This window comes from Panthera onca, chromosome E1 (assembly GCF_046562875.1).
Source record: "Panthera onca isolate mPanOnc1 chromosome E1, mPanOnc1 haplotype 2, whole genome shotgun sequence".
NCBI lineage: Eukaryota > Metazoa > Chordata > Mammalia > Carnivora > Felidae > Panthera > Panthera onca.
In genome coordinates, this window is record NC_138352.1 from 39,976,305 (window position 1) to 40,262,119 (window position 285,815).

General features: G+C 42.8%; 9 protein-coding genes, 1 long non-coding RNA gene, 1 other non-coding gene and 2 pseudogenes across 17 annotated transcripts in view; 7 read left to right on the forward strand and 6 right to left on the reverse strand.

Moving 5' to 3' along the window:
- Nucleotides 1-17,546: 17,546 nt before the first annotated feature.
- SLFN14 (schlafen family member 14) lies at nucleotides 17,547-34,122 on the reverse strand. The gene is given in 9 exon segments (XM_060644978.3): nucleotides 17,547-21,265; nucleotides 21,267-21,606; nucleotides 23,873-24,587; nucleotides 27,251-27,379; nucleotides 28,921-29,033; nucleotides 29,035-29,391; nucleotides 29,641-30,352; nucleotides 31,782-31,817; nucleotides 34,101-34,122. Coding segments are annotated over 9 exon segments (2,931 nt in total). The 3' UTR covers nucleotides 17,547-20,758.
- A 586-nt stretch (nucleotides 34,123-34,708) lies between these two features.
- LOC132687988 (uncharacterized) lies at nucleotides 34,709-37,525 on the forward strand. 3 transcript variants are annotated; one of them, XR_009614365.3, is made up of 4 exons: nucleotides 34,709-35,195; nucleotides 35,308-35,407; nucleotides 37,119-37,313; nucleotides 37,412-37,525. It is a non-coding gene; the product is annotated as an uncharacterized LOC132687988 (long non-coding RNA). The 3 variants fall into 3 exon arrangements; XR_009614366.3 differs by having other exon boundaries at nucleotides 34,715-35,195; nucleotides 37,119-37,257; XR_009614367.3 differs by lacking the exon at nucleotides 37,119-37,313 and having other exon boundaries at nucleotides 34,725-35,195.
- LOC132688667 (Z30 small nucleolar RNA) lies at nucleotides 37,191-37,287 on the forward strand. The gene has a single exon (XR_009614646.1). It is a non-coding gene; the product is annotated as a Z30 small nucleolar RNA (small nucleolar RNA).
- A 514-nt stretch (nucleotides 37,526-38,039) lies between the features above and the next one.
- Nucleotides 38,040-42,861, reverse strand: PEX12 (peroxisomal biogenesis factor 12). Its single transcript, XM_060646670.3, has 3 exons — nucleotides 41,670-42,861; nucleotides 40,837-41,390; nucleotides 38,040-39,796 (listed from the first exon to the last, which is right to left on the reverse strand). Exons 1-3 carry the CDS (start codon nucleotides 41,793-41,795, stop codon nucleotides 39,397-39,399), a joined length of 1,080 nt encoding a protein of 359 aa, XP_060502653.1. The 5' UTR covers nucleotides 41,796-42,861; the 3' UTR covers nucleotides 38,040-39,396.
- A 5,972-nt stretch (nucleotides 42,862-48,833) lies between these two features.
- Nucleotides 48,834-179,176, forward strand: AP2B1 (adaptor related protein complex 2 subunit beta 1). The gene is made up of 22 exons (XM_078437458.2): nucleotides 48,834-48,985; nucleotides 55,849-55,908; nucleotides 62,443-62,548; nucleotides 67,624-67,759; nucleotides 69,671-69,916; nucleotides 84,703-84,893; nucleotides 87,184-87,405; nucleotides 88,611-88,731; nucleotides 88,861-88,956; nucleotides 96,231-96,346; nucleotides 96,834-96,999; nucleotides 98,436-98,534; nucleotides 106,846-107,105; nucleotides 119,127-119,319; nucleotides 131,380-131,421; nucleotides 132,281-132,427; nucleotides 134,914-135,059; nucleotides 142,169-142,298; nucleotides 162,325-162,409; nucleotides 163,334-163,420; nucleotides 170,117-170,271; nucleotides 176,653-179,176. Exons 2-22 carry the CDS (start codon nucleotides 55,872-55,874, stop codon nucleotides 176,725-176,727), a joined length of 2,856 nt encoding a protein of 951 aa, XP_078293584.1. The 5' UTR covers nucleotides 48,834-48,985; nucleotides 55,849-55,871; the 3' UTR covers nucleotides 176,728-179,176.
- On the reverse strand, nucleotides 172,763-174,690 carry LOC132688494 (large ribosomal subunit protein uL24 pseudogene; annotated as a pseudogene).
- A 6,169-nt stretch (nucleotides 179,177-185,345) lies between the features above and the next one.
- RASL10B (RAS like family 10 member B) lies at nucleotides 185,346-195,180 on the forward strand. The gene is made up of 4 exons (XM_060646668.3): nucleotides 185,346-185,608; nucleotides 188,360-188,723; nucleotides 193,365-193,489; nucleotides 194,051-195,180. The coding sequence occupies exons 2-4, from the start codon at nucleotides 188,508-188,510 to the stop codon at nucleotides 194,319-194,321; spliced, it is 612 nt and encodes a 203-aa protein (XP_060502651.1). The 5' UTR covers nucleotides 185,346-185,608; nucleotides 188,360-188,507; the 3' UTR covers nucleotides 194,322-195,180.
- A 1,179-nt stretch (nucleotides 195,181-196,359) lies between these two features.
- Nucleotides 196,360-205,986, reverse strand: GAS2L2 (growth arrest specific 2 like 2). Its single transcript, XM_060646667.3, has 6 exons — nucleotides 204,455-205,986; nucleotides 202,787-203,028; nucleotides 201,800-201,907; nucleotides 200,624-200,720; nucleotides 199,590-199,842; nucleotides 196,360-199,060 (listed from the first exon to the last, which is right to left on the reverse strand). The coding sequence occupies exons 1-6, from the start codon at nucleotides 204,837-204,839 to the stop codon at nucleotides 197,506-197,508; spliced, it is 2,640 nt and encodes an 879-aa protein (XP_060502650.3). The 5' UTR covers nucleotides 204,840-205,986; the 3' UTR covers nucleotides 196,360-197,505.
- Nucleotides 205,987-208,934: 2,948 nt separating this feature from the next.
- CE1H17orf50 (chromosome E1 C17orf50 homolog) lies at nucleotides 208,935-212,010 on the forward strand. The gene is made up of 3 exons (XM_060646666.2): nucleotides 208,935-209,037; nucleotides 210,921-211,257; nucleotides 211,351-212,010. Exons 1-3 carry the CDS (start codon nucleotides 209,025-209,027, stop codon nucleotides 211,559-211,561), a joined length of 561 nt encoding a protein of 186 aa, XP_060502649.1. The 5' UTR covers nucleotides 208,935-209,024; the 3' UTR covers nucleotides 211,562-212,010.
- On the reverse strand, nucleotides 211,631-236,410 carry MMP28 (matrix metallopeptidase 28). Of its 2 annotated transcripts, XM_078437456.2 has the most exons (8): nucleotides 235,943-236,407; nucleotides 224,454-224,533; nucleotides 224,056-224,243; nucleotides 218,698-218,922; nucleotides 216,484-216,729; nucleotides 215,073-215,222; nucleotides 214,611-214,778; nucleotides 211,631-213,774 (listed from the first exon to the last, which is right to left on the reverse strand). In XM_078437456.2, the coding sequence occupies exons 1-8, from the start codon at nucleotides 236,051-236,053 to the stop codon at nucleotides 213,380-213,382; spliced, it is 1,563 nt and encodes a 520-aa protein (XP_078293582.1). In that variant the 5' UTR covers nucleotides 236,054-236,407; the 3' UTR covers nucleotides 211,631-213,379. The 2 variants fall into 2 exon arrangements, with proteins under 2 accessions (XP_078293582.1, XP_078293583.1); XM_078437457.2 differs by lacking the exon at nucleotides 215,073-215,222 and having other exon boundaries at nucleotides 235,943-236,410.
- Nucleotides 236,411-248,934: 12,524 nt separating this feature from the next.
- Nucleotides 248,935-277,537, forward strand: TAF15 (TATA-box binding protein associated factor 15). 3 transcript variants are annotated; one of them, XM_060646659.3, is made up of 17 exons: nucleotides 248,935-249,062; nucleotides 255,226-255,265; nucleotides 256,760-256,811; nucleotides 256,898-256,982; nucleotides 257,065-257,167; nucleotides 259,330-259,523; nucleotides 260,544-260,664; nucleotides 261,907-261,951; nucleotides 267,956-267,990; nucleotides 268,610-268,642; nucleotides 269,859-269,968; nucleotides 270,985-271,114; nucleotides 273,795-273,887; nucleotides 275,010-275,091; nucleotides 275,208-275,296; nucleotides 275,405-275,921; nucleotides 277,208-277,537. In XM_060646659.3, the coding sequence occupies exons 1-17, from the start codon at nucleotides 249,056-249,058 to the stop codon at nucleotides 277,245-277,247; spliced, it is 1,776 nt and encodes a 591-aa protein (XP_060502642.1). In that variant the 5' UTR covers nucleotides 248,935-249,055; the 3' UTR covers nucleotides 277,248-277,537. The 3 variants fall into 3 exon arrangements, with proteins under 3 accessions (XP_060502642.1, XP_060502643.1, XP_060502645.1); XM_060646660.2 differs by lacking the exon at nucleotides 261,907-261,951 and having other exon boundaries at nucleotides 248,936-249,062; XM_060646662.2 differs by lacking the exon at nucleotides 261,907-261,951 and having other exon boundaries at nucleotides 248,936-249,062; nucleotides 260,544-260,565.
- On the forward strand, nucleotides 258,862-259,025 carry LOC132688695 (U2 spliceosomal RNA; annotated as a pseudogene).
- Nucleotides 277,538-284,572: 7,035 nt separating the features above from the next.
- Nucleotides 284,573-285,815, reverse strand: part of HEATR9 (HEAT repeat containing 9) — a 13,217-nt gene continuing 11,974 nt past the window's right edge. For both annotated transcript variants that reach the window (XM_060646664.3, XM_060646663.3), the window contains exons 14-15: nucleotides 285,349-285,435; nucleotides 284,573-285,105 (exon numbers count right to left, since the gene is read on the reverse strand). In XM_060646664.3, coding sequence (XP_060502647.2) covers nucleotides 284,725-285,105; nucleotides 285,349-285,435 — 468 coding nt within the window. In that variant the 3' untranslated portion in view covers nucleotides 284,573-284,724. The remainder of the gene's footprint in view (nucleotides 285,106-285,348; nucleotides 285,436-285,815) is intronic.

Here is a 285,815-nt window from a genome sequence, read left to right on the forward strand (position 1 = left end):
ACAGGCTTGCCCTGCGAGTAAAGTGAGCCACACTGAGCTTTAGCACCAGTGTTACTTGTTTCACGAATCTGCCAAGTGTCAGGCTCCTGGCGGGGTGATTCTACACGGACCTTTCAAGCCCTCCTCGCATTCCCTCCCCTAAAAACTCAGATGTGTCTGGAGAAGGGGTGAGATCTGCCCTGAATGCTCAGAGAGGAGGAAGGGGTGAGGAAGGGGCTGCTTCGAGGAGGCAGATTCGGGCACACACATCCCTCCGGGTGTAAGGAGCACCTTGGGGCCGTGTGAGATGATTAGTCCAGACCAGACTCCAATGGCTTCTCCCAGGGGATACAACACTCCAACCACTTTGCTTGTCCCAGGTCCCCTTTTTGTGGTATTGTGGTAATCAAGTTTCTTCAGCTCAACACAGCCAAGACTTGTCACCAGAACCCACAGCCTTTGAAATGCACGGAAGTCATGTTTTAAAACAAGATCTGGGAGGATCGCCTGGGTGGCTCAGGCGATTAGGTGCCAGACTCTTTATTTTGGCTCAGGTCATGATCTATCTCACAGTTGGTGAGTTCTAGCCCCTGGTGGGGCTCTGCATTGATAGTGTGGAGACTGCTTGGGACTCTCTACTGTCTCTCTGCGCCTCTCCCGTGCGCACTCTCTCTCTAAAGAAGTAAATAAACATAAAAATATAATTAAAAAAAAAACAGAATCAGAGAGAAAGAAAGAGAGAGGGAGAGGGCTCGGGGATTGGGGACGGATAGACAGACAGAAAGAGATGCCTGAGGAACCCTCAACTAGTGAAGTCTCCCTACCCTCAGTTGCAGACCTGTGAGAGAAACTCCAGATGATGTCAATCCCAACTTTCAAGCCACCCCAAGCTGAAAGTGAATGAAGCAGAGACAAGTGTTCCCCTCTCTGGCCCGTCCACATTCCAGACCCTCTGGATCCATGACTATAAAGAATGCTTATTTATGCAACTTGAATTTCAGGATAATTGGTTATAAACCTATAGTGACTGGTACAATACCATGTATATTCTTCTCTGACCCTTTTTTCAGGTTGTCTTTTCCCATCAACATTATGTTCCTGAGATTCATATTCAGTAGGGAGGTGCACCTAACGTTTTGAACCCAAGTAGCATCTCCCAGATCCACATTGTGTCACAGAATGTATACACGCTCTCCTTCTCTAAGGACTTTCCAAATTTGATATCTTTAGACTTTTACATTTCTTTCAATCATTATAGTTTTTACAGTTTTTTGGTTACAGTGCTGCAAATATCTATACATCAGTTTAGATACAATGACATCTCCATGAGATTATGATTTCCAACCCATCAACATAATATAGGTCTCCATATTTATTTACATCTTCTGCAATGTCTTACAATGCAGTTATAGACAATTTTCTGCAAAGATCTTACAATCTTTTGCTAGATATTCCTGTGTCCTTAATTTTCAAAGCAGTTTTAGGTGGTATCTTTAAACAATCGTTTTTTCCTACCTGTTTGATAATATAACTACAATTGCTTCCCACTCATAGATCTCTGGTTCCAACAAATTGACATGTTTTCTCATTGTACTATGATTTCTGCACTTTTTACCATAGCCAGTCAAATCACCTTCCTTTCAAAACTTTATGCCTTTTAAGAATTGATTCTTACCCAAATGGATTAGCTATGACCTCTAAAGCAACAGAAAATAGAAGTAATGATAGTAGTCACATTAATTATGTTCTTGACCTTAAGGGGACATCTCTGGGTTTGTTCCACTATGGAAAATGTTTGCTGTATGTTTCGTTGTAAATCCTCTTTGTCCATTTCCAAAAGTTTGCTAATATTTCTAATTTAGTAAGAGTTTTTATCATGAATGTATATTGAACATTTTTTTCCATGAAACCATTAAAAATTTTTTTCCACATAGTTAACTTCACACCAGCTACAAAAATCATGAAATGAAGAACCAGTCATGAAACTGCAAATTCAAAGCCACTGGAGTGATAAGCAGGTTTCCCCAGAGGATGGTTAGAACAATGATCCACAATCTCATGAATTCATATTTCAGTAGTAAACATGGCACGTATTTAAAATAACAAATATAGAACAGCAGTAGAGAAACTATAGCATAAACAGCACGAAGTATATATATTTGTTAAGACAGATGACATTTCTAGGCACAGTTTTAGGCAGTAAAGAGGACAGAGACACATAGGTTAGTGTGCATGGGTCTCCACAAAAATAGAATCTGCATAAATTGCATTGTTAGCCATACAATTATATGTCACTTACCAGTCAGTACCTTGCATGTTTAATAAAACACAGCTACATGGTAATCCATATGTATCCTTTACATACATATATGTATGTATGTACATACATACATATACATTTCAAAGGGGCGCCAGGGTGCCCACTGGTTGAGGGACCTATTTTGCTCATGTCATGATCTCAGGATCCTTGGGTTTGAACTCCCCCTCGGGCTCTTTACTGACAGCTCAGAGCCTGAAGCCTGCTTCAGATTCTGTCTCCCTCTCTCTCTGCCCCTTCCCCATTCACGCTCTGTCTGTCTCTGTCTCTCAAAAATAAATGTTGAAAAAAATTGGCTTCAAAATTGTTCTTGAAAATCTTTTAAAAAATGAGATAAAATAAAATTTACATGTTGAACTTAGAAACAGCTAAATAAATGATTGTACAGGAAATCTAATTAACTAGCCCTGCGGAGTACTTTATGCTCTATGTGTGTATGTGTATATTTCTCTCTCAAATGAACAATGGATTTGTAGTTAATAGTTGTGCTTGTAAGAAAGCATCAAACAAACCTAAAGCTGCAAACACATAATGTTTTTTTAATGTTTATTTTGAGGGAGAGAGAGAGAGAGAGAGAGAGAGAGAGAATGAGCAGGGGAGGGGCAGAGAGAGAGGGATAGGGGATCCCAAGCAGGCTCTGTGCTGACAGAAGATTGCCTGATGTTGGGCTCAAACTCAGGAACTGTGAGATCATGACCTGAGCCCAAGTCTGACACTTAACCTGGGTGACTGAGCCACTCAAGTGCCCCAAGACATAATGTTAATGTAGTTGAAAATTCTCTTGTGTTTAATGCATGAGTACTGAACTTTATCAAAACCTTTTTCATCATCTATTCAAATGATCATATGATTTTTCTCTTTTGATTTCACATGAATTACACTGATTGATATTCTAATGCTAGAATCAACAGTAAATTCCTAATTTAAGCCATCCTGGTCATGATGTATTATCATTTTACATACTGCTGGATTTGGTTTGCTAAACTTTTGTTTAGAATTTTCTCATTTAGGTGATGATGCTCTACAATTGTTTTTTCATGCTTTACCTCTCCAATTGGTTATTAAGGTTCTAGTAGCCTCACAAAATCAATTAGGGAATGTTTTCTCTATTCTCTTCCACAGTGGCAAGGTCATCAAAGTCAGAGGCTGGGGAACTGTTCCAGATTAAAGGAGATTTAAAAACAAGTAAACTAAATGTAATGCATGATCCTAGATTGAATCCTAGACCAGAATTTTTTTCTTTTGCCATGCAGCATTTATTGGACAAGGATAAAATTCAAATAAGATCTACAGATTACATAATAGCATTGTATCAGCATTAATTTCTGCTTTTTAATATTGTACTGTGAGTATCCTTAGTTTTAAGAATTACCTGCTGACATGTTAGAGGTGAAAGACTCTCATGTCTACAACTCATTTTCAAATGTTCCAGAGAAAAATTGGCAGTAGGAGGAGACACAGGGACAAGGAGAGAGAAGGCCATCAGGATAATCTACGGTCCACGGACTCTGGTCACAGTGACATCTAGTAACTAAATTTAAATGTTCGCCTTTCACTATGTACAAACCTTTATAAGTTTTGCTATAGGTAGGACCTGATGTTCCTTGCAAGTTGGGAAATAAAAGAAGAGACCTTTCTTCATGAGATGCAGAGGTACATGGAGGGGACAAACCTTGGAAAGGTGTCATGTCAATCTAGGCTGTCCCCACAGAGGTCTTAGTACAACAGTGCAGAGCAGAAAGAGATAGGAGACTACCAGAAGAGATCTGTAGAATGTGGAAGCATTTCTGACATTCTCAGAACTCTTAATGGAGGGAAACTAGATAAAAGACCAAACCTTCTGTATTTATGCACAATGAGAGCTCAATCTTAGTTGGGCATGAGGGATCTCAGAGCTGGAGAATAATTTTTTCTGCTGCAAAGTAAAAGACAATAAACCAAATACTTTGTCCCTCCCTTCACTTTGTGTCAAATCTAGAGGAAAGAGAGAGTAAAAACAGGTGTTACGGAGTTTGGGGTCAGGTAGATTCCCCAGTGTGTGAAGGGAAACCTCATCCTGGTTTTCAGAACTACATGAAATACATTGTAAATGTGATCCATGCCTTGAAGAGGGAAGCAGATACGAAGGGATGAGATCGTCACAGCCTTATACAAGGGAGAATAAAAGGAGGTTGTAGCAAAGTGGGATGTGGTAGACATGGGGATGCACCACGCAACCCCCCTTCAAGGAAAGACTTGCTACCCAGATTCACAGAGGGCTATCAGCACAGCCTCTAAATGCCACCTCCTGGAAGACTGGCCTCAGTTGGGGGTGAGCCTCATTGTCTGTGGTCATGAACAACTCCTAGGCTCACAACTCTCACCTGGCTCCTGGAAAATGAGATATGTGACAACATAAAGGCCCAGCCATTCAGCTCAACGCAAGACAACTCTGTTGGGCACAATTCACTCCACAGCATCTGCCGAGTTGGCTGAGGTGGTGTTGAGAGTTGCATCACAGTTCACCTTTTTTTCTCTGCCCAATTCTGCTTCCTTCTGTTTTTTCTTTTCATGGTTTCCATCTGTCCTAAACATCTTGCACCTGAAACTCGATCTCAGCATCTGTTTCTGGAGAATTCAGCCTGCAGCATGGGCAGACTCTGTAGCCACAGGAAAAAGAAATAGTGTGGCAGACATAGTGGATTATGGACATAGATATTTTCCTCCCTGGAGTGAGAGAAACAAGGAAGACAGAACCCTGGTTTAGCATGAAGGGAGGTGAGGAGAAGGTTGGCATAGGTTTGGATGTTGGTTCTGATGCTTTCAAAGAAATCCCAAATAGACAATGGCATAAAGAGAGCAGAAGCTTATTTCTCATAGAAAAGTTGAAAAATGGTGGGTTAGCGCTCCTCTGAGAAGTCATCAAAATCCAAGACTCCTTCCATCCTGTTGCTCTGCCTCACTCCACATGCTTCACATTCTAATCAATTAGGCTATGTTGTGGTGCAGGGGCACATCCTCCCCCAATCTCAATGGCTCACAACAAACCTGTTGTTTCTTGCCTATAGCGCATGTCTACTGGGGGTTCCCATTGGCTTGGCTCCACATCCCCCTCATGTGGAGATCCAGGCTGCCAGAAGATTCCCTGGGATACCACCAGGGTTCCGCCAGAAGGAAACAAGAGCAAGGAGAAGTAGCACACATCCCTTCTATCGGCATTTAATTGGCCACAGCAAATTATATGACCAGGCTTGATTCCAATGGGCCAATAAATGTAATCCTGACTGAGGGAGGGGCAGAAAATATTTTGGAAATATATACAAAATATCACATATATGTGCCCACAAAGATTCACTTCTCTCTCTTTCCAATTCAAGATATAGCCCCACCACCACCACCTTTAAGGACACAACTCAAAAATTCCATCCTAATGGGATGTCCCATCATAAACAATGCCCAAATCCTGTGATAGTCTGGATAGGACTATCACTGGATGTCTATGAATTATACATACAAATTAATATATATACTCTATACAATGTGGAACAGTAATGGGACAACCCCAACACCTCCCCCCAATGTAGACAGGGGGAGAATGGGAAGGACAGAATAGTCGCTGGTGCACAGAAATTCTTAAATCCTCCAGGGGAGACTTTGTAGGGACTCCTTTCCTGGTGTTGGGAGTGTTCCCTAATCAGTTTTACTCCCCAGTAAGTGGTTCCTCCATGCATTTTTCCCTGTGGTACCTCGTTTCACCCTTATGGTTCCTTCTTTTCTATCACCTTCTTCAGCCACATTTAAAGTGGGAATTGGGAGTCACACCCTCTTTGGATGCTGAGCATCTTTCTCTACACACCACTTGCCCACAGAATGGGTCTAATGGGTTCTTTTAAGTCTCAAAGAGTCAGGGTTTTTACTTTTTCAGCCAAGATTAGGGCTCTTTGGCAATTTAGCTCTGTCAACAATATTCTGTTGTTTGAATCTCTTTGACCCCATTCACTCCCTGTGCCAATACCTACATTGCTTTTCGAGTTACACTTCTCTCTGTAGATATAATTACATATATTACCTTGAACTTCACAGCCTTCCATAGGAGACCGTGCATTCAGGCTCTTTTCTCTGAGCCGTTTGGTCCACTGAAAGGATTTGTTTGCTGTCAACTAAGTTGACTCAGAGGCTTCAGTCAGAGGCTGAATGGCCACTGCCATCTTGACCAACCCCAGAAGCGTCTCAGATTTCTTTATTAGTTGGAGATGAGACACATTTGCAACTGTCTACCTCCAAATGTCCATAAATGTCTATATTCTCTATTTTCTTTCCTTCTTGCTTGTAACAAAGTAAAACAAGTAAATGCTTTCCTAAGCACACTAGGGTTTTTTTCCATCCCTGTTAAGTTATTCAAGAGCAACCAAGGAGAATTACTAACACCTGTTTCCTGATCTCTTGCCCAAAGTGCAGAGACCTACTTAACCCATTATCTTTATTCTAAGGTATTGAAGATGACTGTTTTATCAAATATTTAACTATTACATGGCATAGGTTGCCATCTTCCCAGGCTGCAGTCATACTTTTTCACTGCACACAGCTTGGCCCTGGAAACGAAGCCACATATTTTAGTGTTTTGTTGTTGTTGTTTTGCAGGATTCCCCCTAAGCACCAATTTCTGTATCAGTCTGAGCAAGCCAGGTTTTGCTGTAGTAACTAATTATCCCAAAAGTTTCAGTGACTTAAAACACCAAAAGGAAATTTGGCTGTATACTCCCTTTTTTTTTTTTTTTTTTTTATGCCCAAACTCATCAAATTCTATGCTTTAAACATGTGCAGTTTAACGTTTGTTAATTATCCCTCAAGACAGCTATCTTTAAAAAGGAAACATGAAGAAATAGACCGTGGGCTCCCTGTGGGTGACTCTCACTGAAGGTGAGATCCTCCCTTTGAGATTGACGCACCCAGAACCCCCAAAGCCAAGTCCACCCCGATCCCCCACCCAACGCATCGCTCTGGGCGTCGGGGACCTGACACTCGCGCCACCCGCAAGTCCTGTCCCTCCCCGCGCCCCCTGTGGTTCCACTGCGGGCTGGGTGGGGACGTAGGAGCCGCACCGCTGCGGAATCCCCGACCGCACCTGCTCCCTCGGCAGGCTGGGACCCCGCGGGCTGGGACTCGCGCAGCCGCAGAGATTGGTGTGCGGGAGGGGAAGAACCGGCCGCCGAGCAGCCGGGAGTGCTTTTAAATTCCCCGCGGAGAAACAGAGGCGGGGCCTGAGGTCCCGCCCTTTTCTGAAAGCGCAGATTCCGCCCAGTGTAGTTGCCCTAGGTCGCCTCCCCCTCGGAGTGGCTGCCACCGCAGGCGAGGGGCGGCCACGCAAACTGAGGGTCAGTCCCGGAAACTGAGGCTCAGATCAGGAAAGAGACTGGACGACACCACGAGTGGCCACCCCGGGGAGGATGAAGGTAAGAATGATTCTTACAGGGGCACGTGGGTGGCTCAGAGGTTAAGCGTGGGACTGGGCTCAGGTCAAGATCTCTGGGCTCAGGGTGAGCGGGTTCCAGCCCCGCCTGGGACTGTGAGCTGACTGTGCGGAGCCTGCTTGGATTTTCTCTCTCTCCCTCTCTCTCTGCGCCTCCCTCTCTCGTGCTCTCTCTCTCTCAAGATAAATAAACTTTAAAAAAAAAAATTTTTTAAGAATGATTCGTTACATTTTTATTATGAAATATTTCAGATGTACAAAAAGGCTACGGTCACCTGTGTACTATGACCCGTCCTAAAAAAGGATACATTACTACAGCTGAAGAGTCCTGTATATTCCCTCCACGCCTCTTTTCCACCCTCTCTCCCCTCCCCTCTGAAGACCATCTCCCCTCCTCTCCCTCCCTCTTCTTTCTCCATTCACAAGCCATCCTTCTTATTCAGTGGAGATAGTATCTGACCTAGTAGCCAAGTGTAGTTATTTTGGAAGTTCCAAAGCGATCCAAACGTCTGGCACGTGACTTCCTTGCTTCTTGAGTTCACCCCACGGAAAATCAAGGACAAGATACATAATCCGTTTGTATGCCTCAACTCCATGAAACAGTTTTATCAAAGGGGATACCTTGGGGCTCCTGGGTGGCTCAGTGGGTTAAGCATCAGACTTCAGTTCAGGTCATGATCTCACAGTTCGTGAGTTCCAGCCCCTAGTGGGTCTCTGTGCTGACAGCTCAGAGCCTGGAGCCTGCTTCCATTTCTGTGTTTCCCTCTCTCTCTGTTCCCCTCCCCTCCCCCCCCCCATTCCCTGTCTCTCTGTGTCTCTCAAAAATGCATAAATATTTTAAAAAATTAAAAAGATTCTGTGTCTCCCTCTCTCTCTCTCTGCCCTTCCCCTGCTTGTGCTCTCTCTTTCTCAAAAATAAACATTGAATTTTTAAAAAAAATTAAAAAGAAACAAAACAAAAGGGATACCTTAATTAGAAGCATCACATCCAATTCTCTTGTATTTATTTTACCAAATGATACTAAAGTCTTCTAAATCTCCACCGAAGTATTAGTAAGACAGAGTTGGAGGGTTTGGGTAAAAATGGCTGAATATTTAGCTTCGATATGCAGGACTGAGAAGGACCAGGGTCTGTGCTCCTGGCTGCACAGCAAACCGACTTTCAGCCTGCCCACAGTGTTGCTTAACCTGTACAGGAATCCACAGAACACCGCCCAAACCACGGACTGACTGCACTGTCACAGGAGTGACGTGCAGGCACTAGAACCCCAGGATGACTTCTCGGAGGAAGTGTTCCCGGAGCTGCAGGAGAAGTAGGCAGAGATGGAAGAGATAAGTGTGTGCTGAGGGGCAGGGGGAGGGGACCACCTCGAGGGCTATGTCTAGGTGAAGTTTCCACGGCTAGAGGACGAGGCAGCACAGACAGGGGCTGAAGTCAATAACCGCTGGTTCAACTGGCTGCCCATGCTTCATGGGGAGCTGTCTCCTGTCAACGACTTCCTGGGAGTCTCCCTGTGGGCAGTATGGGGGCGGGGGGCATGTGCCCACAGTGGCTTCTGCAACTTCAGGCACCTGTGGCCCACCCAGCTCCCAGAACCTGTATGGGAGGGGACCCAGGCACAGACTAGCCTTGAGACCATCCCAAGACCAGTGCCTAAGTCTGAACTCCCAAACCAGCTGGAACTCCAAACCCCCCGACCCAAGATCAATCTGGATCTCCAATCCAGAGATCAGTCCCTGTGCACCTGTCCTGATACCACCCAGGAACTCTGGCCCCCCTCAAGGTCCCATACTGACCACTGTCCCTGAAAAAGAAATGGATAAGTGCATGGCTGCTTCTGAGACTCTGGCTGCCTTGATCTCCACCCCTAATAGGACAAATGTTCCTGGCCCTCCTGAGAGCTCCCTTAACTCCCCCGTGCCACCCTCCCCAGCTCCAGGGCTCCAGGATGTAATCTGTTCAACACAGGGAAATTCTCTTACCATCCCTCTCCCAGTTTTGTACTGAGGGTTTAAAAAAAGAGGATTAGTAAAGAAGACATTCTCACATTTTTAAAGTGCTACTAATTTCTGGCCTAAAGTTCATTTAAATATATTGTCTCCTTATCAGCAATAAGATCATACTTCCAAAGTCAGATTTTCCTATTTCTCAATTCAAAAGTTTTTAGAGAGAGAAATGCTTTACATTAGATGGAATGTTGTTTAAATTTTATTCTTATTTCTACATTTGTGTCTACATCATGTGGAAACATTTTGTTTCTGTATTTCTTGTTTCTACATCATGTTTATTCTATTCTGAGTGTAATACTTACCTTTAAATATTTTTTCTCAATTTTAACTTTTTTCAAGTAGAAAACATTATAAAATTCAGGCTTCTGAAGATTAAATTAGCTAATGCATTTAATGTATTTGTGTAAGTTTCAGAGAGTCATGTTTATAGGGTGACCAGTGAGCTTATCTCCTTATTTTCTCCATGCCTACTGAGTGTTTCTTAAAGAGTTGACATATTTAAAGGATTGGAGATTTTGGCTTAATTTCCTTTTTTTTTTTTTTTTTCCTTCCTGGAAATCTTAGAGTCCCCTCTATTAGATTCATATAAGCACTTAGTAATATGTCAAAACTGACCAATATAGGACCACAGGATTTGAGGATATTCATGCCTCTTTATTTTCTAATATCTTCTGAAGCTAGACTATTTTCAGAGGAAACTACTTCCCTTAGCTATCCTTAGCATATCCTTAGCACTTCGCAAGGAACAAACAGCTTTCTCAACTATAATACTTCATTTCAGAAATGTTGGGGTCCCCACTGGGGCATAGAATTCCCCAGGATTCCTGATTGCATTTATCAGTTCCCTAGCAGTATAGGAAAACTCAGTCCATCAGGTCTCAATATTCTTAAAGCAAGACACTCCCTCACTTTGATCAAATTAAATGTGGAAATACTGAAGGGGATAGAAATATACTCGGAACAAACTACATACTGTATGATTCCAACCATTCTGGAAAAGGCAACATAATGGAGATAGTGAAAAGACCAATGGTTGTTCACAGTTTGGGAGGAGGAAGTGCTGTGGGGAAGAAGAGGTGAGATACAGGGATTTTTAAGACAGTGAAACTGTTCTGCATGATACTCTAATGGTGGATACGTGTCATTATACCTCTGTCAAAACCCCGCGGAATGTCCAGCACAGAGAGCGGACCCTAATGTAAACTATGGACCTTACTTAGCAATAATGAATCAATATTGGCTCAGCCCTTATAAAAAATGTACCACACTAAGGCAAGGTGTTATTAATAGGGGAAACTGGAAGGGGAGCAAGGAGGCATATGGGAACTCTTGGTACTTTCTGCTCAATACTTTCCTAGAACTACTTTGAAACATAATGTATTAATTTTGAAAGCTCCAGGTAGAGGAGCACCTGGGTGACTCAGTCAGTTAAGCATCCAACTGTGACTCAGGTCACAATCTCACAGATGGTGATTTCCAGCTTAGGGCGGGGCTCTGTGCTGACAGCTCAGTCTGGAGCTTGCTTCAGATTCTGTGTCTCCCTCTCTCTCTGCCCCTCCCTCACTCCTGCGCGCTCTCTCTCTCTCTCTGTGGAAAATAAAGCAAACTTTAAATGTTTTTAATAAATAAATATTTAAAAATATAGAAAAATTAAAATATAAAACTCCAGTTGGAAAAAGAACAGGAGATATGAAGAGACATTTCATCAAAGAAGATGTACATGGCAAATAAACACACGAAAAGACATTCAACATCACCAGCCATTGGGAAATGCAAATTAATGCCACAGTTGGCTATCACTGTGCACCTATACGAATGGCTAAGGTAAGCAGCATCAGCACTAACAGCTAGTGAAGGCACAGAGGAACTGGATCTCTCATACATCACTCATGGGAATGTGAAATGGTACAACCACTCGGGACAAGGCTCTTTGTTTGAAAACTGTGCATTTATTTACTTATTTATTTATGAGAGAAAGAGAGGAGTGCGTGCAGAATGAGGGAGGGACAGAGAAAGAGAGACAGAGGGAGACAGTGAATCCAAAGCAGGCTCTGAGCTGTCAGCAGGGAGTCTGATGCAGGACATGAACTCACAAACTGCAAGATCATGACCTGAGCTGAAATCAGATGCTCAACTGACTAAGCCACCGAGGTGGCCCTAGAAAAGTTTCTGGAAAAATGAAATATGGGCTTACCATAGAACCCAGCAATGGCACTCCTGGGTATTTATCCCAGAGAAATGAAAATCTATGCCCACCCGAACCCTGTGCATAATTCTTTACAGCAGCTCTACCTGTAATAGATTCAAACTAGGAGGAATCAAAGTGTCCCTCAATAGGTGAATAGTTCAACAAAGTCTGGTGCATCCATACCGTGAAATACCACACAGAAGTAAAAAGGAACAAACTATTGATGGACACAACAGCTGGAGAAATCCTAAAGCCATTATACTGAGTGAGAAGTCACATACTTTATGAATCAGTTCATATAACATTCTTGAAATTACACACTTCTAGAGACAAAAAAGATGAGTGGTTCAGGGTTTAGCGATGGTGGGACAGGGAGATGGATGTATATGAGTATCAAGGAGTAGCCTAAGGGAGATCTTTGTGGTGGAATTGTTCTTGATGAGGTCAGTAGGTACCCAAATTCACAATAAACCTATACCATTGTACCAATGGCAACTTCCTGGTGTGGCACATTGAACTATAACGACAGAAGATGTAACTATTGGAAGAATCTAAAAGGCACATAGGACCTCTCTCCACGATCTCTGAAACTTCCTGTGAATATGTACTTATTTCCAAATAAAAAGTTCTTTTAAAGACAAGTATAAGTGGAAAGGATATATTTGCAACACAGAAATGACGGTATTAGCATCAGAATATACAAGGAATGCCTACAAATAAAAAGATTAAAACAAGCAATCCAATAAGGAGCATGGGAAAAGATTTGAACAAACTGCAGAGGAAACACAACTGGCCAATGAATATAAGAGAAGATGCTCAGCCTCGGAGGAACTGGAGAAATGGAAGGGAAGACTGAGGAGTTGTCATTTTATTCCCTTCAGATTGGCAAACGTTTGTAAACCCGGCAACATGAAATGTTGACCAAGATGTAGGGAAGTTGGAACCCTGATTCATTATTGGTAGCAGTATAAAATGGTGCAACATTGTGGAGAGAAGTTGGTAGTAAACTCAACATGTACATAAGCTTTGACCCATCAGTTACGCACTTTGGTTTATACTTTTCCTGTTGGTTTATACCTTAGTAAAAAACAAAAACAAAAACACACACATGTCAATATTGTGCATGTGGAGACAAGAGCAGTCATTTTAGCACTGTGTGGAACACCAAATTCTGGAAATAGCTTAACCATCCATCAATAATATACAATATATATACAATAATATTTATTGGGGGAATATTAGGAATGAGTTTAAGAGAATTAACTAGGGGCGCCTGGGTGGCTCCGTGGGTTAAGCGTCCGACTTAGGCTCAGGTCATGATCTCACGGTCCGTGAGTTCGAGCCCCGCATCGGGCTCTGTGCTGACAGCTCGGAGCCTGGAGCCTGTTTCAGATTCTGTGTCTCCCTCTCTCTCTGCCCCTCCCCTGTTCATGCTCTGCCTCTCTCTGTCTCAAAAATAAATAAACGTTAAAAAAAAAGGGAATAAACTATAACACACACATTGACATAGATGTGAGAAACAATATTGAGTTCAATCGAGTCGCAGAAGTGTACATATAGAATTATAGCTTTTTTTGGTGGGGGAGAGAGAGAGTGGAGGAGAGGGGCAGAGGGAGAGAGAGGATCTTAGGCAGGCTCCACACTGATCTTGGAGCCAAGGCTCAGTGTGGAGCCTTGTGGGCTCCACCGGGGGCTCACCAAGGAGCTCGATCCCACAACCCTGGGATCACGACCTGAGCCAAAATCAGGAGTTGGATGCACAACTGACCGAGCCACCCAGGCGCCCCAGATTATGCCATTTATCTCAGCCTAACATGCACATGCGACAATGTTCATATCACTCCTGGATATGTGTATGTAAAACAGCGTGTTAAAAACGCGATAAAGGGGCGCCTGGGTGGCTCAGTCAGTGGAGCGTCCGACTTCGGCTCAGGTCATGATCTCACAGTTCATGAGTTTGAGCCCCGCATCCGGCTCTGTGCTGGCAGCTCAGAGCCTGGAGCCTGCTTTGGATTCTCTGTCTCCCTCTCTCTCTGCCCCTTCCCAGTTCATGCTCTGTCTCTCTCTATCTCTCAAAGGTGAATAAACGTTTAAAAAAATAATTAAAAAAAGGCAATAAAGACATGAAGTAAACTCAGAATATTCGTTACCTTTGAGAGGAGAGAAACATGAAACTGGAGATGGAAGGCAAAGAGAACCTCACATTTATCCACAATATTTTATTTTTCGAATTTTAAAAAGGCTTGAAGTAACTATGGTAAAATGCCAACAGTTGTCCATTTGGGGCAAGAGGGTAACAAAAGGCGGGTAACGAAAGAAATGTTTGTTATAATATCTTTGTACTTAACAGGAGTTTATCTTCCTCGCTCTTATGAAACATACACCACACAAACTCAAAGTGGGATTATCCCAGAATACAAGATGGTACAAGAAAACCATTAATAATGTAAAATATCACATGAACAGAAGTCAAAATTGTCTCACATACAAAAATCTGTTTGATAATAGTCAGAAGGTGTTCTAGAAAAGCATTATTTTAGAATAGTAACAGGAAGATTTTTTTTACTTTGAGAAAGATTTGAGGCAACATCTGTCTACACACACACACACACACACACACACACACACCTCTGACCCTGGAGACAAGGGCTTGGGGTGTGGCAGCCAGAGTGAGTGTGCGTGTGTGTGTATGAATGAACATATGCAGGTTGGAAATGGTGATGTGAGGAGGGGTCCATGGTGAGGGGAAGTAGGGTTATGAGAGACTCTGAGAAAATACAATCCACAAAGAAACAAAAAACAGACACAGGACAGAGGAGACCCACACCCTCATACTGGCTCTGACTGTTCCCCAGCATCTTGCTATGCTGTCTTGTATTTCACAAAGACCCAAGTCAGAAAAGTTATGGTCCAGGGAGCCAGGGTTGATAAGTCAGTTAAATGTACGACTTCAGCTGAGGACATGATCTCAGGGTTCGTGAGTTCCAGGCCCCCATAAGGGCTCTCTGCTGTCAGTTCTGAGCCTGCTTTGGATCCTCTGTCTCCCTCTCTCTCTGTCCCTCCCCCACCCATCCTCTCCCTGTCCCCTCCAAATAAATAACCATTTAAAAAAAATTTTTTTAATATATGAAATTTATTGTCAAATTGGTTTCCATACAACACCCAGTGCTCAACCCAAAAGATGCCCTCTTCAATGCCCATCACTTGCCCTCCCCTTCCTCCCACCCCCCATCAACCCTCAGTTTGTTCTCAGTTTTTAAGAGTCTCCCATTTTTAAATTTTTAAAAATGTTTACTTACTTTTGAAAGAGAGAGAGACAGACAGACAAAGCGGGAGCAGGGGAGGGGTAGAGAGAGAGGGAAAAACAGAATCTGAAGCAGCAGGCTCCAGGCTCTGAGTTGTCAGCACAAGCCCGATGTGGGGCTCAAACCCACAAACCGTGAGATCATGACCTGAACTGAAGTTGGACACTTAACCGACTGAGCCACCAAGGCGCCCCCACATGAAACTATTTTTTACTGTTTATTTTTTTGAGAGAGAGAAAGAGAGAGTGTGTGCAAGCAGTGGAGGGGCAGAGAGAGGGGGGGAGAGAGAGAGAGAATCCGCACTGTCAGCTCAGAGCCTGATACAGGGCTCCAATTCCAGACCGTGAGATCATGACCTGAGCCGAAATCAAGAGTTTGCTGCTTAACCAACTGAGCCACCCAGGCACCGCCCCCCCCCCCACATCAAACTATTATTAAGGAGGAACCCCTGGGAAGTGGAATTGGAGACGAAGAAGATAGGGAGAGAGGAATTATTATTTTGTCAAATAAGCCTGAGTTGCTCGGGAAATGTGTCATGCAATAAAGAAAAGCAATGCTGGGGGCACCTGGGTGGCTCAGTTGGGTGAGCATCTGACTTTGGCTCAGGTCATGATCTGACAGTGAGTTCCAGTCCCGCTTCTGGCTCTCTGTTGTCAGCGCAGAACCTGCTTCTGATCCTCTGTCCTCCTGTCTCTCTGCCCCTACCCCGCTTGCCCTCTCTCAAAAATAAACATTAGAAAAAAAGAAGAAAGAAGAGTGATGCTAGAGCCAGTTAGGGAATCAAGCAGTGCATCTCACGGACTTTCTCACTTAATTTTTCTAGTAGGCTCTGTAATTCCAACAGCTGTAGTTAAGCCCCGTTGAACTTTCTCCTGGATTTCCTTTTCTTGATTGGGCTCCTAATGCTGCTGATCTTAGATTTGATTATGGTTTTTTTACTTACCACTCTGATCTGCCACTTCCTTCCACAACCCGCATAAGTTACAGTTCCTTTGAGCTCTGGTTTGCTTGGTTTCTTTTGGGTGTCCATTTTAGAGATTGCAAGAATATTATAACATGGATTTAGCAATCATTTTTTTAACACTGAGAAAAGGTGTTGTGCACTAGAGGGAATTGAGTTTGAGATGTCACGAGCCAGATAATTAATTCCCAATCTTAGCTGCTCATTGGAAACTTTCACAACCTTTTAAAAAAAAATGCAGATTCAAGAGCTCCTCCCACAGACATGTGGAATTCAACAATGAATCAATGAGTCAATAGTACTTTAAAGGTGATTCTATGGTCAGTCAGGCTTCGTTGTTTTTTTTTTTTTTTTAATGAAATTTTCTTTTACTAGACTCCCATTTCCTTTTTTAAAAAAATTTAATGTTTATTTATTTTTGAGAGAGAGATACAGAGGATGAGTGTGGGAGGGTCAGAGAGAGGGAAACACAGAATCCTAAGCAGGGCTCCAGGCTCTGAGCTGTCAGCACAGAGCCAGGGGTGGGGCCCAAACTCAGGAACCTTGATATCATGACCCTATCCGAGGTCTGATGCTCAACCAACTGAGCCACACAGGCGCCCCTCCCATTTCTTCTTTTTTTTTTTTTTTTTAAGTTTATTTATTTTCAGAGAGAGAGAGAGAGCGTGAGCAGGGCAGGGACAAACAGTGGAGAGAGAGAATCCTAAGTAGGCTGGGCACTGTGAGCACAGAGCCCAAGCAGGGCTCATTCCCACAAACTGTGATATAATGAACCCAGGTGAAATCGAGGGTAGGATGCTTAACCGACTGGGCCACCCAGGCACCCCCCAGACTCCCATTTCCTATCTCTCATTACCACAGTCTACTGGCTCACTATTCATGGTGGATTGCCATAGAAATTACTAGTATTAGTAATTAGTATTAGATTGTCACAAAAACCCAATTTGTACCAAATCTGGCCAGTGTCATTACTTCATGATATTGCCTACATGTGGCAAGCAGAGGGGTAGTTATCTGATTGAGAAAAGTAATACAATACACAAATTAGCTTAGAGTCACAGCATTTCAAAAAATCATGCTTGAGAAGTATCCACTGAGAAAAACCCACAAGAGCCCAGGGGATGTCTTAATAGCCACTGCTCACAGAGGCTACTAAGTGTTGTGTCAAACCCTGTCCCAATAAGCATTTCTAGTACCCTCTCAGCCCTAGGAAGAAACTAAGCTTCCCAAGGGTTAAGTAACATTGTTGATAAAGTAATTTCTCATAATCACCTAATCACCATCTGACCGTGTGCCTGGCTCTGAGAATTTAGCGGGGGTTCGATAGCTACTGTCTGTTGACTCTTGGGTTTGTACCAAGCACATGAAACAAAGCATTTAATCTTTACAACAACCATCTGAGGGATATACTGTTGTTTTTTTGCATTTTATACAGAAAATTCGGTTAAGCTGCCCAGATTACATTTGGGTGCTTGAGTCTGAAATTTGAACCTTGTCATGTCTGACTCTGAAACCCATGCAAGTGCACTAGTTACATTTGGGGAAATAAAGATATGTAAGTGACCATCCTTACTCTCAAGGAGCTCCCAGTCTGATTGGAAGAGAAGGGTGTATACATCTATTTCAGGACAGAAAGAAAAGACTTGGAGAAGGGGTCAATAGTTCTCAACCCTGGTGGCATATAAGAATCATCTGGACGACTTTTAATAAATACCGATGCTCAAGCCCATGCCTAGAGATGCTTATTTAATTGGTTGGGTGTTTGCCCTGATCACTGCTATATTTTAAAGCCCCTTTGCCCCCGTACAAACGATTTTCAGGAGTAGCCAGGGCTGAGAACCACTGAGTTAGACCTTCTACTTTAAGCCAGAGTGAGTTATTGAAGTAGACTAAGAACTGATAGACTCTCAAATTCAATATATAAAACAATTATTTTTATTTGTATTGTTTTGTTTATAATATTTATTTTGGAGAGAGAGACAGAGAGAGAGACAGAGCGTGAGCAAGGGAGGGACAGAGAGAGGGAGACACAGAATCTGAAGCAGGCTCCAGGTTCCGAGCTGCCAGCATAGAGACGGATGCAGGGCTTGAACTCATGAAGTGCAAGATCATGACCTGAGCCAAAGTCGGATGCTTAACCAACTGAGCCACCCAGGTGCTCCTGAAATAATTATTTTTAAAATGAATTATTTTATCAGATTATATAATGTATACATACAGTTTAAAAAGTTAAATCGTACTGAGGCTTATGACTAAAATATAGCAGTTCCCTGTTTTTTCCATTCCCCTAATCCCTCCTCACTTGACTCTTTAAATTAATTTTAGAGAATTCACACACCTCCCATTATCCAAATGTTAATGCAGTGGTGTCTTTTGCTTCATCAGAAAAGAATTACTTGCTGAACTTTATTTCTCCCACCCAAAGTACCCAAATATCCCCAAGAAACGGTAAAAGGGAGGAAATGTCAAGTAACGGAAGCAGGAAGAGGCAGGGAGGGGAGAAGTTCTTCTGTTCAGTCCATGGTCAGTAAAGCTGACCATTAGGTTTCAGACTGGCCTGTCTGATCCTCTCCCATCTCTTGGAAAGGTGATGGGCTTTATGTGAAATTATAGCCAAAGGAATATTTCCACACTTTCTTTTGCATTCATGCCTGCCCAGCATCAATAATGTTTTCTGAAACCTTTCTAGAAATTAAAAGCAATCTGGAGGGGCACCTGGGTGTCTCAGTCGGTTAAGCGTCCAACTTCAGCTCAGGTTACAATCTCACTGTTTGTGGGTTCCAGCCCTTCATCAGGCTCTGCTGACAGCCTGATTCAGATTCTGTGTCTCCCTCTCTCTCTGCCCCTCCCCAGCTCATGCTCTGTCTCTCTCTGCCTCTCAAACACAAATAAAAGTTGAAAAGCAATCTGGAAGCTGGAATATTTCCAAAGCAACTTAAAAATCCTTACAAACAGGAAAGCAAGTTTGCATTGAAGAGCACGGCATTGGCTTAGCTGTTTGGGGAGCTGACCAGAGAAAGGGAACTGTGTTTTATTTCTACTTCACATACACTGGAAAGAAAACATGATAGGAGAGTATTACGTAGATCTTGTTATGCTGACGGCTACTTCTCTGGCACAGTTTAGAATGACTTTGGCACTATCCTCAAAAAGTTTTTAAGCTAGAGAATGGCTGCAAAAGGAGAGACCAAATTTAGGTCAGGGGGATGGCGAACGTTTAATTTGAGGAGTTGGCCTTTTGAACAAAGACTTGATCGACAAGCTAGGATTTCAGCAGGTAGAGGAGCAGACAAGGCTTTGAAGGCAGAGAAGAGAAGCACAGCCAGAAGCCAGGAGTGGGTAGGGATGGCATGGGTGGTAGAGTTGCCATCCAGGCTCCCTGTTGATTAAAATTAACACCAAATCATAATGGAAGAGCTCAGGGATGTGCAAAGGCCTCTTACAGACAGACCATTTCCCAGGCCAGCAGCAGAGGATAAGCAGTTTTGAGCCTAGGTGAACATATGAACAGGTAGAGGATGAACATGAGCAATGTGTGTGTGTGTGTGTGTGTGTGTGTGTGTGTGTGTGTGTGTGTGTTGTGTGTGTGTGTGTTGGGAGGAGTAAGGGGAGGGTTGGTGGTCAACCTGAAAACTTTGGAAACTAGGAGAGAAGAAAAATAAATTTGCTTTATTTTGTAAACCTGACCTGTCTGAGTCCTTGTGGTGGAAATATCCCTATTTTAGAGATGACTGCACTAGTCGAATATTGCCTAGACTCTTCACACATTTGAATAGGATCCCCATTGCTGCAAAGCTATGCTCATAATTTGGCTTCCAATGTTGCCATTGAATATATGGATTAGCAAAAGCATCTGGCCCATTTACTACTACAGTACTCACTGTAAACTGACAGGGTGACATTTTCATGTGTGCGTTGGTCTTTTGTGAGCTTGACTGGCATCAAACCATCTCCAAGAGACCAATCCATGCTTAGTGCAAAGAGGAAGTCAAGTTGTGGGCCCATGAAGCTCGAGACCCAGAGCCAGTATGAGGTACTCAACAAGGTGCTGCCCCTGAGATACCCAGTTAAAATAAGTAGCCTGGGGGGCATCCTCCCTCCCACTCCCAAAATGGGTCAGCAAGGCTGGGCTGCCTTAAGACGCCTTGGGAGAGGAGGTATAACAAAGGACGCATTAGGAGAGGAAGTCAGGGTGTGTCATGGAAAGCCTTGAGAATTGGTTTGGCTTCTAGCCTGCAGGGCCTCCCTGCAGATACGTTGGCAGGGAATGCCACACAGTCAGTTCCCCATTTAAGGAGAACCGCTGGTCCCTGAAAGATGGACTGGATAGGAAAACCAGAGGCAGGGGACCAATCGTCAGTCTGCCATAGTGTATAGGAGGAGGAAAAGGACAGTAACAGCACACAGAGTGAAAGGTCACTCCCAAGAGACATTTCTTGGCTCCACACAGTACTTACTGTGCCTTGACTTTCTCACTTGCAATATGTGAGAAGGAGTAGCTGCCACCTCCCCCAGAGAAGAGACTCTGCTCTTTCTGGCACCTGTATTGTTAAAATAATTTTCGGAAAGCTGCCCTCTTTTCATAAAGCACATAGAGGTGTTTAATGGCTCATGAGGCAAAACGGAGCTCATGTGCTTCTTCTGACAGTGCACATTCTGGACTCAGCCCAAACACAATCTTCCTCTCCAGGCCTGAAAACTGTTGAATACTGTCTAAGATGATGTGACTTCCCCAAACACCGGAGGCCTGGCTGAACACAACCTTCGTTGCTCCAGGGGTTACAAATAATTCCACTGCTTTTAGCAGTGCAGGCTCATAGCGTCCTCTGTCCTCCCTTTTCCTGCACAGAACGGCTATGTCTTTGGGCAGGTAGCCACATTGGAACAGGTGGTGACACCTTTCCGCCACGTGTTTCACAATTTGTTCCATAGTGAGGCCAGTCTCTGTGTCATCCACCCCAGGCAGACCCTGGGCACACACTGCTTCCTTGTAGGCAGTTTCCCCGAACAATGGCAGTGTGTCTGGGGACCTGCCAGAGGGCAGATTTGCTCTGATCCCTTCTCATTTCTTCTTTCGTGACCGTTGCTATTTCCAGAGCACAGTGGATCCCATTGGTGATTGTTTTTCGAGGAAACTGAGCAGATGAAGGGGGGAGGCCATTAATATCTGCATGATGGACTTGGAAAGGGTCCAGAAAAATCCAGAGAATCCCATGATGAAGGTTTTCACTCCCAGCTCCCCTCACCTTTGGAAGGGTGATGCTCCTGGCCTTCAAGTACTAGTCTCCATATTTACTGCAGAAATTCTCAGTCTCATCCATCACTATGTGTTTAACCTCTAGGAACTCCCCTTGTAAGAAGGTTTTCCGAGTCACAACTCTGCAGGTGGTTTGTTGGCTAGAGGATGAAAGAGAGAATAAGGTTTCAGGCATATATACAAAGGGAACACCATATGCATCACTATCTACATCGGAATTAGAAGCTGGTTCTCATCTGGAGACTGATTCATTGACTCAGTGGTGTCCTAAACACTACAAAACTACTCTACTTACAAGTTACCTGATAGAATACATAAACTGCAAACTCTACTCTTTGGGGTTATCTAATTAAATCTGCACATGAAAATTTTTGAAATGAACCCAGGTAGGAGATTTCATTTCTATTACTAGTCCATTTCTGCTGCTTGACAATCCCTAAAGACAGGCTCATTACATTGACAGGAAATCTCAAAAGCAATTTCCACTTGTTACTATCATTGCTTAACTTTCTTCCTTTTTAGAGCAGGCGAGCAGGTCCCTGGAGGCATAATTTTTATGTGCAAAAGAGGTATGGGCTAGGATGAATTCCTATCTAAAGCAAATCCTGGGGCGCCTGGGTGGCTCAGTCGGTTAAACGTCCGACTTCGGCTCAGGTCACGATCTCAGGGTCCGTGAGTTCGAGCCCCGCGTCGGGCTCTGTGCTGACCGCTCAGAGCCTGGAGCCTGTTTCAGATTCTGTGTCTCCCTCTCTCTCTGCCCCTCCCCCGTTCGTGCTCTGTCTCTCTCTGTCTCAAAAATAAATAAACGTTAAAAAAAAAAATTAAAAAAAAAAAAAAAAGCAAATCCTATTTCCCCACTTACTGGTAGTACAAAACCAAAGCCTTTTTAGATTTTGGTAAGGAAAACATCAGGAAGTTGCTGAGTTCCATGACATGTCAAGTAAGATAGAAAATCTACAGGGCTATGCCTCTCTGGGACTGCTACTCTGTTTACTTAGCTCAATTTTCCTTTGTAGTATGTTTTAGTGTACTAGAGGAGGAGGAACAAATTAGAGGAGGCAAGAAGCAGCCAATTTCGTTATATAGATAGATATAGGTAATTTTTTCAAAGTAAACTTGGTTGTTTCTTTCCTCTAATTTAGATCCAAATAACATCATTCATTCCTATAGATTTCCTGATTTACATATGCAGTCCTTGGGGATTTACTCCCCCTATGCCTTGAATCACAGCTACTTACGTTCTTCTGTACCTGTTTCGACTGTGTAGACTTCTTGAAGTAAAGCACCGATTCTTAGCCCCCTCATATTAGGGGTTCAATAAATAGCTTGTTGAATTTGCTTTTTGACTGGGATATTTTTAATCTTACCCATACAGCATAGCCCTTAGCACAGTTTACAAGATCCTCCATAATTCGGAATCTACTTCCTTTCTAACTTCATCACCTGCTACATACCTCTACTCCCTCCCTACTCCAGTAAGACCTACCATTCTGATTCTCTCATGTGCTTTTGCACTTGCTGTGTGCCCTTTGCCTAAAAAGCCCTCCACTTCTCCTACTGACTTCTTAAGAGTGTGCCAAAGGATCCTTCACCCAGGACTATTTGCTGGCCAACCTCCAACCTAAGTTAAAATAAGCATATCCTTATTATCATATTAATTATGCAACATCCAATTTGCTTATTTTTTTCTTATCTCCCTTATCGGATCTTTAGGGCCCCATCTTCAATATATTTTTCCCTGGTAACACTAAATGTACACATTCCTAGCATATAAGTGGGGCCCCAAAAGATTTATTGGGTACATAAGTAAACCAAACCAAAAATTAAAGTGAGTTTGCCCTCATTTGCTAGATTGTATAACAATGAATTTTTTTTTTTTTTTTTACTACACTGAAAGGTAAAGACTTAAATCAGAGGCAAATTTGCATGTTTTCTGCAATTGTCGATTCAGAATAAGTCAAACAAATGAAAACAGTTTATAAACAAAATGAAATGGGTATTTAAATTCAAGTTCCTGTTAGGTATAATGTCTAATTAACTGAAATACTCTATGACTTTGAAGCCTTAAATATCAAGCAAAATGTATATTTAAAACAAAACAGGCTTATTTCCACTTTTCTTAAAGTTAAGGCCAGAGATTGTAGGGAAAAAAATGTTTCTAGTTAAAGAAATTTAAAGTGATATATAGTTGGCTAATTTGTAATGAGATGTTTAAACCTGAGCATTACATAGTACCCATTTGTAGCTCAACTACCTGATCATTTGGAGATGTGTATAGGGTTTGGGCTCTCACATTTATGCAGCTAAGGCCTCACAACATCTTAAACTAGAAACGCAGATTACTCTTGAGATACTGTCGAAAAGACTGACTAAATATGTTTATCATGTTGTCAGTGGCCCTCTTACATCACATAACCCTTTAAAGAGTCACTTTCACAAACATAAAGGATCTCTTTTGGTTTGCAGTGCAACAAATGCTTAATTTTCTCCAAGATCTTTATGGCTAGGGCTGTCTTCCTGGTTCCTGGAAGGCAGTGGATAAACAATTCTCACGGCTCCTGAAGGCTTTCTGAAAGCAACTCACATTGCTCCTCTATGAGCAAGTTGAAAACTTCACAGCCCAGCTGGTCACTCAGAAGAGATCTGGAACACAGTGAGACTATGATAAAGGCTGGCAACAAGTCTTCCATTTCATCCTTGGCAGCAAGCCTGTAGGACTGGGGGTAGTGAACAGGGATTTCATTGGGGCTGCACTGTGTGCTGGACAGGTGCATCAACCTTGGGATAGCACACACTTTCCCTGTGTAACTACCAACGGTTCCCAGTTTCTGCTTTAACTGATGAACAGTGTTTCGGCCATATTCAAGCCCTCCAATCCAACCGGGGCGTATTAAGATCGTATAGAGTACCAGGGGACTGTTAACTGCTATTAGAAGAGCGTCGCACAGGACATCCCGCTCTTTCCTTAAGCCAACATCACTGGCCCAGCTTCTAGAAAATATCACAATCCCCTGAGAACAAGGATATATCTGTGTCTTCATTAATTCCTTGAGTGCTTTATGATCTGAGAAGAGTTTCTTAAAGAGGGATACTGGTTTAAACTGTATCTCTTCCTGTGTCACTGAAAATGCAAGAAATAGAAATTACAAACTAAAATTTACAAAAGCATATTGTAAGTATTCCTGCAACATCATAGGAAGAAATGAATCTAGCCATGGAACTATGGGTTTCCTCGTCTACAAAGAAAGCACCCCCTCTTTATTTTGATGTAGCCCAATAATTTATTTTTGCCTTTGTTTCCCTTGGCTCAGGAGACATATCTAGAAAGACCTGGTAATCACAATACTGGGTATTTACCCAAAGAATATGAAAACACTAATTCAAAGGGATATAGGCACCCCTATGTTTATTATTGCAGCATTACTTACAATAGCCAAACTATGGAAGCAGCCCAAATGTCCATTGATAGTTGAATGGATAAAGATGTGAGAAATATATATATATATATATATATATATATATATATACACATGGAAATATATATATACACATGGAAATATATATTTATATGGAAATATATATATACATGGAAATATACATATATATATATATATATATATATATATATATATATATATATATGGAATATTTTTGGCCATAGAATGAAATCTTGCCATTTGCAATGACATGGATGGATCTAGAGAGTATTATGCTAAGTGAAATAAGTCAGTTAAAGAAATAAAAATACCATATGATTTCACTCATACGTGGAATTTAATAAACAAAACAAATGAACAAAGAGGGGAAAAGACACAAACCAAAAAACAGACTTTTAACTATAGAGAACAATCAGATGGTTATCCCAGGAGAGGTGGGTAGAGGCATGGATATGAAGGGGATTAAGAGTACACTTATCTTGGGGTGCCAGGGTGGCTCAGTCAGTTGAGCACGAACTTTGGCTCAGGTCATGATCTCACAGCTTGTGAGTTCGAGCTCCGCATTGAGCTCTGTGCTGACAGCTCAGAGCCTGGAGCCTGCTTTGGATTCTGCCTCTCTCTCTTGCCCTTCCCCCGCTTGCATTTTTTAAAAAAAAAATGTGTTTTTTAAACATTAAAAAAAGAATACACTTATCTTTTTTAAAAAATTTTAACATTTATTGATTTTTTGAGAGACTGAGTGTGAGTGGGGAAGGGGCAGAGAGAGAGGGAGACACAGAATCTGAGGCAGGCTTCCGGCTGTCAGCACAGAGCCTGAGGCAGGGCTCAAACTCACAGACCACAAGATCATGACCTAAGCTGAAGTCCAATGCTTAACTGACTGAGCCACCCAGGCGCCCCAAGAGTACACTTATCTTGATGAGCACTGAGTAATATATGGAACTGCTGAATCACTGTATTGTACACCTGAAACTAATGTAACACTGTAATTAGCTACTCTGGAATTAAAATTTAAAATTAACTCAATAATTTTTAAAAAGAGAAAGCACCCCCTCTTCACAGGCCAGGACTACAAATTTCCTATTTCTGGCAGCTCTTGTGCAGGAGAAGGCAATAGGGAGGAGTCTTCACAGAATAGAATAGCCTCCTGGTACCTTCTCCTCAACCCCAAGTGGTCCACTACTGTTAGGAAGGTATTTCTTCCGGCTAAGGGGTGTGTGTGTGTGTGTGTGTGTGTGTGTGTGTGTGTGTGTGTGTACCTGGTGCTTTAGGGATCCAAGAACTTTCCTTTAGGACATTGATTCTTAACCTGTGGCAGTTTTGCCCCCTGGGAGACATTTGGCAATATCTGGAATATTTTTTGTCATAGCTGGAGAAGGTGCTACCGGCGTCTAGTGAGTAGAGGGCAGAAATGCTGCTAAATATCCAACAAAGTCACAGGGCAGCCCCCCTCAACAAAAATTATCGAGCTCGAATATCAATAGTGCCAAGATTGAGAAGCTCTGCCTTAGGAAGAGTCCAGGTGACCCCATGGTTCACCTCTCTCTTTTATTTTTAAGTTTTTTTTCACTGTTTATTTTTGAATGAGGGAGACAGAGAGTGAGCAGCAGAAAGAGAAGGAGACACAGAATCCGAAGCAGGCTCCAGGCTCTGAGCAGTCAGCACAGAGCCTGACGGGGGGCTCAAACTTACAGACCGTGAGATCATGACCTGAGCCAAAGTCAGATGCTTAACCTATTAAGCCACCCAGGCACTCCAGTTCACCTCTTTCTGATTGGAAAGCCAGGGGCAGCTGTGGTATAGACTTAAAGAATTTAAGAGAATTCCTATATTTTCTCAAATTTGGAAAACAAAAGCCATATGTGACTGGAAGCCCCAAAGCACACAGAAATATAATGTGGATACAATAACTGAGAAACAAGAGTCCATCATATATATTATTTCAGGACCATTATGTCTACATTTGACCTCCTTTAAGGACTAATTGCCACCAATTCCTCCCAATTTACTATTTTTTGTAAACTCTATGTTCAATGTGGGGCTCAAACTCATGACCCCAAGATCAAGAGTTTCACGCTCTACCAACTGAGCCAGGCAGGTACTCCCCAACTTTATTATTATTGTTGTTGTTACTATTTTAACTTTATTTTAAATTAATTTTGTTTTTTTTTAGGGTTCATGTCCAGTGTGGAGCCCAATGCAGGACTTGAATTCACAACCCTGAATCAAGACCTAGGCTGAGGTCAAGAGTCAGATGCTTAACCAACTGAGCCACCCAGACGCGCCCCCATCCTCCAACTCAGTTTTAGAAAGCAAAGTCCCTTCAGCTATAATGAAGAAGGAATACCTGGAAACAGACATTGTTGTAGAGGTCTCTTAAATTCCAGGACTTTTTTGGGAGATGATGGGCTTCCTAGGGCTGATGGAGCTGGTGAACTCAGGTGAAAGCTGTAGTCAGTGGCCAGACTGGAAGTTGCTAAACAAACACACGGCAAGTTGTTTCAGATGAAAAAAGAAAACTCTTTTTCATTGCCCTTACTACTGTTGACGTGAGATGTGCAGCGTGCCTGAGCCACTCACGCTTTCTATGCCTCAAACAGTTCACATATGTTAGGAAATGAAGACTGGGGACTCTTGGAGTGTCACGCATCTTCTAAGTCACTATGTGGCTCATTTTGGGCAAGTCATTTCCTCTCTCTCGTGCGAACGTGAGCTGGTGGCCCCTAACGTTTCCTTCTAACTCTGATATTCTGATTCTGGGTCACCCCTAAAAGGAAAGGCTGCTGGTGGCTGATCAGAAAAAGGTTAGCACAGTATTTTTTTTTATTTTGTTATAGTTTGTTTAAACCCCCATTCAAGGTTTAGTTGGATCAGAAAGCAGCAGGATCTCTAGATTGGGGTGTGTGTCTATGAGAAAAGTAAACTCAAACAAATTTAGGACAGGAGAATGATTTAGCAAAATCACTCGAGTCTTGATCCCAGCTTCTCTTATCAAATTTGGAACATATTGACCATGAAGACAAACTGACCTGTAAGTCCTTTATGGGTTGATTAGAAATCACCAGGGCTGATTCTGAGCCAAATTGTAAGGGAGGTGAAAACACTATGAGTCCTTCTTCCCCTCCCCCATCCCCTGCTCAGCATCTCCTTTTACATCGGTTTTTCCCCATTTGGTAGTGCCCCAAGCCCACTGGTTGAAGACATTAGCTCTTAATGTTACAGAAACCATTCAAATTTGTCAACAAGCTTCCCTTAAAGGAATTAGTGGAGGGGCACCTGGGTGGCTCAGTTGGTTGGGCAGCCAACTTCGGCTCAGGTCATGATCAGCCGGCTGGTGGGTTTGAGCCCCACATCAGGCTCTGTGCTGACAGCTCAGAGCCTGGAGCCTGCTTTTGGATTCTATGTCTCCCTCTCTCTCTGCCCCTCCCCCACTCATGCACGCGCGCTCTCTCTCTCTCTCTCTCTCTCTCAAGAATAAATAAATATTAACAGAAATTTTTTAAAAAAAGATTAGTGAATTCATCCTTAAACAGTGTTTCTCCCAAATACTGACTTCAGAGTGACCCTGTTGATTAATGTTTTTGACTAGAAAACCAGCCTACAAAATTCTTTCAACAGGCAGTTACCGTGCATAAGGGAACTTTCACTAATTCATAGCTGATCAGATAAATTTCCAAAAGTGGACCAAAATCCAAGCATTTCTTGACCTCAAAGAGTTCATATTCTGGGTCTTTGGAGCTGAAAATATTTTTTTAGGATTGTATTTTTAAGTAATCTCCACACCTGCCGTGGGGCCTAAACTCACAAACCCAAGATCAAGAGTTACACACTCCACTGACTGAGCCAGCCAGGCACTCTGGAACTGAAAATATTTTCAAAAGAACGCTGTAAAGGGAGAATATTTGTAAGCAAAATTGCTTTCTATCCTTCAACGAAATTACCTGACCAAATACCCATGGAAGGCACAGAAGGGGTTCCTTCCTGGCTGACTAGATTATGACTTCTCTTCTGCTTTACCTGACTGAATATCCAGCATCATGGCCACCCAGTGCTCCACCGTCAGCCTTGTGACAGAATTGTCCCTCATGATCCAGGAATCCGGGGCGTCTGTGAATACTACACAGCAGAAGTATGTGAACCACATAGACATATCCGTACAGGACATCGTTTTGGTACACATTCAAGATTTTGGTTGTGAAATGCACCTTTGGCTTCTCACAGCAGAAGTGGAAGGTTGGCAATTTTTCTACACAGCTTTCTATTTCCCTTTTTAGTAAGTCAGGGTTCACTTTTTCTCTCTGACAGCCAAACACTTCTTTGTTCTTATCATCTACTCCAATAATTAGGTATCCCCTGAGGGTGTTGGCAAACGCAGAAACGTAATGAGGCAGCATTTCTTTAATCCGAGGGACAATCTTTCTGGTGGTGAACCTTTTAAGCTCCACACGTGTTGACTCCGTAACATTGAGTTTCTCCTTATACAGGAGCCTGTCCTTTTGTTTTTTTTATTTTTTTTTTTTTAATTTTTTTTAATGTTTATTTATTTTTGAGAGAGAGACAGAGCATGAGCAGGGGAGGAACAGAGAGAGAAGGAGACACAGAATCTGAAACAGGCTCCAGGCTCTGAGCTGTCAGCACAGAGCCCGACACAGGGCTCGAACTCACAAACCATGAGATCATGACCTGAGCCGAAGCCGGATGCTCAACTGACTTGAGCCACCCAGGCACCCCAGGAACCTGTCCTTTTGAAACAGTTCTGAGGCAGACACCCTCCTTTCTTCCTCTTCCTGAATGTATCCGTAAGGAACTTTCTGAGAACTCCACTCCTTCACCCTTGATCTTCCTCTTTGGGCTTTAGACTGCTTCTCTCTGAGAAGCTCCAAGGCACTGCTGGCGCTCAGGTTGACAGTGGAAGTCACGGCTCTCTGGTAGAGATTGGAACACAAGCTGCAAATCCTTAGGGGGAGGCTGGAGACATCTGGGCTCCAGGACTTGACAAAAATCAGGAGATTGTGCCCCTGCTGCATGTAGTCAAGGTATTTCTGTGAACCTGAAGGAAGGAGCTTCTGAAAAGAAGTTTCCAGGTCCTGCCCCAGCCCATGGCATCGTTAACTGTAGGTTTTATCATCAATCTCTGCTTTGATCACACCCCCTCCAGAATTTAACAGCGCACAGGTGGCTTGGATGATTTTCGCATTCTCCATTCTTTTCAGATAGCTACTGGCCATCTTCTTCCTGCTCTCTTCTCCAAAAGTCATCCTGCCCACGTGTACAACTGTCTTGGGATAGAGCATTTCCATGTCGGTCTGGACACCATCCAGCCCAGCAGTCCCTCTGTGCTCCAAACAATAACAGAAAGGGGTTCCAGGAAACAACTTGGACAGAAATGTGGTTTCTACATTAACAAGAATCCTGGAGATTACAATGTTTTCTTTGAACTTACAGATTACTGGAGATACATTTTAACATTGGAAACACTCTTAGATATTACTATTTTCTAACAATGTTGCAAGCTCCCAAGCCTTTCCAGCATGAACAGGTATAGGTAAAGATGAATGCTTAATATTTTGCCATAACAGAAAGATTCCATTGCTGAAACTGTTAGTCGTTTTTCATTTAAAGTCAGGAAGCAACAACAGTGAGCCCAGAGATAAAGGGCACGGATTGGCACAGGAGCCAAAGCAAGTTATACAGAATATGCAGAGGCAGAAGTTGAGCCAAAAGTTGCTCCTATTTATAATTCAAAGGGAAAGGAAGGCAATAGAGAACTAAGGGAGAATAGTTCTGGGGTATATGTGATGTGGTCTTATAAAAACAAACATAAAAGTTGGTGTTCTTTATGCACTATTTTATACATTTAAAACATTTTACTCCTGGAAGAATGTCTATTGATACCAAATGCAGAAACCGTTATAGCTTCTCAAACCTTCTTCTAAAAATACGTTTCTTCATACACAGTGTGAAGTAAGAGCAGGAGTGTTCTTTCTCTTCTGAATAGTTCTACCCTGTGCTGGGGGAGCCTCCAAGGCTCAGAAGAAAATGTGAGCCTTTGGAACATAGTCCTTAAACTATGGTCGATTTCCCTTTTTGCTTCATGGACCAGAGAGCAGCCATCCAATTTGAACTCAGTGCTCTGAAGCAAATGTTTCACAAACGGCCTTGTTAGCTCTTATTAATTGCAAAGCAAAATATTTACTAAACCAAATCAAAATTCTTCCTCTAGGAGAAGAGAACCATGTCTTCTGTGTGATCTCCTCCAAGTAGAGGCCATATGGGTGTTGTTTATGCCCAGCAAGAGGGGAAAAAAGCAGGCATCCGCAGGATGGGTACCCTCCTCTGCCATTTGTTTGCTCTTGGCTGCCTTCTCACTTCCTCCAGGCAAACCAGAATCAGCCTGATGAATTGTTTTTTTCATATGTGAGCATCTTCTGTAGGTAAATGTAAACATATGGCTCCTAGAGAAATTTCTGTTCATATAATAGAATCACAGAAGTGTTGGAAGTGTTGGCCCTTTCTAGCTTTGAGACCTCAGTTATGCTAACCAAAGCCTCAGATTCCTTCTGTGTAAATTAGAGATAATAATAGTGTCTTCTTTGTACAATTCTTGTGAGAATGAAATGTAGCCTGGGGCTACATGTCACAATAAAAACTGCTATTTAGTGATTGGCTTCTTTGGGCCAGATATGCAACTCTGATTGTCTCAAATTGTCCTTATGACAACTTGTAAGACATGCATTATTTTCATCATCTTATAAGTGAAGAAACTGAATTCAGGGAAGTAAAGCTCAAGGCTACACACCTAGTAAGTAACAGAGCTGGGATCTGAACCCCTGTCTCTTGCAAAACTCATTTACTATCATTCTGCCATGCAGCCTTACTGTTAGCCAGAATAAGATACACGTCCTGCTCACAATCTAGAGAGGAAAAACATGTATTAACTCATTGCAATTCAACAGATATAATAACATCAGTTGAGCCCTTTACCTGCTATGCATTCTCTGTGTGCTCATTCAACTCTTATAACAGCTTGCAAATATAGTCACATGCATGACCATTATACCCTAGTGCCACTCTGGAGAGCTAATAACATATGAACAGTGTGCTCTGGGTGTTCTGAGGAGTGACAGTAACTATGCTCGTGAGTATAAGATTTCATAAATGAGATGGTACATGAGTTGCAACCTGCAAGTAAGAATGCACCAGGTTGAGGGGCACCTGGGTGGCTCAATCAGTTGTGTCCAACTCTTGATTTGGGCTCAGGTCACAATCTCACAGTTTGTGGGATCGAGCCACACGTCGGGCTCTGTGCTCACAGCAAGAAGCCTGCTTGGGATTCTCTCTCTCCACCTCTCTTTCTGCCCCTCCCCTACTTGTGCACTATCTCTCAAAATGAATAAACATTAAAAAAAAAAAAAAAAAAAAAAAAAGAACGCACCAGGTTGAGAGGGAGAGATGGGGAAGGAAAGGGAAACCAGGTAGAAGAATAGCACACGAAAAGACCCATTATCTTCACTGTCTAACGTCCCCTGTCCTGAAACTACAATGGAAATCCTTAATAGGTCTGGTACAGAGACACTCCATTTCTCTTCATTCTTCCCTTTTATTTCTCGAACTTCAATCTAAAATGGAACCAGAGGGGGCCACCTGGGTGGCTCAGTCGGTTAAGTGTCTGACTTTGGCTCAGGTCATGATCTCACAGTTCATGAGTTCAGGCCTCACATCTGGCTTTCTGCTGTCAGCACGGAGTCTGCTGTGGAGGCCACTTCAGAGTCTCTGTCTCCCTCTCTCTGCCCCTCCCCTGTTCTCTCTTTCTCTAAAAAATAAACATACATACATACATACATACAAATAAATAAAATAAAATAAAATAAAATAAAATAAAATAAAATGGAACCAGAGGAGAGAAAATGAAATCTCACACAAGGGCCCTCAGGAAAATAAAAAGACTGAGAGATTCATTTCTCATAAATGCCTGATTTACAGAAAACTGATACTTGATATATTTTTGAGAGAGAGAGAGAGAGAGAGAGACAGAGACTGTGTGTACAGGGCCACACATGTGCAAACAGGGGAGGGGCAGAGGGAGAGGGAGGTAGAGGATCCCAATCAGGCTCCAAGCTCAGCCCCACACTGGGCTCGATCTCCTAAGTCGTGAGATCATGACCTGAGCCCAATTCAAGAGTCAAGGCACTCAACATATTGAGCCACCCAGGTATCCCTGGAATTTTCTTAAATGATAGTGAGTTGGTCAGGGGTTAAGTTTTACTTATGGTTCCCAGAGGCACAAACAAGAAATAACCCAGGTCAGGTTGGTCTTGCAAAGGAAGCTGAATTGAAGTTTGTTTGTATGACCAGACTGGTTAATCTGGTCTGGTTTGCTTGGTGAATTTTCAAATCTGGCCTCCCTTTGTTTTTTATTTTAACAGACTCTAAACTGAGCTCTCTCCTCCTTACATTCCCTACCCAAATATGCAGCCTATCCCAAACTCTCAAGGGACTCAATGTAACTTGCTAACGTTTGCAAGTCTTGAACTGCAACTCCTCTGCTCTTCCTAAATAAACTCATCTTTTTGACAATTTTGCACTTGTCTCAGTCTTCCTTTTTATTTAGGTTGACACCTTCTACCCATCCCTTTCTGACACTCATCACATTCCTCACGCTGCTTTTCATATGCCACCTCTCAATTTCCACTTCCACAATCCTAATTTAGGTTCTTCTTAGCTCTCACCTATGCCAATCACTTGCTATAGTTTCCCTTTCTTTCACTTCGCCCTCCTTTGATCTATTTAAAAACACATTTGCATACATAGTTGTCAAAAGTACAGCTCTGATCACTGATCTACTCCCACTCTGAAATCTTCAAGTCTCCCACTTTCTCCAGAGTAATCTACACAGCCAGTAAGCCACCATCTTTGATGAAGTCTTGATTTGTCTTTCAAATTTCCCACCACCTCCTTTCTTTAACACTAATAGCGGTCCTCAGACTTTGGTATGAATCAGAATCATCCCTGGGGCACCTTTCAATAATACATCTGCCTGGGATCCAACGCTAGAATTTCTGATTAGATAGTCTGGGTTGTGCTCCAGGCTTTTTGGGGTTTTTGTTGTCTTTGATGCTAAAGGACATACATATTAAGTATCCCCTGGTGTTTTCTAACTCACCGAATTTAGAAACACTACATTTTTTCGACTTTACTTACATTTCCAAGTTCCTCCATGCTTTCTCATTTAATTCGGGCGTCAAATTATTCCTTCTGCCAGAATCTCCTAATTTTCAAAACCCATCCATCTTTCCAGACTCAGATCAAATGCCACCTCTTCCAGGAAGTCTTTCCAGTTCTCCTGCGCATTTCTTTGATATTTAGCTGCACTTTTCTTGCGGAAAGCTGATCTAGGAAGCGTCCAAGCGCCCGATCAACGAAAGAGTTCACAGAATGGAAAGGGACACATTCCTCCCAGCCCCCAGCCCTCAGCCCTCCCGCGGGAATCGGACAAGTGCAGTAAATCCTATTGGATCACTATCTGAATCGATAATTCTTCCCGGAAATCCCGGGCACAACTCTTTCAGATGCCCTCCCCGGTTGTAAAACAAAGGACCGGCAACTGGCAAAAGACGTCCCAAAGTCCAAGGGCAGGGAGTTGAGAGGCAGGCAGGAATCGCTCAAAGGCTGAAAAAGCACTAGCCTGAAGACGAAGACCCCACCCTAAGAAGCAACCGAAAAGGCGCTTCCGCCCTCCGTCCCGCTCCACGCCTCAGTGTCGCCTGGCCCTCCGATTGGCTGCTCCTCGCACCCGCCCGACAAAGGCTGTGACCCACGTGACTCAACGGCGGCCGGAGGATTGGTTGTCCGGAGGGGGCTGTTCTGGGCGGGGAGGTCTCGCGAGCGGCAGCAAAGCTAGACTACCGGCAAGCGAGAAGCGGGACTGAGTTGTAGCCAAGAGCCGAAAGGCCGGGTGTCTGCTGCTGTCAGTCTCCGCGGGCCGGAGCAAACCTCCCGAGACAGGGCGTAGGAGCTTGAGGAGTTCGGAGAGCGGGCTGTGGACTCGTGCCTGGGTCTTTGGTTTGAGCCCTGGCTTCGGCCTTACTCGTATTTCCCTGCAAGTACGGCCCCTCTCAGTCTTTCCTGAAGTCGGTGCGGTTTGGACTTTATTATTATTATTTTGTTGAGAGTCCATTGTATGGAAGCACCGGTTGACCTGCGCAGCGCGCCGTGGAGACCGCCATGAGGTAGAAGCTAGGGGAGGGAGGGCTTAGAGATGCTTGTATGGTTACCTGCGTACAGTACTGGAGGTAAGTTGGCTTTTTAAATTGTGCTGATGACTTTGTAATCTAGGTTTAGGAGGAAGGGGCGCCCAGTGACCGAATTAAACGTTCATTTATTGAGCCTCGTCCTATGTACCAGGCACTGTTCCGAGTGCGATGGATGCAAAGGCCAGGAAGACACTGGCCTGGTTCTTGAGGCAGTCCGTGCCATGGGGCCTATGGCAGAGATGGAAGGAGGAGTATGTGCATGGGTAAATAAGTAGCGTGTGATGGCGTGCTGTGGTGGGGAAAAGTGCTGTGTAAGTGAGACGAGAGGATGACAGAGTTAGAGATCACTTAGAGAAGGTGACGTTTGAGTAAGGTTACTAAAATTAGAAGTTCTCCAGGTTGAAAGGGTTGGGGGAGGCACTCCGGATGGAGCAAAGCGTACTGAGGAAGAGAGCTAGGAATGTGTGCGTGCTGTGAATGGCGGGAGCACACTTGGAGCTCCGCTCCCAAGTTTCATGCTTTTAGACAAAGTTTTTTAAGTTCTCTCAGCCTCTGTTTTCCTCGTTTTTAATGTGTACTTCACCGGTGTAGGAAGATGAACTAAAGACTCCAGCGTAGCCCCTGTAAAACAGGCACTTTGTTAGTCCCCTCGCCCCCCGCCCCTTTTTAATGGAGTTTAATTGCTGAATGGTTAACACAGACCAGCTGTCAATTTTTAACTAAGGAGTATCGATCTATTGACATTTATAGATGGCTGAAGGAAGCATGTGCTGTCTCCAGAATTGTTACTTAGGTACTGACAACACCATGCTGAAAGGCTGGGGAGGGTGACATTGTGATCCAAGTACTTTTCCACGTCAGTGACAACATACCACCAGAAGGTGTCATTTAGAATAAATGAAATGCAGTCAGCTTTCTTACTCAGAAATTGATTATCCAGGTTTTGAACTACTTACACTTTGCATTGCTTTTTTTTTTAAACATTTTTTTAAATTTTCTTTTTTTTTTTTAAATTTTTGTATTTATTTTTGAGACAGAGAGAGACAGAACATGAGCAGAGAAGGGGCAGAGAGAGAGGGAGACAGAACCTGAATCAGGCTCCAGGCTCTGGGCTGTCAGCACAGAGCCTGACGCGGGGCTCGAACTCACAGACTCTGAGATCATGACCTGAGCCAAAGTCAGATGCTCAACCGACTGAGCCACCCAGGCGCCCCTTGCATTGCTTCTTTTATCTTTCCTATGGCCTGGAGAAAAATGAAATTAAGCCTCATATTTAACTGGTAGTGGAAAAATGTAAATCTGATCATCAAACCTCTGTTCTCTTTCCAGCTCTACTGTTAGTTAATTTGTTGTGAACCTTTGGCAAAACGTAGCCTCTCTGGATCTTGGACTTTTAAGATAGAAGATTCCAGTATAAAGATTTTATGACTATACTTTTTCTCTTTGTTAGGAGCAGAATTATAAATCAAACTGTATATTAAATGAGCTGGAGTTTATAATGGAATGTAGTAGAAAATCTTTTCTAAAGCTTTTGCTTTAGGACAATAAATCTCTTCACAGACATCCCTGAAATTTTATCATGCCTAGTGTTTGGGCTCATTAAAAAAAAATTTGGGGGGCGCCTGGGTGACTCAGTCATTTAAGCATCCAACCCTTGATTTTGGCTCCAGTCATAATCTCACAGTTGGTGGGATGGAGCCCTGCATCCGTCGGGCTCTGCACTGACAGCCTGGAGCCTGCTTGGGATTCTCTCTCCCTCTCTCAAAAATAAACATTAAAAAAAATTTTTTTTAATCATAAATGCTTCTCCACTCTCCTGTATTTCAAAAGCAAAAAAGTTCCTCCAAGTTTGCATTTTTGTATAGCAGACTTGCTTAAAGCAAAACATAATGGAAAATAAAGTATTTGTTGAAAACCCATGGTTGAAACTTATCTATAAAGAAGCCTTTATTTTTTTCATAGGTTAACCTAAGTTTTCTTGGATGTGGAGAGTGTTGGGCTGGTCTTAGGTATAGAAAGATGTGAAATGGAATGATGCGATGATGAGTGAAGTATAGTCTGACCTGGTATTGCCACTGCTTCAGTGTTGGCCTTGACCAGGGTATGATCCCTTAATCTTCTCTCTGAGCTGATTCTGGTTGTGGTTTTTCCACATTGGTATGTTTTAATCTATTTGCATACTGATTTTATTATGTATAAGAATGTTTCTTTGATATTCTTTTGAATTGCTGATACTTTGCTGTTTTCCTTCTTAGGTTGAGGTGAAAAATCTGGCTTTTGATATCTTCGTGGAGGACTACATTATTTCAATCCTGAATCTGGTTCAGTTTTCTTATTGACTTATTATGATATTAAAAATGCTTAATTAACTATGGTGTTTGTTTTCGTAAAACCTTGCGCTCTAACAAGAACTTTTACAAATATCTATTACATTCTTCTTATGGTACACAAAAGTGTTAATATTTTCAAATCCATAGGTTAATCCATTTCAAAATTTAATCAACTTTGTTCTATAAGAGAATGTACTTTGAATTGCTAAATGAGTGAAAATATTGGAAAACACTTATCTCAGCAGAGGCACTTAAATTATTTTCATCCTTCCTCTACCCATATATTTTCACCAACCTGACCATCCAGTGGCATGAATTTTACTACACAGAACTGAAGTGTTTCTGTAGTATTTCTAAGACAGGGTATTTCACACAAAGCTGAATTCTTGCTGTTGGAGTAGAGGATTTTTTCTCCAAGTATTAGATTAGCAATAAACACACACACACACACACAAGATGCCAATACAAAAATACCTCAAAGTCAAAGGTGGTCTGAATTTAAACACCTCAGTAATCTTTAAGTTTCCACATAATCATGACAACTTGGAACAGCTCTTTGCCAAAAACATTTATTCTTAAAATTTGTTTCAGCATTTCACAGAAACTTACTAATAGCCAGAATAATTTGTGCCCATTTTGCAGACTCTTAACAGCAAGAAGAAAGAGCTTATTAAAAGATTCTTTTGCACAAAGTTAGATCAGTATTTTAGTTCATCTCTTAATTAATTAGATTTGCTTTCACACTGAAATCTTCAGACAACAATATACACTCAACCCCTACTTTTCTTTAACCAGTTTCCCATCTGTATGGTGGCTCATTAAGGGATCTTCTTTAAAAGTTGATAAACTATAACAGGTGTTAAGTGGATCACAGTATATGGAAGGCGCTTTTTGTTCTTCTAAAGTGTTTCTAAGTATGTCTATAAAGAGCAGGTCTATGTTTCACATTGTTTGCAAACTGATAAAATATCTTCTTCATAGGCAGATAAATGCTTTCTTTTCTCAAGAAGAAGGCTGCTACCTATTCACTACCCACTTTATGAGGTCTAACTTGGGTTTTTCCTGAGAGCTTCTATACCTCTTGTTCTTCAAGGAAAAGCTTCTGTACTAACTATCCCCTTTTATCCACGTCCTGTACATTGACCTTCATGTCTCCTGTCAGTCCTGATTCTCATTCTAACCAGCTTTGTAAACTCTAAGTAGGAATCTAGAGAGCAAGTTAAAAGGTTAAGATCAATGGATACATCTTTTTAAAGAAATCCATATACAGTTGACCCTTGAACAACACAAATTTGAACTGTGTAGGTCTACTTATATTCGGATTTCTTACAGTACTGTAAAAAGTATAAATTTTTTTTTAACTTTTATTCATTTCTCAGAGACAGAGCATGAGCAGGGAAGGGGCAGGGAGAGAGGGAGACACAGAATCTGAAGCAGGCTCCAGGTTCTGAGCTGTCAGCACAGAGCCCGATGCGGGGCTGGAACTCACAAACTGCGAGATCATGACCTGAGCTGCAGTCGGATGCTCAACCGACTGAGCCACCCAGGCACCCCCAAAAAAGTACAGTATAAAGGTACTTTCTCTTAATCTTAGTATTTTCCCTATCTTATTTTACTGCAAGAATACGGTATATAATACATCTAACATACAAAATGTGTGTTAATTGACTATTTATTTGTGAGGCTTCGGGTCAACAGTAGGCTATTAGTAGTTCAGTTTTGGGGGATTCAAAAGTTATATGTGGGGGGCCGGTGAACACATGTTCAGGGGTCAACTCTAGTTATTTAAAGTCCATATAATTATGAGTGGAGGATGAGAAGTATCAAACGATGCTACATACTGTGCTGAAAATCAGTCCTGTGGCCTTATAGTGCAGTAATTTTGTTGTGAGATAAAATGCTAATCCCTTTCAGTTCTCAGGGGAGTACAGTTTAATTAGATGTTGTACTTCTGTTGGATAACCTGTTATGGGACAAGCTTGGTGACTCCTGACATAATTAAACACACAGCGATAACAAAACACATAGCCAGAGGTGGCAAGAACAGTATCATTCACCCGGGTTTTACGACACAGTGGGCACACAGTCTTCATTTTGGGTAACAGAGGAGAATCAGAATTGTAGTCCAGGTGTACAGGTGGTGGCGGAGTAGGTAGGGCAGTCAGCGATTTGACGGTTTCTTGATTTTCAGATGAGTACCACCACTCAAGGAATTGCAGAAAGAATACTCCCACAGAAAGGCCAGTAGAGAGGGATAAGGCAGCACCTCCCACAGCTTTCTTCAGAGCTGACTTTATCTTCTCACCAACACTGGTGGGAGAACAGAACAAGGAGACAAAAGGAGAAACTGCTTATGTAGGTATCATCACAGAATGGGTACTAAAATTATAGTTCTTACACTCTTCATCAGAATCACCGATTCAGTTTGGGGATTCAATAGTTGCTAGATTGGCACTGTCTCCTTAGTATCTGTTCTAAATGATTTCTTTTTTCTGACCTACAGTCTTTTGGGAGTATAGGAGCTAAACTTTGTATTTAATGACTAGGGTCTTCTTTGTTTTTGTGTTTTAAGAAAGAAATTAGACTGATTATATAGATTGTGTGTAAGGTAGTATATCCAGAAAAAGGAACAACGCTCTTAACAAAAAATAACTTAGCAATATTGAGGAATATGAACTTGTAGGACACCACAAACACTAACTAGAAGCAGTATAGCATTGTGGTTAAGACAGAGTCTTGAGAACTGTTGATCAGGCTTGGATCTCAGTTCTGCCACCTTCCAGCCATGTGGCCTTGGCAAAGGACTTCAGTATCAGGGCTCAGTTTCCTCAGCTGTTAAATGGAACAATGAATTTATTTCATTCAGTTGTGATGAGGATTGAGGTAATGTACGTAAAGCAAACACCTAGCACAGGGCCTGACGCACGCAGCAAGCGTGCACAAAAATGTAGCTAGTGTGTGGGGCGCCTGGGTGGCGCAGTCGGTTAAGTGTCCGACTTCGGCTCAGGTCACGATCTCGCGGTCCGTGAGTTCGAGCCCCGCGTCAGGCTCTAGGCTGATGGCTTGGAGCCTGTTTCCGATTCTGTGTCTCCCTCCCTCTCTGCCCCTCCCCCGTTCATGCTGTCTCTCTCTGTCCCAAAAATAAATAAAAAACGTTGAAAAAAAAAAAAAATGTAGCTAGTGTGATGAGGAAGTTTACCAGGAAGTTTACCACTCTTGTTCTATGGACACGAGAATTTTTCTGCGTTTACAAAATACCTCAAAGTGAGCTGAGGAAGGTGGATTTAATAAAATTGGTTCTGATTTTAGAATATGTTAATGAAATATTTGGGGGAATGTTAAAGCCTTACCTCTTGGCTGGTTGCTGCATCATGCTGACTTCAGCTGGTCTGTGCTCCAGAGCTTGTATATCCTGAACTGTAAGTCGACCTAACCGAACACCAGCCAGCCTCAGCAGTGGTGAGTGATGCTGAGCCTTTCCTAGGATGTATCGAAGTTGTTGTACAAAAAACCAGCCTTCCCATGCCATGTTAACAAATGGGTAGGCTGCCAGGAAGGCTCTATAAAACTGTTTCCAACGGGAAGAAGGGGGATGAATAGAATATTCATCCTCTTCTCTCAGGCTAGAAACCAGCTTCTCTAGCTTCACTTTCAGGTAGGGAAGAAGAACCAGGAACATAATTGACTTCCAAAGCTGCTGCTTTGGGAGACCAGAACTGGCCAACCTCTGAAGCTTGTGTGTGTCCTCCATTACAATGCGCTTTAAGCCATAAAAATTTTCAGAGAATGAGGCACTGGTTTTGGACAAATAATGCTGCTGGAGCAGAAGATCTAGCAGGGTGAAGATTTCATCAAACCACCTCCAAAAGAAGCCATAGTGGGCAGGATTGGATTCTGCAAGAACCTAAAGCAAAGTAAATTAATAAAATGAAATTCATTCCATTTCACAATTACTATGCATTGTATTTGCATTTCCCCTTTTTTCTTCTAAATTCTATACTTTAGGCTTAAATGAGCACTTCTTTTGGGGTCTGCCCTATCCTCCCTGAAGTGCTGGGTTATTCAGTACAGGGCCCTACACATAACATGGACTCAATAACCGTTAAACCATAGGATGTGAATTATAATTATTGGCTTGGTTTTTACCCAGATCCTAAAAACTCTCAGAGAATTGACACCTTACCTTGACCACATGCTGAAGAGCAGGTCTCACTGCTGTCATTAAACTCTCCTGTGCTACCACCTCAAAGATGGATGGCTGGTCATCCACCACAGAAGCAGTTGTGATGTGAGCCCCGTGCTCAGCCATAATTTCCCGTGGGCACTGGGTTTCACTTTGCCCACAAACTCTTTACTAAGCATGAACTTGTTTTCGTTATCAAATGGGTGCTCAGTCTTAAAGGTAATCTTTCTGCAAGAGACCCAAAACTCCTCTTTCACGGAAGTGGGGGAAAAAGACCTCTTCTGGAGGCAGAAGGGAGGGGTCTCAAACTAAGGAGGTTAAGAACGAAGTTAAGGCAGACGCGGGTGGAAGTGGTGTGTGGGGTAGGGGTGACTTGTCAAATGCTGTACCTCACAGGGCAAAGCATGCCTATGGGGACAGGGATAGGCGAAGGAGTGATATCTTCTGGAGCTGCAGCCCTGGAGGCTGCGAATCAGGGACTCTAACTCGTGAGGGCTCAAGAGCCAGCTAGCTCTGAGGGGTTAGAGGTGCCAGTGCGGACTCGGTACGCGAAGACCGGCTCCAGCCGTTGGCTGCGAAGTACCCCCGCCAGGGACCGTCCTTGCGCGCTGACCCCCGGCGAGGCGCGAAGGACCCACGATTCCACGTTTGTAGAGAGGCCCCCGCTTTAGGACAGGAGCCACACCCGGAAATAGAAGCCGCTGGGGACTGGGATGGCTGGCGGACGGGAGGCGCTCTAGCCCCGAACGTGGCCCGGAAACCGGAACGAGCAAACTCTATGACCCCACCGGAGCTTCCGCTTCCGCTTCCGCTCCCGCTGAAATTAAAGAAGTGATTTGGGGAGGTCTGGCTTGGAGTTGGATTCTCAGCTCGATTTACTTTTCTTAGCTAGGTTTGCATCGCATCCCCGATGGGAAGCCACACCTCTGAATCTCTCTGCAGAGGTCTTTTTGGAAAGGTGTTTGGGGCGCCGCGCGACGTCTGGCACCCAGAGCCAGGAGTCCGAGCCTGCTGCTGAGGCCTGTGTTCCCTTGGGCGATTTAGTTAAGGGTGGGGGGACGAATGGGAATGTGGACACACGGAAGTTCTCTCTGTGTGCGCCGGGCGTGGTGATTAATTTATAGTCGGCCCTCCCAGGAGGGATTTGCAGCTGGAGATAGAAGTCTTTAGCCTTATTGCCGCTAATTTAAAAAAAAAAAAAAAAAAAAGAAAAGAAAAAAGATGAGAATGAGAAAGGTTCCTGATGTTCCTCCGAACTTGGAACGGTCACTTTCCATTCTAGCCGGTAGATTAACTGTCTTGTAGGCGTAGTTACGTTCAAGCATAACTAGGCACTTGCCACACTTGATGAAAATGGTTCCTACTCTCCTACACAGTTGGATGTGTCACAGCGATGTGAATACAGGACTAAGAGGAATCCTGATGAGTTGTAACTAGAATCAACTGGAGACGCTTGGAAGATGGTACTTTTCACTGTATACCAAACTTAGTGTAATTTACAATTAGCAAAGGGCTTTACATCATATGCAACTTACCCTCTCTTGAGTTGCTTTTTCACGTTTAACCATTCCTCTTTCTTCAACCCCTCCCCACTTCTGTGCTAAATAGATAGGAATAGAATGTATTCACTGCTTTAGAGGACCTTGTGGTATAAAGATAATTGGTTTGCATAATGAGAATTCTCAAAAACAAGATTTGGGTTTAATTGTTTCAATAAAATCTTGCAAGTTAACCTTAATTATAGTTCTAAAAGGTTTTTTTTTACTCCACCAAATAACCTGCCAGCGAAAATCACATTGATACAAGATATTTTACTTTAGGGAATTTTAAGGACTAGAGATAATGTATCTGTATAAAGCACCCGAAACGTATTAGGTGTTCTAACAATGGTAGCCCTTATTTGCAGGCTTCTCTTTTTTCTTTTCTTTTAAGTTTGTTTATTTTGAAAGAGAGGGAGGCAGAGAGAGAATCCCAAGTAGGCTCCACACTTTTAGCACAGAGGCCAAAGCAGGGCTCAATCTCACGAACCAAGAGATCATGTCTCGAGCCAAAATCAAGAGTCAGGTGCTTAACTGACTGAGCCACCCAGACGACCCATATGCAGGCTTTTCTTAATTAAACAACAAAAAGACAAAGTTGAGACGGCATCTACTATGACAAGTGGGAAATTGGTTAAACATTTGTATCAATTTTAGGGTTCTTTGGTTACTAGCAAAAGAAATAGGCCACTATTTAAACTAAAAAAAATATTGGAAATATATAGAGTAGTTAACAAAATGAGGAAAGCCAGCTCTAAAAGGACAGGAACTACAGTCCTATTGGATGTCTCTAGCAAGAATTAGTAGTCTCACCCAGGCAGCATTGTTAAAATGAATGAGCTTCAACAAATTTCTGCCACTGTACTTAGAATGCAAATTGTATTGCCCTACCTTAGTTCAGATGTCTTCTCTACTCTGTTTCAGGGAAGAGGGCAAGACATCTTGATTAACGGTCTTTGAAAATACCCCAAAAGTAAATTGAAATTGCACAAGGAAAAGGCAGTCAAAAATAGTTAGTGTCAATTATTACAGCCAACAAATAACCACCTCATCATAAATCCCGCCCTCATGTTTATAATGTAATAATAGATAAGACACATAAAAAGTGCACTTATGTGAAGAGGTATTCAGAGCCATCAGACAGGCTAATATGACGTGAGTTTAGAGGAAGAGGTAACTATCAGCTGGGAGGAATACACACTGCTAACCAGTTTAAACAGAACACCCTTATTGGCCTGCATAACCAAAGGCAAGAACATTGTTTCTAACCTCATATTTTATTTCCACTTCCCTTTGCCAGTTGCTCTTTAATGCAATGATGTAACCTGGTACATTCTGTACCTCATATCATAACAGATGTCCACTGAGAAAGTTTTATGAATCAGGTGGACCTCAAAAGATAAGTACATTTGGGGCAAGTATTAGTAGTAGTGACAGAACTTTTGAGGCTAAGGGAGCAGCATGGAGTGGATAGGAGGAACAAATTGTTGCTTGCTTTAACTGTAGAGGCACAAATAGGAATAGTAGAGAGTATGTTGAAAATAGATTTAGACGGATTATGGAAGGTCTTAAATGCTAGTTTTAGTACTCTGCCTGTGGATGGTAATTTATTTAATAAATATTGAGTAACTTTAAAGTTTATTTGTATTTATTTTGAGAGATACAGAGAGCAAGAAGGGAGGGGCAGAGAGAGGAAGACAATAACAAGCAGGCTCCACGCACTGTCCGCACAGAGCCCGATGTGGGGCTCAAACTCACGAACAGTGAGATCGTGACCTGACCCAAAATCAAGAGTCGGATGCTTAACCGACTGAGCCAGCCAGGTGCCCAATACTGAGTAACTTTTATGTGTCAGGCGTTATGTTGGGTGATGGGTATAAAGTAGTAATAAAAACAAATTGTATCTGCCTTCATGGAATTTACAGTCTAGTCGAGGAGGGAGATAATAAATAAATTAAGATACAATTTGTAAATAGAATGAGAGGGCTGGGATGGTGTGGTGGTGTGGGCTGGGAGTGCAGAACCTTCTAGAATGGGTAAACAGAGTGCCTTTCTGAGGAGATTGCAATTAAACCAAGACCTAAATTATGAGCCAGCCATGTGAGGAGTTGCGGGAGGAGGGGGTAGTATTAGGTAGAAGGAGCGGTATTTGTGAAGGCCCTAGGATGGGAAAGAGTTTAGCATATTTGAGGGCTGCAATAGCTAGCAAAAGGAAAAATGAAGAGTAACTGAAAGGCATAAAATGATGTTAGAGAGGTAGAGGCCAAACCATGCAATGACTCTGGCCATGAGAAAGAGACTGGATTTTAGCCCAAGTGCAATGGGAATTCATGGAAGAATGCCAGAATCACGATGAGATTTGTATTTTTAAGATGACCCTGTAATGGTTATGTGCTTATGTTTACTTTATGAAAATTCATCCGAGCTTTACATTTATAATGTGTGCACTTTTTATAAAATGTTTGTTATACTTCAAAATAAGTGCAATTAAAATCTAAGGGCACTTGGGTGGCTCAGTCAGTTAAGCGTCCAACTTCAGCTCAAGTCATAATCTCACAGTTCATGAGTTCCAGCCCCATGTCGGGCTCTGTGCTGACAGCTCAGAGCCTGAAGCCTGCTTCAGATTCTGTGTCTCCCTCTCTCTCTGTCCCTCGCCTGCTTGCACTCTGTCTCTGTCTCTCGAAAACAAGTAAACTTAAAACAAAAAACAAAAAAAAAAAAAAAACTGGCTGCTGTGTGGATAATGGTTGGGAGAAAAGTTGAGGTTTCTAGTATTCCAGGCAAGAGGTGATGGTGGCTTGTATTAATGAGGTGGAATAGAGGGGATTGGATGAATTAAAGATTTATTTTGAAGGTAGATTGACAACTTGGAGATGGATTGGATGTGACAATTAAAGGAGAGAGAAATCAAGGATGACCCCAGGTTTCTGGCTTGAGGAATGTAGTGTAATTTATCGAGATAATCACGCAGCAAATACATACATAGTATGTGCAGCCATAGTTCTAAGTGCTTTACATATATTAATTCCCTTCATCCTTATAACAATATTTTGATTAAATATTACTATCTCCCCATTTTATAGATGAGAAAACTAAAGAGCATAGAGCTTCGGGGAACTGGGGGAAGGATAGGTTTTGGACCTATTAAGCATAAAGGAGCTGTTGAAAGGTTTTGAATAGAAGAGGCATATGAATCAAAGTCTCTAAGATTTTTCTGGTGGCTTCGTTATGAATCCACCTCTGATTTCTGGGAGTTGTAACTGGAACCAGGTTTTACAGCAACCCTCATCCCATGATTTGCTTAATTTGGGTGGGCCATAAATATAGAATTTTCCATAAGTGTGTTTGGCAATTTGGTGGTGAAAAGTTGGGAAAAGGTCAAGGCTAGAGATAGAGATTTTGAAGTCCTATGGGTAGGAAAGATCATTGAACTCATGGTATTGCTAAAAATAGTGTAAAGAAAATGTATCAATTTGCAAATGACATATCGGACAAAGGGCTAGTATCCAAAATCTATAAAGAGCTCACCAAAGTCCACACCCGAAAAACAAATAACCCAGTGAAGAAATGGGCAGAAAACATGAATAGACACTTCTCTAAAGAAGACATCTGGATGGCCAACAGGCACATGAAAAGATGCTCAACGTCGCTCTTCATCAGGGAAATACAAATCAAAACCACACTCAGATATCACCTCACGCCAGTCAGAGTGGCCAAAATGAACAAATCAGGAGACTATAGATGCTGGAGAGGATGTGGAGAAGCGGGAACCCTCTTGCACTGTTGGTGGGAATGCAAATTGGTGCAGCTGCTCTGGAAAGCAGTGTGGAGGTTCCTCAGAAAATTAAAAATAGACCTACCCTATGACCCAGCAATAGCACTGCTAGGAATTTATCCAAGGGATACAGGAGTCCTGATGCATAGGGGCACTTGTACCCCAATGTTTATAGCAGCACTCTCAACAATAGCCAAATTATGGAAAGAGCCTAAATGTCCATCAGCTGATGAATGGATAAAGAAATTGTGGTTTATATACACAATGGAATACTACGTGGCAATGAGAAAGAATGAAATATGGCCTTTTGTAGCAACGTGGATGGAACTGGAGAGTGTGATGCTAAGTGAAATAAGCCATACAGAGAAAGACAGATACCATATGGTTTCACTCTTATGTGGATCCTGAGAAACTTAACAGAAACCCATGGGGGAGGGGAAGGAAAAAAAAAAAAAAAAAGAGGTTAGAGTGGGAGAGAGCCAAAGCATAAGAGACTGTTAAAAACTGAGAACAAACTGAGGGTTGATGGGGGGTGGGAGGGAGGGGAGGGTGGGTGATGGGTATTGAGGAGGGCTCCTTTTGGGATGAGCACTGGGTGTTGTATGGAAACCAATTTGACAATAAATTTCATATATTAAAAAAAAAACTGAGAACAAACTGAGGGTTGATGGGGGGTGGGAGGGAGGGGAGGGTGGGTGATGGGTATTGAGGAGGGCACCTTTTGGGATGAGCACTGGGTGTCGTATGGAAACCAATTTGACAATAAATTTCATATATTAATAAAAAAATAAAATAAAATAAAATAAAAAAAAAGAAAATGTATCAATATAGAACTTAAAAAAATCCTCACTATTCTCTCTTTCCAATATCCTATATATCTTCTCTTTTCAGCCACATTTTCTTATGGAGTTATTTGTAACTCCTGTTTTCATTTCCTCACCTCCATTATCCTCAAACTTCTGCAGCATGGCTTTTGCCTTCTGTTTCTACTGACGGTCCCAGCAATGATGACCTTTACATTGCTAAATCCTTGGACGCTTTTCAGTCCTTCCTCCTCCTCTCTCTAGCAAGTGATACTGTTGATCATTCATACATTTACACATTCAACAAATTTTGGAGAGGGGAGGGGGGCTAGGTCGCAGAGATAGAAGAGCGAATAGGTTAGTATGTTCCTACTTTCATAGAACTCTAAAAACATCCTAAAAAGTTATAGCCACCAGCTTTTCCTTCTCCTTTTCTACTTCGCAGTCTCCTTTGCATTTTGGTTTCCTCAGCTACTGCGCCAGGCACTCTCACTCTCCACATTTAAAAAAATTAAAGACTTACTATTTTTGAAGCAGTTTTAGGTTCACAGCAAAATTAAGAAACAGGTACAGAGATTTCTAGGTCTCGGTTTCCAAAAGTAACTTACTATTGTGTAAGCACTCCTATTACAAGCCAGGTGCTTTACCTACTTTATCCCACTGAAACTTCCCAAGCCAGGAAGAGATAGATTGTTGGCTCCTTTTTACAGACAAGACTAAGGTTAAGGAGACATTAAGGAACTTTCCCAGTCATTCTCAAGGCAGGGGTTTGAAATCAGAAATTCAGATCCGATGCCATCTCATCCTGTTTTCCAACAGGATATTTCACCCTTTCTATAGGAGAGTTTTTAGAGAACTGTGCGAGGAAACAAATCCAGAGAACGACAGTTTGTTTAATACATCCCTCTGTATAGCCACTGAACTCCCTCTTGGGTCCAGTATCCAGTCTCCGGGGAAAGCCTGTCCGTCTCCAAGGCGACAGAGCTCGCCGCTTTACTGGTTCTGCCGCGCGCGGGGATGACGGTGCGCGGCGAGGTTCTCTGACGTCAGAGTTTCCTGTCCACCATCTTTGTCTCTGGCAAAGTGGGTTTTGCGCAGTGGCTTAGACCTGGAGAAGGAGTCGTGACGTGCAGGAAACCATTACAACACCACTCGGGCCGTGCTCTCTGGCTGCTGCCGCCACCCCCGCCCTTGCCTCCGGTGAGTTCAAGGCGGCTAACTTCGGGGTGCGTCCGTCACTGCTGGGGGGAGACCCCAGGTTGACTTGGACACTGGCGGGGGGAAGAGGAAATCCTAGGAGCGTGACCGTTGAGTATGAAGTGAGCCGTCGGGTGTGACCGTTGTGAGGAAGAGGGTTGGAGAAAGGGACTCCACCGCTCTGGCGGGGCGAGGGAATCCTCGGGTGTGGCCGCTGGGAGTTGGGGGGCACCTGAGGGAAGATACGTTCGAGGTCGGGGGGTTGGGGCCAGAGGCCAGGGGTGTGGCCGGTAGAGGCTGGAGGCCAAAGGGGAGAACCTTCCTTCCTCCCCGCTTGGCGTCTTTCACTCAGAGGTGGGACGTGTCCAGCTTAGCAGAAGGGGAAAGGGATTCCCCCGCAGGTTTGTCCATTGATGGGCGAACCTCTCCCGTCTCCCGTAATGTGAGGATAAGCGACACCTCTCTCCCACCTTGTAATGGAGGAACATATCCCTAGAATCCTGACCACCTGGGGCAGAAGAGGAATTCCTGACACTTGGGGGGAAGGGAGGAGAAACGTTCAGACCCGATGTGAGGTGGGGGAAGCAAGTAGGGATAAATCTTAGCCCCGAATTTTTTCTTTCTGGGCTTAGCAGGAATGATCTGGTTTGAGAAAGGCTGTAGATTAAGTCAGAGGTAAAGAAACTGGAACAGCCTGTTATTTCCATATTCTTTGAATCGAAAGAATTTATTCACGCTGTTTGTTTTAGGAGCAGTCTTCTATGGGGGTGGGGGGCGGCGGGGATGTTAATGATCTCACCTGGCTGTTTCATTATGGAGCTGAGCACATAAAGTGTTGCTGCTTCATTAAACGGATTTTTAAAAGAAGTGTGTCTTAGATGCCAGAAACTGTTAATCATTGTGGTTTAAAAGAAGTAAAGCACAGTAAGTTTAGAAAAGGCCGTATGACCACGAGGGTGGTCTCAATGAGGAACAATTTAAGTGACTAATTACCTGCTTGGTATGCCTGTATTGCTTAGCCTCAGGGTACACTTATAAAATAATAATAGAAAGCAGCAGATGAAGGAGATGCAGCTGTACAAGAAAACGTGTAACACATTCCAATGATGACTAAGCGTGGTGGTAAGGTGAGAACTGTTTGCAGGTATTTTGACAGTTTAAACTCCCAGCGAAGCAAAAGGATAGCGTGTTCTGCGGACAGCCTCGCTGGAAGTTGGGTGGTAAAATTAACACAAAGCTAACATTCTGTGAATTAAGAGACAGACTCAAGAAAGCCCAGTTCTTCCATCTTTTTTTCCCCTTAAACATCTATATTTTATTTTATTTTTTAATTTATTCAAAAAAAGGTGTTTTTTTTTTTTTTTTTTTAAGTTATTTATGTATTTTGAGATAGAGAGAGGGAGACAGAGAATCCCAAGCAGCCTCCGCAGTGGCGGAGCCTGATGTGGGGCTCAAACTCACAAACCGTGAGATCATGGCCTGAGCTGAAATCAAAAGTCGGACGCTTAACCAACTGAGCCACCCAGGCACCCCACTATCCATATTTTAAAATATTACATTTTATGCACGGATTTGACCCAAGCTGGACAAGGAGTGAATTAGATATGATACGTTCTCCTTTACTTCTTTCTTTACTTCTAGGCTTAAATTTTCCAGAGTTTTGGTATTTCAGTTAAGAATCGGATGTAAAGGGGGGCCTGGCAGGCTTCAGTAGGGCATGCTACTCTTGCCCCATGCTGGGTGTAGAGATTACTTAAAAAAAATAAAATCTTAAAAAAAAGAATTGGATGTAAACCTTTTGAACTTCTTACTGTATAATATTAACACATTACTTTGTAGTCTGACATTTTTTTAATGTTTATTTTTGAGAGAGAGTGGGGGAGGGGCAGAGAGAGAGAGGGGGCAGAGGGTCCAACGTGGCCTCCACGCTGACAGCAAGTCCGATATAGGACTCGAACTCACAAACCAGGAGTAAGATCACGACCTGAGCCAAAGTCTGATGCTCAGCTGACTGAGCTACCCAGGCGTACTGGTAGTCTGACGTATTTAAGTAGAAGTCACATCTTGTGTCTATTGTAATTAGATGTCTTATGATTTCTTATGAGCTAAATGATAATGGAAGACACTATTATCTTTGCATTGAAATTTCTGATTATTGAGACATTGAAATATCTCAGCACCTTTCACACTTGTAATAAAAGATGGCCGAATGGCCTTTCTGCTCTATAATTAGGTTAACTCCTGCCGTTTTTTTTGCTGTGAGCACCAAACTGTAAAGCCCAGCTCTGTGTGAAAAGAAGGGACTTAGTGGCCTCACCAAGTCTAAGTTAGCCGCCATTTCCCAGAGAGCCATTTGAAATTGAGACCCTATTAATTTTTTTCTGGCCTTACTTTCTTTAGGGGGACTGTAAGGAGGGAGGAATAGAAGAGAAGGGTCTTGGGGCACCTGGGTGGCTCAGTCGGTTAAGCGACCGACTTCGGCTCAGGTCATGATCTCACAGTTCGTGAGTTCAAGTCGGGCTCTTTGCTGACAGCTCGGAGCCTGGAGCCTGCTTCGGATTCTGTGTCTCCCTCTCTCTCTGCTCCTCCTCTGCTCGTGCTCTGTCTCTCAATAATAAATAAACGTTAAAAAAAAAAAAATTAAAAAAAAAAAAGAGAAGGGTCTTTCACAACCTATATTTGGGAGAAACTAGGTTATGTTAAATCCAGATATGTAATCCTGTGCAGGGAAGCTTTCTCTGAAATGCAGTGACACCACACTCCAGGCTAGGTCAAGTAAGAATGGTTGTGTGCTTTCCCTGTGATAGCTTCGTTGTTCAGCAATATCCCTAGGCCAAACCACAGGCCTTCAGAACAGTCAGTGACTTGTGGAGTTTGATCTGGTGGAAAGGTAGTGTGAGTTCAAACTCCATAATGCCTTTGCTTTTTCCTGGAGTTCTCCTGTAGGAACAAAAAAAAGGTGTTTTTTTTTTTTTGTTTTTTTTTTTGTTTTTTTTTTTTTTTTCTTCGGGAAGAGCTTGGTTTTTGAGGCTCTTCAGTGAATATTTGATTTTTTTTCCCCTATTTTTTTCAGCTCTATCTTGGCTTCTTTTTCTTTGGCTTCTAATGCAGGCTTCGTTTTTCACCATCTTGTATTTTGGAGAATCTGCTTATGTTCATCCCTGGCTTGTGATTATCTCCTTTAAAAAATACATATGTAATTTTTTTGAAGTGTAATTCACATAACAAAATTAACCATTTTAAAGTGAATAGTGACATGTAGTACAATCCCAGTGTTGTGCAACTACCACCTCTTTCCACTTGTTTTTGTTTAGACTATTTTCATTTTTCTTGGAGTTTTCTTTTGGCTTAAGGCAGGAACTGACTTAATACAATGTGTCCCTGCCAGTATGGGTAAGAGATGTTTCATTACTGTTTTTTCCAACAGCAGGAACTAAGAGTGATAGGTTTTTCCTTTCTTTAAGAGCAGAGATTCTTAATTTAGGACCTAAGATTACTTGACTCTCTTCCCTGAAATTTTGTGGGTGGGTATGTTATTCTCTAGTTAAGAACACAGTGCTCACAACGAATAGGGAAATATATTCCTTGACAAGGAAATTTAAGGGAGGTAGTTAAATGTGTGCGTCATTAATAAAGGTAGAACTTCAGACTAGGTTAGTTTTATGTTTAACAGACTGTGGTTAAAACTGTTCAGAATTAGGGGCGCCTGGGTGGCGCAGTCGGTTAAGCGTCCGACTTCAGCCAGGTCACGATCTCGCGGTCCGTGAGTTCGAGCCCCGCGTCAGGCTCCGGGCTGATGGCTCGGAGCCTGGAGCCTGTTTCCGATTCTGTGTCTCCCTCTCTCTCTGCCCCTCCCCCGTTCATGCTCTGTCTCTCTCTGTCCCAAAAATAAAATAAAAAACGTTGAAAAAAAAAATTAAAAAAAAAAAAACTGTTCAGAATTTAATATGTGGGGCACCTGGGTGGCTTAGTTGGTTGAGCGTTGACTCTTGGTCTCAGCTCAGGTCGTGATCTCATGGGTCATGGGATCGAGCCCCACATCAGGCTCTGTGCTGACAGTGCAGAGCCTGCTTGGAATTCTCTCTTTCCCACTCTCTGTCCCTCCCCTGCTCATGGTCACACACTGTCTCTCAAAATAAATAAGGAAAACTCAAAAAGAAAAAAAAAAGAATTTAATATTGTTTGGTGTGCCTGGGTGGCTCAGTGAGTTAAGCGGCCAACTTTTGATCTCAGCTCTTGATCTCAGGGTCATGAGTTCAAGACCCTTGGTAGGCTCCAGGCTGGGCAAGAAGGTTACTTAAAAAAAAATTTTTTTTTTAAATATGTGTATATGAATATGAGATCTTGAGAAAACAACAATTTTTGTGCCCCTTTTCAAAAAAACTGGGCGAGGGGGTGGGGGGGTGGGGGGGGCACCTGGATGGCTCTGTCGGTTAAGCATCTGACTTTGGCTCCCGTCATGATTTGTGAGTTTAAGCCCTGCAGCGGGCTCTCTGCTGTTAGCATGAGTGCTCTCTCTCTCTCTCTCTCAAAAATAAATAAAATGTTAAAAAGCAAAAACAAGCAGTATGAAAAATTCCAAGCAGATTTTGTTTGTAAATCCTAAACAAGTTTTAAGTTTTGGTGATCTTATTGGACTTAATAGGCATAGTAACATCTTAAGCCATAATGGCCTTGAGCTATGGCTGTCCTGTTAGGCTCTAGTGATCGTTTCTGTATAGCCGTTTCTCTCTTTTTATGTGTAAGTTATTACGTGATAATTTCAGATTTATTCCAGGTCTTTTATGTGAAGGACTCCCTTTCTTCAATTTGTCCATTTCAAATTTAGTGTACATTGTAAATGGATTAAATGATTATAACATTCTTCAAATTTTTTCTAGAAAGGCATTATGAAAATACTGCAGAAGGCAAGCCCCTGTTACAGGTTGATTTTTAATTATAACAACTATCGGGGGGCGCCTGGGTGGCTCAGTGGTTGAGTGTCCGACTTCGGCTCAGGTCATGATCTCGTGGTCCGTGAGTTCGAGCCCCGCGTCGGGCTCTGTGCTGACCGCTCAGAACCTGGAGCCTGTTTCAGATTCTGTGTCTCCCTCTCTCTCTGACCCTCCCCCATTCATGCTCTGTCTCTCTCTGTCTCAAAAATAATTAAACGTTAAAAAAAATTTTTTTTTTAAACAACTATCAAAACGGGAATTTCTTTTTTTTTTTTTCAAAACAATTTTTTAAGTTTTATTTACTTATTTTGAGAGAGAGCACACGCAAGAAAGCGCGAAAGCATGAGCAGAGGAGGGGCAGAGAGAGGTAAAGAGAGAATTCCAAGCAGGCTCCACACTGACAGACGCTCAACTGACTGAGCCACCCAGGTGCCCCTAAAATGGGAATTTCTGTATTATATAGTGTTTGTAAGTTCTAGCTCGCGTCTTTTAACAAGGCAATTCAGTGAAATTCTGATACAACCTATAGCGCTCTTGCATAAGGATCAGGACTGTAAATAATAGCCACTTGGAAAGATCTCAGCTGAGTCTAATTTCCTTTAGGTTGTTCAAGTGGCACATTTTAGAGATCAAATTTGAGCCAGGCTGTTTTCATTATTTCATGTTTATTTGGCTCTTTTTCCTTTTCCTTAATTACATCGATTTGTTTAGTGCTTAGGTCTTTTCTCTCTGCTCCATATTTACTGTTGTTTGCCATATGTGGTATTGCTCAAGTTTGCCAAATTTATTATCACTCATGTTGTGGCATGACAGTAATGAGCAGGTGCCAGGCATCAGTCCTAAATTTGGTAGTAAGTATTGTTGATGATGGTAAGGAAGAAGATACATGTTTTTGAGTGCAGAAGGGATATTATTAAAAGAAAATTTTAATACATTTAAAGATACCAAGTACTTTGGACGAAGTCTTGAGTTTCTCAAATCAGAAAACATTGTCTCATTATTTAGGGAGAAATGTGACCAGTCCATGCCATTTTTGTTTTACTGGTAAAACCATGTGTCAGCTGGATTAATTTCCTGGGAACTGGAACAGAAGTATTAAACTTGAGGCTGAGATCCGTGATCTTTTAAATTTTAACGCCAGTTCTGGTTCTCTTTTGTATGCAATAGTGACTGAATAAATCTCTCTTTCTCTCTCTCTTTTTTTTTTTCTGGCCTTATTTTTAATTGTAAAGTGATATTATTCTTTTGGAATACAAAAGAATTATTGAAGAATGTTATTCTTTTGGAATATTATTCTTTTGGGCTAAGTGTAGATTGTTGGAAATATGAAAACTGTAATTAAAAAAATCCATGCATGAGGTGCCTCTAGATATTTGTTGTGAAAGAATATTGTCCTATTAATTTAGTCTTTTTTTTCTTAGATTCCTTTTCTCAAGTGTAATAGTGAATAGGTTGGCACAACTGTTTTCTCTTTCTACTTTGACCTTAACATTGCTTCAGGATATGTGTTTTCAGGATACGTCCCTTGAGGTAGGGAGTAAATCGCATTTTCCTGAATGGAAAGTAATTGGGAGATCTTTCAAAACAAACTTTTTTTATCTTAAATATTTGAGTGCCTAATTGAAGATGTATTTACAAAAAGGTCTAGCTTTAGATCTTCGAGGTGTTGAGATAATTATGGATAAAATTACAAAGCCATAATAGGTTCATATTATCAGTCCATTCCATTTAGCCTGTTATTTTGCCCCAGTTCCTTGAGGCAAGAGTTACATTCTTAATTATCTTTGCATCTCTTGAATCACCAATAACGGTGGTAAGGAAGAAAATACTCAATTTTGAGTACAGAAATTATTATAAATGTTCTTAAAAGTAGTTGAATTCCTTGCTGGACATCAATAATTTGGATAAAGGAATTTTTTTCTCTTGTTGTAGGTGCACATTAAAGATCCAAAACCATGACTGACTCCAAGTACTTCACAACCAATAAAAAAGGTAAGTATGAAAACTTGATTAAAGAACTTTTAAGTTTGAATTCCTTCAAAAATTGTGGTTTAAGATTGTTCCACCTAGAATGTTTCTGACCTCTTTAGACATGCATATTGTGGACTATCTCATTGGGGATCTACTATTTGTACAGAAAAGTGTATTTGAATAAATTATTAAAGGATGGGCTTTTAAATATAGATAGAGCTGGGATGCACTTCATTTTGGCTTGGAGGTTCTGTTTTGGTGAAAGGATGAAATCCAATTTTAATTTGTCGAAGATGGGTAGGTCTGAGGAAGGCAGAAAGGGAAGCAGCTGCACATTTATTCTCTTTTAGTTTTTACTTGGAAATATTAAAGCAGGGGCACCTGGGTGGCTCAGTTGGTTGAGCGTCCGACTTCAGCTCAGGTCATGATCTTGCGGTTTGTGGGTTTGAGCCCCGAGTTTGTGGGCTCTGCTGATAGCTCGGAGCCTGGAGCCTGCTTCAGATTCTGTGTCTCCTCCTCTCTCTGCCCCTCCCACGCTTATGCTCTGTCTCTGTCTCTCAATAATAAATAAACATTAAAAAAAATATTTTTTTAAATATTAAAGCGATACAGATCACGTAAAAAGTAAAAAAGAAATTTCTCTTTCTCCTTATTCTTGTTCCTTAGGTGAACTCAGGGTGTATCCTTAGTTTTTTTCTGTGCATATAAATGCAAGTATTAATACATATGTTTAAAAAATTTTTATCTTTAACAAACTTCATGCAAACAGTACATAGAAACTTGATATTTTCATATCCCTCCATATAGATCTACCTCATTCTTTTAATTTTTTTTTAATGTTTCTTTATTTTTGAGAGAGAGAGAGACAGAGCACCAGTGGGGGAGGGGCAGAGAGTGAGGGAGACACAGAATCCGAAGCAGGCTCCAGGCTCTGAGCTGTCAGTACAGAACGCGACACGGGGCTCGAACCCACAAGCTGTGAGATCATGGCCTGAGCTGAAGTCGGACACTCAACTGACTGAGCCACCCAGGCGCCCCAGATCTACCTCAGTCTTTATCTGGGCTTTGTCTAAATATGTTCTTTATACTTAAAACAGGGAACCTTTAGAATCAATTCCATGATTTTTAGGTTATAGACTGTGGATTACTTGAATAGCTTTGAATTTATTAACCTCATTGTCTTTGTAATCAGAAATGTAATGCTGATTTTTACATTTGTGGGGTAGGAACTAAGGATTCTTGGGAAAATCCAAACTCCTCATCTTTTGTAAAATTGTTCCTAAATAATAGCTCATTTCTAGTGCGATAGATGGCCCTCCTATCAAAAACAGACTGGTTTCATTCTTCTCAACCTGTTGTTGAGAAGCTGAGATTTACTTTTCTTCAGGATTAGGATTCTGTGCTTTGTATTTAGCAGTCTTTATATTTACTGAAGCATTCTAACCATGACACAACTATCATTCCTCTTATTCCTCAACAACTTTTCTCCTCAAATGGACCTTTTCTCCTCTCTTCCAGTGGATGAAATATAACTTCTCTGCCTCAGAATTTATCTTTCTTGTTTCCATTGTAATTTACTGGCCTCGGCCTCCTGACTGTCTTCAGATTTAACTAAGTTTAGTCTTGAAGAACCAAGGGTCCTTCTATCTTGTCTGATTCATTGCGTGTATTTATTCCGAAAATATTTATTGAGTGTCCACTGTGGAGTTTCTTTTCTGCAAGAGACAGAGCGCAAGTAGGGAAAGGGCAGAGAGAGAGGGAGACATGGATCCGAAGCAGGCTCCAGGCTCTCTGAGCTGTCAGCACAGAGCCTGACGCAGGGCTCAAACTCATGAACCTTGAGATCATGACCTGAGCCGAAGTCTGATGCTTAACTGACTGAGCCACCCAAGCGCCCCATAACACTATGGAGTTTCTGATTAAATATCCTAATTTCTTTCAAGTCAGAGTAGATGCAAAGGACACTGAATACCCTTTGGTTTCTAAAAATCATTTCCAACTAAAAGGAATCGGGACTCTTTGGAAAAGGAATCAGGACTTTTTGGAGAAATAACTGATTCCAGGGTGCATCAAGGGAAAGTACAAGATGAACATGAACATCTTATGCCAGAAAGCAAAAAAAAAATTGATGGGACATATCAAGGAGCAGCATGGTTTGAAGGGGCTTCCACTTGCCAAATTTGAGATAATTTGAGCATTAAAAAAAGTGATCATTAGGGGCACCTGGGTGATTCAGTCAGTTAAGTGTCCAACTCTTGATTTTGGCTTAGGTCATGATCTCAAGGTTTGTGAGTTCGAGCCCTACATTGGGCTCTGCACTGACAGTGTGGATCATGCTTGAGATTCTCTCTCTCCCTCTCTCTCTCTGCCCCTCTCCTGCTCACTTACTCACTCTCTGTCTCAAAAGTAAATATTAAAAAAAAAAAAATTACCATAGTAGTAGATTATAACCCACTGAATAACATATACACACATAAATCATAGTTTTAACTGATTTAGGTAAGAGTCATCGATGAATACTAAAACAACTACCAGGTGAAAGCTTGATGAGGAACAAGATATTTAAATAGTCTTGAAGTTTCCCTTCACAAATTACTAATCACAAAGGAAAAAATAGTAACTTTACAGGGTCAGGACTTGGTATTTACCAACTTAACCACATAGTTGATGTTAACATCACCTATAATGGGATGCATTAACATTATTTGCCTCTTGATGTCATTCACTGAGAAAAACATACCATCCCGTAAGAATTATGCCTGTCAAAATGCATAACCTCAATGTAATCATGAGGGAACATCCATGATAAACCCCGTACCGAGGGCATTCTGTAAAATACCTGGCCTAAACCTTTAATAAATGTCATTATCATGAAAGACAAAGGCTAAGGAACTGTTTCAGATTAAAGAAGACTAAAGAGATACTATACTAAAATATAACATAGTGATCATTGGATCCTGGCCTGAGGGGGGATGGTGGTAAAATTACTATGAAGGAGGTTATCAAAACTTTTGAGTTGAGTCCATAGATTAGATGATGATGATGTGTCAGTGTTGAATTTCCTGATTTTGATCATAGCATTATGGTTATATAAGATAATCATTTTTGGAAATTGTACATTGATGTACTTAGAACTAAAGAGACAGGATGGCTGCAGTTTACTATTATTGTTTACTATTATTCAGGAAGAAACATGTAAATATATAGAACATATGATAAAGCAAATGTGGCACAATGTTAACAATTGGAGACTCTTGCAGCTTTTAAGATTGAAATTATTATTTTTTTTTTTTTTTCTATTGAGAGAGGGAGAGCGAGAATCCCAAGCAGGCTTTGCACTGTCAGCGCAGACTCGACCTGGGGCTCAATCTCACAAACCCTGAGATCCTTACCTGAGCCAAAATCAAGAGCCAGATGCCTAACTGACTGAGCCTGGTGCCCCTGAAAAAATGTTTTTGTTTTGTTTTGTTTTGTTTTTTAATTTTAAAATAGGAGGGCACACTGTGGTGGTCTAGAGTGAGCAAACAGCATATCTGCTTGATACGCTGTTTTCAGGAAAGTGCAAGCATATCTGGCCTCTTCTGGTCATTTGGAGTTATGTCAGGGTAAACAAACTCTTCTATTACAATACAGAGAACTACATAGTGAGTTTCTTAATTTTATCAACTGCTAGTCCGTGACTTTCAATCTTTCCTACACATTGGAATTTCTCAGAGAAGTGTAGAACAATACTAATATCTAGGACCCTCCACCTGAGATACCCTGACTTCATTGGTCTGGCCTATGGCCTGGGTGTGGGGATTTTTTTAAGCACCCCACATTTTTCTCCTGTGTAGCCACGATTGAGAACCATTGCTGGCTGTTAGCAGTGGTTGGTAGATTTGATTAGTGGGAGGAGGAAGAGAAAAATAGAAGAACTTGTATGTATGAGATACTTTGTGCCCTCTTGGGCTCTCACCCAACTTCTTCCCTCTCTTTATTTTCTATACTTCACAAAAACTATTAGCACTTTGTCATTAATTATCAGCTTTTTTTCTGATTGTCTTACCATTCTGAAATGGTATTTATTTCTTCTTTTGTTAACATTTTGTGTGCTTTATGACCAAGGTATTGTCTATGTTGACATAAAAATGTATAATTAAAAAACTCCCCTAACTCTTCAAACCTTCTTTTGTAATGAGTCCTGGTAACCTTTTTTTATTCAGGGATTTGTAAAAGTTTGAGACCTACAGATTGAATCACGGCTGGGTAAATACCACATTTTAAAAAATGGATAGACTGTGTTCCTTTTACTTCCTGCAACACCCACCAGAGCTGCCACTGGAACATATTCTTTAAGTTTATGCTAGGATTGGAATAGTTTCAGTTACATCCTGTTTTGATCCTTCAGCTCCTGCTGCTATTCACAGTTCAGACTTTTGAAACCCTGTGGCTTGTCCTTTACTGTTCCTAGAAGTAAATGATGGGAACCCTGAGAGCTGGATTTGGCAGCTGAGGACTTGATGGAGAGGAGCATGACTCTAAAGGGCCCAGCTTTCCTGACTGCTATTTTTGCAGTTGTTGATTAAATAAAGCTGATTTTTGTAGCATTAATCTGTTTGCCTTGTTGGTAGTGGATTTTAATGTCACAAGCCTTTTTAGTGGTCAACTTTTATGTTTCTTACCAGTTTCATCCTTCCCATTGAGAGGCTTTAATAGATCACAGAATTTGCTGTCCCCACTGTTTCTGTACTGATGAATGAAGTCTGGTTAAAATGAACATCAAGCACAGTCCTAGAAATGGAGGAAAATGAGGCAGTGTTGTTGAAGAGTTTAAGAGTACAGATGGAAGGTTGAACGGGGAGTAGCCAATTTCTCTTTCATAGGCTTAGTGGTATATTTTCTTCTTTCTTTTATTTATTTATTTTTTTTTTATTTTTTTTTTTTTAATTTTTTTTTTCAACGTTTTTTATTTATTTTTGGGACAGAGAGAGACAGAGCATGAACGGGGGAGGGGCAGAGAGAGAGGGAGACACACAGAATTGGAAACAGGCTCCAGGCTCCGAGCCATCAGCCCAGAGCCTGACGCGGGGCTCGAACTCACAGACCGCGAGATCGTGACCTGGCTGAAGTCGGACGCTTAACCGACTGCGCCACCCAGGCGCCCCTCTTCTTTCTTTTAAAACCGGTGGAAGATTGTTACCTTTTCTTTCAGCGCCAGTTTTCTGAAGATAGGTGAGCCTGGTCCTTAAGATAGTGATGATATCCCTGGCATTTCCCAGTGTGGGGCCTGAGTACTCATTCAGGATTGTGCCTTTAGAAATGGTTCTGGTTTGTACCATTCTTGAAGCTTCAAGATTATCATTTTTGTTAGATCAGTTGAATAGGATGGGGCCTTTAAAGCCTGTCAGCTTCTTAAAGTGCTAATTAGAGCAGTGATTCTCAGCCCTGGTTGTGCATTAAAATCACTTGGAGAGGGGCACCTGGGTGGCTCAGTCGGTTGAGCGTCTGACTTCGGCCCAGGTCACGATCTCACGGTTCGTGAGTTCAAGCCCCACGTCAGGCTCTGTGCTGACAGCCTGGAGCCTGCTTTGGATTCTGTGTCTCCCTCTCTCTCTGCCCCTCCCTAGCTCATGCTCACTCGCTTGCTCTGTCAAAAATAAACTTAAAAAAAAAAAAAAAGAATCACTTGGAGAAACTTTAAAAAATATGAACCTAAGAGTTCTGTTTGACATGCTGATTTATTTGCCCCAGAATAGAGCCTGAGCATTGTTATTTTTATTTATTTTTATTTTTTTAGTGCTTATTTATTTGTGAGAGAGCGCATGTATGCACACACAAGTGAGTAGGAGAGGGACAGAGGGAGAGGGAGACACGGTCTGGAGCAGGCTCCAGGCTCTGAGCTGTCAGCACAGAGCCTGATGTGGAGCTCAAACTCACAGACTGCGAGATCATGACTTGAACTGAAGTTGGACGCCCAACCGACTGAGCCACACAGGCAGCCCGTTATTATTTTTGAATACCTCCCAAGTAGTTTAGTGTCTAGCCAAGGTTGAAAACCTCTGGATTCAGCAGTCAGGAGACACAGTTCTAAGGGCAGCTCTGTCACTGACTCACTCTGATCTTTGAGCCTTAGTTCTTTATCTGTGAAGTTGAGAGTGGGTGAATGAGCTGATATCTAGTGTCTCTTTGGCTTGAAAACAGATTTGTGAACCTGTTCCCGTGCCTACATTTATTGTTTCCCTTGGGACCTTGAAATTCTGATGGAAGATCATCCCTCAGACGCCGTTCTCTCCCCTGTGTAGTAAGATATGAGATTTGCTTTTTCCCCACTCCCACACTTCTAAGATCCGGATTGCAGCTTCCTCTCTGGCATAACCTAAATGATGGTATCTTTATCAATGGTCAATTAATATTCTAGGGATTTGAATTGTACCTATCCTGTAATTTTTAAATCCTCTACTTCAGTTGCTGCCCTGTCTCTGGTCACCTGTCATGTTATTTATTACAGAGTGTAGTATTTTGCTCTAGTTTTCTGGTCCTAGGATCTTACCAATTTGTTCTCTTTTCTTGTAGGAGAAATCTTTGAATTGAAGGCTGAACTCAACAATGAAAAGAAAGAAAAGAGGAAGGAGGCTGTGAAGAAGGTGATTGCTGCCATGACTGTGGGGAAGGATGTTAGGTAAGGGTCATCACTCCTGCTGTTGGTCACTTTAGACCCATACCCTATTTTATGGCTTTTACTGCTTTTCATTTAACTGTTGTAAACAAAGAACCTATAAGAATGGGTTTGTCCCACTGAAAATCACAAGGAAGTATAGTTGCTTTTACGTGAACTCTGTGACTTTTTTTTGAAGAATGAAACCAGTTTGATTTTCTTGCGTCCAGATCTAGCATAAAACCTCCTGAGAGCTGGCACAGTTACAGATCTGTTGCTGAAGTAGTTTTAGGAGATGATAAAAATGTACCGAGAAGCAGAAGCTCATATGTTCTTTAATTGGCTCGAGCCAATGTTCTTAACTCTACAACTCTAGAATCAGTTGCTGAATTCAAGATGAAAATCAACGTTAACAAAGTCTGTTTTCTCACCCTCTCTGCTCTCCCCGTAATGCAGCCAGACCATTTGGAAATAGGTACAGATTATCCGCAAGCCCCTGAGGATTCCCAAAATCCTTTCGGGGGATTTATGAGGTCAAGGCTATTATAGTAATACTTAGGTGTTATTTGCCTTTTCACTGTGTTGACATTTGCACTGCTGATGCCTTAGTGCAAATCAAGGTAGCAGTGCCAAACTGTGATAGTAGTCATTGTATTCTTCATCACCACTTACTTCCAGGAAAAAGGGCAGTTTCACTTAGGGCTATTCTTCATTGAAGCATTAAAAGTGTATTTTATTAAGCCTTGAAATATGAGTCAGGTCTTTTTAATATTCCATGCGATAAAATAGCAATTATGCATAAAGCACTTCTGCATAACATAGTGTGATTGGTTGACCTGGAAAAAAGCCGATTGTTTGAACTGGGAATACCATTTTTAAGTAAAAGAATGATTGACAGACAAATTATAGTTAATCAGATCTTCAGTATTTGGGAGACATTTTATCAAAAATGAACAAAGTGAACCTGTCACTTCTAGAGAAAAAAATTGACAGATCCATTTTGAGCTTTAAAGTAAAAATTAGATTGTTGGAAAACTTGTATCTCTCATTATGAGCTTGACAGCATCCCAATACTTAGAGACTTTTCTGATGAGATTGGTGGTGAAATGAATTAATGTATTATTTACTGTTCTCTGATGAAATGTGTCATTGGGAGGATCTGCATAACTCAACCAATATTTTCTTTTTTTTTTTTTTTTTTTTAAATTTTTTTTTTTCAATGTTTTTTATTTATTTTTGGGACAGAGAGAGACAGAGCATGAAAGGGGGAGGGGCAGAGAGAGAGGGAGACACAGAATCGGAAACAGGCTCCAGGCTCTGAGCCATCAGCCCAGAGCCCGACGCGGGGCTCGAACTCACAGACCGCGAGATCGTGACCTGGCTGAAGTCGGAGGCTTAACCGACTGCGCCACCCAGGCGCCCCTCAACCAATATTTTCTAAATGACCAGTGCATAGATCATAGAAGTATCCATGGGTAAAAGATCCATTCACATTAAGTGAAAGAAGATAGATCTTATAGCAAGCAAGTTTAAAAAGTTTGATATGGTTTCAGATTCCACATTGTAGCTGACTTTTAAGCTGATTAATGTGTGTGCTGAAAAAGACAAAAGAGAAAAAGCCTTTGTCTAGCTTCAATGTATCAAAGAATATCCAGTTATCTGAAAAAGCTGTTAAAATACTCCTCTCTTTTCCAATTAATATATGTGTATGATTTGCTTCTTACACTTCAGTCAAAACAACATTCTACAGGGGTGCCTGGGTGGCTCAGGCGGTTAGGTGTGCAACTCTTGATTTTGGTCAGGTCATGATCTCACGGTTTGTGAGTTCAACCCTCACATCGGGCTCTGTGCTGACAGTGTGTGGAACCTGCTTGTTATTCTGTCTCCCTCTCTCTGCTCCCCACTCACATTCTCTCAAAATAAATAAATTAACTTAACAAAAAAAAAAAAAAAACAAACCCAACATTCTACAACAGGTTGAATGCAGGAGCAAATATGAGGTCATTGCTTAACAACAACAACAAAAAAACCAACATTCTACAACAGGTTGAATGCAGGAGCAAATATAGCTGTCATTGCTTAAACTAGACATTAAAGAGATTTGCAACATGTAAAACAATATCGTCTTAATTTTTTAAAAAATACAAATTTTTTTGCTTTAAAGTGATATGTTAATATGAAATGCATTTGTTATTTTAGAACTTTTTTTAGTGTTTTATTTTTGAAAGCGTATGCACATGCATGCAAGCTGAGGAGGGGCAGAGAGAGAGGGAGATAGAGGAGTCAGAGCAGGCTCTGCAGTGAGAGTGGAGAGTCCGATGCAGGGCTCGAAACCATGAACCGTGAGATCATGACCTGAGCCAAAATCAAGAATTTGAACACTCAATTGACTGAGCTACCCTGGCGCCCCACATATCATAGTTTAAACAAAATGATAGTAGATATCTTTTGGCCTTCATTGTATTTACTATCTAGTTGAAGAGACCCAAAATCTGAAAACTTAGGGAGTAATAAAATACGATTTTATTATTAGGAACTAGAGTATACATTAAAGGCAATAAGAGTTCTACAAAAGAGAGATACATGTAAATAGGAATAGTTGAAGAACACTTCTCGGAGGAGATGGGATTTGTGCCGTGCCTAGATAGCTCAAAGAGGCAGAATAAATAGAGCTGAGCTATTCATAGGTTATCATATTTCATTCTCCCCTCCAAGTAACTTCACGTTCAGTGCTGTGAGAAAGAAATACAATGTGAGCCCCATATATGATTTAAAGTTTTCTGATAGCCAAGTTAAAATAAAACATAGATGAAATTCTAATAATATATTTTATTTAACAGTATATCGAGTATCATTCCAATATGAAATTTAAAAATAATAAAAATTATTAATGAGGTAATTTACATTATATTTTTCATACTAAGTCTTCAAGATCCAATGTGTATTTTATATATACATAAATATATACGTATGTGTATATGTATATGTGCGTGTGTATATATATACATATATATATCTCGTATGTATATATATCTCATATATATATATATACACTTCACATCATAGTTCAGACTAGCCACACTGCCAGTGAGTAGCTACATATGACCAGTGGCTACCATATTGGAAAAATCAACTTTCTAACTTTATAGGTTGATACTTAACAGTTTTTACCTCTAGAACTTTGTTTTTGACCAAGATCTTTTTGATCTTGGGCAGGTTGTTGGAATTAAATTACTCAGGATCTTAAATTTACTGTTGGTTAATGTGTCACATTTGTTTGTCAGTTTTTAGTTGTTTTGCCCATGAGTTATTCTAAGAAATGGAAAGAACATTCATTTTGGGGGAATGTTAATTAGTGTTTGTTGAGTATCTACATGTGCTTGAAACTAGGTATGTATATTCAGATTAAACAGTTTGCCTTTCAGAGCAGAAGTCATTGGTTCGTTGGAGATAAGGTGGATTCTTTGACTTTGCTGTCCATCTTCCTTTCTGTAAATAACTCTTTCTGCTTATTGTGTGTGTGTGTGTGTGTCCAGGAGCTGTACCATGTGACCAGTTATTTCAGCCATTCTCCTTTTTGTAGAAATATACTGACATTTGCTTTCTGTGTACTTGTAGTAAGATGTTCAGAAGTATTTAGAAGTTTTACAGTACTTTGATAAAGCTTTAAGGGGAAGTTTAATTGCTAATCACTCATAAAATTATAGTTCACCTATATTTTAAAAATAGAGCTTATATGTTAAAATCCAATAAGCTCACCTTCTAAACTAATGATGCCACTTTCCTTTGGCTTTACAGGAAAGTAGTAAATCATGAAATGACTTGAACTTGGAAAAAGTGTAAACTCCTTTTATATTTGAGGAAACTCGTTTTCATTGTCTGAATACGTAATATTAAGAATAAAGAAATAGGGGCACCTGAGTCGCTCAGTTGGTTAAGCGTCTGATTCTTGATTTGGGGTTAAGGTCATGATCTCAATAGTTCGTGGGATCGAGCCTCTTGTCGGGCTCTGCACTGACAGCATGGAGCCTGCTTGGGATTGTCTCTCTCCCTCTCTCTGTGCCCCTTCCCCACTTGTACGTGCTCGCTTGCTCTTTCTCTCAAATAAACTAAAGAAAAAAAAAAGAAATAAATTCCACTAGAAGGGAATCAGGACGTCTTAGAAAAATGACTGATTTTAATTGTAAGATTAGAAATGAACCAAGTGATCCTGGATGGAACATCATGTCCTACCAGAAAGCAAGGAAACTGGTGAAAATACAGGGTCACATCCCAGGGACTCAGAAGCGAACTGAGTAAGTTCTCACTAGCCAGGGATAGAAGAATATGAACATTTAAAAAATATAGCAACCATAGTGCGTTGAACCTACAATGAATTGATATGTAGAATTACTATTAATTTGTATATGTGATAAAGACTGTTTTTTTAAAAGCAACATTCCAGGGGTGCCTGGGTGGCTCAGTTGGTTAAGTGTCTGACTTTGGCTCGGGTCATGATCTCACAGTTTGTGAGTTCAAGCCCCGTGTCGGGCTGTGTGCTGACAGCTCAGAGCCTGGAGCCTGCTTCGGATTCTGTGTCTCCCTCTCTCTGCCCCCTGCCCTGCTCACACTCTGTCTCTGTCTCTCAAAAAGGGAGTAAACGTTAAAAAAAAAAAAAAAAAAATTAAAAGCAACATTTCTAAAAGGTATGTCCTAAAATATTATATGTGAAATTATATGATGTCTAGGATTTGGTTAAAAATAATCCAGAGCAACTAGATGGGATAGGGGCAGGGAGGGAAGGAGAATGGATTGAGGACATGTATTAATACTTGTTTATAGCTGGGTGATGGATATATTGGGTTCATTATACTGCTGTTTCTATTTGTTAGGAATTTTTGTAATGAAAAGTTTCGTAAAAACTCTATTTTTAGAGACTTTCTTGAGACCCAGGGTTATAGTTTCTTTAGAAATTCATCTCAGTGAGATAATTATTATTGCTGTGGGGACATTTGTCCTTGCATCAGATCACTTTGTAAAATAAGGCCATTTCTTCAGGTTCTATCCATTGGCTTGACACCAACATCTTTTCATTTTTCTTTTCTCTTTTCTCCTCTTAGCTCTCTCTTTCCAGATGTAGTGAACTGTATGCAAACCGACAATCTGGAATTAAAGAAGCTCGTGTACCTTTATTTGATGAACTACGCCAAGAGTCAGCCAGACATGGCCATCATGGCTGTCAACAGCTTTGTGAAGGTAACATTTCCCCCAGGGACTCAAGACCAGTCTCTTCTGTCTCAAGTAACCTTTTTAGAAGTGTTTCTTGATATAGTTAATGTCTGCATTGCAAATAAGCAACCTCTGTTCCAAAAGAGGGCCTCTGGAGAAGTACTGGCACTGACTAGGAATGTTCGTGTTTTTAAGCCTTCTTTATGCCAGCATTTGTCATCCAATTCAGACCATATGGAGAGCTTTCAGTTAGCTGGTCTTGGTGTCCTTGCCAGATGGAAGAAGAAAAGCAGGTGAAGAAGCCTTAATGTTTTACCTACCCAGGCTGACAAAGCTTAGGTATATCATTGCAGTTTCAGTAACCTGGGCTTTATCTAGTTTCTCTTTGTAAAAATTATGCTTATGAGTTAGAAGTAGTAGAAACCACAGGAACTACTACCTCTGTTTTGTCTTACTTAATAGGTCTTAACACTGGATTAATTTTTTTATTATGGAAACTTTCAAACATAATGAAGTAGAGGAAATCGTATTATAAATTCCTACCCATCTTGTAGTTGCAGTAGTTAATAACCCATGACCAGTCGTGTTTTATTTATTCTCCCATACATGTTTTCCTGACTCCTCCTCATTTTCCTACTAGATAATTTTAACGTAAATCCCAAACATGATAAAGATGAAAAATAATTTCATCCTTACATTTGTCAGAATAAGATCTCTTTTTTAAACATAACTACAATTTTCACATCTTAAAAAATTGACCATTAAGAAATTTCTTATTATTAAACATGCAGTCATAGTTTTCCTATCATTAGATTTGATGGACATAATGAGGCTGTACCTATTAAAAAGTACATATTTTAATATTTTATATATATGTATGTATATATATATATATATATATATATATATATATATATATGGTTTTTTGCTGTTTTTTCCCCTTTGTTGGGAATTTAGTCTGCATTAAAAAAAAGACAGTATTTCTAAAATTAGCTTTTATTAAACTGTTCTGAAAAATAAACTATATGCTTTCTTTCTTATGGAATTTTTGTTCTTTACCTGTGTTTAGCTACATTGTACAAAATCAGAGAACATAACATTCTGTCTGGTGGTTCATAGGTGGACTACATCATTGGAAAGATAATTTAGTTTACTTGTTTTGTACTTTGGTGTATACAAGGTTTAGAGTGTTTAAAGAAATTTTTTAGCATAGTGCAATTTAAGGAGTATTCTATTTGTACTGTATTTGGAAGCATTTGCTAATAAAGGAGAATGTAGGAGTGCCTGGCTGGCTCAGTTGGTAGAATATGCAACTCTTGAACTTGGGTCCATGAGTTTGAGCCCCATGTTGGGTGTAGAGTTCACTTAAAAATAAATAAGTAAATAAGTCCCTCATTTGGGGGAAAAAAAAAAAGGAGAATGTATGTTAATTGGGATCTTGGAGGGCTCTCTCTGCTGCTTAACTCCAGGAACTTGGGGCAGGCCCAAACCAGTTTCTCTCTCCTTTGCTTTCTTGGCTGTAGGCCCCAGAAAGTCCCAACCTATTTTCTCTCTACTTGATACTTGCAGACTGGCTCTGGAGTGGAACACATCTTTTCAATTCCTCATTTTTTTCCTATTGTTAAGGCAGGTCCACTAATAGCCATGGGGATGGTATTACCAGCTCACTAAGGTGCTGCCCTTCTGGGCATTTCTTCACTGTGTTTATAAAACAATTAAATGATTTTCTAAGCTAAACTCTTAAATAGGCAACTAAGGTTTGTACTTAGGAAACAATAGCATGGGATGATTTATGTTCTGATATAGAATGTGACTGGAAGCTTACATTAAGGAAATATTTTTTTGTGGTTTGTATAAACTAGACTTTACTTTTAGTTACCATGTACACCTACAGTTGTCAATGATTTTTTTTTTTTTTTTTTTTTTTTTTTTTTAAAGGACTGTGAAGATCCTAATCCTCTCATTCGGGCCTTGGCAGTCAGGACCATGGGGTGCATCCGGGTGGACAAGATTACAGAATATCTGTGTGAGCCCCTCCGCAAGTGTTTGAAGGATGAAGATCCCTATGTTCGGAAAACAGCAGCAGTCTGTGTGGCAAAACTCCATGATATCAATGCCCAAATGGTAGAGGATCAGGGATTTCTGGATTCTTTGCGGGATCTCATAGCAGATTCAAATCCAATGGTAACAAACTTCTGCTTTTATAAAGAGAATAGTGCTTAAAATGGGTCCCTTTTAAAAAAGCATGTTTAAAACAAATCTTATGTTTGGGACATTGAAACCTAGGTTAGCTATGGGAAGTATGAATTCTGTGTGTCCCTCAGATTATCTGTCTCACACTGTAGGTGTTTCTGAGGTGAAAACCAACTACTAAAATACCAGGGTCTTAAAGCAAACCTTTGCATCGTACCTATCCCTGTATTTGCTCAGCAACCGGTCCTTTCATCATTTTTTTAAGAGGATTTTACCTTAAATTGATAGCAGTTTTTTAAAGATGATTTCTTCAGATGTTTGTGGTCTTTTCTAGCATTGTGGCAGTAGAAACAAAGTTATATTTATTGCTTAGTGATTTTTATGCATTCTTCTACAGGAAAATTCTAGGACAAGATTCTCTTTTGACAACTAACGTTTTAAACATTTGGTAGCTAGGAGTGCCTGGGTGGCTCAGTCGGTTGAGCGTCAGACTCTTGGTTTCAGCTCAGGTCATGATCTCACAGGTTGGTGAGCTCGAGCCCCACATCAGACTCTGTGCTGATGGTGCAGAGCCTGCTTGGGATTCTTTCTCTCCCTCTCTATCTGCCCCTCCCACGCTTATGCTTGTTTGTGCATGCGTTCTCTCTCTTTCTCTCTCTCAATAAATAAATAAATAAACTTAACCAAAAAAAACCTTTAAACATTTAGGAGCTGGAAAACAACTTAACACCTTAAAGTTTGGAGTACTTTTATTTCTCATATTAACATTTTTAACTTTGTCCATATAATGAAGGGGAGAAAGTCCCAAGTGGTATGTTGAGTCTGCTGGTTACTGGAGCTCATTTGAATTCAATGATTGGTCAAAGTATCATTGCTGAGAAGATGAAGGAATATGGCCACCTTTTCTCCCCTTTTTGCCCAATACAATATTTACTTAGAGGTGAATAATTGTGAGTTAATCAAATGAGTAATCTTTGAATATTTTTCTTGTTGTTGAACTTTCTGGAATTTGCCTTGAAATAGACATTGCCTCTCACTTGCAAATTACCCACTCAGATCTCTGCTTTGATATTTCATTTGGTTCATCTTATTCTTTGAATAGCCTTGGCTTCTGTTTATTCTCCTTCAAGTTTAGTATCAAGGTCAAAGGATGAAGCAAGCCCCACTTTTTTTTAGGGTACTATGGTACTTACTATCATCAGGAATCTTTTTAGCAACCTTCTAGGTACAGAAGTGGGTGCAGATATGGATGTGCTTAAACTATGACTTCTGATAGGATGTCACCATCAGTAAGAAGATTCAGCCTTTCCTTTTTTCCACCTCAAGTAAGATCATGTGACTTCTCCCCCGCTTTTTTTTATTCCATACAGGAAGAAATTTATAGGGGCGTCTGGGTGCCTCAGTTGGTTGAGCGTCCAGCTCTTGATTTTGGCTCAGGTCATGTGATATCACGGTTCGTGGGTTTGAGCCCCATGTTAGGCCCTGCGCTGACAGTTCAGAGCCTGCTTGGGATTCTCTCTGCCCCTGTCCTGCATGTGTGCTCTCCCTTAAATAAGTTTAAAAAAAAAAAAAAAAAAAAAAGAAATTTACAAGGCATTAGTATCTATGTTATAGACTGTGTAGTTGGTCCTAAGTTGTATTTTAGTGTTGTTTCTGAGTCACGGTTACTCTGAGCAGCTGTACTGGAAATTTTCTACCTGAGGACAAATGAGAAGATGAAAAGTATTTGGCTTCCGTGCTCCCAGTTTCAGGCATCCAGATGAATAGGGTATTGTGCACTCATGGAAACTTGTTAAATAGTGGGGCTAGGAATGTGGAGTGGAGTGAGGTGAAAATGAATTCTAACTCATTTAGGCAATTCCATTTTGGGGAGAAAAAGGCATTTTTACACTAATGTAAATTCTTCAAAGTAGAACCTACAAAATTAGATGATTAGGGATAGGGAGTAACTGATGGTTTAGTAAAGGCTTGCTTTTTCTTTTTTCTGCTCTTTTCTTTTTTTTGTACCCAAGCACTTAGAACTTAAAACTTTATCCAGATCAGTTGAGAGGGTGGAATGATTCTGGAACAAGCCTAATTTAACTTATTTTAAGTTTTCATTATGGAGGAAGGGCTGGTTTTGGCCAGATCCTACTCTCAAGTAACATGTATGCCATTTATTTATTTATTTATACTTTATATTATGGGAATTTTCAAACATATTCAAAATTAAAGTGACTAAATGAAAATGAGATAAGTGAAATGAATCCATTTACCATCATCAGATTCGGTAATTATCAGCATGTGCTAGGCTTGTTTTACCTGTTTTCCCCCATGTCATACCTACCTATATAAGTAATATAAACAGGCAACACATCAGTGGGTCTCTGTTTGAATTTAATATAACATTATATTAAACTATAATACTCTTAATAAAATCTCCTAATCTGTTTTTACTACAGCTTATCAGGAGGTGATTTCAGGGGATTTTCACAAGTTACCTTTGAGGAAACATTTAGAGAAAATTTAAGGTCACCTGGTAGATTTTGAGAAACTTTCAGGAGCCACTTTTGTTTACTGTGTCTTTATTGCCGATTTTCCTAGAGCAGGTGTCAGCATTAATTATCATTGGACCTATCGCTCTCTAAATAGAAAATCTTTTTGATTCTCGTCACATTTCTCAGTAGCAGAACTTTTCCCTTGATATTGTTCAATGGAGTGCTAGCAAGGCTCACAGGGTGCAAAATTTAAAATGGTACTCACATTCAGGTGCCAACTCCATACCTGCAGAAGCCTGAAAGTGGAGTGTCTCCTTAAGCTTGTGCCTTACTTGCCTTACTCTTGTTCTGGTCTTGTTTTACATACTCTTATTCAAATCATTTTTTGAGCTCTTCATGCTTGTTTTAGTGAAGAACTGAAAAGTTTGTGTTAAGATAGCCAACAGACACACATGCCTACCTTTGATCTCGAACCCATACTTTTCATCTCAATCGATGTCCTGCTTTTTGCCAAAAAGTATTACAACCGGCATTTAGACCACTGATTTTCCTTTTTTATCAGCTGGGTCAAATACTGTTGATAGGCAACAGGTGAGTACATGAATGTAAGGTTTAATAGCTCAAACATCTGAGAGATTCCAAAGGATTCTGATGACCATACATTCTTAGGAAAAGGGAAATTTAAACTTAAATGCATTCTATGCCAGATACATGCTTTTACTTACGATTTATTGCTTCGTTCTCTTATCTTCCCAATGCAGTAGAGGTTATTCCATGTTGAGATCAAGAAGTGTACACTCGGGAAATTATCCCAGAGTCCTACAGCTAGTGGTAATATAGCCAGGATTCTAACCTAGTTCTGAGTCCCAATACCCGTTATTGGTCACTGTCTTCATAGAGGTATGTCTATAATAGAATTTAAATGTGTGTATTCACACGTACACATTTAGAACTGTTTTATTGTCTCAAAATGGTTAAAATTTTGAATATATGAAGGCCTTTAATTATCTGAGACCTGTTTTACTGTGGAAATCCTCTCAAGCTCCTTACTCTGATGCTTGAGTCCTCTTCTGCTCTGGAGGGTATTTTGTTGCACTGTTTCAGAAGTTGTTCCACACGGTGGCAGCACTGCACCAGAAAATACTAGAATCTCTTGCAAAAAAAAAAAAAATTAACGTTTCCAGGGGGTTCTGCTTTAGTAATTTTCTTATAGCTCACTTCAGAAGGGCATCCTAAAGGTGAAAGCACCTGCAGAAATGACTTGGAAATCAGAGAGTAAAATGTTGATCAAGATCTGAATACTTTTGGGGTTATGTTGATTTCCAAGCTCATTCCTGGGAGTAGGGTACCTTGCTGCAAGTAATAGATTTGTTTTCATTTCTTGTCTTTCTGGGGGGGATCACACGCACTTCCTTTTCCTATAGTTATCCAATTTATAACAGTTAAAGCAGACTTTCAGTGAAATACTATTTGAAAGAGAAAAGATAGACTTTGAAGTAAAAAAATTCTCTTAAATTCTAGCTCAACGTCACTGAGTTTCTTCTTCTGTTGAATGAGGGGCGCCATTGTAGAAAGGCGTTAGGAGTATTTATTGAGCTGTGGTATAAAAAGTGCATATTCAAGGGGCACCTGGGTGGCTCAGTTGCTTAAGCATCCAACTTCAGCTCAGGTAATGATCTCACGGTTCATGAGTTTGAGCCCCGCGTCAGGCTCTATGCAGACAGCTCAGAGCCCGGAGCCTACTTAAGATTCTGTGTCTCCTTCTCTCTTTGCCCCTCCCCTGCTCACACTCTGTCTCTCTCCCTCTCAAAAATAAATAAACATTAAAAAAAAAATTTAAAAAAAGCACATGTTCAAGTGCTTGGCTTATGGGAGCTCATGAGAATGATGGCTGCTGCTCCTGTAACTATGAAATAGACATTAGACAGGGTTAACGTTATTGCTACTATATTAACTTAAAAGGTCCTGGTGCCGATGATAGCTGTACAAACTCATATAGTACAGTCTTTTCTGAGAGAATTAGAGCCAAACTTATTTTCAGATGCAGATTTTATTATTCATTATTTTGAAAGCAAACCTGTATTCAGAATGAGCAACCACTTTGGAGCTACAGGAGAATAGCTCCCATGACTTCTTCACAGATGTCAGAATTTTTTTATTTTATTTTATTTTTTTACATTTTATTTTATTTTTGAGAGGCAGAGAGAGACAGAGCACAAGTGGGGAAGGGGCAGAGAGAGAAGGAGACACAGAATCCGAAGCAGGCTCCAGGCTTTGAGCTGTCAGCACAGAGCCCAACATGTGGCTTGAACTCACAAATTGTGAGATCATGACCTGAGCCGAAGTCAGGTGCTCAACCGACTGAGTCACCCAGGCGCGCCCACAGATGTCAGAATTTTTAGAATTTCCACCAAATGTATATTTATAAGAAAAAAATGCACTTTTGGGTGATAGTGATTGTTTTGTAGCTTTTTTCCCGTACATTAGGATTTTCCCTCCTTTACTATGGTTTTTATTTTTTCCTCCAAGGCATTTGAGATATTCTGACTTCAGTTAGCATGTTCATGCTAGAGTCTGCCACTCCTGAGACTCCCAACAACCCCATTGCATGGTTGCTTTTGTTTGTGAACTTGGCTCTCCTGAGCCCCATTGGCTTAGGACTTTGCCCCTTTAATGTCTTCTAAACTTTCTCCATTCTGCTTCCATCAGTCACCCTGAGAACTGCCCTGGGAAGCCCACTTCCCTCTGTCCTGTCCTCTCTGCTAAAGCACAAATTACTGAATAAGTAGGAAACCTATTTCTGTTTGATGAGTGTTCTGCACGAGCAGTATGTTCTTAGAATAGCCTCAGCTTGGCCCAGAATAGCCTTTAGCAAAGGTTCTGGTTAAAACTGCTAGCATCTTGGGGCACCTGGGTGGCTTGGTCAGTTAAGTGTCTGACTTTCAGTTTTGGCTCAGGTCGTGATCTCACAGTTTGGTGAGTTCGAGCCCCGCATCAGGCTCTGTATTGACAGTGTGGAGCCTGCTTGGGATTCTCTCTTTCTCTCTCCTTCACTGTCCTCTTCCCCTGCTCACAATGTCTCTGTCTCTCTAAATAAATAAATAAACAAACCAGTTAGTTTCTTTTAATTAGAAATTATTCTAGAAAGCTATCTTATAAAGAGGCCTTATAAAAATTTTATAAAGAGGCTTTAACTGGGTTCATTCACATATATCATGCAAGTGAAAGACAAACAGAACCCACATTCCAAGGATCGACATAGGATGAGAAACCTCCAATGATCCGGTGCCAGCTCACAGGTCAAATGGCAGTCACATCTTTTTGGTGACCATCACCAGCATGTAGAAGCAGCGTGGTATTATGGCAGTGGATCTCAACTGGGAGCGATTTTGCTCCCCAGGGTACATTTGGCAATATCTAGGGCACTTTTCATTGTCACAGCTAACCGGAGGGATGTTGCTAGTATCGAGTGGGTAGAGTCCAGGGCTACTTCAGACATCCTGCAGTGTACAGGACAGCCCCCTAGAGCAACCAGTTATTCATCCCCAAATGTCAGTAGTGCTAAGTTTGCAAAAATTTGGATTATAGAAATAATAGAAATAGCATATAACCACGTAGGGCCAGAGTGGCTGCTGTTTTGAGTCCTGGTGTGGCTGCTTAATAAAAATGTTGCCCTTAGCAAGTTGTTTAAAATGAGCTTCAGTTTCCTTGTCTTTAAAAAGGTAATAATGCTTATTTTACCCAATTATTTTGAATATGAAAGAATAATTTAAAAATTTAAATAATGCCTGGGGCACCTGGGTGGCTCATCGGCTCAGGTCTTGATCTCAAGGTTCGTGAGTTCGAGCCCCGCATTAGGTTCTCTGCTGTCAGTGCAGAGCCCACTTGGGATCCTCTGTCTCCCTCTCTCTGCCCCTCCCCCACTTGTGCACACTCTCGTACTCTCACTCTCTCAGTCTCTCCCAAAAATGAACAGTAGGGGCGCCTAGGTGGCTCAGTCAGTTAAGCATCGGACTGCAGTTCAGGTCATGATCTCACAGTTTGGTTCCTGAGTTTGAGCCCTGTGTCGGGCTCTGTGCTGACAGCTCAGAGCCTAGAGCCTGCTTCAGATTCTGTGTCTCCCTCTCTCTCTGCCCCTTGCCTACTCATGCGTGCACGCGCTCTCTCTCTCTCTCTCTCTCTCTCTCTCTCAAAAATAAACATTAAAGTTTTATTTAAAGAAACATCAAAAAATTTTAAATAATGCCTGATATATAGCAAATATTTAATAAAACTGTAGCTATTGGGGAACAGACCTAACACTGCATACTTTCTGATTATTATAATTTCTATTTAGGCCTTAGAAAGTTGTGATTTGTTGTCAGTCAGTCTGAGATGGTACATATTGAAAAACTCAAGTCTCTAGATCACTTTGTAAATTTGAGGATTTTTATCAGAATATAAATGATGCCCTTGTGGGCTATGTTGTCTTTCAAAGATCAGTCTAGAGCACACAGAAAAACTTCATGACTTCATTTAATTTAGTATTTTCTATGATTTCTGTTATCCCTAAATGTATATTAATAAGTAGAGTTTTAAAGTACAATTTCATACGTAAGTAAAATGAGAAATACATAATGTTCTTCGTGCTAAAAGTCCATAAAGGAGTTCCGGAGCTGGTAGAATTTTAGGTGCATGTGAGAGTGCCTGTAGGTGGTAGGCATTTAATAAGAGTAATGTGGGAGGTAATATGTTCAGTCTGTCTGGGTTCCCCATGTGAGTAATGTTGTATTTGGTACCAAAAGAGGAGCGATTTCTGCAGGAATGGAGTAAGTAGAATCATTAGAGACTGCTTTGATATAAGGCCGATTGCCCAGCTCTTGAATCTCCCACTGGTTGATCTGAGTGTTGTTCTGTCTCTGCTTATAGAGGAAGTAAATGATTTTTGTTTCCTGTGTAATAAACTCTGGAAATCTTTCTGTGATTCTCACTTCTTTTTAAATCAGTTTTCTATCAGTTGTTACTAACTTATAGGTTATTTTTTTTATTCTTTTTACATTTTTTTAAGTTTATTTATTTTGAGGGAGGGAGAGAGAAACCCACGCAGGCTCCATGCAGAGCCTGATCTCACAACTGTGAGATCATAACCTGAGCCAAAATCACGAGTAGGACCCTTAACCAATGGAGCCATTCAAGTACCCCTGAGTTGTTGTTGTTGTTGTTGTTGTTCTTCTTCTTCTTCTTCCTTTTTTTTTTTTTTTAATAAGCTCATTTAGGGGGGATAATTTTAGAATAACAGAAAAGTTGCAAAGATAGTACAGAAAGTTCTCATATACTCTTCAGTCACTTTCACTTAATGTTAACACCTTACATAACCATGGCACATTTGTCAAAACTAAGAAATTAGCATTGGTACATTATTATTAACTAAAGTACAGATTTTATTTGAATTTCACCTGTTTCAACACAAATGTCCTTTTGCTATTCTAGGATTCAATCCAAAATACCAAATTGTATTTAATCACTTCTTTTTATAAAGAGTTGACTCACTCTGTATGAAAGTGTCTCAAAAACAGAAAAGTGCTTTGTAATTATGAAATGGTATCTTTTCCTCCCCCCAGTACTGGATAGCATAGTGGTTAAGACTCAGACTCTTGAGCCAGACAGACTTGGGTTTGTATGCTGGTTCTATCATTTCTTGGCTCCCTGGACTTCTTTCCATCCTCATCTACATAGTAGAGGTGATAAATAAAATTTTTCTCGTAGGGTTGTTGTGAACATTAAGGAGAGAGAGCTTGCAGAGCCCTTAATCCTGAACCTGGCAGAGAGAGCCCTCCATAATATAACTGCCATTTATGGTCCATATTGTATAGTCACTGTGCTGCTGAAGATTAATAAGTTTAAAGGGGTTGATTTTTCAATTGCACATTTATTCTTAAAAGATTTAGTTCTTTTGTATATGTTATTTATTTAAAAGCAGACATTGTTTTTAGGGTAATTCCGGGGGCAGCTTACCCACAAACGAAGCTAGGTCTGTTTACAGTGTTACTACACCATTGCAGAATTACTTTTAAAAGGTAATTTTTCCAGGAAATCCCTTTAAAGCAGTTGATCAGCAACTTCTTGAAAAGTGGATCTGTTGTACATAGTAATACTGAAAGATCACAGCTCATTCCTTTCTCAGTGTTCCCTTCAGGATGATCTCAAGGCTTTTAATGTGGCAGGGGGTTACTTTGTTCTCATAGGGAGATAACTGGTATGGTCATACATTTTTGGTTTGTGTTGCAGCTTGCTCTAGTGTAATTTCAGGGTCTGTGGGCCCACTAACCCTGATTGTTAGGAGTGCCTTTTGTCTATTTGTAGATACCTATTTGTGATGTGAGAATATTTGCATTTTGTCAGACCATATCTTAAGCCACTTTAAGTAATGAATTCTATTGAGTCTTATTTGTGAATCTTAATTGTTACCATGTATACAGACTTCCTGGTCATCATGAGCTGTGTTGACTCAACCAGGCAGACGTGTTGACTCAAGTTCCTTATTCATGGGAAGATGAAGGGGGAAAAATGGCACATTTTAGGATGTAATACAGTTGGCATATTATCTATTGGCATTCTGGACAGTGTGTTGGGTAAAAGTATGAGCTCTAAGTTTTACTTATGTGAGGGGGAAAAAATTAACTGGTACCACATACTCATTGTGTCCTTAAGGAGATGATCAGGACTGAAACATGCTTGGAAGAAATACATGTTGCCTTGTGCTTTCACATGTCAGTTGAAGCAACTCTATAAAGGAGAAAGCAAGATTATGTATATTTCAGCATAATAGATTTTGGTTAGTTATTATGCTTTCACTTGATTTCAGTCTTTAGGGGCACCAACCAAAAGGGTTGTAAATTGAACAGGAAAACTGAAGTATAAACCTGGATAGAGAGTATGTGACCTTGAAGGTCATTGCTGGAAATGGAAGTCCTCTAAATAGTACTTGAGTTAATAGGGAGAAGTCACGGTACTGGAAAGTGATGTCTTTCTTGGGTTCTGAGGCTATGGAAATGAAAGTGCAGGATGAAAGTCATTCAAAGGGACAAGGACATGTGTGAGAGATTTCTCGTAAAGGAGCTTCTGTCTGTGACACTCCAGTCCCACAGGAGATCTGGATTTCCCTTCTAGATTTCTTTTTTTACAGGATCATTTTTATTTTAACCCTACCTGCAGCTCTAGCTTGCTCCTTTAAAAAAAAAAAAATGAGGTCAAATTTATGTCCTTATAATTGATGCATATCAGATAGGGGTAGCTTATAAATCAGATTTTATAGCTGGATAGTAAATCCTGCCTCTTTAAGTGCTGTCAGGATATGATTATCTCTGAAATATATGAAGTAGAAGAATACATTTTTCTCCTTGTATAAATCTCCTTGTATAAAGGCATGTCACCTTTGCCTGGACATAATGCTTTGATTGTATTATCCTCCCCCACCTCTGATGTTTCTTTCCATTTCTCCCAGCTGAAGTTCACAGCTCCTGGAAATTCTGCAAATGCTGAACGCAGAGTGATTATTACTCAGAAACTGGAAGCAGACACAAACCTTGAGTTCATATTCGAGCACTATCCCTCGCTAGCTGTGTCAACTAAACAAGTCACTAACTTCTCTAAATTGATTTATAAATTCATTTTTAAAGCCTGTTTCCTTATCTGTAATAGGTGGATTTTGATAGCTACTACCTCAGAGTTGCTGTGAGGATTAATGGCACATAGTAAGTGCTCAAAACATTTCAGTAGTTACTGTTTTTTTTTCTCTTTGCGCAGCCTTATCTATTAGGTATGGTATAAAGTAAGTTAAAACACAATTTGCTTACCTTAAAAAAAGCTCCGCTGGCTCCAAGGGTCCATAAGGAACTATCACACTGAAGAGAAGTCTGTAGTTAAGGCAGAGAAAGATGTGTCTAGTATGGAGTGTGATTTTATATGTATCTATATGTTTTGTATATAAATGTGTATATAGATGTTTGTGTTTAATATCTGTATCTATAAAGTATACACATTACATTACGGGGTGGGGTAGGGAGAAGTGTTTAGTTGCAGTCATCCCAAGAAACACCATAGTTGGGAGGCAAGATGAATAAAAAAATTTTTTTACACTATGTATGCGTTCCTTTGTAACCTATATGCCAACTTTTTATAAATCCGCTAATGTACTGAGAAAACTCATTTAAGGAACCCTATTTATAATTATATTTTTAAAGCAAAGCTTCTTTAGAAATTCCTTTCTAGGTTGTCTCGCTGGTTCAGTTGGCGGAGCACGCAACTCTTGATCTCAGGGTTGTGAGTTCAAGCCCCATGTTGGGTGTAGAGATTACTTAAAAATAAAATCTTAAAAAAATATAAAGGAAAAAAAAGAAACTCCTTTTTTGGGAACTGTAGTTTTTTTTAAGATTATAGTTAAAAGGCTGTTCTCTTCCTGGCAGTGTTTCCTAAGAGAAGTGCCAGTTTTCCAGGGAAGAAATATTTGCATGTTAGTCTTAGTTCAAATTCAAAGTGATAGTTCAAGTGAAAGAGACCTAACCTTTGGGGTTTTTTTTTGTTTTGTTTTGTTTTTTTTTAACATTTATTTATTTTTGAGACAGAGCATGAACGGGGGAGGGTCAGAGAGAGAGGGAGACACAGAATCTGAAACAGGCTCCAGGCTCTGAGCAGTCAGCACAGAGCCGACGCGGGGCTGGAACTCATGGACTGTGAGATCATGACCTGAGCCAAGTCGGACCCTTAACCGACTGAGCCACCCAGGCGCCCCCCAACCTTTGTTTTAATACATGGGTATATTAAGGCAGTTACTCCAAGGGTTAGATTTTTTTCTTTATTATGTTGAATTACTGTTTGGAGAAGTCTTTCTGGAAAGAGGAAGTAGATCTTAAATTCTAATCTGTTATTTTTAAAGTTTATTTTTACAAATAGACAATATATGTGCTGTGTAAATAGTACAAAATTCCAAACAAGCAGAGTATAAACATCAACAAGTGAATTGTCCTGTTACCGTAACCACCCAGCTGCTGTCCTGAAGTCAGTCTTTTTTCTCTGTCTACTTTAGAGTTGGTGTGACTAGCTTAAGTTTCCTTTAGAGTGGGAGAAATGTGGCTTAATGACCAGAAGACTACTACTCAGTCCCTACAGGCCCACCGTAGTATGTTTCTGAAATCATAACAGCCTGTGAAGATTAGGAGTTGAGAGTGGAAAGACAGAACAGAGGAACTTGGAGAAGTTTTAGAGGAACTGTGGAATTTTGTTATTGGGGATGCATTTTTCTCTAGTTGGCCATTGGCTCAGTGACTGTTTGGCAGTAATCTCTTTTCTCAATGCAGGCCTTTCTAAATGTAATCCTATAATCTGGTCTCTCTGGATCTTTTAATGAGATTTACTTTTCCCTATTTCCTTTTTTGTTTTAATGTGATAATGAGTGGAAATTGCCTTATTTTGCCACCAGAACATATACTTCATTAGCCGCATTATACACTTGGTTTAATTTCCAATTGCCTATGATAATGACAGGGGAATTCTAATTGTTCGTTCTGTTCAGCATCCTTCTGTTCTCTTTCCTCCATTGCTTTTTTTGATTCCCTAAATTCTGACCTTTTCTTTTTCTACATTTCCTATTAACAGACTTTATATTTAACATGTAATTTTTCTAACTTCAAAAGGATTTAATAGCAAAAATGGTAAATTGTGGTAGGACATCTTATCTTGGACAGCTGGTAACCAAGATTGGGCATGTGTTGTCAGTAACAATTTGAAAACAGGCATTTGGTCTTCTGATATGACATTTTGATCCTTTATAATATAATGTCAATCCAAGTGTAGAATACATGAGAAATCTCTTTTCCCTGCATGTACAGCACCTGAGATGATGGAGAGGATTAGTATTTCACTCTTCATGCGTTTTGTTTTTCCCTAAATCCCATGCTTGATGATAGCAGACAAAAATTAAGTCAGAAAAGAACTTCATACCTGCTACCATGTGGTATGTGGACTAGACAATTCTTCCTGATTTGTCTTAATAGCAGTAAAATCATATCATATCCATAATCATACTTACAAGTGAGCCTTTGATTTTTCATCTTGGAATTTTGTAATCACTAAATTATAGCTGAAGAGGATTCCATTCATGGCATCATACCTTTTATGTAATTATGAATGTTGTCAGACTTACGTTATGTGATTAAAAAATCATGTTGTCTAGACATTTATATTCTAGGATAAATGCTGGGATAGCCCGCAAACTACTCAGATAAGGTGGATGGTAAAATCAATAGCTGAGGGGCATAGTTCAGCGTCCGACTCTTGATCTCGGCTCAAGACATGATCTCACAGTTCGTGGGTTTGAGCCCCGCATCGGCCTCTGCACTGATGGCATGGAGCCTGCTTGGGATTCTGTCTCTCCGCCTCTCCCCTTTTTCTTGCTGGCAAAAGGATACAACTCTTAGTTTCTTAAGCTTTTAACAAGGGACTTCAGTGAGAACTAAGAATGAGTTGACGTTTGAACAATTTTAATATATATGACTGAAGCTGCTATCTCTTGTCTCATTGATACTTAGAGAATATTTGGATTCAGTCTTTACCTTGCTTGTTTTTAGTAACACCTGGGAGCCTCACTGAAAAATGGGGTTATAGGGGTGCCTGGCTGGCTCTGTTGGTAGAGCATGCAACTCTTGATCTCAGGATTGTGAGTTTGAGCCCCACGTTGGCCATACAGATTACTTTAAAAAAATGTGGTTTTAGGAGCGCCAGGGAGTCTACATCAGTTGAGCATCCGACTTTGGCTCAGGTCATGATCTCGTGTTTCTTGAATTTGAGCCCTACATCGGGCTCTGTGCTGACAGCTCAGAGCCTAGAGCCTGCTTCAGATTCTGTGTCCCTCTGTCTATGCCCCTCACCTGTTTGCATTCTCTCTCTCTCTCTCAAAAATAAACAAACATTAAAAAAAAATTTTTTTTTTTAAATTCACTTGTATAGGGCCATAGTATAGTTTCTTGTGTGTTTTTATTTTTGTGTGTTTTTGCAATTTTTAAAATACTTTAAATATTCACTGGCAGGGCTCCTGGGTGGCTCAGTCGGTTGAGCGGCTGACTTCGGCTCAGGTCATGATCTCGCGGTCCGTGAGTTTGAGCCCCGCGTCGGGCTCTGTGCTGACAGCTCAGAGCCTGGAGCCTGTTTCAGATTCTGTGTCTCCCTCTTTCTGACCCTCCCCTGTTCATGCTCTGTCTCTCTCTGTCTCAAAAATAAATAAACGTTAAAAAAACATTAAAAAAAAAAAAAAGAAATATTCACTGGCTGTAGACTTATTAGTTATATCAGGAATAATCTGTAATTTTGATAAAGGTTCACTTTTTTTTCTTGAAACTAGTATGGATTCCCAGATCTGTAAGTCAGGATACAAGTGTACTTTCTTATATTTGGTAGCAATTTTTCATATGTCATACTGCCTGAAAAGGTTACATTTGAGGCACCATATTTCTTTGAGTCTGAGATGGCATTGATTATAAGATATGCTATTTTTTGTATTACCTAGAAAGAAATGTATTTCCTATTAAACTAACATGCTTTTGGTTATTAAATGCATCTTAGTTTCAGAGATGTTGATGTGAAAAACTGTGCAACTAAGTCTTGAAGAGTTATGGTAATAGTACCACCTTAAATTTGCATAAGGCTTTATAGAAAGCACATATGTATATCATATATCTGATTGAGCCTCAAACTAAAACTAATCTGTGAGGTGGATTAAATTATCCCCAATTTTCAGATGAGGACCATCTCCAGACATGATCAATAGTGAACTAGGGTTTCAAGCTCATAATTTCTTACTCTGAGACTCATGATATGATTGACAGTATCACCTCCTCACTCCCCCTCACATGCATACCCATTCAGCTCTATAATTAGCCTAGATTTTTCTGTCTGTTGCCTGCCTAATGTACATGTTTCGTGTTTAAACTTCATTGATCTTATAACTGTTCATGTGTCTTGATTGTATTGATAGTGTTGAATACTATTGAAATTGTTAATGTTCTAACAGTAAATCATGTGTGACTTGTGTGACTGTCTGCTAATACGTGAATTGTTTTAATTCTGGGTTCCTGACCACTAAGAAGCTCTATATACCATCATTGGTGGTGTAATATGTTTTGAAAGCAGTCTATCTGTTTCTAGCTGACTGGGTAAAATGTTCAGGAATGGTTATGAGTTGAGATCTATGAAGTGGTCCAGAGAATATTATTTATTTATAATTGTACTGTTCTTGGTAAATCCAGGTCATGTCTGTTTCTTTCCCAGGTGGTGGCTAATGCTGTAGCAGCATTATCTGAAATCAGTGAATCTCACCCAAACAGCAACCTACTCGATCTGAACCCACAGAACATTAATAAGCTGCTGACAGCCCTGAATGAATGCACTGAATGGGGCCAGATTTTCATCTTGGACTGCCTTTCTAATTACAACCCTAAAGATGACCGGGAAGCTCAGAGGTCAGTCTGTTTTCCTGGATAGCATCTGGGAGACTTGCCTGCTTGAATAAGTTCTGTCTATATTAGAATAAGGGTCTCTTATGTTGGCAGAGATCAGTGGCTTGTGGGGCAGATACTGCTATCCTCATGGTATTTTGTCACTGGATTTAGGAACATTATAGGTGGTGGAGTGAACCATGCACAAATAACTCTTCCTAAGGGATGTGTATTTTTCTTTTATTTAAAAAAATTTTTCTTTTAATGTTTATTTTTTGAGAGACAGAGACAGAGTGTGAGCAGGGGAGGGGCAGAGAGAGAGAGGGATTCACAGAATCTGAAGCAGGCTCCAGGCTCTGAGCTGTCAGCACAGAGGCTGGCATGGGGCTCGAACCCACAAGCTGTGAGATCATGACCTGAGCTGAAGTCAGACGCTTAACTGACTGAGCCACCCAGGTGCCCCAAGATGTGTGTTTTCCATTTCTTGTTTGAATACTGTAGTTACCCTCTGCTGAAATCTCCCTCATCATGGTTCCACATCTCCCATACAGCAGTTTCTGGCCATTTGGTACACAAAGGTTTTTGAGTGTCTCTCACCATAGTGACAAACTTTTCATTTTATGAGATACATAGTAAGTGGCTGGATACCAGTTACTAAGCTGAACTATACCTATCATTCAGTAATAGAGAAAATGTATTCAAGTCTGCAAAATATGTGATGTCTTCCATTAGATACAGAAATCACGTCAGTCTGAATTTAGAGAAGATTTTGGAAGGTGCACTTGGATTGTTGTGCTCAGCCCTTTACCAAGTTCACTGTTGTAAATTTTCTTTGACTATCACAAATTGACTACTAAATTTCGTATGCACCTACACACAGTTTACAGGATTGGCATTATCACCAATTTTTATTGAGTGTTTTGTGCATATAGGCACTATAGTAGGTAAAGTACTTCTGAAGAAATGGTGGCTCTTTGACATATTTTAATTATGTAGATAAGAACCTTCCTTGCCTGGATGAATCTCAAGCTACCATAATGTAAGTGCTCTTCACTTGTCTGGGAAATTGTTCCCTCTGAACCTGATTAAAACTCACCCTGATCGTTTCTTTCCATCCTCTAAAGTACAAGTATCTTATGGAAAGAACTTCATGTAAAATTTTATTTTTTGTTGATCAGTGACATCTCACACTTCTTGTTCATTCACTTAGCAAGTATTTATTGAGGCTATGATGCCTGCCAGGCATTGTTATAGGTGCTGAGGATACACTGTCACCAGAATCGTAGCCCTCGTGGAACATTTATCCTGAGAGATGCTGCAGAAGTATATATAATATAATATAATATAATATAATATAATATAATATAATATAATATAAATCAGAGCCTGATAAGTACTAATGAGAAAGATAAAGTAGGGAGGAGATCTAAAAAATGCTGGGCATTTGCGGACGAGGAATTGTGTTTTATCAAAGGGTGGTCAAGAAAGGCCTTGCTGAGAAGGTGGCTTTTGTGTAAAGACCCAAGAGCTGAGGGAGGTCAGAGAGTCAGTCAATTAGATATAGGAGGAAGGGAGAGGATCCCAACTTAATTACCTTGAATCCTTAACTGCATATAATCAGCTCACCTCTCATGTTGACCAAGAGCTATCAAAATTAGGTTAATTTCTGAAGAACCCTCAACAGATAATTAAATACTCAAGATTTAGTGAAGCCTTTAAGCATAGGTAGCAGGGGCTAGGAGAATGGGGGAAAGGTATGGGAGAATATTGCAGTGGTGTTCTGTAACTTACAAACTTTTTCAGAGATTTCCTTAATCATGAAGGCAAGGAGTTGAGTAGTTTTCCTGGTCAACTCCCTTCCTTCTGCATCATATAATGACACCTTCAGTGACAGATGGTTGGCATCTCTCACTATGAAGTAACTCTTAAAACTTAATTTGACATCCTATAAGTTGAGGAGAAATAGTCTGTGAGGCAGGAAGCCCTTATGGAATATGGGGAGACCGACGACCATAAAACAGGAAGGTAAGTGGTGTGAGCCTCAAGTATTTTGGGTATTGCTTAGTTTCCTTGCAGTTTGAGCATCCCTTATTGCTGGTTTCCTGAGGTCTTCTGATGTCTCTGCTCTGCCTGTAGTTTGCCTGTAGTTTGCTGCAGTATAGGATCCCAGTTCTGTTTACACATGGAGCTTTGACTTTCCTGATTCTCTAGTTTCTTGATACTGGGGCCATGGTACTCTGACACATTACATCATGGACTGGATTGAACAAAGAAATTTTAATTCAAGATATTAATTTTCCTTTTTTCTCCTCAGCATCTGTGAGCGTGTGACTCCCCGGCTATCTCATGCCAACTCGGCAGTGGTGCTTTCAGCAGTAAAAGTCCTGATGAAGTTTCTGGAGTTGTTACCCAAGGACTCTGACTACTACAATATGCTGCTGAAGAAGTTGGCCCCTCCGCTTGTCACTTTGCTGTCTGGGGAGCCAGAGGTGCAGTACGTCGCCCTGAGGAATATCAATCTAATTGTCCAGAAAAGGTTGGGAAACCAAGAATTGGTGATTAAAGTGTTTGTGATTTTGAATTAAGCTTAATAATATCAATATTAGAGTGTTAGGTTTTATTGATTTTTATTTTTAAAAAGTGTTTATTTTTATTTTTTTAAAGATCACACTTTTTTTTTAAATTTTTTTTAACGTTTATTTATTTTTGAGACAGAGAGAGACAGAGTATGGATGGGGGAGGATCAGAGAGAGAGGGAGACACAGAATCCGAAACAGGCTCCAGGCTCTGAGCTGTCAGCACAGAGCCCGATGCGGGGCTCGAGCTCATGAGCAGTGAGATCATGACCTGAGCCGAAGTTGGACGCTTAACCGACCGAGCCACCCAGGCACCCCTATTTATTTATTTTTGAGACAGAGTATGTGTGCAGGCGGGGCAGAGAGAAAGGGAGAGAGAGAATCCCAAGCAGGCTCCACGCTGTCAACTCAGAGCCCAGCACAGGGCTTGATCCCATGAACCGTGAGGTCACGACCTGATCCGATATCAAGAGTCGTATGTCAACTGATTGAGCCACCCAGGCGCCCCTAAGTTGTTGCTGCTGTTGTTGTTTTAATGTTTGTTTATTTTTGATAGAGCACAAGTGGGGCGGGGAGGGGCAGAGAGAGAGAGAGATGGAGACAGAATCTGAAGCAAGCTCCAGGCTCTGAGCTGTCAGCGCAGAGCCGGATATGGGCCTCAAACCCATGACCTGGGCCAAAGTTGGATGCTTAACCAGCTGAGCCACCCAGGCACCCTCCCTGCCCCCCCCCCCCCCCACTAAGTTCTTTTTAATGTATGGAAATGAAAATGTTGAATGGCCAAGCAGCTTGTCCAGGGTGAGGAGGCTAATAGTTGTTTTTGGAGTGTCCCTGTGATAAATACATAGTGCTGCTCTCCAATGTAGTTGTTTTCTGAAGGGCCTCTTAATAGTATACTAGCTTGTGCCTGCTTCATACAGTTCAGGCTGTAGTTTAGAGCCAGATTGTTCTTCCAGCAGTTCTTAGCAGTATGTACCCTAACCCTTAAAAAATTTCTACCAAAAGGGGAACTGGTTAGAGGGATGTACAGGAAGTTTGTGAGGTTTTGGGGATGGGGAGGAGTGAGTAGAGAGCAGAGAGACACAGATTAGATATTAATACAGACTTAAAAGGACACGTCAATATATGCCTCACCTTCCTTATCTTGTGTTTCTGTGTACCGCAGGCCTGAAATCTTGAAGCAGGAAATCAAAGTCTTCTTTGTGAAGTACAATGATCCCATCTATGTTAAACTAGAGAAATTGGACATCATGATTCGTTTGGCATCCCAAGCCAACATTGCTCAGGTCAGATGTAAAGCAGACTCAGGTTTATAAATCACGTAGATCTTAAGGTCTGGCCTTCAGAAAAAGCAAGGCCATGAAATTGCTTTTTGAGAATCCTTAATGATTTTCTACTTCCTGGATTTTTAACAGGTTCTGGCAGAATTAAAGGAATATGCCACAGAGGTGGATGTTGACTTTGTTCGCAAAGCTGTGCGGGCCATTGGGCGGTGTGCCATCAAAGTGGAGGCAAGTGTCTAGTGTAGTTGTGATCACATTACAGGATTCGGAGTGTTCTCTTCACTCCTTTCTTTAAAATGGGTTTCTTAAGTTTATTAAAATAATAAAGCACATAGGTAAAATTCCCAGAGGGAATCATTTTTATCTCTTTGTAGTTTCAGTTATTTTGACTACTCCCATGTTTCTAAATAATATGCTAATGGTATTTATTGATTTACCAGTTATACACATTATCTGTTAACTTTGTGCTGTAAGTACCATTCTTCATGTACCCCACTGTTCCTACTTGAACCATCCTATTCTCCAATACTTATATCATGAGGTTTTTTGCTCCTGTATTGATTATCTTTGTAAATTGAGATAATATGCCTTCATTTATTTTTCTATTGACTAAAAGTTAGAAAACTCACCGTGCATATTATGACCAAATATTTAGGGCCAGTAGAATACAAATGATTGTATTTTCCTTCCTGTAGAGACTTTTATTTTTTCTGGAGTTTCTATAATGACCTTTCTTTTTTTCTTGCATTATATGTCTTCATTGCATCCCTATCTTCTTCCATCCAAACTTTTCAAGCATAGTATCAAATGTGTGTAAGCCTTTTTTTGTCCTAATCCCTTGTCTCTTCAGTCCTCTGTCCTCTCACTTGCCCCAGTCTGGCTTACTGCTTTTTTGGCCTTTGCACAGCCATCATTCCATATAGCTTCTCTTCATAGCTCCTTGTTATTAGTCTTCTTTAATAGCATTCCTTTTTGTGTGATTGCCATAGCTTCTTGAGTCTCTGACAATATGAATTTACAGTGTTTTGTTTCTGCAGTTTAAATTTAATTGTCTGGAGTATTGTATGGTGACCGTTGCAGGTCTATATATAATTTTTTTTTTTAATTTTTTTTTTTTAATGTTTATTTATTTCTGAGACAGGGAGAGACAGAGCATGAGTGGGGGAGGGGCAGAGAGAGAGGGAGACACAGAATCAGAAGGAGGCTTCAGGCCCCAAGCTGTCAGCACAGAGCCGGACGCGGGGCTCGAACTCATAAACCGTGAGATCATGACCTGAGCCGAAGTCGGACGCTCAACCGACTGAGCCACCCAGGCGCCCCCTATATATAATTTTTTAATTGAGGTGTATACCATGCTTATAGTAATTTACAGCCCATTTAAATTGTTTAAGAATGAGATAACAGAAAAGATCATCAGGACTTCTGTGAGCACAGGCAGGGCTGCTGACGAACAGGTTTCTGCTTTAGGGCAGGGAGTTGATTTTTACTTGGAAGTCCTCTGAAAGAGCCTCTCTGTGACCCGAGAGGGGGGATTGATTTTTAGCTTGGTTGCAGCCTTCCAGTAGGTGTTAATGGGCTATAGCTTATATTGTTCTCCATATTGTCCTCCATTTGTTTTTCATCATTCAGGAATTTGTTGAAATTAATGAAAACGTCTGTTCGCTATGATGTAGTGGATTCGGAACTCCGTATTTGTTCTTGCTACTTGACTCTATGCAGTTCTGCTTAGAGTCAGAGGATTGGACCATCTGATTTCTCAAGGATACTAAAATAATTTGCACAGTATGTCCAGTGCTTCATGGGAACAGAAGGAAAAAGATGCTGTGTCAGAGAAGCATCTATGAAAGCCACGTTCCTAATTAGCCTTCCTTTTATTAAGACAGTGCTGCTTTGTGCAGTTACCATTGATAAATCATTTAACCAGAAGTTAATTACTTCTGGTTCTGATCGCTTAGTTCAGATATTTAATGCACTCTGTTACTCCACTGAGAAATAGGAAGTCTATTTATTGGATCTTGATACATCTCTTTTGTCACCATTCTTCACATTCTTTTCTTACTGAAGTATAGCCACCCATTTACTGTTAGATAATTTTCGGAGATTTTGGTAGCATTAAGAGTCATTTTGTGCTTTTCATTGCCAGTCTGTCATCACCTTATTCACTTCTTTTGCAAAGCTCTAGAGTCATACAAAATTATCTCTCATTCCAAAGTTAAAAGAGATTTTTTATCACTGAAATTACTAGAAAGTGTTCTCCATCTGTATTCCTAGAGGCTGTTAATGCCATGTATTGTGACTAATGGGAAAGTAGTCCATAATCTGGAAGGGATAAACTTCTGATGGCTTTCACTTCCTCCTTTGACTTGGGATGCCCAGGTAGGAATATGAGAGCATGTGAGGAATGAACTTGGGAAACATAAGATCAGCCTTCTAGCAAGTGCTCTCTTATCTCAGGTTGCCTGGATTTGCTGGAGCACTTTTTCTAGACCTGATTCAGTCACGAAGGTTATCAGTTGGAAAGAGATGCCTAGCCCAAACACACTTATTAGGGCCGGAGAAGAAATGATGGTCTGTTTCTAATAAAGCATTCACGGGAAGGGGGAAGAGCCAGTGAGGGAATTATAATAGACTTTCTGTATAGCCTCTGAACCAAGCTGCTGCTTGCATTCAAGAATGCCGCTGCATTCTCTCGGGGCCTCTTACCTTTTTTAATGTGTAGTTGGTTTCAGAGATATGACAAATGAGAAATAAATGAATATTAGTTTAATGCTAAGCTGCGAGAGAAGGGCCTACCTAGCAAGTTTAGGGTGTCTTTAAGAGTTAGAGTTGTATTTTTATAACTGTAAAGATAGGTGTTTCTATGTTGCTGTAAGTATTCTGAAGTGAAAAAATATGTATAATTTTGTTATTAAGTTGGTTAGGTTAAAGATTAAGCAGTAAGCTGCTCAATCAATAAATAGCATTAGAAAGGCAGTCCAATAGTACTGTTTTTTTCCATAACTTTTGCCTATCTTTTGCCTGATTTTTTAGTAGATTTTACTCCACTCCTCCCCCAGCTTTATTGGGGTGTGATTGACAAAGTTATATATATTTACAGGGTATACCTGTTTCTTCAAGGAAGAGATAAACCCCTGGTCCTTCTTAGTCAATTGATTTTATTTGTTTCAGAGAGATTAAGGCACTAAGTTCTCACTTCCCAGTCTTCTGTTCTGTGGTGTTTACTACAGATCAGGGTAAGATACTGATATGTGTCTCATCCCTTAATTTGAAAAGAAACAAATGTATTTTTCCTGCTAGGAAAACCATATGTGTTTGCTACATAAAATTATATAAGCTAATTTAAATGAAAATAAAATACTGTTTTCTCCTACCCCTGTTCTACCCTCCCAGAGATGATATGGACATGATTTTAAATCTTTGTCTATATAGTCTTTCATACACCGGTGTACTTTTTACAAAAATGAGATGATTCTAAAAATGCTATTTACTTTTGTGGTCTGCCTTTTTTATTGAATTAGGCATGGACATTTTTCTGTGTTATTAGCATTTTATATCATTTTTAGTGGATTATAGACATGATGTGTGATTGCTTCTAATTTATTTAGCCTTTCTCTTATTGTAAGACCTTAAAGTTCCTGCTCTTTTTCCAAATAATGACATAAAGAGGACCTTATAACCAAGTTTCTGATCTCTAGTGGAGGTGAACATTGTTTCATTTATTAGCCATTTGAAATCACTTGTTCATGTCCTGTGACATGTCCTTTTTCCAATGAGTTATCTTTTCCACAATGATTTTTTAAAAATCTCTTAAAATTAAAGATATTAATCCTTCACTTTGTAGCAGTTGTTTTCCCAATTTGTTTTCCTTTTGATTTCATTTGAAGTTGCGATTCACAGAAGTTTACGTTTCCTTGTGTAGTGAGTTCTGTTTTGTTGTCAGGGGTTCTTTAGTGGTACACCTAGAAGATTGTGCTTCACCTCAAACTTCTATAAAACCCACTGTTATTTTCTACTTTTATGGAAAAGATTTTATTTTTTACATTTAACAATATTTTCAATAATTAAAACAGAAGGAATTTTGGTGAAAAATATGAGGGTGAGGGTTAAACACCAGACCAAACCATCTTTTCCTTACTGTTAGGAAATGTTGTCTTATACTAAATTTTGTAAGTGTATATTCTGTATTTCTCTGTTTCTGGACTTTTTTTATCTGAACAGTGATTGGATGTTTAATCTTGTTCTTCTGCCATACTGCTTTAATGGTAGGTGTTTTGTTTTGTGTTTTCCTCTTTAATCAAAAGCAATATGGTTGAGATGACAATTTGCTCAAAAATTACTGTTCCAGAGGTGCCTGAGTGGCTCAGTCAGTTAAGTGTCCAATTTTGGCTTAGGTCATGATCTTACAGTTTGTGGATTTGAGTCCCGCGTTTGGCTCTGTGCTGACGGTTCAGGGCCTGGAGCCTGCTTCAGATTCTGTGTCTCCCTCTCTCTCTGTTCCTCCGCCGCTCGCTCTCTCTCTCTCTCTCAAAAATAAAGATTAAAAAAAAATTACTGTTCCAGACTTAAATATTTCTCAGATATTGATGCATCATGGGAAATAGCCTTTTGTCTTTATTATAATAATGATACAAAGGGCTCACTAAATGTTAACTTCATATCAAACTCTGTGTTAAACACTTCATTTGTGTTATTTATGATAATTTAAAAAATTTTTAATGTTTATTTTTGAGAGAGAGAGAGAGAGCATGAGTGGTGGAGGATCGGAGAGAGAGGGAGACACAGAATCTGAAGCAGGCCCCAGGCTCTGAGCTGTCAGCACAGAGCCCGACTCAGGGATCGAACCCATGAACCGTGAGATCATGACCTGAGCCGAAGTCAGACACTTAACCAGCTGAGCCACCCAGGCGCCCCAATGTTATTTATGATAATTTAGAACTTATAGCAGTCTATATCCTACATACTCTATAATTTATCACAACTTATATGTGATAAATTTTTCTAATTTTGCTTTTGCAGTAACCACACAGGAATTACTGGCTGAAAAGGAATAAAATAGAATCCAAAAATGGAAAAAATACGTAAAAGATGGCAGAATCATTTCATGGTGCAACAGAATCATCACATAGCCTTAAGATGCAGTTTTGTTTTTATTAAATTGCTTGGAGTGGTTTAACTTCGTACCTTTAAAAGATTATATTCCAAAGTTTTCAGGCATACACTAAAGTGAAATTGATTAATGAGCTGTCATGTACACATCATCCATTTTGAACAAGTATCAACATGTTGCTGTTTTTATCTTCTCCCTTATTCTTCAAGGGAATGAAGTGCTATTGTATTTTTGTTTTTTAAGTAGGCTTCACGCCCAACACAGAGCCCAACCTTGAACTCACAACCCTGAGATCATGACCTGAGCTGAGATCAAGAGTCAGACACCTGGGGCACCTGGGTGGCTCAGTCGGTTAAGCGTCCGACTTGGGCTCAGGTCATGATATTGTGGTTCGTGGGTTTGAGCTCCGCGTCAGGCTGTGTGCTGACAGCTCGGAACCTGGAGCCTGCTTCAGACCCTGTCTTCCTCCCCCTGCGCTCCTCCCCCACTCGTGCTCTGTTTCTCTCTCTCAAAAATAAACATTAAAAAAAATAATAATAAAATAAAGAGGCCCCTAACCAACTGAGCCACTCAGGTGCCCCAGTGCTACTGTATTTTTTTTTTAATTTTTTTATTCTTTCTTTATTTTTGAGAGAGAGACAGATTGTGAGTGGAGGAGGAACCGAGAGAGAGGGAGACACAGAATCCAAAGCAGGATCCAGGCTCTGAGCTGTCAGCACAGAGCCCACCATGGGGCTGAGTCCCAAAGATCATGAAGCTGAGCCAAAGTCGGATGCCCAACCGACTGAGCCACCCAGGTGCCCCAAGTGCTATTGTATTTTAATATAGATCCCAGATATGATCTTACAAAAGTAGTCTAATGTGTATATCTAATAGAGTATGTCCCTAAAAAAATACATTGTCATGATAACATTACTATACCCAACAACTAACAATAATCCTTTATCTCATTGAATACCCAGAACATGTTCAATTTTCCCTAGTTGTCTTTTTACAGTTGGCTTGTTCAAATCAAAATCTAAAGAAGATTCACATGTTGCATTTGGTTACTATGTTTCTTAAGTCTTACTTACTTGAGGTGCCATGTATTGAAGTGATTATATCATTAGGTTTATACAGTTTTCCAGAGTCTGGATTTTGCTGGTGTAGTTTAGTGATGTTGTTTATCTCATTCTGTCATCCCCTGTAAATAATTAAATCTAGAGGGTTGGTAATGTTCATGTTCAGTGTTAGGCAAAAGTATCTCCTTTGATGCTGTGTACTTTCTATTGCATCTTATCAAGAGGCATCTAATGGAGTGACCCATCAGAGTGCATCATGAGATATGATAAATTTTAGGCTTTGATTTTTAGGGTCTCTTGTCCGAAACCTTTCCCTTTTTAAAAACTATGACCTAGGGACGCCTGGATGGCTCAGCAGGTTAAGCGTCCAGCTTCAGCTCAGGTCATGATCTCACAGTTTGTGGGTTCGAGCCCCACGTCGGGCTCTGTGCTGTCAGTTCAGAGCCTGGAGCCTGCTTCGGATTCTGTGTCTCCCTCTCTCTCTGACCCTCCCCCACTCATGCTCTGTCTCTGTCAAAAAATAAATAAACGCTAAAAAAATTTTAAAAAACTATGAGCTAGAGTTTTAGTACATTAGTTTTATCACTTGTATTCTCCCATATTCCCTTCATTAATAAAAGGTTAATAGATCCAATTCTATTTTATAAATGAACTAAAGGCTGTGGAAAATTGCAGTTTATCTGAGGCCATAGACTTTCAGTTAGATAGTTCAAAAGATGGCAAATTTTCCTTAAGAGTTTTTTGAGCCACAGATAACTTTGAAAATATAATGAAAGCTATGAATCCTCTCCCTGGAAAATATGCTTATATGCACATATGCAATTTGGCAGTTTCATTTCAGGAAGTTTGTTTTATTGGTTGATTTTAATTTTAAGTAATCTGTACACTCAGCATGGGCCATGAACTCATTACCCTGAGATCAAGAGTTGCATGCTCTTCCTCTAGCTGAGCCAGCCAGGCACCCCTCATTTCAAGAGGTTTAAAGCCATGAATTCCAGATAAAGATCTACCTTGGCTTATTCTTTCCTCCTACCTTGACATAATTCTTTCTTTTCATTTCTATTCTCGTGGCTATCCAAGATGATACAATTATCATTTGATCCAACTCGTTTGTCAAGTATATTTTTGCAATGAATAAAATTTGGGGTTTATCTGGAAATTCTGTGTATCTCCATCAGATAGCCTCGCCTGTAGTGTAGCTTGGTCAAATTAGGTGCCTGATCTTTTAGTTTAGCTTAGTTGGTGTACATGTATGTCACAAAGCTATTTTTATATTGAGGTTGCATTATTGGAGAGATCGTCTGACTTGTCATTTATTGTGTTCCTCTTCATAGCAATCTGCAGAGCGCTGTGTGAGCACATTGCTTGATCTCATCCAGACCAAAGTAAATTATGTGGTCCAAGAGGCAATTGTTGTCATCAGGGACATCTTTCGGAAATACCCCAACAAGTATGTACAAATACTTCTACCCTCTTCTTCCAACCATATAGGAAATGTGTAAGGCACTTTGAAATTGGCTAGGTATAAATTATTCTTTGTAACGTAACTGGTCATAATAGGATATTTTGTTAAAAATCCTATTAAAATGGATACCTTATGAAAAATAACTTTTGTTTATTTAAAATTTTTTTAATGTTCATTTTTGAGAGACAGAGAGAGAGGGAGACAGAATCTGAAGCAGGCTCCAGGCTCAGCACAGAGCCCGACGCAGGGCTCAAACTCACAAACCGAGAGATCATGACCCGATCTGAAGTCAGACGCTTAACCGACTGAGCCACCTAGGCGCCCGAGCCTGTGCATTCTCTTAACCAAAAGCCTTTATAGTTTGGTGGTTTGGTTTAGGGTACCTTGTTGGTCATTTTTTTTTTTAGCCTTCATTGTTAAATACACTTCTCAGTTGTGCCCTCAATAGCTATAGTTGATTTTGTTACATCAGGTATGAAAGCATCATTGCCACTCTTTGTGAGAACTTAGACTCGCTGGATGAACCAGATGCTCGAGCAGCTATGATTTGGATTGTGGGAGAATATGCTGAGAGAATTGACAATGCAGATGAGTTACTGGAGAGCTTCCTGGAAGGTTTTCATGATGAAAGCACCCAGGTAAGTTCTCACCTGTGTCCTGTGTCAGATCTTTTGGGGAAATTTTCAGGGAAAGTAAAGGTTGAGCACTTACGTGTGTGTGTGTGTGTGTGTGTGTGTGTGTGTGTGTGTGTTGAGAATTGGTGACCTTTTCAATTGTGCTGATTTCTTATGGAGCAAATCTGCCTTAGACCAGTGGTTCTCAAACTTTAGTGAACCTAGAGTTTGTTAAAGCACAGGTTAGGTTGCTGGCCCCACCCTTGGAGTTTCTGACTCAGTGGGTCTGAGATGGGCTTAAGCATTCTCATTTCTTACCAGGTTCAGGGTGCTGCTGCTGCTGCTAGTGGTCCAGAACCACACTTTAACAACTAATGGCTGAGAGCAGTAATTAGCACTTTTTAATTTTCTGTCACTGGAAGATGATGACCTATTCCTGTTCATAATGGTTGTGGCTCATTCCAGCAGGTGTTTTCGCTTAGAGCTGGGGTGAGGGCTGGCATGTGCAGTTTGAAAAGATTCTCTGGATAGCTAGATTTCTTCCCATCTTCTGTCTCTCCTCTACCAAAATGGAGAGACCTGACCTTGGAACTGTGGGCACAGAGAAGCAGATAAATTATAAAACCCTTTTCCCCTGGCATTTGCATTCATTGCAAATTGAAGGTCATGTATGTAATCCACCATAGTAATTTTAATAGACCTTTACAAGGAACACATACAAGCCTATAGCTTTGTGTATGGTTCAGCAGCCTATATTTTTTTTTACATTAAAAAAAATTTTTTTTAATGTTTATTTATTTTTGAGAGAGAGAAACAGTGTGAGTGAGGGAGGGGCAGAGAGATGGGGAGACAGTCTGAAGCAGGCTCCAGGCTCTGAGCTGGCAGCACAGAGACAACTCATGGACCACAAGATCATGACCAGAGCTTAACCAACTGAGCCACCGTGGCACCCTTCAGCAGCCCATTTTTAATTAGCTGTGATCTGGCATAGTTTTACTGTTTTTTGGCTCTTGCCCTAGTATGACAGATAATTCCCTAATTTCTCCCCAAGTTGTATCTTTTGGTGAAAATGAATATAAAGGATTTAATAAATAAGCAATTTTTTGTGCCAAAAATGCAATTTAGGGACAAGAGGCTAGTGAGTTTGGGTTGTTGTTTTTTTAATTAATTTATTTTTGAGAGAGAGAATGAGCAGGGAGAGGGGCAGAGAGAGAGAGGGAAAAAGAGAACCCCAAGTAGGCTCTGTACTGCCAGTGTGGAGCCCGATGCTGGGCTCAAATTCACAAACCTTGAGATCATGACCTGAGCCAAAACCAAGAGTCTGATGCTCCACTGGCTGAGGCACCCAGGCTTAGAAAGACCAGGTAGTAATTCGTAGATGGGTAAGCACTACTTTGGAAATAATGGTAGGGAGTAATGTAAATGCCTTTCACTTTATCTGTTAAATTACATCCCCATAGGTGCAGCTCACTCTGCTTACTGCCATAGTGAAGCTGTTTCTCAAGAAACCATCAGAAACACAGGAGCTGGTACAGCAAGTCTTGAGTTTGGCAACACAGGTATGAAATCTAGAAAAAGCATGGGTTTGATTTGTCTGCTTTTATATTGAGGAAATCATGAAACTCTGAGAAGATTCAATTTGGGGGGATTTGTTTATTTATTTTTACTTATTTATTCACTTATTATTTTAAGTAAGCCCTATGCCCAAGTTGGGGCTTGAACTCACAACCCCAAGGTCAAGAGTCACATGCCCCACCGACTAAGCCAGTGTGGCACCCCTCATTTGGGAAGATTTTAATTGGAAAGGGCGCAGTCTTTAGATCCTGTTAAAATATAACAATAGTGCCTCTTATACATATAACATCGAATATAGTTCGGTGCCTTTTAAATGAACTGGCTCCAGTTTCTGTTGAACTTAGATGGGCTTAACTTAGATATTTTACTTTTAATGAATGACCTACAGTATGAAAATGACATTGAGTCTCACAGTACTGGGTGACTCACTTAAGTCTCACTCCTTCTGGGTGACTTAATTTCACCTTCTAAATGAAAGTACAATGATTTAATATTGGTAAATGCCTCAACAAAGGTCTCCGATATTGTTCTTTCTACCTTCTAGAATTGATTGCCTTTCTCTTTAAGTAATTTCAAAGTGCTTATGCTGCCTCCTTAATTATTCGATATTTTTGGTCCTCCCTAGGATGAGTTTGATTTCAGAAATGTGGCAACTCGAGGCCACAGATGTATTGTCACCATTTTAGGTCCACAGAAATCAAAACAATTATTTTATCTAGTGTAACTAGTATAGCAATCATCAATTCATCATAATTTCGTTATGTTCTTAATTGAATTTGAGAACTGGCTGGCTATAGCAGGCTGTCAGAAGTTCAGGTGTGTGTCGACACATGGAATCAGATTTAGATACTCAGTTTACCATTTTTCTTATTCATCTCTATAGTGGTAGATAATCAAAATTTGAAATCTTTTCATAGTACTTTTATCTGTTATCTTTCCTATTATTAATTTTATATCTTTTAATATATATCTGTAAGCATTCTTTGAAATGTTTCTTTAAAAAAAAATTCCCTTTTACACATCTTCCTTTGCCTGAAGCAAAGCAATTTCTATAACCATCAAGGCAGTGGTTATTTAATTCCTGTATTGAATTAAGCATTCTAGGCTTTTTTTTTTTTAATTTTTTAATCTTTATTTTTGAGATAGAGAAATAGAAAGCGTGAATGGGAGAGGGGCAGACAGAAAGAGAGAGAGGGAAACACAGAAGCTAAAGCAGGCTCCAGGCTCTAAGGTGTCAGCACAGAGCCCGATGCAGGGCTACAACTCAAGGATCTCAAGATCACGACCTGAGCCAAAGTCAGCCACTTAGCCAACAAAGCCACCCCAGTGCCCGAGCCTTCTAGACTTCTTAGTGTAGACCCTTGATCACCCACTTGTATCTGTGTTAAGGTGGATTTACAACAAGTTTCTAAAGAGAATTTGGGCCTTGCTCTCTCTCTGCTTATCTCTAGATAGGGATAGTCTTAAAATCAAGCAAGTGTCCTTGGTAGATTCCATTGTAGTCACCGGTTCTCAACCCTATCTCCATCTCCATTGTCTGTTGAAGGCCTATGGGTTTGTATTTCAAAGGCGTCACAAGAGAGCTGTATTTTGGATTCTTGTCAGATTATCTCCTGTTATTTATCAAAATTTGCCTGAGATAAAGTGTTTAGGGAGGATTGCTTAAATAATACAAGGACTCTCTGTTCTTACAGATAAAATTTGCCACTGAATCAATCCAGACTGGTAGAGAGCTGGGTATCTAGACTGCATTGTACCTGACCCTTAATTAAGTTACATTTACTAAATTATACCGATACATTCATCTAATAGTAGGGTTGTCATGAGAAACTATCCTATTTGGATCTGTTGTCAAAGTCATTTGTTATTCCATTATATGTTTTTTTTTCTTTATGAGGTTCCATCAAACAAATTCCTAACCAGTTTTGGATTCTCCTAAGCATTGGTAGGTATGTAGTTAACTGACCCTCTGAATGGCTTATGTAACTAGATTTCGTGTTCATATGAGTTGGAAACTTTAGAGTCAAATTTAAGGATCTCTTGTAGAAAATGTGTAGGTCATTGTGGCATGCATTTTTCTGTTTCTAGTTCTGATTTATGCTCTCTAGTCCTGGATGCATTTTTGGAAGCTTTGCTAAGTCCTTTTCTGGGACTAGGGCAGGGTATAAGTAGACCATCAGATATTCCTGATTGAGACTTTTTGTACAAGGACTAGTATAAAATCTTTAATAATAACCATTTTTGTTGTGCTTACTATGTACCAGGCATTCTTGTAAGGACTTTACACGTTAATTTAATCTCAGTAATGGTTGATACTGTTATTATTCCTATTTTATAGATGAGGAAATTGAGACATAGGCCCAGTTAAGTATGTGGCAGAGTGAGGAGTCAAACCCAGGTAGCCTGGCTCCAGAGTCTTTGCTCTTATCTATCATGCTGTGCTGCTTCTCTAGCCTGAAGGTCAGGGATGACTTTGAGACTGCGTACTCCTCGCTTTACCTCTCTGAAGCACTATTGTGCATAAGCCAGTACATGCAAGTGAACTTAGTGGTTTTAAGATCATTGTAGGTGATTATTTCATATTTGGTTGTAAATAATTATTAAGCAGTTTTTCTAGCCAACCCTTTTCTGTCCAGTTAATGAGATCTGAGGAGTTAGCATGAAAGAACAGCACATTGGTATATAAGTCTTTTCCACTGGAAGTTTTTTTCTCTGTTTTGTGCCCTCCACCCCTACCCTCCAAGTTTGTGAAATAAGAACCTAATAACTTGTTAGGTACCAATATTAGGAACCTAATAACTTATTAGGTACCAATTTCAGTTGAGGGCAGTGTGATCTGCTAAGTTGTGTTAATTAAGTTTATTTATTTTAAATTTTTTTTTAAGTTGATTTATTTTGAGAGAAGGACAAAGCCTGAGTCCGGGAGAGACAGAGACAGAGGGGGTGAGAGAGAATCCTAGGCAGGCTCTGCACTTCTAGTGCAGAGCCTGATGCTGGGATTGAACTCACAAAACGTGAGATCATGAACTGAGCCGAAGTCAGATGCTTAAACAACTGAGCCACCCAAGCATCCCTAAGTTGTGTTCATTTGAATTGGGTGATGGGAGTTCTATTTCTGCTACATCCCTGGTTCGAGACGTGCCTGAGCAAATTTCTTTTTAATATTGTTCCTTTCCCATTTCAACAATAGAGTTAATTAATACTGGGTTCTTTTGTGTGTGTGTTTTTTTAACCTGTGCTGATAATTCAGTGAAGTAATGTGAAATATTTATGCTTCTAACTTCATTTTTATTAAATAAAACCATTTTTTATGTTAATTTTTGAGAGAGAGAGAGGCAGAGTGCAAGTGGGGAGGGAGCAGAGAGAGGGAAACACAGAATTCGAAACAGGCTCCAGGCTCTGAGCTGTTAGCACAGAGCCCGATATGGGGCTCGAACTCAAGAACCATGAGATCCGAAGCCGGCCGAAGTCAGCCTCTCAATTGACTGAGGCACCCAGGTGCCTCTGTGCTTCTAACTTTAAATAAAATGGTGGTTAATTAGAAATATTATTACAGGAAAAGAAAATGAACCCTTGAATCCAAGGCTTCATTTCAAAGGTTTGTCTTCTCTGCTTTGGTAGTTATAGAGCAATCAGTTAAGAATACACACAGAAGTGTCCAGACTTTAATAATTACCCTGTATAGTATATTCAAGAAAAATTAAGATGAAGACTTCTCTATGAGCTAGAGAACACCATCATCAAAATCACCTGTGCTGCTTGCTGGAAATGTAAATTCCTGGGCCTGATCCTGACATAATGAAAATTTCTGTGATGTGGCCCTAGAATCTGCCACTGAGTGACTTTCCTGGTATGTTACAATGTTGATGCATAGTACAGTTTACTGTTTTAGAGCATGCCTGGTAAGAATTATTTTGGAAGCTCTTAAATTTTTAGAAATGTACTATTTTTCTGGGGCACCTGGGTGGCTCAGTCAGTTAAGCATCCAACTTTGGGTCAGGTCATGATCTCACGGTTCATGAGTTTGAGTCCCGCATCAGGCTCTGTATTTACAGCTCAGAGCCTGGAGCCGGCTTCAGATTCTTGTCTCCCTCTCTCTCTGCCCCTCCCCCACTCATGCTTTGTCTCTGTCTCTGTCTCTCAAAAATAAACAAACATTAAAAAAAAAAAACAGTCATACTCCTGGTAATAAAAAATGTGGTATTCACACATACATACTCACACACACAATAGAATGTTACTCTGCCATGAGAAAGAAGGAAATCCTGTGGTTTGCAACAACATGGATGGACCCCACAGGCACTATGCTAAGGAAGATAAGTCAGGTAAAAAAAGCCAATACTGTTGGTTTCACTTATACGTGCAACATAAAAATGCCAAATTCATAGAAACAGAGTAGGATGGTGGTTACCAGGAGCTGGGGGGTGATGGGGAATGGGGAGATAGTGGTCAAGGATACAAGCCTCCAGTTAGAAGATGGATAAGTTCTAGGGATCTAATGCTCATCATAATGATTATAGTTACTACTGTGTTATATACTTGAAAGTTGCTAAAAGAATAGATCCTAAATGTTCTCACTACAAGAAAGAAATGGTAATTAAGTGACATGATGAATATATTAGTTAATGCTACACCAGTAATTATTTTGCAATATATAAGCATACCAAACAACATATTGTACATCTGAAATTTAAACAATGTTATATGTCAGTTTTATCTCAATAAAGATGACTAAAAAAAAAAAAAAAGAAAGAAATGTACTATTTTCCCAGATCCTGGCCAGGAACTAGGGGGGCTAACAGAATAGCAGATCCAAAACCAAATTTTCCGAATCACCAAACATGGAATGGCACCTTAAAATCATAAAAAGTTTCGATTTTTATGTCACATGTCTTGACTGGGCCTGATTTATTGTGGCCTCCATATAAATAGTGAGGCAGTGTTGACCAGCTTACAGTAAGCCTAACAAATCAGCCCTCAGAATAGCAACATTCGAACAGTGAAGATCCTTGCCTGTTCTTTAGCTTCAGGCTTTGGAAAATTTGCACTCATTTCTCATAGGACCATATTTTTAAAGTGTGTGTCTATAAAGATTTACGGTGCATATACCCTTTAATTCAGGGATTCTATATGCAGCATTTTGCCTTATTGCCGTGTTTTGAATTTGTGGAGTATAGGGGGACTCCAAACTTCTATCATAGATATACATAGTTTTGTGAATCCCCACAGGAATTAATTAATTAATTTTGCATTTGGTTAAGTATGTACATAATGGAAGAGAGAAATAATTTGAAGTAAAAAGTAGTCAGTTTTCATCCATACATTATTAAATTGTATTATAGTTTAATACCTCAACAATATTACTAATCTATGAAGACAGAAGACTGAATTTTCCTGGGCAAGTGATGTGCAGTATTCATTTTAATTGTGTATAATAAAAAGCATAATTAGTATACAAATTTTAAATGGTGTGCTTTGGGGATTGAATATATAAATTAAGATTTAACTTTTTATGTATCAACAAAAGCTGGGGTGGGGATTGCTTTCCTGACCTGATATGTCAAAAAACTGGTAGTCTATTCTTTTAAAAAATCAACTTGTTTCGGGTGCCTGGGTGGCTCAGTCAGTTAAAGCGTCAGACTTCAGCTCAAGTCATGATCTCACAGTTCGGTTCGTGCGTTCAAGCCTCACATCAGGCTCTCTGCTGTCAGTGGGGAGCCTGCTTTGGATCTTCTGTCTATTTCTCTGCCCCTCCCCAGCTCATGCGCGTGTGGGCACTCTCTCTTAAAAATAAACATTAAAAAAAGTCAACTTACTTACGTTTTTTGATGTTCAAACTTTGTTTCCAAGTAAAATAAGTAAGGAGATTTCAGCCTATTTATAAACCAATTACCGGACTTCTCAAAAACAAAACAACTTATGTAAATTGAATATTATCACTGTTTCCCTTTTTTAACCCTGGCATTTCAAACACTACAAACATTTTTATATGCTATGTAACACAACCTATGAATGTGATCAATATTCTCTTGAGTTATATTTACCATTTTGATATTCTGTTAACGAACTTGCCGTATTGCAGTGTTCCTTATGCTTTTTAAAATTTTTATTTGTTTGAGAGTGAGTGGGCGGGGGAGGGGCAGAGAGAGGGAGACACAGAATCTGAAGCAGACTCCAGGCTCTGAGCTATTAGCACAGAGGCCAGTGTGGGGCTCAAACTCAAGAACCATGAGATCATGACCTGACCCAAAGTCAGACGCTTATTAACCAGCTGAGCCACCCAGGGGCGCACCCTTACGCTTTCTTGTTTTTAACCAGTGGTCTACTGTGGGCACAAGTTAAACAATACATGACTAAGAATAACCATAGGAAACCATGTAGTCAAAACCATTGGGGTCACTGCTAGTATTTATTAAGCAGGGTGTTAAGTGCCTTAAGTGGCTAACTCATGAACCAATTTATCTGCTTACTTAGAAACTCACGTGGAAGCCCTCAAATTGGCCTAGTTTTGAAGAAAATATTTTTGTATGTGTATTTTAAATACAGATACTGAAACAGCGACTTACTGTTGTGGCACTAAAACAGCTGGAATGCCATCATATAGACATACTCTGAGAGGTAGATACCAGGATATTTATCGCTACTTTGTGATGTTCACATAAATGAATGCATGAATGGCAGGAAGGAGGGAGAAAGAGGCAACAACCTAAATGTCCATTGATAGGGCACTAGTAAATAATGTTGCAGTGCTGTATATACTGGGGAAGTTTGCAGGTGTATATGCCAGTGTGGAAAATACCTTGCAGAGGAGTATATATAATGTGAAATTGGTTTTATATAAAATGGATATATATATGCTTAGGAGCTCTCTGGAAGGACACATAACCACACTGTTAAAATGGCTATCCTGGGGATGTAAAGTGGGGAAGGGTTGGATGTTTGGGGAGATTTAAAATTTTTATTTATTTTTATTAAAATATATACATATTTTTAAAGATTTTGTCCCTGACACACAAAAAAATTACTTTTTTAAAGATTTTGTTTTTACACACTTAGTGTGGGGCTTGAATGCACAACCCCATCATCAAGAGTCATGTGCTCTACCAACTGAGTCAGTCAGGTGCCCCAGAGACTTATTTTTGTACTACAAACTTTTTTTTTTTTTTTTTGAGGGAACAAGCATGAGTAGGGGAAAGGGGCAGAGGGAGAGAGAGAGAGAGAGAGAGAGAGAGAGAATCCCAAGCAGGCTTCATACCTAGTGGGGAGCCTGACAGGGGGTTCAATCCCATGACCCTGGGATTATGACCTGAGCAGAAATCGAGAGTCAGACGCTCAACTGGCAGCTACCCAGGCACTCCGATATGTTACAAACTTCTAATTGTGATGTGGCATTGATGAATTTTTTTTTTAGCCATGAGTATGAATAAAAATTATTTTAAAACTACCACAGAAAAAACAAGACCACTAAATTAAAAGGTCACCCCTTTGGGAAATGTTTAGTTCCATGCTCTCCTTAACAGTCATTTATTATTTTAGATAGTAATACCTCTCATACTATATTGTAATAATTAGTACTCTGGACTTGTTAAAGTCAGGCACTATGTGTCTTATCTCTTTATTTCCAGGGCCTAGCCAGTGTCTCCATAGGAGATACTTAATAAATATTTGAATGAAGAAAGAAGGTATGGGTGAAATATTTTTAAAATCAATTTCATGAATAATTCTGCTGATGTTTATAGCAGTTAAAAAACATTTTTGGGGGAGGCACCCGAGTGGCTCAGTCGGTTAAGTGTCCAACTTTGGCTCAGGTCATGATATCATGGTTCGTGAGCCCGAGCCCTGCATCAGGCTTTGTGCTGACAGCTCAGAGCCTGGAGCCTGCTTCGGGTTCTGTGTCTCCCTCCCCCTCTATCTCTGCCCTTCCCCTGCTCACACGCATGTACCCTTGCTCACTCTCTCAAAAATAAACGTTAAAAAAAATTTTTTTAAAGAATTATTTTGATGTTCCAAGGCTGTCTCAAGGAGTTAATTTCTATCAGATTAAACTTTTATTTTCCATTTCCCATCTTCCCTTGAATTTTAGTCTTAGAACTAACCCATCTCGATTTATATTTAAATTCTTTGGAACATTAGAGATTACAGAATTATGACTGTATTAAAACTGTGTTGAGTTTAAATATCTTAACAGCCAACTTTATAAATCACTACAGCATTGCCTTAATATAAATCTAACAGGTTGGGTTTCTGTATGGAGAAAACTTCCATTTAAACCTTCTTGCCCTTGCCTTTCATTAGGATTCTGATAATCCTGACCTTCGAGACCGGGGCTATATTTATTGGCGCCTTCTCTCAACGGACCCTGTCACAGCCAAAGAAGTAGTCTTGTCTGAGAAGCCACTGATCTCTGAGGAGACAGATCTTATTGAGCCAACTCTGCTGGATGAGCTAATATGCCACATTGGATCTTTGGCCTCGGTATACCATAAGCCTCCCAATGCTTTTGTGGAAGGAAGTCATGGAATCCATCGCAAACACTTGCCAATACATCATGGGAGGTAAGCAGGTGAACTAGGTTTTGAGTGAGAAGTAACTCTTTTAGACAGAGTTGGTCTTCCTCCTGTTGTTATAGCCTAGAAAAGAACTTGGTATGCATTTTGCAAACTTACTATAATGCCCTGGGGTCTCCATCTGAATACCAGTGACCACATACATAATAGGTGAAGGGCTCTTCTGTGTTCTAATTTGGGAAGTAGATAAGATAACAGCTTTAGAAAATGATGAAGACCTTTTTTTTTTTTAACTTTTTAGTTTATTTATTTTGAGAGAGAGACATGAGTGGGAGACATAAGCATGAGTGGGAGAGGGTAGAGACAGAGGGAGAAAGAGAGAGAATCTCAAGCAGGTTCCACACTGTCAGCAGAGAGTCCAATGTGGGGTCCAAACTCACGAAAAGCTGCGAGATATGACCTGAGCCCAAATCAAGAGGTGGGCTCTTAACCAACTGAGCCACCCAGGGGCCCCCATTGGTGAAGACCTTCTAAACTGATAAATTTGAAAGCTGTTTATGTCCCCAGTTGAGGCTAGAAATCTTTTCAAGGCTGAAAATTTGGAAAAAAAGACTATACGTACCTTTAGCTATCTTATTGCTTTAGTGTAACTTTGGTAGAAGCTTATGGATAAAGTTAGCAGATACTGCTTTTGTGCTATAAAGCTATTAGTGAAATAATATTTACAGGATTGTTTTATAAGAGCAGCCTAGATTCCTTCCTTCTACTGGCTTTGGGCTCTGTTCTTTTTCTGGCTCCTTAAGGTATAAGGTTAGGTTTGGGATTTTTCTTGCTTCTTGGGGTAGGCCTATACAGCTATAATCTTCCCTGTTAGAACAGCTTTTGCTGCATCCCCAAGATTTTGGTATGCAAAATGAAAACAACTGTGTTTTCATTTTCATTTGTCACCTTGTTTTTGATTTCCTTTTTAATTACTTGGTTAACCCATTCATTGTTTAGGAGCATGTTATTTAGCCTCCATGTATTTATGTTCTTTTCCAGCTTTTTTTCTTGTGATTGATTTCTAGTTTCATACCTTGTGGTCAGAAAAGATGCACATGATTTCAGTTTTTTTTTGAATTTAGGCCTAACGTGATATATTCTGGAGAACACTTGACAAAAATGTGTATTCTGCTGTTTTGGTATATTCTGAATGGAATGTTCTGCATATATCTGTTAAAAAGCATTCAGTCTAAAAAAGAGGTTAGAGTGGGAGAGAGCCAAAGCATAAGAGACTCTTAAAAACTGAGAACAAACTGAGGGTTGATGGGGGGTGGGAGGGAGGGGAGGGGAGGTAATGGGTATTGACGAGGGCATCTTTTGGGATGAGGTCTGGGTGTTGTATGGAAACCAATTTGACAATAAATTTCATATACTAAAAAAAAAAGCATTCGGTCCTATGTGTCATTCAAAGCTCCTGATTGATTTTCTACCTGGATGATATATCCACTGATGTAAGCAGGGTGTTGTTCCTTGCTGTTATTGAACTGCTATCAGTTTCTTCCTTAATGTGTGTTAATAGTTGCTTTATGTATTTAGGTGCTGCCATGTTGGGTGCATAAATATTTACAATTGTAATATCCTCTTGTTGGATAGTTTCCTTTATCATTAGGCAGTGCCCATTTTTGTCTCTTGTCATGATCTTTGTTTTAATGTCTATTTTGTCCATTGTAAGTATGGCTACCCCATCTTTATTTTTGCTTCCATTTGCATGGTAAATGTTTTTGCATCCCTTCATTTTCAGGCTGCACATCTTTAGGTCTGAAGTGAGTCCCTTATGGGCAGCATATAGGTGGCTCTTGCTTTTTTTGTCCTTTCAGTCACCCTGTGTTGTTTTGATTAGAGCATTTAGACAGAGTTGGATGCAGCAGTGCTGTTCTAAGAGGGAAAATTATAGCAATACCTTCCTGAGACTTAACTCAGGAAGCAAGTAAAATCTCTACTTAACCTTACACCTAAAGGAGCTAGGAAAAAAAAAAAAAAAGCACAAAGCTGGTAGAAGGAAGGAAATAGTAAAGATAGAGCAAAAAGAAATAGAGACTTAAAAAAAAAAAAACAACCAAAAAAGAATCGATCCAGGAAACTAGGAGATGGTTGTTTGAAAAGATCAATAAAATCGATAAACCTTCAGTCAGACTCATCAAGAAAAGGAAGAGAAAGGACTCAAATCAGGAATGAAGGAGAAATAACTGACACCACAGAAATAAAAAGCATTAGAAGAGAATAGTATGAAAAATTATATGCCAACAAATTAGACAATCTAGAAGAAATGTATTAGTTCCTAGAAACCTGTAACCTTCCAAAACTGAATGAGGAAGAAATAAAAAATTTAAACAGACCCCTTACTAGCAATGAAATTGAAACAGTAATCAAAAAATTCCCAACAAACAAAAATTCAGAACCAGATGGATTCACAGGTGAATTCTGCCAAATAGTTAATACTTACTCTTCTTAAACTATTCCAAAAAATAGAAGAAAAAGGAAAGTTTCCAAATTCGTTCTATAAGGCCAGCATTACCCTGATACCAAAACCAGAAGAAGACACTACAAAAAAAGAAAACTACAGGCCAGTATCTCTGATGAACATAGATGCAGACATCCTCAACAACCTACTAACAAACTGAATCCAACAATACATTAAAAAATGATTCATCTTGATCAAGCGGGAATTTTTCCAGGGATGCAAGGATAGTTCAGTATTTGTGAATACTGAATACAAATGAATTAACATAATGCATCACATTAACAAGAAAAAGGATAAAAACCATATGATCACCTCAGTAGATACAGAAGAAGCATTTGACAAGATACAATATCCATTCCTGATAAAAAACTCTCAACAAAGTAGGTTTAGAGGGAACATACTTCAACATAAAGGCCGTATATGAAAAACCTGTGGCTAACATCATACTCAGTGGTGAAAAACAAAGCTTTTCCTCTAAGATTAGGAACAAGACAAGGATATCCATTCTCTCCACTTTCCTGGGTACAGCAGTCAGACAAGAAAAAGAAATGAAAGGCATCCAAGTTAGGAAGAAGTAAAACTGAGTGTTTGCAACTGACATGCTATATATAGAAAACACTAAAGACTCCACCAAAAAACTAGTAGAATAAATGGACTCAGTAAAATTGTAGGATATAAAATTAATATATAGAAATCTGTTTTGTTTCTATACACTAATAAGTAAGTGGCAGAAAGTTAAATTAAGACAATATCATTTACAATTGTACCAAACCATAATATACCTAGGCATAAACTTAACCAAGGAGGTGAAATACCTGTACTCTGGAAACTATAAAATGCTGATGAAAGAAATTAAGGACAGCAAAAACATGGGAAGATATTCCATGCTTTTGGATTGGAAGAACCCATATTATTAAAATGTCCATACCACCCAAAGCAATCTACAGATTTAATGTAATCCCAATGTCAGAATACCAACTGCATTTTTCACAGAACTAGAACAAACAATCCTAAAATATGTATGGAACTACCAAAGACCCTGAATAGCCAAAGCAGTCTTGAAAAATAAGAACAAAGTTGGAGGTATATTTCCAAATATACTACACAGCTGTAGTAATTAGATAGTGTGGCACTGGCGCAAAAATAGGCACATAGATCAATGGAACTGATTAGATGGTCCAGGAATAAACCCATGGTTTTGTGTTGGAAAACTGTATAGCTACATGTAAAAGAATGAAATGACCTCTTTCTTATACAAAAATAAACCCAAAATGGATTAAAGACCTAAATATGAGACCTGAAACCATAAAATTCCTGGAAGAAAACATAGGCAGTAATTTCTGTGACCGAAGGAAACCTTTTTCTAGATCTGTCTCCTCAGGTGAGGGAAATAAAAGCAAAATTAAACCATGGGGACTACACCAAAATAAAAGTCTTCTGGACAGCAAAGGAAACCATCAACAAAACAAAAAGGGAACCTACTAAATGCGAGAAGATATTTGCAAATGATATATCCAATAAGGGGTTAATATCCAAAGTATATAAAGAACTTACACAACTCAACAGCAAAAAACACAATCCAATTTAAAAATGGACACAGGACTTAAATAGACATTTCTACAAAGAAAAGATGGCCAACAAACACATGAAAAGATGCTCAACTTCACTAATTAGAGAAATGTGAATTAAAACCACAGTGAGAGGGGCACCCGGGTGGCTCAGTCAAACTTCAGCTCTTGATTTCGGCTCAGGTCGTTATCTCACAGTTTGTGAGATTGAGCTCCACATTGAACTCCATGCTAACAGCATGGAGCCTACTTGGGATTCTCTCTGTCTGTCTCTGTCTCTCTCTCTCTCTCTCTCTCTCTCTGTCTCTCAAAATAATATTAAAAAAATAATAAAACTACAATGAGATATTACTATATACCTTCAGAATGGCTAAAATCAAAAATGTAAGAAATAACAAGTGTTGGTAGGATGTGGAGAAAAAGGAAATCTTGTGCATTGTTGGTGGGGATGCACACTGGTGCAGCCACTGTGGAAAACAGTGTGGAGGCTCCCCAGAAAGTTAATAGAATTACCATATGATCCATTAATTCCCTATTGGGTATTTACCCAAAGAAAACGAAAACAGTAATTCGAAAAGACACATGCACCCCTATGTTTATTGCAGCATTATTTTCAATAGCCATGATATGGAAGCAACCTAAGTGTCCATCTATAGATGAATGGATAAAGAAGATGTGGTATATATACACTATGGAATAATATTCAGCCATAAAAAAGAATGAAATCTTGCAATTTGCAACAATATGGATGGACCTAGAAGGTATAATGCTAAGTAAAATAAATCACTCAGAGAAAGACAAATACCAATGATTTCACTCATATATGGAATTTAAGGAGCCAAACAAATGAACAAACCAAAAAGAAACAAGGAACAGACTCTTTTTTTTTTTTTTTAAGATTTATTTATTTTTGGGAGACTGAGAAAGAGAGCATGAGCAGGGGAGAGGCAGAGAGAGAGGGAGACACAGAATCTGAAGCAGGCTCCAGGCTCTGGGTTGTCAGCACAGAGCCCAACACGGGGCTCGAACCCACAAACCATGAGACCATGACCTGAGCCAAAGTCCGATTCTTAACCAACTGAGCCACTCAGGTGCCCAGAACAGACTCTTAAATATAGAGAATAATGTGACTGCCAGAGGGGTGGTGGGTAGGGGGATGGGCAACATAAAAATATACTTGATGAGCAATGGATTAATGTATAGAATTGTTGAATCATTATATTGTACACCTAAAACTAATACAACACTGTATGTTAATTACACTTGAATTAAAAGAATAATAATAGCCTAGATTCAGTGTAGACAGTTTTTCAGTTACCTGTACTCTTTTTTGCCAAATTGATCATAATATCAAGGGAATTCTATTATGAACAGCTTCTCTGGTAGCATGGAACTCTTTCTTGCTTTTTATTGATCTCAAAATTTTAATTTTAATTTAATAAATTTAATAAACTCTTAGAATGGATATCTTGGAATTTTTTCAGAATCTCTTTCCTTCCTTAATCATAATAAACCTTAAACCTAAGTTTGATCCCAGATTGACTAAAGTGATTAATGTGTGTCTTGTACCATTTTCTAATACATATTGTTGTTTAAGTGGTTCAGAGTAGCCAGAGTGTAGGATTTATTGTTTTACAAATTAGCGTAGTCAACATTTTCAGCTCTGTTTAAACAGACTGTGCGCACAGATAAACAAAAAGGAAAGGTCAACATCCAAGCAAATCTTTAATTAATATTCATTAGTATGACTCTTTGGTTTTAGGGCAGGTGCTATGATTTTCACCCAGAGGAGCTGTAGCTTCCTAAGGATTAGGCCTTGTAACAGTAGGGTGTTTTGCCTGTAGGCAAATATATTTAACCTTCTCTAGATGTCATCATTTGACTTTTAAGTTCATCCATCTCATCCGTCTCCTAGTCTGTTCTTTAAGTTTGGGTAATAAATAGGGATTTTGTTTTTAACTTGCCTCTGTAACCATATTTATATGCCATTTAAATTACCTGTCTCCTGATAACTTAAAAAAATTTTTTTTAATGTTTTTATTTATTTTTGAAGGAGAGAGACCGCATGAGCAGGGGAGGAGCAGAGAGAGAAGGAGACACAGAATCCGAAGCAGTCTCCAGCTCTGAGCTGTCAGCACAGAACCTGATGCGGGGCTCTAACTCATGAACTCATGAACTGTGAGATCATGACCTGAGCCAAAGTCGGACGCTTAACCGACTGAGCCACCCAGGGGCCCCTCTCCTGATAACTTTTGACCCTTGGATGGGGAAAGTGAAACAAATAAAGAAATAAAAACAACCCTTCCTAGAACACAAGAACCAATATTTAAACCATAAAAAGGAACACAATCTCTTACATAAGGTCTTTATCTGATTGATAGTCTTTAATTTGTTACCTTCACAATTCCTTATGTGGTTGCTTTTTAGGTAATTTTTTTTTGTCCATTTGTGCTTGTATTGTTTTTTTTAAAGGAAACACAAATGCATAAAAATCCCTTTTGAAATAAATAGGGATGATATAGGGCGCCTGGGTGGCTTAGTTGGTTTAGCGTCTGACTTTGGCTCAGGTCATGATCTCACAGTTCTTGAGTTTGAGCCCTGCATCGGGCTCTGTGCTGACAGCTCAGGGCCTGGAGCCTGCTTCAAGTCCCATTTCTCCCTCTCTCTGCCCCTCCCTCGCTCACACTTCACCTGTCTCTCTCTCTTTCAAAAATAAATAAACATTAAAAACATTTTTTTAAATAGGGATGATATATTGCTGCAAATGGCATATCCATAATAGTACTGACATTACCTAGCTCTCTTCTGCATCACGCAGTTAAGAAGTGATATGCCTCTGACATGAAATACAGCTACACTGTAAAACCTTATCCTGCCTCTTCTAGAGATCTAAAAATGGTTACTAAACTAAATCTTTTAAAATCACTTGGGAAAGGGAAAAGTGCTTTTGAGTTGGGTATTGCTTATTAAACTTGGCTTCTCAGGGCTGTGGGAGAGATGTGAGATGGTAAATAGTAGTCTAATTTAGAAAAATCTCACCTTAAAAAATATTGCTTTGATGACAGTTAAGCAGTTATTTCCCAGGAGTTCATGATGGGAAACATTTTCATGTTTATTTTCTTGTGTTTGTCATTTAGAATGCATAATGATTTACCATTTTCTTGTAGAAACCATAGGAGTATTTACTTCTTTTCATCTAATGCACTTTACCTTCTCATGGAAGGAATTTTTGTGCGTTGTTACCTATTCTGCCTTCTATTTAGAGGTACTGATAATATGACAGAACACTTCTTAAATGGCACATGTCATAAGATGATAGAATTTCATGTTCAGAAATATATTTTATAGAGATTTCATATATTTCTTGGCAGGTGTATATGAAATCGCTTCCCTTTTTGACTTCCTTATTAATTTTTGGCTATTTTTGCCTCTCTTCCCCCAGTCTAGATACTTTTTATCTTGGTTTCCTTGACACTTTTTGCTCCTAAGTCATCTTTCTTAGATTGGTTTTCTGTATTTTATGTTTGCCATTCTGTGTTCATTCTTTTCTCGGATTATTAATCTTGATGGTGTTGCAAGACTCATTCTGAACCTTCTCTGTTTGTGCTTCTCTTTATTCCTTTAGGAAACTGATCTAAACATAGGTACCGCTGATCTATTACAAGGCTTTACGGTTTACACCATGTTTTCATTTCATCCTCCCTAAAATAGATCCTTGTGTTTTGATGACATTGTTATCATTTTATTGATGAGGAAAGTTTGTCTCAGAGAAGTTGTCACTTGCCCAAGATCACACAGCTGGTAATTATTGGAGCCAATACTTGATCTTCGTCTTCTTAATCTAGACCATCTGCTCTTTACACCACACCCCGTGGTACTCTCTTACAGTCTCTTCTCCTAAGCTATCTGTTAGACTTCTTGACTTATTTTTCTTACTTGAAACTTAACAATGGAACCACATTTATATTTCCCATCATCCCTTCAGATTTCTCTGTAATTATGAGGAGCATCACTAGTTTTTTGCTTCTTAGTTTTTGTTTATTCTCCAAATTTGATTATTCATTCTTCTTTCTTGTATGTTCAAGAAAATATTGTTAAAGGAATTTTTACAGTGTTTTTTTTTTTCCTTTGTATTATGTAAATCTTAGAAAACATGCAAGGTAGGGTGGTATAGCAAACTCATGTCTCCTTGTCCCTTAGCCTCCACAGTTACCACTATATTGCCAATCTTGTTTCATGCATTACCCCCACAATTTTTTATTTTTTGAGGGAGCTGGAGTATTTTAAGTCAAATTCCAGACCTCCTATCATTTCACCCATAAGTACATTACTGGTAGCTCTAATAGATAAGGATTTTTTTTTAATGACAATAAATTATCAAGCCTCACAAAGTACAATTAATATTGAATAAGCAGTCTGAACTACTTTCAGACTTTCTTAATTGTAATTCTCTATTGTCTTTTAAAATTTATATAGGATTGACTTTATTGTTCCCTTAAATGTTTGGAAGAATTCACAGTGAAACCATCTCAGCCTAGAATTTTCTTCCTGGGATTTTCCCCACTTTTTAAATAGATAAATCATTTATAGTAATCTTAAAAAAATTTTTTTTTAATGTTTATTTTGAGAGAGAGAGCATGCAATTGGGGAGGGGTAGAGAGGGAGACACAGAATCCAAAACAGTTTCCAGGCTCTGAGCCATCAACACAGAGCCTGATGCGGGTTCGAACTCATGAACCATGAGATCATGACCTGAGCTGAAGTTGGGCACTTTATCGACTGAGCCACCCGGGCACCCCTCATTTATAGTAATTTTAATGCTGTGCTAACCTTTAGTGTGTAGCTCAACACATTTTTACATTTGTATACAATCATAACCACCACCCTGATCAGATATTTCCAGCATCTTAGAAGATTTCTCATGCCCCTTTGCCATTAATACCCACTCTCCAGAGATAACCATTGTTTTAACTTATATCACGACAGTTTTGCTTCTTTTTTTTTTTAGGTTTATTTACTTTGAGAGCGAGAGACAGAACAGGGCAGAGAGAGCATCCCAAGCAGGCTCTGTGGTGTCAGCGTGGAGTCTGACACAGGACTCGAACTCATGAACCATGAGATCATGACATGAGCCGAAATCAAGAGTCGGATGCTTAACTGACTGAGCCACCCTGGAGCCCTTGCTTATTCTTGAACATGATATAAGTCAGTTGTATGTATATTGGGGCTCTTATGGATAACGCTGCTATGAACATTCTTATGTATGTCTTGATAGACTTATGTACTTACTTCTCCTGTATATACACCTAGGAATGGAATTGCTGGGTCATAGAAGATGACCCAGTGGCTATACAAGATACTGCCAGTTTTCCTGAGTGATCAGGAAATACACTCCTTCTAGCAGTGTATAAGAGTTCTGGGTGATCCACATCCTCAGAAGCACTTGGGATTGTCAGTTATTTTAATTTTTGCCATTCTGGCAGATGTGTGGCAAGGCCTTGTTTTAGTTTTCATTTGCATTTTCCTGTTGAGTAGAGATGGCTTAAGTCCCTCTTCATGTTTATAGACATGATCCGCTTTTGGTAGAGGACCCTCTACTTTAGGTAGTAGATCCTCTTTTGTGACATGCCTGATCTTATTTTTTAATGAGTTCTCTTTGTAGGAATTCTTTATGTAATGATTGAATGACTTGTAGGAATCTTTTATGTGATTTGAATACACGTCTTTTGTCAGATATATGTATTGCAAACATCTTTCTGTAGTCTGTGAGACAAAGACTCGTTTTTTGTAAATGGTGTTGTTTGAAGAAAAGATGCTCTCAATTTTAATGAAGTCCAGGTCATCACTTTTTTTTTTCCTTTTTATACTTAATGTTTTCTGTAGAAACATTTGTCCACTTCAAGGCCATCAAGGTCCTCTCCTCGGTTTTGTGCTTCACATTTATGTTTGCTATGTCTCTTTAATTTTTATTTTGTGAGATAATAGGAGTCAAGGCTCATTTTTTCCTCACACAGCTATCCAGTTGACCCAACATCACCTAGTCTCGGCGCTCGCCACTTTTTATTTTCGTGCGTGGTGACTGTAGCAGTTTAGATTACTCTTCGCTGATCCCCATGCTCATTCTCCCATCTTCGGTCCATTTTCCATACAGCTGTTAGTGTTTCTATAATATTTTTAGTTCTTTGTTCAACAAATCAAAGTGATTCTGTATTGCCTATCACAAAAAATTAACTTCCCAGGCTAGTTTCCAAAGTTTTATCTCCCTCATTTTCTCTTTCCCAAAATCTTAATCCCAATCTCTTGTCCTGCCAGTACAATTTTTTCACCACCTCTGTTGTCAGATTGCTCATTTCTGTGCTTTTGCACTAACCATTCCTTCCTTTTGGGAAGGTCTCTCTCTAGTAGTTCCCCATAACTGTTCTGTTCTTCAAAAGCTAGTCATAACATCATTCTCAGAAGCTTTTAGAATCAGCTGCACCTGGTTTTGTCTCTCTATCCTGTCAGTATGCAGGCACTCCTACGGTACTCGGTTTTACCTGTTACACAGTAAGTGTGCTTTTCAGTCATTTTGTAAATGCTGCTTTTTGTTGTTGTTTGAGTGTAAGTTATTTGTGGGCAGGAAATATATTTTCCTTTTTTAAACATACTGCCCTGGAGGGCGCCTGGGTGACTCAGTCGGTTGAGTGTCTGACTCTTGATTTCGGCCCACATCATAATCGTATAGTTCATGGGTTCAATCCCCACATTGAGCTCTGTGCGCTGGCAGCACCGAGCCTGCTTGGAACTCTCAGTCTGCCTCTTTCTCTGCCCCTACCCTGCTCGTGCTCTCTCTTTCAAATAAGCAAACTTAAAAAAAAATGGGAAAACCCTGGTGTTCTTATTATGGTGCTACATCTTAGAGTAGGTGCTCAATTAAAATTGACTGATGAGGTTCTGTAGTATACATTTAGTTTCATTTTAGCAGCTATATTTTTTTTTTTCAATTTTTTTAATGTTTTATTTATTTATTTATTTATTTATTTATTTATTTATTTATTTTAATATATGAAATTTATTGTCAAATTGGTTTCCATACAACACCCAGTGCTCATCCCAAAAGGTGCCCTCCTCAATACCCATCGCCCACCCTCCCCTCCCTCCCACCCCCCATCAACCCTCAGTTTGTTCTCAATTTTTAACAGTCTCTTATGCTTTGGCTCTCTCCCACTCTAACCTCTTTTTTTTTTTTTTCCTTCCCCTCCCCCATGGGTTTCTGTTACGTTTCTCAGGATCCACATAAGAGTGAAACCATATGGTATCTGTCTTTCTCTGTATGGCTTATTTCACTTAGCATCACACTCTCCAGTTCCATCCACGTTGCTACAAAAGGCCATATTTCATTCTTTCTCATTGCCACGTAGTATTCCATGGTGTATATAAACCACAATTTCTTTATCCATTCATCAGTTGATGGACATTTAGGCTCTTTCCATAATTTGGCTATTGTTGAGAGTGCTGCTATAAACATTGGGGTACAAGTGCCCCTATGCATCAGGACTCCTGTATCCCTTGGGTAAATTCCTAGCAGTGCTATTGCTGGGTCATAGGGTAGGTCTATTTTTAATTTTCTGAGGAACCTCCACACTGCTTTCCAGAGCAGCTGCACCAATTTGCATTCCCACCAACAGTGCAAGAGGGTTCCCGCTTCTCCACATCCTCTCCAGCATCTATAGTCTCCTGATTTGTTCATTTTGGCCACTCTGACTGGCGTGAGGTAATATCTGAGTGTGGTTTTGATTTGTATTTCCCTGATAAAGAGCGACGTTGATAGCAGCTATATTTCGATAAAAAGTGAGAATTGCTGTCATCTTTTCATGTGTATTAACGAATTATTATAAAGTAAGAGGTTTTTTCCCCCCTCTTGTGTTTTATAGATTTGACGTTCATTCGTTGCCTTGTTATTATGTCCCAGGTGAAACTGACTTTTCTCTTTCCTCCTCTTTGTGTGTGTGACTGCAGCACTGATGCGGGTGACAGCCCTGTTGGCACCACCACTGCCACCAACCTGGAACAGCCTCAGGTTATCCCCTCTCAAGGTGACCTTCTAGGAGACCTTTTAAACCTTGACCTTGGTCCCCCCGTCAATGTGCCACAGGTGTCCTCCATGCAGATGGGAGCAGTGGATCTCTTGGGAGGAGGTCTAGATAGTCTGGTGAGTATCTTTATTCTGTCTTTCTTTTGGTTATTTTTAATTCTTGATGTGCTAAAAAGCTTTAGGACTATTCAGCTTTTTAGAACTAGACCTTTCCTTGATGAGCAGAGCAACGTCCTTTGATAAAGGACAGAATTATTTGTCTTCAGAGAATTAATTGATACTAATTAATTAGTATGGGGCACATTTACAAATGCACAGGATGGTTTTGTTGCCCTGCCTCTAAATAGAACTTGTGATGTTTAGCTAACCTGTTGTTCAGCAATCTTAATATTTAGTATCCTTTCCAGAGCTTATTACTGTTCCTGCTTCTTAACTCTGGATAGCCCCTATAATTCCTTTTTCCCTGAACAGCATATAAATGATCTCAGAGAGATTATCTTATCTTGAGTCTTTCAAACCTTTGGCTTTTTTATATTTTATTGGCTTATGCCCTAATTCTGAAAGGCTTTGAGGCAGCCATTTGAGCCATTTGTGTAAAAAACGTACCTTGATTACAGTTGGGAAGTACTGCTTGATTGGTTCTTTTTATCCACCCTGCCCTTCCTCCCACCCATACTTCCAATTTAATTAGCTTCCAGGATTCTAATAATAAAAGGCTCCAACGTCCAGAGTATCTGTGACTATGTGCTACCAGTGGGAACTAAAATTAGTTTTTCTTGCTGTACAAGATAAATGAGAAATATTAAGGATAACCTTCCGTCTGTGTAGCAAAGACTAGAAAAATAACAGGTCACATCACATGGCTCCCTGGAAACTAGGTTTTTAACTGAGGTAGAATTAGAGGGACTCTTTTAGCCAGACATTTGCACGTTTGTATGTAAAGACACCCAAACAAACTTATTTCCCAACATGAGAAATTGGAAGACATGCCATAGATAAGAAAATATATGTTCTCAGAGATTGCATAATGCATTATGTCTGGGATTTATGCCAGCCAGTACAGGTGCATTTAATTTTTGGCTGGCAGAGGATCTGAGAAAATTATTGTTTATTTATTGTTTTTCCTTATTGTTTTTCTTGGCAAAGTAAGCATTTGCTTTTCATAATTCATATTTTTAATGAGTAGAGTTGACTGATTATGTAAAAATAGCTTTCTCGTGTGATCATTCTGCATGGCTGTATAGCCTCCGTGTAGATTCAGAAGAGTCTATGGAGTCTCAGGAGACTGAACAGTGAATACTGAAATAATAATGGAGACTTCCAGGAATCCCACATAAACATTGAAATAGCTCTTCCTGTTCTGTTGACAAATCACCCGCAAGTTATGTGTTATGTCCTTCTTAAGTGTATGCTTTACAGCCCTACTTATTAATTTACCTGATGGGTGACAACATAATGGACTCATTGAACCTAAGAATGACAAATTAAGCTTAAAGGATGGAGGGGAGAAAGAGGCCCTATATTTTAATGTTGTCTGGCTCTGGCTCAGGATTTTCTGTTCTTCTTGACCCACTTTAGTGGAGAAAGAAACAGACATGTTATTTCGGTGTGGCTTATATTAGCAGTTGCTGGCCCTTAATGCCAGTGAGTTTGCTCCTTATATTTTGCTTAGCTATCCACAAGTGTTACTTCAAATAGAAAAAATGTTGCATTTTTTAGGTTGTAGTAGCTGAAGTCACACATGGGCCTTTTTTTTTTTTTTCTTGGTAAAGGATGTTCTTTTGGGGGTGGGGAGTATGTTTCTCCATTTGGATTTGTAAATCCATAACCTTTGCTATGTAGGCCCAGTCATGTTCCTGTGTAACTCTATTATTTTACCTCTTGCTGACTTCAGTATTCAAAATGGTATATACTTGGTGTTATAGCCCTAGAAAGTCATGTGGTTTTCAACTTATTCTGTAATATAAATTTATCTCAGAAATTAAGGGGTAAAAGTTTTGCTTTGTCTGTATGGAGTTAAATATGTATTCACTTAGAGAATTAATATCCTTTTAAGAGACTATCACAAAGAAGGCCTAAACCCAGCTGTGTGGAAGATGAATTTCCAAGACAGCCTATGCCATGATATTTTTTAAATGCTTTATTGTTCTTGTGTAAATTATCTAATTTAAAGGGAAAATAGTCCTCAGAGTTTTTACTTAATCTGTATAGACAGTGCTGTTTCTTGAATGAATCTTTTCCTTATGGTAATGCTTCTCAAACTATAATGTAAATCCGTATAAATCTTATAAATTTCCTAGACATCTTGTATAAGGTAGATTCCGATTTAGTTGGTCTGGGTTAAGACCTAGAAGTCTGCATTTGTAACACGCTCCCTGGTCCATGAGTCAGATTTTGAATAGTGAAGCCATAGAATTTCTGTAACCACTTTGAACCACTTCAGTTTGGTGCTTGAACCACAGCTGTTGGTAAACCCAGATGCCTTTTGCTCTTGACCTTATTAGTAAACACACTCCTGGAAAGAGGGCTTCTCGAGAACTCTGCCCCAAATTGAGGGAGAGAAACTCTTGAAATTAACTTCTTAAAGGACCTTCTTTTACTGTCTTGGACGAATAATGTTGCTAGGAGTGGTAGAATTTGACCCAGTGTAAAATTAGGCCTAGGTTAGAGTTATGTGTTCACCTGGCAAGCAGCTCTTGTTACCTTAGTTAGCAAGGCCTCTACAGTGTTTCTGCCGCTTTTATCATTGCTGACTAATAGAACCCTACCCGTAGGGGTCAGTGCTGTGCTGCTTATGAAGCATGACAGTTACTAACCTTTCATTTAGCTTTGGGGTTCTCAACTCCACCTGCATTAGTCCCACATTGGTACCATATTAAAAAAATACTATCAGTCTTTGGGCTCAATCCTAGAGTAATTAAGGAGAATTTCTGGGAGATAGGACCTAGACATTGGTAATTTTGGAAAGATGCCCAAGTTATTTTAATTTTGTATCCAAGGTTCAGAACATTGAACCAAAGGAAGTTACAAATGGAGTTAGGTAGAGATGTTAAAATTGATCTCTAAGCCAAGACATTGGTTTTGATAGAAGATTTATATTCTGGTGGGCCTCTTCAGTACCTCCTACAAAAACAGACCTCTCTGACTTTACCTCTGTTCCTTCCCCCCATGACATTTTTCTGTTGTGATTTGCAATTAGGTGGTCAAGCCTACCAGAAATTGGCCAGGAGTTGAATTTGATCAATTTAGATTTAGTTATTCAGTCCCAGCATTCTTTTTACTTTTACTCACTTTGCATAATTGGAGCTGGAAATTGTTTTTGTATTTTGGATTGTCTCCCATTTTTCTGTCCTTCTGTCTTATAACTTGATATTCACTAGAGAATGTTCTTCTCTTTTCATATTCTTGTGATCCTCCCATTAGATCTTGTTTTACCTTCTTTCATTACCGCATTTATAAAATTTTGAGATTTAGGGAATAGAGGCTTTTTCTAGAATTGTTGTTAAGGAAATATTTATCTGTTTATCATTGTTATTATTCTTATTTGCCATAACACCTGAAGACTTCAGCCTTCTTCCATCAATAACAGTGACTCCTAACAGCTGTGATTTTTAAACTGAAAAAAGAGTGAGTGGGGATATTGTTCTGATGTAGAGAAAATACACAGGGGTGCCAGGGTGTCGGTTGAGCATCCAACTTCAGCTTAGGTCATGATCTCGCAATTCATGAGTTCAAGCCCCATGTTGGGCTCGCTGCTGTCAGCGCAGAGATCACTTTGGATCCTTTGTCCGCCCCCCACAGCCACCCCCGCCCTTACCCAGCTTGCCCTCACTCTCTCTCTCAAAAAGAAACATTCAAAACACACACACACCCCATGTCTCCTAGTTGATATATATAGATAGATAGATAGATAGATAGATAGATATAGATATATACATATAGATAGATATATATATATATATTTAGGAGGCAGGCATCTTTGAAAATCATTGATTTAGGCAGAGCTGCAGATTTAAAAAATGGAATGCTTTTTCATCATCGGACTCGAGTCAAAATGGATTTCCTCCATACTCTTTTCGGTCTCCTTACTGAAATAACCCCATTTTTAGTTTCTGCCTGCCTTAGCATATTCTCTTTTGCTTGAACTCTGCAGATAGTTTCCTCCTTCCGTTAATATAAACTTAACTGTCACCTTGATGTTGGATGAATTGTATTGAAACTTCCATAGTTGATATAAAGCAGGATAGTATACTATCTAAATGTAGGCTTACAAAAGTAGTACTTGAGTCTTTGTTTCTTAGTTTCAGAAATCGTGTATGGGTCTTTTGGTGCCTCTAATACGAAACCTAAGAAAGTGCTCATTCTGGGTAGCGTGATTTTTCTGACAGTCCAAATCCTGGTTTGGTGTAGTGTGGGAGGTGACCTGACGCCCATGCTCATAACTCCTGCATACGTGTTATAAACGTACAGCATTCGCTGATAGGTCTGACATCTGTGAGATCACTAAAGTAATAATAATTGAATCTTGATTTTTGTTGTTGTTGCCTTTACTTTCAGGCTGTCAGCATAGACCTTGGCTAAATTATAGCCTTTTATTCATCCAAGGTGCCGTGCACTATTCTATTTAGATAAATAGCGCTATTGTACATGAAGAACGGAAAGGAAGCATTATCCAGAGTGCCCTTTCTCTTTGCTGACAAAGGTTTTCCTGCCAGAGAAATGTCCTTTCAGTGTGCCCAGCTGGAGTATTGTGGGATAGAGGAGAAATGGCCTTTTCCTAACTCCAGTGTATGTTTTTCAAATCCTCCCACTCTATGTTGTTGTTTTTTTCCAGTATAATTAACATGCAGCGTTATATCAGTGTCAGGTGTACAATAGAGTGACTCAGCAATTCTCTACATTCCTCGGTGCTCACCATGATAAGTGTGCCCTCCCACCCTTTCTTTTATTTTTACCTTTCAGAAATTTTAAGTCGGGAACTATTTTAGTGATAATTTTAGGTTTTTTTAGCCCACAGGACTAAACCACTACATACTAGCTTTGCATCTTCCTATTTCTTCCTCTGGAAAATATTTGCAGTGATTAAAGAGCTTAAGTTTTAGTGTTGGTGCTGTTGTGGAGAGAGGTTTTTGAATTTTAGCCCAGTTTGCCTGGTAAATCTTCAGTGTGGCTTCTGTAACCCCATTGTCTTTTTTTTTTTTTTTAATATTTGTTTATTTTTGGGAGACAGAGAGAGTGCAAGCAGGGGAGGGTCAGAGAGAGAGGTCGACACAGAATCTGAAGCAGGCTCCAGGCTCGGAGCTGTCAGCACAGAGCCCGACACGGGGCTTGAACCCACGAAGTACGGGATCATGCCCTGGGCTGAAGTCGGACACCTAACCAACTGAGCCACCCAGGTGCCCCAACCCCACTGTCTTTTTATCAATGTGTAGATTTGACCAAGGCTGGCCTCAGGCAATTTGGGGGAATAATTACTCAATACTGAGTTCCTATTTCTGTTCTGGTTTCCTGTGCTGCAACTCTTATAATTTCTAAACCTCAGAATAACTCTGCAAGGAAATTGGTATTGAACCCCATTTTATAGAAAACTGAAGGTGTCATAGCAAGTAAGTCTCAGAGTCAAGATTTGAACCCAAGACTATCCTGTGATTCTTCTAGTTTTTTGTCATCTTCTAAAATAGAGTGTGGTCTCACCTAACTTTGGTACTTGTCAAACTGGAGTACACACAGTCTATGGAGTACTCAGCAGAGTGCAGATGCATTTATAGCTGCAGAATAAACTTGGCTCATTGTCTTGCAGTGTCATTCTTATTTGATGGTAAGGAATATAAACACAGACTAAACACCGCTGTGTAAAGGCTTAGACTGTAAAATTGCATGAATGTTTAAGATAAAACACAAGGCTTGTTTGCCCTATGCCTCTTCTCGCTGTACATCCCAGGTGTTGAGTTTGGGCTAGCGTGCCACTAGGAGGCACATGAAAGCTTGAGAAAGACTGTAGAAGTGTATTCATTTGTGAAAACAGGGACCAGATAAGTTCATACATCTGTTTTGCAGCAAAAGGAACAAGATTGTTCATCTTACCCTCTTTGTAAGCAGAGCCACAAAATGCTGTCTTCTCATCTCTTTGCCAGTGAACTGTGATATAAACCACTAGTGCTATCAAAGCAAATAAATGATGCACAGGGCATTCTGCTGAAAACTTGCTGTCAGAACTGCTCCGACAATAATACACTTCCTCTCTAGAAAGGACTTTGGCCTTAGGATGGGGACTGGGTCCTTTTTTTCCCTAATTGGTTCTCTTCCTGTGTGTCAGAAATGTCGATGCCGATAGGATGCTCTAGGCCAGTTGATGAAACAGTTTTGTCAGGCTTCTGTCCATTTTGTGATAATTTTCTCCAATAAAATGATTCATTTCAAAATTGTCCTCCCAAGAAGTAATCTTGCTAGTATTCCTGTTTATATGGTTAGTTAGTAGAACATTCATTCCCTGAATAAATATTTGAGTGCTGATTCTATATCAGACTTCATTCTATGTACTGGGAACATAGTTGTGTCTAGCCCTTGCAAGCATACGTTCCGGTGTGGGGAAGAGAGATGACAAACAACTCTATAGGTAGGTAGTGAGGACGGCAAAGGAAAATGAGACAGGAGGAAGAGCTTCTCCTGTGGAGTTTTACTATACTCCTCATTGGGTTCTGTTGGAGCTAAGAGACTGCTAGTGACACATTCTGTTCCTTGTCCCACCTCAGGAAGTGTTCTGTTACATCCCCCTACTTTGCTGTTGATAATCAAAGCCCTTTTTTTCTGTCAAGCTAAAGAGTAATCTGATGATTTTGTGGGATCTCAACTAATTTTCACTATTTCACATTTGGTCCATTCTTAGCTGTCAGTTTGTTTCATAGCTTTTGCATGGTTACAGATCCTTTTCACCAGTTTTAGTTGTATTTTATGATACTTTTCTGAATAGCTTTTTGAAGATCAAATTAATATTTGCAGCCAAACAGCTGAAAATTACACTTTTACCTAGGAGATGTTGTGTGCCTTCTAAAATCTAAAACCCTAATAGGAAAAACATAGACTAATGTTAACACCAATAGGATTTTGGTACAAATTTTATTATTTGTGATGGAAATCACTGTATGCTATTTTTACATCATTCTATTTTGACTCCTTAATAATAACAGAGCTATCAGTAAGCATTCCTTTAGACTCCCCTTAATTAAATCAGTTCTGAAAAGCATTAAATGAAAAAGGTAATAACTCTAGACAGAAGCAAAGAAATTTGTGAGCTTAAGATCTGCACTTCTAATTAAGAGAATGTCTTGAGACACTCAGCACCACAGGTTTAGAAGAGGTCAGTATATTTTGGACTGGCCGGATACACGTACCTGAAAGGAGCTAACCAAGATTGGCCATTGTGATCATTATTTGTGGAACTTTTTCCTCTTTCTTTCTTTCTTTCTTTCTTTCTTTCTTTCTTTCTTTCGTCTACTTGGTGGCCATCTCAGCTGATAACCCTTTTTTTTTTTTTTAATATTTATTTATTTTTGACAGAGAGAGACAGAGACAGAGTGTGAGCAGGGAAGGGGCAGAGAGAGAGGGAGACAGAATCGGAAGCAGGCTCCAGGCTCCTGGCTCCTAGCTGTTAGCACAGAGCCCGATGCGGGGCTCGAACCCATGAACCATGAGATCATGACCTGAGCCAAAGTCAGACACTCAAGTCACCCAGGGGCCCTTGATAACCCTTTTATAAAAATACTTCTTTTCTTTTCTTGGAGTCGGGTAGACTTGTTGCCTTTAGAACCTTAGTCCTGAGTTCTCCCTCTGTATTTCTGCTATTTAGCATTTTGCCATTGGATGAGGGTGTTTTCTTTTGGTATCTAGCTGAACTAGAGTTGTGGGCAGACTCAGCTAAAACTTTTGGCTCAACCTGGTTCTGTTGCAGAGATCGTGTAACAATGCTGAAATCCCTTTAGCCCATAAGTTACAGTAAATCACCATGAACTCATTGGTTTCCATCCAGTTAACATTGCAAGGATACATTATTATATAGTTCAGCATGAACTGAGCCCAGTTCAGCACTACTTCAGGGATGGTAAAGTGGCCAGTATTAGCAGTGGCCAAATGTTAATATTATTTTCAGTGCCATTTAATGACTATCGCCACTATGATTTAGATGGGGGACGGGGGGAACCAAACCACTATGGCTTGGTTCACTAACCATACCACCATTTGGACTTGGGTATCAGCTTCAGACCTTTCAGAAAATTCTCACTTTTCAACATTTGAAATATTGTTTTGCCAAAACTGACACTTCTCCTTTCTTCATCTTCATCTATCCTGGTTTAGCTGGCATTATTTCCTTCATGGAGATTCTGGGAACTGTGGGAAGTGGTTAGCTCCAAGAAACACTTAAAACACAGTATCTAGACACCTGAGATGGGGATTAAAGCCATGCCCTGCACACCTAACCCTTTTCACTCGGCTCCCACCAGCTCATTGGATAACAGATATTACTAAATTTTTACAAGTCCTAGTTTGGCTGATTTTGTACCCTACCTGATAAGTATAGCCGGACTAAGATGAATCTAGTCTGACTCCAGATAATACCAACAACTGAACTGAAATGGTTGATGGCTAGTTGAGGCCAACGTGAGAACTTTTCTGAGTTTTTTTCAGTTTTCCAGCTGCTTTTTCTTAATATTTGCAATCATCCTGCTTGTCACTGTAGACAAGAGAGGCCACTCACTGGGTAATTGGTCCCATCCTTGCTGACATCTCTTTATTAGTCACTCCTGCCCATGACTGTGCTATCACCTTTGTCATGTTTTCCAAGAGGAGGATGATAACCTCCCTAGGAACTTTTTCAGTCAAAAGGAAAGATGCTGAATAAAGTCTGAGTAGGTTACAGTTTTGCTAGTCAGAAAACGTATTGAAGCTATCCTTTCCCTTTGCTCTCTGGACATAACAGTACTGTTAGGTGAACCTTTACATATTTGGCTATGTGTCTCTTGATACCCTTTGGGTCCTGTCTCTTAAGATCAGATTTCCTGATTCTTGGTTGAAGCTGTGTTGTATCTGATATATTGAACATAAACATGGGAGTATTGGAATTGCTTTTCAGTTTCTTTAATGGTTTTGAATAAAATTGACAAGCAGTGTGGTGGGGAGAGTACATTCAGATCTTATCTGGCTAAGATAATGTTCATATAACACTCAAAGATAATAAGAATGAAATCTAAGAAAATAAGGGCTGTAAATGGGCTTTATTTCCTTTGGAAATAATACCACCAGTGAGTGCCTTTTATCAATGTCTTTTATTGAATTTAGCATATTGGATAAAACCACTGTTTCTCTTCCAGTGTGTGGTTTCTTCCTTGCCAGGTGCCAACCAGGTCCGTAAAGAATTCGCTCTTTTAAGCTTGGATTGTACGCTTGGCCAGAGGGGAGGAGAATGGTTGAGGGGAAGAAGGGATAATAAGCCCATCAGAAAGTCAAACCAGATCAAAGCAGCAGGACAAATGAGACATTGTACATCCATCCCATCCTTATTAAGAGTTTTTTTTCCTTTCTGCTCAAGTTGTAACTTTCTTTTTATTCAGGAGTTAGCTCCAAAGTAATTTTGAACGGATCAATCTTTTCTGATTCCAAATATTAGTTAATTCTTTAAGGCATTGGTTTTCAACCTTGTCTATACATTAGAATCACTAGGAGAGCCTTTCAAAATTCTGATGCCCGGGCTCCACCCCAGCACAATTAAATCACTACCTTGGGGGGGGTGAAACTTGGGCATAGTGTTTTTTTAAATGCCTCCCCACTATACACACACAGGTGGTTGACTGAATTGTGTATCTAAGGTTGAAAGCCATAGTTGATAGAACCCAATTGAAGTACTCTTGAAAAGTTTATATCTTATTCCATAAACCTCCTGTAATCAGCCTGCCTTTGCAAACTTATTTTCTGTGGCTGTTTTTTTGTTTTGTTTTGTTTTTTTTTATATACACATATCTACCCTGTGCTCAGTCTAATTGGACTACTCATTCTTTTTGATCCTACTATTATTCATGCTCTTTCAGCCTTTGTTCATGCTATTTGGGAAATAACCTCCCCATTTTTACTTTTTATAATCCCACATTACCACCTCTTTGAAGCTTTTCATTATCCTTCAGCCAAAAGGAGGCTCTTCCCTTCAGTACTTATCTTTTTTGCTTTAGTATATTCTGTATGGTTTTGCATTCATGTTCTATTTCTCCTGCCAGTGTGCAACGTCTGGGTTTTATTCATCTATGTATTCCCCTCACTGCCTGGCATCTTTACATTCCCCATAGTGCCTTGTATCCGGTTGACATTATAGGAGTGTTTGTTTGAATAAAAGGTGGTTTTCAGATGTCATGCTACAGATGTGTGCTATTCCAGAACCAGGGAGAAAGCAGGTGTGTAATATCTTTTCTCTTTACTTTAGACTTTCCCAGTTATTTGAATTCTTAGTTGTGATGACCTTTTTTTTTTTTTTTTTTTTTTTTAATTTTTTTTTTTTTTTCAACGTTTTTTTATTTATTTTTGGGACAGAGAGAGACATAGCATGAACGGGGGAGGGGCAGAGAGAGAGGGAGACACAGAATCAGAAACAGGCTCCAGGCTCCGAGCCATCAGCCCAGAGCCTGACGCGGGGCTCGAACTCACAGACCGCGAGATCCGCGAGATCGTGACCTGGCTGAAGTCGGACGCTTAACCGACTGCGCCACCCAGGCGCCCCGACCTTTTTATTTATTTACACATGTTGATGTTTGGCTTGTATTCAACCATTAAGTAATTTTCAGGAACCACGTTCTAGAAATGGCTCTTTGAGGTTTGGAGTGCTCTGTAACTTAGTGCAGAGGATGCTTAGTAATGCTAGTTCTGAAGCACCTGCCTTTTCTGTCACGGTAGAAACAGAATTTTGTCATATGTCTCCATGTTTTTCAATGTAGAGTATTTTTTAGATTTTGGCAACACTGTTTCATGTATTTTTTCACTGCGAAGATAAATACTCTTTCTCAAATCCTGAAAACCAGTACAGTTTTGTTTTTTAACATAACCACACACAAAGATTTCCAAGTTTCTACCACTAAATGACAGATAATAAAGGAAACAGTGTTTTGTAGAGTAGACAAGGCATTTGGTGATTCAGAGAAGAACTTCAAATGTACAATGAGAACTAGGGAAGAGGCAAATGTGGAACCGTAGCCAAAAAAGGTGGTGCTTGCTTTTTAAACAGCGCTGGTGTGTGTGCTTGTGCGTGTGTGTGCATGCGTGTGCGTGTGTGTTTCTTCATGTCAGCTATTTTCAGCTTCTGTTCTTCTTTAATGCTTTTGTCGTGGAAGACTGACTTCAGGGTGAATTATATCAGAGCCCTGAGGGGAGAAAAGGCCAGATTAAGACCATGTGGAATTATTTTCCTGTCACCTAGCTAATTAAGTCCATCTAATTCTCCAATAGTTAGCATCCTTTTAAATGATCTCCAAATAAATCACAGCATTTCTCCTTAGTAGTGTCAACTGTGAAAGAGATTTGAAGCACTGCATGCCTTCCTACTTCCTCCCCAGATAGGATATCTTCCTCTCCCAGCTGTTTTCTTTCTTAGGAAAGTTCTAAACTCTAAAAATCACTCTTGTTCCACCTGTAATTTTTGAAGCTTGAAATTGCTCAATACTGGTTTGGTTCCCACTTTCTCAGTGGAACAGCAGGTTTTGTAGATCAAAGCACATTTTAGTTTTTCTTTGCTTTTCTTTTTTTTTCTCCCTTAAATTTCCTTTTAAGGAAAAAATAAAACACATTCAAAACATTACTCCTTGGAGATAGAGCTTCTTGGAATATGTAAATTCTTTAAGTCCTGTTTCGGTTTGTGCCTATGTACCCCAGTGGGAAGATTGGATCTGAAACATCCCTGAGATGTCCCAGCTCCATCTTCTTTCCAAGTTTTCTCAGAACTCCCACACACCGTCAATGCCACTACTCGGTTCCCCTAGGACATATTTTCTTTGCAATCTAGAATTTCTTTAGGCTTTGGGAGTCAAGTTGAATAGCATGTATTCCTAGCAACTTGGTAGAGCTATTTACAGATTCTAAATGGGCATCTAGTACTTAGCTAAATGAACTCTACCTCTCTCTCCTCTCTCTCCTTCTCTCTTTCAGCTTGGCAGTGACCTTGGCGGGGGCATTGGAGGAAGTCCGGCAGTAAGTGCCATCCGTTTTTTTCACCATGGGATGCGCTGCCCCCTGTTTGATGCCTTTCCTATGCACACATTCTCAGGCCAGCCACCGCTGCTATCTAGCATTGTACACCAGAACCTCTGTAGAAGCATATGAAGAGTAGAAAGTGGCGTAGGGTTACTTGGAATCTTCGGAGGTGTACACCACATGTGGTGTAGGGACATCTTTAGGGATTGGCGCTCTGGTGTCTACAGAGGTCTTTGTCTTCCTGACATTAAAGAGCTAAAGGAAATGGAACCTGCCATCTTGACTAGAGAATGTTCTTACTCTTTAGCGTCATCTAGAAAGAACTTGAGAGAGTCAGCTGGACTCAGAGGGAGACTCTCCTCGTAAGTGACTGAGTTTGGGGGTATGAATATCCATCTCCCCCCAGGAGAGTTTCCTACCAGATATTTATGCCTAAATGGGAAAGTAAGACTTGTCTGCACCCAAGTGGAACTAGAACTGCTTTCTAAGTTGGATGCTTCTTCTTTCTATAGAAACAGCCTCCCCCTTTGTTAGGGTGCCTGTAGGCCTTTTGCACAGAATCATGGAAGCTAAAATTGGAAACAAACAGAAAAGATCTTGGATCACTCTGTTCCTGATCCTACTGTTTTAGTCTCTCTTGATAGAACTTCTAAAGAGTGTTTGTATATCATCAGTGATGAAAAAATAACTGTGATGATTAAAAGGATAAAGAATATACTAATTCAGCTCCTAAGAATATTATAATTATGATGTATTCTTGTTGTTTTATCAATACTACTAAAATATAGAGCAACAGGTTAAGGGCTATTAATGTGTTCTTCCTGGTCCCCCCTGCCCCTTCCCTTTTTCCCTGCAGGTGGGACAGTCGTTCATCCCATCATCAGTGCCTGCAACCTTCGCTCCTTCACCTACTCCTGCTGTGGTCAGCAGTGGTTTGAATGACCTGTTTGAACTCTCCACAGGGATAGGCATGGCACCTGGTGGATATGTGGCTCCTAAGGCTGTAAGTAAAGGAATACTTTCGTAATGAACAAGACCTGAATAACTTGGCATTTTTTGTTACTTCCACTGATAATAAATCCGAAGTTTGGGCCCTTGTCCTAGAGGATTTAAGAGGAAGATAAAAAGTGGTCTAAAATTTGGCAATAAGAAGCACTGTAGCATCCTCATTAACCATTTTTATAATTAGACTTAAAATTAGAAGTATTAAATATTTGTGTTTTGTTCTTGTGTAGAAATGTTGTCTGGTTTGTCAACGCTGATGTCAGTCTAGTATAAATCCAGTTAACAATGCAACAGCAGGGTCAGGGAGGGTAGAATACACTAGAGGGGTACATATACACTAGAGGGGTAATGTTTTTACTTGTCATCCTTTCCATTCCCTGTTTCAGTTGGTATTACAGATGGATTCTACTACACTGTTGCTCACATGCAGCCTTCCTGGGTTTTAGTGTACCTTTTTAGAGTGCTGATTTGGGTTTCTGTCATTGGTGCTTTTCTAGTCTCAGCCTTGCTTAATGTCATGCTCAGACTGAAATTCAAAAGGGGAAACTCACTGTAAGTGAAGCTTACTTCACCCTTTGGTGAAGTACCATCCAGCTAGGCTCAGTCTCTTGTAATTGCCTTTCTGAGGGACAACCTGCCTGTCTGTTTCCTAAATTCTCTACCTGCTCACCTGACTCGTGGAGGATCCCTGCTACAGAAATATAGACCAGTTGTCCATTCCAGGGGTCATAACTTGATCTACGCAGCAGCTGAAGAGAGAAGCCAAAAATAGGATTTAAAACTGAACCGTAATGTTTTGGCACAATACAGTAGCTTTGTTGTGAGGTTTCTGTGTTGGATATTATCCCATAGACTTTTCATTGTTGATTAAAAGATTATCTAATGCATTTTTTTTACTAACATTAAAGTAATACATACAAATGACAAATGTAAATAATGCGGAAATAACAGATGGAAAATTAAGTCTTTCTGCCCCCACTTTCTCATAAATAGCCCCTATTAACTTTTGTGTGTTCTATAAGAACATATACCTATGTCTGTGTCCTTTAACTACTAATGTCAATGGAATATACTGTTTTCCATCTTGTTTTTTCTCTGCTGTATTCTTTTGAATGTCTGTATCCACTGTATTGATGTACCACAACTTACTTAATCATTCCCCTGTTGATGGACATACAGGTTATTCCCTTAGTCCTACCACACTCCTCCCTCTTTCTTTGTCATTATAGCACTGCAGCAAACATCTTTGTGTATGTATAGTGTGGTATATATATAAATATTAAAATAGACATTCTCTGGGGCGCCTGGTTGGCTCAGTCAGTTGAGCATCTGACTCTTGATTTCAGCTTAGGTCGTGATCTCACGGTTTGTGGGGGTGAGCCCTGTCCAGCTCTGTTTTGACAGTGGAGCTTGCTTAGGATTCTCTCTCGCCCTCTCTCTCTCTCTCTGCCCCACCCCACTTGCACTCTCTCCCTCTCTCTCAAAAAATAAATAAACATTAAAAAATAAAATAAGTATTCTCAACTTACCTTCTAAAAGGAGACTTCAAATTACATTCCCAGCAGCACAATGCAAAGTGCCAGGTTGCTTATATTCTCCATTAAGCGTTATTGACTTTTAGGATTTTGACCCTCTGATAGATGAAAAATATCTTATGGTTGTTTTGTTTTATTTTCTTCTTCTCCTTTATTTCTTTAGTGTGGCTGAATATGTTCCCAAGTTTATTCACTACCCACTGATGCTTTGGTATTTAGTCTTTGGTGGTCAGAACAATTCATGAATTTTCTGATTTTTTTTTTTTTTTTTTTTTTCTTAATTAACTCTTACAGTGCAGGGGTTTCTGGGGCCAGGGGTGGGTTATGGATGAATTATATAGAAAGGATAGACATTCAAATTATTTAAACAACATCTAAGTACTATTTACCAGAAGCTATAGCAAGAGTTAAAAATCTACGTAAGACATGGTCTTTGTCCTTAAGATTACTGATAATAGTTTTGGTGATGATTAAAAGAAAAGTCTTCAAAGATACAGACATACTATTTTCATTAGTAGATTCAGTTTCTTCACTTTTAAGCCTGTTACCAAAAGTGCCAATAAAAAAAACCAAACACATTATACTCATTGGAGTTTTTCTTTTCCTTGTCTATAGAGTTGGTAGCAGTACTCAAGCAGTAAAATGACCAAGTTGAACAGAAATGGAGAAGTAGCCAGGGTTACTCATATACTGTGTGTGTGTGTGTGTGTGTGTGTGTGTGTGTGTGTGTGTGTGTGTGTTTGGTTTGGTTCTTTAATTGAGGATGATCTCAAAATTCAGAAAATATGACATTATCCGGAGCCTTTTGGATCTAACTTGATATTTATGGTATAAAAATCACCATAATTTCCTAAAGAAGTGAAATCTTAATTTAATCTTTATATATTCAAAACAAAGAGCATGAAGATAAATCTTGTGTGGTTCCATTGAGCTTTATACTGTCTTTTAGGTCTGGCTGCCTGCAGTAAAAGCTAAAGGGTTGGAGATTTCTGGAACATTTACTCACCGCCAAGGACACATCTATATGGAAATGAACTTCACCAACAAAGCTCTGCAGCATATGACAGATTTTGCAATCCAGTTTAACAAGAATAGGTAAGAAGTCTGAGTCCTTGGCTCAATCACTAAACAGCATTTTGCCTTATGTCCAACAAGAGAATGTTCCATTTAACAATACGTTAGATATGCATGTCAGAAGGGCGCCTGGGTGGCTCAGTTGGTTAAGCAGCTGACTGCCAGCTCAGGTCATGATCTCATGGTTCATGGGTTCAAGCCCCACATCAGGCTTTGTGCTGACAGCTTGGAGCCTGGAGCCTGCTTTGGATTCTATATCTCGCTCTTTTTGCCCCTTGCCTGCTCGTACTGTGTGTCTGTCTCTGTCTCTGTCTCTGTCTCTCTCTCTCTGTCTCTCTCTCTGTCTCTCTCTCTCAAAAATAAATAAACATTAAAAAAAAAACCAACTCTCATGTAGGCAAATGTTGAGTGTAGAGTGAGTGCTGGCTCTTGTGTGTCTGTTCACTTGTCAGCTTCAACTCTGGAAGCCCTGAGGAATTTTCTTGAGAAATTTATTCATATGGAATAAGGAAATCAGAACTTACTGTCTTCTTAAAGGATTCTAGGACTAGAATGTTTTTAATAAACCATTTACCAAAAAAAAAAAAAAAAAAATTCTAATTGAAATCCATTTATTCATTCAACAAATAATTGTTAAGCATCTATGTGCCAGACATTCCTAGGTGCTGGTGCTAAAGTAGTGAACAAAACAAATGTCTGTCCAAATCCCACATTTTGGTGGGAAAAATGAACATACTTTGATTTATGTAAGATATTTGAAAGATAATAGACCTGTTAGCTGAATATATAGGCTGACAATCTGCTTTGCCTTAATAAGGAAGAGAACATGAAAATGTAAAATATTGATGTCCTGTAGTTCTGAAACATCACTGTTCATTATTAAATATTGTGGTTCAGGAAACTGCCTGCTAGACTTTGATGGCAGATTCATAAATACAAGATATTCAAACTTGTTTCTAACAAAGTAGTAATTGGACCCCATAAAGCAGATTTAATAAAATTTGTTGATGGCAGCTTGCATCGGCGACTGTCTTATTTACTTCTAAGCATTTGGAAATAACTTCTATACCCTAGATTTGAAAGTTGGCACATTAGAAATCACTTAAGTGTCTAGAGAAAAACCTTTCTCAGGTTAGTTCTGTTTCCAGCTATTTTCAGGGAGCTGGCCAGGTTAAAAGCCAAGGCTGATGGACAGATCTGTTGTAATAATGGCAGTCTGCATAGCCTATCTTCATACTCATATCTATTTGTGTTTGCTTTTTTTTTAAGTCTGATATTGAGAAAACCTTATATCTTTGTTGATGGTTCTGCTTCTTTTTTTTTAATAAAATTCCGTTAGTCCCTGTTTTCTGTGAAGATAGTCTCTTGATTTCCTACTGTAACTTATATCTATTCTGCCCCCCACATTGCCTAATGTCAATAGTACTATCTCTCTTTGGATTTACTTTTGTACCTGAAGTATACTTAAAATTCTACTACTTGATTTGTCATCTTTGAAGTCCATTTATGACAGATGAGAGATGAGGCCAAGAGTTTATTTTTCTTTTTTCTACACACTTACCCCTCTCCCCCCCCCCTTTTTTTTTTTTTTGTTTTAACCTTTATCCCCATCTTTGTTTTGGCTTGGATTTGTGCTTACTGCCAGTCCTTTTATTTAAGTTGTCCTTTCTTGAAGACATGTCCTTTCTTGAGGTATGTTCCTCAAAGGGGGCTCATGTAAACAGCAGTCCTTTGAATTAGACAGTCTTTTGTGGTTAAAACTATGACCTTTATCCTTGAAAGTCCTTGACCCAAATCATTGAATATTCCTGTGGAAAAGTCTATGGCCAGCCTCATTTTTCCCCATGTTAGTGTGTAAGTGATGACATCATTTTGCCTGGCTGCCCAAAATTTTGAGGTCCAATAATTTTATTAGGATATTCCCAATATTAACCAATCTTTGTCAGTTTTTCCTGGAATAAGGTGTGCCTATTCCATGTGTACATCCAAGTCCTTTACTTCAAGAAAATTTTTAGGGTTATATGTTTAAATTTTTATACTGTTCCATTGTTTAGATTTTCCTTTTTGGAGAACTATGTTTTTATTAACTCTTTTTTGTCTATCTTTTATAAATGCTTTTTTCCTAATTTTTTCTTCTGTATAAATATATATATATATATATATATATATATATATATTTCATGACTTTTTTTTATTCATAACCCGAACGCTATTATCGTACCAAAATTTTCTTTATATCATTGAATTCTTTAATATTATTAAACATTCAATCAGTGGGTTTTTATGGTGGTGTAATGTTCTTGCACAGTTTGCTTTGTCTGAACAGGGTTCCTAATAAGGTCCCCATACATGCCAATTGGTTGATTGTGTCTTGTCTCTCCAGACCTATAGGTTTCTCTTCTCTCTTTTTTTCTTGAATCTATTTGTAGAAGAAATTACATATTTTTATTTGTGGAGTTTTCCACAATCTAGGTTTTGCTGATACATCTGTAAATTGGAGGCAGATATATAGGCTTGATCAGATTTAGACTTGATCTTCTGGCAAGATTGCTACATGGATGGCGGTGATTTTATTCTCTATGTCTCTTACTGTGTTTACCATGGTGTCTCTTGTTCTCTGTAACTCTCCCTAGCACTGTAATTGTATTTTTTTTCTGTAATTTTTTATAAGTGATGAAGTCGTCTCCATCTTTTCTTTTGCTTAGCATAATGCTTTGTGATGTATCAGTAGTCTGTCCATTTTATTGCTGAGTGGTATCCATTGAGGAGTGTACCACAATTTGTTTACCTTTTACCAGTTGGTGGAATTTAGGGTTGTTTCCAGTTTTATATTTTATGATTAAGGTTGCTTTGACTATTTCATATACAAGACTTTGGTGGATATATGTTTTCAGTTTTCCTGGGGAATTACCTAGCGGTGGTATTGCAGGGTCATATGGTAAGTGTGAGAATTTTAGCTATTCTATATCCTTACCAATTTTAGCCATTCTTACGGATTTATAGTAACTTGCATGTAATTTATTTCTCATTTTAATTTTCATTCCCCTGGCCCCATCGATTGAGTGTCTGACTCTTGATCTCAGTTCAGGTCTTTTTTTTTTTTTTTTGAAAGTTTCTTTTTTTTTTTTTTTTTTATTATTAATATATGAAATTTACTGTCAAATTGGTTTCCATACAACACCCAGTGCTCATCCCAAAAGCTGCCCTCCTCAATACCCATCACCCACCCTGCCCTCCCTCCCACCCCCCATCAACCCTCAGTTTGTTCTCAGTTTTTAACAGTCTCTTATGCTTTGGCTCTCTCCCACTCTAACCTCTTTTTTTTTTTTTTCCTTCCCCTCCCCCATGGGTTTCTGTTATGTTTCTCAGGATCCACATAAGAGTGAAACCATATGGTATCTGTCTTTCTCTGTATGGCTTATTTCACTTAGCATCACACTCTCCAGTTCCATCCATGTTGCTACAAAAGGCCATATTTCATTTTTTCTCATTGCCACGTAGTATTCCATTGTGTATATAAACCACAATTTCTTTATCCATTCATCAGTTGATGGACATTTAGGCTCTTTCCATAATTTGGCTATTGTTGAGAGTGCTGCTATAAACATTGGGGTACAGGTGCCCCTATGCATCAGTACTCCTGTATCCCTTGGATAAATTCCTAGCAGTGCTATTGCTGGGTCATAGGGTAGGTCTATTTTTAATTTTCTGAGGAACCTCCACACTGCTTTCCAGAGCGGCTGCACCAATTTGCATTCCCACCAACAGTGCAAGAGGGTTCCTGTTTCTCCACATCCTCTCCAGCATCTATAGTCTCCTGATTTCTTCATTTTGGCCACTCTGACTGGCGTGAGGTGGTATCTGAGTGTGGTTTTGATTTGTATTTCCCTGATAAGGAGCGACGTTGAACATCTTTTCATGTGCCTGTTGGCCATCCGGATGTCTTCTTTAGAGAAGTGTCTATTCATGTTTTCTGCCCATTTCTTCACTGGGTTATTTGTTTTTCGGGTGTGGAGTTTGATGAGCTCTTTATAGATTTTGGATACCAGCCCTTTGTCCGATGTGTCATTTGCAAATATCTTTTCCCATTCCGTTGGTTGCCTTTTAGTTTTGTTGGTTGTTTCCTTTGCTGTGCAGAAGCTTTTTATCTTCATAAGGTCCCAGTAATTCACTTTTGCTTTTAATTCCCTTGTCAGTTCAGGTCTTGATCTCAGGGTCGTGAGTTCAAGCCCCACGTTGGGCTCTGTGCTGGGCATGAAGCCTACTTTAAAAAAAAAATTTTTTTTTTTTTTTTGCATTCCCCTAATGACTAATGATATTGAGCAGTTTTTTTCATCAGCGTATTGACCATTCTTATCTTCTTTAGTGAAATATCTGCTCAGATCTTTCTTTTTTAGTTGTTTTATTATCAAGTAGTATAAGTCTTTGTATATTCTAGATACAAGTCCTTTATCAGATATATGTCTTGCATATACTTTTTGTGGCTTTATTTTCTTAACTGTCTTTCAAAAAGCAAAAGTTTTTTATTGCTTATACTTTTTGTGTTTTTAAGAAATCTTTGTCTGATCCATGGTTACAAAGGTGGTTTCTTTCTGTGTTTTTTTTTTTCATAGAAATGTTCTAGATTTAGCTTCTACATTAACTTCTGTTATCCATTTTGAGATAATTTTTAATGGTGTAAAAGTAAGAGTCAAAGTAAACTTTGTTTTCCATAATAACCCTTGAAATCAGATACTATAAACTGTCTGTTCTTTTTCAAAACTGTTTTGGCTATTCTAGGTCCTTTGCCTGCTGGGATTTTGATTGAGAGTGCAGTAAATATGCAGATCAATTTGGCAGAGAATTGACTTCAAACAGTATTGAGTTCTAATCCATCAGCTTGCTTTATGTATTTACTTAGATCGTCTTTAATGTCTGTCTGCACTGTTTATAATTTCTCATGTATACCTCTTGCACATCTGTTGTCAGATTTAAGTATTTCATGGTTTTGATGTCGTAAATAGCATTCTTTTCATCTTAATATTTGTTTCTTACTGGTATATAGAAGTAGAATTGATTTTTGTATATTGAAGTCATATCTTGCAACTTTGTTACACTTTTTTTTATTCTTTTCTGAGTTTTATTGACTCTCCTTTACCTTCTCCTGCTGTCTGGCCATCTCTTCCCCAGGTGCTTCCTTCACTGTTGTGTCCTCCTTTGGTAGCTGCAGTTGCTTTATTAAGTCTGTTTTCCCCTTAACTTCCTGTATAAATGTTTCATAATTTCCATTGTTTTTACGGCAAATCATTTTCAAGTATGTTTTGTTTGTCAATAAGGAAGTTTGTACTGCTGTTTTTCCACTTTTATGTAATAGTGTCTTTGAATGTGTGCTGTGCTTACACCATTTTGATACTCCTTTTTTAATGAGTTGGAACTTGTAAGACTAGCTTAGCAGGAGACTCCTGTAGATGAGGAAGATAAGCCAGGGTCATTTTTTAGGCTTTGCTGCTCAGAGACTCTCCCTCTTTACTGCCGTGTGGCTACAACTCCTTTACCTCTCAGAACCTGACTTTATTAAAGTATACTTTTTATTTCAATCCTGAGCTCTACAGATTTCCTTATTGGTCTCTACCTCTGTCTTCTAAGGTATCTGTTTCCCCTTTAGAAGGTAGTGCTTTTTTTTTTTTTTTTTTTTAATGTTTATTCATTTTTGAGGAAGAGAGCATGAGCAGGGAAGGGGGAGAGAGAAAGGGACAGAGGATCTGAAGCAGGCTCAGCCCTGACAGCAGCAAGGCCAGTGGGGGACTCCAACTCACGAACCTGGAGATCATGACCTGAGCCAAAGTAGGAAGCTCAACCAGCTGAGCCACCCAAGTACCCCTGAAGGTGTTGCTTTTTTGAGCTCTATCACCTCCAGGCCCCACTGGGGATTTTCCACCTTCTTTCTTCATCTCACCTCTGTGTTGTTTCCTGTTTGATCTTTGGCCTACTCACAGCACTTGGCACCAGAGTGGCGGGGGGGGGGGGGGGGGCGGGGGGGGGGGTCCTCTTCTGAGAATGGGTATTTCCCATCAGTATGTGAGGCCTGCTACCTACCACTAGTTGCCTCTAAACTCGTTGTGCGTTTGCACTGCACCTTTCTCTCTCTCACTGGTTCTGCTCATCTTGTGTGCTTTGGCCACACTTTAATATAATTGGGAATTTGTAGGTTTTCTCTAGTTTATAATTTTGCAGAAGATGAAGCTGTAGATTAGTAAGGAATTTTTTCCTCCTTTGTTTCTTCTATATCATTTCTAAGAAGAGCATTTAGAAGATTAGGTTGATGGCATGTTTCTATCCTGATACTGCTTTCTTGACAGAGTTTGCTGACCATGAGAGCAAGATCATAAGAGCAGAATGGCTTTTTGATCTACAAATGTTACACCAAAATGAGTGATGTGTATTCTCAGGATCACTTTATTATTACATTTTGATATTCTAAAGCATAGTTTAGGAAAAAGAGAGTGTTTCTTCTGCCATCCTGTGACTCTTGAAAGATGTTAACTATGTAAGCTCTGTATTTATTTTATATAATCTTAAGTGTTCTTCCCCCTAAGAATTATCTAAGAAAAGATATTTAAAAAAAAAAAAGAGAAACAGAGACTTATTAAATCTGTCCCTCTAGTTGTGTGAAAACATAAGAAACTAACAAAGTAATTCTGTACTTATGTTTTCTCCTTCCTCAAATCCATTTCATGGGAAACAAGGGTTATATTGTAATCAGTGTTATAGGAAATTAGAATTGAGCACCTTGGTTCCTGCTATTCCTTCCATTTAATTTTTTTTTTTTTTTTTTAATTATGTTTTCAAGGCATCTGGGTGGCTCAGTTGGTTAAGTGTCTGACTCTTGGTTTTGTCTCAGGTCATGACCTCATAATTCATGAGATTGAGCCCCACATCAGGCTCTGTGCTGACAGCATGGAGCCTGCTTGGGATTCTCTCTGCCCCTCCCCTGCTGTCTCTCTCTCTCTCAAAATAAATAAATAAATAAATAAACTTAAAAATTAAAAATATGTTTTCTTGATATGGAGTAAACAGCCACTGGAACCCAAAGATGTGCCTAAATCCTGCCTCCTGGTTAACCTCTGGGATTTCTTCATTCTCTTTCCTAGCTTTGGTGTCATCCCCAGCACTCCTCTGGCCATCCATACACCACTGATGCCAAACCAGAGCATTGATGTCTCCCTGCCTCTCAACACCTTGGGCCCAGTCATGAAAATGGAGCCTCTGAATAACCTCCAGGTTAGAGTTTTACTTCACTCAGGGATGAACTTGATTATCTTCCCAATTTTATTTCATTTATATATAACACAACTCCTCTCTCTTCCTTATATTAGGTTTGGTCATGGAATGTTCAGGTTTGAAACAACTATGGAGAAGAGTTTTATTTTTTATTTAAAAGAAAAACACGTCAGAGCAGTGCCTGGCTGACTCAGTCAGTAGAACATGCAACTCTTGATCTTGGGGTCATGAGTTCAAGCTCCACATTGGGCATAGAGTTTATTTTGTTTTATTTTTTTTTTAATTTTTTTTTTTAACGTTTATTTATTTTTGAGACAGAGAGAGACAGAGCATGAATGGGGGAGGGTCAGAGAGAGGGAGACACAGAATCTGAAACAGGCTCTAGGCTCCGAGCTGTCAGCACAGAGCCCGATGCGGGGCTCGAACTCACGGACCGCGAGATCATTACCTGAGCCGAAGTCGGCCACCCAACCGACTGAGCCACCCAGGTGCCCCTGGAGTTTAAACATAAAAACAGATTTTTAAAAAGTCCTACATTGACATAGGAAGTTATTCATTATTTTGCTCAACAAACATTTAGAAACTTTTTAAGATCTTATTTACAAACTTTTTTTCTTAAGACTTTTGTAGTGAATTTGTCATTTATATGAGAAAAAATTTCAGTAGAGATTTATATAGAGGTTATCTTTGAGCACACAACCAAAATATAGTTACCTGGATTTAAAGACACCCCCCCCCCCCCCATTAGCACATAACTATGCTAAGTAGCATCTTACAGAAGCTCAGAACTTTATCAGGTCTACAAGAGCCTCTCAATCTTGAAAATATTGAATTTTTTAGAATGCTTAAGTACTAGCTGAGAGTTTCATTCAGTTTTCATCTGTTTTGAATTTCTCTTTGAAATATAAGCCTTCTGGAGTTCAAGAAACATGAAGGCACAGTAGTAAGCTTGTAAGCTAAAGTGTGGCAGTGTTGAAGGGTTATTAATACAGATATAAGCCCTAGGTGTTGGGGATTTGTAAATGCCCACAAGGACAAGAGAGACAGTCTTGGGCCCACCAGAGATGGGGAACTCTAGCTGATCTCTGCACAGAGCTGATACCCTGGAAGGGGAACTCCCTCAGTGAAAGGGGACTGGGAAAAGTGTTTCCACTAAGGCAGGTGATGGAAAAGTATCTCTCTGACCAGCGTTCTGGGTGCCCTCTTATGACAAATCCATGGCCCAGTATTTTGCTATACATGGCGTAATATACGGGCGTGTAGTCCAAATATAAAAGCTATTTGGTGAAGTGTTCTCCAAACCAATAAATGAATGTAACATTGGCCCAGGACTGGTGAAACCCAGGGTACCTGGAACAAGCAAATACAAAGCAATCATTTTGCAAGAGCTCTAAACTTCAGGGCCATCAGGACTCCCACCTGAAAAGAAACTGTCTATTGACAATGAGTTCACAAATTGAACCATAAAAAGAGGGAAAGGTGTACTGTGAGAGACAGAAGTCACAACAAAGCAGAGGACAAGTATTCCTCTTCCACCAAGAACTTGAAATGAATAGTCTGGATGAGACTAAAAATATAAAATATGTTGGAAATGATGAAAGAAAAATATCAACCTTCCACTTCCCAGTCAGGACAGGTGAGATAGCATTGCTCAGTGTTTCTGGAAACACCAGTGTGAGACCTACTACTGAGACACCAGCAGCAGAATTACTTGGAGTTAAAACCCATGTTCTTCTGTAATTTAAATACCAGCGCACCAAGCCTGTTCGCAGGTTCACTACCTCAGTGCCACAGTTAGTTGATGCCTCTTTCTCAGCAAAGGGTATAATGATTCAGAGCAAAGAGGAGTGAGTCATGATAGAACTTGGCTCAGACTAGAAGAACAAAACAAGACTTACTGTGCAGATGGAGCTGGCTGTTACTATGACGAGAGCAGTGTGTTAAGGGGCTTTTCCAGCACAGAATCCTGAAGTAAGGAACTAACCCAAATCTCCATCTGCTCCCTTTCCATTGAAACCTAACCTCCTGTTGGCCCATAGAGCCTCCAGCATAATATTTGAGGACAGTCGGCAAGAATGCTTTACTTTAGGAGTAGGATAGGGAATTTGGGTCACAGAAACCAGGGCAAATTTTCTGCTCTTAGAACAAAAAGGAAACAATAAAGAAATGAATGTCAGTTTACTTTCCTATTTGTATTTCCATTTTTCATTCAGTGAAATGAACATCTGGAATAACGAACCCTCATAAGAGCAGTTGATTCTTAGTCCAAATCCCTCCCTCAAAAGTGTTGATTAGGACTTATAAGTATTTGTTTTTGCAAACCTGAAGTTATAAGAAGCAAATATTTAAAAAGTTTCCGTCTAAGTAGAGTATAACAAAGCATCTCAGCTTTCTCTAGGAGAAAAGAAAAATTACATCTGTAGTCAAGTACTTATTGTTGGAGTTTTCTCCATGGTTGTCTTCCTTCATGGATGTCATAATTATCGCTGTTTTCTCATTAATTGGCATTTCCCAGTGGAGAAGATAAGTAAAAACTTAAAAGAGAAAAACTTTTTTCCCTATGAGCAGCTCTATTTAATGTCTGCTGGTGGGAGTTGAAAGTTATGGCTAGTTTTAAGGTGGGTGGGTTTCTGTAGATTTCAGCTTCCATTCTGCCCTTGTCCCAGTATAAACAAAAAGAATCCAGTATTAACTCCAACAAATTTAGATCATGAAGATCTAGGATAAAGCCAGATAAAAATTGATTGACATTTAAACATTATATTTGCATAAGTGTTTAAATTCAAGAACTCATGTAGGAAAATTAGTACTTTTCTACACTTTAGACTATAAAATCAGAAAGAAAAAACGTTTGGGGTTGGAGGAAACGAAATTTTGAATGCAGTGTGGGTTTAACTATTTTGGCTGATTTGATATCAATATATAGGACAAATAAACCCAGCTGCCAGAACTTAATGTAGCACTTAGTACAAAAACTTTTCATTGTAATGCTCATCAGACTACTTACTTACAGCCTGTCTGAAACACTATTGAAAGGTTGAAAAGACACTGTTACTGTTCCCTCCTAAAATATAAAATAGATTATACCTTAGAGACAAGAATTAAATACCTAGTAGAGGTGTGAGCCTAGAAAATGTCTCCTACTGCACTGATGTTGTTAAAACCTTCATGAATCCAACTTATAAGTATTACACAAAGTAAAGTTTAGCTTGCCTCTGCTGGGATTCTTTTGAGTTTATTTATATCATACAATTATATTCTTTGAAAAAGAGACTTGGGGCGCGTGGGTGGCTCAGTCGGTTGGGCGTCCGACTTCGGCTCTGGTCATGATCTCACGGTCTGTGAGTTCAAGCCCCGCATCGGGCTCTGTGCTGACAGCTCAGAGCCTGGAGCCTGTTTCCAGTCCTGTGTCTCCCTCTCTCTCTGCCCCTCCCCCACTCTCACTTTGTCTCACTCTCTCAAAAATAAATAAATATATAAAAAAAATTAAAAAAAAAAAAAAGAGAGATTTGATTCCCTCTATTTAAATGAAACCAAAACACTAGCAAATGTCTAAATGAATTATTTCTAAATGAGTCTTCTCTGACATCCTTGACCTTCATTTCATCTGTGTTAGTTGCTTAGAAACATTTTCCCAATATACTTCTTCAAACTTGACACCTGGCAGGCTACTGCTTCAAGTCAGTGTCTGCAAAAAGACAATAGACTTACAGCGTCACATGTATTCATTCTGGTCTTTGCACAGATGCTGCAGAGTTCTCACAGCTGCTTGGCTTCCCTTCCCACTGGGCTATAAACTCTTATGGGATCATTGGTAGCACCATTCTTTCAAGTTTTAATTTTGTCAGGGTTATAAAAACAGTTTAAAGAGTCAACTGGTTCTATAGTTAATTAAGAAAAACCCAGTCTCCAGCCTTCTCGCCCCGACATGACCCCCAATTTCTCTTTCCACAGAGTCCATCCCTCTCGCCTCTTTCAGTTGATACCTTTTGCATTTACTTCTGTATGTCTGAATAACATGCTTCTATTGTGACTTCTGAATTTTTCCGTTTTAGGTGTTCCTGTACATCTTTCCCCACTCACTGACATTATCTTCATGCCAATTTCCTCTCCTTCTATTTTCCCTCCTATTCTGCTAGCTCAGAATTTGCTTTAATCAGAGCCCAGTGTTTACATTATTATTGCTGTACTTCAGAGCAGAGCTATAAAGGATAATTATTTTTTTCTCCATAAAACTTTTTATAAGTAGTTAGTTGCATGCTTACATGTTAATACCTGTCTCTTCTTGTTTGCTTAATTTTTAAGTTTATGTATTTTGAGAGAGCCTGTGCATGAGCAGGGGAGGGGCAGAGAGAGAGGGGGAGAGAGAGAATCCCAAGTAGGCTCTGTGCAAAGCAGATCCCAGCGTGGGGCTTGATCCCACAAACCTTGAGATCATGACCTGAGCCAAAATCAGGAGTCAGATACTCAACTGACTGAGCCAACCAGGTGCCCCAGTTTTTTGTGTTTTTAACTATAATTCAGTCCCAACTTCCAATGAAGTCAGAGCCTTCAAACACAGTTTATCACTTTTCACTTTATTGAGGGTCCCCTCTGGAGTTTTCTGACTTGCTCCATTCTGGACTGGTTTTCTTTTATGTGTGAAACATGACTGTGATCCTGGGAACTACCTTCATCACTATTCCACGGTTCATTGCCTTCACCTCTCTTCTATGTTGGGTCTCCTTACTGTATTTTTCTTTTCTTTGTTTACTCCCTCATTTTGATGGAAAACATCCTCCAGTATCTTCCGAGAATGGTACATGGAGAATAAAGGTTTTAAAGTTTCACGTGTTTTACGGTGTCTTTATACTTTTTGACAATTACTGTATAACATTCTAGGTTACAAATCACTTTCCTCCTAGTGTGATGCCATTCTAATTCTGCGCTGTTGTTTCTTATTGACAACTTGTATTATTCTTTATCGGTCATGTTCTGAAAGTTAACAGTGATGTGCCTGAAGAGGTATGAGTCCCTTTTCACCCATTGTACCAGGTACTCATTGGGCTTTTTCGAAGTGGAAACTTGAGGCCCAAATTCTGGGTGGTTTTTTGTTTGTTTGTTTGTTTGTTTTTTAACTTTTATAGATCTCCCATTATTTGCTTGCCATTTAGATGTTGACCCTTCAGGGAAAATCCCTGTTTTTCCCTCCTATTTTCCATCTCTTTCTCATTTTGCTTTACTTTCTAAAAACTTTTTATGGAAAATTGTTAACATTACAAAAGTAAACGGAATAGTGTAATGATATGTATGCCATACCTGTCATTCAGTAATTATCAATCCACTGTTAATATTGTTTCATCTATACCCCTATCCCCAGCCCTACTCCATATTATTTTGAGAAAATATCGACATAGCATTTCATTTGTAAATATTTCAGTATATAACTTTAAAAAAAAGAGTCTCTTTTTAAAAAATATAACCACAGTAACTTGTTCACATTAAAAAATTAACAAGAATTCCTTAACATCAAATACCCAGTGTTCAGGTTTCTAATTATCTCAGCACCTTAACCTTTTTGTTTTTCTCATTACTGTTTGTTTGAATCAGTAAAGTGCACATATTATGATGGCTTGATATCTCATAACTCTCTTTAATGTGTACTTATTTTGAGAGAGAGAGAGCAAACAGGGGAGGGGCAGAGAGTGAGGGAGACACAGAATCCGAAGCAGGCTCCAGGCTCTGAGCTGTCAGCACAGAGCCTGACACGGGGCTCAAACTTACAAGCCACGAGATCATGACTTGAGCCGAAGTTGGATGCTTAACCACCCAGTCCATCCCAAGCCACCCAGGCCCTCCTCTCATAACTCTCTTTAGCTACAGTGTTCAGTAAGGTAGCCACTAGCCACATGTGGCTTTTTAAATTGAAATAAAATTTTCATTTCCTCAGATGGATTAGCCACATTTCAAATGCACGTGTGGCTAGTGGTTACTAGGTTGGGCATTGCAAAAGCAGAACTTTCCCATCTTTGCAGAAAGTTTTCTTGGTCAGTGCTGATCTGTGGGTTCCCTCTCTTTTTTTTTTATCTTTGGTTTTCAGCAGTTTAACCATTACGTACCTAAGTGTTTTCCTTATATTTATCTGGTTAGGGGTTTTAATTGATTGTCTTGGGTCTGTAAGTTGATTGTTTCTCCCAAATTTGCCATCATTTCTTCAAAGTTTTCCTGCCCCATTGTGTGTCTCCTCCCTCTGGCACTCCAGCTACACAAATGTTAGACCACTTAATATCGTCCCTCAGATCATTGAGGCTGTTCTTTTTATCATCTTTCTCTGTTCTTCAGATTAAATAATTCCTATTGATCTGTTTTCAAGTCTATTGACTCTTTCTTCTGTAGGCTACAATCTTCTATTACTTCATGCAGTATAATTTTCTTCTCAGATAACATACTTTTTAATTCTAGGATTTCCATTTGGTTCTTGGCTAAAATTCCCCATTTGTCCACTCAGAAGTACAACTGGAGAAGCCTGTTTCACACCATACCCTCCTTCATCCCATCTCTACCCTTTGGCCATCCCTTGGGCCTAAGGGTATGCTAACTGACCCTCAGCAAAAGTGATAGAAGTTCTCAAACAGGCCCTGGAAACAGTGTTGGGTCTGTCTGCCAGGAAATTCTGTGTGTTCTATCTGCGTATATCTCTTTGGTCCTGAGAATTCTTCTATCCATTGGTTGCAGGGAGGCCACAGGAGGATCAGAGTATGGCTTTCTAAACCAGGAGATCCAGGGCTGGACCACCAGTTTATTCATCACTGAGGGCAGCTGGAATCCTCTATGTCAGTACTTCCACATCTTTTTTCTTGGGCTGGCTTAATTCTTCCCGAAATTACCTTGACTCTCTTGTCTAGAATATAAAGGCTTTCTGCCAGCATTCTGGAAGCTAAATTAGGAAAGATGGCTGAAGAGTCTCAGCATTCATTATGCATAAATTCGCTGAATTCATCACCCCTATTAAAGAATTAATCTTTAGTTTTTCGCAAGGGTTGAGGGCCTAAGGTAGCTTAGAATGGTGGTGGGGATCTCAGACTCCCAACAGCACCTTAAGCCTGTTTCTTTTAACACCGTCTATCCACAGTCCCCTCCATACATTTCTAGAGGTGTTGCCAGTCCTGAGCCTTTGAGAATTCTGTGGTGGTGTTGCTAATGCATGTATTTTACACTACCGAGATTTTGTTGCTCCCCAGTCTTTATAAGTTATACCTTTAATTTTTTTCTTTAATTATGACAGAATTTCTTCCAGGAGAAAGAAAATTTGTAATTTTCAGTCTGTTGTCTTTACCTGAAAGTCTGATAACACCTTTATAAAAATTCTTCTTTCTATAGTAGTTACAATTAGGAGCCTTGGAGTTTACAAACCTATATATGGTTTTTGTTATCAACCTATTGCTTTTAAACCCTACATAAGCATTGTTTGATAGCAGAATGAATACTAATTAGGGAAAATGTCTCTGGTTTTTTTTCTTTGAATGTCTCTTCTAAAACAACTTCTACTCATTTTACCCTTGGAGTGATTAGGGGAGAATGTGCTGAAGAGCCTAGCTCCAGAGAACACAATCTTACAGTCCTATTTATTCATATCTTTAAGATCTTTGTCAGCCAAAAGGGTTTTTTTTTTTTGGTTTTTTTTTTTTTTGCGCCAGTGTATGGCCCTGAGAAAATTCTGTCCCTTGCTACTCCTACATTGCAGTTCCAGCCTGTGAGACAATCAGTTGCAGATGGTGCCTGTCCCTGATATTTCATGGCTTACATATGTCAGTTCACACTCAGAAAGCCCATAGCTGTAGCTATTGTACCAAAAAAACTGGTAAATGCTTCCAAATGGAAGACCTTTTCAGCAGCTTCCATCAAATGAAGCTAACCAGCTTGGCATTTGCTGATTTTTCTTGACTGTCGTGCAAGCCAAACAAGTTCAGTGTTAAAAAACTTCTTTGGTCTTCCAGGATCCACAATTGAGGACTCTGCACGCTGATTGCTTTTATGGGACTACATGCTGCTTGAATAGCTGTTGAGTCCTTGAAGTGGTGGATTTTATGGGAACTATAAGAGGTTCCAAGGCCGGACAGATAGATCCAATGCTGAAAATAACCTCTGTAGACAGGACGGAACCTGAAATGTTCCATTAACAATATGTAGGTCATGGAGTCTTGGTTATGAAAGATGAAAACATTTTACTACCAAAGAGAAGAGAAAATTACTTTCTGTGATTGCTGCTTCAAATTTTTTTTCTAATCTTTATTTATTTTTGAGAGAGAGAGACAGAGTGCGAGCGGGGGAGGAACAGAGAGAGAGGAAGACACAGAATCCGAAGCAGGCTCCAGGCTCTGAGCTGTCAGCACAGAGCCCAACACGGGTGTCAAACTCACAAACCGTGAGATCATGACCTGAGCCAAAGTCGGATGCTTAACTGACTGAGTCACCCAGGTGCCCCTTTGCTGCTTCAAATTTGATTCATTTTTCATGTCTCATCTCAGAAATTAGACTATCTTTCATACTAGATACTGCTTTTTTACTAGGTTATCCTTACTGAGAATACTCCTTATCCTTTTCATCAAGATAATCAAGACTCTACTAGGCAATATCTTTTGTCTTTCTAAAATAATCAGCACTCAACAACTGGCTTATGGGACTCTCTTTTAGGATATACTTATTAATAGCAACTGCCCTGCTTGAATAACCACCCATAAGCAGTAGCCAGGAATTCTGTACCCAGATAAGCAGAGGTGGTCCAAAGCATCATAAATCTGGCATCAGTGGCAGGACACAGTTGTTCCTGAAATTCAGAATTCAGTTCTGAAAACACCCAGGCTTGTGACCTAGTTCCTCATAAAGAAGGGTCTCTCAGATCAGATTACTCAAGTAGCTGAAGCCCATGCTGCAGATCTTCAGCAAAAAATGAATTTCATAACGTAGTTCTAAAGTGGTAATAAAAATGATTTGTGGGTTTTCATCTATTAAAATCCCAGCCATCTTTATATCACGATGGTAAGTTAGGAGTTGATGATGAAAAATGGAATCAATTTTGTGGCTTTGGTTTGATAAATAATTAGAAAGTAGATTTAACAATGTGATCTTTATGCAGTAGGGGACTTTGAATTCTGAGTAAAAAGTAGGCACCTCTTTCTAGTCCCTAAGTTCTCATTATGGCTGATAATTTATGCAAAGCCATACAGTACGTTGTGGGTTGGAATTAAAGAGAGTTTACTCTGATTTTTCTGAGCTGGATTGAAGCCCACTCAAGAGCCATATCCTGCCCTCATTCATATTTACTCTCTTATATTTTGCCATAACATCATGTTCATTGAGATAAAAGAATTTGCTTTATTTACAATTTTTATGTAGGATTTAAGCATTGGCTTCATGGTATTGAGGTCCATATACCTTGAAAATAAAACTTCAAACTCTATTTCTGATGGAGTTTACCCTATATTAGCAGTAATGGTATCAACATCTACATGAATACTGGTAGTGATTTACTACCCTAGAATGGCCCATCCCATCTTAAGCTAGAAAGTTATTTATATTGACTAAAACATGTCTTCCTTTAAATTCTGTCTGTAGATCCTAGTTCTGCAGCTTGTGGTTTTATAGAACAAGTTTCTGTCTGAATCAAGGTTCATAGGGCCTGAAAATCTGTCAGTCTGAATTCATTTCCCTTTCAGTCCACTTCAGGAAAGCCTAAATTTATGGAAGGACATTTATTTGTGTGCACTGCAAGTAGATGCCAGTTTTCTTCTTCTAATTTTAAGTAGAAAAATTGGTTAGAAATAGAGACACTGGTGAATGTGCTTAGAATCAGTTACAGTTTGGAGACCAAGGGAAATAGTATTTAACCATTTTTGAAAAGTGTGTGAATAAATGGTGGTCCTTGGTTTGATAACATTCCTTTCCAGAAGCCATTAAAGGAGTTGGAAGGCTGAAAGCACAAAACTTCTCAATTCCATAGCTCATGCTCTTCACAATAATTTCTGTCCTTCTATGTGTGACCTGTTTCCCCAGTAAAACTGCTCAGAGCCAGCATCTGTGCATGGCGGCCTGTCCATGTGTCCAGTCATCTTGAAAACTATATGCCCTCCTTTTGTCCATGTTAAGATTAGATAATATACCGGGGCAGAACATATGCACACCTGTGAACCCCTTTGATTTCTGACTTGCTGCTAACTAATCTGAGACTGTATGTTTATTATCTAGAACCTAGTTTCATTCTAGATCAGTTTTACCCCAAGATTTAAAACTGAGTAATGTTCGGGGCTCCTGCGTGGCTCAATGAGTTGAGCATCCGACTTCAGCTCAGGTCATGATCTCACGATCCGTGGTTTAGAGCCCCACATGGGGCTCTGTGCTGACAGCTCAGAGCGTGGAGCCTGCTTTGAATTCTGTGTCTCCCTTTCTCTCTCTGCTCCTCCCCCACTCATTCTCTCTCTCTCTCTCTCTCTCTCTCTCTCTCTCTCTCAATAAAGTAGATAAACATTAACAAAAAATTTTTTTTTTAATGAGTAATGTTCGTTCATTCATTGAGGTCTGTGCATTTCCATTGGGTCTTCTGTCTTATGACATATCAGACTGGGGTGTGGAATATCTAATCACTTTAACTGGTGGTTTACTAGTCCTGTTTTCACCATTTTGTGATTCAGTACAGTATGTATTAAATGTATTTTTTAAATTGAACAGTAAGCCCTACATAGCAAGCAGTTCATGCTGTTACAGCAAATAGTATTCCGAGATGCAACAGCTACAACCAAGGTCACATAAGCTAGACCTAGCAAATAAAGGAGGGAGAGAGATGGGTGCCTTTAGGTTTAGAACCTATATAGATCTGGCAGAATGTTTAAGGTAAGACTTTAGGATTTGGGGAACTGTCAGGCAGGCTGAAAGGCCTGTGAGAATGTTGCTAGCTGTTTCTGGCAACTGAAACTGAATAGAGTCATTCTGTTGTAGGCTGCTGGAGGAAGAGAGAATTTGGGGTTTGTAATAGAGGTTTCTGGATAGTAACCAGATTGGTCAGTATAGTATGGCAGGTGAGTTCTGTGTTGGCAGAAAGAGATCACGTACACATTTGCTGTAAGTTTCTGATTTATTTTGCCTGACATCTAAAACTTCTTTAAAATAAGGAAGCTAGGGAACACCTGGGTGGTTCAGTCGGTTGAGTGTCCTGAATTCAACTCAGGTCATGATCTCATGGTTCGTCAAGTTCAAGCCCCGCATCAGTCTCTGCTGTCAGCATGGAGCCCTCTTTGGATCCTCTGTCCCCCTATCTCTCTGTGCCTCCCTCCCCCCGCCTCAAAAATAAATAAGCTTTAAAAAAAAAAAAAACGAGGAAGCTACCAGAGCTTCAGTGCATCTTAGCATTATTTTCCCTTATCCAGGTTCCTTGTGCACAGCTGCCCTCTCCAGTGACCTTCTCCATATAGGTGTGGTCCTATCAGAGTTTCAGTAGCGGCTTAATTTTTGCTATACCATTGCCCTGTTCTACTCAGGTATACATCGCCTGTCTGAAAGAACTTGTGTTGATATTTTTTTCTAAGCAGAAAAGCCAAAAGCCCAGCAGTTGTCTCTAGGGCCCTGTGTGATCTAGCCCTGCCTTTCCTCATTGACTGCGTCTGGGACACCTTTCAATTTTAATCAGAGGACTACAAGTACAAATTCATTTTCTTCCAAGTAGGCAAAGCAAACATTAGAAGCTATTGCTTCTTTACTCTGTTCATCAATATTTGAAAGGGCAAAATCACAGCACGTTAATGGACCCCAATTCCAAGGTTGGAGATAACTAGGAAAATAGAACGTATTTCTATTCAAATATTTGGAGAACGTTTTCTGTTGCTAACCTATGTCTGTGTGCCACTTTAAAATAAATTGCCACTACGCAGCTACTTATTAAACTGTTATCCTAATTGCCTAAGACTATTTTGGATAATATTTTCAGAGTAACTTTGGAGGCTCAAGGGTGCTCTGTAAGTGTCTTAGAGCCTCAGAGAAAACCAAAATCATTTGGATGCCTGGTAAGAATTAGAGCTGAGCAATTCCCTTTTTACTATAAGACTAGAAAGAAACCTGTCTTTTTCATAATTGTGATAGACACAAAGCTAGAAGGAGACAAATTTTAAGAGCGGAAAATGATTATCTTTTGCCAGTGGATATTCATTGTATCTCATTGCTCAATTCTTTGCGAGGTAACAATTTATTCAAATACTCAAAACAGTCTAGGGGTGGTTAGGGGTGGCTCAGTTGAGCATCGGACTCCTGAGTTTAGCTCAGGTCATGAACTCACGATCTATCCATACCACTTTACAATCTTTCTTTCTTTCTTTCTTTCTCTTTTTTTTTTTTTTTTTTAAGTTTATTTTGAGGGGCAGAGAGAGGGAGGAAGAGAGAGAATCCCAAGCAGGCTGCACACCCAGTGTGAGCCTGACCCAGGCCTCAATCTCATGACCATGAGATTATGACCTGAGCTGAAATCAAGAGTCAGACACTCCACTGACAGAGCCACCCAGGCGCCCCACATGCCACTTTACAATCTTAACCTTCTCTTTGGTGTTCTAGAGATACTAAGTTGGCCTGCATTCTAATTCGTGGTATAAACTTTTTGGGAGTTTTTTTGAGATGGAAATTAAGCAGATCTCATGACAGGATGGAGACCATAGGAGGAGTCAGGGTCCTTTTGGTTTCTTTTCACCTCCTCTCAAAACGGCCTACTAAGAGAGCTTGGCTCTTAGGATCTCCTTGCCTTTCTAAAACCCAGTGATTATAATGCTCTTATAGTAGAGGGTTTACAGTTTAAGAGATCATCTGGGGGTCTGTTCAGAGCTTTCCTTTCCCTTCTAAGAGCTCTTTGGTCATGGAACCTTCAAATGCTGAAGTGCCATGTTGTTGCCCAGGAGTAAATTACAGACATGGAGCCACTGCTTATATCAGGAGGAGGGGAACCTGTCGAATTTTCTCTGTACAGAGTCCCACTGTCCACGCACTCTTAACAATGAGAAAATCCTATCTGTTTGAGAGTGAACAAGTCTGGCTTTTATCTACGATAGGCAGCAGGTTGGTACCGTTCGAGGGCTTCTCAGCTGCTGTGTAATCCCATCTGATTTGTTGGTGGAGTGAGAAAGAATATGTAGAGATTCCAACAAGATTGGAATCTCAGTCTTGGAAGTAAACTAAAGATGCTGGTCAAGTTCAAATATGATTAGCATCAGAAGGAAAGTAAATTGACACTTTTGGTGGCAGGTTTCGTGATTACTTCTGCTCTGTTTTTAGCTGTAATTTCTTTTAAACTTTAAACTTCAGTTTCTCAGGATTCTCAACTTATTGGTCCACAGAATTTGAGATGGAAGACCATATTTCATACTACAGATGGTAGATATTTGGGGGGCATTGACCAGAGATGCAGAAGTACAGGTGGGAAGTCCAGCAGCTAGCAGATTGAGTCTCAGATGACATACATCACACAGTTGGAGTATGTGCCATTAAAAACCTGTCACTCAGAGCCATTCCCTCAGGATCTGTTGACTAGGTGGTGTGGCACTTAAAACACATCTGAATCATCATTCCTCAGAGAACTGGAGATGGTTGGCGTCACTGCCTGGTCCTAGCTTGGACCAGCCTGCAAATACTCTTTCCAAAATCTAAATGGAGAGGAGGAATGAAAGAAAAAAAAATATTCTTCAGAGACTTGGAAAGGTCACAAGTGACGTCAGGAAAGAGTAGATGATATACTCTTCAGAGGTGAGCTGTGTGCCACTTGCCTGGGTTTTTCTTGTGGCCCTGCCTCCTGCGGTTATCTCTGGTGAGAGGCTGCATTTACCAGAGTTCAGACTGAGTTCATCTCGTACCTTTTTATAGTACTTTTGAGTACACTGGAACGAGGTTAGAATATTAATTTAGCCTGCTTGTCTCCAGCTGTGCACCATAAAGAGGCTTCAGCTACCGCAGCAGGCTTCCTATACTATGGAAGGAAACTAATTGCTACTTACAGGCCGAAGCTGACAGGCTGCACTTTCCCCGGCAGCCACTGAAAGTAACTTTTGAAAATCATTATTATTATTAAACATTTATAGCCCGCTTTTGTGTTTTCCAACTGCCTCATAATCATTTCTTTTTGCTCCTCCTATTGATGTCCCTGAAAGGCAAGTTGATATTGTTATGGTCACACGCTGCACGTGACAGGGCAGAGGCACAGAAGATTCGGTAATCTGCTCTTTGGTGCCATCTGTGATCTGTTTTAGGCGTCCTCAGAGCAGCTTTAGGTATGCACTCTGTTCCTTTGTCCGTTGAATCCATTTCATCACTGCTTGCTTTTTACATAGTGTGTGAGTATTCATGGCTTTTATACTTTTTTGGCTGACACTCACAGTAAGAAATACAGTTTCTCTACACACACACACACACACACACACACACACTGCATACGTAAAACCAAAACAGTTTTGGCAAACTGTTCATAAGATGCACTATCATATTTTCCGTCCTGTTTTATTTTTTAATTTATTTTAGATAAATTTTTATTTTGAGAGAGAAAGCCAGCGTGTGAGCGGAGGAGGGGCAGAGAGGAAGAGAGAGAGAGAATCGATCTCAAGCAGGCTCCATGCTCAGTGCAGAGACTGACACGGGGCTCGATCTCACAGCTGTGAATCATGACCTGAGCTTAAATCAAGAGTCTAACATTTAACTGACTGAGCCATCCAGGCGCTGCTGTTTTATTATTTTATACAAGTTTCAACCCACTATCTTAATCTTAAGAAGCATCATTTGGTCATGATCCACAATTTTTAAACACACTGCTAGGAGGTACTTGAAGAATACACATGGGACATTTTCTGGAGCATCAGTTTTACTCAAAAGTAAAGGGAGAAAACCCATTTTCATATTAAAACATACAGATGCATTATGGAATAGTGTGGAACTTCAGAGAAATTTTGTTCTTATGATGGGCTACTTCATCATCTACCCCCAATCCTCACCCTTCCTTCTACTTCCACCCTGGTATATATGTCCATACTTTCCTCTTCTGTTAAGGGAAATACACTATAAAAAACTTGAGAAGTACTGTCCTTTTGGAAACTTTAGACCAAGTTTATATCTTGTCTAAACCTAAATGGTTTTCAGGTACTTTGAGTAGTACATTTTACAGTTGGTATTCTTATTGAGTACTCACTCTGTACCAGTCACTGTTCTAGAAACTGAGAGCAGTTTCGTAAATAAGACAAAACCCCTCCTCTCATAGCATTTCCATTCTGCTGCAGGGCGGGGTATGTGTGGCACGGGGACAGGCAGTGAGTAAACCAACAAATAAGTAAAATAGTATGTCAGATGAAGGCATTGGAGAAAAATAAAGCAGAGATTGGGATAGGCAGTCCTGGGGTGGTGTAATTACACCTTGGTGGTGTAATTTTATAAATACATTGATCATGGAAGACCTACGTGGAAAGATAATATTTGATTAAAGCGAAGACCTAAAGGAGGCGGGAATAAGCCATGCAGATTTTTGGAGGAAGAGAATTCCAGACAGAAGAATTCCAGACAGCAAATGCACAAAGCCATAAGATAGGAGAGTGCCTGTTCTGTGCCAGAGAAAACAGCAGGCCCCTGTGGCTGACATGGAGCTAGCAAGGAGAGAGTCACAGCACATAATATCAGAGAGGTAATAGGCATCAGATTATAGGCGTTCGTAACTTTGGTTTTTATCCTTAGTGAGATGGGAAGTCATTGGAGGTTTGAGCAGAGAGGTATTTATGAGCTGACCCACATTTTAAGAACTCTCTGGCTGCTGTGTTGAGAATAGACTGGGGTGTTACAGGGGGTGGAGGAGGCAGGTGCAGAAACAGGGAGACTGTTAGAAGGCTTTGTGGTATTTCTATTTACTGTTTAGGGATAGGGAGGGGAGATCAAGAAATTGGTTTTAGACATGTTCAGTTTGAGATAATTAGTTATCCAAGTAAAGATACTAAGGCAGTTGGGATATATATGTTGTAACTGATTTCCCATACGCAAGCTAGGTATTGATATTAAAGCTCTCGGAAAGTAGTTCTTCAGCTTGTCAGGATTATGCCTTCCTATTCTGTATATGTTGGGATGGAGAATTTCAAAATAAGAAAGCTCTCTAAAGCAATCAGTAGTATCCTCTTTAAGGTTCTATTTAAGAGTAGCTGCTATCCGGATTGGAACTGAGCTGGCTTCATACTGTGTTTTTCCCTTGATTCTTTTTGGCCTCAATGCCTAAAGAGTGATTGGCATGTCATCCTTGGAGAATCTAGTATTTGGGTTGTGATTTACTCCCTATGTTATTCTTAGCATATAGATGTTCTTCTAGCTCAGTGATTTCAAACAAAAAGCTTTTATCTATCATCCACCTGTCCCTGCCTCACTGAGTACCAGTATACCTAACATAGATGTTAATGGGATTATGTTAGGCATACAGATGATAATAGAGGTAGAAAAAGTTGGGAAATGAATGTTTCATTCCATTTGCTCAACATCTTCCCCTTAATTTCATGCAACAAATATTTATTGAGCCGTGGGCATGTCAATGATAGAGCCCCTGCCCTCAAGGAGCTCATTATATTATGAGGGAGGCAGATGTAAACTGTTATGCTATGGTGGAAGTGTATGCACTGGGTGTGTGGAGAGGGATTAGAGTTTTCCTGAGAAATCTTAAACTTGAACTGAATCTTCAGATTAAATAGGTATTGGGACACCTGGGTGGCTCAGTTGGTTAAGCATCGGACTTTGCTCAGGTCATGATCTCACGGTTCTTGAGTTTGAGCCCTTAATCGGGTTAGTACAAGCCCCACTTCTCTTTCTCCCTCTCTGCCCCTCCCTCATTTGCACCCTCTCTCTCAAAACAACAACAACAACAACAACAAAAGATATTTTTCAGACAGCTGAAGCTTCAGGGGAATATATTAAGCAGGAAGAACAATATGTAAAAAGGCACAGAGCTATGAGTTTCAGTGTTTGGAGAACAAGAAGTAATTTTGATATGGTTGAAGTTAAGGAAATAGGCTGGAGAGGAGGTAGGCAGGGGTCAGATCCAAGAGAACCATATACTCTTGAATGGATGCAGTAGCCAAGAGTAAAACTGGGAGCTACCAAATACAGAGTCTGAAAAGCTAATGTAAGAGGGGAAGTGCCTCCTCCAGAGTGACCTGTGCTATGGATCCCATAAAGAGAGATTTTACTAAGGGCACAGTAGCAAGAAGAATCATTAAGCTAACAGTTTGCTAATACGCCTTTTTTTTTTTTTTTTTTAATCTCTTCTGATCTCTTTTTAGCATAGCGGTAGTACTACATTTGAGCATGTGTAAGTTTTCACTTGAGTCTAGTATGGTTATCCTTTATATGAAAATTCTGAATAAAAAGGCAAAAAAGAGGATGAAAGAAGAGGGAATTTTTCTTCACAGACACTTGTTAGCTTACTTACTGTAAGCCAGGCACCATTCTAAGTGCTTCATCAGTACTCACTCACTGTTCTCTTAACAATCCATGCATTCAGCACCATTATCTTCATCGGACAGGACACTGAGCTGAGTACTCCTTGCCCAAAGTCACAACAGCTAGTAAATGTGACAGAGTCAGAATTTGAAATCAGGTGGTCAGGTCTGGTTCCCAAGTCCACGTTCTGAACCACCACTGTGTCTGCTGCCTCTGATCTGGGTGTCCCAGCTTCTCAGAATTATTCTAGAGCAGAAGTCCCAGGATAGTATTCAGGGTGTCCTGAAATCCCTGAAATTGTATGTCAAAATGTTGCGTGTATGTTTTTCAGGAAGAGGGTCCGTGACTTTTATCTGTTGTCAAGGGGGTCCCCGAGGTAGAATGGTTTAGCACTACTGACCTAGAGGAGCTTTTCATGTCTTTTCCATTGTTAAAAGGCTCCAATTAGAAGGATTCCCTCAGAAGAATAAGATACTTGCAATCTTATTCAGACTCCTTAGGTGACACTGTTTGAAATTAATTGCTTCTCTGCTTGGTCTTCCTAGGAACTTTTTCCAAACTAGACCACACCAGGCTCCAGATTTAGATTGTTATTTACATAGGATGAAGCCTTGGCTTCTGTTTTGAAAAATCTCTCCAGATGATTCTAATATGTCTTTGGTTAAGAACCACTAATGTTATCCCCTGGAGGACAAAGATTATATTTTCTGTATTCTTCCTTCTATTTCAAATGCTTGGGATATAGTAAACACTAATAAAGGTTTGAATGAGTGGCACATTGTGAAATATGACTGCTTTATATTCAAAGATGATAGTAATGATAATCACTCACATTTCTCATAGGACTTTTCTATAACCCACACTAGCCCACCTCAGTTTTCCCTTCTAAATAAATACCATTTACAGAGCCCGGCACTACCTCAGGATCTTCTTGATGCCCTTATTTGAAGTAAGAGTTCTCTCATTGCTGAGTACCGGATGATTTAGAAAATACCTCTTTCCCAGCAGCCCACAACTGGTATAAATCTTTTCAAGTGGTACTCTAGTACATGTAAATGTCTGTGGTCCTCTTTCCTGAGGTTAGTTACTCTGCTTACATTTACTAGACTCTAGCTTTTTTAGAATCCTGCTGTCTCAGCATTTGGGGCATCAGATTATGTGATATAGGTCAGAAACTCCTAGGGGATTGGTAATTGAAAAGCACAAGTTACAAAGAAAGTAATTTGATGGGTTCTTCTGGGAGAGAGAGAAGAGAAAGACAGTGTCAAGTAGACATAACCAAATTATGGAGATGAAGTAAAGGTATTATTTACGCTGGGGGAGTTGAGTTGATGATAAACGTCAAAGAACTGGAAAAACTTGAAAAGAGGATATCTGTATCTCGTGGCCAAAGTTTTGATAAAGAGCTAGATACGCTGTTGAAGTTTGGACATTTGCCCCAAAGGGGTGAAGGAGGGGTGCTAGATAAGCCCCCCCCCTTTTTTTTTTACTTTATTTGTTTAGAGCAAAAGGAAAGAGAAATAGGCATGGTTACTGATTATAGGACTTACCCAGAGAACTGTTTTCCTGCCTTGCCAAGAGCATAGATGGGAAAGTTACTAGTGACTGAAACCAGTGGGAAGTGGTGGTTTAGAGCAGTTCTCCTCCTCCTCTCCCATCTTACAGTATGTGGTTTTTGTCATCTGCTGCAGTGGAACCTGCCTGTTTCTGAATATATACACCAATCAGTGTCACCCCTGAATAAAAGTACTTATTGTAGCTTTTTAGAAATATAAACAGCATGCTCTGAATTGAACAACAGGCTGTGGTAGAATTCACAGCCTCCCTAAATCAGGAGCTTGTATTGTGACAAGAAAACTCATTTCTTTGCTTGCTGTAAGTCTTTTCCTTTTTCTAGTCCTCAGATTTAGCAGTGTTTGAGCAGCAAGCTTTTTCCAACCATAGGGCTTAAGAAAGAAGATTTTATAAAAGAAAAACTTTAAAACTTGTATCTAGAAAGGTGATGGGGGGTGGGTAGTGCTGTCTGGCACCAGTTACTTTGGAAAGAGGAAAAAGTAAAGGTTTGGAGTCAAATTTGCATTTGAGCCTGCTACGTCTGTGCACTAGCAGTGTGACCCTGGATGTTACTTAATCTTTTGGAACCTCAGTTCCTCATCTGTCAGATGTGAGCAGGGAGTGACACCTACTTTGGGATAATAACAATGAGGATTAGAAATAATATCATTAATAGTACTTAGTAAGTGGGAACAGAAGCTACTACTGTTAATAACCATGGAAACAAACAATAACTGAATAGTTTATTCTGGGTGCAGAACTTAACGCCTTCAATTTATCCCTCCAGGGCTCCTTCTGGAAAGAGGTAGAGTTGTGGGTTGTCCAGGGCTCTGACAGTGGAATGAGTAAGGGATGTGCTTTGCAGTGTATGGGCTGGTATGTCTTGATTTGGGAAGTCCTGCACTGTCTGTAAGAGGAAGGAAATAGAGTGATATATTTCTAGACACATACTGTTCCTTCCCTCCTACCTGGCTTCCTATGATGTCCTGATTTTCCCTCGATACTTTCTTGGCAGGTGGCTGTGAAAAACAATATTGATGTCTTCTACTTCAGCTGCCTCATCCCACTCAATGTGCTTTTTGTAGAAGATGGCAAAATGGGTAAGTACGTCCTCCTGTCCTTCTGCCAAATATACCTTTGCCCTTCCTCTGAATGTCAGAGTATACCCCAGAAGCTTTTTTAAGATTAAAAAAAAAAAAAAAAAAAAAAGGTGGGGGGGGGAGGGTAAGTCTGTTTTAAAGGCCTAATGCTTACTAATTATATTTATTCTCCTGAGTCACAGTTGATCTTGCTTTGCTGTTGGTCTCTCTATCATAGTGCCGGTTTTCTGAATAATCTGGTCACTCCAGCACAGAGTAAGTGGTTTGGTGACAAGGAGATGTGGATTTGAATCTCACTTTCGCTGTTGGTTAGCTGTGTGGTTGTGGCAAGGTGCTTAACTTTCCTGAGTTTCAGTTTTCAAGTTTGCAAAGTGGAAGTAGTTATTGTAAAGACTTGATGAGATAATATATGCAGATTTAGCACTTAGCCCTATACTAAGTTCTTACTGTCTCAAAATAAGAATTCAGTAATTTGCAATAAACCATTAGTACTCCTCATGTGGTTGTTGACATTTCTGTCTTCCCTTACTTAAGAAACCACCACCTAATAACACTCACTTATACTGGTACATATTAATTGTATTGGTACTTAATTGATTTGATTCTTAAAATGGCTCTTTGGGTAGGCAGGACAGATGTAATTATGTATGATGAGATTAAGGGTCAGAAAGATCACAAGACTTACGCAAAGTCATGAAACAGGAGAACAGTGGAGCCAGCGCTGAATCCTGGATGTAGACTTTTTCCAGTGATGTGAGATTGATCGGTGTGGAGTATTTGCACAGCTGAGGACTGGCTCTGGGTCTTGGCCGCTCCTGGCTGTGTTGTAAGAGCCAGCACTCCTGAAGAGAAGCAGTTAAGGCATCAGAAATCGGAATATTGGCAGACTGCACATCCTCCCCTTCCCTCTGCTTCCCCACACAGAGCGCCAGGTCTTCCTCGCAACATGGAAGGATATTCCCAACGAAAATGAACTTCAGTTTCAGATTAAGGAATGTCATCTAAATGCTGGTGAGTAATGACTCTGAATTTCTTGTGCAGCTTAGTAAATCAAATTAGGTACTTGAAAAATTTGTTTTTAATTACCTCTGCTTTCCACATCTACTTGTTTCTGGTGGCTATATGCTAGGTATTTGACTTTGTAAACTTCTCTTTAAAAACTTGAGATGTTTTTATGCAGGGTACTACATTATTCACAAGCTAACAGATTGCACAAACTAGAATGGGTCCATCCACCCAGTTCTTTAGCAGTTGAACATGTGTTAGTCATGTCTCTTGCACATCCCCCTGTAAGCCTCAAGTAATTGAAGTGGCATTTGAGGATATACACTCTCCCAAGGATTAAAAGGACTGTTTCTCCTTTTGTATCAACCTTCAGTATTAGAAGAAAGGTGACTTTCTAAGATCCTTATGCAGAATCTTGTGATTGTAATTAAACAAAAATACATCATAACTGATTAAATTAGCTTTTTTTTCTTGAGTTGTATCAACTTTCATATGATGATATTAACCTCTATAATCACCATTAAAAAGCCCCAGGCCCTTCTGTAGTTAATTTTATTACTGCAATAGAACATCAAAGCAAGAACCCAAAGAGGAGAAACCATACAGCTGTATTATTCCCTAGGTCTTGATAGGGCTTGTCTCACGGAAGTTTCCTGAGGAGTTAGAAGGGGCCCTGAGCTTTGCAGTGTCCTGCCTTGGTCCCAGGCACTCTCTTTTTTTTTTTTTTTTTTTTAATGTTTATTTATTTAGAGAGAGAGAGAACAAATGAGCAGGGGAGGTACAGAGAGAGGGGGAGAGAGAGAATCCCAAGCAGGCTCCGCACTACCAGCACAGAGCCCGATGCAGGGCTCAAACTCATGAACTGTGAGATCGTGACCTGAGCCGAAACCAAGAGTCGGATGCTTAATCGACTGAGCCATCCAGACACCCTGGCAGTCGCTCTTTTTTGAGGTTAGCACAAAGCTTTCTAAGTTTGAATGAAAATGAGCCTTGGTGCTTGGTACCTTCTCCTCTGCCTTTTATCTATTTCCTCCTCATTTGTCAATGGTTTGCACATGGGGTTTTCAGTGGCTGTCCCACCATAACTGCAGCACAGCAGTGGGAGAAAGGGGCAGTATGGGAGTACAGAGAAGGGTGAGAAACTGTCTTCTCTCATTCCTACCTTTTCTTTTTAACTTTTGTCTTTTGGGGCTCTATGATATATGTATTCATCCTCTGTGTTCAGACAGATCTTCTCTTATGGGGCTGCTCCTGAACCTTTGAAGAAGTGTCTGAGGAGATAGTCTTCTATAATTTCCATTGTAATAACTATGTAGTTGATTCTCTTCAGGAACACCACAACATCTGCCTTCTTCCTAATGTAGTCTTGGTCTAGGTTTCTCACCCTGACTGGTTATGTATGTATTAAACAAAACTAAAGTTTTTGCTACATTTTCATAAAAAAGTCATAATCCAGAGGCACCTGGGTGGCTCAGTTGGTCAAGCATCTGACTTCAGTTCAGGTCACGATCTCTCCATTCCCAAATTCGAGCCCCACATCAGGCTCTGTGCAGACAGCTCAGAGTCCGGAGCCTGCTTCGGATTCTGTGTCTCCCTCCTCCTCTGCTCCTCTCCTGTTCATGCTCTGTCTCTCAAAAATAAATAAATGTTAAAAAAAATTGTTTTAAAAATCATAATCCAGTTGAGGTGCTTTTGGTGCCATATTCTAGGTAGATGACGGTGTTACCTGTCCTCTCTGAGGCTCACGGTCAGCTACCACAAGCCTCATTTCATGAGTGTAGGAGCTTGGGTAGCCTTCCATGGCAGAAGCTGTGCTGCAGGAAGCTGTCAGGTGCAGAATCCACAGTGGCTCATGGTGAGAACCAAAGCAGATCATGTTAGAGAAGCACTCCTACCCAGCTTAGAAGACACCCTTTGTTCAAGTCACTCTTGCGGAGGTTGGTCCTATGGCAGCATTTCATATATTATTGTCCTGAGAACATTTGTCTCTCAAAGAAAAAAGGGGGTTCTGTGGTTACAGCTGCAAAAGGCAGTGCATGATGGGCCTCTACTAGAAGTTGCCATTGCATGTGAGCACACATAAAAGCTGAGGAGCCCACCATTGTGGAAACCTGTTTAACTCAAGGTTAACTGAATTTATTGACCATGGAATTTAAAATCACAACACGCTTATTAACATCCTGTGGAACACCAGTGTTCCTTTTTTTTTTTTTTTTTGAGATTTAATTTTAATCTCTACACCCAGTATAGAGGTTCGAACTCACAACCCCGAGATCAAGAGTCACCTGCTCCACAGACCAAGCCAGCCAGACGCCCCAACACCAGTGTTCCTTGAGCATGATCTGGGAAACACTGGCCTATAGGGAACAAAGGAAGGCCAGAGTAATTGGAAAGGTTTGGTTTCAGACATCCAGTATGAAAGGGAAATGGTTTTTCAAAAAAAAAAGAAAAAGAAGTTTGGATGACTGATGGTTTTAGTCTGGCCTGCCAAAATAAAAGATCCCCTTACATCCAGATTGGAGTTCTGAACCCTTACTGCACCTTAGTGTACATTTATGATCTTGCCAAGGAAGAGATGTCTGGCCTTTCTCCCAGTGGGGCTGTGTCCTCTGCTGTAGCCTGGCACAATTTCTCAGAGCAAATTCAGTTTTGATCAATTCTGCCATGGCTTCATGCCAGTTCCTCACTGCCTTGGGTGCTCCAAATACCAGCGAATAGGTTTTTCAGTGACATACTGCCTTATGGCAGCATAGCATATGGAGTGGAAGGAAAAACAGCCACTTTTGTTTTCTTCAGGAGGCCAAGGCCATCATTTTCCCACACTAAATCACTGCTAATCTGCAAGACCACTTCCTGCAACTAATCCTTTCTAGCTTTTCCTCTGCATCCACCCCAAAGTCTGGAGTGGCCTGGCCTTTACATTTCCCTCCAGTCCTGAGGGCTCTATTAACAGTATGTTTCCAGGTTTAGTGCCTTCTGATTCAACACCCTGGGTCTAGCTGGGAGCTAAAAATACCATCCTTTCCAGCTGATCTGCCCTAATCACAATAGCACCAACACTTTAAATAGCTTTTCTGTGCCAGAGTAGACATTTGACAGATGGAACTAACACTCTGAGGGCTACAGGAAGTCACAGGCTTAAAGGACTTAGCAACCTGGCCTTCAGTCTTCACTTTTGCTCTTCCATTTCTTTCCATAGAAAATAAACAGGAAACCCTCTTCCCTTCCTAAGCCTTAAAAATTATAATCAGATCTTAATAGAAAGGTGTATATGATAAGGGGCTTATGGGACCACTAGTTGTGTAAATACTAGAAAATGTTAAATCACGAAGGCACTAATGTATGGGTTTCCCTGCTTCCTAGCACTTGTCATCTCTCCTGGTGTCAAGAGTTTGCATGAATCTGTTCTGCAGCTTACCATTAGCTACATGTCAGGGTTAGTGTATGTCTGGGATCACTATCTTAATTGCACAAGAACTAGTTGCAGTGCTTGGAGAAAGGAGCCTTTCTAGCAAGCAGTCTACAAACCTGTTTTTTTAAATTGTTTATTATATTTTTAAAAGCTCAGCAGCATATTGTATCTGTATTCACTAGTTAGGCACTACAGTAGGGGACAGATCTTTCTTCTGGTGGGATACTTAGGTAGGGGTGAGTTCTGTTTCTCTGTTTTGTTGTCGCTCTCCCTGTCCTTTGGAACATGTCAGAAATGGAAATGCTTCGCTGGCCATCACTTAAGTAGAGTTTGGTTGCTCAAATGGTAAAATGTGTTTTTTTCAGCAGTCGTAGTTTGGGACTCAGTTGGCCCCAAATGTAAATTTCCCCTTCCCACTCTCAAATATAAGTACCATCTCCACTCTTCCTGGTGCTGGAAGAGATGTGACCTTAGCTAAAGTAGGAAAATGAAGACCATATCCACACCTCCTCAGATTTTAGGCCCCAGACTCAGCCAACTTTGGGGAAGAAGACAAATGAACAAGAAGAAACCCCATCTGAAAGCAAGTATAAACCTATTTGATATCTTTTTTAGTCTATCCTTTAGGGCAGATCTCCTTGTCTTTACAACTCCTCCTAACATTCTCAGACTCTCAGAGTGGTGGTAAGATTACATCTTATTTCCCAGAAGTTCAGGTGTGTTAACACACACACACACACACACACACAAATGTTACCTTGTCAAGAAATGTATCCCAGTCTGTCTGGGAAGCCTCCTCTCATCTGGCTCCCATTGCTATTCTTTTTTTTTTTTTTTTTTTTTTTTTTTAATTTAACATGTATTTATTTTTGAGAGACAGAGAGAGACAGAGCATGAGCCAGGGAGGGGCAGAGAGAGAGGAGACACAGAATCCAAAGCAGGCTGCAGGCTCTGAGAAAGCTGTCAGCACAGAGCCTGATGCGGGGCTTGAGCCCACAAACTGTGAGATCATGACCTGAGCCGAAGTCGGATGCTCAACCGACTGAGCCACCCAGGCGCCCTTCCCGTTGCTATTCTTAATAAGTACATTTAGTACAGTCCGATTATTCTTTCCTCTATCTGTCTTCAAGCTCAAACCTAATATGTAAGATTTATAAAACTTGACTCACGCATACCTATGTTCTAAACCCCTCCCTGCAGTTGGTCTTCTGGTAGAAATTATAAAATTATATACAGCCATTCAGTAGGAGCAGAGCCAGGTTTCTGGCCAGAATGTTTCCTAGATGTATTAACGTTACCTTCATTCAACTTGTTTATTCTGCCTGGCTGTTTGCCACGTTTTTTAATTCTGGAAGGCTGAGTGTGTTTGTGTATTTGTGTGCTTCCATTTCTTACCCTGTCATCTCTTACGTAAGTGGTGAAATCATGAGAAGTCTGTAGGAACCTGGGCCTTGCTATATATACAGTCTAGAACACATTTTTGCCCATGCAGCAAAGTGCCTCTTCAGTAAAAGCTCCTGTGTGTGTTTTCTGTTTCCTTGGAAATGGGCAAGAGCCTTGAAAGTTAGGAATAGCTTTTACAACTTAAAACAAGCCCCCCTGTCTTAAAACAGGACATTTCTGTCAAAATACATTAGCCAAACTCCAGCTGGTGATGTTGCCTAGCAACTCAGTGTAAGCTGCAAGAGCCCTTCATTATGGGAACCAAGGTGGCACAACTGCCTGACCCTCAAGAAGGTGATTAAAAAGCACGTTGAGGCCCCCTCCTCCAACAGTATTGCACATAATTACCATGAGATACACTTTTTAGCTCCCCAGAGATAGCCGGTTCTTAAGTTATAACTGCTCTGCTTGGTGTTAGTGAAAACTTGGAGGTAAAAGGGGAAGAGTTAAGTAACAACTAAATATGGTGCAAATGTTTAATGAATGGGCTTTAATGCCTCCTTCGCTGAGCTCTCATTGGTTTGAATGTGGGAGAAAGACATGAGAGTAAGAACTACTTCCAAGATTAGCCCACATCTAAGTAGGTGGTTTTTAATGCCTATGGCAGTGTGTGTGTGTGTGTGTGTGTGTGTGTGTGTGTGTGTGTGTGTGTGTGTGTGTGTAAATCGGCCTCTCTAGCACCAGTCAGAGGCTCATTCGCCGGTATTGATGGCAAGTACCCATTGTGCCCCAGATACCATGGGACAATGATGAGAAACTCCAGGATCCCTGTGCTCAGAGAGCTTCTTCTCTAGGGAGAGCAGAGAGGCCAGCCATCGTTGCATTTTTTTCCTAGAGAGCACAACAGAATAGGACAGATGTTTATGTGGAGAATTCCTGAAGTCAGCATGAGTAATATGAATTCTCATCAGAAACAAACGTAATAAACTCTCAACAAAGAAGCAGCATTTATTCATCTCTGTTCTTAGGAGTTTCTTTCTCTGATGCTTCACCATCTCTCCTTTTGGCAGTCAGAGAACAAGGAGATTGAAATGACCTTTAATTCTGGACCTTCATGTCTCTGGGATGTGGCAGTCACAGGGAAGACCACAAACACCAACCAGGTCTTACCCTGGGCCGGGGGCCACAGACGCCTCTGCTGTGCTGAGCAGCCACAGTCCCGGGTATAGGGCCAGGTGGCCGTCCTCTTAGCATGACTTCAGTCTTTCTCACAGTCTTTGGTTGAGACTTTTTCTTTATTAATTTGGAGGCTTGAGAAATCATTTGCCGGCTTAAAAAAAAAATTCTGAAACATCCAGGTTAATACATTTGACTTGCAGGATTTCTACAACTCTGGGCCCTTTTCTGATCCTGGCAGTTGAGGCCAGAGTGGCTCACAGTGAAGTAGTAGCGATTTGGGAAGTAAGTGTGGATTTGATCATCAGTCTGTGTATCCCTGTAGATCTGGGATCAGTGTTCCAGAAGTGGATACCAACATGGCAGGCACTATAGCAGTACCTTTACACCTGCTGTCTTTGTCCTCTTCAGAGCGTTTTTATCTGTCTAGCCCCTAGTTTCAGATTACCAACTCTCTGACCCACCATAATCTCCACAGGTAATCTTTACACTAATGTTTAGGTGCACCTTACTCTGTTTTTCTCTCCTGGAATCTGTTAGGCACTTCAAGAGCCTCTTCCTCACGCACTGCTGCTGTGGGTGAAGGGCTTTCTGAAATGTGTGCCTGCGTGAGTATGACCGTGCTTCTCAGGAGACTATACTTGTGGCTCATGAGGATGTCAGAAAAGTTAGCATGCATTTGTTATTTTAACTGAAGGTTAACATTTTGAATTTTTAATCTGTGTTTCTAGACACTGTTTCCAGCAAATTGCAAAACAACAACGTTTATACTATCGCCAAGAGGAATGTGGAAGGGCAGGACATGCTGTATCAATCCCTGAAGCTCACTAATGGCATTTGGATTTTGGCTGAGCTACGTATCCAGCCAGGAAACCCAAATTATACGGTAAGGCCTTTCTGAAAATAGGTGAGATGGGTTCAAGGAGGGAGGTAAGAGCCCTTTCATTTCTTCTTAGCACCACGGAAAGACCTGGAGGAGGCGCTGCAGACCCCAGACATCCAAAACAAGCAGTCAGTCAAGAAGCCCCCATTCACCTCGTTGGAGGACCTTGTCTCTTCAGTGTCTGTCTGCCCCATCCAGTAGGCACGGTGGCTCTGGCAGCAGGGAGTGTGTGGACTTGCTCTGGAACGTGCAGGGTTCCTCACGATACTTCTCTAGCATTTCTGTGCATGTGGTGCTGTCACAAGCTGCTAAGAGGGCTGTTTACATAGCTCATGTCAGGAAGGCCTTCTTTCCTGCCCTTGGAGTTCATGACTTAAGACTGTCAGAGTCATAGACACATGAGCCTTATAAGCCTTTGTTTTCACAGCACCGTGTGTCCTGAAATGCCCGCTGAGAAAGGTGAGGCGAAACTGGGGCACACCTTTGGAAGACTGCAAGGGGACTTTAGTTTGGAAAACTCCTTTGGTTCCATAACTGGACTAAAATTAAAATTCTGGAAGTATTTTTAGAGCAGGAGTGATTGCCTTGAACAACAAAGACTGACCCCTGAGGCACTGGACATTGTTTGCTGTTATGACATGTGATCTCCCAACAGGATGCTGCTTGTCATCTGCATTTTGTAAAATGAAAGCTCCTGGGATGGGGAAAATATCTCAATCTTATGTTGTCTTTGAGGTTTCTGTAGGCTGTTTTGAAGGAAGGGACAGGAAAGTGACAGAAGAGAATATGGTTCAATACTGAAAAAGCTGAATAGGAGATTAAGAGGCCATTTTAGCCACTGAGTGAGAAAAGTCTGTGACCGCACTCCTTAATTTTAACAGCCAAGTCTGTTTTCATTAGCATACATCAAGGGAATAGTACCCCCCGGAACTGAGAATTCTTGTGTTTTCCCTACTAGTTCCCTCCTTTGAAGCAGCTGGAAGCACACGTGTGTTTGTGTGTGTGTGTGTGCGCGCGCGCGCACATGCACGCACACATGCACACACTCCTCAGTTCTATCAAGCTAGATTTTTGTGAGTGGGAAACTTCAGGCTTCCTCCATGAAGTAGACACTCCTTCCACCCACCTTCTCCTCCACCAGTCTCATCTTTTTTGGAAAGAAACTACCCCATCGTTTACTTTGAGTTCCCTAAGAAAGGAAAAAACCCTTCTGTGCTGTTGCTGAAAGGGCAGGTCTAAACTGTCGAATCGGGTCTTGTAAAATAACTCTATTTTCTTGCTTAGAGATGTGCTCTTAAGAGAGGGGCGCCTGGGTGGCTCAGTTGGTTAAGCGTCTGACTTGATTTCAGCTCAGGTCATGATCTCCTGGTTCGTGGGATTAAGTCCCACATGGGGCTGTGTGCTGACATTGCAGAGCCTGCTTGGGATTCTGTCTCTTCCCGTCTCTGACTGCCCCTCCCCTGCTCTCACTCAGTCTCTCAAAACATATAACTAAGCACTGAAAAATAATAATGTGCTCAGAGAGAGAGTGTGTGTGTTTTGTTTATCTATTTTATTGTGTACAGGCTTTCATCTCAGCTATGTTAAAGAAGCGTGGTCACTCCTTGTTTGCAGATAAGGAAACCAAAGTTAAGAGTGTTTTATCAACTTGTCCAAGATCATGTAATTTGTTGGTAGTTGTGTTATGCTTAGAATTCAGGTTATATCTTGACCCTTACACCATCTTCACTGTGAGGATAGTGAGAATTTGGAGAAGGACCTCTTAATGTCACTGTCTTAAACATTGCTTGTTTAAAATTTTCTAACTTTTTTATTTTGAAATAAGTTGAGACTGACAAACTTTGAAAATGGTACCGGGTTCCCACATGTCTTTCACCCAGTTTTCCCTACTGGTAACATCTTATATGCCCATAGTACATTCTCAAACAGGTTATTGATATTGGTACAATACTATTAACTAAACTGTAGCCCTTACTCAGATTTCACCAGGTCATACATTATTCTGTTACTGTTGATGGGGGTGGTTGGCAAGTGTACTTGACTGTGCACTCTTACTACATGTGTGTAGATTGGTATAGTCATCACCACAGGCAGGACATCAAACTGTTGCGTCACTGCAAAAAAGTTCCGTTCTTGCTCTCCCTTTATAGCCAGATTCTCATCCAGCCCTGTGCCCTGGCAACCACTGATGTTCTCTCCATTACTGTAATTTTGTCATTTTGGGAGTGTACTATAAATTTAAATTCTTAAAATATGAAATCTTTTGACGTTTTGTTTTTGTGTTTTTTTTTTTTTTGCGTTTCGGTTAGCACAATACCCTTGACATTCATCCAGGTTGTTAATGTGTAACAGTAGTTTGTTCGTTATGACTGAGTAGTAGTCCACCATATGGATGTACCACTGCTTATCTACTCACCTGTTGAAGGACATTTCCTCCCCTATTTTTTCATTTTAACAGTTTTTATTTAAAGTCATGTATAAGATTATTTTATTCCTACATCTTCCCAATTATTTCTTTTTTATATTTGCCCTTTTCCTTTCCTACTTGCAAGATTTGGCTTTATGTTCAAGGATCTTCTTGCAGTCTTTGCAGTTTTAGTCTAGTAATAACCACCTTGCCAGGCTGGATGCCCACATGGACAGTTGTGCCTTTCGCCCTCTCTCGCTGTACTCGTTCAGTGTAGATGACGTATTTCTTCCTGTAAACCTGGACTACGTTGCCAATTTGCTGACCTCTGTAGTGCCCTCGCACAACCTGTACTTACTTCCTCATCCTTTTGGATGGGCGTGGATCGAACATTGTACTTCTGTCACAGCTGTTTGGAAAGAGGGGAAGACAAAATCTTCCTGCAAATGCGGGAGGGTACATTGACATGCCTTTTACAGTGCTTCCTCCGGTCAGAAGTCACAAAGGGATTGAACTTCGTTTTGGCCACTGGAGCTTCAGCAGTGGCCACAGAAGGGAAGAGCCTCCTATATATTTTTTTTAATTTTTAAGATACAGATTTATGTACGGTTGTAAGAAATAATCCAGTGGGATTTTGTCCTCATTGTGCCTTTTTATAGCCACACCCACCTCCCTTCTTTCCTTGTATTTATAAATGGTAAATTTGTTTATACTTCCTTGCCCTCTTTCCTGTTTTCCATCCATCTGGTGTCTAGGTTCCTTCTGCCCACAGAACAATCCAAATTTTCCATCACAACATGTGACACAGACCTAATCCATTCCCCTAAATGGTGCTGCAGACTTCAAAGTCCCTGGGGTCTGTTTTCTTCCTTCCATCACCCTAACACCTATTACACTATTGATCTGTCTCAGCAAGGTATTAAGGAGGAAGAAAATCTGGTTGAGCCAGTACTAATGCTAGAGGACCAATGGTCCCTAAGCCTCCTAAAAGGTGGATAAATCACTCCCTCCCCCCTGCCCCTTACTGTATTTCATTAGGAAAGATGTTTATCCTGTAAGGATGAGGCCCTGTCACTCTAAGTAGCTACATCTTATCGGGAAAGGTAACTTGTCCCTGGGGAAAAAGTATGTGTTCCAGACTGTAAACCAGAAGTAGATGTGTTAAATACCTGGCTTACTGAGGCATAAGAGGTGATTCTTCTTTCCTCACTGGGTCTGGATGTGTGACATTCCAGAGTGGTTGGTATTAAAGATGTGTCACATAAGTAGGTCAGCAGTTCAAAAGTTAAAACCCTGGTAAGGTCTCTTTTCCCTTAGTAACCCAAAACAAGACCCAGAGTCGCACCTTTATTTTATAAGTCAAATTATTTGGTTTTATTAATTGTTTTTTTTATGTATGTTTCCCTTGTACTTCAGGATTTAGGAAAATCTTTTTTTTTTTTTTTTTTTTTTTTTAATTCATTCTAGCTTGTCTTAGTTGGAAAGCAAAAGATGAATTTAAGCCTAAACCTGACCCTTTGTTAGAGGTTGGCATGGCTTGGAGAGGGGAGTATGATATAAGGAGAGAAAGATTGATTCTTCCTCATCCAACCCCCTCTGCAAAGAGCAGCTGAAACTTAGAGTCCAGGCCTGATCTGTCCATGACTACTCCCCTCCCCCCAGTGCTAGCTTGGCAGATCGGGCTTTTGTAGAGGAAGGCAACATTTCCTTACCAGTCATGAACAACAACAACAAAAAAAGAGTCTCCAAATGGTACATCTTACAAAGGTGTGGAAAAAATATTTTGGGAGAGAGGAACCACCCCTCTGTAGTCTGAGAGTTAACTCCCTTAGGCTGGTCGTCCTCTTTTTAGCTTCCTCTCCTCCTCTTCTGAACCCACATACTTTCCCACGAGAATTTTCCACGACACTGGCAGTGGAGAGGCTGTGGAGGAGGAGGTAGAAAATTGCCTCTATAGTCAGGGAAATGCCTAGAGCTGCAACTTTGACCAAAGTAGGGAGCCGTTTTCTATGCATAATGACATTCTTAAATTAGTCGGGGTTGTTTTTGGTTTTGGGTTGTTTTTTGTTTTTGTTTTTGTTTTTACATTTGTCAGAATTGCCTTCCTGATTAATGTCAAACAGCAACTTTGAAAGTGCCTTAGAGACCGAATATTAAAGCTGTAAATAAATAGAGCCTCTTTTGATGTTCTTTTGTTTGGCTGGTTTTGGGTTTTACCTTTTTTTTTTTTTTAAAGTAATCTCTGTGCCCAAGGTGGGCCTCAAACTCACAACCCTGAGATCAAGAGTCACATGCTCTACTGACTGAGTCAGCCAGGTGCCCTGGTTTTTGCATTTCTTTAATTTGCATTTTTAAACTTTTGAGGATGTACATTTTTTTCAAGAAATTCAGGGTTGCAACAACATGGATGGAACTAGAGTGTATTAGGCTGAGCAAAAGAAGTCAGTCAGAGAAAGACAAATACTATCTGATTTCACTCACATATGAAATTTAAGAAACAAAACAGGTGAACCTAGGGGAAGGGAAGGAAAAATAAGATAAAAACAGAGAGGGAGGCAAACCATAAGAGACTTGTAAATACAGAGAACAAACAGGGTTGCTGGAGGGGAGGTAGATGGGGGATGATGGGCTGATTGGGTGATGGGCATTAAGGAGGGCACTTGTTGGGATGAGCACTGGGTGTTATATGTAAGTGATGAATCACTGGATTCTACTCCTGAAACTAATACTACACTGTATGTCAACTAACTTGAGTTTAAATTAAAAAAAAAAACAAAAAGAAATTCAGGGTTGACCAATATCTTCCTGATATTTTTGCTAAATATATTGTCACCTTTTGTACTATGTGAAATTGCCCAGTGTCTCTGAGAATAAAGAGGTAAAGGAATGTAAAATCTCATAGTGCTATATGATTAAAGACAGGTTTTGCTTACATACCCTAATAGATGAAAACAATGGTGTCGGTAATGCAAAAAGCAAATGTTCAATTTTCTGGTTCTGAATGCAATTTGCATGCTTCTGTTATATTACTGTTAATAATATTTTGGTTACTGTGATACAGTCAAGGATTTCAAATCTGAGAGGGAGGGAGAGAGAATCTTCAGCAGGCCCCATGCTCAGCACAGAGCCCGACATGGGGCTCGATCCCATGACCTGAGCCGAATCCAACAGCCAGACGCTCAACCAACTGAGTCACCCAGACGCCCTAATCTGGGTTTAAGTTTTGTGCTTATTGACCCACAAAATGAAAATCTCAGTGTTCAACATTGAAATTGTTCTATTAAAGTTTTCGTTTTAATTTGATGATTGTGAGACTAGAAGAAGAGAAGTGGTAGACGAGTGGCATCAGGAGTGTCTTTGCCTGTTTAGGGAGGCAGCAAATGAGGAAACTGGTGCCGTAAATTGCTGTCTGGTTATACTAAGTCAGTGTCTCTTGGTGTTCACATTTGCCTTCCATAACAGTGTTTTTGCTGTCCTCCGTGTAATACAAAAAGGACTAGTACCTTGGATATCTATCCTCTCTTATGCTTTTATTTTGCTTGATCGTACATCTTGAATTGGAACTGAGATAACCATCCTTGTCTGAGTGAGAAACTGGGGCAGGCAGCCGAAATGACCCCAACAAGTTAGACTTTCACCCTTCCCTTTTCATTTGGTAATAATCCCTGTGACCCTTAGCAGAGCGTTGGAGTAGCTGTTCCCCCACAGTCAGAGGTTTTGATGTTTTTAGTATGGATGATTCCTAACCTCACAGACCCACAGAGAATGTAGGTGGAAACACAGCACAAGTTGACATTGATTAAATTGAAATTTTAAAACCCACAGAACTTAACAGAACCTCTCTTGGTTTGGCCTCTCAGTGAAAGAGGCTCTTCCCTCTTTGCATCAGAAAGAGATTTCCTTGAACTGAGTACTGGCTATCTTTCAAGCCAATGCCAACCTCCATGCTAATCCTCTTCTCCTTTTCTCCCTAACAGCTGTCGCTGAAGTGTAGAGCTCCTGAAGTCTCTCAGTACATCTATCAGGTCTACGACAGCATTTTGAAAAACTAATAGACTGGTCCGGCGCCCTCCGGCCATCCTGTGATTGGTGCAAGCCAAGAACTCTTAACTGGAAGAAATTGTGTTGCCGTGTAGAATCTGAACCCAAACACACTGAGGCCACCCACCAAGGTAGTGACTAGTCTAACCTGTGCTAACATTAGGGCACAACCTGTTGGATAGTTGTAGCTTCCTGTGAACATTTGTAACCACTGCTTCGATCACTTCCCTCCTCTTGCCACTCGCCGCCGCTATCTGTCCTTACTTGTGAGCTTCTCCATAGTGTGCCAGTGGCTGGCATTTTTGAGTGTAGTTTGATATTTTGTAATTGAGAGCTCATTTCAAAAGCAGAAAAAGACAAAAAATATTAAAGCAAGGAAAAGTGTCACTGAAACATAAACTGCACTTTATTGTTTTATATTTTTGTACATATGAGAAATGGAGGGCATAGTGTACCTGGTAGAAAGTGTTAAAACACCCGACTGCCATTAACCACACAGTCCTGGAGAAAGAAATGCAGTTATTTGCACCCCCTGTTAGGGGTTCTCTTATCTGTGGCAACCTTGCCCCTGCTCATTTGGGTTTTCACTTTCTTCTCTCTCCAAAGTCCCTCCCTTTCTTTATGATTTCCAACCCCCCCCCCGCCCCCCCCACACCCCTTATTATCATCTCATCTGATTGCTCTGGAGTTGGGAATGGTGGTCTTCCTTGAATGGTGTTTCAGGGTGCGGGAAATAGGGCCTGTTGGCACTAAAGCTGAGAGACGTTAGAGCGTCCTACATTCCTTTCCCTCAATCTAACCCGTTAACACTGATCAAGGAATTTGAGTAGAGATGGGGATCAGGAACCAAACTGTGCTTCTCCCTCTCCCTGCCCTGGATTTAATTTAATTCTCAGCTCCAATTCAGATCTAAAATCCTAGTTTTAGAGTTGAAACAGACTTTAAATAATAACTTATCCAACCCTGTTTTTCCTAAAATGGAAAAAGACAAAGATGTAGACTGCCTGAGGCCTTTTAGCTGTTGAGTCGCAGAGCGGGAGGACTGGGTCTCCTAAGTCCCCATCAGTGTTGTTGGAGACTGCAAGAGCCGCTCACTCATTTTTCTTTCCTCAACGCCTTTCTCTTACCTTTTCTGTCCTGCTTCTTCGTGGCTCTTCTCCTACTCCATGCTGATTTTGGCCCTCCATTCACTGGCATCAGGTGGCAGCAGAGTGTCTCTTCAAGTTACCGGGAGGTAAATCCAGATGCCAGAATGAGAGGGTAGCTGAGTGTTCCCACACGTGCTCCTAGAGCCACAGTTCTTGAGGCCAGCAGGGTGGGTGCAGAGATGAAGTGAGCTTAGAGAGGTCGTGGACTCGCTCTATCCTTTAACAGTCTGCTCTGCCCTTTACTTATGTTAATTAGGCTTCACAGGCAGTTGACACCACCTCAAGAGGGACGGTCAGTTCTTGTCATCTCTCTGAAGACTGGGAGATACGAAATCCCCTAACACGTTGGGCGTGTTTTGTCCAAGAGTGCTTTGTGCCCAAAGCACCAACTCTTTAGCTGTGTTCACACTATTACATCTGTGGGCACTTGTCACACTGCCTGGTGCCCAGTGCTCAGGGTCCGGGAACAAGACCGCTCTTCTCCGATGCCCTGTTCAAGTCAGAGGCACTTTGGGGCCCAAAGGCCTCATGTTGAACTCAGACCTCAGAGTGAGTCCAAGGGGAGAAATCCTAGAAAACAGCAGAAACTACCCTACAGCCCTGTCATGTCTGAAGTGACCCTGATTCATACGAGATACAAAGCTTTGGGGGGGTGGGTCCCCCAAAGCAATTTCCTAAACCTTGAGACTCTCCAAGAGAAGAATTACTGGGGTCGGGGGCCCTTGTCCTGCACTCACCACCCAAGGCACGTGGAGGATAGGAAGTAGCACAGGGGACGTATGTGGGAGGTGGGTAGGTTGGCTGTGTGTCAGGTGGAAAAGCAGGTCGATAAGTTTCCTTGTTGGGAGATCATGGAGTCGGATGGACACAGGCAGTGAAGAAGGTTCACACTACAAATACCAAGTTCTTATCTCCGAGCAAACCGTGGTTGCACAGGGAAATGTACGTGTCAGCTAAACAGACAGCACACAGTTTTATACCAGAGTATGTCCCTCTGCCTCTGAAACGAGGCTTCTCTCACCTTCCCCAGCAGTGGTGGGTAACAGCTGCTGTTCTCAGCTCACCTGACTGAGCCAATCCCGGAATCCTTCGCTCCTTGGGGAGGCTGCCTCCTGTCGCAGCCCCGAGCGTTCAGGGAGGGATCCTGCTCCGTGGAAGAGGACCTCTCTCCTGAAGAGACAGACTGTCGCCTCCACTGCAGCTTCCCTTTTGGCCCATGTCAAGCTCGGCCGAATCGGGGAAACGGAGTGGAGCTTGCCCTCCATTCTCCTCTCCTCTGCCTCCGTATGTCTTTGTAACATCAGCTGGTATCCTACAGAGGGCAGGGAAGCACACACACACCCAGAACTCTTGCTGGTCAGAGATTCCCTGAGTGTCTGTCCTCGCCCGAGCCTGTTTCGTGTGTCTGTGTTGTGGAGAGCAGTTGGGAGTGGGAGGGGAAATGTTGCCCTAAGAATGCTTATCATTCTTTGGTTATTGGGATCTGTTCTTGGGGAGGGTGGGGGTGGGGAGAAGCTTGACCTTGTGTCTTCGTCAATAAACTCATTTACACAAAATGAAGTTTGTGGTGTGGACTTTGTTCCCAGAACCGACCCTCTAGGATGCAACACTGGTGGCCAGGAGAGAGATGGAGCACTAATAAGCATACTGTTAGAACTTTTCTTTTGGCTGCCTCACCGTCCCAGGGATTTAGCCAGATGAAATTAAGACTACATAAGGAAGAAGCCTGTATCTCACGGAGGCTCCTGTTAACCAAGCCCCCTGTCACCACCAGCACCATGGGCGGGAAGTGCTCACAGGAGCTAGTCTGTATCCCCTGGCAGGTTCTCTGCTAGGGCCCCAGGCAGATGGTCCCAGGGACAGCCAACCAGCCAGCCAGCCAAGGCACAGGGGCAGAAGCGGCACAGCAGAGCTACTCACCAGCTTCCTGTCACCCAGGACGACTCATCTCGATGTATAAGCGCCGCTGGGACCTGAACTCAGGGCCGGCATGTTCCCAAGTGAAAAGAATTCATGCTTCAAAGCAAGCTTCCCCAGGAGTTCAAGTCCAGTCATGGGCATTTGTGTCGCAGGGAGCACAAGACCCAGGTGTTGTCAAGATAGAGGCCCTAGATCGTGGTGAGCAACAGCCTCTGAAGTCTTCTAACCTGAAGCTCAGTAAAGAGGCTGAGGGATCCAGCACCAAGGTGCCCTGAGCCTCTCACCACTAGAGTGAATGTAGAGAAGCTGCTTAGCACTTAGGCGTTGGGACTTGGATGTCCCAACTCCATGAATGAACTGCCTTTGGCAGCCAGCAACTTTTGGGTTGTCACCTTGTTGCTGGCTTGCAGTTAGCCCAAGCTGTAACAGGAATAACACTTGGGAAGCAGTGGGGTCAGGATGGTCTTTGTTGATGTTCAAGGCCAAAGAAATGAAGAGGGATGGGCTGTGCTGAGATCTATCTGGATTTACCAACTAAGAATGATACCAGGTTGGGCAAAGAAAATCTTTAGGGCAGAGGGTTTCAACTCTTCTCCCCCGCCCCCGCCAAAACTCTATTTTTAAGTAGTCTCTCTACCCAACATGGGGCTCGAACCCACAACCCTGAGACCAAGAGTTGCATGCTGCACCGACTGAGCAAGCCAGGTGTCCCCAGAGGCTCTCAAGTCTTATGTGCACATTGACACCACGTCTTGGGTTTCAAAAACCAATGATTCTGCTCAGCCAGGCTGGCATGCGGCCCTGAGGAAATCTGCATTTTTAAAGAACTCCAGTGTTTCTAATGTGCAGCTCGAGAAAGAACACCTGTTTGTCTACTTTTAAAGGGATACAGGTGACAAATGGTAAAGCACTGGGACGGCAGTTGGGGGGGGGGGGTTGGGGGGAGTCGGTAATCAGGGAAACAGGTGAAGGGGATTAAGAGGTGCAAACTTCAGGTTTATAAAAAGCCACGAGGGCGAACCGCATAGGGCGTTGTAGTCGATAACGTTAAAAAGTTGCATGGTAGCTACAGATACTGTGGTGTCATCTCATAATGTATGTAATTGCAAATCACTGTGTTGTACACCTGAAACATATATTGCATGTCAGCTATACTTCAGTTTTTAAAAATAAGAAAAAAGTGAAGTTGCCAAATAAAATGCCAGTTACCCAGAATCATACTGGGAAAAAAAAATGGTAAAGTACTTTCATGCGCATGACACCTGCCTACCCCATGAACCTGGCATTATCCCCATTTTTCAGGTGAGGTGCGACCGAGAGTGGAACAGTTCCACTGAAAGTTCTGTAATAGGCCCTCCAGCCCGTCTACATTCAGCCACCAGGCCAATGGCTGGCCTTGCTAAAACCCCAAGCTACCAGGATATGGAACAATAAGCAGGGCTTGCCGGCCCCAGACTTTGACCTTCGATCGTACCATCCTTCTCAGCCTCCAGAATGGCGAGTAGGAAATTCTGAGATATCAGGTACATTGTTTCTGAAGCTAAGAAACAGTTGAGGACTCCCAGAATTGAGTCTTCCTACTCCCACCTCATGCATTGATGCTTTTTCTGATTTTGCTTGGACCCAGATTTCTTTTCCCCGCCACCCCCAGCTCCAGGAGGCAAGAGTCTGTTTATTTTAATACCTGGTGTGGCACTTGGGAAAGATCACACCTCCCCCGTTGTTACCCATTTCTATCTCCTGAGCACTAATCCTAGAATCCCAACCAGCCCCCAGACATGTTATTAGCAACAAGGATGTTTCTTGAAAAGTTTCCGAGTTGGCTGCAAACTTACCATCTCAGTTTTCTCATTTAGCTTTTGCCCTGCCATTCTTGATGCTGCCAACAAGGGGAAGGCTGATTTGGGGGTTGATAGGACGCAGATGGACTTAATCTCCAGAAGAATTGCTTTGAAACGGGACTGCCCCAGCACTCTGGGACCGAGAGAACGGCTCAGGAAACAGGACTGCACCTGCACTCTGGGACCCAGAGAACGGCTCAGGGCCTTCTCCCACTATATGGGTATTAGAGGAGAATGTTCAAATCCAGCCTTGGGCTTCCCCTCCCTTGTTTCATTCACTTTCCACTTAAGGTCTTAGGCTCCAGGGTCTGGCCAAACAGCCTCTGAAAGCTCAGCGCGGGTTTCAGCTTTGATGGAGGGTTTGGGGGCCTGTGGACTAGGCAGCTCCAGGTCTCTGTTTTTTTTTGTCCCTCTCGGGTGCCTGGGCCTCAGATGCTGCAAGTGGACCCACGCATCTCATCCCCCAGAGTCTGTGCTTGCGTCTCAGGTGCCCCCACAGGAGGCCCAAGGTCAGACCCAAGGACAGAGCCTCTCAAATTTTTTCACCAAGGTAACTGTAATGATAGAGGAGAGTGAGCAGGCCTCTACAGTGTAAGAAGTTCTTAGCCCAAAGTGACTCTCAATAAACAAATGACGTAGGGGCCCCCCGGGTGGTTCAGTCAGTTAAGCGTCCAACTCTTGGTTATGGCTCAAGTCACGACCTCATGGTTCGATTCATGGGTTCGAGCCCCGCATAAGTCTCCCCGCTGACAGCATGGAGCCTGCTCAGGATTCTCTCTCTCTCCCTCTCTCTCTGCCCCTCCCCACTCATGCTCTCTCTCTCAAATAAATAAACTTAAAAAAAAAATGACTTAGGAGAATCTTAAACGCAGGCATATTTTGCATTTTATATTAATACTATGGCTGCTTGTTTTTTATATAAAAATGTTTTAAATGACCTACCACCGAAGGCAAGTGTGAGGCTCCATGATGAACCTTTGGCTTTGTGTTCCCCTAGTAGGAGAAGCTTCTGAGAAGCCTGGTGCCAGGTTATGAGTATGAGCACTGCACAATTTCTCTTTCTAGTCTACCTTGGGCTAAGATAGAACCAGAATGGAGGTGTTGGCCAGTAGACACAAAGCCTGAGATCTTTGGTCATAGTAAGCATTAACGATTTTGAGATACAACGCGGGGGATGGACAATGCCCCGGACAATTAAGTTAGGAAAAGTGTCACTCTAGGTGACACTGTTAGGACCCCATGGGTCAGTAAAATCTAATTTCTCCCTGGGAATTCTTCCCGAAGGAAGCCATATCCTTCTCAACCCTGTATTTGTTTCTAGCTGCTGCCCTGGCCCTTCTCACACACCACCCCAAACGGCCCTTCTCACACACCACCCCAAACCCCTAGAAGCCCACCTAGAATAAAAGGAAATGCTTTTCCAAGGTGATGTTCAGCCATTCCCATATGAATGGCTGTATGTCTTTTAAAAAGGCAAGAAAAGGGGGCACCTGGATGGCTCAGTCAGTTAAGTGTCTGACTTTGGCTCAGGTCATGATCTCACGGTTCGGTTCATGAGTTCGAGCCCCACATTGGGCTCTCTGCTGTCAGTGCGGAGCCGCTTCGGATCCTCTGTCTCCCTCTCTCTCAAAAATAAATAAACATTACAAGAATGAAAAGGCTACATGTTGAGACTTCCTACAGGTCAGGCACTGCTGTTAAGAACGCTACACTCTTGTAAGTCCTTTATGCTGAAAGGATGACTGATCGCATCTCCGCTGCTTTACAAATAAAGCAATAGCTGGGGCGCCTGGGTGGCTTAGTCGGTTAAGCGTCCCTTGGTTTCAACTCAGGTCATGATCTCACGGTTCATGAGTTCGAGCCCTGCATCAGGCTCTGTGCTGACAGTGAGGAACCTGCTTGGGATTCTCCCTCTCTCCCTCAAAAATAAATAAACTTATTACAAATAACGCAATAGTTCAAGTTACTTGTCTTCAGTTACCATCATGGTCACATAGTCAGTGGAGGGCCAGGATTTAAATCCAGATCTGTCCGATTCTGAGGCCCAGGCTCATAACCACTACACTTTCTGTCTGGATAGAAGAGAGAGGAGGAGCAATTGGGAACATGCCCAAAATGCAGAGCCCAGAGGGAGGAGGAAACTGGCTCCATGAGGAATCTGGAACCCAGGAGTAATAGGAAGTCTAGAAAGTCACAGGGGGGCATGCTGGGTCCCAGGGATAAAAACACGGGTGAGCTCTCTGGGCTTCCCCTTCCTCTTCTGCCCTGCAGGCAAGTACAATGTGACTCCGGCCAGGTGGTCACTGCCCTGCTTCAAGACCCTTCATTACCTTACCATCCAGCACAGGGCTAGGTCCAAATTCCTTACCCAGCAATCACCACCGCCTTTGAGACCTCACCTCAAGCCCCCTCTCTGCCTCCTCTCACCAAGCTGCCAGCCCCCTGGGCTCCCTTCTCAAAGCTCTGTACTTGCTCCCATCTTCTCTCATCTGTAGCCCTCCTCTCCCACAACCTCCTCTCACCCTGACGCCCCAAATCCATTTCTTTCAAGGCTCCTTCCTTGAAACTTGCCTCCTCTGACACCTCCACTGACTCCCCTAACTATTTGGGCCCCTCCCTGCGCCCTCCCTCCAGAACCCTGGCTTTTCACACAGCACATAATTAGTGCTGCTGGGCCAGCTTCTCCCCCTTGGGCTGGGAGGGCCACCCAACTAGAGATCCCCATCTTCTATTCCAAATTTTGCCCTTCAGTAAGACAAGTCACTCCACCCCTCTCAGTCCCCAACTATCCCATCTGTAGAATTGACCTCACATGGAGCACCTGGGTGGCTCAGTCAGTTAAGCAACTGACTTCGGCTCAGGTCATGATCTCACAGTTTGTGGGTTTGAGCCCCGTGTCAGGCTCTGTACCAACAGCTCAGAGCCTGGAGCCTGCTTCAGATTCTGTGTCTCCCTCTCTCTCTGTTCCTCCCCTGCTCGTTCTCTGTCTCTCAAAAATAAATAAACGTTAAGAAAAAAAAAATTTTTTTTTAAAGAATCAACCTCACAGAATTGTGAGGATTAAGTTTGAGGACGCAGGTAAAACTTAGAGCCCGTTGTCTGGCACACAGGACGCACTCCACAAATGCTAGCTATGATGAATGACACTGTGGCCGGTGGGTTTAGAAAAAATATATAGGTGATTCTGCCTGCATGCAGCCCCTGCAAATGCTGGCATCTCCCGGTGTGGAGAAGACAGGGGAGCAGTGGGTTGAGGGAAGTGGAGGTCATTCACTGGCAGGAGATACGCTGTGCTCTGCGGCCAGCCTGGTGTGCCCTTCTTGCACTGCTGCGGTGAAGGGCGAGAGTGACCACCCTGCACTCCGTCCTCCAGCGGGACGGCACAAGGTGCAGGGCACACAGGTGCGCCCGCCCTGCAGCGGACTGTGGCGTGGGAAGGGTCAGAGGGGGACCTAGAGGGAGCAGCTGGGGTGGACGCGGGGTCGGGGGCGGGGCGGGAATTGGAGTGAAGGAAGCAAAAGGCTCTAGGGCCTCTCTGGCGCCTTCCTCCCACCCCTCCAGGGGAGAAATAAAAACCTGCCAGGGGGAGTCGGGAGGGGGTGCAAGTCTAGAGGCGCAGGGTTCAAGAATTCGTCCTGGGCCGCGCGAGCGAATCTGTCAGGCTCAGGGACCCAGCGGAACGCCAGCCCGAACCCCCCCCCCCACCCCCCTCCCCGCGGCCTCGCGCTCCCCTCCGCCTCCCTCCAGCCGGCGCGAGCGGGCGGCGCGCTCCGGAGGGAGAGCTGGGCTGGAGGTTTCCTGCCCCCTCGGCTCCCGCACCTGCCCTCCGCGCCCGCCGCTGAGCCCGCGCTGACTGGGCAGCCGGGGGCGCCCCCACCCCTCTCCCCCCGGGCCGGGGAGCCGGGGGGCAGCGCCGGAGCCCGGGGGGAGCGCGGCCCCGCCGGCCGGCCGGCCAGGGCCGGGGGCAGCTAGGACGGCCCCGGGTAAGCGGCGGGAGGAGGGGAGGCGGGCGGTGCAGGGCCGGGGGCGGGTGGGAGCGGGGCGGCCGGGCCCGGGGGCCGGGACGAGGAGGGTGGAGGGGGACGGCGGGCTGGCGGGGAAGCGGCGCTGGGCGGCCACGTGAGAGCGGGAGCTGGTGGGGGGGGGGGGGGGGGTTGCCTGCCTGCAAGGTGCTGGAGGCGGAGAGCAGGCAGGGCTCCGGCATCCCCCCCAGACTCCCACCAATCAGGTCATGGGGAGCCCAGCATCCTCTGCCGCCCCCACCCGCCCACTCCCACATGAACGTGTGGGGACAGACAGCGGGCAGACGTGTGACTCTGCCCATGGGACCGCAAAGCCAGGGCCGCCAGTCTAGGGCAGGACTCCTGTGTCCAGGCCTAGGGGAGGGGACAAGAACCAGGCTTTGGCCCCTGTGTGTGTCCCCGGTCTCTTGCCGGGGCGCTGTCTGCAGACTCACTGCGGAGCGCAGGCCTTGGGGAGGGAGCCCTTAGGGAGCTGGGCCCTGATGCTCCGGACAGCCCTCTTCAGTCCCCACCCAACTAGGGATGTTGGGTTAATAGGCACTTAGACCCAGGACCCCCGCCTGAGAAGAGGGAGGGGACACTAGTCACCTCTGAGTCAGGGACAGGGCCACACTTGGGCCTGGTGAGTTCCAGGAGGGTGGCCCCAGCCTAGGGGCCTCTCTTGCATCCCCTCCCTGGCTCCAGCACTATGCCCCGTTTATTTCCCAGCAATTCTCCAGAAAGGGTTGATTTCTGTGCAGGGAGCGTGGCGTCCGGGAGAATCTGCAGGTAGGACACATCCTAGATACCTCTAAGTTGCCACACCCAGAGAGAGGTCAGGGATTCTTCTTGCATTCTTTGTCCTCTCTGCCTCCCCCAGTATGCCCCCCTCCTCACCTGCTTGTGCTGGTTATGTAATTAACCCAGCTGAGGCTCTCTGCCAAGCTCACAGTGTCCAGGGATGCCTGAGGGGCCCAGGGCCTGGAGGGATTTGGGGGGAGGAGGGACTGGTACGTACCCCAGTGGGAAGCCCATAGAAGTAGATAAACACCTGTTGGGGAAAGGACACCACATGGGACAGAAAGGAGATCAGGGTCCTCTTTTGGTTGATAGCTCAGCTGGCTGTATGCTTTTCACTTCCCTGAGTCTCTGGTTTTTAGTTTTGGTTTTACCTTCAATAAAACAGGGAGAAGAGTCTCTCTCCCTCCCTCTCTTTCTCATACACACACACACACACACCATACAACATGTATGTGAACAACAGCGCAACAGTGGATAGTGACCCATCCTGGGGTTGCTAGGAGGTCCCACTGAGATCTTAGTAAACCTCAGGTGAATGAAGGACCCCCGTATATAACCGTGGCCGCTGTTAGTTGAACACCTGCTGTTCCTGGCACTGGGTTTTACTTTCATGACCTCACAACACCCTATGAAGTTTCTTGCCCATGGACACATTTTAGGTGGCAGAGCTGGGAACCAAACCTTGGTGGGTCTCACCCCAAATCCTGCCTTCTGTTTACTGTCTGTACACATACCCAATAGATTGGATTTTCTGAGCCAGGCCAGACTGAGGGACATTCAGCTGTGAACTGCGCATATATGGAAAGAACATATATCCACAGAGAGGACATGCACATAACCTGAAAAGCATGGCCTTGTCGGAATCCAGCAAATCCGTCTGCCCTGGGCCCACATAGTAGGCACTGGTGTCACCCTCCCGTGAACAGTCCCTGGACAGGAGGTCTCAGGCGTGGACCAGCCTCCCTGGTCACCATCCCCAACAGAAGGAGAAGGCATCTGGTTAGGAGGTTTGCTTGGATTATCCCAGAAGTAGGGCCTGTTAACCCCACTTTATATGTGTGCAGACTGGGCAGGTGATTTGCCCTCTGACCACAGCTAGGAAACATCATAGCCGGGGTTTACCCCTAAGCTCCGAAGTCACCGAAACTGAGCATAGCAAGGTCCAACCCTGTAGCAGTCCTTTCCTGGGCACCTGCTATGTGCCAGGCCCTCTGAGTTTGGGAGGATGCCAGAGAATGAGACATAGCCCTTGGCCTGTAGGCATTGACCAGCTAGAAGCACTAAACTTGGAGGAGGTCGGAGGTATTGCAGCTTTGTGGAGGGGAGGCTGTTGCTGTCAGCTGTGTGCCCTTGGGCATGCTTCTCGCTCCCTCTTGAGTCTTCTGGAAAGGGGGATGGTTACCCATCCCTGAGGGCTACTGTTTTGACTATGGATAACCATGTGGCTGTGCTAACACTAAGTGTTCAACAAGTAGTGTGCTCCAGAGCCAGAGCAGTCATCTGGGCCAGGGTTCCCAACAGGATGTAAAATGTCCTGCCCAACAAAGGACTCTCTCCACAAAATGCTGTGAATGTCTCTGATGAGACATGCTCGGCCTTGGCTCATCCTGGGCTCTATGGGAAAGTGGGGATTGGAGCAAGTCTAGGGTGCGTCCCACTCTGCTCTGCAGCCTGGCCTGGCTGGGGGGGTCGGAAGTGGCCACATGTCTGATCATAACACAAGAAAGAGTGATTCCCACCGGTGGGCGGGTGGCAGGAAAAAAAATGGAGAAGGGAGGGTGGAGAGGCTCTGGGTAGATGGAGCTAGGTGTTCTGGGAAAGGAAAGGCTTTCTGAGAGGCAGTAACAGCTTCAGCCAAGTTCCTGGGCTGGGGAAGTACAGGCCAGGTCCAGGGAAAAGCGGGCCCACCAAGCCCACCTCTTGTCCCCACAGTCCAGGTGGAGGCCGCAGAGGGCCCGGGGCAAAACAGGGGCAGCAATGGTGGGTCCTGACGGTGGCTGAGCCCCCAGCCCCTGGAATATGCAGCCCGGGGGAGCCCCAGGCAGCGGCGAGGACGCGGTGGCGGAGCGGGGCGGGAGGCATGGTCTCCACCTACCGGGTGGCCGTGCTGGGGGCGCGAGGCGTGGGCAAAAGTGCCATCGTGCGCCAGTTCCTGTACAACGAGTTCAGCGAGGTCTGCGTGCCCACCACCGCCCGCCGCCTCTACCTGCCTGCTGTCGTCATGAACGGCCACGTGCACGACCTCCAGATCCTCGACTTCCCACCCATCAGCACCTTCCCTGTCAACACACTGCAGGTAGGAGGGCCGGCTGGTGTGGCCAGCCAGGGAGTGGGGGGGTGGGGGAGGAGCTGGACTCCTGCCTTTTCCAGGCTCTGGCCCTGTCCCCATCCTTCAGGCTCTGAGGGCTCCATGCAGCACCACAGGCTACCCTGTCTCGAGCCATCACGTGTGTGCGGCTTTATTCAGTGCATCTTTAATGAGTGTATAACGTGTGGTGGGCACCAGGGCAGACTGGCGGGCAAAACAGATGTGCAGTTTGCTCTCCAGGAACTAACTCACCGTCGGGTGAGAAGGCAAACCGGCAATTATTACATAGTACAGTAAATGCTGTGGTCGGCATCAGCTCAGTGAGATTGGGCAGGTAAAGGGCAGTGGAGAGAAAGGCAGGAACACTAGATGCTATTAATACTCTGGGTTGTGCCCATCGTGGCCTCAGACCCTTGTCATCTAGGACAGCGGAAGAAAAAGCCAGGGCCTGGGAAAGGTATGTTCTCTGAGACTGGAGGCCCCAACCGGTCCTTTGCCTACAGGCGTTCCTTAAGTGATGCCCCGCCCCCTGGACTCAGGACTGGCTCACTGGGCACCCTTCCTGCAGGGGGTGGATTCAGATGCCCCCAGTGTCCTGGCTTATAGTGCCCCTTTCCCCAGCCTGCAGGGACCAGGCCCCCCTTCCATCTCTCTACCTCTGGCTTGAGAGGGGATAGGGTGCGAGTGGAGGCTTAGCTCTAAGACATATCTGCTCACTGAAGGAAGCCCCTGACAGAGCATTCAGAAGTTTCTCTGGAAGGAGAGGTAGGGGCCACAGCTTGGCCAGTTGTGACCACAAATACAGCAATCTCTGGGGCAGGGTCTAGGTCTCAGCACTGTCTCAGCAACTCCGGGCAGGAGGACCTTGGCCCAAGCCCAAGGGTACCTGTCTGTCCCACCCCAGGTGTGGGGGATTAACACCAAAGACAAAAACCTGATCCACACATGGGCCTCTTGGAAAAAGTGAGATCAGGGCAGCGCGTCTGGGGTCAGGGCCTTCTGGTTCTCCTCCACGGTGGACTTGAACAGCGGCCCAAGTGGATACTCAGATCTTGTGCCAGTTTTGCACATTGAGCGGCTTATTTTTTCACATTTTGTTGTAGATTTAATTTTAATTTAATATCGACTTTGGAATGGGTAGGACATAGTTTAAAAGTCCAAACTTTGTGGAGTGCCTGACCGGGTCAGTCAGTTGCGTATCCAACTCTTGATTTCGGCTCAGGTCATGATCCCAAGGTGATGGGATCAAGCCCTGCATCGGACTCCATGCTCAGCCTGGAGCCTGCTTAAGATTCTCTCTCTCTTTCCCTCTGGCTCTCTTATCTGCTCATGCCCTCTCTCTCTTAAAAAAAAAAAAAAAAAAAAAAAAAGTCCAAACTTTTTTTTTAAAAAGTTCAAACTGTAAAAAGGTACATACAGAGAAATCTCAATCTCGCCCCTGCCTTCTTCACCCTGATTCTTGCCCCACTCTCTATGGCCATTGTCAATTGGTTTTTTACTCCCACTTCCAGTGTTTCTATAGATAAATAAGAAAATGTATTCTTATTCCTTTCTTACAGAAAAAAAAAAATTGCTCTACACCTTGTCTTTTTGCTTTACGTTTTAACCTGGAGATCTTCCCCGAGTGTTAGTACCTGAATGTCAGTAGCATGGCCACACTGTGCCCTATCAGAGAGATGTACAATGGAGTCCCCTCTTGTTGGACAAGTGGGTTGTTTCTAGTCTTTTGCTGTCTTAAGCAATGCCACACAAATAGCCTTGTTCGTAGTCTCTCTGCACACAGGGAGGTGTTTCTGTGGAAACGAGCCCCCAAAATGGCATTGCCAGGTCAAAGGATGAATGCAGCTATATTTGGAAGGTATTGCCAGATTTCCCTCCCCTTCTAGAAAGTTGCCCATTTTGTGTTGCGAGGACTGTACGCGAATGCTAGTTTCCCTAAAGCCTTGCCATCAGGATGTATTGTCCACCTTCTGGAGTTTTGACAGTCTAATGGATGAGATGAGATATTCTCAGAATAGTTTTTATTTGCATCTCTGGTTGTGACCAAAGTTGAGCATCTTTTCATATGTGTAAGGGCTTTTGTGTTTCTTTTTTGACAACTAGTAATGCCTTTGTCCATCTTTCTGTTGGATTGTTGGCCTCTTTCTTCCTGATTGATCCTGAGTTTTAGACTCTCCAGGCTATCCAGGCTTCACACAAGAAAGGGACCCTGAGCAGAGAAATATAGAGAAAGGACCCTGCATGCCCAGAGGCCAATATAAAATCCCAGTGGCCACTGTCTGAAAAGAAAAGAGAAATACATTCTTCCCCAATGACAGATGAGATCCAGCCCAGAAGAGAGTGGCATTTTCTGAGCCTCAGTCGTTCCTTCTGTAGTCCCTCTCCTCCTATCAGAGGAGGAAGCTGAGGTTAGAGCAACAAATGCATGGTCAGCAGCCAGGTGTCCTTAGAACTGGACTCAGTTTTCAGTGCTCTTTCTTTGTTGACACAGCCTCAAGATGATTTCTTACAGTCTGGAACCCCGCACAGAGGTAGCTGGAAGGAAAGGTCAGTTTTCTTGCTCCCTCCCTTCAATCAGGAGTGAAGGCACAACCCAGACAATCAGGAGACTTCCTCTTCTCCCTTTTAGGCGCCCCCCCTCCCCAGAGCAGTGGGCAGGAGGGCAGGCTGGAGGTCCTCTGGAAGAGGCAGCGTGTTGGGGGAGAGGTGGGCTATCACTCTCAAAGGCTGGCAGCTGTTCCCTCTCCCCAGCGAAGGGCTGGAAGAAGGTGGGAGCCTCTCTGCCCGTCTCCCCGTCCCTCCTATTTCCCGCTGATATCCAACCCTTGCATGAGATGAGGGAGGAGCTGTGTGCACATGGGGGTCCCAGGCTCCCAGAGGGCACCGTGTCCAGCTGAGTGCAGTCTTCCCTGGCCTGAGAAGCCAGCTCCTGTTTCCCTGTGGTTTTAGATTTGTCCTCAGCATCTTCCCCCTGCACCAGAGTTAAAACTCAGCACAAAGAAAAGATGCCACATCATCTCCCTGGGGAAATCCACTGCAGCAGCTTCTAAGCCTTTGAGTTGGGAAGTGCTTTTCTGGAGCTGGACTTAACTCTCTACCCCTGCCTCTTTTCTTCCTGCTCTGAGGTGGAGAACCAGCTGTAGTCCTGCAAGCCTGGCCCCTGCCCCAGCACAGCTCATAAGCTGGCACCACGGGGACATGTCTGCACCTCCTCCGAGTCTTTTGCCAGGGCCCTCAAGGCAGAAGACCCTGGGTCTCTTTGTCCTCGGAGGCCTCCCCTCCCCCAGCTTCAGGGACCCCCTTCTTGTTCACACACCAGCTGCCTTCAACTGCTCTTGCATTTGCCATCTGCTGGAAGGTCAATCAGCTCATTAGTCTCCTAAGGAACCTTCCCTTTAGTACACTGAGCCTTTCCAGGAGCCTACTCCTCTTGAGCTGCGGCCCCTCCTTGAGAATTTGCGACAAGCATTCAGGATGCTCTGACTCCCCGGAGCCGCCTTTGGGCCCTGCTCCACATCAGCCCCCACTGTGCGTCCAGTCTCAGTCTTTTTCTCCTCGATCCTGAGGGCAGTGTGGAGCACACAGAAAGGACATCGGGTAGCAATCCAAGGGCAGTGTTATAGGCGGCAGTTGCATTGATTCCAGCATGGAACAGGTAGGGTTCAAGACTGCAGAGAGCTCACCAGTCTAGGCAGTGCAAGTAAAGAGCCTGCTGAGAGCCAACACAGCTGGGAGGCACTCAGCAGGGAGGAGAAGGAGGCGTGTAAAAATGTGGAAGACCTGGCTAGGGCCCTCTCAAGAGCTCACAACAGAAGCAGGGAACTGGGGATGGAAACAGCTCTAACCAAGGTATAACTAAAGGATTCTCAGAACACAGATGTTCTGGGTGCTCGGTCAGTTAAGCGTCTGACTCTTAACTTCGGCTCATGTCAAAATCTCACGGTTTGTGAGTTCGAGCCCCCCATTGGGCTCTGCACTGGTGCCATGGAGCCTGCTTGGGATTCTCCCTCACTGTCCCTCCCCTGCCCATTATAAATAAATAAATAAATAAATAAATAAATAAATAAATAAATAAACAAACAAACAAACATTAAATAAAAATAAATAAATAAACATTAAAAAAAAGAGGAAGAAGAAGAACACAGGAGATGAAAGGCATAGTCTTCTGCTTGCAGGAAGGCTTCCTGGAGGAAGAGGAAGCATTTAAGCTGAGCCCTGGAAGATGCAGGATTTCACAGGATCCATCAACTAGCTCAGAGGGCTGGGCTCTTAGGGGCACTTAGTAAATGTACTGGAACAAAGGTCCGAATGGACAGATGGATGGATGGACAGGTTGGGCGATAAAAATGGGACAAGGCTGATCTCAGCTCCAGATGTGCACAGGACAGTGAGGGCATTAGCTCTGGAGGTCAGATAGTGTGACCTTCCCTATCCTGGCTTGGAGGTGGGGGAACCCCAATACTGAGCTTGTACATTTTCCTGGGCCAGGCTTCCTGTGATGGGTGGGTGTGGAAGGTTTGGGGTGCAGTGGCAGGTGAGAGTGCTGTCGGGTGTTTGGCTAGAGGTGGCTGGGGGCAAGGGGAGGTCTCCGAGTGGCTCTGACCTTGGCACTGGCTGGGGGTGTTGCAGGAGTGGGCAGATGCCTGTTGCAGGGGACTCCGGAGCGTCCATGCCTACATCCTGGTCTACGACATCTGCTGCTTTGACAGCTTTGAGTACGTCAAGACCATCCGCCAGCAGATCCTAGAGACGAGGTGAGGGCTGGGATACCAATGCTGGCTACTTCCTGTTTAAGGGTGCAACAGTGGGGTGCGCGCAGAGTTGCTAGATGAAATATCCTCTGGTTCCCGCACATTCTCCCTCTCTCTCTCTCTCTCTCTCTCTCTCTCTCTCTCTCTCTCTCCCACACACACACACACACACACACACACACACACACACACACACTATGTTATGTCCCCATTTCTAATAACTCACTTTGGGATTCTTACCACGGGGTGGCTAGTCTAGTGCAGTGCTTAAGAGCAGGGGCTCTGGGGAGGAAAAAAAAGTGTCAGGGTCACTCTTCTGCATGACTTTAAGCCACTTAACAGGTTAGACTCAGGTTCCTCATCTGGAAAATGGGGATAACAATAGTACCTACCTTTCAGATCAGTTCTGATTGGACAATATAAGGTATCCCGAGGGCTTAGCGCTGCAGGCGGAACACAAGTATGGTAGTAGCAGTATTGACCAGGCACAGCCTGCCCTTCTCGAAGTCCAGTGGTTGTGAGACCGGACTGTGGAGTTCTGAGATTCCCCCCTCACCCCCGCAGGGTGATCGGCACCTCGGAGACGCCCATTATCATCGTGGGCAACAAGCGGGACCTGCAGCGCGGGCGCGTGATCCCGCGCTGGAACGTGTCACACCTGGTGCGCAAGACCTGGAAGTGCGGCTACGTGGAGTGCTCGGCCAAGTACAACTGGCACATCCTGCTGCTCTTCAGCGAGCTGCTCAAGAGCGTCGGCTGCGCCCGCTGCAAACACGTGCACGCCGCCCTGCGCTTCCAGGGCGCGCTGCGCCGCAACCGCTGCGCCATCATGTGACAACGCGCCCGCCCGCAGCCGCATCCCGACGGGCGGGGACCTCCCCGGGGACTGCCGGGCTCGGGCGCGGAGGGGCGGGGTAGGACTCTGACGGTCCGGGCCTGCGACGGTCCCGCAGCCGCGCGCCTCCCGGTGAGGGGCGGAGGACGAGAGAGCCTCCGGTAACTGCCCAGTCCAAGCCCTCTCCTGGGCCAGCCGTCTTCCTGGGCCCGCTGCCCTTAGTGCTGGAGTTAGCGCAGTGCCCGGCCAGGCCCCCAAGGGGCGCCTCAGCCTTTTGGGATTGGCGGTGAGCGCGGGGGGGTGGGGGTGGGGAGGTGCTGCCTTGGCCGGGGCCCCCACCGGTCTTCTCCAGAGAGTGTGTCTGTCATTGCCCTGCGTCGTCTACTCCTGTGTCTGTCTGCCCAAGCGTCTGTTGGCCCTTAGCTGTCTTATCCACCCTCCGGTCCACCTTCCCGCCCCCGGCTCCGTTCACAGGGCTCTCACTTCGTTCACCCCGTTGTCGCAGATCCTGGCAGCTTCTCTGTGAGGCCAGCCTTTGGACCGTCAGCACCACGGGCACAGGGCAGAGAGATGCGGGTGGCCCAAGGACCATAGTCAGGGTCCGAGGGTTGAGGTCAAGGGTCAGTCAGGGGGAGAAGGCTGAGTTCTCCCCCTTCCAGGGAGATCTCCCCGCCCAGCAGCCCCCAGAGACACAACAACCTACCTTCCAGCCTTAACTCGATGGTCCATCCCTGCCGGGTGCCCCTCATCCCCTTCCTGACCCCAAAGCCAGATCACCTCCTGGGTTAAAACTTTTTGTTTTCCTTGACAGTGTGGAGAAGGGAATCCCCCAAAGGATAAATTTATTTCCATGATGCCAGATTCCAGCCCTCTCTTCCCCCTTGCGTTGGGTGGTCTGCAAGATTGGAGGATGTTGGGTTTGGGGGGCTGGTGGTGGGCAAGGTGGTGCCCTGGGAGGCGGAGGGATTAGGTTGTGCTAGTGAAGACTCTTATCTCCCCATCCCACTCCAATCTGACTGCCCCAGACCCTACCTACCTTGAATCTCAGATTTCTCTGATAAATCTGGGGAGGGGCAGAGCCAGGATAAGAATTATGGAGACCCCTGTCCTTGGGGGAGATATGCCCACATACCCACCCCTAGATGGAGGCCCTCAGGATCTGATGCCCCCTTGTCCCAACACCAGTTGGCCCTATGACCTGACTCACTCCACCCCATTTTCTCCGGCCACCTGGCCGGTTTCTACCTCTCGTCACCGGAGCTGATCACTGTCAGTTTTGTACCGATTTAGAAATAACAAAATCCATTGAAGATACTAGGAGCGGCCTGAGGGATTACTGGGGTACTCGGAGGGTGGGACCAATGGCGTGTGTCCCCAGCTGAGTGCTCCTTGAGGCTGAGCCCTGAGCCCTGGTGTGGTGAGAAGATAGGAAGGTCACTTGTTAGAAGACGGGCAGATAGAACAACCCAGCCTCGATGTAGCCAAGCTGCAGCGTCTAGACCAGAAAAATCAGGTAGCCCAGAGTGGTGATGGAATGGAGTCTGGGGGAGGGGTCATGGGTGGGGAATTTATCCAGATCTAGTGTGAGAGGGAATCTGATTCTCCCTTCTACTTCCCCAGCTGATTCTCCCTCCAACCATGGGGTGTATCTGCAGCCCTGCAGTGACTGCCCTGACCTGGGGCAGTCCCATATTCCTGGGTTCTAGTCCCTGCTCTGCTCCATGACTTTGGGCAAGTGACCCGCTCTCTCTGAGCCTCCCTCTGAAACAGAGGAGGTGGCTCCCCTTCCCCACACCTTGGGAGTGGCTGGGAGGGTAAGGAAGAGGGCCTGCCCCCTTTTATCCCCTGCATCCCTGCCCCCTGGTTCACCAGGGGGCTGGGGTGAGGGATGGCAGCATCTCACCTGCCCCATCACTGTCACCCCTAGCTGAGGCACCTGAGGTGGGTGTGGGGAACCCAGGCCTCTGGCTACCCCTTGTGGGAGCCATTGGAATGTATTGCCTGGCCAACCCCCCTCACCCCCTCCACTGCACCCCAGGTATTTGATTTTGATTCCCTGCACTCCCATTCTGAGTCTCTGTCCCCACCCACCCAGGGTTTCCCACCACAGGGTCTGGAAGTTTGTGTGTGTGTGATGCCCATTGCGCTGTGATTGGAAGTCAGATTAAAAATCAGGGAGTGTTTTCCCTCGTTTCTGTACAATGTGTTGGCTCAGTTCCTGCCCTGAGAGGGAAAGGGTTCCCTACAGGGCCTGCCTGCTGAGATCTGCTGTGGAAGGACCACCAGGGTGATGAGGTGGCTCTGAATCCCAGAGCCTGGAGCAACCAGGAGAATTAAGAGGAAGAGTTTGGGACTCATCTTCTCTCCCTAGCCCCCTAGCCCTCCAACTGATCAAAACCATCCTGAGGGAAAGCGAAAGGTCTCACCCTCCGCCCCACTCTTGGGAAAACTTTCATAACTGGACTCAATCCCAGCTCCTGCTGCTGTGTCTTTGTTCCCACTTGTGACCAAGCTTCAGCAGCCCTTTTGTGGCTGTGAATGGGATAAGAACAATCTCAACCATCCCTCTTGACTGAGTGATCTCAGTTCCCAAACCCCAGAGCAAAGTTTTGAAGTCCTGAAGTGCTCTGTCCCTGTCCACGGTGCTGACACACAAGCAGCTTCCTGGAGAGATTGGCTGTCTGGCTAGGTTGACTGAACCTCAAGAGAGGAAGCATCTCTCACCCCCAGTTCCCTGCGCCTCATCCCCTTCCACTCCAGTGGGTAACACTTCAAGCTTTACCTTCCTGCACCACCACAATGCTAGAGTGGGGGAGTCAAGAAGCTGGGGGCTCAGGAACAGACCCACAAATGTTTAATAACTTATAAGAGTTGTGGAAATGGTAGGCATGGCCAGAGGCCAGGAGTTTGGGGAGCTGTTCTGGGGGAAGGCAAGAAGACATTGGGTGGCCCCAGTGCCCCTGGAGTTGGAGTGGTCCCTTTGGTCAACAAGCAGACTGAGTCTATATTTGTCTTCTGACCCCACCCATATCCTCACCCCCCCCCCCCACCCCCGTGACAAAGGCCTTGGATAGAGGTGAGGGACCTAACTTTCTGTTCAAAACTGGGGTCCAGCAGCTACATGGCATCCTTTTACTTCCCTTCTTCCCCAGAACCACAGCTTCAGGTCTGAGAAGGCCCTTCCTCAGACCCAGGACTCCTCCTCAGGTTGGAGTGGGTCTTGATCAATCTGCTGGAGACCCCCACCCTCCAAAGCCTGGAGGCTGCTCTTCAGTGGAGCAGCTGGTTCTTTCCACTTCTTTTCTTCTTCCTCCTCCCCTGCTGAGGCGCCATCCACTGGGTGGGACTCCACTCCCTTGCTGCCCAGCACTGCTCTCACCAGCCTGCCTCTGGGGAGTGCCCTGGCTGAACCCAGGTGGAGGTAGGCCAGTGGCTTCGGGATGCGTGAAGGCTGCTTCTCGGGCCTGTGGTCTCTCCGGGGCCGGATCCTGGGCCTCAGCTTCAGCTTGTAGATGGATGGAACTCTCTGGGGCTTTCGGAGTGTTCTCTTGGCCTTGCCCAGACATACCTTGGTTTTGTCAGAATTGGGGTCTGAGGGTGAAGGTGAGGGGGCTTCCAGGCTGGCAGACACAGTAGGAGCTGAGCAGTCCTGCCCTCCTTGAGCTGGGACCTTCTTCACTCTGGTGACCTTGGCACTCAGGCTTGCCTTTACCTTTGGCTCACTCTTAAGGGCTCCCAGTTTCCCTTTAGGGCTTCCTGGGCCTGTGGTAGCAGCTAGTTTAGGGCAACCTGTAGGGGCTGCCTTCCAGGCTCCCAGGTCCACTTTAAGGAGGGCTGGGGGACCCTGAGCCAGTTCTTGGATGACTTTGTCATAAGGACCCCCAGGCTCAGGCCATCGCCCACATGGGCTGGGGACATAGACTCCACTTCGAGGGATGACCCCAGACCCTGTGCCCTGGGGGCAGGCAACTCCCACCTCTAGCAGCTTCATGTTGGTCAAAAGCTCTTCCTCGAGCGTGTGGTACATGGCCTGATCCTTGGTCCCACCCAGGAGCAGGGGAGGATATCGCCCCTCCCACTTGTGTGGGCCCAAGCCCCGAGGCTCCCCAGCCTTTGCTGTCACCTGGATGTCCAGCTTCTGGTCCCCTTGCTTCGCATCCACAAAGGAGTCCTCATGTCTCCACCCAGCCGGGTCGCCAGTGACAGCCCTTACTGGGATGGATCCGCTCCCCAATTCTGTCATGGTACCTACACTTGCAGGACCTGGAAAGCTACTTCCTGGAGTTGGGGGGCGGGCAGGGGACAATCGGACAGGGATCTTGGTGGGCCCTTTAACAGGGGTTGGAGAGCGGACAGCTGCTGGCTCCCTGAGCTGGGCAGAAGCACCCTCAGCCTCACCCCTGGGTGGTGGCTTGAGGTTCATGGGCTTGGCTGGGCTGGAGGAACGAGGCAGTGGAGATGGTCCTCTCACTGGTGTCCTTTTGGCTGTGGCTTCAGGGGCTCGGAATCTCTGGGAGGTGGGGGCTCTGGCATGAGTTCCCTGGCTGTCTATCCCGTCATGAACCCAAGATGTGGGAGTCCTTCCTCTGGGGTGTTCAGGGGAGTATCTCTCCTCCTTTTTCCCTGAGGAGGTGCCCTGTGGGTCTTGGCTCCGATGGGGGGATGAGGATTGGGGGCCAGGTGGGCTGTCCTGAGCTGGCAGCTGCCTCCGAGATGGGGTAGGTGACCTCTCCTGGCACCTGAAAGGGAGAATCACAAGGTTGACAGGATCATCTAGTCCATTCCCCTGGCTCTGGGAAGGGAGGACCTTTCCCCAGCCAGAACACCAAGGGGACCAGACTTCATGTTGAATGACACCGATGCTCTCTCCCTCTGTGCCTGCCCTAGTCTTCCTTATGACTTATTCTCCCTCATTCCCTGTGTGGCAGATAGAAAGAAGCCTGGTTTGGACCCCGAATTACTTCAGGTCCCACAACTAAAGGTCACCAGTCTTGGGGGAGGGAGTGTCTATCTATTCTACTGTGAAATGGCAGAAGGACCTTGAGAAATCTGTTCCCTTTATGGGCCTCAGCTTCATCTGTGAAATGGGAGAGCATATGAAAAAGCTACATGATTCCAATGGTGCCGACTGGATGCCTTTTTGGTTCTGAACACCTGGGATAAGGACATTGCCAGGACACTGCTTCCCTTATCTTGGGGTGGGGTGGCCCCCTGAGAATATGGACTCTGTAGGGAAAAGAGAACCTACTCTGTCCTTCTCCCTTGTACCTCAGGAATGATGCTGTCTCTCTGGGGACTCCCGCCTCTGCTCCTCTTTTACTGTGGGCTCTAGGGGAGGAGGAGGTGAGGGCCCTCAACTTTCGGCCTGAAGAGGTGTATGTCTTCCAGTCCACGGGGGGCAGCGGGCTCTGGGAACGGCTGATAGTCATCGTAGGTTGAGGCAGCGAGGGCCCATCCTGCACCTTCACTTCATGCTGCACCGGTGGGACAGGGGGCTTCTGGAAACTGCCCGTCTTGTGTGCTACCAACACAGGTCCCCAGAGAGAGGAGAGGAAGAAGGGGTTAAATTCCTGCTGATGGAGCCCACTGTTCTCCTTCCCCAACTGTCCTACCTCCCCCCCCGCCCACAACCCACATTAGAGACAGTGGGACCTACAGTACCAGTGCCGGTGCGAGAGCTTCCTTTTAGGGGTTCAGGGGATGAAATCCGGTCAGAAGGCCCAGCTGGGGGACTTGTTTAAAGCTGCATTTGTATTGCAAGTTCAAATCTTACTTAGATTACATGTTTATATGGGGTAGCTTGAGGTGCTAATAGAAATTATGGAAGGACTGAAGACCCCTCCGAGTCATACTCGGTGCTTTGGAGGCTGACCCACGCTCTGCCTAGAGGCACCTTTACCAAATGCTGATTCTGTGTGTTTGGCGTCATCTTGTGGATATAATCGGTATTGCAATTTGGCTGCCCAGCTTCCTTCTCATGTCTGAAGGCATCCCACCAGTATCTTTATCTTTTTCTTCTTTCTTCTTCTTCTCCTCCTCCTTCTTCTTCTCCTTCTCCTCCTTCTCCTTCTCCTCCTTCTCCTTTCCTTCTCTCTTTCTTCTTTCTTCCTCTCCTTCCTCTTTTCTCTTTCTTTCTTTCTTCTTTTCTCTTTCTCCTCCTTCTCCTTCTTCCACCAGTACCTTCTATAGGATCTTCCTTTCTCCATCCCCTGCATACTTCCTGGCCCTGGAGATCAGACCTACCTCCCACCGCTGCTCCCGGCCTCCCGACCCAGAGCCACAGAGACTCTCAGAGGACTCACAGAGGGAGGTGCACCGGCAGGGGTCATGTTTGTCCAGGTAATGGCCGAGTGTGTCCCAGCCGCCCCCCACACGCACCATCACATGGTTCCGGAGGATCTGTAGAGGACAAGGATGAGGTTGAGGACGGGATGGAGGGTTTTCCCTCTTCCTGGAGCGGCCCACAGTTTTCCAGCATACACTCCCATGCATGTACATATGCACACGCAGGAACTCCGCACAGGTGTGTATTTTGCAGCCTGCCTCTCCACAACTAGCATTGGATAACGTGTTGTTAAGGGTGGTGACCAGGCTGACAAAGAGTTGCCCCACAGCTGGACAAGGGATCTCCCAAGCACTGGGCAGCCTGGCCCCAGAACACTCTCCTCTCCCCCTTCACCTGCACATGCCTATGTCAGAAACGTGGCCCTGGCTTTGCTCTATAGCGTGTGTGTGTCGAGGAATCCCTGGGAATCCCGGTCTTACCCCATTCTGGGGCAAGTCACAGTCTCTCCAGGCTTCCATTTTTCAACTCAGTTTTCAACTGAGGAACACAATCCCTTGTCCTTACCTACTTCACAGAGCTATTGGCCCAGGGTCTGGGTGAGGGCCCCAGGGAGCTGGCTCTGCCCCCAGGCATGGCCCGTGATCAAGGAAAGGGCGTGCATACCTATGAGCTGCTGGCCAAGCCTCTGGGTACGATCTGTTTCTGGTAAGGCATTGCCAGGTATGAGGGTGTGGGTATGGGAGGTACGTTTCAGACCTGTACTACTGCTCACTCCGCAGAATGTACCAAGCCAGGCATGTGAAGGGTGGACTATGGGGCCCATGCACTGAACACAAACTTGGGGTTCTCAGGCCCCCTGCTCTGACAAGGCATGTGGATGGAGTGGAGGCAAAGGAAATTCAGCAGTACCCTTCACACTGCACTTCTGCCTGGACACCCCTCTGCACTCAGCTAAGGTGGAGCAGACGGGGACAGGGTTCTGGCTGTCGTAATGGGAGGAGGGGATAGGATTGCCAACTCTGCCAACAATCTTCTGGAATTCTGCAAGGGAGAGAAAGAAAGCCCTAAGGCCCGATAAGTTGGAGTGAATGATGAGTTCCTGTCCTTGCCCTCAGTCCTGGGTATGTTCCCATGAAAGGAAACTCTATTCTGCGGATCCTGGGGGACACCCCCACCCCTGTCCCAGACTTACCCGGATGAAGATGAGAGTGTTGGAGTCCCCCACGCGGTACTTCCCCTCAGACACCTTGACCATGGAGAACTGAACTGGGCACGTGCAGTGGCTGACGAGGCTCTGTACCTGTGGGTAGTGACGATGGGCTCAGCCCTCCCTCTGCACAGGTGCCCAAGCTCCCTACTCCCCACCCTGGGTCAAGCCCCGGGAGAGGGAGCTGGTCTGTCCCCAGAGCCAGCACCTTGGCTTCTGCTGAGGTCAGGGCTGGGGGCTGAGAAGCAAGTGCAGAAGACTTTTAATGACCCAGTGAAAACAAGACCTATAGTCCAGTCACCTATAGTCCAGTGGTCTGTGGGTCAGCTGACAGAGGCAGTGGAATGTAATGGTGAAGAAGATGGACATTGGAATTTGACAGGCTTCGGCTGGAGTCCTGTCTCCACCGCACCATAGGCCTTGGGCAAGTTAAGGAGCCTCCCTGAGCTCGATTCCTGGATAGCAGAAATGGGTTCATCCCAGTAAGAGCTAGCTCCTATGAAGCGCCCCTCTGTGCCGGACACTGTTCCCAGCACTTCATACGCACTGGCTCATTTAATATTCAGCAGTCATATAAGGTAGGTACTATTACACCTCCACGCTACAGAATTGAGGCACAGAGAGGTTAAATAATTTGCCCCAAGTCACACAGCCGGGGAGCAGTGGAACTAAGATTTGAACCAAGGTGTCAGAAACGGTGCCAGGGGCTGGGTTCTTAAAAGCCGTCCCGCAGAGACTCAGAGAGGTCTAGAGCGCGGGATTGTAATAAAAACGTAATAAGCGATTTAGCTGCTACTATATGCGATGAGGATTGAGGCTCAGAGTGGAACAGGACTTAAAGCCGCGCTGTGAATTCAGACAGGGTGGGGGCTGGAGCTCGAGAAGGGCGTGGGTCGGATCCCGCAGGCGGGGCTGGGGGAGGGGGCGTGGCAGAGGGAGGCGGGGCCTGGAGGGCGTGCCCCAGCCCCTCACCATCTGGTCCAGGTTGCGGAAGTGGCAGGGCCGACGCGCAGGGCGCTCGGGCGGCGGGGGGTCCGGCGGGGGCAGGGCCAGCTCCTGCCGCAGCTCCTCGTCGATCTCCTCCTCCAGCCGCACCAGGGTCGGCGCCGCCACACCGAAGCGCCAGGCTCGGCGGCCCAGCTCCAGCAAGCACAGCACCACGTTCTTCACGTTCTTGCGTAGCACCAGGTCCTCGGTCTCGAACATCACCACCTCTGGCAAGCGGAGTTGGGGGAAGGGGGCAGGCAGCTGGGAGAGCCCTGGGGCCATCCCTGGCCCCGGGTGGAGGCCCGAGGGGGTGACTCCGATGGCAGGATCTTGGAGTCAGGCCAGCCCCCTAGGAGGGGTCTGAGCAGAATTGCACAGGCACTGAGTGCAGACTAGGTGGCCCGTCTCACAAGAGAGGCTGGGGTGGGAAGGAGGTGACACAGCCAAGCCAGGAGCCCGGAGCCCAGCTGTGGGTTAACTCCACCTTGCCCTTCTTCCTATTCAGTTTGACAAAATGGGTAGGAGCAAGGAGCACTTCTGCTTCCCACCCACGCAGCCCACCTCCAATATCCAGCAGACATCTGGAACTCAACCTTCAGCCCACATCTAACCAGGCAGGGCTGAGTGCAGGCTCTGGAGCCTGACTGTCAGGGTTGGCGTCCCAATTCTCCCACCCAGCAGCTGTGTATCCTTGGGCTAGAACCTGAGCCTCAGTCTCCTCCTCTGTCAGATGGGGTGTAGACTATACCATGGGGTTGTTGTAAAGACAGTTGTTAAGTGTCTGCAGACGAAATCTGGCTACATGGGAAGTGCTCAGTGAGACACTAGCTTTTCTCAGCCCTCCAATCCTGAGCCGCCCTGCCTTGCCACCAGCCAGCAGCTGGCCTGACTCTTCCCTCTGTCTCACCCCACTCTGCCTTTGACCTGGAGGATGGCCCAATATCCAGCTTCATCCCACTGCCGGATCCAAGGCCTAGGAGATGAGGGATCCTGGCAGGTTACTCCTCTGCAACTCACAAGCCTCAGCACGACTGCCTCTCCCTAATGTCCACTTGCCTGCTCCCCTTGTCCTCCCCCACCCCCACCCCAGCCCTGTGCCCTTACCCACACTGGCTTCTGCCAGTCATCCGAACACAGCATCTCTGTGCCTATACCCCTGCGGTCCCCTGCCCAGAATTCCCTTTCCTCCAAACTTCTATTTGTTCCCCAAGACTCAGTTCAAATCTGTCTCCTCTGAGTGGCCTTTCTTGGCCCCCACTTTCCACCTCATCAGGTAGCTGTTTCCTCTCCTGGTTCCCCAACACACACACCTCTATCTTGGGCTTTTATCACATTGGACTGTAATCTGTGTATCTATGCATCTATCTCTCTAGACCATGAGCTCTTTGGACACTGAGTCTTAGTCTTCTTGGTCCTTTGTGCTGGGCACAAAGATAGGGACTAACTATATATTTGTTGAATGGATGAATCATTCAACACATTTATTTTTTGAAGATTTACTATGAGATGGGGAAACTGAGGCACGAGAAGGGATGAGCTGGCCCAAATGAGGAAAGAGGACCCTGGCTCCTGACTCCAGCTGCAGCCCGAGCCTCAGAGAGTAGGTGGATGCCTGGCAAGATAAGGTCTGGGGAGAGGGTGCAGGGTGGTTACCTTGGATGCCCATCTCCTTTCGACACCAATGGATGAAGTTGGAGACATTGTCCCGGGCCTGGAAGGTGCCCGGCTGGGCAGCCCCGTTGCAGGAAACCCCAGCCCGAGGCAGGGGCATCCTTTGGGCTCGAGCAGGTGCCTCAGCCAGGAAGGCCAGGGCAGCCTCCGTGATGGCGTTGGCGTGCCGGCACAGCACCAGGCCTGTCTCCAGGACCTGCAGGAAGTTGGCCGCGTCGATGTCCAGCCCATAGAGATCCCGAAGCCACTCGGCCAGGTCCTCCTTCATGGCTTCCAGGTAGTGCTCGCTGGACTTAAAGGGCCGGATGCTACGCACTGGTGGCCCAACAGTCCCAGGCCTCCTCCCACGTCCCCTAGGCTTGGACATGGTTGGACCCTCAACAGGGAGGAGGTGGGTGCCTCCTCTCTGCCGCTGTTGTGCCTTCACTACTACCTGCTGGGTCGTGGCTGACCCTGACTCAGGGGTTCCCCGTCTACCCTCCAAGAGCCCAGAACTTCTGGCTCTGCTACTTGCTGCTGGCTTCAGCCTGGTCCCCCGCCCTCCCACATTCCTCAGTCCCTGCCGGAACTTTCCCTACTTGGTGGCCCTGCCGGGACCTCACTCTTGGGCTGCCCAGTTCTTTCAGAGTTTGCCACCTCCCGGGACAGGTGGAGGTGAGGACACTGCTCTCTCCCCCCAGGACTAGACAGGTCCACTGGCTGCCTCCCACCCCCCAGCGGCTGGCGGAGCCCGGCTGTCCGGCTGTCCGCCTCTCCAGTCTGCTTTCCCCTCCTCTCCTTGGAGACAGCGGCTGCTACAAACACTCCTTGTTAACCCTTCCTGGCAGCCAGCCGAGGACTGCCCTGCAGAGCCCGCCCTGGGATCCAATGGAGCAGGGAGGAGAGGCTGGGGCGGGCTTCTCTCCCTTGTTGGAAGCATGGGGGATTCTGGGAATTGTGGGAGAAAAGCAGGGCCAGGGGTTGCTGAGGCCCTCGGTGTTAGTGAGCACTGTAAGGTGGGGATGAAAGAGACAGTGATAGGGGCTAAAGACAGGACTCAGCCCTGGCCCCTTTCCTTTATCCTCCTGGGACCTTCATATGCTACCTAACCTCTCTGTGCCTTAGTTTCCTCTACTGTAAAATGGGAATGTCTACCTCTGTTGGGTGTTGTGAGGAGTAAAGGAATTATGTAGGTGGAAAGTTTCAGGACACACGCACACACAGGACTGGGTGGGTCCCAGCTCTCGCTGATTCTCCCAGCAGCCCCGTCTATGCCCGGTGATCTCCACTATCTCTAAGAACCTGCTCCATCCTCCCCTCCCACCACTGATTCCGCTAGAGCAGGTTGGAGCTGAAAACCACAGTACCTCACCCTGGCCACAGCAGCACATCCCTTCAATAAATATCAAGTACCTCCTATGTGTCAGGCACTATTATAGGCCTGAAGACAGAGCAGTAAATGAGGTGCCTGACCTCATGGAGGCTACATACATGTTAGTGGGGATGGATGACAGGTGATAAATAAATCAAGAGTAAGTCTGATGGTGATAAATACCAGGGAGAAAAATCAAGCACTAAGGGAGATGGAGCAGTGGGTGGAATTTTATGGGAGGTGGTCAAGGGAGGGCCTCACTGACATGATGTTCAAAGGGTAAGAGGCTCCAATCTCTTAAATATAAAATATTGTTATATATTTAATATGTATAATATATATTTTTAAAAATATATTATAAATCTTGTTATATATACATATATGGGAATATATGGGAATATACATGTATATACATGTGTATATATATTATATATTATATATATATATATATATTCCCACTTGGGTAACCCTTACATACCACCTTATTGGATATTTCTTCTTGTAACTTACCTTTATTGCTCAACTAAAATGAACATGGAATCTCCGTGTTATACCTGGTCATTACAAGTTAATGTGCTATATGTGCCATTAATTTACATATTACAATCTTAAAAAGTACAAAAATTATAGCTTTACTTTGGACACTCAAACTCATCTTGTTCTCCAGATTTCTGGGAATGGCAGGAAATAATGCTTGCCAATAAAATGTAGCTCCTTCTCTTCCGGTTTTAAGCAGTTTCTTCTGGATAGAGATCCAATTTTGAGTTCACACATCAGTGCAGTTTCTCCCCTTTCAAGGGGTCTTCCCAGCTTGGCATCTGAGTCCAGGAGGGATGCTTATGTCCCTGGTGGAGTGGGATTACCTGTCTGTTCTCGTGCTTTCCCTGCTGACTCTATTACTACTCTGTGATCAATTTCCAATGGGGTTTTATGCTGGTATTGTTTGTTTTGACAATCCCGCTTTTTATGGAGGTCCCACGAAACCCAGAATATCCCTGAGAAAGTGAATGAACACCCTAAGGATGACAAAGGACCTCTGGGCAAGTTGAAGTGGGTGAGGCAGGATGAGGTGAATGACCAGACATGAGGGACACCCTGTCATGGTTGTTCGTGGGATGCTCCCAAAAAGCCACGGCACAGACTCAGTGGTTTGGATGTGCCTGGCCAGGGACATTAAATCTTAGGTAGTGACTCAAGAAGGTTGTTCATGGCGCCAGTGACCAGAGGTGTCCCCCGCAGTGGCTTCTGAACTGTATTATTCCTGTGGTGTGCTCTCAGCTGTGCTCGCCCTCACCAGCCTTCTATAGTTCCTGTCCGATTGCCAAATTGGCCATTCTATGAGCTCCCGCTGCTCTGTCTCTTTAAATTAGCCAGAGTAGAGGTGTCTGGGTGGCTCAGTCAGGTGAGCGGTTAAGTGTCTGACTTTGGCTAGAGTTATGATCTCCCAGTTCGTGGGTTCAAGCCCCCTGTCGGGCTCTGTGCTGACAGCTCAGGGCCTCGAGCCTTCTTTGGATTCTGTGTCTCCCTCTCTCTCTGCCCCTCCCCCACTCATGCTCTGTCTCTCTCTCTCTCTCTCTCTCTCAAAAAATAAACATTAAAAATAAATAAATAAATTAGCCAGAGTGAGCTTTTGAATTTTGCAATGAGGAATCCTCGTGGCTCTAAGCTCTTTTGGGAAATGTAAGGAGAACAGGTTTGTTGGGAGACAGTTCTCCATGGGTCTTTTGCATTTCTGCCTGTCTCACAAGTAGAGGCACGGACTTTTCAAGGATGTTTATATAGTGAACAACCTTTGGAAGATAGTGACCATGTCTCTCTCTGGAGCAGAGAGCAGGTTTGCTTGCTGCCCATTAGAAAAGACTTGTGTTCCAGGGCCCCTGGGAGGCTCAGTTGGTTAAGCGTCTGACTCTTGATTTCAGCTCAGGTCATGAACTCTTGGTTGTGAGACTGAGCCCCGTGTCAGGCTCCTGTGGAGCCTACTTAAGATTCTCTGTCTCCCTCTGCCCCTTTCTCCCTCAAAAAAAGTTAATAAAAAGATTTGTGTTCCTAAGCTCAGAGTTTCTCTTGTAATGCAAGCCAGTGCACGTGCAGGCATTCACTGACACCCATCCCTGTGGCACCCATGTCAGCAAGAGGTGCTGACACACATATGCTGATGTTGCTGTGCCATGAGGAATCAAGTCCTTGTCTCTGACCCAGGAGCCTCATGTTTTTTGGCACACCCATGACACTCGGGCAAGTTAACTCGTTAGCATTTGAGAGCAAAACTTCAGACCCTCCACAGTTCTTGACAGAATTGTCCCCATGTGACTAGGACATTCCTGGGAGCCGTTCTGTTCTCGTTGTACTCCGTCCCACCCACCTGCCTCCACCAAACTGGGAGATGCCCGAGGGAGTGACCCCATTCTCCTCCACCCTCAGACTTGAAGGGAAACCAAATCATTCTTCCCCGTCAGACTGAGGCTCTCCAGAGCTGGGTTTGCATCCTCTGACCCCTCTGCATACTCCTGTCTCTGCCAACACATGCCGCTGTGAAGGCCAGGAAAACTCATTTCCAGGCTCCATGATTTTGTCCCCTCCCCCAGCTCCAGTTCTCACACACACCTACACCACATTCTGGAGCTACACCCAGCTCTTGCCTGGGTCCTGCTTCCTACTGGACTTGGAGGCGTGTCCTCTGCTTCTTGGAGCTAAGGCAATGAGCTGGAAGTAAGTTGAGGGGGGAGCCAGAGTGAGGAAGGATAGAGATAAGACAGAAAAGGGAGGAGAGAACATAATGATACAAATAAACTTAATGCTTTGAATGGTTTCTGTAGGCCGGGTAAAGTCTGGTAATGTGTGACTATCTCTGATTTACAGATGAAGAGGCTGAGGGTCAGAGACAACATGCTGAAGGTCAGATCTTACGCTTATGTGGTTGAGCTGGGATTTGAACCCAGCCTGCAGCGGGCCAAAGCCACTCCTTTCTCTCTTATAATGCCTTGCCAAGAGGGGAAGGTAGGGGACGCCAAGGTTTAAGTGTTCTTGGAGGCTCTAGAAAAGGCAGCTATTCCTTGGTGGGACCCTTTGGGCAGGTAAAATTCTAGCCCCACCCCCTGTGATCCAACAGAAGCCCTGGAGATCAAAGTTCTATGTGTCCTGGGACTTCCCTCTCATCCCAGTCCCTGATCAGGGGAAGAGGACAGCCCAGCCTTGGCAAGAATGGATAAGCACGGTGAGTGGGGCTGGAGGTAGGGTGGGGACTGAGGACAGGGCCATTGACTCCTGTTAAGTGTGGATGCAAACCCAGTGTGGACCAACTCACCCATCACCATAGCAACGCCAGAGTAGAAGTCCAGCCTTTTCTCAGTTACTTGTACAAGCCCTCTCCTCTCTCTTTCCTGAATATTCTCGACATCTGCTCCCTCATCTTCACCTGCTGTTTTCGGGACCTTTGTCTTCTCTGCCCGAACCACTGTGACGATGCCTAAGTGGGTCTCCCTTGTCCTGCAGAGAGGCCATCCTAAAACACAGCTCTGAGCATGTCCCTCCATCAGAATGTCCAGTGGCTCCACCCTGGAACGACAAAGTCCAAACTCCACAGCCTGTCACCCAAAGTCCCAACCTTCCTGTCTAACGTCGTTTCCTATTCCCATTTCAAAAAGTTCCAGCATCCCTTTCTGGCTGCGCACTAAGTCTGGCCTTTTACGACCAAAAAGCTCCTTAGCGTGTTTTCCTAAAGAAAAGTACAGTGGTTCCTGACTTTCCAGCTTCAGCAACATCAAGAACTGGCAGAATCTTTGAAACTTTTTTGAGGAAAGATTTCAGAAGACTTGGATGAAATTCAGAGGCCCCTCTGTTACCTACCTCGTCCCTGCCTGAGATGGTTGTGAAGAAGAAGGGGCACAATGTATGGAGAGTTTAGCACAGTGATTGCATACTGTGAGTCGTAATGAGTTGGTGCTCATTACATGTGAGTTGGAACACTAATTTTATCATTCTCCTTTGTCCCCAACCTCTTTAAACAGGACAGGCAGGGGTCAATTGCAATTTTCTTGACCTTTTCAGGGCAAACCACGGTTGTATCCTCCCTGCCCTCCTCCCCCTGCTTTTTGTTAGAAGTCCAGCTCCCCAGATCCAGCGGATAGCAGGGCACACGGTGGTGCCAGGGGAAGAGAGGGAGGCTGCTGAGTAGTGGACACCTCCCAGTAGAGGCCAGGTTACTTTCAATGCCCCCCACCCCCCGCCCCGGGTGGGGGAACTTCCTGCCTGCCAAGACTACTGTGATGAGTTATGAAGTCTGTGCTCTCAACAAGGGAGGGACAGTGGTGGCTGAAATCCAGCTGGCAATTGGGGTCAAGCCCGGAAGGAGGCTTTTCCTAATTGGCTCACTCCCAGCACCACTCCTTTTCTTAACTGGCCTGTCCATGTTGTTGTTGTAGGTGGTGGTGCTGATGGTGTTTGTATATAGTGGGGTTTTTAGTCTGCCCAGAGGGGGCACTTTTTTCAATTATTTTCCTCATCGCAGCTGGGCTTCCTTAAGGCAAGGCCCACTTTGAAGAAGGAAATCCTACCCAGAAAACAAAATCTAAACAACTCTCTAGAAAAGCTGCACTTCAATGTTTATTGACAGCCTACACAGAGATCAGTTCCCACCCTAGAGCCAATGAGAAGGAAGGTGGTGATGAGCCAGCACAGCCTCTGGGTTTGGGTTCGGGTTCGCAGCCCTCGTTGCTGCGCCTTGATGATTGCCTCCCAGCAAGCCCTGGGCTGGGCACTTTACAGAGATGCGACCTGATACCTGCCTCACGATGGGCACCACTTTTGACAGATGGGGACACAGAGCTTGACATGACTTGCCCCGAATCCTCAGCAAGGAAGAGTAGAAACCTAGGAAATGGCGGGGGGTGGGGGGACAGCCCTGCAGGCCTTGTCTCGCCCGGGAAAATCCTGCACACTCCGTAACCCTCTCTTCGAAATCCTACTAGCCTGGTGCGTCTCGTGCACACTGTCCTTCAGGCTCCTGTCTTTTTGGGGGGTCGGGTTGTGGACAATAGCCAGGGTGCCCGACTCTTCCCCGGGGACAGCGGGCCCGCGCTGACCTCCTCCCTCCCGCAGGAGTGAAGACTCCCTTGTGGAAGAAGGAACTGGTAGAGCCGCAGGCCAGAGAGGTTGCGGCGGCAGAGGAAGAGGAGGAGGGGTTGGAGGAGGAGGAGGACGACGACGACGAGGACGAGGAGGAGAGGCCGCGGGAGCAGACGGCGGCCGAGGGCGAGGCGCAGTGCCGGGAGGCGGAGGGCGGCGAGGGTCGCGAGCGGGGCTCCGTGTCCTACTGCCCGCTGCGCCAGGAGTCCAGCACCCAGCAGGTGGCGCTGCTGCGGCGCGCGGACAGCGGCTTCTGGGGCTGGCTCAGCCCCTTCGTGCTGCTCGGCGGCCTGGCGGCTCCGGCGGACAGGTGAGGGCGCGCCCTGGCCGGGGCGGGCCGCACGCGCGAGGCCGCGGTGGGCGGGGACCGCGCGGGGCACTGAGCTTGCCGGGCCCCGCGCAGGAAGCGGAGCCTCCCGGAGCCGCGGTGCGTGCTGGAGACGTGGCGCCGGCCGCCGCGCGCCGGGGGCTGTGCGCGCTGCGAAATCCTTTTCTGCAAGAAGTGCAGGAACCTGCATAGCCACCCGGCCTACGTGGCGCACTGCCTTCTGGAACACCCGGATCTGTGTGAGGCGCGGGCTTCGGGGGGCGCGGGGGCCGCCGGGGGCCCCTGAGCGCCCCCACTGCCAGCCTTTGTGCCCTCCGTCCTCGCCTGACCCCAGCCTCCCCACCACCTTCTCCTCTCCGCTGACGCGGGGCGTTCTCCAGCACATTCCACAGAACAGCCCCTTCCCAGAGCCGCCCTGCCCGGAGCGCCTCCTCTGAGCCGGCAAGTGGGCCCACCTGTCACCGAGCGTCCACCCAAAGCTGAGCCCAGCATCACCTGGAGCTCCATGCCTCCGTTAGCGCCTCCCGAGGGCTTCCGCCCCGGGGGGCACACAGTGCCTACCGCCCACCTGACTCACGTCCCCTGGCACAGCCTCACATTCATCTCTTGGGTATTTCAGGTCCGTCTGACCCAGTGGGCAGAGGCATTGCCTCGAGAAACTAACCCCTGGGTTCCCTCACCGCTGAGAAACCTGCCCCTGCCCCTCATTCAATAAAGCCTTTAATCAAAGTGTCAGTGCTTTGAGGTGGGGGCCAGACGGCTCCCTTGAGGGTGATAAAGACCCTCATTTCCCCTCCCCAGGGTTCAAGCCAGAGGGAAAAGGGCAGGCCAAGAGCCTCCTCCCTCTATCCCCGCCAGGACTGGGCGGAACAAAGCACTTGCATCCAAGGGCAGTCAAAGGCCATTTCCCCCCACTGCACAGAGAAAAAAAATGAAGGCGCAGGGCCAGAAATGCCCGTGGGGAGCTGAGGGCTGAATCTTGCCAGATCTTTCTCCCCTTCTGCTGGAAGCCTGGTCTTGCCAAGGTCAGTGTGTGTGCAAATGAGGCACTGGCAGGTGTGGAGGGCGGAGGACAAGAGACCCAGATGCTAAGACGGAGACTGCCTGAGGCAGAAGACAGGCTGGGGAGCTGGTTCCTTCTCCAGGAATCCCAGCTATTCTTGGCCAGCCAGCAGGAGCTCCTGGAATGCTGCGTGTGTGGCCCGAAGAATGGGGCCATTGTGAGTACCAGGCCTCCCCCAGCCTGCAGAGACCCCAGCGCCTGCAGCAGAGCAGCCCTCCAGAGAGGCCCCTGTCCTCTCCTTGCCACCCATGACTCTCCATCTGGCCTGGGGGGTAAGGGAGGGCAGGAACATGTTGCTTTTTCAGGTCCCCTCTCCGCATCGCAACTACTCACACAGAAGTCTGTGGTCTTGGCTTGGATGAAAGAACATGGTTCCAGCGTCTCCAGCATTCGTGCCCCACCTGTTCTTCACTGGCAACCATCCCAAGGAAGATTGATGCCCGCCTCCAGGCCCAGAAGCTGGGGGGGGGGGGCACCTCTTTATTCCAGCCTCCCCACCCCCCACCAAAAGTCAGGCCTAGCAGGCCTGCATCAGTCTCCCTCTTGTTCTGGGTCCTAACCACCCCCTTCCCTCCCACCCAAGGCTCTCTGAGGTTGGAAATCCTTGTACCCAACCCACCCAAGCTTCCTGGAGGTGAGGCCTCTCATTTAAGACAATTCTCCAAGAACTGAGCCAGAAGGTCCTGAGGGGAAGGAGAGGTTGCCAAGTGGTCGCAACCTCTCCATGGAGTTTTACATCCTCCCCGGTTGCCCAGTGCCACGGCCTCATGGACAGGAAGTGCACCTTTAGCAGAAGGAACAAAATCCCCAAGGCTTAGGGAGGAAAGTCCTTTGGGGAAAGGTTTGAGACCCTTTTCGGCTTCTGCTTGGATTGATCCCACAAAGTTCAATGTCTTGAGAGCACATTCTTCAGGGAACAGATGCAGACGTGGTCTGGTCTTCTGCAGGGAGGCTCAGAGGCTTCCAAGACAGGGCTTGCCCCTGGGGCAGGGGACACACGTTGGCCATAGGGCATCAGTTCACTAAGAGGTGGGGGCGTCTTCAAAATAGGGCACTCCCCGAGTTGGCGTGCCAGCAGCCCATCCAGGGCAGCTCTGTGGCCCAGCGGCCCGAGTCCGTCACCTGCAGTTTGGTCTGGTCAAGGCGCCAGTAGCGGTCATCTCTGAAGAAGATGATAGAACCGTCGGGCCGGGGCAGGGCGCCACTGACCTCCTCAGGGACACTGTCCCAGTCCTGCAGGCCTCGGGGGTAGTAGGGCTCCACCTGCAGTCCACCTCGGGCCAGCACGTAGTAGCGGGCACCCTTGAAGAGTATCAGTCGACCCAGAGGAGGGAAGAATAGGGCCGCGTCTGGGTGGCGGGGCAGGCCTCCTGCCCGGCACAGCTGTGGTGAACCCCACACTGGCTTAGGGCCCCGGAACCTCCAGCATCGGCTCCCTGTAGGGCATCGGGAGAGCCAGGGTGAGCGGGTGGCTCTCGCCCTTTGGTCCTCCACCTCACCTGTGTCCCCCCATTCCCCTGCTCCCCCTCATCCTAGAGCCCAAGGTGGTTAGTATTTGTGATAATCAAAATGGATCACACAGCACTAATAATTCGTTACACCCAGTACGGAGGGACTGTTGTGGCCTAGACCTCCAGCAGGTGTCAGCAGAGGGCAGAGGGCACTGTGGGAACCCATCCCTGGGAGGCGGGAAGCAGGCCCCTCCCTGGGTAGGGAGTGGACTACCAGGAAGGCCAGTCACCATCTTTTCTACAGAGTTCTATGAAGGCAGGGATTTCTGTTTTGTTCACTACTGTAGCTGTAACACCTCCAACAGTGTCTAATGAATACAAGACATTCAATATTTGTTGGATGAATGAAACTACTCAATATACTGCACACTCCTCAGACATCATGCTGTTTGAATTCTCCTTCCCCAAGAAACCTGAGGGATTATTTTCCTCATTCAAGAAATTCAAGTCCGAGAGTTAAGTGACAGGCCCAACCTTACACAGCCAGGATGCCAAGGAGGTAGGACTTTCCGCTGGATCGCAGAGCTCGGGAGTGGTTCTCTGTTCCCCTTCTAGACTCTTCTCTGCAGCTCTCCCATCCTCTCTCTCTGGGACAACCTCCACACCCACGCCCCCCAACCCATCACTGAAGGAACCTCCTAGTAGAGGTCCCTGGGGTCACAGGTTCAGATTGGAATGGAGACTCCTCCCTTCTGTTGACCTTGGACAGAACACCTCCCTTCTCTAGGCCTCAATTTTCTCATCTGCCCCAGGGCTGGTACCTTTGAAGAAGTAGAAGTCCCCATCATCCAGTGACACTGCAGCAGCCTCAATGTGGGGGGGCAGCCCTGCCCACCTCTCCTGTAGTGGGTGTGGCTCAGAGACATTGCCATTCGGTGTCACCTCCCAGAAGTGGCTTCCTTGAAAAACGTACAGTCGCTGTTGCCCATCTGTCCGGAGACAAGAGAGTTGAGGAGTGACCATTGGCCTCCTGCCTTCCTTCCAGGGAAGGTGCTTCCCAGGCAGAGGAGAGAAGATGTGGCCTGCTCAGCTGGGACAGAGGGAAGTGCACAGGACGAAGCAGGGTTTTGCTTGCGTGGGCTTGCTACCCTGCAGGATGCTTGTGGCTTGGGATTTCTGGATTTTATTACTCATAACCCCACCTTGTATTCCAGCTCTGGAGACCCCTGGAGATGTGGGGGAGGAAGGAAAAAGGAAGTGAGGCACATGTGGGACCATCTTACCTACAGTGATGGCATCGAAGGAAGCATGGCAATATTTAGGACCCTGAATTTCAGGGCGCCTTCCCTGTGTTCTGTGGGGGTCCCAGGCCTCGAAGTCAGTGAACAGCTTTCCTGGGAGCTGGATGGCCACTGAGCCCCCCTGGGGCTTCCCTTCATGGGGAAGGAGAGAAGAGGGAAAGAACACACACGGGTTGGGGCGGGTGTCAAGGGCTCAAGACCTCCCCTTTGGCTCCTTTCATCTTTATCTGGTATGAGAGGCAGGGAAGGAGAGTGGGGGTGGGGGTGGGTTAAGAATGGTCCTTGGTTGTTGGTATTAACCACAGCACTAAACTCAAAAGTCCTCTCTTCTGCCCAACAGTCTGGGAGAGAGGGACCCGTTGGAGTGGGGGACCAAACAAGAGTTTGGCACTAAGAAGGGCAGAAGGTTCTCTTCCCTGAGTCCTGGGCAACACAGATGGCATGAGGACATGGTTTGGGGGCCCAGGCTGTGATAGTTACAGCAATTATAATAATTACAACACTATTTCACTTAGGAGACTGAGGCAGAGTCCAACAAGCTTAGAATTTGGCACCAGCTCCTGCGTCCGGGTCTACAGCTTTCTAGCTGTGTGACCTTGGACAAGTGTTCTAACCTCTCGGAGCCCCATTCTCCTCCTCAGTGGACAAAAGGATACTTATGTCGTGAGTGTATTGCATGTTAAGTGACTGGCCGGTAATATACATCCATGAAATAGCAGCTGTTTGTGTAGGTTTCTTAGGGTACAAGAGAAGTTCATGGCCACTAGTACTACAGCCCTGTGAGGTAAGCAGTTATTATCTCGCAGAAGGTGAAACTGAGGGCTCCCAGGGGGTAAATGCTCTGCCCAAGAGCAGCTGCTCAGCACGAATGGCATGGGCTCTCGGCCCTGCTCACGCACCATGCACTCTGAGGGAGGACAGCCCTGGTTGGGCGGCAGCACTGGTCAGTTCATCCTGGGGAGCAGACCTCGTCTGAGTCTACCTCCAGGCAGAGGCCCAGGCTTGGAGGGAAGTGGGCACCAGCGTCAGCGACGCGGGAGGCTGGGGGGGAGCAAATGGAGCGGGAGCGAGGGCTGGCATGGGGGAAGACGTGGGACCCCTGGCTGGGTCTGGGTGACTGGGCAGGGATGCGAGAGGAACTGCCAAGACCGGGGCTGGGCGGGAATCCGGAATTGCATGGAAGGGAGGGCTGTGCGGCGCGGGACCTAGTCGGGATAGAGAGGCCAGGCATGGGGGACAGCAGGAGCGCGAAGGTTTTGGGATTTGAGGGGAGCCTGCGGCTTCCGGATCGGGAGGGATCGGTGGCAGGGAGGCCGGGTTCCCACGCTGGGGACTCGGCTCCGGCTTGCAGCGCGGGCGTCCAGGCCCCGGAGGCAGGGCGGCGGGGGCTCACCATACAGGTCCTGCACCGCCAGCACGTCGTCCCAGCTGAGCAGCGCGTCGCGGCCCAGCCTCTTGTAGTAGGGCGCCATGAGCGCGCGCGGCGCGGGCGAGTGGGCCAGGCCGAGCGTGTGGCCGATCTCGTGCGCCAGCACCACGAACAGGTTGCGCCCGCGGCGGCGGCTCAGGGACCAGCGCTCGTCGCGGTCGAAGTGCGCTTCGCCACGGCGGGGCAGGAAGGCGTGCGCCAGGGCGCCCCCTGCAGGCGGCGCAGAGGGTCAGGGGGAGCCACCCGCCCGCGACACCCCCAAATTCCACCGTCCCGCGCAGGGGCCAAGGGGTGGGTGTGGCTGTCTTCTGCTGCATAATTCCCCTCCTAACGACGTCTGTCAGAGGCTGAACTGTGGAGCGGTGAACTGATGGCGAGGCTATGGGGTGGAGGCACCTAAGAGGCAGCGTGGTATACACACAGCATGAGACCAAACTGCCTAGTCTTCTATCCTGGTTTCACTATTTTCTAGCTGTGTGACCTTGGGCAAGTAGCACCCCCTCTGATTTGAAATGGGAATGATGATAATGAGCTTCTTCCTCACGGGGTTATGCTGAGGATTAAAGAGGGATGTGGTATATGTGTGTGTTGCGTATAATATTTAGTGCCTCGCCCGTAATAAATGCTGAATAGGAATTATTTTCAAAAAGATATGGGAATAGGTGTAGTGGTTATCCCAGAGGTGGGCATGATGAGACCTTACGGATGTTGGTACTGTTTCTTGATCTGGGTGCTGGATATGTGTATGGGTGTGTATAGTATCTTTAATTAAAAGTATATATATATTTTTGTGTTCTTGCCTTCTTCTGCCAGGGCCCCTTTGTGGGTCTCTACCTGCCAGGTTGTAGTAGGAGTGAGCAGAGGGAGTGAGCTGGATCAGTGATGTTCGAGCTTGTGACATGCCCCAGAGGGAGTTTATCAGTCATGCAGTTCCCAGGGCCTCACTGTTCACAGTTCACTTTCTGCAGGGGCAGGGGTCAGTGAACTGCGCAGCGATGATGTTGGCCTAGAAGCCTGCTGAGGGTGCTTCCAGCGTTGCCTTCTTGGGGCCCAGGCCAACGGGGAATGCCTGCCATTAAAGGAGAACCGCAGGGAGTGTGGGGAATGGGCCGTGTATACGAGGAATACATGCCTCCTGTTTTGAATATGCCTCGAGCAATGTTAGCCCTTTCCATTCAATTCTCCCAATAATCCTGGGAGACAGATGGCAGGTTTCAGAGGGAGAAGGCCTAAACTCAAGAAGACAAAGCACCTGTTCTAAATCAGAGAGCTTTCTCCCAGTCCAGCACCCTCTTAGCCACCGGACCCCACCTGGGTGTGGGCATAAACATCTCATGTAGATATCATGGGTGAAGTGACTCACATGTAAGAATACGTATGTGTTACATGTGGATTCCTGAAAAGCTTAGATTTCTCCCAGTCCTACCCTGGGTACCACCAGCAGGGCCTGGATGTTGGCTTTGCTCTGAGTGGGCTTGTTGGAAAGCAGAGGAGTGTAAGGGAGGTGTGGGCCCTATTGCCCAGGCCACGCAAGGTCTCAAGTCCCCACCATTAAGGGATCTGATCAGGTCTCCTTCCCTCATTAGCAGGAGGAGATGCACAGGGAGCCTGCGTTCAGGTTCTGAAGGCCAGTGTTGGGCAGAATGGGAGGAGAGCAGTTTAAGCTGCCTTTAGGTTGGGGGCAAACAGGAGAACTGTCTGGGCTGTGGGAATGGGAAGCACTTCTGTGACAGGTAGGGGGTAGAATGCCTCTTGCCCTGTGGCAGTGACTGTGGTAGTGGATGCAGGGAGGGTAGGAATGGGGTAGCGGTGGCCTCTGGGTGTTTTCAGGGTGTTGGTCTGGAGAATATCCATGTTTGGAGGACAGGAGAGGTATGGGGCTCTCTAGAAGCAGAGGATGGATGACGGGACCTCAGAAGATTCTCCCAGAAAATACTCTGGAATTTGCAAAGCACTTTCCATGCAGAAGCTCATCTGGCTGTCCTTTCAGCCATGTGGCACACAACTGGACAGAAACCATTGTTCCCATTTTACAGATGAGGAGCCTGAGGGCTCTTTAAAAGGGAGTGCAGCTTGGTCAAGGCCAAAGCGAGAGTTTAGGCTCCATTTCCCTCCCCAGACAGCCTTTTCTACCGGGTTCCCCTCCTGCCATGGGAGAGAGAGCCTCTGTGTCAGCACCTGGGCCATCAAAGGCGTTGCCCAGTCCGTCGTTGTGGTCCCCTTGGAAGAAGGTGAGGCGGATGTCAGCGGGGACTGTGGCTGGGGCCTCCCAGAACTCCAGCGCTGAGACATTGCTCCACAGCTGGAAGGCAGCTCGAACAGCCCCACGAACTGCCGGCTCGGGTAGGTGCTGTGGCCAGTTCACCAGGCGGTAGGAGAGGTGCTGCTTGTACCACTTGCTGCCTGCCAGCCAGAGAGGCCACATCAGTCATACCTGCCTGAAGAACCTGGTGCTGGTCCCCGGGGACCCGTATGATGGGGAGACAGGCCCTCGTCCAGGGAGTCCTGGATGTGAAGGCAAGAAAGGCACAGCCCTCGTCCTGGGAAGATCCCATCTGGCTGGGGAGACGCTGCTCTCCTGCACACAGGACTACCTTTGTCCTGGAGAGTCTCCGGTCTAGTGGCTTAGTCGGGGGAGGTCCCCGGGGAAAATGTGATCTCTGCCCAGGAAGAGCCCCCAAAACCTGAAGGACTCTCTGGTCTGGGGTCTTTTTCTTCCCCACAGCCTGGGCTGGGCCTGAAAACAAGTCTGCATCTCTTGCTGGTGACAAATCCCTACCCCTGCCTACTGTGTCAGGGGCTGAAGGAAAGATGGGGCCACCGGGGCCACAGCTGTGACCCCCTCTCACCCCTTCTTCCTCTCTACTCTTCAGGCCCACCTGCCCCTCCCGTTCCAGTGCCTCAGGCCTGCTGCCAGAGAAGCTACCAAGACCCATTTATTAGCGTCTTTCCCTGACCCCTAGCCCCCACCCCCCACTTCCTCAGGGACTCTCAAGAGCTTGGAGGTGAAAACAAATAAGAACAAAGGGTGTGTTTTGTCACTCACTGACAGAGAGAAATTTTTCCATCTCCACTTAGTTACGAGTTTCTATTCCTTTGCCCAGAATTGTAATTCCTCCCTTAGGCCTAAGACTCTGGACTCTTGCCCAAACCTCAGGTCAACTGAGTCCCCCTACAGCTCACCACACACCCAGGACCAGGGTGCTTAGAAGGTCCAGAACCCTAGTTTTTCACAGACTATTTCTGAGCCTTGTAAGCTCAGGGGCTGAGACGGTGATCCCAGGTGGTGGAAGATTCACAGCTCAGAGGCAGACCTCATGGGCCCAGGGAGTGCACAGGTATCATGCTATTTTGGGGGCCCCAGTTTCCCAAATGGACCAGAATTCCTGATATATGGGTGACAAGGAGGTGGCCAGGCCAGTGAGCACAGCCCTCTCTTTCCTTGGAGGAACAATTGAAGATTCAGACCTGCTGTCCTTCTGTCTTGGGGAAGTCCTTGCCCAAACTGGGGAAGAGGGCTAAAGTCATGGAAGGTTGGCCATCTCCTTACCAACCTCTCTGCTGTGTTCTCGGGAAATTGAGACCAGGGGGAAGGGACCTGTCCAGGGTCACAGAATGAGTGAGTAGCCAGGCTAGGCCCTGAGCCCAGGCCCTGACATCTGACACTGTGCACTTTCCACTATACCACACAGGTAAGCAGGCACATTTGCTAAGACTCAGGGCTTGTACATTTGTGTAAACATGGCTCCTTTCGGTCAAAACAGGGGCTCTGCATGAGCTGAAATTCTCCAGATGGAAGGGAGGGTGGTAGAGAGCAGAGGAGCTGAATGCCCTTTCCCTCCCCCTCGCCCCCCTTCATCCCCCATGGAAGTGGGGGAGGGGCGGGTCTTTTCTCCCACCCTGAGCCAAGCTCCATTCAAGGCAATGCTGCCTCCCTGGGCCTGTTTGGCCTGGCGGCCACCCAACCCCTCCCAGTGACCCAGCCTCTGGGAGGGAAGAGGGAGGGATTCTTAGGAAGGGAGGGAGAAAAGAAAGGCAGAGGGAAGGTCTGGGGTCCAGAGGTGCCTCAGAGGGCTCTGGACTGGCTGGCGCTGGGCACTTCCACACCTCACTGTGGATGTCTGACCCCCAGACTCTCCCCGCCCACCTTCAAGCTTCTAGAAGTGTGAGGCAGCTCCTTCTGCCTCTTTGCCAATGGTGGGGGAGGGTAGGCTTACTCCCTGGACAAGAAAGGGAGAGGGTGGGCACTTCTCTCACTATAGGTAGCCAGGGAAGGTGACAGCTCGCAGGATAAAAATCCTCTGAATCTGTGTGTGTGTGTGTGTGTGTGTGTGTGTGTGCATGTGTTTGGGGGAGGATGGGGAGGACAAACAGGAACAGGACTGAGAGAAGAAAATGGCTAATTTTTCTTGGGAGGGGTTGTTGGTGTGCCCGCCAGGAAGGAAGGAATGCCCTGGCCAGCAGCCTGAGCCCTCTGTCCATCCTAGAGCAGGCTGGCCGCCTCCGGCCCCATCCTGAACTCCGGGCCAGGCAAGGCTGGATTCTGTAGCGACTTCTAGGCCACAGAAGCACCTGGCAGTGCATCCCCCACACCCTTGCTCCAAAATCCAAAAGGGAAGAGGAAAGGTAAAGGACACCAGGAGGAGTGCAGACACCTCGCTGGGGGAGGACCCTGGAGTCCTGACGTCTAACAGGCAATGGATACTGAGGAAAGAGCATGGGTTGGAATCCCAGTACTTCTGCTTATAACCTTACATAGCAAATTATGGAATCTCTCCAAACCTTAGTTTCCTTATTTGCAAAGTGCAATTTATAAGACTTGTTTCTGGTAAAAATGAAATGGCAAATGAAATGGCAACATATAGCTGCTGGGCGTATGGTAGGTGCTCAGTAAATATCCATTCACTTCTCCTTCCTTTTCCACCCCAGATTCACCCCTGTGTCCCCCAAACCCACCAGATTCACCCCTATGTCCCCCAACTCCCATCAGATCCACCCCTGTGCCTCCCCAACCCCCACCAGATTCACCCTTGTATCCCCTCCACCCCCACCAGATTCACCCCTGTGCCCCGCCCCCCAACCTCCACCAGCCCCAACCCCCCACCAGCTCCATGAAGGACCAAGGGGGATTGAAAATCTCCCCTGCAGGCACAGAGCGGACCAGACATTCAGAATGAGGTTGCCAGATTTAGCAATTAAAAATATGGAACACCTAGTTAAATTTGAATGTCAGATAAATAACAAATAATTCTTTTAATAAAAAGTGAGAACAAAACAATTATTTTTTGTCCATCTGACATTCAAATTTAACTGGACATCCTGTATTTTGTCCGGCAACTGTACCCTTGAACCCGACTTTGTCAACATAGCATTCTCCACAGAATAGACAGTCATGGGCCTGGAAATCCACATTTTTAAAGCACCTACCCATGTTCTGGGGTTTTCACATGTGGAATCTCACTCAGTCTTCCCAATGACAAGAAGGCTTGGCCACACCCTGGCTATGTGGCCCTGGGGAAGTTCCCCAAGCTCGTTGTCCCTTAGTTTGCCTAACTGTAAAATGAGGATAAATGGCACCCATCTCACAGGGTTGTTATGGGATTAAGTGAGTTAATCCATTTAGAACCATGCTTGGCGCATCATAAATGCTCAGTAAGGGTCAACTGTTATTATTACATTTTCTTTCCTAAGGAAAACATAGGAAGTGTTCAGTGTCTACCAAGCATACAGTTCCTTTCTAGGGAACCTCTTCCCCTAGGGGATAAAGGATGTCAAGCTTCTTCGGGTCACGCTGTGAGCAAGAGGGACAGTCCCTGCCCAACTTGGCCACTGCTGTCTGGGCCAGGGGTCAGTGTCAGACAGTGGCATGGGGCCAGGCTGGCAGGGCAAGGCCACCTGCCTGGGAGATGCCTTAGCTTGAATCTCTGTCCCAGATGGAGGCTCCAAATTAAACAGCGACAAATGGACTCCATCGGATTCAGATACTCCCTTGAGAAGGCATGAGAAGATGTCGCCAGAAGGAAGTCTCCCTACTGCTCCTGGATGCTCAGGAGGCATCGTCCCAGTTCTCTGGGAGACCACCTTTAGCCTGGTGGTGGCATGCTGAGACTGTGTCTGGGGCTGCCCCCACCCTCCACTGCAAGCCCCTTCCCCTGGGTGGTCAGGGCCCATCTCTACCTTGCAGGCAGAAAGGGCCTGGGTCTTGGGTGAGGAAATGGAGCAGTGACACACTGCTGAACCCAGAGCCCCAGCTCCAGGAAGGCTGAGCCTTCCACCTTGCCTGTCCAGAAACACAGTGGGATGCAGAACAGGTCGACACCAAGGATGTCTGGAGCCAGAGTCTGGCCCCCATCGCTGCCATCCTCCAGTAGCTAAGGGGAGCCGCCCACGACTTCCTTCTGGATTAGCTAAGAAATAAAAACGACCTATGTGCCTCCTGATCTGCTCATAACAGATATCGTCGGCGAAAGTGGTTAATGCAAATTAAAAGAGGCAATGACCCAAAGTGCTCATGGTAAAAACTCAATTGTAGATGAAAGCCTGACTGAACAAGCCTATCTTGTTGGAAATCTTAAGAACTGCCGACATCGATCAGAGAAAATTAGTACAAACAAGATGTTAAAACCACACACAGTGAAACCTGTTATCGATGAAGAATTGCTAGAAGTAATCAAATCTTCGTAAATCTTAGATCTGTAACTTTTGACCCTGGAAGATTGCATTTGGACAAAAAGGAGAAAGAGGAGGAGAAGGAAAGATAAAAACAAAACTACGAAAGGAAAATCACAATAGCAGAAACTGTGGTGTGTAAAATGAGCTGTGATGAAATGTCCAGAAGAGGCAAATCTGTTCCACTAGGAACAGAAAGTAGATTTCCTGTGGCCAGGAGGGGCTGTGGGGAGGGGATAGGAGGTAGGGGGGAGGGGAGGGGGAGGAGGAGTGACTGCTACCGAGCATGGGGTTTCTATTTGAGGTGATGAACATGTTCTGGAATTAGATGGTGGTAATGGTTGCACAATTCTGCGAATATACTAAAACCCATTGAATTGTACTTGTTAAACGGGTAAATTTTATGGTATGTGAATTATATTTCAACAAAGCTGTTAAAATGTGCTGTAGACAAAATAAAACTGATCAATAGGTCATGTCCTTGTTGAAGAATTCTTGTGAAAAAGGCATTGAATCTGACGAAAATAACTTTGGGACACTATAAAGCAAAATGTTGGCAACAGTTGAACTGCCCTGCATCACAAACTGATGGAGGGCTTGATGGGGTTTGCTCTGGAAAATATGTGCCCAATGAAAATTCATCAACGTGGGTGTAATTCTGCTTTAAATGTCTGTGTTCACAAACACGGCCCTCTAGTTGAGGGGTCCTGCTCACCCACTGCTTACCCACTGCTCACCCCTCTCTCGCCCTAGGGAAGAGTTTACAGACAAAGCCCCTTGGAGGCTGAACTGGGTTTTTCTCCGGCCACGGGGCTTCCAGGTATTGAGGAATCCCAGCTCAGCTAGATTTAAACAGGGCTCACTCACCTTGCTTTGCAAAGCGTTTCTTCCGCCTCATTCTGGCCAGGCGTCCAGCAAACAAGGCACTGATCCTCTCCGTCCAGGCCGCCTGACTGTCTGTGTCTGCAACCCCACAGCGGGGCCGTGTCATCTGGCGCAAGGTGGCAGTATCCAGCACGCCACTGATGGGCAGCTGGGACACCCACTGGAACTCTCTGTCAGGAGGAATTGAGATAAAGGGTCACAGAGCAAGGGTAGGGGGTGGAGGTGAGGGCAGGGAGATTTCCCTGGGGACAGAGAAGGGAGGGAGCCATGGAGTGTGGCCCTTGGACACAGGTGGGAGGCCAGCCTCCCAGGAAGATGGAGGAGGCTACCCAAGCTTTGCCCTCCAGCAACCCCAAGTTCCCCACATCCCTCCATCCTACTTGAGGGCATTGCTGAATCTTGTCGAGGTGAGGTCTTTGGGGACCTGGTCCTTGAGATATCCGTACTTCTCCAGGAATGCCTGGGGGAGAAAGGAGTGTCAGCCTTCCCATGGTGTGGCATCCTTTCCCCTCCCTTGGTCTCTGAGACTCGGTGGCACATATATCATGCCCAATCTCACCTTCATCTCAACAAAGGGGAAGGAGTCCTAGGACCAAAGTCAGAAGGATATAGACTCAGTTCCTGGCCACCACTGACTAACTTGATGGTCTTGGGCAAGTCACTCAATATTTCTGAACATTAGTGTCCTTCATTCTCAAACTGGCCAAGCAGTCCCCACCCAGCATATTTCACAGCATGGTCAGCAATCACAGCAGGGCATGCGGCACAGTGGAGTTAGGGGCTCTGGAGTCACGTTGGCCTGGGTTTTAATCTCAGTTAGCAAGCTATTTCTGTAAACTACAGGTTTCTTATCCGTAAAAGGGGCTTAGAAATAGTACATAGCTTACAGGCTTTTTGGTGAGGCTTAATCACAATAGTGAATACAAAGTACTCAACACAGTGCCTGTCACCTAGGAGGGGTCCATACAGAGTAGCTATTATAAATATAAATATACGCTGTTCATATGCCTCAACTCTGCTCCTGAAGCATCTCTCCTCTCTATGGAGCTGCCCCGTATTATTATTATTATTATTATTTTTTTTTGAGAGGTGGGGAGGGGCAAGGGAGAGAGAGAGAGAGAGAGAGAGAGAGAGAGAGAGAGAGAGAGAATCCCAGGCAGGCTCCATTCTCAGCATAGAGCCCGATGCGGGGCTATACCCCATGACCCTGGATGATGACCTGAGCCCATATCAAGAGTTGGATGCTCAACCGACTGAGCCACCCAGATGCTCAGGGAGTTGCCCTGTATTGATCAGAAGTTGGGCTGGTCACCTGTGGGCTTTGTCATGCCTGGATTGGGAATTAATTCCCTTTCTAATTCTGGCTTCTTCCTAAACAATCCCATCCCCCGCCCCCCCCCCCTCCGCCATATATATTTAAGGCCCTGTGAACAACAAATGCACTTGCTCTCAATTCTACGGTTTGTCTAAAAATTTGGCTCCTTAGGAAAGTCGTTTTGGGGGGGTGCCTGGCTGGTGCAGGTAGAGAAGCATGCTACTCTTGATCTCAGGGTTGTGGGTTTGAGTCTCTTGCTGGGTGTAGAGATGATTTAAATACACCTGTTTGAATTAGAAACCTACAACATGGGGCGCCTGGGTGGCTCAGTCGGTTAAGCATTGGACTTTGGCTCAGGTCATGATCTCGCGGATCGTGGGCTCGAATCCCACATTGTACACTCTGCTGTCAGCACAGAGCCTGCTTCAGATCTTCTGTTCCCTTCTCTCTCTGCCCCTCCTCTGCTTGTGCACACGCTCTCTCTCAAAAATAAATAAACACTAAAAAAAAAAGGAACCTGCAACACTCTGTTTTCATGCATTCATTTGTTAATTCATACAATGTACTAGGTACCCTGCAATGGTCAGCAAGATACCCCTAAAGGAGCTTATACACTTGTGGATAGAAACAGACAATAGAAACCCAGATAACAAGTAAAGGGGGCACTTTTGGTACTATAAAGAAAAGAAACTGGGCGATGTGATGGAGAATAACTTAAATAGAAAGTTTCCACCAGGAGGAAGAAGGACCAGGTCAGAGAAGGACCACCAGGTCAGAGAAGGACCATCTGAAGAGCTGAGAGTTTATGTGAGCCCTAAAGAATGAGAAGTTGCTGGCCATGCAATGAGGTAGGAAAGGGTATTCCAGGCAGAGGAGCAGCCAATGCAGAGCCCTGAGCTAGGAACGATGTTGCTGCGTCCAAAGAGTGGAAGGAAGGCTGGAACACAGAAGTGTGAAGAAGCAGTATGTGGGATGAGGCCACAGGGAGAGGCAGGACTGTCACCAAGGTAGGAAATGGGAGTTTTATTTGGGTCTTGATGACGGGTTAATTGTGGGGAATGAAAGAAAGAGAGGAATCCTGGGGGCGCCTGGGTGGCTCAGTCGGTTGAGCGTCCGACTTCGGCTCAGGTCATGATTTCATGGTTCATGAGTTCGAGCCCTGCGTTGGGCTCTGTGTTGACAGCTCAGAGCCTGGGGCCTGCTTCCGATTCTGTGTCCCCCTCTCTCTCCGCCCCACCCCTGCTTGCGCTCTGTCTCTCTCTTTCAAAAATGAATAAACACAAAAAAAGTTTTTTGTTTTTTTTTTTTTTAAAAGAAAGAGAGGAATCCAGGATGGCTCTTCAAGTTTTGCCTTGGATGGCGATGCTATAGACTGTATGAGGAAACCAAGGAGGGGAACAGATGGGGGTGGTTGGGACAAAGATGGACACTCAGATGTCAGGCAGCCCTGGTTGTATGATCCTGAAGCTCAGGGGAGAAGCTAGAATCTTCCAGCATGTAGATGATGTGACCACTATGATATCACAGCTGGATGTGATCCTCCGGGGAAATTAGTGTAACTGGAGAACATCTTGTGGCCCAAATGCCTGTTACACACTGCCTGTCCTCACACACCTGGAAGTTGCTCTCCCCGCAGCCATGTGTTTGGAGGCCAGTGGAGAGAAGTGTGTGACTCACTGTCCTCACCTATCACCAGCCCTACCCTTCTGGGAAACGATGCACTTGGCTCCCTGCTTGCCCTTGTCACTGTGAAAAGCCTCATCAATGGATTAAAAGAAATGTCACCTCAGCTGCTTAATTCTTATGCAGACACACATTGTGTCTCCAATTTTACCCTCCTTGCTGTGTTACCTATATGGAAATAATTTTCTGTCTTCCTTGTCCTCTCACTCACTTTTCTTTGCTATATATTTTTTTTTTTAGGTTTACTTATTCTGAGAGAGAGAGAGAAAGTGAGCAGGGGAGGAGGGACAGAGAGAGAGGGAGAGAGAACATCCCAAGCAGACTGTGTGCTGTCAGCACAGAGCCCAATGTGGGGCTCAATTTCATGAACTGCAAGGTCATGACCTGAGCTGAAACCAAGAGTTGGATGCTTAACAGACTGAGCCACCCAGGTGCTCCTCTTTGCTGTATTTCTTTTTTTATTGTTATTAATTTTTTAAATATTTATTTTATTTTTAAGGGAGAGAGAGAGTGCACACGTGCTCTCATGAGCGGGGGAGGGGGAGGGGCAGAGAGAGAGGGAGACACAGAATCTGAAGCAGGCTCCGAGCTATCAGCACAGAGCCTGATGGGGCTTGAACTCATGAACCTCGAGAACATGACCTGAGCCAAAGTTGGCACTTAACTGACTGAGCCACCCAGGCGCTCCTGCTGTATTTCTTAAATCAATTCCAATCACAGCTGCTGTTTCAAGGAAAAAGTGCAAACAGAGAATGAAATGAGACACTAAGAGCCAGGATGGGCAAGTTCCTAAGCGTTTGCAAGTATCCAGCCTCTGTTTTGTGAATTTCATTATATCCGCCTTCAGCGACCTCCACATCCTCTTCTCAATAAAGGGTTCCCATAAGGAACCCTTATTCTAGACAAAAGAATACTCCCCAAGTCCATTTGATTATTTTCCTGCACTAATTTATTAGTATTTCAGTACTATTTTCTTTTTTCTCTTTCCAAATGTATACTATTTGGGGATGCATAATGGATTAAAGGGGTTCTAGTGGCTTAATCTGGAGACTATGTATTGCCTAAAATAGTGTGGCATCATGGACTAGCCACCAGGGTTGGAATCAAGCATCTGTTCCTGACCCTGACTTTGGGTGGCCAGGGACAAACTACTTAACATCTCTGAGCCTCTGCTTCTTTACCCACAATGTGAAAACAAGAATAGCCTCAAAGGATTCTCAGAAGGATGAAGTAAAGCAACGGACATCTAGCGTGCATAGTAAATACTCAATAAACAGTTGATCTAGTTGATTTACCTTAGTAGAAACCTAACAGACTTTTGGAATGTAACCCATCTAACAAGATGGGAAACGAACGCTCTGAACAAGGCAGTTACACCTCTGTTCTCCATTCAGGTGCTCTATCTTAGACTTGCCTCACCCCAGCCAGGTACCTTATTCTCTTCCTTGCCTCCTCCCTTTCCCTCGGTGAGGATGGATAGAGTGGCTTTAAAACAATTTTTTTTAATGTTTATTTTTTATATATAGAGAGAGACAGAGTACGAGTGGGGAGGGGCAGACAGAGAGGGAGACAGAAACTGAAGCAGGCTCCAGGCTCTGAGCTGTCAGCACAGAGCCCGATGCGAGGCTCGAACCCACAAACCATGAGATCGTGACCTGAGCTGAAGTTCAACGCTTAACCAACTGAGCCACCCAGGTGCCCCAGGTGCCCAGCCAGGCTTTCTAAAGGAAGCCAGGAAATCAATGTCCCTTAGAAGCAGATTTGCCGAGTGACTTGGGAGAGGCTGGGTCACAGGCTAACAAGCTGGCACTCCCTGTGCTCCTCCCCGCAAGCCCGCCCAGCCCTTATCAGAAAGTTGGCTCTGGTTCTGGAACTATGAGGCCTTGGACAGTGCAGGAGAAGGGAGGGGGTACTGACTAGCGGCGTCTCCTGTTTCCTGGCTGGGCTGCCGCGCCTGGTACTTTGGCAGGCACGGTGGTGTGGAGGGCAGGATGGGGGTGGAGGCCTTTTTTTTTTTTTTTAGGGGTCCTTCAGAGAGGAAATCCTGGGCCTCTCTTCTTGACTGGTCTCTGGGACCCTGCGGGTTGCAAGCCAGAGCTGAATTCCCAGGAGGCTGTGTGAGCACATGACCAGGCCAAGAGACAACAAAGGAATGAGAAAAATAAATTTTAAGAATTTGACATTCTATATTTCCATAAAAGCACTAAAATATTATAATAGCAATGATCAGAACTTAAGGATTCCCTTATACTTATTTTATTTTTAATATGAACATTAATTTTTTAATGTTTATTTACGAGAGAGAGAGAGAGGGAGGGAGAGCGAGTGCACAAGCGAGGGAGGAGGGGCAGAGGGGGGAGGTTCCAGGTTCTGAGCTGCCAGCACAGAGTTTGACATGGGGCTCAAACTCACGAACCCTGAGACCACGACCTGAGCCCACGTTGTACACTTAACTAACTGAGCCACCCAGGCGCCCCATGAACGTTAATATTTTTAATATGAACATTTTAAAATTACATATAAGAAGGGGCCCCTTCATGTCCTCAGTGCTGAGGGCTCTAAAGTCCTGCAGAGAGGAGGCAGAGCCACATCCCTGGGTGTTGTCCCCTAACTCTCTTCTGTGAGCTCATTTGCCAAGCCTCAGTTTTTGCCTGCCAAGGTGACAGAAATGCCCTGTCTGCATGGGATAAAGAGCAGGGGTGTGGGGCAGGTGACAGTGTGGCCAAGGGATCCCAGGAAGAGACACAGGACTAGGAGGTGGAGCTCCTGTTCTCATTCCAGCTTGATCACTAACACCTTGGAGGTGTCATTTCCCTTCTGGGCTGTCATTTTCCTAGGGCTTTTCCTGGGATCTCTTAGGGACCCCCTGAGCTCCACTTGGGGTCACCCCCATGGAGGCTGTGTCCTGGCAGCTCCTCTCAGCCTTGCAGTTCCAGACACCACGTTTTCTCTTTTCCCTGTTCTCCACCCATCCTCTCTCCTGCAGATCCCAACGCTTGAACTGAGCAGAGAGGAAGGTGGAGGACTGTGCCCTTCCGTGATTCACCCTGCTCAGACCTAGAAGCTTGTGACAACCTGCCTCACCCACTTGCTCAGGGCTGGGGCCGCCTCTCCGGGGAGTCGTCTCTAAGAAGTCCTGGGAGGGGCTGTGGTGTCTGGGTAAAATGAAAATGATTCTCCCTGGGACCCAGGAAGCTGAGTGGAATTGGAACTCTGGGGTTCTAGCCTTGCATCTGTCCTGACTTGCTTTGGGAGGGTGTGTAGAGCCCAGCCCCTTTAGTGCTTGAGGGATGGGGAAATTCTGGTCATTTTGTATCAAGGCAAGACTAGCAATGAGGTGTAGCAAAATGAATTGAGGCCTGAGTCGAGAATTCTGAGTCATTGGCCTGCCAGGGCAACAGCACTGGGCTGTGTCTTGAGTTTTATTCCTTTGCTACTAAGAACTGTGTGTCCTTAGGCAAGTTCTGTGCCTCTCTGGGCCTCAGTTTCTTCTTCCATAGAATGAGAGAGTTGGATTAGAGCTAAAATGTACTCCACCTTAATCTACCATCATGACCTTGCCTCTGTAACTGATTAGCTACGTGAACTATGACAAAGTTACTTAACCTCTCTGTGACTCAAAGTGTGACATGGGGGTAAGAATGCTTTAGGTTTCTCACAGGAGTGTGGTAAAAATCCAGTAAGTACATGCCTTGGGAAAGCTTTATGATAGTTGCCCCATTAAAAACGTTGTGTCCCCCACTATAGTCACAGAGAGTTATTGCTAGAAAGGAACTGTGTTAGGTAAGTCTAGGAAGGGCAGGGCCCAGTCTTACATCTAAAGAGTGGCCGTGATACCCTCAGTATCAAAGAACTGCAGGAGCAAAACTGAGACCAAGACTTTTTAAATTGCAAAATGGCAAGCTCATGCAGAAACCATGTTGCTTTACCTGTGACTTATTTCATCTCGTATCACCTTTCATTGTGATTTCATTCTTTCCAGAGTGACTCTGTGATTATCTTTGTCATTCAATACATCTTGAGCACTATTAACCAAGTCAAGATGCAAGGGATGATAGTTGGTGTTCTGCCTTGGCATGTTCTAGAAATAAAAATATTTTCTGGTAATCAGGAACACAGTGAGTCCTTGACTAGTGCAGAGCTTTTAAGGGGTTTCCACCTTTGAGTTTCAGAATCACCTTGCAAGAACATAGGCAGGATGGGTGTTGCTAATCCCATGTTAAAGATGGGGAAAGAAAGTCTCAGGAGAGCAAGCAGTGCCTTGCTAAAGGATCCTAAGTGAGTTCAGATCCTCTCTACCTATCCCTGGATGTCTTATTTGACATTCAAACAAGTGACTCAGAAGCTTTAAAACTGAAGGCAAAGCTTCCAACCTGCTCTCTCCACTGGGGAGACAATTCTTAAATGAGAAAAAGGCAAAGCTGGGGATGTTTCTAGCTGGATTCCTCCCACCTCTTCTGCAAGCAGGTTCAGGGGCAGAGCAGAGGAAAGAAGATGTTTAGGTGGTGGACTCTGGCTTTCAATAGAAGCTGGGATCACATCTCCCATCACACCCCAAACAGGTCTTCTGACAAGCTACAGGTATTCATTCATCAGGACTCAAGCATGTTCCTTCCCAAAGACAAACATGTTTCCGGGATGCTTTGCCTTTGTTCTCTGGCTCCTGGAGTCTACGGAAGGCCCCAGGGCAGTAGGACCAGCTCAGACCCTTTCCCTTTATTTTGGGCAAAGTTTCCCCTTCCCTCTGACTCCCTGCCTGTCCCCCCTCTTTCCCTTGTCCCTAGTCTCATATTCACAAAGTTCTGTCTGGGAGTAGCTTTGATATCTCTTGCTGTATTCCCCGCTTCTTTCATTTTGCATCCTTAAGGAAGTTGGAAAAAATTAGCTGGTCAGTCTCCACCCAGACCCCTCTTGTACTTCTTCTAACGCCAAATAATCATACTGAATGGTCCTCACTAGGATTGCAGGGCTAAATTTAGGGCATGAAATCATGCTCTAACCAGAGTTGTCTACCTATCTTGCTGCTATGTTCCTGCTTCCACCACCCAGCTTTTGCTAGATTTCTTGGTTTTCTACTGTTTTGACTACTGCTTTTCCACCAACTCATGGTTCTCTGGGACCCTTGAGAGCCTCTATTTACCCTGCATCCATGAGTCACTGAGCTGAGCTGAGGAATGGCTTCCACGCCCGGGCTTCTAGGCTTCTGACTCACAAAAAGTCAAATGAATAGCTCTGGGGTATGAGAAACAGACACTGCATCTGGGGGTGGAGACTCCACAGAAGCTCCAATGTTTCCCTGGAGAAATGAACTAGCCAGCCCCTTATTGTACTGACACAACGGGAGTAGCTATGCAGATATGCATAGACCACCAAGGGGAAGGCAGGTCTTGGATGTACCACCTGGGTGTTTTAAAGCAGGTCCAAGCACAGCACAGTAGGTAGATCCCTTGGGACAGTCTGTGTCACCCAAAAACAGAATAGGGCCTGATTGGGATCAGGAGGGGGGCCAGGGTGATGAGGTCATTCATCAACTCTCAATCCTGCAACTCAGCAGTGGAGGCCCTTCCTGCTCACTAGTGTCTCGTAAGCAGCCCTAGTTTTCCCAAGTGGGCAACAATGAACTTGTTCATAATGTAGCTTTGTGAGCAGTCAGTCTCCTCCTAGGCAAAGCCCACTTTGCAAAACCCTCAACTTTATTACTTTGAATGCATACAAGGGACACATACAGCCATGCACACAGGACGCAGGGATAAATACGGAGACATGGGAATGGGAATGCAGACACATGCACACAGACAGACATGGACACACAGGCAGATGAAACGGACACACACTCACACACCCATACAGGCACTGGCACACAAACACACCAAAGCCAAAGAATGTTAGCTCTGGGAGAGTCATTTAAGAAATTTTACTCCCTCATTTTAACAAAGGAGGAAACTGTAGCCTGGAGAAGTGAGGGGACTAGCTCAAGATCACACAGCTGGTTTTTATTCTTTCTTTCCTTCTCTGTCCTGAATTCTGAACTTTGCCCACAAGCTCAGCAGGAGTGCTGTGCTTTGCTTGGGGGTCTAGCTCTGTACCGCAGTCAGGGAATTATACCTGAGCAAAGAGCCAGGGTGATCACGGGGCTCACTTTGTGTGGTTCCCTTCTGTGGATGGTTGTATTTCCCCAAGTGACCACAACAATAAGAACATTCCCATGCTCTTCTTACAATGACTTCAACACTCCTGCCACCAGTTGTGGGGTCTGTGTTCCTTCCCCTTGATCTGGAGCTTGTGACTGCTCCAGCCGATCGATGGGGTGCAGCAGAAGCAATGCTGTGCAACTTCCTAGTGTCAGTCATAAAGAGGATAGGACTTCTGCCCTCTCTCTGTCTCTCAGCACACTCATCCTGGAGACCCAGCCACCACATTTGGGCCCAAACCAGCCCACATGGAGAAACCATGTGGATGGGCCCATAGGAGAAAATCGTGGCCCCCAGTTGACAGCCAGCGAGCCTTCAGATGATCCCATCCTCAGACATTGTAGAGCAGAGACAAGCTGCTCTTATGTGCCCTGTTTGAAATTCTGACCCACAGTATCTATGAACATAATAAATGTTTGTTTGACTTTACTAAGTTCTGGGGTCATTTATAATGTAGCCATAGTAACTGCAACACCATCTCTTAGGAATTATAGCCCTGTGCTGCCTCTTGTCCGATGCTGAAAATAGTTGCCTCACATATTTTGCCCTGTGTTATTGTTTTAGGAGACCTAAGTCACCAAGCCAGGACTTTAATCCGTTCTCTAAAATAATGATAAAGATAAATAATAACAGCAACAATATTGAAAGCAACTTCCTTTTATAGACTGCTTTCTATGGACTGGGCATTGTGTTGAGCATTTTATATACATTATCTCAACGAAGCCGCATAGCAGTCTTATGAAATAGGCATTTATTATTAACCTCCTCTGTACAGAGAAGAAAACTTCATAGAGATTAAATGATTCACTTATGGTTTGCACACAGGTCTGTCTGACACTGAAGCTGATGCAATTGACCATATACAGAAGCTCACACAGACACACTCACACCCCCCAATCTGCATTATATATACATACATATGTACATGCCTAGGCATATAAAGATGCATACACACCCATTACACTTTTCCAGGATTTTTTATACATTTAAAATATTTCTTGTTCTCAGAGGTAAAAATCCCCTTCCCCCAATTTATGTTAAATAGACTGCAAGAGACCCAATCTGCTTAGTATTATGCTTCCCAAGCACACCCCAAGATAAAATTCTCTCCATCTGGGGCCACCACAGGCATGGGTGGCAGAGATATTGTCTCTGTTCTCCTGCCAAGGATTGTCTGGGACCCAGACTTTGGGGGAGGTGGGGCGGGACTCTTAATAGGACTTGGCTTGGTAGACAGAAGCCTTCTCCTGGGGCCATGAGAACTGTGCACTTGATGTTGTAAGTTTCAAAATTCAGTGAAACACAGTGATTCCCAAACATGCAAAAGCAGAGAGCACAGAACAAGAGACCAGTGCTTGGAAGGGGAGCAGGTGAAGGAGTTTGACACAGGACCCCCCTTGTTGAAATAAGGTAATTTCCAAATATTCCAGAATAGTGATGGGAGCTGGCTGATGGGATGAAGAGCCATTCAATGGGGGCCTCTTCATTCTGTAGGTTTACTAGATTCAGCATGCCTCTTCTTAGGAAGAGGAATGGGAGGTACTGAGAATTTCTTGGCTGGCAGTTTCAGAACAGGAAAGAAGCTCTTAGGGAGCAAGAGTCTCAGGGCAGAGCACTGGGCTCAAGAACTTAGAACTTCTCCTTGGGGCACCTGGGTGGCTCAGTCCGTTAAGCGATGGACTCTTGGTTTTGGTTCAGGTCATGATCTTGGGTTCATGAGATCAAGCCCTCAGTGGAGCCTGCTTGAGATCTCTCTCTCTCCCTCTGCCCCTCCCCCTCCCTCGCTTGTGTTAGGCACGTTCTCTCTCTCTCAAAAAAAAAAAAAAAAAAAAAAAAAAAAAATTAGAACTTCTTAAAATAGTGGAGACCCCAGTTCTAATCTTGCGAATACAGACAGAGATGGATACTGATGTATTATTACAATCATGTTTATCTGGAAAATAGATACCCCAAGTGGATCCCCACCCCTGCCTTCAAAAAGTTCCCCTTGTGCAATCTACAGCAAGCAGCTGAATTCCAAAAGAAGGAAAGTGAAATGGGAAGTGTTAAAGGTTCACCTCCAACTCTCTGCCCCCTTTGTCAAATTCGGTCCTGAAGCACTGTTCCAAAGCTCCTTAGAAGCAATCCTTGAGACTATATGTAATATTCTTACCCATTTTACAGGTTATGAAACTAGTCCCGAGCTTGGGCGCTGACAAGCCGCTGGCTCAGTGGCAGTACCAGCCCAGGAAGCCAGTGTTGTCTCCTGTGTCCCTGGCCAGTCAGCGGTACTCTCTCCACCTCACCAATCTGGGGGCCTTTGCAGCCTCTGGGAAGGCTCGGGGCATCGGATGAATGAATGGCCAAGTCTCCCCAGCCTAGGCGGTGAGGGGCAGTAGGTCCGTGTCAAACTAGGGTGCAGAGGCCACTTCTCTCTCTGTTGTTGCCCGCCTGTCCCATCTTGTCGCTCCCTCCTTCCCCCGTCCGGGAAAATCAATGCAGATCCGCGTGCCTGGGTGGTCCCAGCCCTGGCACGGGGGAGAATGTTCCCCAGACTCTTTGTGTGCAAGTGTGTAGAGCGCGGACACCGGGAGGGTAGTGCAGATTGCCGGCTCAGATGGGACGGCTGGGTGACCTGACTGCAAAGTTCTGGGGGGTCTCTAGCCCTCGGCTCCCTTTCCGCCCTGCACACATCCTTTACCTCCGCTTCCCTGCGCAGCTCCTGGCCTCCGCGCTCGGCGAGCTGGGCGTCCAGGCCGCCCCACAGCAGCAGCGGCAGGGCGCGCAGCAGGAGGCCGACACGCGCCGCCATCTCGCCGCCGCCCCCGCCACGGGGCGCGGGCACGTGGGGAGCCGCTGAGTGCGCGGCTGCCCGAGGCGGTCAGTGGTGCCCGGGACCCCGCGGATGCTCCAGCTCTGCGCCGCCCCCGCGCGGAGGAGGGAGGGCCTAGGGGCGCTCCGGGGCCCCGGCTCGCTGCGCGGGGCCGCCCCTCTGGCCGCTTCGCGGGGATCCGGCCCCAAGTGGTGCAGACCAGGCAGTGCCTGCCGGCGGGTCGCCGGCGGGGGACCTGGAAGGCAAGGGAGGAAGGGAGGGAGGAGGGGCGGGGGCCGGGCACTCCGGCCCCACCCACTCCGTTCCGCCGCTGGAACGCGCCGCAGTCCCGGAGCCTCTTCCTCCGGCTGCAGAGCCCGGCCCGGTGCCCGCCGCCGCCCTGCCCACCCGTTCTCTCTCCAGCCACCTCCAGTTGATCCGAACTCTCCGGGGAGGGCGGGGGAAGAGGGGTCTTCTGGAGACTGTAGCTACCCTAAGACTTCGATCAAGCGGGGGCGGGACGGTGGTGTCCTGGCCTACCAGAGGGTCACTGATTATTTCAGTCAGGCTGGCAGGGAGAGAGATTCTGGGCTAGGAGAGAAGGAGCCCTGGGCTGGGATCAGAAGAATTGGGTTTGAGTTCCAGATCTGATTCTTTGCTAGTCGTGTGAATCCTGCCTCAACTAACTTGCTGTCTGCGTGGTCATGGGCAAGTCACTCACCCTCTCTGAACATATTTTTCTCATCAGTAAATGGCGATAATGAGAATACCAATGTCATGTGGTTGTAGGGAGCATTTAATGAGCAAATAAGATCTGTAAGTAACTGAGTACTGCCTGACATCGTGCAGTACCCGATAAATAAATAGCAGAGTGAAGCTTTGTGACTTTTGGCAAAGGATTTAACTGCTTTCAAGTGCCAGTTTCCTCATCAATAAAATGAGAGCAAAGTGATGTTTAGTTCCCAGAGTCGCATGAAGATTTTAAAAAACAAGAGTAAAGTGCTTTGCGCTTTATATTTCACATAGTCTGTATTGAAGGTGGAGCGAAGCGATTTGTGGAGAGCCTTCGCTAAACTCGCACTAAACACAAATAAACTGTCTTTATTATCTGCCTGAGTAACAGCGAGCAGGTTGCTGCTCTTCTAGTCTCAATTTGCTAATCTGTGAAATGCAAATGGCCCAATGTTACCCACCACCAAGGGGACTATTGTGGCGATTCCAGGAGTTGATATGTGTAATTTGGAATGTCTAAAGTGCTAAGCAAATGTAATGACTTCTTATCCTAAGACTTAAAGCCTTAGTAGTACACAGAAGGTTTTTGTGTTACTTCAAAAACAGGTGGCACTCTCCATCAGAGTTTTAAAATTTTAAAAAGGCACCTCTTTCAGTGGACTTAGAGAGAGAGGTTCCGTGAGCTAAAAAATTGGAACAGGCCACGCCCACTTCCCCACCCAACCAATGAAAAGGGGGCAGTCCTCTCAGGCGAGCCAATTAGAAACAGGCGCACCTTTGCGCAGGCCAGTGAATAAAAGGCGGCCTTTGCCAACCCTCCGCCAGGGCCTCGCTGCGGGCATAGAGTTATAACGTATGTTTTATCCTATAGGTGCCCCTTCTCCACTGATGCCGTTGTGTACATTCATAAGGAGCGTCCTTGCCTGTAACGGAGGCCCAGAGGTGGTGGTCAAGGCCTGGGCCTTCCCCTCAGAGAGTTTTCAGTCTAGCGGGGCAGCCTGGAAGGAAGGCTCTCAGATCAGGACAACTGTGACACAGCCTACAGGTTTAAGCAGAGTCCCGTGGTGAGCTTACAGGATGAAGATTCTGAAGGCGAGTAGGGTAGGGTTGCTAGATTTAGCAAATAAAAATACAGGATGTCCTGTTAAATTTGAGTATTGGATTAGCGACAAGTAATCTTTTTTAGGATAAGTATGTGCCAGTGCAATGTTTGGGACATCTTATACTAAAACATTCACCAGGATCTGAAATTCAAGTTTAACTTGGTGGCCCCTACTTTATCCGGTAACCCCAGAGTGTGTGTGTATGTGTGTGTGTTGTCTGAAGGTTGCAGGTATGATGTGGTATATAGTGCCCTTGACCAATAGGTGGATTATTTTTCAGTTTTTATTTAAATTCCAGTCAGTTAACACACAGTGTAATATTAGTTTCAGGTGTACAATTTAGTGGTTTAACACATACAATACCCAGTGCTCATCACAAGTGCACTCCTTAATTGTCTCACCTATTTCACCCATCCTCCCACCTACCTCCTCTCTGGTAACCATCAGTTTGTTCTCTATAGTTAAAAGTCTACTTCTTGGTTTGCCTCTCTCTCTCTTTTCCCCTTTGCTCATTCATTTTGTCTCTTAAATTCCACATATGAGTGAACTCATACGGTATTTGTCTTTTTCTGACTTATTTCACTCAGTACTCTCTAGCTCCATCCATATCATTGCAAATGGCAAGACTTCATTCTTTTTTATGGCTGAGTAATATTCCATTGCATATAACCACCTCTTCTTTAGAGGTGGTTGTTTATCAATTAACGGACACTGGGCTGTTTCCATAATTTGGCTATTGTGGATAATGCTTCTATAAACATTGGGGTGCATGTATCCCTTTGAATTGTATTTTTGTATTCTTTGGGTAAATACCTAGTAGTGTGATTGCTGGATCATAGGGTAGTTCTATTTTTAACTTTTTAAAAGTATTTTTAAAAAAGATATTATTTAAAAACATTTTATTTATTTTTTTGCTTTTATTTATTTACTTTTAATTTTTTTTTTAATATATGAAATTTACTGTCAAATTGGTTTCCATACAACACCCAGTGCTCATCCCAAAAGGTGCCCTCCTCAATACCCATTAAAAACATTTTAAATGTTTATTTTTGAGAGAGAGAGAGCACATGAGCAGGGGAGGGGCAGAGAGAGAGGGAGACACAGAATCCAAAGCAGGCCCCAGGCTCTGAGCTGTCAGCACAGAGCCCGACACGGGGCTCGAACCCACAAACCATGAGATCATGACCTGAGCCGAAGTCGGCCACTTAACCAACTGAGCCACCTAGGCACCCCCAAAATGTTTATTTTTAAGTAATCTCTACACCCAATGTGGGGCTCAAACTCACAGTCCCGAGATCAAGAGTCTCATGCTCTACTGACTGAGCCAGCCAGGTGCCCCTATTTTCAACTTTTTGAGGAACCTCCATACTGTTTGCCTGAGTGGCTGCACCAATTTGTATTCCCACCAACAGTGGATGGGGATTCCACTTTCTTCCCATCAATGAGTGGATTTTGAAAGGCCAGATACTACTCTGTTTTGGAGCAGCGAGCTCTGAGGAACACCAGTTGGTAAGGACATTGTGGGCCAAGCTGGAGTCTATCCCCGGTTTTCCAGTTCTTTCTCCAGGCAGAATTTCTCCATCCCTCCCTCCAGTACATCCCAGAGGGTCTCCATTTCAGCTGCACTGGGAGGGGAGGGGAGGGCAGGAAGCAATGCTTCCCTGGAGGGCTGAGTGACTGGGAGGATTCAGCCACTCAGAGAGCTGGCCCTCTGGCCTTTCTCTACATCTCAGGCTAGCCATCGTCCCTGGACCTTGAAAACTAGCACCACTGCTTTGTTTGAACGTTGACTTCCTCCACTTTCCTCTTGTATTCTTGGCTAGATTATTTCATCCTGTCCTCACTTGTCCCCAGTCTGCCTGTTTGTGGTCACTTGGAGATGCCATCCAGACTTGAAAGTGCCTGCAAGAATTTATGCACAACAGAGCCTTGTTTGCCCACTTATTCTGGGCTTCAACCATATCTTGGGACAGGATGTCTCCATTTCCCAGAAAGACAGCATGTTTCCATAGTTAGAGCCTGGGTAAGCAGGAATTTCAGTTCCCTTCTGCCTCCAAAGCTTACTCCTAAGCCCCAGAGCACCAGATTCTCTGATCTTCTTCAGGAATCCAGGGGCCTACGCAGCTCCACAACTTACCTGCCGTATGTTTTTACTTTCCAGGACACATCCTGAGCCAAATCACTTTGATGGGGTGGAGGAGGGTGGCCTGCTATGTAGAGGGACACTGAGGAAGAAGGGAAAATGGGAAAGGGAGGGTAGTTTATTGGAAGAAGCTCAGTCCACAGCAAGGGCATCAGAAGAGTGACGGGGATACTCTTCTGGGGGGAGAATAGTTTTGGATCAGCCACATGCAAAACAATACTGTGATGACAAGTCCCTATGTGAATCTAATACCTTCATTTTCTCCTTCGGTGGGAGTGGGGGTGGGGATGGGAATGAAGAGTTGGAACAAATAATAGTGGTTGATACTTGTTGAGAAATTAACATGTGCCCTGTATGTGCTATGTGCTTTATGTAAATCATGTCATTGAATCTTTGCAGCTTCCTTGGGAGAAAGCTACTATTATAAGCATCCTTATTAAAATTTTTTTTAAATGTTTATTTGTTTTTGAAAGAGAGAGAGCGGGGATGGGGGGGGGGAGAGAGAGAGAGAGAGAGAGAGAGAGAGAGAGAGAGAGAATGTGAGCGGGGGAGGGGCAGAGAGAGAGGGAGACACAGGATCTGAAGTGGGCTCCAGGCTCCGAACTGTCCGCACAGAGCCCAAAGTGGGGCTCGAACCCATGAACTGTGAGATCATGACCTGAGCCACAGTTGGACACTCAAGTGATTGAGCCACCCTACAAGCATCCTTATTTTAAAGATGAGAAAACTAGGGGTGCCTGAGTGGCTCAGTCAGTTAAGTGTCCGACTCTTGATTTCGGCTTAGGTCATGATCTCACAATTGTGAGATCAAGTCCTGTGTCAGGCTCAGTGTGGAATCTGCTTAAGATTCTCTCTCTCTCTCTCTCTCTCTCTCTCTCTCTCTCTCTTTCTCTCTACCTCTAACCCTTCCCTGTTAGTGCTCTCTCTCTCTCTCTCTCTCCAAAAAAAAAAAAAAAAAAGTTTATATAATTTGTCCAAGGTCATGAATCTGGTAATGGAGCCAGGGTTCAAACTCAGATAGCTCTTAAACACTATGCTGTCTCATTTCAAGTCAAAGGATCAGTGGATCACCTGCATGGAGAAACTTGTTAAAAATTCAGATTCCTGGGGTGCTTGGGAGGCTCAGTCAGTTAAGCGCCGACTTCAGCTCAGGTCATGATCTCGCGGTTTGTGAGTTCAAGCCCCACATTGGGCTCTGTGCTGACAGCTCAGAGCCTGAAGCCTGCTTCAGATTCTGAGTCACCCTCTCTCTCTGTTCCTCCCCCACTCACGCTCTGTCTCTCTCAAAAATAAATAAACTTCAAAAAAATTATAAAAAAATTCAGATTCCTGAGCTCTACTCCAGGCCTACTGAATCACTAAATACTAGATACCGATGTTCAAGGGGAAGATAGGACTAGGTTTTCCAAAGGCCTGTCTCTCTCCTTCCCTGCCTCTCCATTGTGGTTGAGCAAGTTCCTGACCCAGCTAGCCTGGCAGTCCTCTCCTTTCCTCCTCTTCAAAGAGAGCTGCTTCCTCTCCCTCTCTCTCTGCACTGGGGCTCACTTCAGGTCCAAAGTGCTTCCTGACTCTCCCAGAGTGGACAGACTTCTCTGAAACTCATGCCAGAGCTCGGGTCTGTTGCATGCTCCGGGGAGCGGCTGGCAGCTGCCTGGGCCATTCCTTCTTCTCTGACAGAAGGCAACAGCTGGCCAATGAGTCGTCTTCCTGACCAGGACCCCTTGAATCAGGCAGGATATATGGATGTGGACAAGGCCCCTTCTGGGCCTCAGTTTCTCTCTTCATAATATGAGGAACAATTAGCTTTGTCTGTGCTCCTTCCTCCTTCCCAGGAAGTGTGCGGAGCACAAAGTAGATTTTATCAAAAGGAATTCTGGGCTCTGGAGAAAGACACTAACAGAACGACCAACCTCCCCAAATCACAATAATAGGAACAAGAAGAATGAGGACATGGGATCAGCTTGGGAGACCTGAAGAGGAGGCATGCCCCAGGGTTGTGAGGATGTTAGCTGTGATAATTTGGATTCATTATTGACCATAACCTCTGTGCATTCTTAGCTGTGATTCAATTTTAGAAGCCCTGAAGTTCTAGCAACCACTTCTCCCTCTGGAAAAGAAATTTCCTCTCTGACATGTGGATGTGGTCTCATGAGTCTGGGTCACACTCACAAGTGTACCTGTCTATCTACCTCCCAGCACACACACACACACACACACACACACACACACACACACACACGCTCCAGAGGACTGGAAAAAGCAAGAGATATGGAGTGAGACAAAACTGGGTTTGAATCTTGACTTTTTCATACTCTGTTATCCCTTGCAAGTCAAATAACCTCTCTGAGTTTCTGCTATTTTAAAATGGGACAACAATGGGGCACCTGGGTGGCTCAGTCAGTTAAGCATCTGACTCTAGGTTTTGGCTCAGGTTATGATCTCACGGTTTGTAAGTTCAAGTCCCGCACTGGGGCTCTGCACTGACAGTGCGGAGCCTTCTTGGGATTCTCTCTCTCTCTCTCTCTCTCTCTCTCTGACCCTCTCCACTCTGTCTCTCTCAAAGTAAATAAACTATACGAAATGTTTAAAAAATTAAAAAAATAAAATGGGACAACAATAAGTCCTAACTTTTCTGTTATCCTGATTTGCTATAGGGAGCAAGCTAGACAATAACTTATAATCCCGTCAAGTGCTGGATTCTGGGTGCACAGACACAAGCATACATGCATGTATATACTCCACACAGGTTCACACTGGGGTACACTCACATCCAGATGACATACACAAGCCTGCCCTGGAACAATCACACAAGCACCTCCTTGCCAGCCACAGCTCTCTGGCTCAGAGCAGGCCCGTCTTTCCTAACCCTCATCATGATTTGCAGGGCGGCAGCCTCTTCTGGTTTGTTTTTTACTCACACCAGGACCCAGGGGACTTACAAGGAGCACAATAAAAGCCTAGCCAATCTGGCATTGTGCCCCACTTCCCTTCCACATAAAGGCTGTCTAACCACCAGGCATCTGGCCTGAAAGGCTGGCCAGGACCTGCTCAGCATCTGTTGCTTTGCTTAAAAGACCTGCTAACAGGAAAGTGTCTGGTTCCTTTCCACCCCAAACAGGAAGTGCCTGCCACTGTCCAGAGGATGGGGTAGCTGGTCATTTACAAGAAATCAACCCTTGCCTTGCAGAGCCTTGGAGTAATCTTCGTGGGATGCTTGCTCTCTAGGAAGGCTGGAAGAGCAGGGTTCCAGGGACACCTCCTGGGATAGCGGTGGGAAGGTGGTGATGATGGCTAGGACTACTTACTGCCTGTGACACCTGGCACAGAACAGGCTGTCGGTCTCTGAACAACACTCACGAACACTTACTCTGTGCCCAAGTTCTAGAGAAGGTCTTTGAGCTTGAAGAACTTACAGACAAGTCAGAAAGACAAGTCATGCCATCCCCCCACCCCCATTTATTTATTCATTCATTAAACACAAGGTTGTCTTCCTTCCCTTAAAAAAATTGTTTATTTTTTTTTGTTTTTTTTTTTTTGTTTTGTTTTTTTTAGTACCTACTGTTTCAGGCACTGTGTGGGGCACTGTGGAGTTCAGAGGGGAACCAGGCAACCCAGCTAGAGAACAAATCAGCCTGTTATCAGGTAGGCAAGCCTGGGATAATGTGGTGCAACTGAGAGTTCCATAGGGTTTCAAAAGATCATTGTTTTTTTTTCTCTGGTGGGAGCAGTAGTCTTACTGCTTTCTCTCTTGCCCCCTACGGTCCACTCTCATGACAGCAACCGGAGCAACCACAGTAAAACAGGTCAGACTGTCCTATGGTGGCTCTGCTAAGTGGCTCCCTCTCCTGGCTTCCCTTCTCACTCTAGGAAAGTTCACAGTCTTTACAGGGGCCTATAAGACCTTACACAGGTGGTGGAAGGTTGGAAAGCCAAAGAGGGGTGGAGGCAACTCCAAAATTAATCAACATCACTAAGATTCTACCAGCTATAGGACGGAGGGATGAAGGGAGGATTGGGGCTACAGGATCCCAGGAGCCAAGACCATGAATAGAAATGATCTCTGGGGGCACCTGGGTGGCTCAATTGGTTGAATGTCCGACTCTTGATTTTGGCCCAGGCTTGTGGGTTGGAGCCCCATGTCGGTTTCCTCGCTGGGTGTGGGGGCTGCTTAAGATTTTCTCTCTTTCTTTCTCTCTGCCCCTCTCCCCGACTCTCTCTCTCTAATAATAATAATATTATTATTATAAAGAAATGATCTCTCAAGAAGACAGTTGCTGCCCGAGACACCCCTGTAGCAGAGAAGGAGGGGTAGACATAACCCTGGCTCCTCCCTTTTTTCTACTATCTGATTTCCCACCAGGATGCCCAGGGGCTGATTCTAGCTGGAAGCTACTGCCTGAGGGACTCTCTGAAACTGGAATGTAGCTTACGGGGGTTAGCTCTCCAAGTGAGGATCTGAGGAATGCATCAGGGGCAAACAGGCCCAGTACTAAGACCTTCCCTGGTATATTCTGCTAAAGCTGGTGTGTGCAATGTATCTGCTGTCTTCTATGACTATGCAGAGTGAGTCCAGGATAGTGGATACAGAGGGAGCAAGATCCTGTAGCTTGAAGAATGACTGGGTGAAGGTCGAAGGTGGTTACAGACAATCATCCCCAGGCAAAAGCCTGGAAGACTGGGGGCACAGAACTCAATCTGTAAGTCAGTTTGTGGTAGAGAAGTGCCCTTGGAAAGAAGCTCCAGAGAAATACAGACTTGGAAGGAGTTCTCGGTTTCACATTTGAGAGACCAGGGACACTGTAAAAAGAACCTTGTGCTTGGTCCAAAGGCCTGGATATGAGCTCTGCTTCTGTCCCTAATTTTCTGCATGAACTTGGTAGAGTTTCATCTCCCTGAGCTCCAGTGTTCTCATCGACAAAATGTGGATAACAGCAAGACCTATTTCACGGGGATGTCCAGAATACTAAAAGAAATAATGAATATAAAAAACTAAATGTCACTCCTTTGATTAGATCCCTCAGAAGTGTCCTATTGTTTGTTTAAAGGATTTTATTTTATTTTAAAGGGTTCTATTTTTTTATAGAAGTTTATTATTTTGAGAGAGACAGAGACAATGCAAGTGGGGGAGGGGTAGAGAGAGAAGGAGAAAGAGAGAATCCCCATGGCTCAGCATCATCAGTACAGAGCCCAAGGTTGGACTTGAACCCATGAAACTGCGAGATCGTGACCTGAACTGAAACCAAGAGTCAGACACTTAACTGACTGAGCCACCTAGGCACCCCTTGAAGGACTCTCTCTTTATTTTTTTAATTTTATTTTTTATTTAGGGGCGCCTGGGTGGCTCAGTCAGTTAAGCATACAACTTCCACTCAGGTCATGATCTCGTGGTTCGTGAGTTCGAGCCTCAGGTCAGGCTCTGTGCTGACAGCTCAGAACCTGGAGCCTGCTTCAGATTCTGTGTCTCCTTCTGTCTCTGCCCCTCCCCCACTCATGCTCATGAGCTCTTTTTCTCAAAAATAAATAAACATTAAAAAAAATTTTATTTTTTATTTTTTAAAATTGACATCCAAATTAGTTAGCATATAGTGCGACAATGATTTTAAGAGTAGATTCCTTAGTGCCCCTTACCCATTTGGCCCATCCTCCCTTTCACAATCCCTCCAGTAACCCTCAGTTTGTGCTCCATATTTATGAGTCTCTTCTGTTTTGTGAAGGACTCTATATTTTTAAGTAATCTCTCTGCCCAATGTGGGACTCGAACACCACCCCGGGGTCAAGAATTTCATGCTCCACCAACTGAGCCAGCCAGGCTCTCCTTCCCTATTTTTTTTTTTTTTTAAAGTTTATTTATTTAGTTGGAGAGAGAGGGAGAGAGAATCCCAAGCAGGCTCTGCATTGTCAGTGCAGAGCCCCACACGGGGCTTGAACTCATGAACCTTGAGATCATAACCTGAGCCTACACCAAGAGTCAGACGCTTAACTGACTGAGCCACCCAGGTGCCCCCCCCCCATCATTGTTTTTAATTTAATATCCAAGTTCCTCTGCAAAGCACACAAGACTCTTCAAGATGTGGCTTCTGTCTACTTCTTTCACCCATTTATCATTTATCACCACTCTCTACCCGTGCAACTCCACAGACCAGACAGACAGAGCCATTTGCAATTCCCAGAATTTTGCTTTCTCATAGTCTTTGCAAATACAGTCCTTTCCGCCCACAGCATGCTATTCCTGATACACATCCCTTGTCTAATTCCTGTTCTTTCTTCAAGGCTCAGTTTAGGAGGCATCTCCTCCAGGAAGCCTTCCTTAATACCCCATCTGCCCTTCATGTGGGCTGGGCCATTACTCTCTTTTCAGAGGACACTCTGCATTGTCCAATTCTAGCACGTGCAGTAGTTATTGGAATCAAAGATTTGTACCGTTCCTCTTTATGAGACTGCAGTTCCTGGGGGGTCAGTGGCCATTGTGCTTCCTATTTCCCAACCTGCAGGGCTTGACATCTAGTAGACCTCAGGAGTGGCAGCTGAGTGAAGAAGAATGAATGCATGCATGAATGAATGGATGGAGATACAAACTTAAAGTGTCAGTGATGAGCAACACTTTTTGAATTTCCATCTTAAAAAAAAAGAACACCCAACTGCAAGTAAAATTTTAAAAAGTGGAAGAACAATCTAGAAGTTTCCCCCATTTCTCACCCAATTCTCTCCTGCTATTGCACATGCCCATCATCTCCTCCTCTGGGTTGCCTTCCTCATCGTATATGCTGAATGACTGAATCATTTTTAGTCATGAAGGACTTTTTATTCCTTTAACCCTGCTTGTTTGGCGCAATCCAGAGAGCTCTGTGACCCTCTATATCAAAAGTGGAATGTACAATTACTGCTAGTATAATTAAGAGAGATGACCTCATGTCTTTTTCTTTTCTGGCCTGAGGTGTTATTCTGAACTTACCCCTCTATTTCCACCCCCAACTGGCTCCTCTTCCTGTTCCCTATCACAGTGAATGATACCACCATCTGACCACTTGTCCAAGTGGAAAACTCAGAATTCATGCCCAGATTTTTACTCTCCCTTAGCTGCTCCCTCCTAAGTTGGTCACTAGATCTTGTCCTGTCTATCATGTAAGTAAGTATCTTAACTTACCTTCATCTCCACAACTACAACCTAAGTCTAGGCCACTGTGATTTCTCACCAGAATTATTGCATTGGTCACCTAATTGGTCTCCCTGCTTTTAGGCACCTCTCACCTCCATACATTCTTTTTTTAAAATTAATTAATTTATTGTTTAATTTACATCCAGGTTAGTTAGCATATAGTACAACTGATTTCAGGAGTGGATTCCCTAATGCCCCTTACCCATTTAGCACCCCCCCGCCCGCCACAACCCTCCAGCAACCCTCTGTTCTCTGTATTTAAGAGTCTCTTATGTTTTGTCCCCCTCCCTGTTTTTATATTATTTTTGCTTCCCTTCCCTTATGTTCATCTGTTTAGTATCTTAAATTCCTCATATAAGTGAGGTCATATGGTATTGTTCTTTCTCTGACTGGCTAATTTCACTTAGCATAATACCTACCAGTTCTATCCACGTAGTTGCAAATGGCAAGATTTCATTCTTTTTGATTGCTGAGTAACATTCCATTGCCTGTGTGTGTGTGTGTGTGTGTGTGTGTGTGTGTGTACACACACACCACCCACATCTTCTTTATCCATTCATAGGTCAATGGACATTCGGGCTTTTTCCATACTTTGGCTATTGTCAATAGCGCTGCTATAAACATTCAACTCTATACGTTCTTCATACTGCAGCCTGAAAATGCAACTGGGACCTTCCTTTAAAATCCTCTGGCTCCCCACTGCCTTCAAGATAAAGCACAAACCCTAACATACCATATTTTACAAGGTATCAGCTATTTAGCCCTCTACTTTTCTGGCCTCACCTATCATCCTCATTCATCCCTGGAAGGTAAACTCCAAACGTATGGAATTACTTGTTTTACAACTAGTGTAGGCACTTTACCCACTTCTCATCATCTATGGCTTGACTCAGATGTCGCGTAGCCCGCAGGGAAAATGTTCTTTCACCTCATTTAATACTCTAGAACTCAAATCCCTACTAGGCAGTACAGCGTAATGGTTAAACCCACAGGCATTGGTGTCTGGTTACTAGGATTCGAATTCCACGTTGGCCATTTACTAGTTGTGCGACCTAGGGCAAGTGAATAATCACGTCTGTAACGTCAGGATACTATTTCATCAGTGTGTTGTGAGAATTAAATGAGATGATGTAAGGTGCCTGATAGAGTTAGCCAATTATAACAGCCCCGAATAGTAAGGTTCTACCTCCCACCCCGCCACATTCTCAGGACCAGGTGTGTGTGTGCTTTCGTTTTAATGCACACGTTTGTTCCAGTATCAGCCTTGTAGTCCGTGTTTTACTTGACAAGGTAGTTAGACCTGGAGGCGCACACGACTTTCCGTCCCCGAGCTCGGCGACACAGAACGCCCCGAGGTGCCTCCAGCTGCCTGCAACCAAAGAGGAGAGAACTAGGGCATACCATTCGAAATCTTAGGGGAAGAAAGGCTTTCTCTGACCAAATAGTCTGTGTTTATAAAGTCTCCCCTCTTTCGCTTCCTAACCTCGAATTCTGTCGGGTGCAATCAAAGTGAGAAATGGCACTATAGGTGGGAGGGAGAGACCAGGTCCAACTTCCTCCCCCATGCTATTCGCGGCATTGGTACTTTCTCTTCTCAATTCCCTCTCAATAATGGTACCGTTCGCGGAGGGGAGGACGGAGAGGCATTGTGAAGTCCTCAGGGCTAGGAGGCTGGTACTCGTAGAGAACCACCCCTCGCGCCCTGGCTATGTGGTACCGCCCACTGCCCTCTGATTGGCTGCCGAGGCCCCGCAGTCGGGCTCAGCCCGCCGCGCCGCCCTCAGTACAGCTCCGGCCGCCGCGCCGCTTGGCTCTCGTATTCCTTGTTCTCGGCGGGCTCTGGGGGCTCCGCGCTGCGGCCGTTAGTCATGTCGGGTAGGTGACTCCTTCAGCGAGCAGCGGCAGCGGCGAGAAGGGGCCTGGCGGGGTTGGGCCGTCTTCCCGCCCACCGGAGGGCCCCGAGGGAGAGCCTCCGGCCCTGAGGGAGGCTTGGGGTGGGGGGGCGGCCGCGGCCGCCGCCATGTTGGACTGAAGGGACGCACGCTCCCAACGCTCTCCGTCTGCAAATCACTGCGGGAGCGCTTCGGGCCCCTCTTTTTTGACCCTGTCCTTGGAAGCTGAGGAGAAGTGCCCCTCCCGGGGAGGGTGTGTGAGTTGGGGGGGCGGAGGCCGTCTACGCCATCACAGGGGCGGGGGGAGCCCGTGATTAGAGCATCCGCCTGAGAGAATCGGTGCTTCTGGTTCTCCGCTCCGCCTCAGATCTTTCAGCGAGGCCTCGGGCCAGTCGTCTCGCCGCCTCGTACCTCAGTTTCCCCATCTGTGAAGTGGAGCTGGGCCTTCCTGACTCACCCATTCATCAGGTGGGGGTCTTGACGCTCTGGGAGCCCTTTTAAAGGACGTTGCCTTGCACGAAATCCTCCTTCTCGTCATTCCCTCTACCGTAACCACCCGGATTCGAACGGGGGTGTTTGCATATAATTCAGCTTCCTCCTCACCCTGCTGTCGTTCTTCTCCCTTCTCCAGTTGTTTATCTCCTGCAAGACCCTGAAAGTGAGCCTTTTCTATTCTGGATAGACTCCTATGGGTACATGTGGCATTTACCTTAACACATGCAGACCAGAGGAAAGGCAGTCTTACACGAAGCATTTAAATTGATAGAGCACCTCGCCTCCCCCACCCCCCCCCCAATCGTTGTGTGGAAGAGAAAGAAAAAGGCACTGATCTCTTCGGGATAGTCCGTTGAGATCCTGCTATAAAGTCTGGAACACGAATGTTCTCTAGATGTAGCAGTCTTGGCTCACCACACAAGGTCCTCTGTTAGGGTACCTTACAGGCTGCAAAGACCCAGCCATCCACTTGCTAGAAACCATCAGGAGAGCTCACGTTTCACATGGAAAAGCAGAACATTTCTTTGAAGCCATCTGATTGGGATGAAAGTGACTGCTGGCGCAGTCTTTTACATTGTCTAAGGGAGAACCTTAAAACATAACACGAAATCCCCCAGTAACACAGTTTTGCAAAAGGATGGAAACGTGTGACAAAAAGCGAGTAGGTGGAGAGGAGACCAAATTTGCAAGAATGGTTGGACAGGATAAGAAACATTCCTTAGATTGACGTTGACATTAAGCCTGAATATTGAGCTTTTGTGGAAAGGGGCACCTACCTGATGGAAGAGGCTGTTAACTGCACAGGATTCTTGCCTCTTTGAATTTCTATTTAATCCTTGCTCAAACAAGAATTTCTTACTCCAAAGTAAGTACGTCTTTTACCAGGTGCAGAATTTGGGATGAAATCTGGTAAAGCTCCACAGAAGTATGTAGAAGTATACCCTTAGGAGATGTGTAACCCATGTATGATTAAAAAATAAAAGATTCTCCTACCCTCATGGGGAAATTTACCATTTCAGTGGACATTAAAAACTAATGGTGTGTCTTGATTTTTAACATTTTTATTGGTATAAAACAATGACATTTTTATAGGACTGGGTAGCTTTTGTGGAAAATTAAATTTTAGAGGTTACTTACCATCTGTAAAATCCAGGATTTAAGTGTGTCATATTAGCGTGTGAGCTAGTTTATCCATTAGTACTGATCTTCAAAGTACCAAGACACTAGACATTTGTCACTGTGTAATTTAAGTTTTTTTAAATACAAGATTGGCTTTCACATGTGAAAACTTTATAATAGTTGTTTTTAAGTTAAGTCCATTAAAGCTAGAATCTTTAAGTTCTACTTAGTGTTCTATGCTGTTTATACATTTTGTAAAACATGTACAAAAATACTTTTGACTTTGTATAAAAATGAGAATAATGCTTTTGACTTGTTTTTTGGTGAATGTTTCAGTTAATAAATTTAACAGTAAATTCCCCCTAACCAGCTAATTGTTTTAAGTTTAGTTAAATCCTTTAAACATTTCAAACTCAACCACTCCAGATGCCTGACAGGACAGACCTATAAATTAAATAAAAGTGCTTACATAGTTAATAAATAAGTCAAAATTGTAAATACTGTAAGTCTGACTCTCAGACATTCGGATATTGTTTACAAGTGTGAATTATCTGATATCTTGAAGTTAGAATCGAATCTAATATCACTTATACAAAAATTACAAAGTTAGTGTACTTATTTTGGTATACGGCAGACCAAAATAAATTGAAAATCCTCTATCTACAAACACTTAAAGATGCAAGAGTTTACAAAAAAAGAAAGGGCAAGACCTAGCTGCCAGAAATGAAGTAGCAGCCAGATATGGCTAACTTGATGGTTGCCCTGAAGAGGAGGAGGGTGTAGGTCTCATCATTTAGAGACTTGGGTTTTATTACCCAACTGACTAAGGGTAGGAGATGGAGCCTTGAGACTATTAGAGCCAAGTAATGGGAACTGAGACCTTACATATAATGTATATGTTTGAAAGACTTCAGTGAAAGGATTAACTAGAAAACTTTTTATCAGCATAACGGATAACAAAGTTTGGGCCCTGAATGAAAAAAAGTCTGTCCTGATAGTTTGTAACCTGGGAACTGCTTCATACAATTTGGGTGTACGTTTAAGCTAGGTATGGGACTCCAGGAAAACTTAAGCCAAGAAATTAACAAAAATTGGTTCTGGGCTGGTAATAACTTTGGGGGTCCTCGTAGAAACAAACGAAAAGCTTTTTTTGGTGGAAACTTCACAGCATAGGTCACAGGAATCTTCTATAAAAAATAAGCCTTGCAAAAGATGAATTCACAGTAAAAAATTGTAGAACTTGAAACAGTTCACCAAAGTGATGGTTTGTGACAAATGGAATTAGAACCCCTACTAGGTAATCTGAAAGCAAATATGCTTAAAATTATTAAAAACCTACAGGAGTCAACTTTAAGACCAAGACGTTCTGAAGAAAGGCCATGCTGATATGAAAAGAACCAAGTATATCTTCTAGAAATAGAAATAATGCATAAGTTGAATTGCAGATCTAGCAGAAGAAATAACTAGTGAAGTGGAAGACCTCTAATTACCCACAATTCAGTTCAGAAGGAAGAGATGAAAAACAATATTAAGAAACAGATTGAGAAGTCCTGTCATTTAATATGCGCATAATGTGTCTGCTAAGAACATGGCGAGGAATCACTATTATAGTTGGGAATTTTCCAAGATTGGTGAATATTTGGGGTCAAAAAGCAGTAGTCCCAAGCATGGAACATAAAACCAATTAATAACGATAGATGTTGATGTGAAATTGCAGATTATGAAATATCAATAAATAGGAAAATGGTAGTAGACTTAAAAGTTTTAAGAAGCCAGGAAATGAACTGATCCAAGGACTAGTGAATCCAGAAAAGGGAAACAGGATGCAAAAAACAGTATACAAGAAGCAAACACAGTAAATAAAAAGCAAATATTGATGGTATGGAACATCAAAGATTAAAATGATTACATTTGGACATTAAAAAATGGAAGCAAAAGTGAAGTCTGATTGCCATTATAGTGTTAAGATTCTAGTAGAGGTTGGAGATTGTGAATTTTGTCCAGAATGCATGTTAAAAATTGAACATTAAATTATGAACGGTAACTTATTGAGAACAAATTGAATGTTTAACTTTTAAAGCAGTAGGGGAAAAAGGAGTAAAGAAAATCCAGTAGGAGGCAGGAAAAGAGTTAAAGGAGAAAGAAAACCCTAGTAGGTAGAAAAATCCAATATAGGTGTGTAGGAATAAATAGTAAAAGTATGAAAACACCAGTCGAAAGAAAGATTTCACATTGGGGGAAAAAAAGACCTGTTATGTTCAGAAATGATACACCTAAAACACGAATGTTGGAGGTATAGAAACAGAAAAAGATTAACCAGGCAAACACCCACCAAAAGCAAGATGCTGTTTAGGTATGTTACCAGTCAAAGTTTGGACATTTTTAATTATGCTCTTCATGCAGTGTTAAAATGGAATTTATCAGGAATATATAAATCTGTACTTTTATGTGGCTAACAATATAACCTCAAAATATAGAAAGCAAAAAAACCCCTAACAAATCTATGGTCAGATGGAAGTTTTCTAGCATACCTTTCTGTGTAATAGATTAGGCAGACCAAATGTTAAGAAGGGTATGAATGATACAATCAACAAATATCTAGACTTAGAGAATTTATTCAACATTTAGCTAATACACAGTTCTTTTCAAGCACATGAGGGCCATTTATGCAAGTAAAGTATTTACCAAGGGGAAAAACAAACAGCAAATCCTAATGAGTACCAAGAATAATACAGAAAATACTTTTTTAGCCGCAATGGAATATATTAGACAAAAACAGAATCAAAACCCTATACATTTGGAAATGAAAGCATTTCTAAATAATTCATGGATTTAGACACAGGGCTCAAGTGTCAAGTACTCAGTGAGTAGTGGTTTGAAATGCTATAAAGAAACTCATTTTCTCTGATGAGTGTAAAACATCTGTACTTTCTCACTCAAGTATTTATACTAAAGGCTGTGTTTATTGGTCAATATGTTGTATCTTTCAGAGTTTTAAAGTCAGCCAGCTAAAGAAGTCAGATTTGTAGTTTCAGAGGAATGAAATGATTGGGTTAAAATTATAGACTCATTAGATTTGAACCAGGGTCACATGACCTATATGCTGTGTACTTCTATAATTTTGCTTGAGCCAAAGGCTAATAAACAGGTCTGTCATTGAGAGAACCCACATCCATGCCTTAGGATATAATTGAAGCTAAAGCTTCATTTATGCCTGGAGTAACTTCAGTTTTACTCATATATTCCACCACCTTCATAATCCTTTACAGTTTCTGACTTGGTTGAAGCTAATTTCTCATTTGGTAGATGCATCTAATCTCTTTATGGTCAATTTAGATTCTGTGTCCTTTTCGCATTTTATTTGGTCATTAGCTAGAAGTCTGATAATTTTATTATGGGTGTGGTAGTGATGCAGTTTTTTTCTTTTTCATCTCAGCCTTCTGTCTTACATTCATAGAAATAGTTAAGATTTCATTCAATATTCTTGAAAATATTAACTATTAATATTTAAAAGCAATAAATATTTTAAAAGTAATTTGTTCAGCCTGATTGCAGATCTCTACTACAGAAAAGTGGCAGATCTGATGTCACCTTAAACTGCCATTGGCAATATTTTCATATTGTAGCTTATTGTGAATTGAATGAAAAAGTCACTGATTTGATTTCTGGTGGTTTTCAGAACTGTTTGACAGCAAATGATTTTGTTTCATATCAGATGAGGTTGTGCCTAATGGTCAGCAGTTTCAGACAGTCATTTTTTGCAGCTGAAAGAGTATTTCATATAATATTACTCTTATTCATCGCTAATAAACTTAGGTCATTAATTTGACACTGAGTAGAAACCTAAAGGAGAGAGCCTCTTCAAAAGTTTATGATATAATTGACATTTTGAAGTATGAAGAAAAAGCTCATAGTTCAAAAAAATTTTTTTTGCCGTACTTAATTCATGCCTTCCTTGGTATCTTTTGTTGCCAAAAAGGAAGCTGGAAGTAGGTATTGCTGAGTTGGTATACTGATTGGCCAAGTCCCTGAAAGCTTGGTAAAGTTGAGGATAAACAACTAACTTAGCTGCTTTTGTCGGAGATCTGTTTGTTGCTGCTGACAGCCAGAGCGGTCTAATACAGGGGAAAGGTATATATGTTGGGCTGGTGAGGATATGCAAGTCAGTGTAATCCTGGGGATTTATCTCGTCAGAGTGTATGTCTTCCCCTGCCCCCATTTGGTCTTGGTTAGTTTCAGTAGATGTCTTTTTGTACACAAAGATAGCTTGAGCTTTGAGTTTTTGTTAAAAGGATGGATTTTTCACTGATTTACATTTGTTTGCTTGGTTCTTGTGACCGTCAGGACACATTTGTAGAGTAGTTGTTTTCAAAGATGTAAACAAATCTTTCCACAGTATTTTTAACTAGTTTTCCTTCTGTAGTTAATATTTATGACATTTTCTTATCACATTTCATCTATAAGAGCTAAACTCAGCCTTTGAGGGAAGAATAATTTTAAATAAGATTTAAAATTCTTTTTATGTGTTTTAGATTCTGGAAGTTACGGGCAGTCTGGGGGTGAGCAGCAAAGGTAAAGTATACGTATATTTTAATAATACCATGTAAGAGTAGAACTGAGGAAAAAAAGATAAATTTAGTTAGGGTTTCCTTTTGAGATTTGGTATCTGGATTTCTAAAAGAGTTAAATATTAGCTTGTCAAGGAAAAGAGTCGGACTGTGTACATACATACTAAAACAATTTTTCCTTTTTTTTAAAAAAAAGCCTGTTTGAATCAGTAAATTCAGATACCCCCTAGAAATTAAGAGAAATCTCATAAGTATTTTAAAGATTGTTTTCTTTAGGAAATTTTTAAAAAGTAGTTTCTTAAGTCCTTAAAAGGATTTAAACAATTCAACCAATATTACAAGTTTTTAGAGAAAGCATTTCAGTTTTTGGTTGTATAAAATGCTAATATTTTTTTCAGAGCAGATTTTCTTGAAGCACTATAATAGAAATGCTTAGCATTTTAAAAAGACTTCTTACCATGCTCACAGTAAAAAGAAAAGTCTGTTTTTATGTGACCATATACATGCAGTAGGGTTCTTTTACTTGCCAGGAACACAGTCTTCATCTTGCACTATAAATGTTTTGCAGCTCAATGTGAGATACTCAGAATAGCATCTCAGGTATCTTCTGTCATCAGGTTTTAAGCTCCATGAAAACAAAACTAGTTTGACTTTTTTATTTTCCTAAGATAGTGCTAACCTTATAATAGGCAACTAGCAAATGTTTATTCACTGAAATGTATTTTATAAAGTAAAATTGTGTTAGTACTTGATAGTTCTAGAATAATAAGGTGTTTTTTTTTGTTTTTTTTGTTTTTTTTTTGCAGATATTTTATCTTATTTTGGCAGGCATATATTCAGAAAGTTTGTTTCTGACTTGTTAGGGTTTACATGCTATAAAATTGAAGAAAATTCAGTTCTGAGGAAGGTACATTTATTCAGTCAACGAACTATATGCTAGGCTGTGCAATGACACAATATAATTTCATTCAGTGATAAGACTCAGAAGATACACATGTCTCTACCGAGGCACAAAAATTGGACTTTTAGTGCCTATGGTGCCTTTTCTAGGAAGATAAAGGCAGATTTAAGGCAGATGGTAGGAAGAAATTAACCTGTAAAAACAGCTAATTTGATGAAAGCACTAACTTAAAAAGTCCTCATTTTTCTGCTTCAGATATTATGGGTTTTGCTTCCATGTAGTCACTCCCACACGCAGGTATAATTCTCTTGAGATTTTCTAGCTCTAGTGAAGTTTTATTTGTGGGATATTGTTAGAGTGAAACTTTTGGTGCTTGTTTGGCATTCAGGAGGTCTGGGAGTGACTTCATTTATGTCTTTACACTCTTTGGTCACCACCTTTAAATTTAGACTCTAGGCGGCAGATTGACAATTTCTCAGAAGAAAAGCTTGTATGGAGTTGAAAGTTGAAAATGAAGATAGGGCTTTTTTTGGTTTTGTTTTTAAGCTTTTAAAATTCTAGCACATCTCTTTCAAATAGTACATTTTTCTTTTACAGTTATTCTTCCTATGGAAATCAAGGCAACCAAGGTTATGGACAAGCACCACAAGTAGGTTAAAATATAAATTATGTGTTTCATAAATAATTATTCTTATCTTAAGTAGGTGATGAAACTTCTATTTACCTAAATTTCAGAGCTATTCTGGCTATGGACAAACTACTGATACCTCATATGGACAGAACTATGGCGGCTACTCTAGCTATGGACAAAGCCAATCAGGTTAGACTTGTTTGTTAAATTTGCTGTTTTAGAAATTTAAAAATCAGATCATTTACTAAATGGTATATCCATCCAACCTTAGGTTATTCACAGTCCTACAGTGGTTATGAGAATCAAAAGCAGAGCTCATATGGCCAGCAGTCTTATAATAACCAGGGACAGCAAAACACGGAATCATCAGGAGGGTAAGGAAACAGTAAAGGCACTGAGATTATGTCGGGCAGTGGAAATAACACTTCGGGTATTAAATAGACTTCGCCATCAAATTCCTAGCTTTAAACATTTTTTCAGAAAAGTTTTGATGAAGTATGAATTTCATAGTTTTGTGTTATAAATGTGGAAATTGTCACCAATGTCATTTGATTCTTATGATGTGGTTATTTGTAAAATTACTGTTGAGGTGTATGTAAATGCACATGATTTAAATGTTAAAAAGGAAAATTTTGACCTCTGCTTTATACCTGAGATTAAATAAAAACCTAGCTATAAAAGGACACTTCTCAGTGCTTACTTTTATTTCCATTTTATTTTTTAGCAATTTTAATGTATTACCTTTATTACCTTTTTAGGGACAAAAATATTTAAAAAGTGCCAAAACCTATCCACATATTTCAGATACTCTAAATATATTTTATTAATATAGGTAGGTAAATACATACCAGCAAGTTTACAGGTTTAAGTATTTTTTGGGGGGGGGGGGGTTTGGTTTTATAGTTTTTAAGTTTCAGATGAGAGGAGGCTGTTCTTATTACTAATTTTAGTGATAGCAACTTAATTTTTTTTTTATTGTGCTTTACATTTTCTAAAATGCTTTTGCATTCCTTAATTTATCCTTAACCACTATGACATAGCGTCAGTAATTATCCCCATTTTGCAGAGGTAAAGAGAAGTTATTAAGATTATGTAACCTGTTAAGTTACATAGCTGAAAAATGAGGCAAAAACTGAGCTTACTAGTATTCTCTCTGCAGTGAAAAAAATTATTCTAAGTGAAATTCAGTTAAATAAAAACATTGGGGAAAGATTTATGAGGTTGCATTGTCAGTGTTATAGATATGAAAGTGTTTTGAAAAGTAGAAAAATAGAGTAGAAGGAAGATGTCTTCAACCCTTGTTGGTTAGTTTTAAATTTAGAAGAATCCTTTTATAAGGATGCGTTTTTGGAAGCATAACATGTAAATGTAAACCAAAGAAACGTGTTAGATTTGGTCTGACCACCATTTTAATGGGAAGTGCTAGGTGCACCGGGGTGGCTCAGTAAGATAAGTATCTTGAATTTGGCTCAGTTCATGATCTCACGGTTTGGGGGGTCAAGCCCCACGTCGGGTGCTTTGCTGACAGCATGGAGGCTGCTTGGGATTCTCTCTCTCCTCTCTGCCTTTCCCGTTCACTCTCTCTCTCAAAATCAATAAATTAAAAAAAAAAGATGAAGCACTAGGGTTCTGACTGTTGATGTGATGTGCTTTGGGTACAGAGTTGGGGGAACATACTGATCTTTATTAGATTCTTCTCATCTGATGCAGAATAAGATGTGACTATTAAGTTATGAGATTTTTTTGTTCCCTTTTTGTAAAAGTAAACATTAGAACTCAAATCCAATTTAAACGTTCCTTTTAACATCCCCATCCTGAGAACAGGTAATTAATAGTACTGTTGCTCAGAACATACCTAGAAATTTCTTTTTGAATTGCCAGAGATAATAAGAAAGTAGTCTCATTATTTGGTAGACTATTTTCAGGTGTAAAAAAAAAAAAAAAAATGGCATCACAAAGCAAGTTCCTTCCTCTAAAAATCTGAAAGCTATCATTGAAGATATTTAGGAGAATGTAATATAGGTTGTAAAGATAATTATAAGAGAATAGTACCCCCCCCCCCCCCCCCATCGCTTCTCAGCCTTTTGGCTAAGATCAAGTGAAGAGAATAGTCCCCCAAATATTATGAGATAACGTTGTTAAATGACAGAGCTTTTTAGTGTAACTGTTAAAAGGACTCAACACTTGTGATATATTTGTTAGAGACATATTACTGTACTTTGTGGCACCTTTAATTTTTTTAAATTCAAGGAGATGGTAAGAGGAATAGTGATTTTTTGCTTTACCAGTGTTTTCAGAGGTGCATGTGGTTTTCCTCATAATGTGGGATTTCTTCAGTGATAGTGCAATTGGTTTGAAGGCCATTCCACTGGTGATAAGGAGATTTTGTAGATAAAAGAACTAAATCCTTTGCATCAGAAAGTAGTATTAAATATGGTTGAGGTCTAGCTGGTCAGGCCCCTTCTGTCAGTCTCAGTCAACTTGCTACAGTGAACATAATCCTTCTATAAATTTCCAATTCTTGATTTCTGTTTAGCCAAGGTGGAAGAGCACCTCCGTATGACCAGTCAGACTATGGTCAACAAGATTCGTATGACCAGCAGTCAGGCTATGATCAACATCAAGGTTCATATGATGAGCAGTCAAATTATGGTCAGCAGCATGATTCCTATAATCAAAACCAGCAGTCCTATCATTCACAAAGAGAGAATTACAGCCACCACACACAAGGTATGATATATTATTTTTCTTTTTTCCTCTCAGAATTACATTGAGTTCTGGATTAAAAGACCTACAGGATTTTAGTTGTTTGTATAACTTCAGAGTGACCTTGAATATATGTTCTTCTTTCTTATGGCCATTAAAACTAGTTTATTTGATTTCCATTTCTGAATTTCTCAGAAACTCCCAAATGGTCATATGACTTTTTGATGATTGATTACCTGAATTTCCTTTGTTGTGTCAGTTAACTTTGATCATTTGACAATGTTGCTGCTACCATTGTTTTGGTAGTGGTGGTATACCTGATATAGAGAAACTAATCACCAGTAATTAACCTTCTCTCACCTCATCTAAGAAGGACCAGCCCTTCTTTCACTTGTTTTCCTGTAGCACTTAGACTGTACCACTGATATTTAGGAATTTGTCCATGTTTCAAGGGCACAAGTCCTGTCTTACTCATTTGTACCTTCATTACCTACTATAGAGCCTGGTTCATAGTAAGTGCTTAATAAATATTTGTTGAATAATTGAATAAAGTAAGCGAATGAGTAAAAGTGGAAGCTTATTCACTGAATATCTTCAGTGAACATATTCACTGAATATGTCTCAGTTTTAAAATTGTTATTTCTTGTCCCTGCTTGATTTACATTTAAGTATTTTTGAGGTGAAGAAATAACTTTTTAAGATTAGGGTTATGCTTTTCATCTAATTTATTAAGATTCTGTACCTAATGTTGCACTTTAGCTATTCCTCATCACCATCACATCAAAATGGTGATATCCATGTCACCATTTTGTTATCTGACTACGTAGCAGGACGGAATTTGACACAGATACAATTCCCAAACACATTTAATTCTAGATGTTTTTTTGATGGCTTGCATTTGAATTCTGTATATATGTGCCATATTCCAAAGAATATAATGTATAACCTAAAGAGCCATTCAAGATTATGTTATGGGAAGCCTTTGTCAGAAATGACCCATGGTTATTTATTCATGTGTATATTATTATTATTATTTTTTTGTAGATGACCGTCGTGATGTGAGTAGGTATGGAGAAGATAATAGAGGATATGGCGGGTCACAGGGAGGAGGTAGAGGGCGTGGGGGATATGACAAGGATGGAAGAGGTCCTATGACAGGATCAAGGTAAGTATTTAGGTATAGGTGCCTACATTTCTTCTCTCTTTAATTTTTTAAAATTTTTGTGGCTTTACTTAGTTGGTTTGATTCCAGCATCTGATTTAAGAGGCTTAAGTAGATTATGTTTTAGAGAAGGCGGCAGAAATTCAAAATTGATTTTCAGTCTTCAGATGTCACATAAATTACCTGAGGATAGGCTGTGTTAGTAGTTCGTTTATGTGGTGTATATTAAACACCAGTGGAGAACATTCCCATTTTGGTTGTGATTAAACCACTTAATATGTTTTTCCTGCCAGAGCTATAGAGTCTAAACTCCTTTAAATGATGACTCTGGGAAATCCAAGTATAATATATGTAAAAAATAAAAGGTAAGTTAATTTTAGATTGGAGTGCAGAGAAGCTATTCCTTAATCTTGAATCCCCTTGGGAAGAGAAAATATTAGGTGATAGAATATAAATGTGGGGTTGGCAAATGAGAAAGATTTTTGTAATTAAACTATTTGGTCTCCCTTCTTTAGCAAATAATTATTGGAATAATTAGTGCAGCATTCCCTGTCACTATGTATTTTGTTCAGACTAAGCTATGGAAAAGAAGACTTTTAAATTCAGCTTTTCTTTTCCAGCTTCCCTTTTCCCTATTGCTAGTATTATCAGGTTTTGGTATTTAATTTTGGTATATGTTATGAAGTTGGTTTTAAAATTACTTTTAAATATATCTGTAAATTTGGCACTTTGGCCCTAAAAACAAGAATGAAAAAATAACTGACATCTGTTGAGGACACTCAGGTGAGGTTTTCAGGTTGCAAATTCATGTGTAAAGTACACAGGCCTTAAAAGATAACTGTGTTCCTTGGGAATTGAAATTGTTAGTAGCCTGTTAACTGACACTTAATAATATATCAGTACCAGTTCACTCTTTTGCATCTTAGGGACTGTCTGTCCCCTCAGCTGACCTGAGAGACATACAGCAGTGTTATTTCTTCAAGTGAGCCAGGAGTTTGGTCACTGACTTGTATTTCTCTGTGTTTAGTATTCAGTATATTGATATTATGGAAAAACTAAAGCCTAAACTTACTTGGTAAATGTTTATAAGACTGAACATTAAGTCTTTTGATTGATAACCAAAGTCAGTTTACAATATACAAATATGTTATTGTGTGCTCTTCATTATCAAAGTGAGCAGCCTGCCATCATGTGGATGTAAGTGAACAGTGTTAAGTGACATGGTGCTTACTTTCTACCTAATAGCCTCCCTTTCACCTCAAACAGAATCCCAAACAAGATAACCAACAGGTATATTTAATTTTCCAGCTAATATGTTTTAGATAATTGGCTTCTTTGGAATGCTACATGTTTTGCAGGATATCATAGGTTTAATTTTCTTCATAAGGAAGCTGTATGCTATAAATTATTAAACTATGACAGTGTCTGAAAATGGTAGAATCCCACTTTTCAGGAGGAGGCAGGTAGGGAAATCTTTAAAAATACATTTTCATCTTTGAGAGATGACTCATCTTAGAATCAGAGATTTGAAAGGGCCTTGAATGAACCTCTTAATAGAAGAGGGAAGCTCCATACCATAACCAACTTGAGAGTCCTATTTTTAATCACTTTTATAATTTCCTTGGCAACATATTTCAGTATAATTTTTGGTCCAGACTTGATCATGAACTAAGTTTTTGATTTTCAAATTGTATTTAGGCTTAGAATCTCTTCACACAGTATCTTATGTAGAAGCCCACTATATCTTAAGTAAAATGATACTGATCTAGTTCATGGTAGGATTGGGGGAGGGGGTCTTGTCCAGTTGTTACCTATACCCTTCCCCGCCCCCAAGCCAGTAGATGGCATGTTCATGAAGGGCCTTTTTTAGAAATCCACGTGGATGATGATTATTCTTTGTATTGGGTTGGTAAATTTTTTATATGAAAGGCCACGTAGTAAATATTTTAGGCTTTTTGGGCCATATGGTTTCTGTTGTAACTGCTTACCTCTGCCCTTGTAGCACCAAAGCTGCCATAGACAATATATAAATAAACATGGTTGTGTTCCAGTAAAACTTCATGTACGGATATGGAAATTTGAAGTTCATGTGATTTTCATGTGTTACAATATCTTGCTCAAGATGTGCTTTTTAGCTTATTTATAGGGATAAAGTATTTTGAATTAGAGTAAAAATGCCCAGTTTCAGGATTTTTTTTTCACACTTGGTTTTACATTTAAGTACCAAAAATATCCAAACATTTTTTGTTAGTCGTCATCAACACTCCCATTTGTGTTTCTAATCATCTTACTTAAAAAATTACATCAAGGTTGAAAATACAATCCTTTCAGGGCTGTTTAAAGAATATCTGGCATTAGTTAGGTTTATATTTAAAGAAGAAGGAGCATGGTTTGTGGGTGAGGGTGGGATATGTTGTAAAGGATGGGGTATTCTTAGACTCAGGTTGTATGATTGCTTGGCTAGAGGAAGAATACAAACCAAAAAAACTGTCAGCTTTCCAAATATGAAAGAAAATGTGTGAAAATTATAGGGACTATAGGAAACAGTGTTTTTCTTGAAAAAGCAGTTGCAGCAAAAAAGAATGAATATCTAATTGTCATTTAAAATTGATCACTTAGTGGACTAGAAGCTTAAGGCTGTAAGATCTCTATGTGTTTTTAACTTCAGCATTGTGATGAATGCATTGCAAAATTGCCAGAACTTTATAGATTGCCATTTTTCATGATTAAGTCATCAAATTAAGTAACTCTTTTCAGGCTTTAATATCTTTTTTTTTTTTTAATTTTTTTTTTTTAACGTTTATTTATTTTTGAGACAGAGAGAGACAGAGCATGAACGGGGGAGGGTCAGAGAGAGAGGGAGACACAGAATCTGAAACAGGCTCCAGGCTCTGAGCAGTCAGCACAGAGCCCGACACGGGGCTTGAACTCACATACCGCGAGATCGTGACCTGAGCCGAAGTCGGACGCTTAACTGACTGAGCCACCCAGGTGCCCCCAGGCTTCAATATCTTAAGCTTAAAAAAAAGTCATCTTGAATTTTGAGTGTCTTACAGGAATTTTTGATTAGTTCCCTTTAAAATGTTCGGGTGATAGTCTAGAATAGCACTGCCCAATATAAATGTAATATGGGTCACAAATGTGAGCCACATATGTAATTTTTTTAACTTTATTTATTTTGAGAGAGAGAGAATCTCAAGCCAGCTCTGCACTATCAGCGCAGAGCCTGGCATGGGGCTTGATCTCACGGATCATGATATCATGACCTGACCTGAAATCAGGAGTTGGACGCTTAACTGACTGAGCCATCCAGGTGCCCTGTGTAACTTAAAATTTTTTAGTAGGCATGTTAAAAGAATGTAAGCAGGTGTAATTAATTTTAATAATATATTTTACTTAATCTAATATACCCAAAATATTTTATCATGTAATCAGTACAAAAATTTTGGAGGTTATACATTGCTTTTTTCATACTAAGACTTTGAAATCCATTTTGTATTTTTGTATTTAGAGTGCATCTAAATGTATATTTTTTTTATATTTACATTTCAGTTTAGACTGTCCACATTTCAAATGATTATTAGCCACAGGTGGCTATTGAATACTGTATTGGACAGTGTAGCTCTAGAATGATAGATATATTGGCTTTCTGAAATGTGGGTAAATGTTGAATCCAGAGAGCCTTTTTACCACATAATACAAGATATGGGAGGAAATAAAACATAAATATATCTAGTGTTGAGAATGGTATTTAAATCCATCCAATCATTTACATTTGGAATTAGTGTTAGTCTTCTTCACACCTAAAAAATTGTATTTTGGATTTACTACTATGAAAGTATAAGCACAGTGGTTGTTTTTTTTGTTTGTTTGTTTTTAACTGGTCTTTTAAAAATTTTAGCTAAGTTCCTTTTTCTCTCTAGATAATGGATTTTCTGGGAACAGAATTTTCTGTATTGTCCTTTTACTTTTTGGCTGTTTAAGTCTTTGAATAGACATATTTAGATTTTTTTTTTAATGTTTATTTTTGAGAGAGAGACACACACAGAGTGTGAGTGGGGGAGGGGCAGACAGAAAGGGAAACACAGAATCTGAAGTAGGCTTCAGGCTCTGAGCTGTCAGCACAGAGCCTGAGGTGGGGCTTGAACTCATGGACTGCGAGATCATGATCTGAGTCAAAGTCGGACGTTTAACTGACTGAGCCACCCGGGCGCCCCTAGATTTTTTTTAAATTAAAGATTTGTAGTAGAGATTCTGTTAAAGAACTTTTTCTCGACTAATATCTGAAATTGAATGACCATTTTCTCTAAATATGTAATACCGTAACAGTGGAAGAACCCTCAGAGTCTACCTTAGGGTAGGCTGCTCATTGTGGTTTTGAACTTGGGGGACAATTTCTGTAGTTGAGTCAAGAATATACAGTTGGGGTTCTTATGCAGGGGGCTCAGCCATAAATCTGAGTGTCTAAACTCTACATTAAATACCTCTACTACTTCACCTTAATATATATTTACTTTAGGAATTCTTTATGTGTACAAGTTTGCTGCTTTTTCTGGGAAGAAAAAGTGTTGTGGTAACATCTTGGCTTAGATTTTCACATAACTTCATTGGCCTAATTGGTTAGTGAAGCTTTAACTTAGTATATGGAAAAGGGACTTGAAACTTGACTACAGGTTTGAAAGATTCTTAACCACAGGCCCATCTTCTAGTGCTATTTGAGGTTTATTTAGTATATTTAATATAATTAATTTCTTTATAAGGGATTGTAATAGAATATGTTAATATGGAATTTCTTAATAAGTGAAGAGAAAAATGATTGAAACATTTGAACTTGAAAGAAAGCTTCACCTAGAGTTCTACATCATCTAGACAGGTGCTTCTCAAACTTTACATGTGGGGATTCCTTGGGGATCTTATTAAAATGCAGATTATAATTCAGTAGGTATGAGGTGAGGCCTGAGATGCTGCTCTTCTAAGATGTTCCCAGGCTCTGCCTATACTGTTCTTCCCTGGAACACCCTTTGAGTAGCAGCAAGGATGTAAAAACTCTTATTTTGTGAAGGAGGATACTGAAGCCTAGGAGAATTACGGATTTGTCTAATTTTTCAAGATTGATCAGTGATAGTAAAGACTATATCCTGAGTCTCTTAGTTTGAAGACTAGTACTTTCTCAAACAGACTATGGTGTTTTCATATTTATGGCCATTGTGTTGAAATCTTAAGCAGCTGCTGTATTTTCAAAGGAAATGCTCAGTATATGTGACTTAAGTTAAAATGTCATTCTCTGGAGAAACAGGAAATAATAAACCTATTCAAATATCACTTTTTTAATGTTTTTATTTAGTTTTGAGAGAGAGGAGGTCAGAGGATCTGAAGCAGGCTCTGTTGACAGCAGAGAGCCTGATGCGGGGCTCAAACTCACAAACCATGAGATCATGACCTGAGTTGAAGTCAGTTGCTTGACTGACCGGGCCACCCAGGTGCCCAAATGTCATTTGTTTTATAGCACTTCTATTTTGCAGTGATATTGCTTTTTTTATTGTTCAAAGTTATGTTGCTGGCCAGAATAGAAATGACAGGAATTAGCTGATGTATACAGTTTCAAAATTTCTTTCCACTGTGGCCAGATGAACAGTTTGGTATTTGGTTAACATGACCGCAAAATAATTAAAAGGGGTCTCTTCTAGCACTTATTTGAAAATTTCCTATTTAAAGAATCTACTTTATCTTGGGGACTTTAACCTCCTGACAGGAATATGGGCTTGATATTTTCACTAGTTCATTCCTCACTTTAAAAAATTTTTTTTGAGTTCTCATGATCATCTTTGAAGAAACCAGAGATATTTTGGTTTCTAATAATAAGATTTTTGGCAGTTTATTCTCTGTTGGCTCTCCTTTCTTAAAAGAGTTAAGTGGTGATACACAGGTCATTTGGAAGTGTAGGGAGAGCTTGGGTACTGTTCTGAAAGACGGGTCTTTAGAGACTCAATGGGAAACTATATGTATATAAAAGACTTGAGCTTTATATTGTCTCTATAGCCTTGAAATAGCCTTATTTTTTTTTATAGTTTTCCTGGAAAACAAGTAAAATTAATAGCAGATCAAGATGCATTTGTCTATACTAAGCTGGTTGCAAGGGGATATTTTTTACATCAAGGTAGCAGAAGAGATTTATAAAAGAAGAATGCTTTCTCATTTAGTTGAGGTGATTTTTTCAGGATGGCTCAGAAAAGCCATCTATCTAGAGACTAGAAGGGGCTGTGTTGGTATTATAGGAGAGGCTTTAAGCAGTGAAGAGACGTTAGTGTATTGGGTTAATTTTTTGGATTATAGTAGAAGATTAATGGTAGTAGAATATTAGATATCACCATCTGAAAACTGGGTGTTTTTATTTCCATGACAGCACATGAATTCTAGAGGGTTACTTCAGTCAAGAGAAAAGCTTTTAATGTATGAGTATTTAGACAGTGTCTTGATTTTTTTATATAAATTTATACACACAAGGACTATTGACTTATCTGGTAGTGGAAATATGCCAGATAGAGTCATTTTCTTGTAGGTAGCTGGGATATTGGAGTATGTTGCATTCTGTCTCTGATCTGGTCTACTGATTGGTGTTACAGAGCATTTGGCAGCATGAATCTCAGTAGCTCTGATATGAGGAGATCTAGTATATTATATTGGGTATAGGAGGGCTGTTTTAAGTTATGCTTTCTTTTAGTGCTCATTTTATCATATTTCTGAATGATTTGAGATTTTTTAAGACTACTTTCAGGCTCACTTTTGTGTATATTTATACCTTTTTTTAATCTCATAAAACCCATAATTTGGTTTCACAGTAGAACATACTAAAGTTTTTACCTCACCTATTCTGCTATCAAAATCTTAACCTAGCTTTATATTGTTCTTCAGTCTTTTTCCTTTATTCTCATATTTTAAAAAATATCCCCTTGGAAAGAATGTTTGCTCTAGTTTATCATTCTTCATTCTGTGCCTCCAGCATTTAAATTATGATATGAATAGAATCCCTTTGGCGTGGGGTTGGGAAGATTTTAAAAGTAGTTTAGATACATTCTGTAGTAAACTTGAAAAGGAACCCTTGTGGAAATAGATTCTTGGGAAAACACTTAGGTGAAAACATTTTGGAGTCTATGAAATAGAATTTACTGGAAAGTTAGAGGTGCTACTGTTTCCCTAGGCGCTCTACTTATGACAGTTAAGTGTAGATTGAGCCCAGGGCTCAGCACATTAGAGACTTAAGGAAGAAATCATTTCTTCAATTTTTCCTCTGCAGTGGTGGTGACCGCGGTGGCTTCAAAAATTTTGGTGGTAAGTGCTGAGTATCCCAAAATGTTTCAGTGGAAATGCTATATAAATCTAAAAGCCACCAATATCCCGCAGACGCAGTCTAAGCCCTTTCTTACTCTGTTGAGGCTGGTGTGTGTTGTGTGCTTTAAAAAAATTAAATATATATACATATATATATGTCAAAGAAAACATTAAAAAGTCAGAGTTGATCTCAAACAGTCCAGTGGGTTTCTACGCAGTGAATTTGCATGAAAGAGTCTGTGGTGACCAATGAATGAGACTTTCAGTGGATTTTGACAATACATTTTTTAATAAAGGTAGCTGACATGGTGTTTTTAAATTATTAGGGTTTTCCAATCAGCCTTCACAACCAGAGCTTAACAAAAGTGATAACTAGCATAATGCCAAAGTGGCGGGTACTGTCTGGGACAAGTTTAAGGAAATAGTGACTTTCATCTTGATTTCTTAAACTTAATAAAACTTAATTTATATATTTACTTTGTAAATCTGTGATGGTTGACTTTCAAGGATTTTGGAAGTTTTGACTTTTCATGCCTTGGTTTTTATTACTATTTTTTCATGATTTCTAATGAGTTGCTTTAAATAGCTTTTTTTTTCTTTTTCTTTTCTTTTCCCTTAGGTCACAGGGATTATGGACCCAGACCAGATGCTGGTAAGGTTTATGGTAGTTTGTGACTTTGCCATTAAGAGACTATTAGTTTTCCAATTTTTCAAGGAAAAAAAGTTGGAGGAGTTAAGACAGGAGGAAGATTTAATTTGACAGTGCTTCCGGAATTGGGGAGCTTCACTTCTAAAAATACATCAGAAAGAAAACTTCAGGGAAATTGATTGGAAAGTTTGCTGGGGAAAATTGCTGTGTTTGTGGTTTCCCATATTCTGCTTTTTCTTTTGTGAAGAAAAAACTTGATTTTTTATTGCTAATTAACATTATTTATTTAAATACTACATGTCAGACGAGAGAGTTGGTATCATTGGGGAATTAGAAGTAGAAAAACTATGTTTAAGAAAATACTGCATTGGATTGGTAGTCTGCCTAGTGGGCTTAAGAAACCGAAGTTCCTACCTGAGAGAATTGTCTTACTCTAGGCAGAAGTCACTCATTTCATGTAGCTTTTATTTTTGAATGAAATTCAAGGCCACCTGCAGCCTTTTGGGAGTTATGATTTAGTTATTAAAAATATATTGGAGGCAAAAACTTCTAATATATATTGAAACCAGAACTTTTATTTTTATTAAGATGCCAAAGTATTTTATATGGAAGGCAATTTCTGAATTATCCCTTGATGGATGAATTTTTGTACTCCTTTCTTACTTTGTTGTATTAATCCAAAAGTGTGCGTGTAAGGTAAGGTGTGTGTCAAGGTGCCCTTACGCTCTGGTATCTACAAAGTTTATTGCAATGGACAAGAAACCAGCACTTGTGGTTGCCTTGCTTGGAACTCCAAAGTGTCAGATTTGGAGAATTTTCTACTAGAGAGCCTTACAAGTATTGATTAGCTATAAAGAGTTAAAGCTCTCCAAAGAAAGGAATGCTGATTTATACTAACTTTCTTCATCTCTTCATGAACTTTAGCCCTGTATCTGAATCTAAAGAGCAAGATTTCTAAGATCTGCTTAATTGGTCTGTATTTCACATAGTGTGGACTTGATCCACTTTAACTGCAGTTTAGTTGTAAGAATTGGCCTGCTACCAAAAAACTGGTGACCACTTTGCCTGTTGATACAAGATTTTTTTGTATATTGGTTCTTTTTCCTTTTGGTCATAGAAACAGTTGAATATTGGACAATTAGTTATTGCTCTTGATTACTAAACAGGATGCAGTAAAACCAAGGATATGTAAAATTAACCATAATTTTTTTCCCCTTAGATTCAGAATCTGATAATTCAGATAACAACACAATCTTTGTGCAAGGACTTGGGGAGGGTGTGTCTACAGATCAAGTAGGGGAGTTCTTTAAGCAAATAGGAATTATTAAGGTGAGTAGAAAGTATAGCTTATGTTGAAAATCTCATAATTATTAACAAATTCTAGTTAAGATACATAGATTACGTTGTAAGCCCATATCCAGTAAGGTTTGTTTCTTAAAATTCCCTTATACACATGATCACCCATGTCTGTAGGCCTTTTGCTAAATTTGCTAAATACATGAAAATTTTATTCCTTGTGTTTGTCTTTCCACAGCCTGCCACAGCTTTAGCTTTCAATCTTGGGCTCTAAAAATAGTCTCTGCCTAGGTCCTAAAATTGTGAGAACGAAATGAGATTGTGAGAACATTTTATGGATTCTGAAATGCCAGTATATGCGAACTGAGCTGTACATTAGCCCAATATATAATGCTTTATTCCATAACTATGTTATTCATTGTTTACTTGTGTCTTGTGTACTGTTTGTTTCATGCATGTAATTTTCATGTTTTCAACTAGAAAGCAGCAGTTAGAATAGTGTTAGTAGATTGTAGCAATTGCCTGAAATCAGTTTGCAATTGTTCTTGTTTGGTTTCTGTGTAATACTCATGTTTTTTCTTTCTTTGGGAGTTAAAATTTCTTAAGAAATTTTTTACTCATGACATGTAAAACATTCACACAGTTCTGAAGAGTAAACATTCTTTGTCTTCCACTCCCATCCCAGCCAGCTTCAGTGTGTATACATTAGTGGCAGTCTGTTAAATTTGCCTGGTGTACATTCTTTCTGACCTTTTTTTAAATGTTTTATAAGGTATATATTTACCTGAAGCATTATCTACATTTTTTTGTGTGGGTTTAAAGAAATTATACATAGATAAAACAGTGTATTATGTATTGTTTTCATAGCTTGGGTTTTACTTAATGTATCTTAAGAGAATTTTCCTTTTCAGAACCTATAGATAACCTCATTTTTATATTAGGTACATAGTATTTGTAGTATGTATATGTGAATTCCTTTTTAAAAAATCTTTATCTGGTTTATGATCACTTTTTCTTAAAACACTAATACCAACTTGTTTGTTTCTCAGACAAATAAGAAGACTGGAAAACCAATGATAAATCTGTATACAGACAAGGACACAGGGAAGCCCAAAGGAGAGGCAACAGTGTCATTCGATGACCCTCCTTCAGCTAAGGCAGCCATTGACTGGTTCGATGGTATATACCTCATTCATACAGTTTCAATATGCAGTTTGGATAAATGTTGTCCAGTCTTGAAGTCAAACTATATTCTGGTAGACTGGTTATTTTCATGTTTACTTTTGTGGGTATTCTATTAAAAAAACAGGCCAGAGTTTTTATATACCTTTAGAAATGAGACAGATGAGCTCTCTCCTTGTTTGTCTCAAATATTTCCTTATTATCATGCCTCGTGCTTGAAGCCACTCTGATGGAGATTTAGAGGGTTGGCCTGCTTAAATCTGTTCTTTGTAAATTTAGATTAATTTCCCTTCAAATATAAAGTTAATACATATTTGGAAGAAATGGTAAGACATTTTTCCCCTGAAAATAAACTATGGGAAAGTAGAAGAAAGCAGTAAAGCATCCAGTCCTTTCTACTCAGAGATAACCGTTGATAATATTTAAAAAAGAATTTTTTTTTTTTTAATGTTTGTTTATTTTTTAGAGGGGGCGGACAGAGAGCAAACAGGAGAGGGACAGAGAGAGAGAGAGGGAGACACAGAATCCAAAGCAAGCTCTAGGCTCTGAGCTGTCAGCACAGAGCCTGACACAGGGCTGGAACTCATGAACTGTGAGAACATGACCTGAGCCAAAGTCAGATGCTCAGGTGCCCTGATAGTATATATTTTTTTAAATTTTTAAAAACATTTATTTATTTTTGAGAGACAGAGATAGAGCATGAGCAGGGGAGGGGCAGAGAGAGAGGGAGACACAGAATCCAAAGCAGGCTCCAGACTCTGAGATGTCAGATGTCAGATGTCAGATGTCAGCAGTCAGCACCCCCCTGACACGGGACTCAAACTCACAAACCGCGAGATGGTGACCTCAGCCGAAATTGGACGGTTAACCAACTGAGCCACCCAGGCACCCCCGGCTAATATTTTTTACTTACATTTCCTTCCACTCTTAAAATGTATTTTAAAAATAGTTTATCATTATATTCCAAATGTAGTTTTGTTTCATGCTTCTTTCACTTAACATTTTAATAGTCATTTCCCCATGTTATTAGAAATTCATTGTTTTGTACCCTAATAAGAAGTAACACTGCATGTTAACTGTGGTTTATAGTCTAGGCATAATTCTAAAAGCTTTACATGATCCTCAGTTTGACCCTCACAGTAACCCTATGAGACAAACCCTCTATTATTATTTTATAGATGTGGAAACTAAAGCACAAAGAAGCTCTATAATTTCCAGGATCATAGCATAATTGACAGAGTCAGGATTCAAACTGAGGCAGTCTGGCTCCACTGTCTCTAAAGGACTTAACCGTGCTAATTAGATTGACAGACACCTGAGGTCCCTTCCACTTCTGAGATTATTGTACCTGTGTCTTTCAAAAACATAATTGCATTTCCTCTTCAAAAATGAGATTGGATTCTCTATCTGTCCTCACCTTAATATTGTTTACCTTTTTGCATTAATCTGTCAGGACTAGCACCTTGCTATTGAAGGCTAGGTCCATTTTTCCTCACTTTTCTGTGTTTGCCATAGTTTTGGTGAATTAAAAAGCAATCTCTTTTGCTCATACATATTCAAAAATTATTGTGCCTGTTGCCCACAGGGCATATGAGCCTCTTAAACCTAACTCCATAGTTCAGGTCATTCATTCTACAGCTTTGAAAATACTGATCTGTGAGTGGCTTCTTATGTTATACTGTCTGGTACTGTGAAAAGTTGCCAGCCACAATGATGAGTGCTTTGGTCAGGGAGCTAAGGCTCCTGCAATTCTGACCATTTTATAAAATCCTTGGGTACCTTTTCCTTATATGTCAGTTCTCTTGTTTAATACAAAATAAAAAGATTAATTCCTGTCTCTAAGGCTGTGAGGCTGCAGAATATATGTATGTGTGCATGTATGTAATTACATATGTATGCAGTTTTTTGCATGTATTATTTTTAAAGCTAATTCTTGCATATGATAAAAAAGTTTCAAACTGTACCAGAAGTGTATAGTGAAAAATGAGCTTTCTTTCCACCTTTGATCCCCAGTGATCTTTCCCCTGCTGAGAGTGAAGCATAATAGGCAGTGAATATATAGCGTATGTGTACTTGTAAAGGTATGTGTACACATGTATATGTGCACACCCACACACTAATTCCCTTTAAAAAGTAGAAGTGGTAGTTGGGACGCCTGTGTGGCTCAGTCGGTTGAGCGTCTGACTTCGGCTCAGGTCATGATCCCATGATTTGAGAGTTCGAGCCCTGCATCGGGCTCTGTGCTGATAGCTCAGAGCCTGGAGCCTGCTTCAGATTCTGTGTCTCCCTCTCTCTCTGCCCCTCCCCCACTTGTGCTCTGTCTCTGTCTCTCAAAAATGAATAAATGTAAAAAAAAAAAATTAAAAAAAAAAGAAGTGGTAGCATACTACACACATGGTTTTGCATTTGGCTCTTTCCATAAAAAAAATATTAGATGTGGGTTTTTTACTCAGTAAAAAGTAACTGGGTCCCAGTGATAGATCTGCTCTATTCAGTAGATGATAATCATGTTTTAACACTGTTACCTTGATTCTTTGGAATACTAGTGTGTTTGAATTTCTGTGAGGATATGTCTGTTATTACTCTGAAACTAAAAGTTTCCAAGACAGTTTTATATTTTTATTGAGAGGTAAGATGTGGAGTAGCACTTCTTTAAAATTATATTCTTTTTTCTTAGGAAAAGAATTCCATGGCAACATCATTAAAGTGTCTTTTGCTACCAGAAGACCTGAATTCATGAGAGGAGGTGGAAGTGGAGGTGGGCGGCGAGGTAAGATACTTGTTGCTCATAGGCCTGGATATTGTACAGAGGGTTTGAATTTGAGTCCATGGTCTGTCTCTATTGTGTGAATTACTACTTCTTTCTCTCCCTAGGTTTTTTTACTTAAATCTTTTTTTTTTTTAATTTTTAAAAATTTTATTTTAGTTTTTAATTATTTTTTTTAATACTTATTTTTGAGAGAGAGAGAGAGAGAGAGAGCGCGCACAAGCGGGGGAGGGGCAGAGAGAGAGGGAGACACAGCTTCAGCCTCCAAGCTCCCAGCACAGAGCCCGTCATGAGGTTTGAACCCATGAGCTGTGAGATCATGATCTGAGCCCAAGTCGGACATTTAGCCAACTGAGCCACCCAGGCACCCCTTAGTTTTTAATTCTTTTAAAAGAAATTTTTATTTATTAGAGAGGGCTCAGGCACACGGGAGAAGGGGGGAGAGAGAGAGAATCCCAAACAGGCTCGCTTCATGCTCAGCACAGGGCTCAATCCCACGACCCTGGGATCATGACCTGAGCTGAAATGAGGACTTGGACACTCCAACTGAGCCACCCAGGCACTCCATCTTTTTCCTTATATCTTAAAGTGAGAGTGGGTACTGAAAGGAGATTGGGTAAATAAGGTGTCATAATAGCTAAGAAAGTAGTTGAAAGAAGGTTCTAGAAATCCCTTTGGAAAGCTGTGTAGCAGTTTTTTATTCACCTGGAGATCAGGAGACAGTTGCTTAAATGATACTTAATTAGGTAATCTGACCAGTTTATAAATTCCCTGATACAGTTGCCGTCATCTTAATTCATTTCTATTGTGTTTAATTTCTTAAATTTGGAATATGTTTTCTCTGCCTTTATCACTGAGATTCTCAGACTAAGGAGGGTATTATATAAAGTGGACTTTGAAGTTTTTTAGTGCATTAAATAATGCACTGTATTATGTGCTTGCGGTCTTTTCCCACATTTCTTGGATTTACTAAGTAAAGCCTCAAATGAAAAGAATCAGGGTCCTACCATAAGGGGTTCATTTTGGGGGTGGCCGCCCAGTTATTGATGGGTACTTGCTCTGGCTTTTCCTCTGTTTCATTAATGTTTACTGCTAGTTTTTCTCCCCTACTCCTCTTTCCCCCAGGCCGTGGAGGATACAGAGGTCGTGGAGGCTTTCAGGGGAGAGGTGGAGACCCCAAAAGTGGGGACTGGGTTTGCCCTAATCCGTAAGTATCTCATTTATTTTGTCAGTAATAGGGTTGGGATTGGGGTCAGAGGATGCAAGAGGGGGTTCTGAATCAATTGGAAACTATTGAACATTTTTATTTTCCTCCTTTCTCAGATCATGTGGAAATATGAACTTTGCTCGAAGGAATTCCTGCAACCAGTGTAATGAGCCCAGACCAGAGGATTCTCGTCCCTCAGGAGGAGGTGGGTCAGCTTTTTAACAGCAATTCCATGGCATTTATCTTCTGACTAGCATTAAGCGTGCTTTACATTATTCTGCTGGCCTTGCTGATTTGCATTTTTACCTTGCAGATTTCCGAGGAAGAGGCTATGGTGGAGAGAGGGGCTATAGAGGTCGTGGGGGAAGAGGTGGAGACCGAGGCGGCTATGGTGCAGACAGAAGTGGAGGTGGCTATGGAGGAGACAGAAGTGGTGGCGGCGGCTACGGAGGAGATAGAAGTGGGGGTGGCTATGGTGGAGACAGAAGTGGGGGCGGCTATGGTGGGGACCGAGGCGGCGGTTATGGTGGGGACCGAGGCGGCGGCTATGGAGGAGACCGAGGCGGAGGCTATGGGGGAGACCGAGGCGGAGGCTATGGAGGAGACCGAGGAGGTGGCTACGGCGGAGACCGAGGTGGCTATGGTGGAGACCGAGGCGGCTATGGTGGAGACCGAGGCGGCTATGGAGGAGATCGAAGTGGGGGGGGCTATGGAGGAGACCGTGGCGGCGGTGGCTATGGTGGAGACCGAAGTGGAGGCTATGGAGGAGACAGGAGTGGTGGTGGCTATGGAGGAGACCGAGGTGGCTATGGAGGCAAAATGGGAGGAAGGTGAGTATTACAATGTACTTGTTAATCTTTTTATTTTACTGCTCCTAGGGTTTAGGATCCGAGCCCTTTTTGTCACATTTTCTTAATGTCCAGTTGTTTGGAACTTGAATTTTTCATTGGAAACTCTCAATTAGGATGGAGAAGATTCATTTAGTTTTCCTGCTTAGAAATTTCTAAAACTCATTTTGTTTTGGAAATTGTTTCATAAATCTATATTTGTATGAGAGTGTGTATATGGCTGTGGTATTCTTTCTCATGGCTAAAGTTAATTGAGATTGAGAGGTAATTTGAAACTATGTAAATCAGAGGTTCTTAATGTTAAGTGAGGGGAGCACACCTTTCATAGGGGCATTTTCTGAGATCACATGTGACACCTGCCACCCTGTAGTTGTTTCTCTGGAGAGTCTGGTAATCCCTTTTCCAGATGAAAATTCCTGATGGTACTGATGGGAGTGTGTTGTGCACATGAATGGTGTAGAGGCAGAAAAGTTGATGAAAAACAACTTCAATTATTATACTAAGCATCTGTATGCCAGATGCAGTATAGGGTAGTGAGAATTAGTATAGCATATGGTTAAGAGCATGAAGTTCAGAGATAAGAAGTCTCTGGTTTCGAATTCTGGCTTCACCACTTACTAGCTGTGTGTTGTTAGGCAAGTTACTTAACCCTTTGGAGCATTAGCATTCCCATCTATAAAATGGAGCCAGTAATACCTCCTTCATGGAGTTGTATTAGATCATGTAATGACAGTTCCTGGCCCACAGTAAGTGCTATATAATTGTTAGATACTAGTAATTATCTACTGAACATGTCTTACTGTATAGCAAATCCTGTGGAAGCGTCTTTCTATTCTTTAGTTTAGTCCTCAGCTCCATGAGGTAGATGTATTTCCCATTTTGTGAAGTAGGAAACGTTGTGTAACTTTTCCAAGGTCACATAGTAAGTGGCAGACCCAGAATTCTTACATGAAAATGTGTGCTTTCCTTTTTCTGTTATGCCACTCGTCTGTTAAGAGTGCTTGACAGCGGTTTAGAGTCCTTACTGTAGATGGAAAGTTTTTAAGACTCAGTGATAGCAAAATCTTCCAGGAACTTTGTGGGTCTTAAAGCTGATAAATTAGATATTTATTAAGCACTTCTAGGAGTGGAGAAATAAATTAGGTATGGTGTCATTCTTACAGAAATTGTCAAGCTGATGCCAGTCACCAGCACCCTGAGGAAGTGTCTGATGCTCCCCCTTGGTAGAAAATTAGAATTTAGTCTGGCTCTTTATTTTTCATTCCTAGAAACGACTACAGAAATGATCAGCGCAACCGACCATACTGATGACTGTTTTGAATGTTCCTTTGTCTCTGACATGATCCATAGTGAAATTGCCAGAGTTTTGCCTGCTGCTTTCCTCGTGGCCTCTTCTTGGGTAGTGAAATTAAGTGACATTTGGATTTTTATTTGGGTGGGAGGGCTGGGACAGTTTTTCTTTTAGAAATGTCCATTGAAATTTCCCCATTTAGTTTTCCACCTCTCCTTTCCAACCCTTGAAGCTAAGTGCGTTGTAAAATATTGCCAAAATGGAAAGTGTTTTGTATTACTGCAATAAAGGCTGCTTGTTTTGTGGACTTTTGTACATTAGTGCATTGTTCTATCACACTCAGGATTCAGTTACAGCAGACTGTAACCCTAAAGAATTAGGAAATTCATTCTGTTTCATTTACTTAAAACGTTACTTTTAACAATACTGAGCTCCTGCTCTGTTTAGAGTAGTAATTTGCAAGAATGACTGCATGTCAGAATTACCCGAGGAGGTTATCAAGATTAGATTTCTAGGCCTCACCCCAGGTCTACTTGGTCAAAACTTGTTAAGTGTGGGGAGCTAGACCTAGGAATCTATATCAGGCTCACCAGATGGTTTTGATACAGTCACTTTAATGGCAGTTTACAGCTGTGAGCCATTTATTTAGGGCAGCGTTCTAGATGCTGGGAATGTGGAAGTCTAAGGGTTATGTAGGAAGAGTAAGGATTTGATGACAAGCCAGGGTGAAGATACCAGTGTGCTGGGTATGTTACTTGGCATTCATTAAAGAACTATTTCTCCTACACTTATCAAGGGTAAGGCATTGCACCAGATGCTAGATATGTTGCCCCTCAAGCAAACAGACAATATACAGTCTGACAAGTACTCCAATAAGAATTAAGTACAAGGTACTTTGAAGGCTGGTTGGAAGGACATGATCCAGTCATGTACAGTCGAGAAGGCTTGGTAAGTCTTGAGGGAAGAGTAGGAGTTGGCTATGTAAGAAGGCCGGGTGAGGAAAGGTATTCCCAGCAGAAAACTAATGACATGAACAAATCAGGAGTTAAGAGAGTGAAGAACAGGCTCTGCATTTGAGAATTGTATATAGTACATTGTGGTTAGAGGGAGGAGTTCAAGGATGACCCTGCAAAAGGTAAGACTGGAGAGGTAAACATGCTTGGTGAGAAGGTCCTTCTTGCATTTCATTTTTCCCCTGCCTCCAAATAGGGAGTCATTAAAAGATTTTAACCAGGGCAGTAGCCTGACCTGAGTGGCATCAACTGAAAGATGATGATGGCTGCCTTGTGGAGAGGCTGGACTGGAGACAGAATGGTAAGCCAGGTGAGAGATGATATTGGTCTGAGCTCAGATAGTGACTGGACAAGGAGGAGATAACTAAATTGATTTGAGAAATGAGGGAGGGACACTGAACAGGATTTGGCTGGATGTCAGAAATTATGGGGAGAGAAGTCAGGTTTCTAGCCTGGTGATTGGGTAGATGTGCTATTCATTTAAATAGAAAACACTGGGAAAGGAACAGGTTTGGGAGCAAGATTAGGGGAAATGAGTAGGTAGCTGGGTTGTGCAAATCTGCAGCTTAGAAAGTTGGCATTCAGCATTATGCATGCTGATTTTTTTTTCTGTACTGACTTCTGCTTCCTTTGCTGCTTCTCTGCCTGACCTTCAGATGTAGGAGGTTTCTCAGAGCTTGTTCTGAATCACCTTTTCCTTTTCAACTTACACTCATTTTCATCCTGGAAGAACTCATTCAGGCTGTGGCTTTAAATACCGTCTAATACACTGATGGTTACCAAATTTAAGCCTCTAGTCTTGACCTCTTGCCTTCCTTCACTCTGGATTATAGTCAGCTTCCTAACTTGACCTTTTTATTAAGATGTACTGAACAGAACTTTTTTCTTTTCCTTTCTTTTCTGTTTTCGTAACTCTGATGGGACTAAACAGAACTTTTGATTCCCTTTCCAAATCACTTTCTCTCCTATACATTTTTTCCTGTAAAGTCTATTTTTTCCATAGTAGCCAAATGATACCGTAAAGATGTGAATCAGACTATGTCATGCCTTTTTAAAGGCTTTAAATGACTTTTATTTTTATTTTAGGGAAGCTGCATACCCAACGTGGGGCTTAAACTTATGACCCTGAGATTGAGAGTCACGTGCTCTAATGACTGAGCCAGCCAGGTGCCTCATTGACTTTTGTTACATGTAGGCTATAAATTCCTTACCCTGACTTGCGGAATGCTTATGAACTGGCCTCTGTCTCCCTCTCCAACCTTATTGTGTAACATTTATCCATACTAACCTTGCTTTAACCACATTGGTGTTAATTCTTCATGGTACCAATATGCTTTTGCTGTAGTATCTTTATATGCTTTGTTTCGGATTCACCTTCCTCAAATATTCAGATGGCTGATTCCTTTTCATTGCAATGTTGGGTCAGATTCCACCCTCCTCCCTGGCCTTCTATCTAAAATACTGCCTCTCCTCAGTGACTCCTATCACCTCTTATAATGTCATCACAGTATCTATTATTATTTGAAATGATCTTTTTGTGGTTGTCAGTTTCTCTCTTCATTAGAATATAAGCTCCAGGAGAGTAGGGAACCTTGTCTGTTGTTGACTGTTCTACCCCAGTGCTTAGAACAGTGTCAGGCACAGAGTAGGTAACTCAATGAATATTGGCTAAATGAATGAATCTATTATAGGTACAGATTTGAGATTAATGAGCCACTAATATTTAAATGGTAATTAAAGTGCTGAGTGGATATAGTAAGACTGTCTAGAGTAGTTCTTCACCATTCAAGCTCTATATTAGAATTAGCAAGGATGTTTTTTTCAAACACAAGGATGCTGGGTTCTATTCCAAAACAGTGAAATCTGTTCGGCGTGGCCATTTAATAAGAGCCTCAGTTGATTTTAATGGTTTGGGGAGACAGTATATATAGAGAGAAGAGCCTAGGATAGGACCCTGAGAAATACTAATACTTAAGAGATCATAGAAGAGGATCCTGAAATAGAGACTAGAAATGGCCAGTGAGGTGTTGGTGGAACCCAAAGGAAGCATGGATTTTAAAGAGGGAGAAGCTAGTGGTGTCAAGTGCTCAAGCCAGGCCAAGTCATACAGAGTGCATATAGAAAGCACTCGTATTTAGCAATATGGAGGCTCTAAATTACCTTAGCACAGGGTGTCTCAACCTTGGGACTACTGACATTTGGGTTGGAGAAGTCATTGGTATGGAGGGTTGCCCTTTTTGTTGCAGGATGTTTAGCAGCATCCCTGGCTTCTATCACGAGACTCCAGGAGCAGCCCCCAGTTGTGACAATCAGAATGTCTGACACTGCCAAATGTCCTTTGGGGACACAGTTTGGGGTGCATGATTGCCCCTTTTGAGGACCACTGCCTTAGCAAAAGCCATTTTGGTAGAGCATTGAATTCTGAACCCAAACTGAAGTGGGATGATGACTAATAGATATTAGAGAAATGGAGACAGGTAATGTGGACAACTAAAAATCGATTACAAAGGGTGGTTAGAGATAGGGTTGAGGTAAGAAGAAGTATCTGGACAGGGATATGGGTTTGTGGGAGGTTATTTTTTAAGATGGGTGAGAAATAAGCATGTTTATACACTACGTGCAAGGAAATGGGGATGATTGATGTTCAAATCCCTTGAAGGAATGGTGACCAGAAAGCTGGTGAAGGATTTATAGTAGAACAGGAGAATGCCTCTTGTGTTATTTCTGGAGGTAAGGATAGTTGCAGATGCTGATAATGATGGTAACAGATGATTAACATATATTGGGGGCTTCCTATGTGCCAGGCACTGTTAACAAGCACTCTGTGTTAACTAATTCTCACAACAATGCTGTGAACCAAGGAGGTATAGGAAACACTTCAGAGAAGAGATAAATGGTGTGATTTTGATTGCTGCTTGAAAGGGGCTTCAGAGGGTACAGTGAGGAACAGAGGCACTGAGAGGCTAAGCAACTTGCCCAGGATCACATCTCTAGTAAGTGGCAGAGTCTGGATTCTAATCCAGGGATTTAGCCTTAGAGCCTGTGCTCTTTACTGTGCACAAGGATGCTTGTAACAGAGGTGGCAGGAAGTTGAAGTAATTCCATGTGATGTCTTTTTATCCCCTGAGTATAGTAAAATATAATAGTCTGCTGAGAGTTGGGGAATATGATAGTTTGAAGAGACTGTAGTAAATGTGAGGATAGAGATAGCAGAGAAGACTTAAGATAACCATTGTAGGAAATAGGAAAGTATTGTGACTAGGAACCCGTAAAGTTGCCAGACAATGATGAGAGCCCAGTTAACATAGGAGGCAAGTGTTTTATGGGTACAGTCTATGGATGTGTGATTTTTCTCTATCTTAAAAATTTTTAAATATATTTTTATTTATTTATTTTAGGTGTTTTCATTTATTTTTGAGAGAGAGCGTGTCTATAGCCATACCACCCTGAATGCACCTGATCTTGTCTGATCTTGGAAGCTAAGCAGAGTCGGGCCTTGTTAGTACTTGGATGGGACAGAGAGAGGACGTAACAGGGGAGGGGCAGAGAGAGGGAGGCAGAGGATCTGAGGCCAACAGCAGGCTCGAACTCACAAAACTGAGCCAAAGTCGGGTGCTTAACTGAGCCGCCCAGGTGCCCCAGATTTTTCCCCATATTTAATTAGCAACCTGGTTATAGAACAGAGGCAGTTTGATTCAGGGTTAGAGATTTTACTAGTCAGATACTAGTAATCTGAATAAAAATTTCAGATTTGTTTCATACCTGTTGGAGGTATGAGAAGAGTAGAGATAGTGGTTGATGGATGGAGTCTAGGCTGAGTAGGAAGGAAAAACAAGTTAATGGAGAATGTAGGGATGTCAAGAGTGGTGTTACTGATGAGATTCAGAGAACTGATATTGAGGATAAGCTGGATAGATAGAAGGTTTGGGTCAGAAAGTAGATATTCAGGATTTCGGAGATGGAGCAATTCCTGGGGATGATAAGGGCTGGGTGTGGCCATGGAAGTGGATGGCTAAAGTGAGTGGAAGGGAAAGGCCTTTGTATTTGAGATCAAGAACTGAGGAGCTGGCTGTTGGGTGGTTGTTACATCATGGTGATAGCAAGACCGAGGTTCAGGCAACGAATAAGAAAACAGAGAAGTGAACCAGAGGATGGTATAACTAGAGAGCCAAGACATGAGTTTTATATAAAGGCACAGGACAACGATGACATTGGAAGGAATGGAGAAGGATGAGCAACACCTAGGATTTTGGGAAGAGGTCATGGCATTCAGGAGAGAGCTAGATTTCAGTTATGGCACAGAGATGGATGAGAATGTTGGAAGAAGAGGTGGAGCGTGTTTATTGCTTTTTTTTTTTTTTTTTTTTTTTCTGCCTTCAGAATTAGAGGGTATATTCAGAGGTTTCATTAGAAAGAGGGAAAAGAGGAGGGAACATACATTTTGGATGGTGTCCAAAGAGCAATAGCAACAGATCCTGGCGACTGAGAGAAGTGGGCATTTCAGGCCTCAGAGAGAAACTGGCCACAGCTAGGATTAAGTGTGTTTGTCAGAGTATTGCATCTAGGTAGTTTTGGTACTTATTGGGAAGGCTTTGCTACATTCGTGGTGTACTGGATGGTGGGTCCTCCCTGCAGGGCTTTATGCTCAAGGCTGTCTTAAGTCTTCTGATGAGGATTGGTGAAATTAGGATTGAGGTACTGCTGAGCAGAGACTATTACCTGGTTGAGTAACAAGATATCCTCTAGAAAGCCAGAAATATGGAGGAGTAGGAGGAGGGGTTAGAGATCTGTGGGCAGGATTTTATAGTAGTTGAGAGCCTAAATTAGGTAATAAGTGCTTGTTTGTACCCACAGGCTGTTAAGGTGCACGGAAATTTGTGTTAGGTTACTCATTGCCCCAAAGGTGCAGAGTGGGTAAGAGAAAGGAAGATCCATTTTTGCCATCTTTGGTCTGTGTGTTTTTACTTACAACTCTGTAAGGCAAAACGTGCATCTGAAAGTACTGGGGTAGGTAGGGAGATAACATCTGAATGAAACATACCATGTTGGATTCAGAATAACCAGACCACTCTAGAACCTGGAGTGTGGGGAATGGAAAGGAGCATCTGTTTTACTTCGACCTTTCTCTGCTTGATGGGAAGAACTTGACCTCACATTAGGTCACTTCAATAAGATTGGGGAGGATATAGGGGTGGCAGGACATTTTTAACCTCCAGTGGTCACAGGCACACATGGTAACACTGAAGAGAGGAGAAGAGAGAAACGCTCAATTTGAGGGCTTACTGTGTGATGCTAGGCACTCTATTGGGCTTTATATTATTGTTTGCTCCTAATAGGAGCTCTCAAGTAGTATGGATTATTCTCATTTTATTATAGGCGAAGAAATAGATTAACTTGTCCAAGTCAAAGATCAAGTAAGTGATGGACCCTGGACCCTAGGATTCAATTTCAGATTTGTCTGACTCCAAAGTCTGAACTTTTCCTTTTTTTGTTTTTTTTTTTTTTTTTTAACGTTAATTTATTTATTTTGAGGGAGAGGGAGAAAGAATCCCAAGCAGGTTCTGCGCTGACAGATCCCGGGATCATGACGTGAACTGAAATCAAGTCGGATGCTTAACCAACTGAGCCACCCACTCACTCCTGGGCTTTTCCTTTTGTAGGTTGTTGGGATTGGTGTGGCAGGTCCTATTGGTAAAGGGAAACTGAAGCCTTTAGTACAAATAAGGGAGAAACTGAAGCAGTTTTCAAGAGTAGAGAGAGTCTGTCACAGGGAATGGCTCTGAGGAAGGCAGAAAGCAAGTGTAGGAGAAGAGACAGAGAAGATGGCTGGTCTTGATTATAGCCTCATTATCTCCTAACCACTGGGAAATGGTTAGGGGGCAATTTAGTAAGAGGAAATGGCCCAAGAGTCCAGCTTTGCAAGACTTTCTATTTTTCCTGTTTGCAGCCCATTCTGGGCAGAAGCTCATCAAATTCTGGGTATAGACAAGGGCTTGATTTAGAGAGGCAGACTGGCCATTGGAACAGCTCTGTCTCTGTCTTCTCTTTGCCTTTTTGAGAAGGACATGTGACTGAGTGAATTAATACTCAGGGCGCCTGGGTGGCTCAGTCGGTTGAGCATCTGAGATCATTTGGCTCAGATCATGATCTCACGGTTCATGGGTTCGAGCTCTGGGTCGGGCTCTGTGCTGACAGCTCAGAGCCTGGAGCCTGCTTTGGATTCTGTCTCTCCTCTCTCTGCCCCTCCCCGGCTGATGCTCTGTCTCAAAAATAAATAAGCGGTTGAAACAAATGAAAAATAACACATAACCAAGAGTGTGGAGACAGGAGTTTCAGTGTAGCCTCTGACAAAAGGAACAGCAGTGGTAGGTAGAGTGACACTCATTTATTCATGGAAGATAAGTATAGGTTGTTTTCCCAGGGGAACCTGAGAAGTAACCTCAGGAAGAGAATGGGGGCTAGCTAGGCCCAAAGAACTGACCTATTTAGAGGTTTTAGCAAGGATCTGGAGCTGCTTCTTGATCCCTGGCACCCAGGGCCCTGTGGCCTGTGCCTTGTGTTTTGGTTTAGAGAAACATGTTGGGAAGGTAGAAGTGAGATAGAAGGCAGACTCTCTCTGGGCACTCAGCTTTTTCTGTTGATCTGATGTGGCTCTGGACTTTGCAATAAACAAGGGGTTCAGCTGTGCTAGTTGAAAGTCTTGGATATTTAACTCTTCTGGGTTCTCAGGGTCTTTCCGGAACCTTGTAGGCTCTGCCTCCTCATTGGTCTTAGGTGCTTCATATATAAAGATAACCTTGTTCTTTAGCTTGTTTTGGATCCAAGGATCAGTTGAGGCCAGGAGAGTTAATGTTTCTTGTAGCTGCATTGAAACAAAGGTCCTATGGCTGGTTTACTTCAGGCTAAGGCTGGGAGGGGAGGGGGTGTCCCAGTGAGGGGGTGCTCTGGCCACAGGCCACTGGGGTCCCACGGAATGAAGTCAAGGTATAGTGTGTGAGGGCTTATTCCCTTTCCTCCCTCCTGACAAAGAGCAAGTGGTAAGGATGGATGGGAGAGGCTTGGAGGAAGGGTAGAGAAGAGGAAGAGGTGGGCAGGAATGCCTTACACTGTTCTTCACAGCCTGGCTCTTTTCCGCATCTAGCATGTCCAACAGCAAGTGGAACACTTGTGGTTTGTGGATCCCCAGGACGCCCTGGCAGAGGCAGAATATGCCTAAGTAGTCAGCCTAGGAAGATGCCCCATCTGTGCTCTTTTCCATTCTAGTCTCCATGATGACCCTGTCATCTGGCCTGGAGAGAGGGGGAGCTGTGGCTTCCCAGCTGAGGTGCATCCCTTTCCTTCCCTTTTGGGGCCACCGCATTGGGTTCCAGTACATACTGTTCACCAGAAAGAGTCAAGACAATTTCTGCAATACCTAAGCAATGCCTCTCATACCCATCTCCTGTCCCTTATCCCACCTACTTCCAATCCTGAAGAAAAGGTCATTGCTGAATTCGTGGTAGGGCTGGAATTCTAATATAAACCACCAAACCTCCCCAAACTTTACAGTCCTTTCTTCCCTGAAGTAATTGC

What these genes read in the sequence shown, in the direction of transcription:
- TAF15 (XM_060646659.3), top strand. An exon ending in CCAAACAAGATAACCAACAG is followed by an intron (nt 261,952 to 267,955) that starts GTATATTTAATT and finishes TTTCCTCTGCAG; the next exon opens with TGGTGGTGACCGCGGTGGCT. An exon ending in GGAGGCAAAATGGGAGGAAG is followed by an intron (nt 275,922 to 277,207) that starts GTGAGTATTACA and finishes TTTCATTCCTAG; the next exon opens with AAACGACTACAGAAATGATC.
- MMP28 (XM_078437456.2), bottom strand. Translation starts at nt 236,053, where the DNA reads ATGGCGGCGCGTGTCGGCCTCCTGCTGCGCGCCCTGCCGCTGCTGCTG. An exon ending in AGCTGCGCAGGGAAGCGGAG is followed by an intron (nt 224,534 to 235,942) that starts GTAAAGGATGTG and finishes TTTCTCCCCCAG; the next exon opens with GCATTCCTGGAGAAGTACGG. An exon ending in GGACTTCTACTTCTTCAAAG is followed by an intron (nt 213,775 to 214,610) that starts GTACCAGCCCTG and finishes GATGCCCTACAG; the next exon opens with GGAGCCGATGCTGGAGGTTC.
- GAS2L2 (XM_060646667.3), bottom strand. Translation starts at nt 204,839, where the DNA reads ATGTCCAAGCCTAGGGGACGTGGGAGGAGGCCTGGGACTGTTGGGCCA. An exon ending in TCCGCAACCTGGACCAGATG is followed by an intron (nt 201,908 to 202,786) that starts GTGAGGGGCTGG and finishes CACTACCCACAG; the next exon opens with GTACAGAGCCTCGTCAGCCA. An exon ending in ACACTCTCATCTTCATCCGG is followed by an intron (nt 200,721 to 201,799) that starts GTAAGTCTGGGA and finishes TGTCCTCTACAG; the next exon opens with ATCCTCCGGAACCATGTGAT.
- CE1H17orf50 (XM_060646666.2), top strand. An exon ending in CTGGCGGCTCCGGCGGACAG is followed by an intron (nt 211,258 to 211,350) that starts GTGAGGGCGCGC and finishes GGCCCCGCGCAG; the next exon opens with GAAGCGGAGCCTCCCGGAGC.
- AP2B1 (XM_078437458.2), top strand. Translation starts at nt 55,872, where the DNA reads ATGACTGACTCCAAGTACTTCACAACCAATAAAAAAG. An exon ending in CTGTCAACAGCTTTGTGAAG is followed by an intron (nt 67,760 to 69,670) that starts GTAACATTTCCC and finishes TTTTTTTTAAAG; the next exon opens with GACTGTGAAGATCCTAATCC. An exon ending in AATCTAATTGTCCAGAAAAG is followed by an intron (nt 87,406 to 88,610) that starts GTTGGGAAACCA and finishes TGTGTACCGCAG; the next exon opens with GCCTGAAATCTTGAAGCAGG.
- RASL10B (XM_060646668.3), top strand. Translation starts at nt 188,508, where the DNA reads ATGGTCTCCACCTACCGGGTGGCCGTGCTGGGGGCGCGAGGCGTGGGC. An exon ending in TCCCTGTCAACACACTGCAG is followed by an intron (nt 188,724 to 193,364) that starts GTAGGAGGGCCG and finishes GGGGTGTTGCAG; the next exon opens with GAGTGGGCAGATGCCTGTTG. An exon ending in CAGCAGATCCTAGAGACGAG is followed by an intron (nt 193,490 to 194,050) that starts GTGAGGGCTGGG and finishes TCACCCCCGCAG; the next exon opens with GGTGATCGGCACCTCGGAGA.
- PEX12 (XM_060646670.3), bottom strand. Translation starts at nt 41,795, where the DNA reads ATGGCTGAGCACGGGGCTCACATCACAACTGCTTCTGTGGTGGATGAC. An exon ending in CTCTTCAGCATGTGGTCAAG is followed by an intron (nt 41,391 to 41,669) that starts GTAAGGTGTCAA and finishes ACTTTGCTTTAG; the next exon opens with GTTCTTGCAGAATCCAATCC. An exon ending in ATGCAGCAACCAGCCAAGAG is followed by an intron (nt 39,797 to 40,836) that starts GTAAGGCTTTAA and finishes TTCTCCCACCAG; the next exon opens with TGTTGGTGAGAAGATAAAGT.